The sequence below is a fragment of the Schistocerca americana genome, chromosome 11 (genome assembly GCF_021461395.2).
Source record: "Schistocerca americana isolate TAMUIC-IGC-003095 chromosome 11, iqSchAmer2.1, whole genome shotgun sequence".
NCBI lineage: Eukaryota > Metazoa > Arthropoda > Insecta > Orthoptera > Acrididae > Schistocerca > Schistocerca americana.
The window spans coordinates 51,621,081-51,909,438 of record NC_060129.1 but is presented as its reverse complement, the minus strand read 5'-3'; the positions used below and the strand labels follow the sequence as shown (position 1 = coordinate 51,909,438).

Genomic DNA, 288,358 nt, shown 5'->3' with positions numbered 1-288,358 from the left:
CCCTTCTCTATGGATCAATTGGAACAAAAAATACATCTAATCTAATAAGGATAGAGCCGCAGTTGCAAAACGTAAGTCACAACAATGGATGTATTTTGTTTTTGTAGGAGCAGTGTTACTGATTTCCAGACAAATGTTCTGATGATTTATCAGTTGACTCATGAATAGCGAATAACGGTAAAGTTCCAATGACAGAAACCAACCTCGAATGTACTTTGAAACAAGATAAATAAACAAACTTCATACAGTACTTCTTTCAATAAAATAATTGAAACTGTTCTATAAAGATATATTTTGAAGCCAAAATGCTTTGTCATCCACCTACTGTGGATTGGCGGTGTTTAAGACATAAGGACATCGTGAGCCACTCTCTGGTAGAGCTTCGTCCACTGTTACTTAAATGTTTGGAAAAGCATTGTGTTTGGACCAGAAGTTTTATTATGAGTCAAATAAAATTAACTCATAATGTGACAGTAGCAATGTAGGTACAGCTCATCATAAATAAGTATTATTTTAGAGTACATAGGCAGGATTTATTTGACCTGTTTCTGAAATGTTATGGTAATACCCCACTTCTCCATTGTACAGTACATGTACATGTACATGGATGCTCTGCAAATCGCACTTAAATGTCTGGCAGAGCATCCATCGAAACTTATTTACTACACTCTCAAACAGCGTTCTGGAAAAACGAACACTTCTATATCTTTAAATGCAAGCTCCGATTTCCCTTATTTTATTATGATGATCGATTCTCCCTATGTAGATCGGTGTTAAGAAAATACTTTCACATTCAGAGTAAAAATTTGGTGATTGAAATTTTACCAGAAGATCCTGCTGGAACGAGAAACACCTTTGTTTGAATGATGTTCACCCCAAATCGTGTATCGTCCAAGATACTCTCTCCCCCATTTCTCGGTAGTATAAAATGTGCTGTCCTTCTTTGAACTTCCTCAATGTTTTCAAATGGTTCAAATTATGCGACTTAACATCTGAGGTCACCAGTCCCCTAGACTTAGAAACTACTTAAACCTAACTAAACTGAGGACACCACACACATCCATGCCCGAGGCACGATTCTAACCTGCGACTGTAGCAGCAGCGTGGTTCCGGACTGAAGCGCCTAGAACCGCTTGGCCACAGCGGCCGGCCCTCAATGTATTCCATTAATCCTGTCTGGTAAGAATCCCCACCACACAGCGGTATTCCTAAAGGAGACAGACAAGCCTGTATAAGCAGTCTCTTTGGTAAATCTCTTGGATATCTGAGTGTTCTGCAAATAAAGCGCAGACTTTGCTTCGCCTTCCCAAAACATTTTGTATGTGTTCTTTCCAATTTAAATTGTTCATAATTGTAATTTCTAAGCATTTAGTTGAATTTATGGCCTTCATATTTGAATGATTTGTCATGTAACCTTTTTAGCACTCATGTGGATGACCTCACACTTTTCATTATTTAGGCCCAAGTAATCAGCTATGGCTCACTTTTCTCTCGAAGATATTGAGATTTTAGGACTCCAAGTTGTTGCTGCATGCCTTGAATCTTCACTCTCTCAACGTTCTCAGCGCCAATGAGTGCTGGAAGCTGCTGTCCATCTCAGTGTAATGGCAATTCTTGGAAATCAATGTTTCTGGTTTCTCTAAATCATTTGCAAGTCTTTGAAAAGTAGTATGATTTATTACCATATTTTCGGTACCATACTCAAAAGGTAGTGCAGTATCCACTATACAGAGTGAGTGAGGAGGAAAGGTATGTACTTTGAGGGCTGGGTGTGCTGGTGGTTTGAACAAAAAACTTCTAATTAACATATGACATTTTCTTAACCATATCTGGCATACACCTCTATGATTCAATATGTAAACATTTAAGAAATGTAAAAGTGATTGACATTCATGACATTTTGGTCTATAGGCACATAACTATTGTGCCCTTCAGTAAATCTCGTCATTGTAACAGAGCTTTCAATGAAAGGCATGATCAGCACTTAAATAACTTAGGAGAACCACTTTTAAGCAAAAAAATACATGTGGCTGTAAAAAGACAGATGAGGCTGTGCAAATAAAACAATACATAAAAATACATAGGCTAAAGTTTAAAGAGTCACTACAGGTAAACTCCCAGCAGTGACCAAGTCTGACACATATTGGATTTTGTTACAACAGTTTGCAGTGAGAAGCAAAGAAAATGTGGTAGAGGCAGCAATAAGTATTTCCCACAGTACCAAAAACGATTTAATGTTTTTAGATGTTAATGTACAGTCTACAAGTAGTAAGCGTAATGAATTACAGTCTACAAGTAGTAAGCGTAATTAATTACAGTAGTGGTCAGACAAAATGAAGTGCAGAATGCTGTGTATTAATGGGCACTCGATGCAAAATTCAGACATATACTTATGTGTACCATATTTTACATATTAGCCACAAATTATTGTAGTACTAATATTGCACATGCTGAACTGGCAGTTTACATAAAAGGAACTCAGAATTTGCAGCATTCAGTAACAGACCTAAGCAAGTACTGCATTGAAGGTGCATTTGAAGCAGCAGCTGTAATACTGCACACACAAAAAATTATCACTGCTTTTGTATAATGTATGCCAGCTTCTAATGAGGAAGTTCTTATAGATAAACTAAATGAATTAATCAAACTACTCACTAAGCGCAAAAATTACAAAGTTTTTCTTGCAGGAGACTTTAACATAGACATAAGAAAAAGTAGAAAAAGTGTAGACAACTTGATTGATTGTTTAAAAGGACTAACCTGCTATTGTATGAATGTAAAACCTACCAGATTAGATGCATGTGTTGACAATATAGGTAGTAATATAAATGTAGATCGACTAGAGAATGATGTGACTGAGTTGGATTTATCTGAATATGACGGGATGTGGGTCAGAACAGGCAGTATGAAACTTGAGAGTACATAGGTCAGAACAGGCAGTATGAGGTAGTAGATTGACAGTATAAACTGCATAATATACAAAATTTTTTTGAATGCTTCGCTTTATTTTATCTATAATTAAAAATGCAATAGAGAGGCATCACCCACTTACCACAAAAATATGTGCCCCTAGCAACAGGCACAAACCTCTGTACACTAAAAGGTTGTACACTCTAAAGCTCAAGAAAATAAGGATACTACTCCTTGTGCACAAAAATAAGAGTAGAGAAAGTGGGGAAGCCAGGTAACACTATATGACCCTTAAGAAGTTCCACAAATATGAAATAAAAGCAGTTAAATGTAAAGTAAATGGTGAATATATAACAGATTCAAAAACAGTTGTCAAGCAGCTTGGAACATCATAAAAGTGAGATCAGTATGGGTGAAGATCGCAATACTCTTAATGAACACCTTGTAAACTGTATCAGCTCCCATTTTTCATGCACTACAAATAATTCTAATAATGGTTCAGCTGCTGTGTCTCTCCTTAAGCAACAAAACAAGCAACCTGAAAATTCCCGTGATCAAAATCATGTCAGGTACCATCGCCAAATCTATCAATAAACTTAAAAACTAAAAAACAGAGGATTTCTGTGGGTTTAGTAACAACATTATTACAGACTTAACATTTGTAATGATGAATCCACCAACTTATTTGCTGAATTGTATTCTCGATAAAGGTGTGTTTCTTGAATTTCTTAAAATGTTGGTTAGACTACCAATCTGTATTGTGAGTTCAGCTTTTGATCTCAGCCATCAACAACAAAAGTAGTGGAATATCGAGCAAAAAGAAAAAAATAACTTGTGCAACATGGTTAGATTTAAGCAAAGCCTTTGACTCTATCAAACATGTGGTAACATAAAAAACCGAAATTATTATAGTGATGTAGACAAGCCATTAAAGCCATTACAGCTATTTCAATAATCATATTTCAGCAACAAGCTACAGTTAGTAAGGACAGACCGCCACATGTCAACACCCATGGAAAGAAAAGAGAGGAACCTCACAAGGATCTGTGCTTGGGCCTTTCCTGTTCGTAATGTGTATCAATGACCTCCCAAATTACATGCCAGGTCACAGCATACTGTATGCTGATGACATGACACTGATTACAGAGAGAAAAATCTGCAAGACGTCTTAAAATACAATCTTATACAGTGGAACCTCGATTAACGAGCGACTCCAGTCACGCGCAATTTGCATAACGAGCAAACCAAAATTATAAAAAAATAAGTCGGTTAACGAGCGATGTTTTGCTTGACGAGTGACGAAAATTTAGTGTAACGTCACCAGCCATTCGCAAGTGGCAGGGGAAACATTCAACAATATGGACACCTTTCATTGTCGGCAGCAGCATATGAACAATGTCTTTAGCATGTGTTGCAGTTTCGGTTTAGCGCTCTTTCTGCTACCATCTTAGTGCAGCTTGTGATGACACACACAGTGGTTTTTTTATGTGCAGATTTTAATAACCTTCGTAGAAATGTGCCCAAAGATAAAGCCGCAAGAAGACGACCATAAGAGAAAGAAAATGACCTTAGAAATGAAATGTAAAAGCACTGAAAAAAGTTAACGTAGTGCGAGCGTTGCTGATTTAACACTCACATACAATCCGTCTGCATAAACTATTTGCTCTATCCTCAAGAACAAGGGCAACATTAAGGAGATAGATACTTCAAAGGGAGCGACAAGAGTATCTAAGCAACGATTTCGTATTCTGGATGATGTCGAAAGGTTAGTCCTTGTATGGATAAATTAAAAGCAATTGCTAGGCGACGCTATCATCGAGAATATCATTTGAGAGAAGCTCAACATCCGCAGCATTGTGAGACATGGCGAAGCAGCCAGCTCTGGCACTAAGATAGCAGAGACCTTCATCAACATCTTCAAGATACTCATAGATTCTGAGGGTTATCAGTCACAACAGAGTTTTAATTGTGACGAAACGGGTCTATTCTGGAAAGAGTTGTCGAATTGTACCTTCATAACAGCAGGGGAGAATGCATTTCCCCGTCAAAAGCCAATGAAAGACCATCCCACACTGCTCTTCTGTGCCAATGCAAGCGGCGATTTGAAAATTAAGCTGTTTGTTTACCATTCAGAAACTCCATGTCTTGCTTGTTAAGGGAAACGCTTCCACCCATTCTCCAAGACTGCAAGACCACCACCTTGAAGAACTGCAGTTCATCAAGATCCAATTTCTGCCTCCAAACACCACTCCATAACACCATCCTACGGACCAGGAGATTATTTATAACTTTATAAAGCTGTTCACTGAAACACTTTGCTCTGAGTTGACTGAAGCTACCAATCTAACTCTTAGAGAGTTTTGGAAATAACAATTCAACATCGTTGCCTGCGTTAAGGTGATCAAAAGGCGTGGAGGGCGTAACCAAGAGAACTGTCACGAATGCTTGAAAGAAGCTTTGGCCAGAGTGCATTGTCAAAGGTGGCTCTGAGCATTTGAGTCAGTACCTGTGAAGCCTGTAGTCAATGAGATTGTGCCTTTGTCCAAGAGCATGAGGCTAGAAGTGGATAATAATGATATCAATGAGTTTGTGGATGATCACAGCCAAAAAATGAGCACCAAAGAGCTTATGGAGTTGCAGTGGAGTTCATAGCAGGAATTTGTGGGCAGGGGTTCTTCAGAGGAGGAGGAGGAGGTGGTGGTGGATGAGGAGGAGGCGTTAACAACGAAGCATCAATCTTCTGACACAATAAGAGAACTGCAGAAAGCATGGGAATCGTTTGCTTTATACTTTGAAAATCATCACCCCAATAAAGCAGTGGCTACACGCACTACAGATTTATTTGACGAAAATTCTGTGTCGCATTTTCACCACGTGTTGAAGCGCTGGCAGAAACTAATGACTATACATAGCTTCCTAGTAAAATATAACTACTTATGTACTGTGAACAATAAAGTATAATTCTGTATGTATAATTTTCTTTGAATAAATGGCATGAATAAAATAAAACTTTAGTCCCTTTTCTGTGTTGAATGCATTATCGTATTTAACATTAATTTATATGGGATAAATTGTTTTGCTTAATGAGTGTTTCACTCTACAAGTAAGATTCTGGAACGATTCATCATGTAGCTTGAATAAGTTATCAACATCATAGTCAATTTTTTTTAGTAGGAACTTGTGCATTTTTACCAAAAATGATAATTTTCTGAATGACTAACGCTGTATTTTCCTTTATTGTGCACTTAATGACGCTTACATTGTAGAGGACGAAGTTTAAAACTTGCTGGTTTGGTGGTAATTTGGTTGCAGTGAACTTATTGGATTTGTTCTGTGATACAGAGACAGCTGTGTAGTGAACTGCCACAGGTAAACGCTATTTTATAGGCCTAGGATGTTATAAAGTCCTGTTATCAAATACTAATAATTATAGTATAAGTAACAAGAAGAGTCTTGGTATATATGTAATAACATTTATAAAAATTGCATAACATAAACTTCATGGATAATGTGAAACATTTTTTACTTTTAAATGTAGCAATAGCAAATCACAAGCTACTGGAGATGACTTGTTAATTAAGTAAATGAGCACTCAAGTCAGTTTCCACTACTGGCGTGTACTGCTGACTGGAAATTAAATAACTAAGGTATAATCTGAAAAAGTTTCTGGTTCAATGTTTGAGAATTCCATGGACGTTGGGGGTCACCTTGCAGTTATTTCATAAAGCTACATTTACACAGACCTTCTTTGTTGACTGGAACAAGACCTGGAATGGGAACTGAACTTTAGGAAAAATAAAAATAAGGCAACCTCAATACACTTACGCTGAAAAGGCAAAACATTACTGATTACTATTGTGTTGCTCCACTTTTGGGATATGATACTGCAGCGATTCTCTATGGCATGTATTCCAGATGTCCTCGGTCGGTTTCTGGAGATGTGTGGCACCATATGTCTGTGCCGGAAGTCACAGCATAAATTACGGACTGTTAGGTCTCAATCATGGAGCTGGTGCCCAAGAGTGTTCTAGATATGTTTCACTCGGTTCAGATTAGTTGGTTACCAAACGTCAAACTGTCATGCTCCTCAAAACATTGTAGCACGGTTCTGACCTTGTAACATGGACAGCTACCCCACTGATAGACGCTGTCGCCATTGGCGAGAACATCAGTCATGAAGGGGTGCCAGTGGGCTGTATGTTCTTGTCGTCTAAAGCTGTCATGTTGCCTTCTTTTACTACTAAAGGTCCCATGGAAGCCCAGGTGAATGACCCAGTAGCATAATATGGACCCCATCGGCCTGCATCCATTGCGCTGTGCATTCATCGAGCAGCGATTCACCTGGATGGTGGTGCACCTGGTTTAAGAAGACACATGATTCATCTGAACAGGAGACACGTTTCCGTAAATCCATGGTTCAGCGTCGATTCTGGAACTATGGAAATCGTAATTGTCTATAACGTTTGGTCAGCATGTGTACACATAGAGGTCGTCTACTGCTGAGTCTCATTTTCGGCAACGTGCGTTGTATGGAGTAGTCCAAAAACTTGTGACTGCATCGACATTGTACTCTGTAATGAGACCTGTTGAAATGGTACAGTAGTTCCCGCTCCATAAGCTGCAGGTTTCACTGCTCGCTAGCACTGGGAAATTCAAATGGAGGCGACTCCACCATCAATTTATTGCACGACGCGGTCGGCCTCCGTTGCAACGGAACCCCATGTGGAAGGATGTGTTAGGCTTCATTATACATATTTATATATGTCGTGTATCATGTTTCTCTTATACTTGAATGTGAATCTGCACCTGAACATTCCTAATCCTCCTCCCACCTATCCATAAAGCGTGGCCAAACACTAGTTGGGAAACAGCAGAAGTAGTTCTGTAGTATAGTAGTGCCAACCTTACTCCTGGGTAGGGGATCAGAGATACAGCACAGGCAGGTCAAAGTCAAAGACGTTCCGGTATCATAAGATTTGGGGTGAAGAGGTTGGTCATGGCAAAGTGGTTTGGCCATCCCCTCCACTGGGACCCAGGAAGACCTCTGGGTGCCTGCCATATTCTAGGAGTACTACAGAAGACGGGCCATCAGTGTGTCTGTCTCGGTATTCACAGGAGGAAAGGTATTTGAATATTTGAACTAATTCTTTTTATTTCCAGCTTCAGATTATATAAGGAAATGAATGTACCTAATGGTTATTTTCTCGTTTATCTCGAAAATTTTGTGTAGAAACAGGGTAGGCCTCATCCTTTGTACAAAGCCATGTCGTGTCATAAGTCTCATCAATAGTTCCAATATATAAATTCTATTGCGCAAATGTAGTGCAAAGAAGTAAATTCAAACGTGAGTGACTTACTTTGGTCTGAAAATTGAACTGTAAAAACGTTTCTTTGTGTGATGTGGATCTTAGAAGATGTGGTATGCCCCATGCTAGTAATAGTGAACATGGTTGATCATTGGGAAGACAAATAAGTTAAAAGAATCCATTTAAAATGAAAGATATAGAACGCAGAGACCCACACATCAGCGTGTGAGTCCTCCAGCACCTTGCTTAGTAACATGGAAAAATAGGACACGCTCTATTCTCTAGGTAGCGCTCTCAAGATCCCATCCCCCAGTTACCAGTTGCGTCATTTCCATTCAATGTTGCAATGTTGCAATGACCTCTTCTTTTATTAATGCCGATGTCAGGTGTCGGTTTCCTCCTGGTTGTGGACCAGTATAGAAACAAAAAATCCACAAATATCACAAGGGCTACGTAAAGCAGAAATACGAGTGTTGCCAGAGGTTTTTAAGCAAGTAAACGCAAACGTATTGTTTCTTACTGTAACATCGTGCTACCAATCGTGCTTCACAGAACCACCTTGTCTCCAAACTCTACATTTTGTGATGAGGCGTTGACTTCCACCACTTTGTCTCCTACTTGTGGTATCACTGTCCTTAAAAGGTTTTCCATGTATGCTCAAAGCAAGTGTAGACTAGCAGCTGACCAGATTCTCCATATCCAAGATGCTCATCCCCAGGCAACGAGCTGTAACAATCTGTCAGTAAATTTCTGTATTTTTGGCTCTTATCATTGGTATAACGGTTTCCCATCTATCTCCGCTCTGCTTATATACTTTCTTTACTATGTCATGCAACTGCACTGCAGACAGACAGCAATGACACTGCAATTGACACCGGTTATAATATTTGGCTTATCAGTTTACATGCCTCTGTTACAGTTCAGTGTCATCATAACTTTATATATTTGAACCTGAGTTTAGAAGAACATTGTGATGGAACAAAAAATTCAACTGCTACCTATGATTCATAAATTTGAAATGAATTGCAACTGGATGTCCAAGATGCTTTAACTTTTTCAAGATCCTTCTCATAACTCCTTATAATATTGTTTATTGTGGTATTTTAAGTCTGTAAGCTGCCAGTTGGTTCGATTTTCCAGTTTTTGCACGATTTTTGAATATGCAACTTGTGTAATCTTGCGAACATCATAAACCTTATCATTAACTTGCATCAGGTACTGTGGACTTTGATGGGTTTCAGTAAACTTATTGACCCATTTATTGAACAGATTATTGCATAGGCCTACACGTGTTTGGTGTACAAGCTATATTTTCACTGGTATATAAAAATGACTTCCAGTTTTTGCTACAATTGAGTGTGCATTTTCATCATCTACACATACTGATTTGAATGCCTGGGCACATATGCATGGACACACATGTAAGGTTAATGTGAACAGGTGTAGTATTCGTAATAATATTACTTTGTTGTTTTCACGAAAGTGCATATATGGTCTTCGTTCACTTTAATTTTATTTTTGTGTCTCCAAACAACGCAGCTCCATTACATTGTTCAGTTTTTGTAAAATTTGTTGTTTCTTCTGTTGCATTTTCTTTGCTATAACTCTAATTATGTATAACCCATCTACGAATACACAGAAGTTTGGAATACAATAACAGATTATCACATAAATCCAAAATAATTAGTGTTGTGAATTTTAGGTCTAATATCAGTTCCTAATTTGATAGGACTGCTGTAAAATGGTTTAAAGTAGCTGTCACAATTACTCAAAATATAAAACTGTCTCAACTTCACTAACATTATTATATTCTGAAAGTCATAGCGCTTTTTAAAAGTACTTTGTCACTAGCAATGTCGTGGCTGAATCTGGAAAGTCTTGTCTTCACATACAAGTAGTGTAATATTTTGAAATTTGGTCATATAAAGTAACTGATGACATGTGTCCTAAGAGATTCTGCTACTGTATAACATTTTGCAACTGAGTCACACATGGTAACTAGATTCAATAACATAAGGATCATCTTCAGATCTGATTAACCATGATTACTTTGTGCTCCTTTGTGAATCTGCTATGATGACATTACATGTAATATAGAAATATTTCTATGAATTTATGATGTGTAAATCTCGAGACGAAGTTATTTCATATATCATGCTTGGAATTACAGAAGAATGTATACTGATTTGCAGATTGACAGTTGTATACAGAATCATTTCCACAGTGATTTTTAGCTCTTGCACAGTCATGTTCGTTTAGCTATGGCTCACAGAATTCTCCTATACTATACAATAATTAAGTTGGTATGTAGTGAACAAGTTTTACTATAAATACAGCAGTTTGCCAGTTGACATGACTTGGGAAAGACGTTCTGGCGCTCCTAGTAATGGATGGATTTTAATCTGAATGGTACTCTTTTGAGATATTACACTGACGCACCAAAGAAACTAGTATAGACATACATACACGAATACAGAGATATGTAAATAGGCAGAAGACAGCGCTGCAGTCAGCAATTCCTGTATAAGTCAACAAGTTTCTGGCAGAGTTGTAGATCAGTTACTGCTGCTCCAATGGCAGGTTATCAAGATCTGAGTGAGTTTGAACGTGGTGTTACGAGGTGTGGCTAGAAAAAAACCGGACTAGTACTGGTGAAACAATAAAACGAATGCAATAAGGCTGAAAGTCGCGTGGCCTGTCACGTGACTCTCGCTCCGCCTACTGCTCGAGTTTCATCTGCCTCCTGCACTCAGTCTGCCCGTGGCGTCTGTTTTAAGTAGTTGACGTTTTGTCTGTGCGTCGGAAAATGTTGAGTGTACAGAATGAACAGCGTGTTAACATCAAATTTTGTTTCAAACTAGGAAAATCTGCAAGTGAAACGTTTGTAATGTTACAACAAGTGTACGGCGATGATTATTTATCGCGAACACAAGTGTTTGAGTGGTTTAAACGATTTAAAGATGGCCGCGAAGACACCAGTGATGACACTCGCACTGGCAGACCATTGTCAGCAATAACTGATGCAAACATTGAAAAAATCGGTAAACTTGTTCGACAAGATCGCCGTTTAACAATCAGAGCAGTATTTGAATTAACAAGAGTTGACAAGGAAAGTGTTAGGCAGATTCTTCATGAAAGTTTCAACATGAACAAAGTGTGTTCAAAAATGGTTCCAAAGTGTCTCACAATTGAACAGAAGGAACGCCGAAGAATGATTTGTTCTGACATACTGGAAAACATGGAAAGTGATCCCACCTTCTTACAAAATCGATGCATTGGAAAACTCCTGGTTCTCCACGACAAAAGAAGGCACGAATGTCAAAATCGAAATTCAAGGCAATGATGATTGGTTTTTTTTTTTTTTTACATCAAAGGGATTGTGCACATTGATTGGGTACCAGAGGGACAAACAGTGAATCAGCATTACTACGTTAGCATCCTGGCTACCCTACGTGTGCGAGTACGGAGAAAACGGAACGATTTGTGGAGAAAAAAGTCATGGATCCTTCACCAAGACAATGCCCCAGCTCACAGTGCGTTGTCAGTGAAGACGTTTTTGGCAAAACACAACATTCCCATCTTAGATCATCCACCCTACTCACCTGATTTGGCCCCCTGTGACTTTTTTCTTTTCCCTAAAGTCAAGTCAGCTTTGAAAGGAACTAGATTTGAGACTGTTGAAGCAGTAAAAGAAAAAGCGACGGAAGTAATGTATGGACTTACCGAAAATGATCTGCAGCATTGCTATGAACAGTGGAAAATTCGTATGGAGCGGTGTAGAGACCGAGGAGGAGAGTACATTGAAGGAGATAACATGAAATTGTAAATAATTGTGAATAAATGTTTTTTTCCAGCATCAGTCCGGTTTTTTTCTAGCCGCACCTCGTATAGTTGGCACAGCCAGCAGGAGTCGCCGAGTGGTTCTAGGCACTACAGTCTGGAACCGCGTGACCGCTACGGTCACAGGTTCGAATCCTTCCTCAAGCATGAATGTGTGCGGTGTCCTTAGGTTAGTTAGGTTTAAGTAGTTCTAAGTTCTAGAGGACTGATGACCTCAGAAGTTAAGTCCCATAGTGCTCAGAGCCGTAGTCGGCGCATGTGTGATTGGACACAGCATCTCCAAGGTAGTGATGATGTGGGGATTTTCCCATATGATCATTTCACAAATGTACCATGAATATCATGGATCCAGTAAAACATTAAATCTCCCACATCACTGTGGCTGGAAACAGACCCAGAAAATATGGGACATACGACTGCTGAAGAGAATAATTCGACGTGAGAGAAGTGTAACCCTTCCGCAGATTATTGCCAACTTCAGTGATGGGCCATCAACAAGTGTCAGCTTGCAAACCATTCAACAAAACATAATCGATATGGGCTTTTGGAGCTGAAGGCCCAATTGTGTACCCTTGATGGCTGCATGACACAAAGCTTTACACCTTGCCTGGGCCCATCAACATCAACTGTTGATGACTGGAACCATGCTGCCTGATTGGACGAGTCTCGTTTCAAATTGTATCGTGCGGATGGATGTGTACAAGTCTGGAGACAACATCATGATTCCATGAACCCTGCATGTCCGCAGGGAACTGTTTAAGCTGGGAGAGGCTCTGTAATGATGTGGGGCATGTGCAGCTGGGGTGATATGGGAACCCTGATATGTGTAGATACGACACTGACAAGTGACACGCAAGGATCCTGTTTGATCATCTGCATTCATTCATGTGCATTGTGCATTCCAATGGAGTTGGGAAATTCCATCAGGACAATGCGACACCTCAAACGTCCCGCTACACATCCCGCTACAGAGTGGCTCCAGGAACACTCTTATGCGTGCGTGGGGAACATTGCGTGCTCTGAAAAATTTCTGTTGCGCGTTTACTTTCAGTTCCAAATGTGCTTTATAGTTCTTAGCGCAACCGAGGTCCGGTGCAAAAATGTCTGTAAATTCTTCACATAGACGAGAAACACTGTCTGAAGGCACAGTCTGGTTCACTGATAGGACCCGATGTACTATAGACAAGTTAAACAACTGAAATGAATTGAAACCAAACAAGTTCACTGCAGAAGAAGAACGAAGGATGTAAAATGACACAAGTTTTGTTTGTCCTTTATATGTTGCAAGAAGGCTGCACTGTCCTAACACAGGGATCCCTTGACCTGAATAGCTAGTTAACTTAACATTTGCGGCACGCAACGGAGGTGTGCCCAGCAGTTTATAAGTGTCTTGATTGATCAGAGAAATTGCAGCTCCGGTATCGAGCTGGAATGTTATCACTTTGCCGTTAATGTCCAAGTCTACAAAAAGTTTATTGTCCTACTGACGACAAGAGCGACTGTCGCATGCAATGTGAACTGACACTGAAACAAAATCACTTGCGACTTGATGGGAGTTCCGGCGATGTCGAAGTACACTATTTGTGGGACGAACACAGTCACTGTTAGAGAGAGTGGCACTGGGCAGAGTGTAATGAACGACATGAATTTCCATGGGCAAAGTTTCGCGAGCCTGAGTATCCTTGGTTCGATTCCGGCGCAAAGCAAAGGTCCTGGAATGGTTTTGAGTTTCCAATCTGAGCTTTTTCTGGCAAACACTCCGAACATGTCCTTTTTTATTACAGTAAAAGCAAATAGCTTGGCGTGACGGGCAATTCTCATGCGAATGTTTAGTAGCGCACTGCGGACATGATTTGAGCACTGCATTTGCTTGCCGGCGCGGCACATGTGGCTGAGAGCCTGGGGGCAGCGGCGTGGCCGGGCGTGAGGGCTGTTTACTGTTCTGTACAACTCGCCCGGCGGGTCACTTAACCTGACACACGGCTGGCGAAGTTTCAAATGATTCCTGAACAAGTGTGTCCTGCCGATCCAATATGTCCATCACTTGTTGAAGGGAGGGATTGACTAGTTTCAAAATCTGTTCCCTTATACGAACCTCAGAAACGTTCTGTGCAATTGCATCACATACCATAGTATCTGAATAGGGAGTCCACATTGACACTCAAAAGCACAATCCCTAGTAAAGCCTTGCAAGGTTGCAACCCACCCCCGATTAGTCTGAGCTGCCATACGTTTTGTACGAAAAAAGGTACACCGTTTCGCAACTACTTTGACTGATTGTTTGAAATATACATCTAATGCAGACAAAATTTCTTCGTAGGACAGAGTTGCTACGTCGCGTCAGGGAAATAATTTGACTATCACACGGTAGGTTTGCACACCAGCGGATGACGAAAGAAAAGGCTGCTACTCGTTACCTTGAATTCTGTAGGCGGCGAGATGGAATCCAAATTGGAGTGACCACTCCGTCCAGCTTTCCAGTGCTGCATCAAAAGGTCTGAAGGTCGGTGCACCTGCGTGTTGTGGATTCGCTAGCGGTGGAGCGGCGGCTGCCGCATCGGTTTGCATTGCACGTTGACCCTGGACGAGCTGTCCAAGGGCATCCAGTAATGCCTGCGTCTGCTGATTCTGTAAGCGATAAAATTCGGACAGTACATCTGGAGGTTGTGGCGAAGCCATTACACAATGAAATCAGGGCAGTCTCAACGACGTGTGTCAGTATAGTTAAGAACACCGTTTTTACTCATCATCGCCAGTTTTGTGTTAGCAGAAGAACCAACACCGTGTTACGAGTGGAGGCGGAATGCACGCGTTTTAGCTCACGCAGGCTGGCGTGAGGAGGGAAGAACCATACTGACGTGAGGTCTGGAACATGGCAAGGAATGAGAATTCAAAAAGTGGACGTAATTAGTTTGATACTTAACTTTAATCCATTAATGATGAACATTGCTCTTGATGGTACATGATTCACAATATTATCTGTTCAGAATACATTCTTGAAGATAGTAATTATAGTAACTGAATATGGCGCCTTGCTAGGTCGTAGCAAATGACGTAGCTGAAGGCTATGCTAAACTCTCGTCTCGGCAAATGAGAGCGTATGTAGACAGTGAACCATCGCTAGCAAAGTCGGCTGTACAACTGGGCGAGTGCTAGGGAGTCTCTCTAGACTAGACCAGCCGTGTGGCGACACTCGGTCTGCAATCATTGATAGTGGCTACACGCGGGTCTGACGTATACTGTTAGCGCACTGGACTCGCATTCGGGAGGACGGCGGTTCAATCCCGCGTCCAGCCATCCTGATTTAGTTTTCCCGTGATTTCCCTAAATCGCTCCAGGCAAATGCTGGGATGGTTCCTTTGAAAGGGCACGGGCGACTTCCTTCCCCGTCCTTCCATAATCCGATGAGACTGATGACCTCACTGTTTGGTCTCTTCCCCCAAACAACCCAACCCAACCCGATGTATACTAACGGACCACGGCTGATTTAAAGACTTTTTCCTAAAATGGTACCAATAAACCAAAGTCGACCATGTGGCTTCCCTACCACAGTTTACACATGCTCGTTCCACCCTATATTGCTCTACAATGTCACACCGAGATATTTAAACTACTTGACTGTGTCAAGCAGGATACTAGTAATACTGTATCTGAATATTACAGGTTTGTTCTTCCTACTCATCTGCAGTAACTTACATTTTTCCACATTTAGTGCTACCTGTCGTGTATGACAGCAACTGAAAATTCTGTCCAGTCGTCTTGGATCTTCCTACAGTCTCTCAACTTCGACACCTGACACCACAACATTATCAGCGAACCACCGCAGACTGTTTCCCACCCTGGCTGCCAAATCCTACCACACTTCCCTTGCGCACTCCTGACGATATACTTCTCTCTGATGATCATTCGCCCTCATGGGCAAGCTATTGGGTTTTGTTATTTAAGAAGCCTGTGTGCCACTCACATATCTGTGAACTATTTCCATACACTGAAACTTTCATGAACAGCCTGCAATGGGGCACTGTGTCAAATGCTTTCCGGAAATCTATAAATATGGCATCCCTCAGTACATCATGTGAGAAGAGGAAAAACTCAGTTTTGCATGAGCGATGCTTTCTAAAACTATGCTGATTAGTGGACATACGCTTCCTAGTCTCAGTGAAGTTTATTATATGATATGCCAAAGAAAGGCAACAAGTAAAGTAGCGGATTACCACTGATATAAAACGGAAGAGACGTGAAACACAACATGAGCCTAAAGTTCACTGACTATGTTAAATCGTATAGAAACTGCTTACAAAGATTGTAAAAGCAGCAAAGCAAATAATGAACACTAAATTCATTATAATGGACAGAAATAAATCCAAGGCAGTATTGACAGCTGTCAATTCTTAACTTGGAATCAAACCCAAAACCAGAAAATTTGTAAAATACAGATTCAAGTCACAGTAATAGTAAAGCCTGTTTCAAAATCAGAATATTTTAATAAAGTCTTCGTACCAGTAGCAACTCTGATGATGTTGAAGACTCCTGTACTGATAATGTACTTTTTTGGGTCAAGTCAGAGCAAGAATGCGAGTCAAATTATATTTAATATAGTAACAGTAACAGATGTAGAAAACAGTATATTAAATCTAAGAAATAAGCATTCTGTGGAATGGAGTGAAAACCTGCCAGTTATTAAAGCAGTTTCTGTTAGAACAGCACACCCATGTTCCAAAATAATTAACCAACCACATGAAGAAGATTACTTTCCGGACTTTCTGAAATATGCAGAAGTGAAACCAATATGTGAAAAAGGCTCTAAAGAAGATATGAGGACTCACCATTCAACTCCTCTCTCTCCTCTGTTTCATGAAATTTTTCAAATGAATGTTGGCAGTTCAAAAGTATAATTTATGCAATCAAGGAATTCGCCAATAAGTTAGTTCCAATTTTGACTACTCACAAAAAGCTGCAGGAATCATCTGAGAGTTATCATTACATAAAACGAGAAAAATATAGAGCAATGGGTAGTCATTAGAAAATAGTTTCACATCGACATTGGCTGTTTGTGAAACATGAAAATTTGTATGGGACTGAATCAAACCTGGATTTCCAGTCCATCATGAACAGTCACCATAACCTATCTGACTATCCGAGCATGCCTACAAGACCAATCCAAACTTGCATATGTCACAGTCACGATCTTTATGCTCAGACTATTCATGATTCCTGTAGAAGGGGGTTAATATAATGTTGTCCTTGTAGCCTGTTGACACATGGACATTGTAACCAATGATGATTATGGGTTGTGCCTTACAGTGGTCTGTCATATCTGACAGGAAGCAACAGGTTGTCATAACATCAAGTAAAGGAAAGTGTTTCTCGGAGTGAAGTACCACATGGTTCAATTCTAGGTCCAATCCTTTTTCATTTCTACATGAATGACTTACTTATAAATATAATCATCATTCAGCTTTATTTGCTGATGATACATCAGGCACTACTAGAATATAAAATGCAGAGGATATTCGTGAAACTATTATAAAATTTCTAGAAAACATAGATGTTTGGGTCCACTTCAATAGCCTAAAACCAAACATTTCAAAACCAAAGGTGATGCAATTTCAAACAACACAATATAAAATAAATGATGTTCACATTTTGCACAGAAGTCAGGAACTAAATGAAGCACAACATGTTCAATTCTTAGGACTACAATTACACAAAACTTTCACATGGTACTCACATACACTTTTTAAAATATAAACTAAACAGCCTGGCGCTTGCTAAGTCTATCTCAGCCAATATCAAGGTAATAAACGTGGAAAGAGAATGTACTATATTTACATTGAGGAAATAGTGAGATAGGACAATGTCTTCTGGGGAAATGGTAGCAACATGACAACAATATTAACTTCACACTGTGCATATCTCTAGTAATTTTTTTCTGCAAAGCCGTTATTGAGACACCTACATAAACTAAGTGCTCCCTCACTGCGTTTATATGAAGTAATTGTATTCAAAAATAATAATCCAGAACTATTTGTACCAAATAACTTCTGTCACAGGTATGAAATTTGGAGAAAATGAAATTTAATGTTTCCTAAACACTGAATCAATCTTTTTGTGAAGGCTCAACATTCTATGAAACTGAGAGTATGTAACAAACTAAAATGCAGAAATTTTCAAACTGTTGAAACTGAGTTTGTAAAAGGAACTTTATATATATCTTACTGTAGAGCAGAAATGCTGTTACACAGTAAATGAATGTTTTAATAATCCTGTGAGCATTTGAGCATTTGGGCCAAACACACACACACACGCACAGAAGCAGACTTAAAAGCTTGCAGGGGTGCAGAGTAGGTAGTGAGGAAAACTAATTGTTAGGATTGAGCCGTGGCGCGACTGGCGCCAGTGTTCTCGCACTCAGAATGGCATCGCTGCCATCGATTATAGGATCACCATATTTTCCTTCCGCGATTCAGGCCGATGGTCAGGTGGTTAATGGAGAGCGAAAAGAGACAGAGGAGTGGATATTCGCAGGGTAGGAGACGGCTTCTTGACGTTTACCGTGAGGCCTGTGGTACGATGCCTGTACGCAACGACAGGGTCAGAGAGAGATCCCAGCAGTGACTTGATAGGACCTCGGGTTTGGTATCGCGGTGGTGCACTGTTGTGTTTTGGGACTTTTCTGCTGTGAGGGCATGTATAGTTTCTTGCTACTGGCCATTGAAATTGAGATGTGTCTATGGCGTGATGGAGGAAATGTGTGATGCTCGCCACTGTTGCATGTGAAAACGCTTCGTCTGCCTTGTGTCTGTGCAGGAAATTATGTGAAGTAAATAGCTGATACCACGGCGACGTCTTGCTCTCACGCGTAATTGAATATATTTCGGAATTACTGAATGGTGAAGATATCCCACGTAAAAGCAAATGAAGCCATTTGCGCCATACTAAGGTGCGGTTATATGTGCATTTGTATGCCCTTCTTTAGTTACTGAAGTTATAGAAGTGTGTAAACAGAGAGCTATGTGGAAAGGGATGTGAATACAATCGAAATTTGTATTATTAAAATTGCCTTTCGATAACAGCACCTACCTAGGGTAATAAGTGTTATTCAGAGGTTGTCATGGTTCTGTAACAAATTATTATACACAAAATTGTTTATTTTGATTATACTAAGCTGGAGATGTAAGATCGATCGTGTGCCGCTGTAAATTACTATTGTCTCCTCTGTGTAGCAGCCTAGCATTGTCAGTGGCTTCAGTCATTATTCCTGTCATATTTCGAGTTTTGTATTCACAGGTTTGCTTAAGCTGACACTGTTGCGTTGTAAGACCTATAAACAGGAAGTCAAACTCAGTATTCTATGAGCTCAAGACGATATTCTATTACATGGTACCTTAGTTTGTTATAGGTTAGAAGTATTTTACGTGTTATTAATATTCTGCTGTTTGCTTTGTCTAAAGAGGAGCTAGTCCTGTGAAGTAATCGTTTATATTTTATTAGTGTGTTACGCATTGTGCCTTTTCGTGTTAATTGTTTTTTAAGAACCTACAAATGACTCTGTGTATGTTGTAGATTGCTGAAACTGACGTGTTCACGGGGGTCGCGTCCTGATGGGGTTGATAGGGGCCCTTTTTACTATGGCACATCTGGCTATTCTCCTTCAGTACATTTGTCTCGCTTATATCGTTGCTACGTTTGTCGAGTGGAACTAGGGCTTACTGTAACCACCTTATATGTTGAAGTTAAGTATCTCCCTTGCCAGGGCGCGAACCTCCGTGGTTATAGTCGTATTCTCATCTGTAAAGATTGGTGGTGTTATTCATTTGTTCTCGTCACATGTATGATTATTTATCTCGTCATATTTAATGTCAGTAAAATGTAAGTGTTAACGAGGCCCGAATTGGGACGTTGTATTCTCCTCTTGTGGAAACATATTTAAGTGATTTTATTCCTTTTTTAAGCAGCGTACATTTTGCCTATATGTTTGGTGTTTTTATGGCTTCCACGTTAATTAAAATCACAATATAGGTAAATTTGGCAACGGAGGGTTTCATGTATTTATTAGTTGCGAAGTGGATCCTAAGTTAAGTGCAGGAACCCTACCAAGGATAAATTTCGATCTGTTGCAGAGTTTTAGTTAATCAGCATTGAACTTAGCCGAACAGGCCATTGCATATGAAAATTCAAGCAGTCCGCCAGAGATGGTGCCACCAAAAGTGTTCTTTATTTAGTTTCCCAAAATTGTGTGAGAGGAAACATACGAAAATTGGACATGATATGGTAATAAGAATCAGACTTGAGCAGAAGACAGAGCAATCTCGTGTGCCATTATCTATTGTATGAAAACAACTTACACTGTGTCTGGCAGCCCACTTCAGTCTGCATGCAAAATGGCTTGGTTAGCTAACTTCAATGCTAACTAACTAGGAAATTGCACAACTTATTGTATCTGACTTCTTGAACACTGAGGTGGCTGATAATAATACAGTTAATTAGAACACACTGATTAAGTAACACTTTATTAATCACAACAAAACGTATTTTTACTTGTCAGACTTGGTTGTAGCTATGACACTGTATATGTGGGCTGGTGGTTGAGAACACACTAAATGAGCCACAATTACTGAATGGCAAATTGATACAACTTTCAGAATAACAATATTGTGGTTTCACTACAGTCACTAGAAAACACAAGTTTGTACACACTTGTTCACACAGTTCTGGTACCACTGACACATAGACAGTTCACAGGAGGTGGAAGTCTCTTCACTCCTCGATGGTTGACACAGATGGTGTCACAGCAAGTAGGCAGCACAACGATGTTATTCTGAGAGAAACTTATTGAAAATGGCCAGGACCTGACCCTGAACTCAACTGCCCTCTTGGCCTCTGGTGATGCTATTTCAGAGCAGAGGTGAGCTGGTGGCACATCGTAACTTTCAGAGGTACAGCTTCTTCCTAGTATCTCATTGGCACCATATGAACTGCTTTACTGTGCAGTATCTTTGCAGCCATCAATACTTCTTGCACTGCTTTTGATACTCAGTGACATTGCATTCCTCCTCCCCCCAAAAACATCCACCCTAGTGTCAGGATGATGAAGGCACACCTAAAACTAAGGTCAGTCCGAGAGCCATCAGCGTACACAGTGGTACCATCACAAAATTCCATGCAAAGATCGTCAAACTGAAGGCGATAGAGTGAGGCTGGAGTAATGTCCTTAGGAAGCAAATGAAGACCAAGATGTACACGGACTGCCTCATGAAGCGAAGGTGGTGAAGGGTTCACACCCACTAGGAAAGTTATAGGTGGCATGAAGTTAAGCTGCCGGAGCAGTAGACGAAAGTGAACCCCAGGAGGTATCAGAAAAGAGGGACTCAAGCCACCATACCAGCCTGACATTAATCATATATTCCATCACCTCGCAAGTACAGCTGGTGGGAGAGATGAGGTACTAGCTTGCCCACAAGAGAAAGGTGCTGCAACATTTGACTGTGGATGGCGTCTGGCCCTGGGGCGGAGGATCAGGATGAAGTGAGAGCATGAGCTACCTCCCTCATGGTAAAGGAGGCATTGTAGCACTCACGATTCAAAGAGAAGGGTGTCACCCAAGAGCCACCTCCACTTGTTTCCAATGGAGGAAGGCAAGGTGATAGTGTGAGAAGTTCAAAATCTCCACAAAATGGCAACAGGGTCTATGATGACTTCGCCTGCTACTGTCAGGTCAGAAATTTGGGAATGGTCCCAGAGAGCCATCAGAGGTTGCCCCACATGACAGAAGAGGGAGTGGACCTGTTGAAAGAACTAGTGAAAGAAATCCAGCCAGCCTTTTTGCTATCCCGAAGGACACAGCAACACTGTGCACACATATTTTTAATAATGAATGCAGTTTGGCATCATAGGATGATAGTAAAAAATGCGGAGAGCACCTGTACGCAAATTGCTTCGCAGCATGCCTCAGTCCACCAAGGGAGTGGGACACAGCATGGTAAAGAGGAAGTGTGAGGAATCGAACATTCTGCAGCAGTAGGGATAACATTGGGAAGATGTTCCACCTGGTCATCACAACTGGGGAAATCTGGTTCGTTGAAGGTCGCCAGGATAAAGCCTCCATTCAGCCTTAGTAAGCAGTGATTTGGGTATACACATAGGTGGGGTAGGAGTCAGCAAATGGAAAGCACATGGGAAATGGTCAGTTGAGTAAGTGTCAAGGAGAATGGACCACTCGAGACAATGGGCAAGCTGGACAGTGCAGATGGATGGGTCCAAATGGGAATAGGTGAGCGAGGACTTTGAAAGAAGCATGGGTGCTCCTATGTTAAGACAGAAGAGGGTAAGTTGATTAAGAGGATTAACGAAGAGGGCACCTCTTGGACAGGTTCTGGGAGAAGCCCAAAGGGGATGGTATGCATTAAAGTCACCGAGCAGCAGAAAGGGGCGAGGGAGCTGCCCAATAAGTTGTAGGAAGTCTGCCCTGGTGACAGCGAATGATGGAGGGATGTAAAGATACAAAGGGAAAAGTTTGGGTAAGGAAGGAAAAGATGAACACCTTGAAGAAAGGTATTTGATGGAATGGAATGTGGTCCTTGGGGGGATGGTCAAAACAGACCAGGAAGAAATGAAAATCCTCAAAGTGGTGATTTGTTTCCTGAAGGCAGAGAACAAGTGGACACTGTGATTCTAAGAATAACCATAAATCCTCTTTGTTGGCTCGCAGGCTGCAGACGTTCCGTTGGAGGAGAGTCATGACAAGGAAAAATTGAAGGGGAGTCACCTCAGTGGCTGCTGAATGTCAACCTGTGATTACTCGTTGCTAGAGAGAACAGAGGCAGGAGGATCCTGCTCCATGAGGTTCACAGAAACGTCTGCTTCCCTCTTCTGTCAGCCTGTGCAGTCCAGCACAAAAAAGCAGTTGGTGGTGCACACTGGCGACACAGAGACCGGTTGGGAAATGGTATCACATGGCGACACTGTCAAAGAGGATCTTCGAGTTAGCAAGGGAGAAGACCGTTTACCTTTGTTTGACTCCCTTGAGCCTTTCCGGTTAGCAGAGGAAGACTCAGATGTTGGTTGGCTGGAGGGACAAAGGAAGTCTTTGTACAAGTATTCCTTCTTCCCAGCCTGCCTGTTGTGTAGCTCGTCACTTCGCCCTGCGAGGCGAGAGTTTGATGCTTGTTGCACATCTATGCTACCATGACACTGGGCGATTTCACAACCTCAGAGCAGAATTTGAGGTCACATGTTTCTGTGGTCACGTCCTTCGTGGAGCGAGATGTAGCAAGAACAGAGCTGTAAGTGTCAGACTAGTCAATAGCTTGTGAGCGACCAGGTAAGGTACTTTTTCCTTTACCAAGATATCCTGGACAGCTCTCTCATCAAGATACACGAAGAAATCTCGAGATGAAGCGGCACAGTCGCCATTGCAGTTCATACAGCAGGGATAAGGAGGCGGACAATCGTTCTCGGTCACATTCCTACCACAGCTTACACATCTGGTTGTGTGTTGACAAGACATTTGTGTGTCGTTGGAACAATCACTCGGGTAGTAGTGCCTTGGGTTCAGATTATACGGTCAGACCGTGATAACTTCAAAGCCTACTTTGACCTCAGACAGAAGCACCACACTATCAAAGGTGAGAAGAAGGGTTCATATGGGCACTAAGGAGTCACCTACCTTTTTCATCACCCAATGGATGGCAGTGGCATCCTGATGAGAGGGATACATTCCAATTTTGGCTTCGGTCAGACCATCGAGCAACCCAGGGTAAGTAAGACCATGGAAAGAATTTAGAGTTTTATGGGCCTCAACATGAACAGGACAGCTGTGGAGAAGCGAAGTGGAAAGCTGAGATTCAGAAGTAGTCCCCAAAAGCAAAGTTCCATTGCTTAAACGAGAGCAGGATTTCACAGGGCCAGTAATTGCATCAACATCTTTCTGAATTAGAAAAGGATTTACCATTTACAAATGACTGACTGTCTTCAGAATGTGAAACCAAGAGGAACCATGGTGCAGGTGGGAGGGTCTTTGAATCAGGAGCTTCATTCCATTAATGTGTGGCAGACATGGATGGCAACGATGGTGATTAGATGATTGCAAGAAAATCCCCCATCACTGGAAGCACTCTGAAGGAGCGCTCCTTCCAACTGGGGGCCCCTTCAGAAGGGGGCCCACACACCTTAGATGATTCTTCACACCTCCTTAACACCTGACAGAGGGACCAGTCAGCTATTTGGGAAGGTAGTGACTCAGACAATCACCCCTGCCTGGGCCTGGCCCGCACCAGGGGGAATGTGCCAACCGTACCTGTCGACCCCAGGCCGTTTTGCATCAGATGTGTGGGATGGCCTTCAGAAATGCACAGGGAGGAAGAAGAAAAAGATGAGCCTCGAATGCCAAAGTGGAGGAAGGATAGGAGAAGGTGAACAAAGAAAGGGAAGAGGAACAAAGAAAGAAAAGAGTAACGAAGAAAGTAAAGAGGAATAGAGAAAGGAAAGAGGAAGGAAGAAAGGAAAGAAGAAGAAAGAAAGGAAAGAGGAACAAAGAAAGGAAAGATGAACAAGAAAGGAAAGAGGAAAAAGGAATGAAGAAGGGAAAAGGAATGAAGAAGGAAAAAGGAACGAAGAAGGGAAAAGGAATAAAGAAGGAAAAACGAATGAAGAAGGAAAGACGAACAAAGAAGGAAAAACGAGCGAAGAAGGAAAGAGGAATGAAGAAGGAAAGAGCAACAAAGAAGGAAAAAGGAACGGAGAAGGAAAACGGAATGAAGAAGGAAAAAGGAATGAAGAAGGTAAAAGGAACAAAGAAAGGAAAGAAGAGTAAAGAAGCAAAAAGGAACGACGAAGGGAAAAGGGACAAAGAAGGAAAAAGGAATGAAGAAGGAAAAAGGAACAAAGAAAGGAAAGAAGAATGAAGAAAGGAAGAGGAACGAAAAAGGAAAGAGGAGCGAAGAAGGAAAAAGGAATGAAGAAGGAAAAAGGAATGAAGAACGAAAAAGGAATGAAGAAGGAAAAAGGAACAAAGAAGGAAAAAGGAATGGAGGAAAAAGGAATGAAGAAGAAAAAAAGGAACGAAGGAGGAAAGAGGAGGGAATGAAAAACTATAGTGAGACTGTTCTTATGTCAGCTACAGACATCACGGAACATTCCCAAAAACACCCCTGACATGTTCCCAAAAGGGAGGAGAATAAGAATAGCAAGAGGATAAGCATGAAACACAGAAGAGCAAGGATGCTACAAAAGCTGGGATTACGTGGTAGCCAAACACAAATCTGCCAAAGAGAGGCGAACCCCTTGGGACGAACTGCTTGGTGTGGACAGTACCCATGACTTTTACATCGCCAGATTTGCTGTGCATCAGGACACCCATCTGTACAGAGATGGCACGCTGATGAGGAAATTAGTGATGAACCAGTAGCTGGCTTATCTTCTACAGACTCTACAACTACCCACAATGAACACACTCGACCACCATCTGCAATGACGGTTCTGATACCATCTCCTTTGCCACATGGCAGAAGGTGGCCAGAAAATTTTCCAAATGCCCGATTTCTTCTGAATCAATACGATGACAGGAGTCCTCAGAGGAATCAAACGCAGGTTTGGAGCCAACATGGAGCCTCAACAGAAGGTGGGCATTACAGTGTTTGGTAGTGGGCGAATATGCCAAATCATACTGATAACTGGACAAAAGACGGACTCACTATCATAACTTGTGCACTATACGTGCTGGGAGAACCCAAACAGAGCTATCAATTGTCTGCAGTCCATAACCAGAGAAAAGCAGTGGCCATACAGGTATTGATAGAAGTGTGTGACCCTGTAAGTGATAGCCAAAGCTCCCTTTTGAAGTTGGCTGTAGTTGCAATGGGTCTTGGTCAATATCTTTGATGCAAACAGAATTGGTCTGTCACTGGAGCCAACTCAGTATGACAACACTGCACCAATGTTTTAAGATGATGCATCTACAGCAAGAATGATTAGCTTTCTCAGCTCGCAGTGGACCAACCACTAATCTCTTAGCAGCACATCTGTCAGCTGCTGGAAAGCAGTCTGACATTCGGCTGACCATACGAATGGAATGCCCTTGTATGCAACCAATTTAGAAGCGTTGCAGTCAGAATGCCATTTGGGATAAAATGGAGGTAATAGATTAGCTTCCCCATTACAGCTTGCTCTCCTGACACACTGGTTGGCGCAGGCAAGCTGTGAATGGCCATTAAGTGCAGCTGTGACAGATGGATGCCATGTGAATTAGTAACTTGGCCAACATACTCAATTTCAGTGAGAAATAAGGAACACTTAGAACGGTTTGGGCAACACTTGAAACAATGCCTCTATATTTTGTAAGTGTTTTGCTTGTGTACAGTCAATGAAAACTATCTCATCTAAGTAGTTAGAACAAAGAGATACTTTGATCGAGGTACCTTTGGAAAATAGCTGGGAACAGAAGCACTACTGTTTGTTAACTACTGAAAATGGGACAATCCCTTGTGTGTGTTGATCACGAAAACCTTCGTTCATTCTTCATCTAATTTGTCCAGCAAATCCTCAGGGCAAATCATCAGCATGGTTGATTTAGAGTCAACACACAGTATCAAACTGCCAGACCGTTCAGTAAGGACCACCACAGGTGATGTCCATTGGCTGACCAACACTGGTTTGATGACATCACTGGCCTCAAAGCTCTGCAAATCTGCAGCAACTCAGACTAATAATGCGTAACTGACAGGACATGAACGAAAAAAACTTGTGCTGTGCATTGTCTTTCAGTATCATATGCGCCTTGAATCCTTGGGCCTTGATACAGGACCACAGAACAGGGACCTGTACTTGGCACATAATGCGTTAATACTGGCCAGAAACCAAGATGAATTAATTCATAACATCATCTGATGACTTGGCAGTCTTAAAAAGTCATAGTCTTCCATGCCAACTCGTGAGAGCACAACACATGAACTAAAACTGTTTCAGTAGTACCACGGAACATGGCTGGTAAACTGCACACTTGAAACACTGGAAAAGGTTGCCCATTGTATGCTGACAATGAGTTATGTGATTGCTGAAGCTGTGGACTACCTAACCATTCATAAGTGGCGTGGTTGTGCAGCATAACAGTAGCGCCAGTATCTAACTAGAAATTAACACAACTGTTGAAGGCATGCAAGTGATCATCTTATTGGAATGCCAATTAACACGTTCAGAGTTTGTGTCCTGGGAATCTGATGAAACAACAACCGAATGTGTGGATCATTGGACAGCTGACACAACGTACACCTCATTAGAATCACTGTATGACAAGGATACGAAAGCTGCCTAACCCAATCAATACTTAAACATACCGACTGTATGTGGCCTTGTCTGCCACAAGCGAACACTGAGCTTTGTGGGAGGGGCACTGTGCCCTATCATAGGTCTGAAAGCAACGTGGGTAGACTTCCATGATTGTGCAGGCTGAGCTACTGTCTGATGGTGCGACTGATTCGCACATGACCTAGATATCAGGCAAAGTCTGACCTGAGTGGGGGTAGATGAGTGATACATCAGCAATGTCCTGTCCCTCAATAATTGACAATACTGTTCTGATGTCATGGTTTACATGCCTTAGTACGGCAGTATGAATACGAAAATCAGACATGGTCTGAGTAATCGCATTTCTCATCGTAATGTCACGGTAACTTAACCCACATGAACACTGAAAGTGACATTGTTTAGTAAGGTCACGAAGGTCTGTTACCCACTGTTTGTAGGACAGTCCTGGCTCGCATTTTAATATGAAAAACTTCCTTCTTGATAGGGGCCCCATAGAACAACATCCTGTAATGTACAATATTTCATAGATTCTCCCTCCTTTTTCAAACCTCCAACGTAAATAGTTCTCATACTCCTAATTCTCTTCGCTTTCTGGAAAATGCATGCAGCCCAAGCATTTTACAATGTAGTTCCTTGGTTCCTTGTACGTTATTTGACATAGATCATTGCAGCACTGAGCACTTTTAACACCCTTGCCATAAACATATATTTTCTATTTTATACCTCCCTAAAATGGCGCATTAAGTCATCAACGTTGGGCTGATGATACCACAGTTCCACCAACACTGTAACAGCAGCTGCTGCATTCATTTTTTTCCCATAGAACATTAATACAATTTCATCAATTCTCTCGTCCCAATCAGGTATCAGTAATGCCAGCCTCAATCAGAATAATATCTGATAAGGTCTCAGTTTGCATAAAAAAACGTCAATGCAGACATCAGCTGTAATGCAAGAACTTTACACAGAATGTTATTTTTCCCTTCCTCTTACAAAACGTTAGTTGTAGAAAATTTTTATCCATACATGAAAAATATTTCGCCTGTGCTTGAATGTTTTCATCTGCTTTAGGTTCTGACCCACTCATGAATATACCCACATAAAAAGGATTAGTTTGAAATACAATATTCTTAGGTCATGATGTTCTGTTACCCATTGTTTATATCACTGTGCTGGCTCTCATTTTAATCTGAAAAACTTATAATGAACAGCTGCTACATGCGCATAAGAATTAAAATGATCTGACATTTTTTCAGCTAACTCATCATAGGGGACCTCATGAGGCGGCAATCTCGAAACAGTTCTACTACCAACTGGAATACATCTGAGCCTACAGAGGAGAGAAAATGGTAAATACACTGGTTACTTGTTATGCACAGGTATTGAAATGCGCCAACTGCACAGCATAATCAGCCCAGTTTTCGGTTTGCCCCAGGAACTCTCTAAATTTAGGTGCTTGAAGCATCTGTTGAGTTGTTTCCAACTGAACGGGCTGGGGTGGCAGTCATAGTGCTGCCACAGTTTCTTACAGTGCTTATAATGATTTATTTGTCATTTTCTATCTAGAACACTCTGAATAAGTAATATTTTATTAATCACAACAAAGCTTACCTTTGCTCGCCAGGCTTTGAAACTGCACACGTGTGCTTGCAGTTAAGAACACGCTAAATGAGTCACAGTTACTGGGTGGTGAATTGAAAGCAGTTCAGAATGGTGGCACCGTGGCTTCACTACAGTCACTAAAAAACACAAACTTAGAGACTTGATGACACAGTTCTGATAGCACTGGCACGTATGTACAGTTCAAAGGTGGCGGAAATCTCTTCACTCGCAGACAGTTGACACGTTTGTGCCTTGCCGAGTACGCAGCAGAACGATATTTCTGCAACAGGAACTTCCTGGACCTGGACAGGATGCAACGTCTAACAGAACTGCCCTCTGGCAACACTATTTCAGGACAGAGATGCATCAGAGGCACCATGGAACTATGCAGAGCATGGCTTCTTCCTAGCATCACATTTCCGTTCCTCAAGATACCGCTTTGCTGTGCAGTATCTCTGCAGTGGTCAACGTTTCTGGTGCCGCTCTCTATACTGAACGGCATTGCACATATTGAATTTTTTCTTAAGTGACACTTCTCAGCAGAACCTACCCCGCAAGACCCATACACGTTTACTCTCTCTCTCTCTCTCTCTCTCTCTCTCTCTCTCTCTCACGCACGCACACACACGCAAAAGGAAAAATATCACACCACCAATAAATAATGTACAGTAATGAAATTTTGGGAATACATTTGTCTAGGAGGTCTGAACACTTATTTAAGTGATTGACACTGCAAGATCACAGGTTAACAAAAGTGTAAGATAAGAAATTGAAAGTATGAAAGGCTGGTACATTAATAACTACTGCAACTGGCAGAATATTGAATGGAATAATGCAAACTTGTATGCATTGTGTGTACAGGAGTCAGATGTCAGTTCGTGGGATGGAGTTCCATACCTGTTGCACGTGGTCAGTCAATATAAGGGCAGTTAATGCGGTTTATGGAAGATACTGCATTTGCTGTATGATGATATCCCACATGTGTTTGATTGGAGATGGATCTGGTGATTGAGCCAGCCAAGGGAAGACAATATGTTAACCCTCTGTAGAGCATGTTGGGTTATAACAATGGATGTGGGTGAGCACTGTATGGTTAGAAAACGTCCCCCAGAATACTGTTCATGAATGGCAGCACAACAGGTCGAATTACCAGACTAACATACAAATTTTCGGTCAGGATGTGTGGGATCATCATGAGGGCGCTTCTGCTGTCAAATGAAATCGCAGCCCAGACCATACCTTCATGTGTCAGTCCAGTGTGTGTAACATGCATACAGCTTGGTTGCAAGTCCTCAACTGCTCTTCTCCAAACCGACATGCAGCTGTCACTGGCACCAAGACAGAACCAACCTTCAACAGGGAACACAACAGCCTTCTACCCTGCGCTCCAATGAGTTCTCACTTGACACCACTCAAGTTGCAAATGGTGGTGGTTTGGGGTCAGTGAAGTCCACACTACACAGCATCCAGATCAGAGCTGTCCTTGAAGTAACCAATCTGCTACAGTCTGCTGTGTCACTGTGGTGCCGACTGCTGCTCAAAATGCTGCTGGAGACGCTCTACGATGGGCCAGAGCCATATGCTTAACTTGATTGTCTTCCCTCGTTGATGCCATGTGGCTGTCTGAAGCCTGGTCTTCTTGTCTTTGTTCACTCTTATGACTACCATTACCAGCTATCATGTACAGTGGCTACATTTCTGCCTTACCTTTTTGTAATATCACAGAAGGAACATCCTGTTTCTTGTAGTCCTCTTGTAGCCCTCAAACAAAGTCAGTGAGGTGTAGGTAATGGCATCTTTGTTGCTTTAAAGCCATCCTTCATTACCATCACATCGCCATGTCCAATCTAAAAGGTAGTTAACACTCATGACCAATACAGAGTATATTTAAAGTGAACCTAATTTGCAAACTTGTAGAGGTGCCACCTGGGCCACTCTTATGCGACTGGTGTGATATCTGAATAGACATCATCTTTCAGCCACAGAAACACACTTACCAACTTTCGTTTATGTTGCACAACTCCTCCTCAGAGCTGTGATATTTTTTTTCCATCAGTGCATATGGCATCCATAACTGAAGTTCCAATTTCAAAACAAACTTTGAGTAGCATATTATAAATGCAGGGAGACATGTCATGGAACAAAATTTAGCAAAAACTTGTACAATAGATGCCACAGTTGGCGTCACAATATGCATACAACTAGAATCTTGTATCTGAGATATCCAATGTCTGCATGGTTTATATGCTGTTGGTAAAGCTCTTTGCAAGAATGGTGACTGGGTGCCAGTACCCCCGCAGAAGTTCTGAATACTCAAGCATATGAAAAAAGCCATTGGGTCTCAAGAAAATTATAAAAAAATTCAAAAAAGTTACGTTCTTTGAAAGTGGAATGTGGCACAGGAATAAAAGCATTTGATCCGATGTCTGTTGAAAATGTGGCCACAGAATTGCTGGAGGGATCGAGTAGTGGTGTGCCAACATGCAGTGTATGGAGTACCACCCAAACATTGGACATGCCTGTGAGTGCAGTGTGTAAAGTCCTACAAAACATCCTGCATTGCTATTCATACAAAATCACCGATGTTCAGAAGTTGCTTCCTGCTGACATGCCAGAAAGACAAACATTCATTATTTCTTGCGTAAAGGAAAGTTAACAATAAAAGGGCATAGAACATTCTGTGGACAGATGAAGCCCATATCTCTCTCCAAGGACATGTCAACGCACAGGATAGCAGAATATGGGGGAATGGGAAAGCTCCACACATATCAGCTGTTACTATCTCATTCCACAAAGGTGACTGTGAGGTGCAAGCTGATGGCACCGTTTGTCGTAGGGCTGTAGTTTCTCGAGATGAGTCCTGTGGGTGTTGTTACCCATATTGCCACTGGTAAGCGTTCAGTAGTGTGAATGTGTGGACAGTATCATTCTTATACAAGATGGTGCTATTCCAAAACAGCACAGCCAGTAAAGCAGTTGCTTTAGAGGCATTTTGGTGTTAGAATTATCAGGCATAATTTTCCTACAGCCTGGGTCTCCAGATCATCTATCTTGATCTGTGTGACTCCTGGCTGTGTGGTTACCTGGCGGATGACGTGTTCAGTGCTCCAATCATGAATGTAGCTGAACTGAAGGCACACACTGTGCAAGGCATTCTCAATGTGAACCCCAAGACACTCTAATCTTCTGTGGAACATGCTGTTTATCAATTTCAACCTGTAGCAGAAAACCGTAGACAGTACATTGAACACATCTTGCATGAGTCCCACGTTAATTTTGCTTTTTATACAGTTTTTGGCCTCAGGACCGTTAAATACTGACTTTTTCCATACGATGTGGTACAACCTTGTTGTGGTCGATGGGCTTACCTAACAGTGCCACAACTATTGACTGCTCAGTTTGTGCAGTTCTGCTCACTGAACAGTATGGACGGTGTAATGTGCAACTCTCAACACAGCCACCGTATTGCAATTCCTCTGTCATTTGTAGCTGATCACAGTTACGTTAGGACACTTGCAGTACCATCTATTGGTAAAATTTTATCTAATTTTTTGTTCCATGATGTTTCCCCATGTCAATAATACGCTGTTCCAATTTGACATCATTCTGAGAAGTGGTTCTCTTTCTACAGCATTTTGAAACTGGAACTTTAATTATGCACACCTTGTATTGCATTAAAATCTGTATGAAAATGGTTCTACTTAATACCAGTATTTGAAGTTCCATATTCAAAAATGTATGGTAGGATATTTCTGGCACTACAACTCATAAGTTTTCATGAAGTTAAGGTTATTTTAAGTCTGAGAGGCTATCCCTAGAAACTTAATTTTCTGAAGTGCTTTGGAAAAACTAAAGATGTTCCACAGACTGTTTCTGTGTAAAAACATCTGTTGTTAGCTGCCTTAAGAATAGAAAGGATATCAAAAGTAGAGTGGAATCTCTTCAGTCCAACCTTCATGTGACCGAATAAATTTCGGAATTTTCGAGCTCGCACTTCTTTCATTTTCCCAGGGAAGCCTCAGAGAACCACAAGATTCATTTACCTCCTTTTGGGGTTCATAGGGTATCAACAAATTGATTCCCTCTACCATTTTCATTAAAAACTCAAACACATATAAAAAATGTTACCACCTCAATTATTGAATGCTGTCTTAACCAAATAAAACATCATTACCCTTTTGCAAGGGCCAGCATATAAAGAAAAATTGAGGTTTCACATCAAAGCACTCTAATAGCTACTGCTCCTCACCATCAAAGAAGTAGTAGTAGAAGTTTTGTCCCACCTGGGGCCAGCAGTAGTGAGAGTAAAATTCTCAGTCACTGTTACTGAGAGGTACTGACAGGGAGTTTGGAGAAATCGTTGCGGCAATAGTGATTGTATGATTATGACAGGAGGCAACTGTAGCTCGAATATTTCAAGAATTATTATTGTTTCAAAGCATTTATGTTAATTTTTAACACAATAAAACAAACTACAAGTATAAAGCAATTGAAATTAGCAGAAAGTCCCTTCCACAATATCATTTCAGTATAAAATTTCAATACCCAATTTTCTACTGTTGAACTGTTAGTTCCATTCCGAAAGGAGCAGCAAAGTAACTGCATTATGTGTAGTGTCACAATACTTTTTTCATAGAGACATAACACTAACCAAAACAGAGAGTAATGAGATATTGTAACATTACATTAGTATGTCCTGTATGGTCTGCTTTGCGTCTGTGAGTGTAGGGGAGTCGAAATAGTAATGACCCATGACGTCATATCAACTTGAGATTTTTTTATACATGTTATTCATTTCTAAAGTTTATTCATTATTTGAAGAATAAGAATTTAATTATGTACAACATTTAATAGGTACTGAGTTTTGATGAGATAGATATAAATATGTTTTGATGTAGCAAATCATTTTATTGCATAATGAGACATTGTAACATTACATGAGTATGTCCTATATAGTATACTTTGCGTCCGTGAGTGTAGGGGAGTCGAAACCAGTACTAACCCATGACGTCATATCAACTTGAGATTTTTTTTGATACATGTCATTCATTTCTAAAGTTTATTCATTACTTGAAGAGTAAAGAATTTAATTGTGTACAACATTCAATAGGTACTGAGTTTTGGCGAGATATATATAAATATGTTTTGACGTAGCAGATCATTTTGTTGCATTAAGCATGATACGTTTTCTCTTTGTAAGAAAAAAACTTCCGTGTTGCTCGAGTGTGCGATCAAGTAGTCGTCGAGTGCGGATCTGCTGTAACAACTTTCATGAATGGGCATAGAATTGTTAATTTACAACCCGGAGCTGATTTAAAAATTATTCTAGGGAACTACGGCACCACTTGGGTGCAAACAGATCGCCCAAGAACTCTCAATTATTGGCGCGTATTTCAAGATAGCGGCTGGATATCGGGCGTTATCGTCGCCTGTGTGATTCGGTAACGTTAACCGCAATTTACGGACATTAACTTGACAATAACTATCAAAGAGTTATATCAGCGGCAGAATAATCGTCTTGATGCTTAAAGCAAGCGAGAAGCGGTTTGGTTTCGGGATACGACAAATATTAATCATTGCATAGTGAGCTTGTTGATATGTTGCTTAGCAACTCCTAAACGGACAGTGATAGAATTACTGAGCGATCTTTTTAAGTATGAATGCCCACTACAAACACATCAGAAACTAATTACTCTAACTGTGAGGGACTTCTGGAGTGGATGAGTTTTTTTTATTTCGGCTAATTGGTATTAATAAACTTCTTTCGAGGTAGAAACTTCATCAATAGTGTCGCGCTCAATCAATTTAGTAGAACGATAGATAGCACTAGCTACGCTACAATTTATAGTTTTAAAAGAAAAGAGATCACGTACCCGTTTTCCTTTTCATAAATCTTCGTAGTTCTATCGTCAGTCTTCTCAAACCAGTGGCACGATATCGTGAACCACCACACACATGTGACCTCTTCTCACTACATGTCCGCATTGAAAACCTGAGATATAGCCGCGGTGCGGAGAAGGAAGATGATTTATGCCTATCACCAATATTCGTGTATTTCCGTCAACATATCGAGGGTAGATACTATACTATGAGTGGGGTAACTATTTGAAATGACTCTCAAGTTTTCTTTAAACTGTTCAGCAACCATATCATCCGAACCAGAGCATCGGTAAAAGGAACAAATTGTGAATTTATTCCAGTTGTCAAGTATAACCTCCACCTGTACTAACTCACAGTAACTGTTGTTGTTATTGTGGTCTTCAGTCCTGAGACTGGTTTGATGCAGCTCTCCATGCTACTCTACCCTGTGCAAGCTTCTTCATCTCCCAGTACCTACTGCAGCCTACATCCTTCTGAATCTGCTTAGTGTATTCTTCTCTTGGTCTCCCTCTACGACTTTTACCCTCCACGCTGCCCTCCAATACTAAATTGGTGATCCCTCGATGTCTCAGAACATGTCCTACCAACCGAGCCCTTCTTCTAGTCAAGTTGTGCCACAAGTTCCTCTTCTCCCCAATTCTGTTCAATACCTCCTCATTAGTTATGTGGTCTACCCATCTCATCTTCAGCATTCTTTTGTAGCACCACATTTCGAAAGCTTCTATTCTCTTCTTGTCTAAACTATTTATCGTCGACGTTGCACTTCCATACATGGCTACACTCCATACAAACACTTTCAGAAACGACTTCCTGACACAAATCTACATTCGATGTTAACAAATTTTTCTTCTTCAGAAACGCTTTCCTTGCCATTGCCAGTCTACTTTTTATATCCTCTCTACCTCGACCATCATCAGTTATTTTGCTCCCCAAATAGCAAAACTCCTTTACTACTTTGAGTGTCTCATTTCCTAATCTAATTCCCTCAGCATCACACGATTTAATTCGACTACATTCCATTATCTTAGTTTTGCTTTAGTTGACCTTCATCTTATATCCTCCTTTCAAGACACTGTCCATTCCGTTCAACTGCTCTTCCAAGTCCTTTGCTGTCTCTGACAGAATTACAATGTCATCGGCGAACCTCAAAGTTTTTATTTCTTCTCCATGGATTTTAATTCCTACTCCGAACTTTTCTTTTGTTTCCTTTATTGCTTGCTCAATATACAGATTGAATAACACTGGGGATAGGCTACAACCCTGTCTCACTCCCTTCCCAACCACTGCTTCCCTTTCATGTCCCTCGACTCTTATAACTGCCATCTGCTTTCTGTACAAATTGTAAATAGCCTTTCGCTCCCTGTATTTTACCCCTGCCACCAGAATTTGAAAGAGAGTATTCCAATCAATATTGTCAAAAGCCTTCTCTAAGTCTACAAATGCTAGAAACGTAGGTTTGCCTTTCCTCAATCTTTCTTCTAAGATAAGTCGTAGGGTCAGTATTGCCTCACATGTTCCAACATTTCTACGGAATCCAAACTGATCTTCCCTGAGATCGGCTTCTATCAGTTTTTCCATTCGTACACAAAGTGAACTACTCCTAACAGCAATAAACATTGGATTCTTTCCTCTCCTTTGAAGTCATATCTCTGATGGGTGTCATTACCTAAGTTTGCAGCTCCCAATACCACCCTCTGTGAATGCCCACATCATGCAGGCCGAGAGGCTTCCTCTTGAACACGGCAAGCGACTTCATCTGGCTCACGGACTTCGTCAGCCACAGACAGTACCCTTAAACTGTTCATCAGACGAACTAGGGAGGCTCTCTGATCGGCTTCTCGGAACGTCTTTCACTGCTGGCCATGCACTGGAGTGGCTTCCCACTCAACCACTTGTGCGAGGTAACCTCAATTTGGGCAGTACCTGAGGTGGCTACAGTAGTGGACTGATTGAGGGCCAAATGGGTCCTGTAACTGAAGACAACAATGCCAGGAGCTGTGACCAAAGAGTCACTAACTCGGCTCACATCTGAACACAACAGTTACTGTTTCTGTCCACACTAAAGCTGGCATGATAAGTACACAGACACACATGAAATATAGGAGTCGAAGCTAAGGAATTTAAAATAGGGTGTATCAGCTCACTGTACTCTGATAGACTGCTGCTGCTATGAGTGCTACAACTTGACAGTGGGACCTAACTATTACAAGTGGTTCTTGAAACACAAAAGAAAAGGGCGGCGTGATGCAAACAGCAGTTCTATGCACAACACAGTTAGTAAAGAATAGAACTATACCTGATAAATACACAAATGTGCACAATTATTATTATTATTATAACAATATCATGGAGAATACATACAAGCAGGAGGTACAAACAAGGTATCCAATACAGGACGAACCGAAAAACTTCGGAAAGCCTACAAATTTACATGGACGCACTACATTAAAACAAGTACCTTAAGACAGGCGACACTAAGACACTACATCTACATCTATATCCATACTTCGCAAGCCACCTGACGGTGTGTGGCGGAGGGTACCTTGAGTACCTCTATCGGTTCTCCCTTCTATTCCAGTTCGTATTGTTCATGGAAAGGAAGGTTGTCGGTATGCCTCTATATGGGCTCTAATCTCTCTGATTTTATCCTCATGGTCTCTTCGCGAAATATACGTAGGAGGGAGCAGTTTACTGCTTGACTCCTCGGTGAAGGTATGTTCTCCAAACCTCAACAAAAGAACGTACCGAGCTATTGAGCGTCTCTCTTGCACAGTCTTCCACTGGAGTTTATCTGTCATCTCTGTAACGATTTCGCGATTACTAAATGATCCTGTAACGAAGCGCGCTGCTCTCCATTGGATCTTCTCTCTCTCTTCTATCAACCCTATCTGGTACGGAACCCACACCGGTGAGCAGTATTCAAGCAATGGGTGAACAAGTGTACTGTAACCTACTTCCTTTGTTTTCGGACTGTATTTCCTTAGGATTCTTCCAATGAATCTGTCTGGCATCTGCTTTACTGACGATTAGTTTTATGTGGTCATTCCATTTTAAATCACTCCTAATGCCTACTCCCAAATAATTTATGGAACTAACTGTTTCCAGTTGCTGACCAGCTATATTGTAGATAAATGATAAGGGATCTTTCTTTCTGTGTATTCGCAGCACATTACTCTTGTTTACATTGAGATTCAATTGCCATTCCCTGCACCATGCGTCTGTTCGTTGCAGACCCTCGTGCATTTCAGTACAATTTTCCATTGTTACAACCTCTCGATATACTACAGCATCTTCCGCAAAAAGCCTCAGTGAACTTCCGATGTTATCCACAGGGTCATTTATGTATAATGCGAATAGCAACGGTCCTACGACACCCCTCCGCGGCACACCTGAAATCGCTCTTACTTCGGAAGACTTCTCTCCATTGAGAATGACATGCTGCGTTCTGTTATCTAGGAACTCTTCAATCCAATCATACAATTGGTCTGATAATCCATATGCTCTTACTTTGCTCATTAAACGACAGTGGAGAACTGTATCAAACGCCTTGTGGAAGTCAAGAAACACGGCGTCTAACTGGGAACCCGTGTCTATGGCCCTCTGAGTCTCGTGGACGAACAGCGCGAGGTGGATTTCAGACGATCATCTTTTTCGAAACCCATCCTGATTCCTACAGAGTAAATTTCTAGTCTCCAGAAAAGCCATTATACTCGAACATAATTCGTGTTCCAAGATTCTACAACTTATCAACGTTAGAGATATAGGTCTTTAGTTTTGCACATCTGTTCGACGTCCCTTCTTGAAAACGTGGATGACCCGTGCCCTTTTCCAATCTTTTGGAACGCTACGCTCTTCTAGAGACCTACGGTACACCGCTGCAAGAAGGGGGGCCAGTTCCTTCGCGTACTCTGTGTAATATCGAACTAGTATCCCATCAGGTCCAGCGACCTTTCTTCTTTTGAGCGATTGTAATTGTTTCTCTATCCCTCTGTCATCTATTTCGATATCTACCATTGTGTCATCTGTGCGACAATCTAGAGAAGGAACTACAGTGCAGTCTTCCTCTGTGAAACAGCTTTGGAAAAAGACATTTAGTATTTCGGTCTTTAGTCTGTCATCCTCTGTTTTAGTACCATTTTGGTCTCAGAGTGTCCGGACATTTTGTTTTGATCCACCTACCACTTTGACATAAGACCAAAATTTCTTAGGATTTTGTGCCAAGTCAGTACATAGAACTTTACTTTAGAATTCATTGAACGCTTGTCGCATAGCCCTCCTCACACAACATTTCACTTCGTGTAATTTTTGTTTGTCTGCAAGACTTTGGCTATGTTTATGTTTGCTGTGAAGTTCTACTACCAGAAGCCCTCTATGCATCGGAAACGACCACAATCGGGGCATCAGACATCACACAGACAGAAAAGATAGAACGTAAGGTCCTTCGAAAAATTTTTGGAGCAGTGCAAGAGGTCAAACAAAGAACTGTACGAACATACAGACAGACTCACAGACTTAATCAGAAAACGTCGGTTAACATTGTTTGGGCACTTCGCAGAATGAACAACAGACTCACAAAGAGGATTTTTGATGTAGTCAACAGTTCAATCAAAAAGCAAACTGTTTTCATGAAATAGAAGAAGACCAAGAACAAACAGAAGTCAGTAGAGAAATGATAGATGAACGAGATAAATTCAGAAACAAAATTATGAACACGAAATCTGAAGTAAAAGAACGGAAGAGATCGGGCAAAATATGGTCAGAACAAAGGAAATACGATCACAGTCACAGAATGAAGAAGCTTTACGAAGAGAAAAAGAAGGAGAAAACATAAAATGGACGATTTATGGCAGGCTGATCTCGAAGGTACGCAAGACTAATCACAATGAAATAGTGGTCAGATACACATATTCCAAATTCGCATGGATCTTACATGAGAAGGTAAAGACAGGGAAGGAGGCTTCAGAGGTTTCTGAACAATTGTTTCAGACTGGAAAAAACTGATTGCCCAACAATCTTAAAACCGATCACGGAGGAAAGATGGACTGGGTTAATTATCGCAAAACATGGGTGGGAAAGCGAGGCCACTCATACTGTACGCCTCTTATATCACCATCTGCGGACTCACCGGGCAAACTGAGGCTTTTGGAGGCCTAGTACGAGAGGGAGTTTCTTGCACGCTCTATGATCCCTTCCCAGAAGTTTGTTTGCAATATCAGATTTTCCTTTGCCTTTCCTTTTCATGATTTTTATATAAATAACAATATATGCAATATACTGAGCATTCTTCCGGTTTATTTGCAGTGTTAATAACGTAAAAGTTAAAATAAAGAAAGTTTCCGCACAGAGAGTCGACCCTGAAGATGTGGATGTATTGATAATACATATAAACCTGAAACAATTTTGTTTTCCAATTGATAACAACCTAGACATCGAAGGTCATTCCTTAACGGCACACTCTTACACACGGGTCCCCTATCTTATATACTTCACCCACAACCGCCATTCAATTGTTTTATATTCTCTGCATACAGCAACTTCAATTGGCGAAAATGGTGATTATGGGTAAACTATCAAATATAAACAGGCGCTATTGATGTGTTTTATGTACAGTACATATTTATGGGTGCGTGTCATCACAGACAATGCTCTGCTGTAAAATTTCAAAGAGTGAGTTAGATTTGTTTTCACATGTAAATAAAAGTAAAGCAACACATTAATTTTGTGGAAACTTTACTATTTGATTTTTTTAAAAACCTACTAACTAAGCGCGTCCGCACTTTGCTGTTGCTGATACGTAATGGTTGGGAAAGTAGGTAAAAGTGTTCTAGCGAACTTAGATTCACAGAGAAGACCCACCATTCACTTCAGTACCATGACCTGCATTTCTGATATATGGAATGAAAGGAAGATGTTTTCAGAGAAATTCATTTTTATTGTAAAGCTAGTGGACTGAGTACATTTTTTGTTTTTCCGTATTCCGCATAAACATAAAGGTCAGGCGGTGTACGACCTTTTGGAGTATGCGACGCATAGTTGCCGGTGAGGTGAAGCAACAATTTTCTGAATTCAAACCGTGCACTTGCAAAGACTGCCATTGAACTTTATTGGTATTCCTAGAGAACGCAGGCAAGTTGGAAAGTGAAGTCGTTTGAACTCGAACGCCATGTCGGTTGGAATGAGTGGTATTTGTGGAAGCAGTATGTCTTCACCTTTATGAGATCGAATCAGAATTGTAGCTTCAGTTAGACTATTGAACAATTTTTTGACTACTAACCGTGTGCCATTGCATAACTCTGCCCAACTGACGTTTCTTAGTAATATAATTAACACTCCAGTTTATAGCTTCATTAAGTGTGATGGTAATTAGGGAACATCGATAGAATTAAGAAATTCGGTTGTAAAATTCACTGCTTTATCTTGGTTCACCTCAGAGTCAGTGGATTTGTATGTCACCATTTCACCTTCAATTCTGTTTAGAATGATGTTCATGTCATGTACGTCGATATTTCTAGCCTCAAGAATGAACCGAACTCATGCAGTTTTGAAGCTCCTGAGCAGAGTGCATTTCGACTGTACGATCTGCCATTTGAGCAATCTTATCTACTGTTTCGTCAGCTATAACTAAAATACTTCGAGTTATTCTAGGAAGTTTGCCAAGTCTAAGTGTTTTCAAGATCTTGTTGGACAGGTTAGTATTCGCATAGCCCCACATTTTCCTTAAGGGGGGTAGGACGGGAAACGGGCCGATTTGAAGCAGGAGAGGCACCACAGGACATTTTAATTTACACTGTCTATACTTTTACAAACAAATTCATAAAACTTTGTTAGCATAACCAGGAAGGATTCAGCATTCACACTCATAGCACAGGAAGTTCAAAAACATAACAAAATAAATTTTTTTACATGTGAAATTTCATCACTTTTTCACTTGGTATTGGCTGCATTTGTTGCTGTAGGTACACTTTTCTTCACAAGTAAGAGAGATTCTTCGATGAATTTTGCACAGCATACAAGCCATACTTACAGGTGTATGAAACTCTAGAATCTCCCAAATCTCTTAAAAACTGTGGTAAAAATTGAGATAATTAACTATAAAATTCGAGTTCTCTCTAAACAAGAAATTTAAAACGTAACAGCCCATTTATTTTTCCATAGATTAATTAAATTCTAGAGTTTCATACACCTGTAAGTATGGTTTGTAAACTGTGCAAAATTCATCGAAGAATCTCTCTTACTTACGAAGAAAAGTGTACCTATAGCAACAAATGCAGCCAACAGTAAGTGAAAAAAAAATGAAATTTCACATGTAAAAATACTATTTTTTCATGTTTTTGAACTTCCACTGTTATGAGTGTGAATCCTGCATCCTTCCTGGTCATGCTGACAAAGTTTTATGAATTTATTTGTAAAAGTATAGACAGTGCAAATTAAAATGTCCTGTGGTGCCTCTCCTTCTCGAAGTCGGCCCGTTTGACGTCCTGCCCCCCTTAATAGTTGGCTAGGCTTCGTATCACTGAGTTCTAAACCCTCAAGAGTGGGAGTCAGCTCTGGCACTAACAAGGAAGAAGAGGAGCCGCAATGGCCATTGGCAGAAATTCAGAATGATCTGTACATAATACTTTCAAATTAAAAAGATATTTTATTCCTAAAAAGAAAATTAATATAACTTCACTTCTCGTTATGAGTGACTTGATGTGCTTCCTGTGCATCCTGCACACAACTACATTTACTCTCTATTACCACTGCAGAAAAAGGCTATTACTCAGTACCGATGCTATCCAAGTCTGCAACCGAACTGGGCCTGACCAGCAATGGGCACCTCGTTAAGTCTGCATTGACAGGAGGCACTGAACTCAGTCTTGCTGGAGGCATGGCACTGCCCACTCTTTCCACTGGTGTGTATGTCAGCGCCTTCTTGACTCTGTTTCACGGCCATTAGCTGGTCGGTGTGCAGTCGATGCTTTAGAGCTGCACAAGAGCTGTTATTGACATGATACAAATACAAGAACATGTATGAAAAATGCATATCACAATGTATATGTCAATTTACAGTGGCTGTGTCAATAATACATAAGAGAATGTGGTAGGTATCAGAAAGCAAGCATTTAAACAAAGGCAAAAATCAAGGAATATAATATGCATTTTTCAAACAGATGACTACAAATTGAAACTATTATAATCCCATAAATGAAATAACTGTCAGAGGCCAATGGTCTGCCAGTTTGGCTAAGGCGTCACCTTCCATCATGTGTGTGCAGTGGATGTCGGTGTGTTTGGGCAGACAGCCGTGAGAGGGCCAGCAGTGTGTGTCATTGTCTCCAGTGTAGGACACTTTCAAACCAGTCCATCACAAAGGTACCTCAAGTATCCTAACCTGCAAATGTTTATTGACAATAGGTAATCAAAAATTAAAAAAAAATGCTTTTGATTAAATTCACGCTGTGATTTAGTAAGTGTTCAGGAAAGCTCTTTCTTATAACTGTAATTTTGTTTCCCACATAAAAATCAGTCACACCTCCTTTGAACACAATATACAACACATCAACACTATGTCCAATATCCTGCACCATACATCCCCTTTTAGTAATGTGCAGTAGAACTATGGTCGTATGTGTGCACCTTAAAGCGAGTTAATCATTCCAGTTTGTTACTTTAATTGTAACTGTGCATAGTTAACGCCAAATGTCGGTTGCTCTTGCGAGTTTTGATTGACACGGACATTCACATGTATCAGTTTGTATTCCAGCTGTTGTGTACCATTTCCAGTTTCTGTGTTACATTATCTTCCAACAAGATAAAGCAAGACCTCAGAACTTACCAACACCATCCTGCTCCGCTTCAGTACAGATGCTGATCTGATGTTGTGACCAGCATGCTCTCCACACCTCTGACCCACTGAAAGAAGGGGATTAGAAATAGGCATCATAAATACAGCTGCTTGGGCTAGTTACTTTCCTGCTCAGTGATAAACAAAATGAGAAAGGATAGAAATTCTTGGATCTTTAGAAGAACCTACTAATACTATCCAACATGTGGCCAACATACGTTACACAGGTAACATTTCCCAAAAATAGCAATCTACTTCAATCAGATTAAGTACCTTTCTGCACAAGTAGAAAACTAAGACAGAAATTAGTGCACCTCTTAAACAATATAATGGACAGATTCATAGGCTCAGAGATATACAAAATCACATGTAAAACTCTCCAAAGCTTCTGTATCAGGCAGACTGGCAAGAACTTTCACACTAGGTATGCCGAACATCAACTGATGCACACAATACAAGTTCACAAAATCAGAAATAATAGCACACCAAGAAACACTGGACACCCATTCAAAAACATAGAAGACGACGTTAAGAAACTTCATAACTTGCAGAAATCATATATAGGACATTTAATGGAGGAGCTGGATATTTTTGTGCACCCCAAGAGGGAAGGGTGGAAAATTCTTATTGATAAACTAGATAATGAATCAGTTACTTTTCTCACACGTTTCTACCATGAGAACTACTACAGCAAATTCATAAATATGTTCATACATTCTTCAATCATTTTAGTCAGTATTTGCATCAAGGTAATAGAAAGTCGAATATAAACCATTATTGGTATTTTAAAAGTCAGTAAGAGTCACAAATGGTAATACAAAATTTATAAGTGAGAACTTTATGTAAAAAATGTAATCCATAGTAAACCTCTGACTGTTTACCAACACTTTGTGAAACCATACTGCCATAATAGCTTCGCACCACAACCCATTTTCCCAAACAGTGTAAGTGTAGGTGTGTCTAGTATTCTGCACAACAGAGGAGGCAAGGTATCTGTAAACACAAAAAATTTCAAATATCTTAAATGAGCATATACAACACACATCAATATTTATTTTGCCCAATTATCAGAATCTAGTATAAGTTCAAAATGATGACTACAGTGTAGTAGAGACAGAACAGCAGTGGGAACATAAAAATTACTATTTTTGTTTATTTCTGTTAGAAAATATTTGTCATGATGAAGTTGGCACAATAGCATAATTATTATCTGTAATTTAACAAAGAAAAGGAGGTTGTCACCCTTTGACTGTTGTATTAAAGATTCACCATGTATGTGATATGAAAACAAAATGAATGGAAAGATTCAAGTTAAACAAAATACTTAATGAACATAGTATGTAACAAATTGTTGATCCCAACGTGATCGACGAGATGACGACATTTCCAACGTAGTTTGCGGAGAAATTTTTTAAACTTTCATTCGTCACACACTTTGATGAAAAATAAGCGAAATTCCAACAGTAAATAGGCATGAAGGGAGTAATCTTGAATGTAAGCTGGAAATTGATAAGGTAATCGTGAAGCTAACGCTGATTTAGACAGAGAAGTCACACCCATTGATCTGTGGAGCCAAAGCGCAATTAACGATCGATAGTACAGCTATGGAGGCGACTAAATGTAACTATTTGGTCGCTCAGCATGACCACAGAATTGTTGAACGGGTGTGGGATGTAGTTACCAGTGAAGATAACAATAAATATTCTTTTACGAAAGAACGACTTATATTTACATTTTTTAGACTTATATTTACATTTCTTTTCTTTTTAAAAATAAAATGTCCTTTTAATTTGAAACTATTATGTACAGATAATTCTGGATTCCTGCCAACAGCCATCGCAGCTTCTCTTCTTCACTGTTTGTGCCAGTGCTGACTCACACCGTAATAGACGTAACAGTTCTATTTTGTTATTTGAATTGCAACTATGCATGCCTACGTGCCAAATGTCGATCCTTCTGTCAATTTTTGATCGCTGCCACCAATCACAAACAACACTTAATGTTCTGATGGCTTCAAGTGGTGCCAAACCAGCTTGACCAAGGTTTCATACTCTCGTGTTTTACATTTTTAAATTTACAAGTTACATTTGTAATGGGGATGTGTAAACTATGCCTTTGGATCACTTCTTAATAAGCATGATATGTATCCTTATTTTCTGTATTTATTTGTTGTATGATTAAAAATAAGATACATAATACTTTTGTAGACAAATGTGCACAATCTCTGATCTATGAGACTACCTTATCTGATGAGCACTGAATGTGCGTTATGGTTCCCTTGTAGTTGAAAGGCGACATTCAGCAGCAAGATGGTGGATTGACGGTACGGACAGACCACAGCCATAATTTGCAGAACTAGCCCCTCTCGACTTAGGTAGTAGGAGATGGTTGTTCTCTTATGGACAATTCAGAGTCACTTTCTAATTGTGCCAGTTACCCTAACCTCAATGTTGTAATAACGACAACAGAGTCACATGTTGCACACTCCCTGAAGAGGCTGTGGCCTTCGCAACCCGCTGTGTCGACACATGACGACCCAACTGTGCTGAGATCTCTGGCTCCCCAGATGTGTTGGTTCGATTACCTGCATGTGTAGTTATCAAATTGTGTGGTTATCTTCCTGCTGTCCCCTGGATCCTGAATTACACGTCATAATTTCTTCAGATAATTATGCGTGATTTTATCAGACAATTATGCTGCTTCCTAGGTCTTAGTCCCTTGATTCTGAGATGTATGTCAGAGATAATTATAGTGTTAGTGATGTGATATTTTCCGTCAACCGCTATGAAAATGAAATGTATTTCTCATTGTTCTTGGCTACAGGACTAAACAAATCGTCAGGCATAGCTAATTTTGTATCCAGGACCTACTGCTGGAAAAAAGCCTTAAATTACCATTTAGATATGTACCTGTAGCAATATTGCATTCAATGTAAACTGTGTCAGTTGGGAATACATCTACAGGCAGGTCAGATTCGTAAACAATTTCAGCATCCAGTCCTTGATAATGTACTCTCAGAAAGCCTAGAAGTTGTACTACTGAATCTTCTTTTGTAAGTTTAATACCCTCTTCAGTTGTTCACAACACTGCTTTAAGTGTCTTGATATTTTCAGGTGACTTCAATCCTTTTATATGCTGTCTTAAATGTGTGTTTATATCATCGATATTTATTGACACTGTGCCTTACCCACGCTATTAACTGAACGAGTGAGTGTATTTATTATTTGTATGTTTGTGGAATAGTATGAACTGTTTATTGTATCTTAAATATCTTGCGTAATATTTATGTTTCATGCTGCTGCTGGACATATCACAGCTGGAACTGCTTCAATAAAAGACAAGTATATTATATATTTCCAAAAATTGTTTACTAATTTTATTCTACACTGAAAATAAAAATATATATTGTTGGCGTATTTCTTACTATCCATTTTGCCTTACATCCTACAATATTGTTTAAGTTGCTGGTATATAGATGGTATAAATTTTGCTTGCAATGTGTCCAAGCCAATAGGGGCAACAACATATTTCAGTTCTTCGTTTGTAATACCAGGGTCTACAGATTTAATATCTATAGGAGTTAAATAGCAGACTTGAGTACTACATGCACACATTCATTTACACATTGTTCTAAAACATATTGAATACTATATTCACACACATGACTCACAACAGCATTAAATAACGCTTTCGCGTATGGTTGCGATCGACTTTTTCTGCTGCAATCCAAATTGCACAGTGTAACCAACACAAACTCAGAACACGTCAAGGTTTTAAATAAACACACAGTGAAGAGTCCTGCAATGATGATGATAACTTTATTGTAGGAGCTTCACACAAGTCAATGATTGTCGCCATGTTGCTACAGATGTTCATTCGGAGGAAATTGATATTAATTGTAGTCTGTTCTCATCAACTTCTCAGTGGGCTTCATCTGCTTACAATGCACTCCCTACTTCATCTCTGTAAATTGTATTTTGGCATTACAATGAACATTCTCAATTTCTACTGTAACTTCACAGTCACGATCAGATGCTAATCTTACGTTTACACGTTTTGAACCACATGCTATTAACACATATGTGGTGGTAAAGAGTAGCATTCTGATATGAACTGACGATTTGAGCTCATTGCGTGGTTGCTATACATTCCTGTGGTTTAAATGACCTCGACACCTGAAGACTTAATGCAATAACGTGGAATAATTATACAGCACAGCTGTAGGACAATTACACACATTCTGAGCAGAGAAGACATAATGAGATAGTGAAAATGACACTGTACGACGGCTATCATCGGTAAGTACACTTTGAGTTTCCAGGGCCCAGGGCACCTCAGGATCCAGGAACCAAGACCATGGGAAGAGCGTAATTGTTTTACAAAACCATACGCATTTATCTGATGAGATTATGACATAGATTTTAGGATCAAGGGAACAGCAGCAGGATAATTACATTAATTACATAATTTGGTAAATAAACATGAAGATAATGGAACAAACATGTTTGGGGATCCAGAGATCTCAGAATTTAGCTCATCTGAATCATTGTGTGACGTCACAATAGGGGATGGGGGATGCAGCTGCCTCAGGGGGTGTTGCAACATGTGGTCTTGTTGTTATGACTACATTGTTGAGAGGGCAATTGCTGTAGTTAGAAAGTGACACTAAATTGTGTGTAGAAGTAGAATCACCCCCTTCTTTAAAAAACCACATCTGTCTTGTCCAGTGCTTATCCAGCTCACGATAATCCACTGACGTCTATGGTGATCAAATCCTTCTGTCTGCATGAAAGGATTCTTGACTAAATGTTTGTTGACTACTGATGACTGCTCCCACTGTATTTTCCAAGAATGGCTGAACCTGAGAGAAGACATAACAAGGGTTTTTGCACCACGACTTTTTCCTTGATTTCAAGCGTTTGTGTCCTGCCTGTACAATATCATGATGAATGGGTAGCTGAGGATTCTTCTGAATGTCGATCCAGACCAACTGATCTTCTTAAAGCTGTGGGTGGGGTTTTGCGGAGAACAGAAACCCATAGCGTGTTTGTACTCTGAATACATCTCGTAATGCCTGGTTGACCTGCTTGTCTATATTCTTAGTGTGAGCACTATTGATCTAGGTCGTACAGTAGTATTCAGTAACAGAATAACTATGATAGGGCTGAACCTTAGGACCTTAAAGCATGAGCATTAGCTCCTCATGAGGCACCACCAAGTTTCTGACTGCAGATTCTACAACTGGAAGATGCTGCTTGTAAGTTAAGAGTTCTATCTAGCGTTATTCCTCAGTATTTTGGTGTACTGCAGTACAGTAAGTCTTGGCCTCTGAATCTGACTTCTGGTATGTAATCTTACTGTCTTTTGCGTAGGTGAAATGTAGATATAACTGATTTCTGAGGATTTAGATGGAGCCAGCATTTATTGATGTATACATCCAAGACTTTCATGTCAGTGGATAAAGTGGTTTCAGCATCAAAAACATTGGGGCTCTGGGCCACCAAACAAATGTCTTCAGCATAAATGAATTTTCTTGAAGACATTTGTGGTTAACTGTGCTTGCACAGACCGATAAGGAGGGAACGCAGAACAGAGGGTTGAAGTAAAGTATCATTTAGTTTAAATACGTTTCATCTATCACTGTCAGAATATATATGGAAACATTTATTGCTTCAGATGTTATTAAGTAAGTCTTTCATTTATGACATGGAATAACGGTCTTGAATTTCTAAAAAAGTGCGTCTCGTCAAGCAGTCATATAAAATTCTGATTAAAAAAAAAGGCAGTTACACTTATTAATTTCTGCTCATACACATTTTCGATATAGGTAGCGAGAGAAAATGCCTGACTATTAAATTAAATCATAATTTGGAGCTGGGTTAGTGCCTTTATTTTTAGCGAAAGAGCGTGTTCTGTTTGTCCCTATTGCTTCTGAGCTGCACTCTGTATCTTCGTTGGTGTAAACGACAATCTACTGGAAACCTGGCTCATTAGCCAGCATGGTATTGTTGTCTATGTTTGCTTATTAGCTTTGTTTAGCGTTCACATTGATGTGATGGGTATACTCCATTTACTTACATAGTTCAGAGATATGTTGTTAGATGATGGAATTATAGCCTACAGTATACAGAGACACAGAGTATTTACGACGATTGGCAAATTATCACTACTTAACTTTCAAAACTTAGAAATAATGTATCTTGCTGAATATTATTAAATACAATTAAACCTGAGGCAATTTTATGTTTCTTGTTTCTTTTATGGACCTGACGATGGTTGTTTGGCTACTGAAACGTCTAATGACTTGTAAAGCTATGTATTTTTGCCATCAAGAAAACCAAAAGATTTTATACCTTAGTTTCAGAATTCTATAAATACATAAGATCACTCATATTCATCACCTGATATGTCAGGTCTTAATAACATGTGAGTATGGTTAAACAATTACGTCATCTGTTTCAAATTGACCTCGTTAAGGAATGTATGTTTCTGAGCTGCTGATACCAATAACATTCACTGTTTATAGGGGCAAGGTGAAAATGAAAAGCTTTAACTTTAGTACGGGCATCAATGTGCCTTACCCAAAGTGCTATACATTGAGCTGGAAAGCGGTTAATGATGTTGTGATACTGTTTATCTTCAATCTTAGGATCTTATTTGGCTTGGTCATTGGAAGATGTTATTAATCTTATTACATAGTCCTGTCATTCATCTCATGGCTTCCTGTAAAAAAACATAACCTGGGATTGTTCGTCGATCGTCAAGGCATTCTGTGTTCTGTTCACGTGTATTGGTTGTATTTTCGACTAATTCTTGGAAACTAATCTGTAGTACGATATGAAAGGGGTTTATGATGTGATGGTGTAAGTCAGATTTTGACGGAAATGAGTTAAGTGCTATGTTACGCAGTAGAAATTGCAATATTCTGGCTGACATAGTGATATCAGTCTTTATATCCACAATAGAATAACTATATTATATTTATAATTTCTATTGTCGTGACGTCGCATCGTTTTTGTTTATACCTGAAGCAATTGCGTCAGTTACATCTAACTGAAGGCAATACTATACTGGATATAGGTGAAGGTGAGACAGCAGATGTGATACTGCGAGAAGAACGTGACAGATCTCTGAAAGATCTAAGCAGAAACACAGTAGATGATATTCTATCAGAACTACTGACAGTCGCCAGACGTGATAATACTCCTCTATCTGGGGTGAAAGATGTAAGAGAAAGGCGAAAGACCCTCAGACTTCAAGAAGAAAGTAATAATTCGAAAGAAAACAGCTGCTGTCAGGTACGAAAATTACCAAACTATCAGTTTAATAAGTAATGGTTAAGTTTACAGAATAATGTAAAAACAGGTATATGCTGACCTCAGGGTAGATCAGTTTGAATTTCGTAGAAATGTAACAACACGCAAGGCAATATTGCCAATATGACTTATCTGAGAAGATAGGTTAAGGAAAGGCGAGCCTACGTTTACAGCAATTGTAGCGTTACAGACAGCTCTTGAAAATATTGACAGAAATACTGTCACTGAATTTCTGAAGGTAACAACAAGCTAGTTACAACTTGTGCAGAAACCAGACGGCAGTTCTAAGAGTCAAGGAGCTTGAAAGGGAAGTAGTAGTGGTTGAGAAGGGAGTGAGACAGCGTTGTAGACTATTCCCGCTGTCATTCAATCTGTATATTGAACAAGCCGTATGGGAAACCAAAGAAAAATTTGGAGTAGTAATTAAAGTTCATGGAGAAGGAATAAAAATTGTGAGGTTTACCAATGACATTGTAATTCTCTCAGAAACAGAAAAGGACTAGGAAGAGCAGTTGAATGGAATGGACAGTATCTTGAAAGGAGGACGTAAGATGAACAGCAACAAAAGCAAAAGATGAATAATACGAGGGTTGTTTTTTAAGTAAGGGCCGTTTTTATTTTTTAAAAAAAGTTACAAATACTTTCGTAAAAAAGCTTTTATTTTCTGATTCTACACACTTTTATCTATTTTTCTACATAGTTGCCTTGTTTATTTAAGCACTTGTCATACCGTACAACTAAGTTTTTAATTCCCTCTTCAAAGAATTCAGCCGCCTGCTCCGACAGCCAAGAGTTCACAGCTGCTTTCACTTCATCGTCGTCATTGAAGCGCTGCCCGCCAAGATGGTGTTTCAGGTACTGGAAAAGGTGAAAATCGCTAGGAGCAAGGTCGGGGCTGTATGGTGCATGATCCAAAACTTCCCAGCCAAAAGAATCAATCAAATCCCGAATCTTTTGAGAGGTGTGAGGCCTAGCGTTATTGTGCAGGAGCAAAACTCCTTTTGTCAGCATGCCACGCCTTTTGTTTTGAATTGCTCTGCGGAGTTTCTTTAGAGTTGCACAGTAGGCATCTGAGTTGACTGTCGTTCCTCGTGGCATAAAGTCCACTAGCAAAACACCGCGCCGGTCCCAGAACACAGTTGCCATAATCTTGCACTTTGACAGCGTCTGTTTGGCTTTGACCTTGACGGGTGAGGTTGTGTGTCGCCATTCCATCGATTATCGCTTGCTTTCGGGAGTGATATGGGATACCCATGTTTCATCTCCAGTGACAATTTGACTCAACATGTCATCCCCTTCTTCCTCGTAACGAATCAGAAAGTCCAATGAAGTGGCAAATCTCTTCCCTTTGTGGTCCTCTGTGAGGAGTCTGGGTACCCACCGAGAACAGAGTTCCCTAAAGTTTAGGTTTTCAGACACAATTTTGTACAAAACCGATCTTGAACTTGTGGAAATTCCAAACAAAGAGTGGAAATTGTGAATCTTCTGTCCTCACGAATCTTTGTTTCGACTGCAGCCACCAAATCATCATTGATCACAGAGGGCCGGCCTGAACGTTCTTCGTCATGGTCGTTTTGACGGCCATATTTAAACTCTCTAACCCATTGACGCCCTTTACCTTCACTCATTGCAGTCAAGCCATAAACTTCTGTTAACTGACGATGAATTTTTGCATCTGATAGGCTTCTCGCGGTCAAAAAACGTATCACTGACCGTATCTCACACGCGGCGGGCGATTCAATAATCGTAAACATTATACAGTAGCACAGCGATGCGTACACGTCAGCTACAGAGCTGCAACTTGCATCAGTGTGAACGGGAAGGATGCCGGCAAGTGGCGCGGTGGCTTGTTGCGGCCTCCGCGCGAACTACGAGACTATACGCGCGAACAGCCCTTACTTAAAAAACAACCCTCGTAGAACGTAGTCGAATTTAATCATGTGGCGCTAAGGAAATTAGATTAGCAAACGAGGCACTGAAGGTAGTAGATGAGGTTTTGTTATTTGAGCAGTAAACTGACTGATAATGGCAGAGGTAGAGACAATGTAGACTGTCAATGGCAAGAAAAGCGTTTCTGAAGAAGAGAAATTTGTTAACATCGAATATATATTTAGGCGTTAGGTAGTCTTTTCTGAAGGTATTTTAACGGAGTTCGTCATATATGGAAGTGAAACGTGGACGATAAATAGTTTAGTCAGAAATAGAATAGAGGCTTTCGAAATATGGAGCTACAGAAGAATGTTGAAGTTTAGATGGGTGGTTCAAGTAAGTAATGAGGAGGTACTGAATAGAATTGAGCAGACAACAAATTTTCGCACTACTTGACCAAAAGAAGAAATCTGATGATGGGTCATTTCTGAGATATCTAGGTATCACCAATTTAGTATTGGAGTTAAGTGGAGGCCGAACAAGTGATGAATACAGAAAACAGACTCAGAAGGATACAGGTTGCAGTAGGTATTCGGAGATGAAGGGGCTTGCAAAGAATAGAGTAGCTTGGAGAGCTGCAGCAAACCAGTTTTGGACTCAAGGCAACAACAACAACAACATCTGACTGTGCTGTATCATCTCATGTTCCGATTGGTGTAGCTGATTTTTGAAGAACCTCGCTTAGTTCTTCAGTGTTTATAAGTGGCTGGCAGAATATGTCGGATGTAGCTTCGAGGATGACTTGTGGGGAATATAGGGTGCGTCTGAAAAGTTCGATGAATGGTCTCAGAAAATAGAGGAAACAAGAGTTACAAACGAAGCAGCTTCACTGCCCGTCAGAGGGATCAACTTCAGCCACAACATACTTCTGATGTCGGTTGTAAAGCTATTGAAGCTGCCAGTAAACGCGTCTTCTGGAATTGCTCAAAGCACCAAGGTCACGCGTTGTTGGACATCCGCATGATTACATAAAATGAGGCCTGGTGCAACCAGCACGACTCGGAGACAGTCAGTAGCACTGTGCTCACCGTGTCTACTTTGCCTCCAACAAACAGTCATATGAGAAAATCCAAGATTAAGATGACGTTGACCACCTTCAAAAATGGTTCAAATGGCTCTGAGCACTATGGGACTTACCATCTGAGGTCATCAGTCCCCTAGAACTACTCAAACATAACTAACCTAAGGACATCACACACATCCATGCCCTGCGACCGTAGCAGTCGTGCGGCTCCGGACTGTAGCGCCTAGAACCGCTCGGCCACCTCGGCCGGCTGACCACTTTCTCCGACACCCAGGGCTTGATGCGTCATACATTTCTACACGAGGGAAGCAGGGAAGACGATGAACACCACGTGAGTGACTGTCGCTTGATCTTCGGATCGTAGAGGCAGGACCGGGTTTCATTACCTTCAATGATGTGGATATCCAACAACGAGTTACCATGATGCTTCGAGTGATGCAACAAAAAGCGATTGCTGACAGTTTACAACACATTCACAAACGATGTCAGGAGTGTGTTACAGCTAATGGTGATTACTTTGATGGTCAGTAAACGTATTTTGTTTCTAACTCTTTGCACCTTTATTTTCTGAAGCCGTTCATCGAACTTTTCAGACGCACTTTTATATACATATTTGAAGTAGAGGTAATTGGGGGTCACAGGTTGGTGCTGAAGGAGAGATTTCTAGTACCAGTGTATTTTAATCTACTGAGCCTACATCTGGCGCCTTTCCCCATTATTTTCCTTTTACTGAAAGTTTCGTGCAGAGAGACACAAGCAAAGCCGTATGCTAGGTTTTCAGCTATTCGTAGGATGCTCTTGTTGTTAGATATGATCTGTTTAGTGTGACTGCGGGTCATTAGTCATGCCTACACTGCATGTACAAGTATTGGATGAACGAATATTTTATGTGTAAACTATGACATTGACTGATAATTGCGTACTTCACTAGTCGTACTCAGCTGAGTCAATTCTCTGATCTTTTATTTTGTTCTTCTGCCAGTCTAATAGTTCGTCTACGTGAATTCCTAGGTATTTTATGTGTGCTTGTGGGGTGATCTTGCATAGACAGATGAATATTTAGCTTCTTTGGTACATGTTCTTGCAAACTGATAAGATGTCGGTGCCACAACAATATTAACTGAATTACTTTTGAATACATTATGGGAGTGGCAGTGGTCAATGTGTTACAAATATTTACTATTAAAAACAGTCTTGATCACGATTTATATTTATTAAGGTGAGTGATTCTCCAGCTGAAAGAGGTTCCTACTCAATGGTCTGAAGATGACCACAGCAGTGGTCGAAACCGGCCACCTTCATAAATATAAATCGTGATGAAGACTGTTTCTAATAGTAAATATTAACTGACTTTTTTGGGGTTGGGTCTTATCCTCAACTTGCTTAGCCAAAATTCCAGCTTGTTTGTGTAGGTGTTGACCTACTTCTTAATTTTGCCGCATGTTGAGCTGTGGCACTAGTATACAGTACCATCTGTGTATAGAGCTATTCCTTTGTTACACGATCGAGGTTTAGAGGCATCAGATGTGTAGGTCGTGTGTAGCATTGAAGACGTGACTGATGTGCCCTAGCCGGCCGCTGTGACCGAGCGGTTCTAGCCGCTTCAGTCCGGAACAGCGCTGCTGCTGTGGTCGCAGGTTCGAATCCTGCCTCGGGCATGGGTGTGTGTGACGTCCTTAGGTTAGTTAGGTTGAAATAGTTTTAAGTCTAGGGGAGTGATGACCTCAGATGTTAAGTCCCATAGTACTTAGAGCCATTTGAACCATTTGTGGTGCCCCTGCAACTGGCGCTAAGACTTTCGAAAGTTGATCACCGAGTAGGGCAGTTCCCAATACAATTTCCAATTAACCGCACAGTTTCGCTTGGGAATGGCAAACGTAAAATTTCAAGGAACGGTCCAGCATGCCACAACAAATAGAATGCACGTTTGCTGTCCACCAGAAAGAGTGCTGCGGTTGCATCTACCTTGTTGCCTTGGGCCTCTGTAGGTTGGCTGGTCAATCCTAGGATTGTGATAGCTGTGCTGTGGTTGCTGCTGAATCTTGATTGTTCTTGTGGCATTATGCTGCTTTCGTCCTTGAATTTTCGCTATCACTGGGAGAAGGTAATCTACACTCCTGGAAATAGAAAAAAGAACACATTGACACCGGTGTGTCAGACCCACCATACTTGCTCCGGACACTGCGAGAGGGCTGTACAAGCAATGATCACACGCACGGCACAGCGGACACACCAGGAACCGCGGTGTTGGCCGTCGAATGGCGCTAGCTGCGCAGCATTTGTGCACCGCCGCCGTCAGTGTCAGCCAGTTTGCCGTGGCATACGGAGCTCCATCGCAGTCTTTAACACTGGTAGCATGCCGCGACAGCGTGGACGTGAACCGTATGTGCAGTTGACGGACTTTGAGCGAGGGCGTATAGTGGGCATGCGGGAGGCCGGGTGGACGTACTGCCGAATTGCTCAACACGTGGGGCGTGAGGTCTCCACAGTACATCGATGTTGTCGCCAGTGGTCGGCGGAAGGTGCACGTGCCCGTCGACCTGGGACCGGACAGCAGCGACGCACGGATGCACGCCAAGACCGTAGGATCCTACGCAGTGCCGTAGGGGACCGCACCGCCACTTCCCAGCAAATTAGGGACACTGTTGCTCCTGGGGTATCGGCGAGGACCATTCGCAACCGTCTCCATGAAGCTGGGCTACGGTCCCGCACACCGTTAGGCCGTCTTCCGCTCACGCCCCAACATCGTGCAGCCCGCCTCCAGTGGTGTCGCGACAGGCGTGAATGGAGGGACGAATGGAGACGTGTCGTCTTCAGCGATGAGAGTCGCTTCTGCCTTGGTGCCAATGATGGTCGTATGCGTGTTTGGCGCCGTGCAGGTGAGCGCGACAATCAGGACTGCATACGACCGAGGCACACAGGGCCAACACCCGGCATCATGGTGTGGGGAGCGATCTCCTACACTGGCCGTACACCAATGGTGATCGTCGAGGGGACACTGAATAGTGCACGGTACATCCAAACCGTCATCGAACCCATCGTTCTACCATTCCTAGACCGGCAAGGGAACTTGCTGTTCCAACAGGACAATGCACGTCCGCATGTATCCCGTGCCACCCAACGTGCTCTAGAAGGTGTAAGTCAACTACCCTGGCCAGCAAGATCTCCGGATCTGTCCCCCATTGAGCATGTTTGGGACTGGATGAAGCGTCGTCTCACGCGGTCTGCACGTCCAGCACGAACGCTGGTCCAACTGAGGCGCCAGGTGGAGATGGCATGGCAAGCCGTTCCACAGGACTACATCCAGCATCTCTACGATCGTCTCCATGGGAGAATAGCAGCCTGCATTGCTGCGAAAGGTGGATATACACTGTACTAGTGCCGACATTGTGCATGCTCTGTTGCCTGTGTCTATGTGCCTGTGGTTCTGTCAGTGTGATCATGTGATGTATCTGACCCCAAGAATGTGTCAATAAAGTTTCCCCTTCCTGGGACAATGAATTCACGGTGTTCTTATTTCAGTGTATGACTTGGGGTTGTTTGTTTTTGGCCTATCAAGCTTAGAAATAATTTTTATTCTAGCTTGCTTCTCCTGTAGAGGGACTGGTTTCATTTTACTGGCAGGAATGTATAATGTGTTTGAGGTGTCTTGTGGTAGCAGTAATTTAAGTTGTTGCCTTGCAATGCTGCCATTTCCTGGGCTGTGTTCTTTCATTTAGTATACCGGAAGCGATCGCTGATTCCTTAATTTTACGAAGTAGTGGATTTTAAGTGGTTGCAATCGGATTTCGGAGTGCCACTTCTTCGTGACTTTTGACGTATTTTGGATCTTTTTTCTGGCAATTCGCGGAATTTTCTCGAGGTCGTCAGTGACGGCGTTCTCATCTGCTAGTAACGCTGGCTGTTCGTACGTGGTATGCTACGGCTCCTTTGAGATTTTTTCCAAAATACTTTTGAATTTTTTTCCAAAAGCGACTCATATTTAGGGGTCTAGTTTTTGTATTACCTCGTCCATCTGTCAGCTTTCACTTGGCAGGTTTCTCTTCTTATTAGGTCACTGAGTCTCTTCCACGCAGTCTTAGCGCGTCCGTTTGGTTTATGCTTTATTGTCTGTAGAATTTTCTTTTATGTTTAATTTTATTCATTATATATGTCGGGAGTCTTCCTCTATTTTCTTCTTAGGGGCGTTTTTATCTGTAGCAGGGTACGTTGCTTGCACTATTTGTTAGTTATAATACGTTATAATAAGTCGTTTCAATAGCTGATACGTTAGACTTTGTGCTTTAGTGCCTCAATCCGAATTTTTCGAAACCCAGATTCCGTGGGTCTTAATTTTTTTCCAGTCTTTTAGTGGTTCATAGCTGTTGTTCATATAGTAAGCCGCAGGTGCTCACTAGACATGCTGTTGTCAGACTGAGTCTCACTGCGGTGTTTGGGTACCTATGCTGTACAAGCTACCTGATCTGGGATACAAGTTCCATAGTGTTTAATTAATGTCGGCGAATCACTTCTGAGTCTGAATGGGTACAAGAAAACCACCATTCTTGTTGTTTCATTAATCTCCAAATGTTGTGCATCAAGCACCGAGTGTCCGGTGATTGTAGCTGCACCGGTTTCTGCTGATTCTATGGCATGTTATCAAGATTTAAATGAGTTTGAACGTGATGTTATAGTCGGCGCTCGAGCGATACGACACAGAATGTACAGTACTGGCAGCTTTTCAAAGCATTCACACAAGATTGGCGCCTGTGGCGACACCTACAATGTACTCACATGAGGAAAGTTCCCAACCGAAATACGTATCATCACGTTCCCGAATTTGATAAAGGTCGGATTGTAGCCTATCGTGATTGCGGTTTATCGTATCACGACACTGCTGCTCGCGTTGGTCGAGATCCAATGACTGTTAGCAGAATATGGAGTCGGTTGGTTCGGGACGGTAATACGGAACGCCGTGCTGGATCCCAACGGCCTCGTATCGCTAGCAGTCGAGATGACAGGCATCTTATCAGCACGGCTGTAACGGATCGTGCAGCCACGTCTCGATCCCTGAGTCAACAGATGGGGACGTTTGCAAGACAACAACCATCTGCACGAACAGTTCGACGACGTTTGCAGCAGCATGGACTATCAGCTCGGAGACCATGGCTGCGGTTACCCTCGACGCTGAATCACAGACAGGAGCGCCTGCGATTGTGTACTCAACAACGAACATGGGTGTACGAACGGAAAAAAGTCATTTTTCCGGATGAATCCAGGTTCTGTTTACAGCATCATAATGCTCCCATCTGTGCTTGGTGACATCGCGGTGAACGCACATTGGAAGTGTGTATTCGTCATCGCCACACTGGCGTATCACCGTGTGTGATGGTATGGGGTGCCATTAGTTACACGTCTCGGCCACCTCTGGTTCTCATTGACGGCACTTCGAACGGTGGACGTTACATTTCAGATGTGTTACGACCCGTGGCTCTACTCCTCATTCGATCCTTGCGAAACCCTACATTTCAGCAGGTTAATGCACGACCGCATGTTGCAGGTCCTGTACGGGCCTTTATGGATACATAAAATGCTCGACTGCTGCCCTGGCCAGCACATTCTCCAGATCTCTCACCAATTGAAAACGTCTGGTCAATGGCGGCCGAGCAACTGACTCGTCACAATGCGCCAGTCACTACTCTTGATGAACTGTGGTATCGTGTTGAAGCTGATGGGCAGCTGTACTTGTACACGCCATCCAAGCTCTGTTTGACTCAATGCCCAGGCGTATCAAGGCCATTATTACGGCTAGAGGTGGTTGTTCTGGTTACTGATTTCTCAGGATCTATGCACCCAACTTGCGTGAAAATGTAATCACTTGTCAGTTCTAGCATAATATATTTGTCCAATGTATAGCCGTTTATCATCTGCATTTCTTCTTGGTGTAGCAATTTTAATTGTCAGTAGTGTAAGAGGTAGCGATGAAGTGCGGAATTTCCCGTACGACCATTTCACGAGTGTACTGTGAATACCAGAAATCTGGTAAAACAGCAAATCTCTGACATCGTTGCGGCCGGAAAAAGCTCCTACAAAAACGGGACTAACGACGACTGAAGAGAGTGCTTCAACGAGACACAAGTGCAACCCTTCCGTTAATTGATGCAGATTTCAATGGTGGGCCACCAAAAAGTGTGAGCGTGCGAACCATTCAACGAAACATCATCGGTATGGGCTTTCGGAGCCGAAGCCCCACTCGTGTACCCTCGATGACTGCATGACACAAAGGTTAACGCCTCGCCTGGGTCCTCAACACCGACACTGGAGTGTTGATGATTGTAAACATGTTACCTGGTGGGATGAGTCTCGTTTCAAATTGTATCAAGCGGATGGACGTGAACTCATGGGCCCTGCACATCAGCAGGGGACTGTTCAAGTTGGTGGATGCTCTGTAACGGTGTGGGGCGTATGCCAGAGACGTAAGCATCCTGTCTGATTACCTGCATCCATTCATGTCCGTTGTGGGTTCCGAGGGAGTTGGGCATTTCCAGCAGGACAGTGAGACATCCCAGACGATTATAATTGCTATGGAGTAGCTCCAGGAACGCTCTTCTGAGTTTAAACGCCAAACTCCCCAGACAGGAACATTATTGAGCATGTCTTGCAACGTGCTGTTCAGAAGAGATCTCCACCCCCTCGTACTCTTTCGGATTTATGGACAGCCCTGCAGGACTGATGGTGTCAGTTCCCTCCAGCACTACTTCAGACATCAGTGGAGTCCATGCCACGTCGTGTTGCGGCACTTCTGCGTGATGGCGCGGATCCTACACGATATTAGGCAGATGTACGTTTCTTTGGCTCTTCAGTGTATATCGTCGTCTCGCTCACTTTGTACTGCTACCTTTGACACAACTGCGTGGTGGATGTTTACATTTTTCGGCAGAATGAGTCCTGTTACAACTGGGTGTTTTATGTGAGAGATTGCAATGGGTCCATTTCGGCACCTGCCACGGCCTGTTTTAGGTTGGTCAAGTCGATGGCAGATTTAGCTGTGGAGATTGATTTTTCTGCCTTTGTAGCTCGTAACTGTAATGCCTATTACGGTAATGTGTTTCTGTATTGTTATGTCTTCAAGGAATTGCTTCTTCGCACAGGAACCCTTTCTCTTGACAAAAAAAAAAAAAATTGCGGAAAAATCTTGGTCAGGCGCAAACGTGAAGGCTAATTGTCGTTTCCTGGTGACCTCTGTTAGGTTACGTTCAGCTCTCACTATCCGTAAGCTTACCCAGGTAGATGTGAGTGACAGGTATGTTTTCACCATATTTCGATACCGACTAAATTTTCTCCATCAGAATATCTGTAATCACCTAAAAAGATTACGAATAAACATTAACATTCTGAAAAACTAAGGAACGAACTGTTTTCATTTCGAATGGTTCAAATGGTTCTAAGCACTATGGGACTTAACATCTGAGGCCATCAGTCGCCTAGACTTAGAACTACTTAAACCTAACTAACCTAAGGACATCACACACATCCATGCCCGAGGCAGGATTCGAACCTGCGACCGTAGCAGCAGCGCGGTTCCGGACTGAAGCTTTCATTTTGGACCGATTTGTAAGAAGACTGTACTTACATGTTGTCACTGATGAAATAATTTGAGAGCAATAATGCTCTCGTAACATAAAATATTTCATTAAAACATTAAAATGAGGACCACATAGAATTAAAAGACACTGAAACTGACGGAAAGCCACGCCGCTACTGGATGTTGGAGGCGACAGTCGCTGTAGCTTGCACTAGACTTACAGGCTCACATGTCGAAGACGCCACAACGTGGACACTAAAGGGCTCGCGCCATCTAATAACAATCGAAGATACGAGCGGCTTAAGTTACGAAAAATAATTTAAATAGCATATCAGTCCTCATCTCTCAATTCAGTGGCCAGTACTATGCAAAATGGAAAACGTTTTGGCAAAATGCAGTAGCAAATAGTAGGTACATTTTTTATACGAACGGTCAGAATGTAATAAATGAAGGAGGGAGTGTAGAACGATTTCTCTGAGGCTATTCTGAGGAAAAGGAGGGCGAACTTCAAGCAATTCTAAGTAACAGCTTAATATCGCAAAAAATATTACGTAACTGCTACTGTTCATTAAGTACCGACATTAATAAAAGTATTCGATAATTTCTAACGCTTCAACAAACTGAAGCCTTTCATCTTTGTGTGCAGAATATTGATGTCATGAACTTCCTTAGGTTTGTAGCCTGTAGTTAATAAATGATCGGCAAAAGACGAGTTCATTTGCTAAGAGATCTTCTTTGTATTCAACAGAAATTCCTCGTCCTGTTTGTCCGTTATAATGGGCTGGACAAGTGTGAGAGCTACTTTGATACACACCTGAGTTTTGTAAGGGAGAAAGCGCTAGTTCCAGTTATGAATAAGATTATTTTTTAAGTGATTGTTAGCAGAAAATCGGCTTTACAGTCGTATTCGTTTTGAAGGAGACACTGCATCCTGCATGACAAAGCTCCTGAAAATGGTATTGAAAAAAAAAGAAAGAAAAAGTAAAGAGTGGTAATTCTGTTATTGGTTTTATTTTTGAAAATGTTGTCCATTATGGTTGACTCGAATCCATTATTGACGGCAACAGTTTTAATAAAATCAATCTGAGCTTCGAGACTTCCACCCGACAAAAGTGTAGTAATTGTTCTACTTATGGAAAAATGAAAAACGGCTTTGCTGTGATAGTGAGGGCGTGCTGTATAGGACGGTACTGTTTGGTCAGTGCAGGGTTCTCTGCGGAAAAAACAAAACCAAGTATAACGTTAACAAGGGATGTGGTGAAAGTGTATGGAAACTTTCCCGTTCGTTTGGATTGCTGCTGATCTGGGTACCAGGGAATGATACTATCGTGAAAGCATTTAACTTTTCGACTTTTGTCGTCTGACATAGGCCGTTTTGGTGTTTCGTTGTAGTCCGAAAAGTAACAAAATGATCATCATTGTAGTTTCGGCATTCTTGGGTTTCCATTTTTTTCTAGTATATTTTTCAATTAAAAATTTGGGGTGCTCGACTGGATTTTCCACATTTGGGTCCATTTGGGCAGTTTCCCGAAGTATGTTGTTCAACTGTTGCACGTCCTACAAATTCAAATTTATTAGTTGTGAGGCTAAAATTATATACAGGTCTGTCTTGTGAAGCTGGTAGTGTATTTTGAAATGGTGAACGAGTACCTGTTCAATTGTTTGCTTTTGGTCTGAGGTAACAGTACCTTTAATAGATCTACGGATGATTCTCAAATAGGTAAGCAATGCCTCTTCCAAATGGTAACAGTCTGCTTTTGGTTCCTCTTCCATATCTCCATTCGTGATGTGGTGGTCGACGTCGGTTACCGCAGTGCAGAGAGAGTCTGCGTGTGGTTGTGTCCCCTGCCTGCACTTTGCCGGCGCGACTGGATTGCTCTTGTGGTTCCCTCAAGTCGGTAAGTAGTAGCAACCGTGTTCCTGTGATTCGAAGTCTGATTGGTGTGTGCCGACCTCGGCACAGTTCTTTCACAGTTTCAGTTCCACAACTATGAAAATTCCCCTTTGTATGTAAAGAGTGACAGAGTGCTGGAAAAACTTTTAGGTTATTTGATTCTCAAACAGCTGAGCAAAACTGAACGTACTCAGACAGTTCTCTCTTTACTTATTCTGATCATCACTAAACTGACACACAATATTTTTAACGCAACGCAATCTGACTTTCAATAATCCCTACAAAAGAATGGTTCTGATTAACAATAACCTATACCTTTCATGAATCACTTACCTCACAAAAATCTTCATTACTCGAACTACTGAAATACAGCGAGCGCCACTACTGCCAGCTAAATAAAAGATTCAAACTACAGAAGGCGCTAACTACTGATAGGGATAGTTAGCAAATGAATTTAGAAAACTATATTTGTGGCTGCTTTCCGCGTTTTCTTGTTTGTATGCAGTTGACAGTGTGGCCTACACCCTGCGCGGCCTACTCGGCCCTGAGGCTTGCGCCCCAGGCTGCTCTCCACTCGCCATCTGTCCCTCAGTCTGGCTGTCCAGACCACTGACCCTGGATCCGAAGCGCGCTGACATCGCTGCGCGCCACGGTCGCGCCTTTAACGGTAGCGGTGCGTGCCACACACGTGGCGGTTGGCGGCAAGTCTCTGTGCGTAACACATAGACTAAAGAGCCAGTAAGTAAACACATCAAAAGTTCAACTAATTTCTCCTCCAGGAATGCTTCTACAGTGAATTCTTCCACAAAAATGAGAGGACGGTGTTTAATATATACGAGGGTCACTCCAAAAGAAATGTACACTAGTCTTTTTAAAATCCATCTTTTATTCTACATGTTTGAAAGTTTCACAGTGTGTAGATACATCCATTAGGAACAATATTTTCATTTCTCCACATAATTTCCATCTCTCTCGACTGCCTTACGCCATCTTGGAGCCAGCGCCTGTATACCCGCACGGTAAAATTCTGGACCAACCTGTTGGAGCCACTGTTTGGCAGCGTGCACAAGGCAGTCATCATCTCGAAGAGAGTCTTTCAGTTTCACAAAGAGATGACAGTCACATGGAGCCAGGTCAGGACTGTAAGGCGGGTGTTTTAGTGTTGTCCATCCGAGTTTTGTGATCTCTTCCATGGTTTTATGACTGACATGTGGCCGTGCATTGTCATGCAACAGCTTAACATCCTGCTTTTGCCGATGTGGTCGAACACGACTCAGTCGAGCTTGAAGTTTCTTCAGTGTCGTCACATATGCATCAGAATTTATGATGGTTACACTTGGCACGATGTCCACAAGCAAGAGTCCTTCGGAATCGAAAAACACCGTAGCCATAACTTTTAAAGCAGATGGTGTGGTTTTGAATTTTTTTTTGTCTTGGGACAATTTGCATGATGCCACTCTATTGATTGCCTCTTCGTCTCTGGTGAAAAATGATGCAGCCATGTTTCATCACCTGTCACGATTCTTTCTAGAAATTCATCTCCACCGTTCTTGTACTGTTCCGAAAGTCCGCTGCATTTCGGTTTTCTAGTTTCTTTGTGAGCCATTGTCAACATCCTGGGTACCCACCTGGCACAAACCTTTTTTAACGCCAACACTTTCAGCATTCTGCAAACACTTCCTTCCCCTGTCCCAACGTACCGTGACAGTTCGTTCACTGTGATGCGTCTGTCAGCAGTCACCAGTTCGTTAACTCTCTGCACATTGTCTGGAGTGTGTGCAGTACGAGGCCTGCCGCTGCGAGGACAATCCTCAATATTGTCGCCCCCGCTTTCATCATGTAACCTGCTTGCCCACCGACTAACTGTACTGCGATCGACAGCAGCATCTCTATACAACTTTATCAACCTCTTTTGGATGTTTCCCACTGTCTCGTTTTCACAGTACAGGAATGCTATGACAGCACGTGGATTCTGATGAACGTCAAGTCTAGCAGCCATCTTGAAGACATGCTGTGACGGCGCCACTCACGGGAACAGGTTGAACTAAGTTTGAAAACAAGCGGGAAGCATGTATCTACACACAGTAAAACTTTCACAGATGCAGAATGAGAACTGTATTTTTACAAAAATAGTGTGCATTTCTTTTGAAGTGACCCTCGTATATTGGCGCACAGTATTAACGCTTTCTTCCAATGCTTTTTTTTCCTGAAATCTTTTCGACAGGTACTCTCTGTTGTGGTCTACAAAACATCGCCATCTTACAGATTTCAAAAGTTATGTAGACGCCTGCTATAGTTCACAAGGAACTACAGAAAAACGCAGCAGTACTGTTATTAAACTAGTAGGCTGTTATGGAGAGCTTATTTCCTTGTGAAGCATAGCTGGACTCTGCGTAAGTGCCGAAAATTGTAAGACAGCGATGTTTTGTCGACCAGGACTGACGTGAGGGCAGCCCTTAGAATAGGCAGGTCACTGACAGCTCACACTGCCTCTCCTTGCTTTTCGTGTCGGTCGCCGGATGTCTTCCTTTCAGGAACCGTGAATTCATGTAATGCATAAGTGCAAAAGTTCTCAGGGAAGGGCCAACCAACTTTATGAACATAAGCTTTGCCACTGCTATTCACGTGCCACGGTGCTCCTTTTGGAATCAGAATCAAGTTCATTTTTTAGAACCCTCTTTCACATTCATTTTTCTGAGTTACAATGGCACTAATAGTGTTAATACGGGCTACGAGAGACATTGAGCATTTCTTCTCGGCAACATATTCACGGAAACCGCTTAAGATCTGTCTTCCGTGGAGTTGTTAACGTATACACAAGTTTCTTGTAGCTGCTTCTTCACAAGTTACAACAAGATCTTCCGGCCATGTTGTAGTGTGCAAAACTGCGGCCAGTTCCGCTATTTCAGTGTCTCCTGATGTTAAAATGCGCTTCTTCACGCGCCTGCAAGGGCGCTCATAAAACTTGGCAATATCGATATGATTCCCTTTCTTTCTTTTGGCCAGAATCACGCCTTTAAACATTAACATTACTTCCGCTTCCAAGACTTCAGTGTAGTATGAACCATGTTTCGTCTTTCTTTCAGAAAACATCTTAATCTTCTAGCATGTCTTCTTCTTGGACAAACAAAAGGTAATGTCTCGAGCTTCCATGTAAATACGAAGTTCTGCCAACTCCTGAAAAGCATCACACATCAGTACAAGGACTAACATAACATTGACGTCGGTTACGCGTTTAAGTATATACATTACTTGCTCAGTTTTGCTTGTTTAGGGATAATCTTCGGCACTTTCAAAATGTGGCACAAACTTCAAAAATTTCCCACACAGCTGGGACTGCTCTGAACCTAGAAACAATCCATCCTGTACACAGTATCCTTCCAGAGTTTTTCAGTACGATTTTAAGTTTCTCTGCATGAGCTTTCAGTTCCTTGGCATTTTTAGGTGTCTGCTGGTAGACTAAATACAGATTATCAAGGAACGATTTGAAGTGGTTTACATTTGGGGAGGGGGGGGGGGGGGAATCTTTACTCGCAACATCAGGTGCGGAGAGATCTAGCGTGTGACTGACACAGTGCCAGAACAAACCGTTGGGAAACTGTGATTTTATTGAGCTCTAGCGTGTGACTGACACAGTGCCAGAACAAACCGTTGGGAAACTGTGATTTTATTAAAGTAGTTATACCCATATTCTTTGATAGCACTTTCTGCATTGTCATCAGCCAGATTCTGTTTCAGTAACTCTTCACTGAACGCCTGTGCTCCCAAATACAGTGAAGAGCTAAGGAAAATGGTACAGGTGCCTAATGTCATGTAGGGACCCCGCGAACACGCAGGAGTGCCGCAGCACGACGTCGCATGGGCTTGACTAATGTCTGAAGTAGTGCTGGAGGGAACTGACACCATGAATCCTGCAGGGCTGTCCATAAATCGGCAAGACTACGAGGGTGTAGAAATCTCTTCTGAACATCACATTACAATCAAAGGCATCCCAGATATGGTCAATAACGTTCATGTCTTGGGAGTTTGGCGTTTAAACTCAGAAGAGTGTTCCTGGAGCCACTCTATAGCAATTATGGTCGTTTGGGATGTCGCATTGTCATGCTGGAATTGCCCGCCAGAATCCACAATGGACATGAATGGATACAGGTGATCAGACAGGATTATTACATACGTGTCACCTGTCAGAGTCGTATCTTGGCATATCAGGGGTCCCATATCACGCCAACTGCACACGCCCCACATCATTACAGAGCCTGTATCAGCTTTAACAGTCCCCTGCTGACATGCAGGTCCGTGAGTTCACGTTCATCCACTCGATACAATTTGAAACGAGACTCGTCCGACCAGGGAACATGTTTCCAGTCATCAGCAGTCGAATATCAGTGTTGACGGGCCCAGGCGAGGCTTAAAGCTTTGTGTCATGCACTCATCGAGGGTACATGAGTGGACCTTCGGCTCCGAAATCCCATATCGATAATGTCTCGATGAATGGTTCGCATGCTGACATTGAAATCTACAGCAATTTGTGGAACGATCGCACTTTTGTCATTTTGAACGATTCTCTTCAGTTGTCGATGGTCCGTTTCTTGCAGTATCTTTTTCCTGCCGCAGTGAAAAGCCGCCCACATTAACGCCGTTCAACAATTTTAGTTTCGAAATGACGAAACGGTGGTTTTTTATTAACTATTTTCTGTGCTGTTCGAAATACATTGGCCAATATTTTCTTTTCTTTCTCGAGAGCCTTGGTCCAAGCAGTTTCAAAACTATTTTGTGATTTTCAGTGTTTCATGTACAGCTCGTTCAGCTGAAATCTCTTTACGTTTGAACACACTTTTGAGGGTAGAAAGCATTTGCTGATATTTATTTTCAGTTCTTGTTGTGCTTGCAGTTTCGAAGTCACCAATTCCTTCACAAATTTTGCAGCCAGCTCTTCTTTTATTTACCACCAACAGTTCATACTTTCTGCAAAATTTCTGAATTTTCTCCAAATCCTAGTTTTCTGTAATGCCTTCCGTCCGATTGTTAAACGCAGTTGGAAGCTCTATGGTGTGATTTTCTTTTGCATCACCATATGATGTCATCGAGGCAAAGAATATCGCTGGAAAATGCAGCTGAGTGGAGACCTGTGCGCTTTGTACACGAAGTTCCTGTTGAGAGATGAGACAAAGAGGAAGGATGTCGTACTGTGCAATCGGGTATAAACCTTAAACTCGTAATAGTCACGTACAGTTGTTACTGGCGTACTATCACAGAAACTCGCCGTTGCCGAGGTACTTACTTATAGCTCAATCCACGACCGTGACGTCATATCCTCTGAACAATGTCCCGAACGATGGTATAATTATGTCATTATATTCAGCGGCATGTTCGGAAACTTTCTGCGAAATGTGCTACTAACGGAGTTAGTACCAACGAAGTGATAAATTTAAACTTCATGCATGACGTGGCAGTTTTTCACACATCTCATTGTTTATGACGTCATATTTCCTCGACTATGTGTCGTACAACGACGTAATTTTTCAGCTACATTCAGTGGTGTATGTGCATACTATCTGCAACTTGTATCCCGAACACAGTAGTGAAGAAGTAATAAAATATGACGACATTCCTCAAGCAGTACTTTCACTGCATGAATACCGGAAAAGTGGTATGCGATAAACATTTTGCCTTTCATCGTTTTGTAGGGGTTTTCAACGAGAAAAAAATGGTTTGTACAGGTTTGAAATTATGTTTAAAGTTTGTTCAAAGTCGCTAAGTGTTCTCATTGTCAGGTTCTGGATGAATAAAGTCAGGGAATTCACATATCACGAGCTGCGCTTCGTTTTCTTCCCCACCCCTACCCCTTTGAGAGTTCGGTGGTTCCTACCTGCACAGTGACTGTCGCCTGAGGTTAAGATATATGCGCATGAAGTTTGCTTGAAATCGATATATACTACTGGCCATTAAAATTGCTACATCAAGAAGTAATGCAGATGATAAATGGGTATTCATTGGACAAATATATTATACTAGAACTGACATGTGATTAGATTTTCACGCAATTTGGGTGCATAGATCCTGAGAAATCAGTACCCACAGCAACCAGCTCTGGCCCTAATAACGGCCTCGATACGCCTGGGCATTGAGTCAAACAGAGCTTGGATGGCGTGTACAGATACAGCTGCCCATCCAGCTTCAACACGATACCACAGTTCATCAAGAGTAGTGACTGGCGTATTGTGACGAGCCAGTTGCTCGGCCACCATTCACCAGACGTTTTCAGTTGCTGAGAGATCTGGAGAATGTGCTGGCCAGGGCAGCAGTCGAACATTTCTGTATCCAGAAAGGCCCATACAGGACCAGCAACATGCGGTCGTGCATTATCCTGCTGAAATGTAGGGTTTCGCAGGGATCGAATGAGGGTAGAGCCACGGGTCGTAACACATCTGAAATGTAACGTCCACTGTTCAAAGTGCTGTCAATGCGAACAAGAGGTGATCGAGACGTATAACCAATGGCAACCCGTACCATCACGACGGGTGGTACGCAAATATGGTGATGACGAATACACGCTTCCAATGTGAGTTCACCGTGATGTCGCCAAACACGGATGCGACCATCATGATGCTGTAAACAGAACCTGGATTCATCTGAATAAATGGCGTTTTGCCATTCGTGCGCCCAGGTTCGTCGTCGCAGGCGCTCCTGTCTGAGATGCAGCGTCAAGGGTAACTGCAGCCACGGTCTCGGAGCTGATAGTCCGTGCTGCTGCAAGCGTTGTCGAACTGTTCGTGCAGATGGTTGTTGTCTTGCAAACGTCCTCATCTGTTAACTCAGGGATCGAGACGTGGCTGCACGATGCGTTACAGCCATGCGGATAGATGCCTGTCATCTCGACTGCTAGTGAAACGAGGCCGTTGGGATCCTGCACGGCGTTCCGTATTACCCTCCTGAACCCACCGATTCCATATTCTGCTAATAGTCACTGGATCTCGACCAACGCGAGCAGTAATGTCGCGATACGATAAACCGCAATCGCGATAGGCTACAATCCGACCTTTATCAAAGTCGGAAACGTGAGGGTACGAATTCCTCCTCCTTATACGAGGCATCACAATAACGTTTCACCAGGCAACGCCGGTCAATTGTTGTTTGTGTATGAGAAATGGGTTGGAAACTTTCCTCATGTCAGCTCGTTGTAGGTGTCGCCACCGGTGCCAACCTTGTGTGAATGCTCTGAAAAGCTAATCATTTGCATATCACAGCAAAATTTAAATTTCGCGTCTGTAACACGTCGTCTTCATGGTGTAGCAATTTTAATGGCCAGTAGTGTATATATAGAGTCCGCCACAAAAATGTATACACTCTCTGTCAAGCTCTATAGAGTTATGTGTATTGTCGTTCAATTGGAGTTACGACTTATTTAGAGTTACGAGTGTGTAGTAGTGTGCACTTTGGCTCAACAGTAGTACTTTCACCTCTATACTGGGAAAACAACATGGCTGGAGAACGCTTGACAATCGAGCAACGAAAAGGTATTGTGAAGTGGTGTTTCAAGTTTGATAATGCCATTGAAGCGCAACATCAGTGCAAGTGGGAGTGTGAAAGAGAACCGCCAACCCACCTAGCAATTAAACCGATATTGAGAAGTTTGATTTCCATGGAACGATTTGTGATATTGACAAAGGAAGATGAGGCACACATCGTACAGCTACAAGTCCTGCTTCGTCGGATATCGTGTTGGAAATGTTTGTTAATTCTCCACAGAAGTCTGCTACGTCTTGTGCATGTGAAGTGGGGTTTAGCAGTACGAGTGTAGGAAGAATTGTCAAAGCTACAAAGTGGAAAGTTTACATTCCACAATTACTGCACGCGATTAATGATGACGATCCTGATCGCTGCATCCAATTTTGCGAATGGTACCAGCAAATGGTAACTAATGACGAACAATTTGTGACGAAAGTAGCGTGGAGTGACGAGGCACAATTATATCTTAATGTAACCGTGAATCGGTATAGCAGTGTGTACTGGGTACCGGAAAATCCGCATGTTTATGTGGATGAAGCGGTCAATCTACCAGGGGATCATGTGTGGTGTGGACCATCATCTAGGGGCTTAGTAGGACCCTTTTTCTTTGATGCTACTGTCACTGGAGAAATGTACCTAGAAATGTTACGCACATCAATTTCCCAGGCATACGTTCGCTTTATGGAGCTGACGAAGGGTCTTTTACGAACAGGATGGGGTGCCACCACACTGTCACCTAGCCGTACGGGCTTTCGTGGATGACAACTTTCTGGGGCATTGGACTGAACTGAGAGTTCCCTCCACAGTCAGCAGATTTAACACCGATGGATTTTTACATGTGGAGAACTGTGAAAGATAGCATCTAGCGACGTAAGCCACGCACGCTGGAGGAACTTCGCTAAGAGATTACAGCAACATGATCAGTGATCTCCACTGGAACGCTGACTGACGTAGTTGCGGCGACTGCGAGTCGTCCTGTTATCTGTATAGCCACCAACGGTGAACATTTTTAATGTTTAAAGCTCCATAAAGCGAACGTATACCTGGGAAATTGATGTACATAACATTTCTAGGTACATTTCTCCAGTCACACTAGCATCAAAGAAAAAAGGTCCTACTAAGCCCCTAGATGATAGTCCACACCACACATTTATTGTTAATTTGACTGAAAGTCTTTGTAGAAGTGTGTGAACCATTATAATCCCAAACACCCGAAGGAATCTAAATACTTTCCATGGTCGTGGAGAAACAGATACTACATGTTTTAGGCCCCTTTATTTCATTCATCAAAATGTGTTTCAGGCCCTGCCCATCTTCAGGTGACATGGTAAAAATGCAGTAAGAATATTAAGTTGTGTCTTATATAAGAAATTTTTGGGTGACATATACATATTATTTGTAATAAGCGTTAAAAATAACTTTGAGAAGTGCATCAAAAACCGCCAGGAAAACGATGAAGCTAAACAAAATAGCGGCAGTAACTAGATACGACGACCTAACACAGACAAAACTTACAGCGGAATGACAGGAATGGCCTCCTGTGTCTGCAAGATAGCCGGCCGAAGTGGCCGTGCAGTTAAAGGCGCTGCAGTCTGGAACTGCGAGACCGCTACGGTCGCAGGTTCGAATCCTGCCTCGGGCATGGATGTTTGTGATGTCCTTAGGTTAGTTAGGTTTAACTGGTTCTAAGTTCTAGGGGACTAATGACCTCAGCAGTTGAGTCCCATAGTGCTCAGAGCCATTTGAACCATTTTTCTGCAAGATAAACAATCTGTCAACAGGTGGCATGACTACAGCGGAGCTGCTTTTCGGCATTATTTTATCGTTATCATTAGTTACGTATTTGTACATAGCAAAAGTTTGTGTTAAAACTGTTGTATGAAAAAATTTATGCGTTTATAAATTTTTAGAGCTATTCATGCTAACCTATTAGGCATAGCAACTATAACTAAAAGGAAGTTCTACAGTTTAATTTTTTTGTATAAATAAAAACTACACATAATGTGATTAATATAAAATAACAGGGCTAGTATTTCTCTATAACTATACTCTCTTACAATCTTATAAGAAGAAAAGCGAAATACGCAGGTCAAGTAAATAATTTTAGCAGACGAGTATGTACATAGAGATTTCCCTTTTATTCACATGCAGTTCGTCAAATACCCTAACAACCTCTTCTGACTAATAGAGGCTTACTCATGAATTATAAGGATTGGAGCTAGCCGACTGAGGTATTGATTTCAAGCTCCTTTAGAATATATTAAAAATTACCATTTGTTCGAATGTGATACAGATGGGCTCTTTTCAACTGTCGTGAGTTTTTGGTTCCGTTCTTTCAAATGACTATTGTTACTTGCATATCTACGTTCTCTGAATCGTATCTTAAAATATCCCCGAGTTTGCCAAATGCAGAAGTTATCGCAAGATGAACACTTAATTTTGTAGATTCGCATCTGGTGCTGTGGGTCCAGCGCCAAATGTAGGGGTTTGTTATTTGTTCGAAAAGCAACTTGAGTCTAAAATTCCTTAAAGACATCGCTTAGTTTTTCTGAAACAGTAAATTCCTTATTGTGTTTGAAAGCATCTACATTGGTGACCACGACTGCAAGGGACACTGATTTATTCGCGAAATACTGTTTGGCATCCCTTTATTGCGCATGAACAATGGACATGAAATTCACTTCATCCACTGATTCTCGCAGCTCCACTGCTTCGAACCCATCGACAGTGGCTACGGCCCAGTGTTCTCATTGCTTTCGTGGACGATGAGTGTCTAATACGGAACGAAAAGCTTGCACGAACGTCGCCTCACATGACACAGTATGACCGCCATCAGGGCCTTTATCTCTTGAACTTACATGCCAAACCCGCACCGACAAGCTTCGGTTTTCATGCAAACGGATATGGCGCAAACAGAGTCTTCTGCGCGCGCCGAGGTCGCCGACATTCGACGCTGCCACTTAATACCCAGACCTGCTGGACAACACTGGCGCCATGTTCTGAGCTCCACCCACGCCGCAGATGGTGGCTACAGCACCGGCTGTGCCCCGCTATTAGGCTCTGGCGGTGCAACCGTTCTCAGGCTTCACGGCACGATGAAAAGCTACACTACATAAAAAACTCCCACCTTTACTCCTGATCAAGTCACGTTATGTTTCGCCACTGCCCAGTGTGTATTCGTTTAGTTACGCATTTCACACGACAACTCCAAATTTGCAAGACTCTGCCATCTCACAGAATACACGGAAATAGGCAGTGACATTGCATTGTCTTATCCCTGCTGCCACACAATAAGTAGTATGCAGCAAAATCAGCGTCACCACAACTAACTGCTGAGCCGTGCGTGGCTCGCGCTCGTGCCGTCTCTTGATTTACATCCTGGTTTTTTTTCGTGTTGCCACCTCGTTATGTTAGTTTCAATTTCTGTTGTCACTGAGTTGCTGCTTCATCTGCCCGTCAGAGTCAGTTGCAGCGCCTATCGATATAGCCCTCCGGTGTTATCTTTGCTGCACTTCCCAGTTGTTGTCTATCGTGGAGTGAGTTGGAATGTGCCAGGAGGACAGTTCTGACCTGCCAGTTGTGGAGTTGGAAAGCGGCACTAGTTCAGTCGGGTTGGAGCAGCAGTGAGGCCTGGGTGTCCATTGCCGCCATGCATCACTTGAGCCGGGGACGGTCTTCGTGGATCGTAGGTCGGTCGTCCTACTGGACGACGTGGATTGGCTCGCCGATCATTTATGTGTTGGGTGTGTGTGTGTGTGTGTGTGTGTGTGTGTGTGTGTGTCTGTGTGTGTGTGTGTGTGTGTGTATCAGCTCCCGATTTGTATTCGTGATTGGACAGCCACTGCTGAGTGTTGTTCAAGTCCTCGTGCAAGTGTTTTTCAAACTGTGTGTGTAGTTGGTGTCATTTCCACTAACAACTTCTTTTACATGTTGCCGGCATACTGGCAGCCAGCCTTGTGGCCGAGCAGTTCTAGGCGCTTCAGTCTGGAACTGCACGACAGCTACAGTCGCAGGTTCGAATCCTGCCTCGGGCATGCATGTGTGTGATGTCCTTAGGTTAATTAGATTTAAGTAGTTCTAAGTTGTAGGGACCCATGACTTCAGATGTTAAGTCCCACAGTGCTGAGAGCCATTTGCATACTGGCAGTGCGTCGGTCGGTTGGAGCAGATCATCAAGCAAGTCTCTACGCGGCGCAGTCGGCCGGGCCCGCTGGCGGTCTCTATGCAGTATCGGAGCGTGTGGGGGCAGTTCCGAATGCTAAGAGGTTCGTGGCTCACTGACCCAGAACATGAAAGTTGAGTGGTGATTTAATCAAATGGTTCAAATGGCTCTGAACACTATGGGACTTAACATCTATGGTCATCAGTCCCCTAGAACTTAGAACTACTTAAACCTAACTAACCTAAGGACATCACACAACACCCAGTCATCACGAGGCAGAGAAAATCCCTGACCCCGCCGGGAATCGAACCCGGGAACCTGGGCGTGGGAAGCGAGAACGCTACCACACGACCACGAGCTGCGGACGGTGATTTAATCATCGAAGCCATGTCTGTTCACGTTGTCCTCTTGGTTGGTGGTTTACTGTTGGTGGTATTCCCGGGAGCAACAGCAAGTGTTCGAGTTGGTGAAGATTTAGCCACCCTGTGGTGGGATTAACTATATTTGTCCGTTTGAAATGTAAGGGCACCAGCGGAATTTTCTGCCTTCTGGCCGTTAGTGTTCCAGTTACCAGCCCTGGTCACTGACGTAAACGTAGGCAGTGTCCTTTCCTCATCTGTTGTCGCTGTCCAACATGGTGTGTGGTTTTTGACAGCTTAATGTATTTTTGGTAGTGGGTGGTTATGTCTGTAACGTTTTGGCTTTGGAATTCTCGTATACTGGTCGGTGGTTAGCAAGTTGTCTTGTCAGTGGGTCCCTGACCGTCTCTCGGTTGTGTTGCAGGGGGATCGAGTATAGTTGGGCCGACTTCTTGTCTCACCTAAGTGAACGTTAAGATTTCTAGGGCAGGCCGAGCCCCCTGGATATTTCTGAGCGCCGTTGCCTATACTGCCTTTCTTGTTGGCGTTTACTTGTGTATTTTTAATGGCTCATGGCCGATGGTTGGAATTTCTAAGCCTATAATTGTGTTTTTAAAATCAATGGCCTTCAGCCGTTTAAAAGTAAATTTCTTCTGAATTGGGCAAGTCTTGCATTCTCTAAAGATAAAATTCGGGCCTTCTGCCTGTTGACAATTTATTGTATTGTTGGAAAGCATATGCATTCAGCTGCTTAAGTTTTAAGGATCTTACTTATCAAGTATTACCTTTCGAAAGATAAAGCTGTGGGCTTTCTGCCTGTTGAAAATTTAATGTAGTTGTATATATTTTTTAAAGCACTGGGCCCTCAGACGCTTTAAGTTTTAAAGTTCTTACTTATCAAGTATTACATTCTTTCAAGACAAAGCTGTGGGCCTTCTCCCTGTTGAAAATTTGTCATAGTTGTATTGTTCTTAAAATTATGGGCGTTCAGCTGCTTTAAAATTTTGGATTCTTACTTATCAAGTCTTACATCACTTGGGCGTAAATACTATTTAAGGTTAAAGTCTAGAGTCTTCTGTCTCAAAATAAATAAATAAAGAAAGAAAGAAAATGAAATGTTTATAGCAATTGCATTTAATTCATCGGCCTTTAGCTGTTTTAAAGACGTTTGCTGTTGATAGTCAAGCTTAGAAGTTGCGCTGCAATGTTTGGACAACTAAATAAAGTGTTATATTTAGAGTGTAACTGACAGCCGCTCACTCTGGGCCCCTTCCATAATTCCTACTACTTGTCCTGTTCTGCAGGTTTCGCAGGGCGCCTCAACTGCTCACAGCTCAGCAGCAAGTGGGACAGGCGATATACGAGGAGCAGCTCACTGAGGTTTCTCCTTCGCAGTTATAGAGTCCATTATGTTCACTAGTGAACACTACATCCATGCCCGATCTTCTGGACATTGTGGATCATCAGACTCTCATCTCAGCTAGGGCTTGCAATGATTGTGTGCTAGGTAGAAGTATCAGATAAAAACTTGCCCTAGTGGACAGATTGCCTTCGGTGGTACACAAAAGGCAGCATTTCAAACTGGCCATCCCTGGCGCCACTGCCCAGTCGGACAGCATGCAATCTGAACAACGTCGACGCCCCTGACCTCACACAAAGCTGATGTCACAGGTCCCTGTACAAGTGCTGAATAGTGAACTGAACATGGCACCACATTGTGCACAGGTAACTGTACACCACCTTATCTCGACTCACCCAGGTTACAACACAGCTCGTATCACATGCAACACAGAGCAGTTGTGTACCACTGCTCGTAGCTGAACAAATATTGCGGAATGTGGTGGGCGGACCAGCTCGCACCACAACACCAAACCGTCTCTGCTCTGCCACAGTGGCTTCTCATGAAGGGTGTCTATAAATAAATGACCACTACACAGACATGTTTTTTCATATCAACTCTGGGACGAATGTATGCAGAGTGCCTCGTCTAATGTTTTAACTGCATGCTGAAATCCCATGACTTCCACTACTCATGGTTAACAGAGCCAGCGTCCATGTACATGGCACTGTGCAGCTAGCCATACAACTTATGGACGACCTATATTGCATTTGTAGCTTTTACATAGCTGACATTGCTGAACCCATAATAGTGGTCGACATCCTTCACAAGTTCAACCTCTCAGCAGACCTCTACCATGGTGCTTTATTCCACGATGCCACATTAAAATCCGTCCCAGGTCTTTTTGCCCCAACTGCACCTACATCACAGCCTTCGCTGACTGCAGTCTACTTTTACAACAGTGTGTTATAACCATAGAAATCATCAACGCGACACGAGAACTACTCTACCAGACTTGTGTCGATTCACAGCAACTATGCTGTGCCAACGATGACTTGTGTTGGTGAATACATGAGGTGTCCCTCGCAGTGGGACCCAACAGTTTGAGCTTTACTCACATACTATTCTTCTGACCTCAAAATCGAATAACAATGTAAATACGTACATTACTTGTAACAATTATTAAAAAGATATTTACATGAAGTAATTGTATTTTGAATGCTATTAATCGCTTCCTGAAGCAAAATTAAATCAATCCAAGAATAATAATAATTACTTACAGTTGAAACTGCATACAGTTTCTGTTATCCCACTTGCTGTGGCGTCACATTGGTTGCAAGTCACTCCTGCACCCCACAGCAGTTAAATAGGAGCAAATATTAAAGTTAATCTATAACGAATTTGGAATTATGCTTTGAGGCAGGTGCACTTAAAGACACTCTAATACAATTCATTTGCATTGTTAAAAACTACACTTAATCTCTGTCATCTTGTTCATTTCCTATATTAAAGAGTATACTTAATCTGAAGTTATACTGTCACCAGAAACCTCCTTACTTCCTTCCTCAAATCCACTAGGTCAGTGTCTAACGCTTTGTACTCTGGAATGGAAACATAGGGCATCTGTGTACACTCATATTTAAATCGCCATCACCTGGTGGCGAGTGTGCCACAGAGAATTGCACTCTTTATGGAAACAATAAGGTCACTGAACAACAATTAGGATATACATTAAAACAAGAAGTACACTTTCTTGCAAGCATATTTAGATAAGCATTACAATCCAAAACCTTTCATTGTGTGATATTTTTTGAATCTCTTCAGGGTGGTCTGTTTCCACTATCATTTTACTCGAATTGTTCACAGATGAATCACTGTCATTATATAGACTATTGTCATGGAAATCGTTGTTGTTCTAGTTTTCACTTTAAGATTTCTGTAAAAGCTCTACAATCTCTACCTGAGAAAGGAATGTATATGAAGAGCTAGCCATGTCACACCTACTTACTTGAACATGGTAATTACAACTTTTCCCTCAACATTATGGCTATAGTTCGACACTGAGTTGAGACAGACTTCCCTCAATGGGAAGCAATCAGGTTGGAGAATGGCGCATGTAACAGCTATGAAAAGAAATATTTGGACTATCGAGCGCCACTGGCCGTTGGAGGGGGAAGGATTGAGAGCATTGAAGCTGTCAAACCTAAAATCCGAATATACTGCCAGTTCTGTATTTAGTTTCATCATTTGTAGAAATGAGTGCGCTAATGTGCAACTACAAATCACATTCCATTAAATATACAATAATACTTACTTACTCAGACAGAAATCTTAACTGCGCATCATATAATGAAACATCACAAACAGTATAAATTAACAATGACATGCCCACAACTGCAGTGGTCAAACGTTTCATTGCTAGCAACCCCAAATGTAGAAAGTTAATATTATATTGATGTTAAAATACACACCATATAGTCACAGTCAGGGCACATGCTGTTTGGAATAAAAGCACCCATGATGTTGTCAAAGTTACTTGGTACTCACCAATAATGAAATTATGCTCCACATCTCTTTTTCTTTTTTTTGCTTAAGTACGGTAACATTATTATTGTGATCAAATTTTCACTACTATCTCTCTGCATTTGAAAGAATATGTAGGATATTTTTCTAAATGCACATAAAATTAACTAGTACTTTCTTTAAGTAGGCTATAATATAACTTATTTGCAACTATACAGTTGCAACATAATGTTTAGAAATCAGTCTTTATAAGTGCCAGTTGGACTGGCAGACACACCACTTCCTGTGGCTGTAGCACAACAAAAAGTACTAAAACCGACACTTTTTGTAGCGATCTTTGGTATGGTGTAAAACTGAATCTGCATATTATCCTAATACACTGGCATAAATATCAAAGCTACCAATACTGCATAACAGCTTCAGAATCACTGAAACCATAGTGGCAACTGCTCGATTTACTTCTGACACTAATTAGTGTGGGTGAAGGAAAGTAGTGACAAATAGTTAAAATGACTTTGTCTTTTATGACATAGTTAAAAGTGGCTTCACTTAAGTGATGCCACAGTAATTGGGGTGCTACAATTTCTGCATAGTTACACAGTTTTCTGTATAGCATCAGTGACAACTGAAATTATTTAGGCAGGTATTATGTAGTAGTACAGAGTGTGGCATTCGAATCGATTGAGTCAACAATTAATTACACGTGAAAGAATATGCAAAGGATACCAAAACAGATTTCAGACAGGAATCAAATGGAAATTACAAATTCGCCATTAAAAGTATTACCATTCAAACATGAAAAATGTTTTACAAATTATTTCTGAACTACAAAAACAAATTTTGAGTACTTCTTGAATCATGTATCAAGCTCCATTTAAAGATGAGGAACACAAATTTTGGATGCAAACCCAGTTTGCCTGAAACTGCAGGTAATAGATACTGGCATGTCAGCGTTATAGTGCATCTACAGTGTCCTCAAAAATACAGTTTTAGGGTACATATATGAGATGAAGGATGCTGTTTACAGACGTAGCAATCATAATAAAATTTCTATCTGTGAACCAATTTCGAATAACAAGAACAGATGTTCCATAGTTGTAGAGCTGAATATTGGACACTATTTAAAAATCAGATACTCATATTAAAGATGCATTATAAGTTCAAGTGAAACTGCAAATGACACTTTGATATTTCACATGTGGTATTTACCTGTCATCTCCCCAATATTTATATCATGTCCCCAAATACAATTTCTTTAATTCCAGTACATTCTGTTGGATGCTGTTTACTATGACCAGAAGACACATTTGAAAGCTAATATTTTTTCATCCTTGCACCCAATGTCAGTTAAAAATGACAAAACATTACTGTTACTCTATAATAAATTTTGGAGTTATGCTTTGTTTAAGTGCACTATAATATAATGGAACATTGAATATCCATGTTGCTGTATTAAAGGATAGAGTCAAGTTGAAAGTATATTGCCATCAGTAACCTTTGTTACTTCCTTTCTGAATTTCACTGGATAGATGCTCAAATGTATGTCGCCAGTACTATGATCTGAATACATTTTCCAATATTGCATTGATTTTCAACATTTGTAGAATTCAATGAGCTGCAGTAAAACTACAAATCTCCTTCCACTAATTACTCAATTACACATGTTTACACACTATCAGAACCTACCCATGTACCAGAGAGCACGGATATGATGCATTTCCACCGCTTATATTAACCATTTGTGCTCATATCTGCTATCTCAAAAACTTTGACTACGAACAGCTTCGAAAGTAGGAAATTGATATATGCTACTACTGAAATAATTTAACTAAAAACACACATATCATGTTGTAAGAATTGCTGCGTACTCACCTTGTACCCAACCTACAGAATGATACCACTTCATATCTTCTTGTTGTCACACCGGCTAAGTGGAGTAATAACAATATTTCTACCCAACTTTGGCAAATTATCACAACATATTTTAAAGAAAATACAGATTGTTTTTCTAACACAAAGAACAAACAAACACCATCCAAACAGGCCTTGAAGGTTCAATAGTACTGACTTGCCGCCGTGTCATCCTCAATCGTTAGGCATCGTCAGATGCAGAAATGGAGGGGCATGTGGTGAATACATCATTCTCCCAGCCATTGTCAATTTCCGTGAGCAGCTTTTGTAAACAAACATAAAATAAAATAACAGGTTTCTAAAGTATAATTTTTTTCATGTAGTGCCAAACATTTTCGGAAAACAATATTTTTAGGTGCCAGATAAATCTGTACACACGCCACTCTTCTGAGATTTCAACAATTTCTTATGTTCATTGATTTAGACATAGTGATTAATTCTTATTTTAGCTTTTGGCACAACTAAATGACAACTGTAGACAGTTCCTGTGTACCTACATCTACATCTATGCTCTATAAGGCAGCCTGCAGTCAATGGCACAGGGTATGTCCAAATACCTGTTATTAGTGTTTCTTCCCATTTCATTCACATGAATCATGGGAAGCATGACTGTTTGAACGACTCTGCATGTGCTGTAATTATTGTAATCTTGCCCTCAGTATACCTATGTGAGCGATGCATAAGGGGTTGTAATATATTCACAGAGTCATCATTCAAAGTCGGTTCATGACACTTTGTTAGTAGCCTTTCTCAGGATATTTTATGTCTATCTTAAAATTGTGCAGTTCAGCTTCTTCAGTATTTCTGTGAAACTCTCACAAAGATCAAACAAACCTGTGACCATTTGTGCTGCTGTTTTCTGTGTACTTTCAATATCTCCTGTTAGTCCTATCTGGTATGGGCCACACACTTGACCAATATGCTAGAACCAATCACATGACTGATTTGCAAGCAATTTCCTTTGTAGACTGATAGAACTTCCCCAGTATTCTACCAATAAACTGTAGTCTACCCTCTGGTTTCCCAATGATTAAGCCATCTCATATCGCTACAAAGTGTTACACCCAGGTATTTTTATGGTTTGCCTATTCTAACCGTGACTCATTAGTATTATAGTCATAGGATATTACGCTTTTTCATGTTGAAGTGCACAGTTTTATGTTTCTGATCATTTAAAACAAGTCGTCAGTTATTATATGCCTTTGAAATCTTATGACGATCTGACTGAAAATTTACACAGCTTCTTTCAGGCAGTACTTCATTATGGATAACTGCATCATCTGCAAAAAGTCTGAAGTTACAGTTAATATTGTCTGCAAGGTCATTAATATACGCTATGAACAGCAAGATCCTAACGCACTTTCCTGGGGCACATGTGAAGTTATTACCACACGTAACGACGACTCTCCATCCAAATAACATGCTGCACGCTCCCTACCGAAAATTCCTCAATCCAGTTGCTAAATTCAATTAATACCCCATACAAACGTACTTTCGATAACAAGCACAGGTGCAGTACTGAGTCAGATGCTTTTCGAAAATCAATAAATACTGCATCTACCTGACTGCCTTGGTTCAAAGATTTTAGTATGTCATGTGAGAAAAGAATGAGTTGGGTTTCACATGACTGATACTTTTGGAATCGTTGCTGGCTGGCATGGAGGAGGTAATTCTGTTCGAGACACATCATCCTGTTCGAGCTCAAAATATGTTCTAAGATTCTACAACAAATCGATGTCAAGGATACTGGAGACTGTAATTTTGTGGTTCACTTCTACCACCCTCTTATAGATGGGTGTGTCCTGTGCTTTCTTCCAACTATTAAGCACCATGTTTTGTTTGAGGCATCTGCAACAGATTTTAGTTAGAAGTGGGGCTAACTCAGCTGTAAATTCGGTATAGAGTCTGGCAGGGATTCCATTGGGCCCTCGAGCTTTATTCAAATATAACTATTTCAGTTGTTTATCAGCACCACTGACACTAGTACTTATTCCCTCATCTTTCCAGTGCTATGAAGAGTAAATTGTGGCATTTCTCCTTGGTTTTTCATTGCAATGGAAAATCTGAAAACAAAGTTAAGCATTTCAGAATTTGCTTTGCTACTCTCTGTTTCAGTTCCTGTTTCATTCACTAGGGACTGGACACTAACTTTTGTGCCACTAACAGCCTTTACATACCACCAGAATTGCTTTGGGTTTTGTGAAATACTATTTGACAACAATGCCTGGCAATTCCTGCCCATCAGTACGTGAGGTCTTCCTGGTCTGGGTTCAGCTATGTTTATTCCTTCACAGCTCCACTTCAGAGTCACAGCATCGATATTCGACGTGGGCAGCTGACAGAACACTTGACAATGTTCTGCTACGGCAGCCATTGAAAGCCTCACATATTGATCTCTTGACGGACAAATGCGTTTTATTCAGCAATTCTCTAGCTACAGCCCTATGCTTTGTTTTACATCTATTACGCAGTAGTCTCTGTTTGTTTAACAGTTTCTGTATACTGTATACTGTAGAGAGTGCCTCCTATTAAGTACTGTTCTATTGGGTACATATCTATCCAGTGCATGCTCAGCTATTCTTTTAAACTTGGGCCAGCGTTCCTCTACACACACACACACACACACACACACACACACACACACACACACACACACACACACACACATATATATATATATATATATATATATATATATATATATATATATATATATATATATATATATGTGCTTGTTTCAGTTATTCTTTCTACTTTGTTAGTACTCTGTTAAGCTGAATAGTGCATATCACAGAAGGAAACATGATATCCACTATGAACAGCTAAATCTATGTATGGTGAAGAAAGGAGTCCATTTAAGTTGCTGTAAGATTTTTAATGCCCTCCCTTCAAGAATTAAGTGTTTGGTAGATGATGATCTCTTGTTCAAAAAACCTTAAGGCATTTCCCATTGCAAGGATCATTTTATACAATAGAAGAGTCCAGAATGAGATTTTCACTCTGCAGCAGAGTGTGCGCTGATATGAAAGTATCATATCAACGCACACTCCGCTGCAGAGTGAAAATCTCATTCTGGAAACATCCCCCGGGCTGTGGCTAAGCCATGTCTCCGCAATATCCTTTCTTTCAGGAGTGCTAGTTCTGGAAGGTTCGCAGGAGAGCTTCTGTAAAGTTTGGAAGGTAGGAGACGAGGTACTGGCAGAAGTAAAGCTGTGAGTACCGGGCGTGAGTCGTGCTTCGGTAGCTCAGATGGCAGAGCACTTGCCTGCGAAAGGCAAAGGTCCCGAGTTTGAGTCTCAGTTGGGCACACAGTTTTAATCTACCAGGAAGTTTCAATAGGAGAGTCATTGAACTACTATGTTTAACATTTCTTGTGCTGTAAATTGCAAATGTATGCCCAAATTTGTATTTGTAATACCGAATATTTGTATTGGAAATGTATATTTTGTAATATCTATTTCTCTGTAACTCTTATTATTTTGTAATCTTTATCTGTCTCTAAAATGTATTTTTTGTAGTGGGAGTTAAGTTACTGTTTACTGTTTTTATTTTTTAATCTATGTCTATCTCTAAAATGTATTTTTTGTAGTGGGACCTAAGTTACTGTTTACTGTTTTTGTTTTGTTTTGTGTATTACCATAAATTCTGGCCAAAGCTTACAAAATTGACGCATTCCGTGTCGTGTGATAGTGTCACAACATGGATCACTGGAACTCAAAGAGGTCACGTCTGTTTGTTGTTGCCATTAGAAACAATATATTTTCATCATGAGAGAGGTTCCTAACTGTCTGTTCTAGGTAGTTTTCAGAGAAGCCATTTAGTGATGTCTCATAGGGTGTCTTACCACACCCATCACTAACAAAACTGTAATTTTCCCAATTGACTGTTGAATTACTAAAGTTCCCCCAATGAGTACAGTATGGTTTGGAAATTTTCGTTGAAGCAAAACATTCTCACATGCAGCTTCAGTTGCCATCATGGTGGCTTTGAGTTATTTGTCTATTGCAACGAATTTCTCGTTAGCCTATTCTTTCGATATACTCTTAAATTTTCCCCAGAAATCTCACTGCCATTATTTTCAGGCTCAGCCATCTATAATTTAAGCAACCTTTATGTCTAAAGTTCTGTATTTTTTGTGATGGTTCTTGTACTTCCAGAAAAAGAACGTTCCCTACAGCTAAGGATCTGTAATAATGCTGCTAACAACAGGTCCTTAAACGTTTTTGGTACTCCAGAATGCGCATCACACACAAGACAATTTTATGAAAGGGAAACCGTATTACAGCGATGGTGCTTTGAAATTCAGTCAAAAGGACGCAGCCAAATGACGCAATTCACTGGTGGGAATGGTAAGTGAAGTCACTAAGTAGAAAGGAGTTGAACCTTATGTCGCAAGATAAATGTTGCTTAATTTTTGTCATGTAACTGAGAACTGTGTCTTTACTCATTTAACTGTGGTGTCATTCCAATATTCCATCATCTGGGGTGTCATATTAGTTGCACATGTGCACTGGGCTTAAATCATAAACGAAGATTTACTACAAACTATTTCACGTACAGCACTATTAACTTAAGAAAACTCTCAGACATGCACTTTTGTTCATGTTGATATGCTCTGAAGTTAGGGATGAGGGATTCTCTGAATGCTGAAGTTGTATAAAGCATTGCTTTATTTAAATTTGTTTAAAATCTGGTTGATGGTTCCTTAAGACAGTATTAAGCTGACAAATCATACAATCCCCATTACACTTCAATCCATGAGAGTCTCTGTTTTCGTTAGTAGTATTATTTTTAAAATTTAATAAGTACAGCATATATTTTTCGCAATATTGTTTTAGTTGAAGCTTTGTTATATAGCCGATTGGGTGAACAATGTTTTCTTTTTTTAATTTGTGTGACCATAGTATCCATAAATACTGTAGAATTATTTGTAGATTTCGAAACCATACTTGCAACTATGAAAAAATTAATAAAAGCACATAGTTTCCCGTACGACTTTCATGAAACAGCGAGGTGGCGCAGTTATAGCACAATGAACTCGCATTCCGGAGGACCACGGTTCAAACCCGAGTCCAGGCTTCCTGATTGGGTTTTCAGTGACTTCCCTAAATCGCTTCACGCAAATGCCAGGACAGTTCTTTTGAAAAGGCACGGCCGACTTCCTTCAGCAACGGGACCGATGACCTCACTGTTTGGTCCCCTCCCCCAAATTAACCAACAAACGACTTTAATTTTTTTCCTAGCACATATGCAGCTCTGATTCCAAGAATGTTAGAACGACCTCCGTGGTAGGTTCCTTCTTCCGCATTGATTGACTTTGACCACAGCAGCAGATGACTGTAGAGTTTAGTGGTTCGTGTCATGCGTTTGTACGGTATTGTGTTGCGTTTTCTGTGTAATATGTAAGTGATTTGATGGTGGAGACAGGAAATCACGGAAAGACACCTATTGAGTGTGGTATTAAGTCAATACTTAATTTTTATTATCATTACAGCTAACTGCCTCGAATGAAGTAGTTTGCTAATGCCTTGTAATGGTGCTATAGTAACTGTTCGTACAATTATTATATTAGTTTAATCTCATTTATTGGGCACATTTGAACGATAAGTTTGTTCCACATTTAATTCTTGTATCATCCTTGGCGCTTCTGGTTATGATTTGAGATAGCCTTAGAATTTCGTAAGTAATTATTTCAGTTTATGTGTATCAGAACCAAACACTTATTTTCAGTGAGCTTGTGTTTCCGCATTCCGAGCAGGTGGTGACTATGGTTTAGACAAACGTATTAGCGCACATTACGTACCTGTGCTGTTCGGCAATTACGAAGAATACCAGATCGACGCGTGGGTATGTAATGTGCTTGTTGTTTTCGTTCTGTCCGATACAATTGCTAAATGTTTCCCGTGATTTAGCAAAAGAACCGCCAGATATTTTGATGTGTTGTCTGTAATTACCGGAAAAGTGTCTATATGCTGTTCACACACACGCTGCATTCATATTGTTATATTGTGTTGTGCATGCGAAGTTCGGTAACAATATTTGTGAAGGAAGGAATATGGACAGTAAGAGTTCACTGTAATCTAATCTGTAGTTCTCCCGGGTTGTAGCGCAAACAGTTGTACTGCCGATACAGCAGATTCGTTAGCACACGTTAATACAGAGTATCAGGGATTGGTTATGTTGGTATGAAAGAGAATGCTGTAGAGGGAATTCATAGTGTTGCGTTTTCCATGGATTTTCAATGTGCCTATGTGCTCCATAGTTTAGTAAATTGTGTTAACTGCTGTTTGTAGTAATGTGCACGTTTCAATCTATGGAAGGATATGGGAAATGTAATTGACTCTGTAAGGCATAATGGGTTTGTGTAATTGCCATCGACAAAAGCATCCGAAAACCACAGAACATTGTCATGGGTATGCTTATGAGAAAGTAATTTCACTAAGTCTTGTTAGAGGAATTTAATCGGTGTTAAATCTTGACAGTCAAGAATCATTTATTTTTCTATGCAATGTGCAGGCAGCAGTGTGAGTTTTTTAGTGACTGTGTAAAGATTGCAGCATTGCTCTATATTGAGTTGATAACGTTGAATATAGATGACTGTATAAGGAAACAGTTGTTAAAAATACATACTAAACTGACTGAAAAAAAGAAAGTTCTGTCTGTATGGGTCGATTTTCATGTCCTCCTTTTCTGAATAGTATGAGCAAATATGGGTTTATAGATTGATTGAAAATGCAGCCAGTATGATTGAGAAATAATTTTTTTTCTGTTCTTGCATACGTTGCTAAGAACATAATTATAGACCTCTTACATTCCTCTATATATTAAGGAATTTGCAGGATACATTGACAGGCTTCGATATAGCTCGAGACTCATTTTAATCTTTTATTCTTCATGTGTAAAATTGTCTACAGTAAATAGATTTGTCTGGTAAATTCACTTTATCTTAGTTGCTTCACATGACAGTTAGAAATTTATGTGGAAAAAGAAAGATAAGTCAGCTACCATATTCAGAATAAGACTGATTACCACAAGCAAATGCTACTGAGTAACAGCAGTAACTGAAAGTCATTTGTTTCCATTGTGTGGGGGTTTTTGTTTTCTCTCAAATTGAGTTTTGTTTTCCATTACTGACACAGGCTTCAGAGTCCTCATAACCAGCAAGTTGTAAATCAGTTCATTTTGTCAGGTTCTTTGCCCCTCAGCCATTTTTAAATTTTTTATATGCATCGACTCATTTGCTGCAGCCAGTAAATACTGCCTGTGCACTATGTCGAATAACAAAAATGTAAACATATCATTTTGGCTTTCTTGTTTTTCAGTGGCTTAGGAGGGTAATCATGGACTGCAAGGGAACTAGTTGGGTGAAAAAAGAGAAGAATGAAATACATGCTGAACCAGAATCCTTGGTAAATAGTTTCTTGTATTTTTTACAATTGTTTCATTAATTTCTTTGTGCAGTGTGGTGTGTAAACAAACAGATTACATGTCCTGTTTGTCAGATGAAAAATTTGGTATTGGCTGTTGGTTTTGCTTCTTGACCACACGAAGTTGTGACTGTTGGCTGTGCAACATATTTGCAATGGATTGGTGTAGTATATGATGCTGCTCTCTAATATTTAATATGTTTAAAAATTTCTGCAGCTTATTGTTAGTGTGATGTTGGCATCCCAATAGTCCATGGTCACATGTTTGCTGTCTGCTAGGAAATTGTCAAATGTTCTTGAGTTGTGACGTTAGCAATCACTTGTTACCAATTAATTTTCTGCTTTGAGACTTAGTTCGGTGTGTTGTTAATGTCTAGATCTCTTCCTTTTTTAGAAAGAGGCATTATTAATGGATATGATAATGTAATATACGAGTGGACTCCACTTGATAGAGTGCAGATGATTTAGCTACTACTGTAGATCAGTTGTATGGTTTGCTGGACGAATTAATCATATGCTATATTTGTGGTCAATTGTTAAGTTCACCAGATTTGCTTTCTCAGACAAGAGGGATTTATTGCGAAGACAATATTTGGCAGTCTATTCGTCATGGTGCCTGATGGAGAAATCTAAACTCATGACCTACAATATTTCTTTCCTAGTGTATAATTTTTGCTATTGTTCATCTAATTGGTTTTATACCCTCAAAGTTATTGTTAGCAATATTACCGATCTTGATCTGTGTTTGCTTTGTCAGTAGGTATTCAGAATCTATTAAATATAGGGAAATGGTAGGGGACCAAGAGTAGTTGTTGAAATCCTTTGAGGAGCTTAAATACTATTAAATGAAAGAGCAGTTGGTAGTGTAACGTACAACCCTAAAAAGGAAATGGTGGTAATGCTGAAACTAAAAGGAAAAAAGGAGTGTTACAGTTTTAACTACAGAATGTTGGAATGTTTGCAGTACTCTTTAACCAGTAGATCTTCACATTACCACTCTAAATATTTAGTATCAAATAAATTACTTAAATGTTAATATAATTACAGAGTTAAACTGTGTGGGCTCAAGTATGACACGTCTGTAACATACAACATATGCTTACAGGTTTGGTGATCATAAAAGAAGTAATTATAGCAGAATGTCACTGTCAGGTTCAGGCAAATTAAAACATGCTGAAGTTACTGTTAGAGCTCACTCCTTGATTCAGGTTTTCTGAGATTAGCAGGTTTTTCAATTTCCCAGTGCGTGGCCATCAACATTTTATGGAAAATTCACTCATAGAGCTTGTTTTGAAAATATATCCTTCATTTCATTCTTCATCAAAGCGCTGTAATTTGTTTTATGTAGTTAGATCAAAACTCTCCTGTGACACTTTAAAGATGTCATTTGCTCTGAATCGTTCATCTTGAGAGTTTCTCCGGGTCGACAGAAGCGTCCGATCCCATGCGTAGGCTTTGACCCGTGACGGTGCGGAGATTGGTTTGAGTGTGGCTGTCTTCGGTTCTGTTTTATCTTATTTTATTTACTTTTCTGATCTGTTCGTTCTGTCTCGTGTGATTTTTTTTTTTTTTTTTTTTTTTTTTTTAAATTTTAAAAACACTTATTACTTATTTTAATTATCTGTTTCCTCGAATTTCTGTTTTAGTTTATTATATTTATCTTTCTGATCTGTTCGTTCTATCCCGTGAGATTTTTTTTTTAAAGACAAAAAACACTAATCAGCTACTGAAGCATCTTTATCTTCTATGGGTTGCAGGGGTTACGACCCCTGGGGAGGTGGGTGGGTATTCACGCATGGCTGTCTTCACTTACACGTTGTAGCTACGCAAGGCGTCTAAATTTGTTTATATTTAGTTTGCCCCCCACCCAAAACACCCCATTTCCCGCACGTGTCCCGTTAGTGTCATTAGTCTTCTTGTGGAAAGTGTGTGTGTTTGTTTTTGTTTCCGCCATATTTGTGACGTCATGGGTCAAAGCAGACGGGTGGGATCGGACGCTTCCGTATTTCCGTTTCTCCAGAAGCAGTGAAAACACAAATGTACACTCGTGCTAGACAATGTCATGTTATAAAAGTAGCCTTGTCAGGTTTTTGTTAGTGTCAGCTGCCAAAGTCTGCATCAAGTAGGACCTTCCTCCCCCCCCCCCCCCCCCCAAAAGAAGAAAACCTTTGTGCTTAGAATTTCTCACTTACCTGTCTTTCTATGAACTTGGTGTGTGTAGTGTCGTGCTCATATTCAGGTTGTTCATTCTTCTAGTGGTATTGTAGTTCGTGCATTGATATCAAAATGTCAGCAGTTGGTAAAGGCAAGTAGTTGTAGATATAGTACACATGCCTTTGCTGTACCAATCTTATCACTTCTTTTTGGAACAACTACGGAAGTGAGGACTATATTGCACCTTCATATCATGTGTTACATCTGCATTGTAAATGTATCGGTTTTTCCATTAGCTCAAAGCTGTGTAACTGAGCAACTGCTGTTCAGGCTTTTCATGTGAGGTTGTATCTGAACTGGTCCAATGGTGGCAAGCAAAACTCAGTTGCCTCAGTTGTGTTTTCCAAAGAACAGATAAATTAAAATCAAACGTGGGAAATGTCAGGATAGAGTAATGATATACAAAGCATGTGTTCCAAGTCAACACATTGAGGAGACATTAGGTTGCAGGTAGGTAGAATGAATTGACTGCTAAATATTTAAGCTTTTGGACAAAGTAATTCATATGAAATACAGAACAACACTAGGCCATGAACACATCTAATGTGAGTAGAAATCTGTTGTGAGAGGTAAAGAGGTGCTGTGGGGTGGGAAGTGAGGGATAGCAGGGTAGGGGTGGAGGTGATGCTGTGCTGCCTGTGGTATTGGTCAAGGACATGGGGGGACAGAATAGGGCTGCTAGGTGCAGTTTGGGAGGCAATGTGGGGCATGGGGGGGGGGGGGGGTGGAGTTGTGGGATAGGTGTGTGCAGTGGCAGAATGAGAGCAGGGTAGGGAATAGGTGGGGTGGAGCATACAGACTAGTGAACGTTGAGGCTTATGGGGATGACTGATATGTTGTACAAAGAGTTTCCATTTGCACAATTTAGAAATGCTTGTTATGTGTGTGCGTTTTTTTTTTTAATGTGCTCCCAAAGATGGAATCGTTGCTCATCTTCAACCTACCCTGCCACAAAAGACAACAATCATTTCCTGTGTGTGTGTGTGTGTGTGTGTGTGTGTGTGTGTGTGTGTGTGTGTGTTTTCTATTTCAGAAGGGCTTTGTCCAGAATCTCAATTTTTAACACTCTTTCATTGTACATGTCTGTGAGTCAGTATAGAAAGCAAACGTGCCAAATTTCATGTTGTTGGGAAAGTGAACTGGGAAAAACACAACAACCAAATCTGGAAGAAAAGCCCTCAAGATTGTTGTACCTTATGTGTAAACTGAGAATAGTGTTTGGTTGTAACACACTCTGTGTGTCATATTTTGGTTCCTTTGTCAGATACATATTTATTCTGCTGATATCAGTGGCATAAAAAAATCTGTGGAATATGCTAGGCAAAACATATAGTGGTGCCTGTATTTGTTTACAAGGCTTAGAATACTAATAGTTTTTGATATCTCTATGATCTGCTGTTGGCATCAGGAAGAATGGTAAGGAATGTGTTGCCAGGATGCAGTTTACAAACAAGATACTGTAAGTACTGCAAACATCCACATCCCAAGGCATGGGCTAGCAAGAACAGGAAACTCTCACATAGTGAATGACCTCAAAAGTTTTATTTATTATTCCCTCCCTGCTTCATCCACATCATTTTAAAATTTCAAAATAAAACTGTGTGATTGGCTAATAGAAAATCCATGTCACAATTAGTTGTATGGTGTGGGTATTATTGAATTCAATATTATAGATTCTGGTTGTACACACTGATTTCACTGCACTATCGTTTTTTTATATGATGAAGCACATTCCGTATAAAATAGTTACCGCTAAGTAAATAAAGATTATGGGAGTAGGAAATATGATTCAAAGTAGCAGCATAGGAAAATGAAGTGCAAGATGCTAATAAATTTTCAGATTTCTGGTCACTGATCATTTGTATAACTTTTAGATCACTACCATTGAAATGCACCTTACTGTCACTGAGAAGGCCACTCTGAAAAGAATGAGTCATTTATTCTTCAGAAATGTCATAGACTTAAAATATGTGATAATTTTTTGTAATATATCTAAAATTGTCTTCTTAAAAGAACTCCTGGCAGATTTTTTAAATGGATGAGCAAGTGAACCAACAGGTAATTCTAGAATTTGTGTGACTGTATGAAATTAAGCAGTGTTATGTTATGGCTCAATTTTGGTGAATATAATATAGATTGGCTTGATGCACTTGCCCATGCTAGACTACCCTCCACAAACCTCTATCCCTGATGACTGTCAACTCCTACATCCATTTGAACTTGCTTCTTGTCTTCAAGCCATAGGGTCCCTCTACACTTTTTACCCTCACATATCCCTCCATTACCAACTTCACTATCCCTAAAAGCCTCAGAATTTTTGCTATTAACAGATTCCTTGTGGTAGTGAAATTGGTCCCTATGTTACTCCCTCATTTGTTGTTTCGTTTACCCATCAAATCTTCAGCATTCTTCTGTAGCACATTTCAGATGCTTCCATTCTCATCTTGTCTGAATTGCCTATCATTTATGTTTGCCTTCCATACAGGGCTGCACTGCAAATATCTTCAGAAAAGACTTCCTAACACTTAAATTTATATTATATGTGAACAGTCCTCTTTATTAGGCACATGTTCATTGATATTGCTAGTCTTCACTTTATTTCTTTCTTACTTCGGCCATTGTCAGTTACTTTGATGCCCAAATAGCAAAAGTTGTCTACTACTTTTACTGTCTCATTTTCTAGTCGAAACTCAACATTGCCTGATTTATTTCAGCTCGATTCCATTGCTTTTATTGATGTTTGTCACACAATCTCCTTTAGTGATGATATCCAAGTTTACTCTTCAGAGTCTTACCTCCCACACATCCCTTCATTGACAGTTTCAAGATGCCTGTTTTGTTTAATAGAATTACATTGTCATTTGTAAACACACAGTTTGCTTTACTTTCTTCCAGATTTCCTTCGTGTCTTCGTCGTACAGAGTGCATATCAGATGTAGGCTACAAGCCTGTCTCATTTCCTACTCAATGCTTCCCTTTCATGTCTTTAAAGTCTTACAACTGGTGCTTGGTTTCTGTGAAAGTTGCAAACAAATTTTTGCTTCCTGTCTATTTATTCTGCTGCTGCCCAAATTCCAAAGAGTGCAGTCAACTCCACATTCTCAAAAGCATTTCAGTAAATCTGCAAAAGCTGTAAACACAATTTTGTTTCCATTTAACTCATCTTCTAAGGTAAGCCATAGTATCAGTATTGCCTTGTTAAATGTTTCTGGTACCCAAAGTGATCTTATGCAAGGTTAACCCTGTAAAAGCTTTTCCATTCTTGCAAGCATGTCATATTAATATGATTATATTCACACCTGTTAGCATCCGCCTTTCTTCAAATTTGAATTATTACATTCTGGTTGATGTATGACTGTCCGTCAACTATCTCATATCTTGCACAAAAGTGGAATAATTTTGTCATGGATGGCTTTCCCATGTATCCCAATAATTCTGAGGGAATGTCATCAACTGCAATGGCCTTGTTACTACTTCGCTCTTTCAGTGCTGTATCAAACTATGGTCATATTATGATATTTCCAGTCTTGTCTACAACTGCTTTCTTTCCCCTTTGTTGAGCAAGTTTGTTCACCTTTGCCTTACAACCACTCTTGTTTAGCCATATTGCATGTTCTGTCAACATCATTCCAGTAATGTCTGTATTCCCTTTTGTCTGCTTAAATAGCTACATGCTTGTATTTTCTATTCTCATCAATTAAATTCAGTATCTCATGAGTTGTGAAGGTATTCCTACTAGGCCTTACTTTTTACCTATGTTTCCTCCTGCCTTCACTGTTTCATCTCAAAGCTGCCTATTCATCACCCACTGTATACTTACCCTCTATTTATCACTTGTTGCCTAATGCTCATTTTCAAACCATCAATGAGTTTCGGTTCATGCAAGTTTATCCAAATCCCATGTACTTAAATTCTACTTTTACCATTTCTTCAACATTACTCTGCAGTTAATAAAAACAACTCCAGCCAGAGTCCACATCTAGCACTGGAAATGTTTTGTAGTTTACATTCCTGTTTCGAAATCTTTGTTTTTGACATTACATAATCTGAAACCTTTTCATTTCTCCATGTTATTCCACATACACAAGCTTCTTTCACGATACTTGAAAAAAGTGTTTGCAGTGACTAATTCATGCAATGTGCAAAATTCTACCAGGTGGCTTCCCCCTTTCAGTCATTTGTGCCATTGGATGTTCTCTTAACTATTTTACATCCTGCTCCTACTATTGAATTTCATTACCTTCTAGAATTGGCTGTCATCTTCCTTAGCTATTGAATAATTACTCATCAAACTTTTTCCTATTCCATTCTTCTGCTGGTCTGGTTGCCATACATATATCTACCACTGTTGTATTTTCTTCATGCCTATTTCAGCTATGGTAATTCAGTGACATTGCTGTTGACAATAGCTTACTCATGTGCCTATTTTCTTGCTCATTACTAGGGCTCTCCCTGCATGACCCGTATTTGATTTTTTGTTGATAATCCTGTACTGGCCTGACCAGAAGTCCTGTCCTTTCTGCCACTGCACTTCAGTTCGTACTACAACTGAATACAACCTATCCATTTTTCCTATTTAAAGTCTCTAACCTTCCTAGGCTGTTGTTGTTTTCAGTCCAGAGACTGGTTTCGTGCAACTCTCCATACTACCCTATCCTGTGCAAGTTTCTTCATCTCGAAGTATGTACTGCAGTCTACGTCCTTCTGAATCCGCTTTGTGTATTCATCTCTTGGTCTCCCTCTTTGACTTTTACCCTCCACACTGCCCTCCTATACTAAATTGGGGATCCATTGATGCCTCAGAACATGTCCTACCAACCGATCCCTTCTTCTAGTCAAGTTGTGCCAGAAATTCATCATCTCCCCAATTCTATTCAGTACCTCCTCATTAGTTACATGATCTACCCATCTAATCTTCAGCAGCACCACATTTCAAAAGCTTCTATTCTCTTGAGCACGCACACACACACACACACGTGCAGAGATCTGAGACCACACTGCCAAGCTGTGGTCTCAGCTCTATGAGACAGCGATCGTGTGAGTGTGCGAGCGTGCGTGTGAGGGTACACGTGTCTACTGCTGACAAAGGCCTCAATGGCCGAAAGCCTTAATTGTGTGAATCTTTTTATTGTGCCTATCGCGACCCAGCATCTCTGCTGTATGGTGAGTAGCAACTTTCCTTCTCTGGTATTGTTACATTCCATCCTGGATTTTCCATTGTTTGATGTTTGCTTCTATTCTCTTCTTGTTTAAACTGTTTGTCGTCCGTGTCGTCCCATACAAGACTGCACTCCATACAAATACTTTCAGAAAAGACTTCCTGACACTGAAATATATACTCAATGTTAACAAATTTGTCTTCTCAAGAAAAGCATTACTTGCCATTGCCCCCCTACATTTTATATCCTGTCTACTTTGACCATCATCAGTTATTTTGCTCCCCAAATAGGAAAACTCATGTACTACTTTGTGTCTCATTTCCTAATCTTAATCCCTCAGCATCAGTGATTTAATTCGACTACATTCCATTATCCTTATTTTGCTTTTGTTGATGTTCATATTATATTCTCCTTTCAATACACTGTTCCTTCTGTTCAACTGTTCTTCCAGGTACTTCACTGTCTGACAGAATTAAAATGTCATCGGCGAACCTCAAAGTTTTTATTTCTTCTCCATGGATTTCAATTTCTGCTTCAAATTTTTCTTTTGTTTTCTGAACTGCTTGCTCAGTATACAGATTCAATACCATCAGGGATAGGCTACAACCCTGTCTCACACCCTTCCAAACCGCTCTTTACCTTTCATGCCCTTCGACTCTTATAACTGCCATCTGGTTACTGTACAAATTGTAAATAGCCTTTTGTTCCCTGTGTTTGACCTCTGCAACCTTCAGAATTTGATAGAGAGTATTCAAGTCAACATTGTCAAAAGGTTTCTCTAAGTCTACAAATGCTAGAAATATAGGTTTGCCTTTCCTAAATCTGTGTTCTAAGACAGGTTATAGGGTCAGTATTGCCTCATGTTTTCAAACATTTCTATGGAATCCCAATTGATTTTTCCCAGGGTCAGTTTCTACCGGTTTTTCCATTCATGTGTTATGTATTCGTGTTAGTATTTTGCAGCCATGACTTACCAAACAAATTTTCACGTCTGTCAACACCTTCTTTCTTTGGGATTGGAATTATTATATTCTTCTTGAAGTCTGAGGGTATTTCACCTATCTCTTACATCCTACTCACCACATGGTAGAGTTCTGTCAGGTCTGGCTCTTCGAAGGCTATCAGTAGTTCTAATGGAATGTTGTATATTTGCAGGGCCTTGTTTCGACTCGGGTCTTTCATGGCTTTGTCAAACTTGTCACACAGTATCATTTCTCCCATTTCATCTTAATCTTCATCTACATCCTGCTTTATTTCCGTATATTGCCCTCCAGTACATCGCCCTTCTATAGACACACTATATAATCCTTCCACATTTCTGCTTCCACTTCGTTGCTTAGAACTGGTTTTCTGTGTGAGCTCTTGATATTCATCCAAGTGCTTCTCTTTTCTCTAAAGGTCTCTCTAATTCTCCTGTAGGCAGTATCTATCTTAACCCCTAGTGATATATACTTACCCTACTAAGGTATGTAATACTCCACACTAAGACATATAGAGTGCCTGTCCTGCTTTTTCTGATAACATCCTACTTAGTAGCCTCTACCTGTAGATCTGAATGTGGGATTATTGTACCTCCAGAATATTTTGCGTAAGATAATTTTGTACAGTAGAGCTGCATGCTCTTGAGAAGAAAAAAATAAACATAGCTGCAGTTTCCCTTTGCTTTCATCCACTTGCAGTATTGGCACAGGAAGTTGGTTAATGCTACAAGGCCATGTCAGTTGATCATACAGACCATTGCTCCTGCAACTGCTGAAAAGGCTTTTGCCTCTCTTGAGGAACCATGTGTTAGCTTGATTTCTCCTCGGATAATACTTATTCGTGTTTGCACCTAACTGTTTTCAGTATCGTTGACATGCCAGCTACCCTACCTTGGCAGTGTCCATGGTTCATTTGGGGTGGGGGCTGTGCACTATTGTTTGAAGTGCTGTCTTGAAGCAGAAGAAATAGTCTTAGCATATATATTTGTAGAATTACTTTATCTGTATGAACACAAATAACAATTCTGTGGGATTGCTTTGGTACACATACAAACCCACAGATGAAAACTGTTGGTATGTCTCAGATTTGAGGCTGTAACTCCTGGTTTCAGGATCAGTTACTTGAACAATTACCCTAACCAAGCATGCCTCCAGGGCTGCCAAGGGGATGTCACTTGCGTGTCCTCAGAGATTTTCATCTTAGGTTCAGGATTTTAAGGTCAGCGACCAGCCAATAATTTTGTAAAGCAGTATGACACAGTTCTCCATAGAAGTAGAAACAAGAAATGCCTTTGGCAGTTAGGTGATTTGTGAGTGCTGGTAAGTATAAAAAATTTGTTATGTAGTTGTCTGTAGCTGAATGCATAGAATAACAGTATAAAAATCATAAATATGGTGGTTCAGATAACACTAATTGCTACCGGTTCTTTTAGTTTTATTTACATTCCATATGTAAAACGAATGTTAATCTTATATCATATTGACTCATACTTTATTAAAATTATTTTTAAGTGTGTTACATAAAAATGCAAGTATTGTTGAAAAATAACAATTTGGTACAAAAATGGATAGCACCAAATTGAAAATAAAGAAATCTCGCAGAAATGTATCAAAATTTTTGTTTTAATATGTCGAATGTTGAAAAAAATGTAATTTTTACTAAACCATTACAATTCAGTATGTGTTAAATTTGCGAGTTGTTAGTAGACATGGAAGTTTTGAAAAATTAGTAGTTCCGACTAGAAGATTCGAACCAGCAGCTTTTTCATTAAGGCACTTTTGTGCTATAGTCTCAATTACCAACAATTGTGTTAATAATTAGGAAATATTTTTTAGTTGACAGTTCTCAGAAATCTACTGATCATCAAAGTCAAATTTTTGTAGTTCTTTGGTAACTGCATAGTGCTGGTTTAGAAAACTGATGTTCCAGCACTAAACTCCAAATACTCTAAATCTGAAGGAAATTGAAGAGGATGATTTGCAAGATACCATTTTCAGTCAAGTTCTTATTATTGCAGGGATGTGTCCATAATGGTAAAGGTGACAGCCCATAAAATGCAAGAAATCCAGGTTTAACTCATCAGTGCAGCCAAAATAAATTTTTACGTCTGTTGTTTCATAGACAATTCTCTAATATTAGGCAGTCATAGGATCAAATTGTGAATGTTTCTGATCAGCATAATTTATCTGGTATCCAAAATTGTATTGGCTGACTGCATTGCAGCAGAATTGTGAGTGAATAGAGCAAATGATTTTAATTGATCAATGACTGTAGGATCCATTTTTATTCTTGCAGAACTGTTTTCTTTCCAAAATCATATAGGAGAACAAAATTATCTGCTGTTCAGGTCTTTAGCTCCGAACATGTTTCCTGTGCCTCTTCTTACAAACTGAAATGATCTGTGCATTTTTATATTCCCACGAAAAGCCACTGTTCCATAAAGTAACACTTCAATTGCCAGAGGTTGTTCTGCAAGATCCACTTGTTTTATTTAATCTGATGGCTGCCACTTCAGGTCTAGTGGTCTACTGTGTAGAAAAAGTTTAGTTTTTCCTTCTCCCTCCTGTCCCCACCTTAGTCAATTATGTATGTCATTTTAGTATCCATGCTGGAGCCAAAAATGTGAAATGCATTTTTATGTTCTTTAGTGGAGAAACTTTCTAAGGCAAAGCATTGTAATTATGACTTTTCTGGTACTGTCATCCATTTTGCTACCACGTGCATCATTGTCAACTAGCCTTTGTAGAGTTGTCTTTGATCCCTTTTCTAACATTTTTGTTCAGAAGTTGTGGGGTTTTCGTTTTTTGTTTCATGTTTTGCAAGATATGATCTTGCTTGTAAATTAATGGAAGGTTTCTTATATAGGCTGTCTTGGTGGTTCTCATATGTTCAACTTCTGGTTGGCCATGGGGATTCAGGGGATTTAGCTTCATTTGAATTTCCTGTACAGATCTCTGCTGTCATGTAACTATGTAATGTTGTTAACATATGCAGGTCCTCACCGTATTCCACAACATTCCCCATACTGGGTGTATTGGCTGTTGCATCATGTTGGATCACCTTACCAGATTTGTTAGGCAGAAGTATGTTCCTATCTTTCAGAATTTGTTTTTAACAGTAGCAGTCTGTGATGGTTCAGTAGTCCAGTGCTCATGTTCCAATCTCTGTATTTAGAGAATTTATTATTTTGGGCATGTTTATTGCTAACAGAATAAATATTTTTCTGTTGTGTGTGTTTTCTAAACAGTTGCACAGGCTAATGTTTTGGAAAACATGTTTTGTAGATTTTCACAGGAATTTTTGTTCTCACAGCTGTGCTAATGTCACAGGATGTGATTTTGAGATGAATGTGTTCAGATTGTCCTCTGGAAATTTAGATCTATGTTTCCCATGGATTCTCTAAATTTCAAGGAAATGGATGGACAGCTCCTGATAAAATGACATGGCTCATGTTGTCTATATTTGTTCAACCTCGTGTCATGTTGTACTTTGATGTAATTTTTCTCCACATCTTTCTCCCTATCTAAAGGCATGCATCTTCAGTTATGTAGCTGAGAAGTATATATATATATATATATATATATATATATATATATATATATATATGAATATAATAGAGGGAAACATTCCACGTGGGAAAAATATATCTAAAAAGAAAGATGATGAAACTTACCAAACAAAAGCGCTGGCAGGTCGATACACACACAAACAAACACAAACATACACACAAAATTCTAGCTTTCGCAACCAATGGTTGCCTCGTCAGGAAAGAGGGAAGGAGAAGGAAAGACAAAAGGATATGGGTTTTAAGGGAGAGGGTAAGGAGTCATTCCAATCCCGGGAGCGGAAAGACTTACCTTAGGGGGAAAAAAGGACAGGTATACACTCGCACACACACACATATCCATGATATAATGGATATGTGTGTGTGTGCGAGTGTATACCTGTCCTTTTTTCCCCCTAAGGTAAGTCTTTCCGCTCCCGGGATTGGAATGACTCCTTACCCTCTCCCTTAAAACCCATATCCTTTTGTCTTTCCTTCTCCTTCCCTCTTTCCTGACGAGGCAACCATTGGTTGCGAAAGCTAGAATTTTGTGTGTATGTTTGTGTTTGTTTGTGTGTCTATCGACCTGCCAGCGCTTTTGTTTGGTAAGTTTCATCATCTTTCTTTTTATATATATATATATATATATATATATATATATATATATATATATATATATATATATTGTCACTACAGTATGATAGAGAAATTAGATTGTATACAATATTTACCAGACCATATCTTAAGCATTAATCTACTATGATGGATGGGTGTTGGAACTCAAATGTTCTTTTTTTTTCCCACATCACATTTGACACTTTAAAATTATTTTTCCCTCACATTTGATACTTATCTTTATGCAGATTTCAAATTTCAGTAACATGCAATGAGATAAATGCAGATTTATTTCATTTCACAGTACTGGTTTTTCATGATGATAAAGCTATTACTGCCTGCATTCTGTGGTGCATCTTTCTAATGGGTCCTCTGTATGGAATATCAGATTTTGTAGCTAATCATTTCTAGTTTTCCTTCCAGTATAGTGTGTATAATGCCACTGTTAGTTAATGAAACTCTGGATCTTGTCTTGAATGCTTACATACTTTCCTAAGAGTAAGAGGATTGCTTCTTGAATGGGTGTGAGGCTGCAAATTCAAGTGTTTTGGGTTCAGTCCCAAGCATCATCTGTCACTTTTTCTATGTGGAAAATGAGTTTCCATTCCAGTGTGAAGCTCTAGGTCTTTATGTAACTTACTATGTCAGTGAGTTCAGAAGTTGGAGGAAGCCAGTGGCATACCACATCCAGTAAGACAATGCCTAATAGAGCACTAAGATGTTAATAACTACTTCTACATCCATACTCCGCAATCCACCTGATGGTGTGTGGCGGAGGGTACTATGAGTACCACTATCAGTTCTCCCTTCTATTCCAGTCTCGTATTGTTCGTGGAAAGAAAGATTGTCGGTACGCCTCGGTGTGGGCTCTAATCTCTCTAATATTATCCTCATGGTCTCTTCATGAGATATACGTAGGAGGAAGCAACTTACTGTTTGACTCCTCCTGAAGATATGTTCTTGAAACATCAACAAAAGCCCATACCGAGCTACTGAGCATCTCTCTTGCAGAGTCTTCCACTGAAGTTTATCTGTCATCTCTGTAACGCTTGCGCGATTACTAAATGATCCTGTAATGAAGCGTGCTGCTCTCCGTTGGAACTTCTCTATCTCTTCTATCTATCAACCCTATCTGGTACGGATCCCACACTGCTGAGCAGTATTCAAGCAGTGGGCGAACAAGTGTGTTGTAACCTACTTACTTTGTTTTTGGACTGCATTTCCTTAGGATTCTTCCAATGAATCTGTCTGGCATCTGCTTTACCGGCGATCAATTTTATCTGGTCATTCCATTTTAAATCACTCCTAATGCCTACTACCAGATAATTTATGTAATTAACTGCTTCCAGTTGCTGACCTGCTATATTGTAGCTAAATGATAAAGGATCTTCTGTGTATTGGCAGCACATTTCACTTGTCTACATTGAGATTCAGTTGCCATTCCCTGCACCATGCATCAATTCGTTGCAGATCCTCTTGCATTTCAGTACAATTTTCCATTGTTACAACCTCTCGATATACTACAGCATCATCCGCAAAAAGCCTCAGTGATCTTCCCATGTTATCCACAAGGTCATTTATGTATATTGTGAATAGCAACAGTCCTAAAACACTCCCCTGTGGCACACCTGAAATCGCTCTTACTTTGGAAGACTTCTCTCCGTTGAGAATGACGTGATGCGTTCTGCTATCTAGGAACTCTTCAATCCAATCACACAACTACCTCCAAGTTGTTGAAAGCTTCCCTTTTACATTGGGTTTGCATTAGTTTTTGTGAAATTTGAGATGTATTTTCCTGAGTACCAAAATTAAGTGACCCACAATCAGATCAGCATTTACCTGCTTATTGTCTTTAGGGGTGGTTTTATAATCTAAAAAATGTGTTCTGCATATAACCTGCTACTTGTTTAGTTCCTTCTTGACCATAGTGCCCTCATGGGCTTTGCAGAGGTACCCTATCATCTTCCACTGAATAACACAGGTCAGAAAATAGGGAGCTGAGATCATCATAAAATCAAAAAATATTCTTATTGGAGCCTTCACTGTGGCACAGGCAGAGGAGAGAGAGAAGTTCCTACTTAGTGTCAAACCCAAGTGATCATAAATAGTGATTGACACAGGAATATAAACATTGTTCTCAGTAAAGAAAAGAATTACAGCTTGTTAGTGGAGTTCTACAAAGTGGACATGAAATTTTGTGGTGCAACAAAATTGCTTCATAGGTAGGGATGTGGTGATTAGCCAACCTAACTCACAGGAACTTAATTTAGTTGCGGATGATAATCTATCAGTACGTAGAAAAATAGAGTATCATACATAAACTAGAAAAACAGAAAAATTAGGTAATAGTGAAAAGACATAAATTATGAGATCTTGAAACATGTAGCTGAATAAAAGTAGTCACTGATGATGGCAGAAAAATGCTGAATCATTTTTGGGCATTTATAAACAAAAAGTTTCCGTAACAGGTGGATCAGAAATTCCAGTAATTACTCAAACTCACCTTTGGAATACCACATCTCAGATGGAACTTTGGCGAACACAAGATGTTGACATGCGTCTTACTCCCTGTACTTTTATACTAAAAACATTATTTTATTTTTCTAATCTTGTTATATAAATAACTCAAGAGTTGCTAGTATCATTTGTTGGAAAGATGATGTAGGGATATGCATCAACTTCTCCACAGTGGTATGTGTCACCACATTTCTTCATAGTGGTGTGTATCACTACACAAGGCTGCTGTGTGTCTGAGTCTCACTCTTCTGACACTGAATTTCACAGTGGAGAGCAACCCCTTACTGCTTGGTTGGATGCTGCAGTGAGGCATTCTTCAGGCCCAAATAAGCGAGTTGCATTGGTTTGGGTGTCCAATCAACAGTACTCTGCACATCGTGGAGCCAGTACCCTCCCTTTCCTTTTGACTGAAGACAAACCAGCAAAGTCAAGAACACTGGAAAGCTTATGAGCCTGTGGCATCTTGACTGGAACCAGGGGCTTCTGTCATCCCTTAGTCCTTGCCATGGAGACCTGATAAGTGCAGGTACTTTAGATGGACATACGTTACCTCGAAATAGCTTCTATGTGCCCCCATTAATAACATAGTTCCTCAAGTCAACTACTCCTGTGGACAGGTTTATTAGCTAAACTTTACAAACAGTGCTCCACGTACTGCACTAGTTTATGGTAGAAAGTAGATATTTCTATCATGTCTCAGGACCAGTTTGTTGGCAGCCAATGGGAGGATATTACATCATAGACAATGCACAGCTGTTAACCATCTGTCCTGCCATTAACAAACAAACTAATCATTTTGTGGATGGCCTTTACTCCACAGCATGCTTTTGATACATGTTGACAATTCTGTTAATGAAATACAATTATATATGTGTGTATACAGAACACATGTGCAACTTTGATTTTGAAATTTTATTAATTTTGTCTGATATACAATCCTGGTCTTGGTGAGTGGTATTGTCTGCATGGTCGTATCTTCGTGTCCTTCCGCTGCTTACAAGAGGTTCTTGTATTGGGGTGTAGAGCAGTGTTTCACTGCCTCTCTTCAAATACTATTAACAGCTTTCTCTCAGAGATGGATCTATGTTGTGGCAGACGTGATATATAGCCTTCCCTGAGGTTTAGGTTAGCCTCAAAACTGACACTTTCCCCTTATTTCCTGTTTTTGTCCACAGTCCTGCTGGATACAAATCAATATTGGAAAGAAGAGTGCAAAAATAATTCATGAAAACCCAGTTTTACATTAAGTGTTACATGTTTTTTTGTTTGGCCACTGCAAACAGCCTTTTTCCCTGAACATTCACTTTGATCCCACTCTAACATCTAATATGTCAAAGTAGTTGTTAGATTAAACACTGTGTTTGTCTCTCCATTGAAATAAAAATATGTCATTGGCTACATAAATCGGCTTTTCAGCCATCATAACTTCCCATTACAGCCTGCAACAGGTGTTACCAATATACACTTAGGGGTTGGAGAGGGGATGGCCCATGAAAAAGTTGTACCAGCTTAACTTGGGTGGTCATATTTTCCTCCAGGGTTGCAGATGTATAACTTCATTTTCTGTCTGAGGTGTTTTTTAACTTTATAAATAAAAAGAACTTATGTGACTTCCATGTGCAAAATAGTAGTGAGAAGCATTTTAACTAGCTTGCTTCATCAGTGTTTCCACATTTACACTGGGCAAAACCAAAGTACCTTCTTCAAACTTGTTGCTGTCAAGACATGTACTTGATGCAGTCATCTACATGGTGCCATGACTCACCCCACACTACTGTCAACAGTAGTTTCCTTATTGTGGTGGCTTGTGACATTATTCCATGGTGTCAAAAGACCCCTATGTCATAATTATAATGTCATATGAACCAAATTACGTTTCATGTAATTGAAAGTTCTGCTGTCAGCCGATTGTAATGGATACATTCAAATGCCCAAATGATATTTGGAGTTTCTCATAAATGGCCAGTTCTATTTTCTTGCAGATTCTATTTATAATATATTGATTGAAATAACTTAAATTCCAAAATAAAAATCAAGAAATGCTATTGTGATGTGTAAAGTGATTCAATGTGAATTCCATTTGAACAAGTCATAGTTCTGACTTCCAATAAATATTAGTAATATCAGGTCCAATATCTAAAAAGGAAACAAAAAGTGAATATTTGCATTACACAGTAAAAATAAGTTAAATAGCAGGGTAGATGAATGGAATTTAAAGCTAATCAAATACCTATAACAGAAAGCTTAGGTTACATAAAACTAACTTTTGTAAAATTGTATGTTTTACTTTATAAAGGAGTTAGCATCTGAACCAGTATTTTACATGTAATAAGAGAGCTTGCAGTTGAACTTGGACGTAGGAAAAGAGTGGAGAGCTCAATAGAATTGTATTACAAGCTTGAAGCCATTGACCACATCACACTTCACCAAGCATTTTGCAGGCAATTGACCGGTTTTTCCTACTCGTGCACACTTCAAGCGCAAAAGGTTCTCTATTTGGCTTCATTCATACAGCACACAGTTCAGTTTAGTAATGTTACTGGAGTTTCTCAGTCATGCAACTGCAAATATCGTAATAGTAATTCATGTTGGCACCTACATAAACACTGTGAGTAATCAACAGCTTCCATTCATTAGCAAATACAGTGCATTTCTGTGCAGATAAATTTATTCAGTTCCTCACAATAATGAATAAATGTTGCAGTAAAACAGTAGAAATTCTAAGATTTGTCACATAGTATGATTTGCTTAATGATACCCAGAAATGACTGCCTGCTTACGCAAATCCTGACATGCTCAGTGCCTTGCGTCAATGCTGGTGACTGGGACCATCCCTGGCAGAGTTGCCTCAAATCAAATTACAATGGTGGCACACTATTTAAATGTTTAAATAATGAACGAAATGGGATGACAGTGGTACTGGCGTGTGTAATTTTTTCCATGGAATGAAATGGTATTGCATTTGTGCAATTTTCTTTGGGCCAACTACCCACAATAACATGTCAACATGTCTCCCTTGCAAAATGAGCAAAATTTTAGTTGAGAAAAATAATATTGTGTGTGTGTGTGTGTGTGTGTGTGTGTGTGTGTGTGTGTGTGTGTGTGTGTGTGTGTGTGTGTGTAATAGGAGTAGCTACTTGGCAAGGATGAAATAATTTGTCTCCAAATTAAACAGAGTCTTGATTTCAAGTGTATGGATCAATTGGAATGAAAGTAAATCTAATTTAACATGACACAGTTTCTTGTTACCTATTGCCAGTAAGTGAATATATGTGACCAATAGGTTTTTAGCCCCACATGATGTGTGACCACCAATCAAGTGCAAGGGACAGAAGCTTTGAATATGCCATTCTTTCTTTTTTCAGTTTCTTGAAGGTACGCTAAAGATTGGAATGCCAAGTCTCCATATAAAGCAAGACTTAGAACTGAAACAGGAGGATGGCATTGAGCGTGATGTAAGTTTTCACATCAGTGATGTATTGTGCATGAAGTACTGTATGAATATCATGAAATGCATTGGGTGCAGTATATTTCAGTGATCATAAATGAAGAAACCTTAAAACCGATGATATTAGCACTCCTCCAGAATGTTTATAGCATTTCAATTGACTGTAGGTATATTGTTCGGTTGTATGTAATGGTATTTGAATGAAACTTGTAGGAAACATAAGTTTATTAACTGTAACCCACAGTAATTTTATTGTACATGTAAATAATGAATGCCTCAAATTCGTTCTTGGAACAAATGTACCAAAGATGACTTCCTTGCAGCAGCTATCAATTTATTTGTCTGTCAGAGTTCTATAATAGAAAAGATGTAAGATGTAAGAGGTAAAGCAATCAACTGTATGCAGTATGTTATCAGATAAGTATTGTGTTTGTCATACTATTTCTTTTCGCTGAAGTATTTAATGAAAAACAAACTGCATTACTGGAATTGTTTGCTCTGTGTAAAGACAATGGGTTTATCCAGTATGTATGGCGTAAATTTACAGTGTAATGGAACATTGCTTATCCCAAACTGCTTGCAAAGAGAAAACGTGATAGCAAGAATTTTTGTAAACAGCATTAAATTTAGTACATTATGCTGATAGTCTGTGAAATTCCATATTAGTTTGATTAACTATCACCATAGTGTACTAAATTTAATGCTGACGAAGGTTTGTCAGATCTCCAGCCACATGGTAGTATTGATATCATGCGATGTTTCAGGAAGTCATGTTACCCATCTTCTGGCGTAGTGTCGAGATTCGTGGGGAGTGGGCTATTTATATGTGCTAGCAACCCCCTCCACTAGACCTCGGGTGGCTGCAGTGGTTGGGATGGTGGCCACATTCGGTTATCGGTGTAAGCATTATGTCTGTGTCCTCAGCAGAGGGCGTTGACGGTCGTGCTCCCGATGGATTGCCACTATCGCAGGGTTCCATGGTGCGCTGATTTGCTATCTATCATATCTGTTGACCAGATTGTCGTGAATCCTTATTTCTAAGGATTGTTTGATAATGCTTTCCCAGAAGCCAGATGTTCAGCACAGTACTTTCGTGTTTTCGAAGTTAAAGGTGTGTTCTGCTGTGGCTGATTTTTCTGTGTGACCTGGTCGCACACATCTGATATGATCTCCGCAGCATTTAGATATACAGCGCTGTGTTTGCCCATTATATTGTTTTCCGCATTCGCATGGTATGTTATATATACTCCTGGTGTGTTAAGGTTCAGCGGATCTTTAGTAGAACCTAGGAGCTCCCTGGTCTTTGATGGTGGTCAGAGAATGCTTTTGATATTGTATTTGTCCAAATGTCATGCTATTTTGACCAGGAGCGGAACCGTGTACAGAAGGAATGCGAGATGGTCTCCTTCTTCTTCATCATCTTTTTCTGGGGTTCACTGATTCCTTCTTCCTTTGAAGTGCTCTGTTGATCTGTGTTTGACTGTAGCCATTTTGGTGCAAGACTTCCCTCAGGTGTTAATGCTCGGATGGTAGGCTTTCTTTGTCACAGATGGCATGCACCCTATGTACCAGGATGGTCGGTACTGTTTGTCTTTGTACTGGTTGGTGGCAGCTTGTTGCACGAAGGTATAGATAGGTCTGTGTGTCTTCTTCCTATGTACTGCATGGCCTAGTGAACCATCTGCCTTCCTCTTAATTAAAATATCAAGGATGGGGAGTCAGCCATTTTCCTCCATTTCCATTGTAAATTTGGTGTTCGGATGCTAGCACTTGTTTGCCATGTCTGCATATGACAGAAGTGTCATGGACATAGCTGAAGAAGTGCTTTGGTTTCTGTCTCGCAGTTTGAAGGGCCACCACTTCGACATGTTCCATATAGAGGTTGGCAATCACAGGAGCCTGTGGGGAGCCCATGGCCACACCATCGATCTGTTCGAAGAATTCCCCATGGCACTGAAAGCAGGTGGTTGTTAGTGCTTGTTTGAAGAGCCTGACTGTTTGTGGGTCAAAGTGCTGGGCTAAAACTGCCAAGGAGTGTTGAAGGGGCTTTTTTGTGAAAAGCGACGTCACGTTGAAGCTCACGAGTAGGTCCTCAATTTGTAGTCACATGTCCCTGAGTATTTTTACGAATTTGGCTGAGTTTCTCACATTGTGGCTGCAGTCCCCCACAAGGGGTTTGAGCAGTGTTTCTAGGAGTTTAGCAAGTCCGTAACAGTAGAGTTCGAGTCTACAATTGGTCCAGAGGTACCCCTTCCTTATGGGTCTTAGGGAGTCCATAGAGGCTTGGTATTGCTGGTGCTCTGGGGTACAGGTGCTTCTTCATTGGCTCAGGTAAGTAAGATTTCTTAAGCAGAGCTATCGTCTTTCTACTTATCGTCAGGGTTGGATCCGTCTTCAGCCTCTTGTAGGCCTCATCTTGTTGCAGCAGGTTTTCTGCTGGTATTCGGCAGTGCTTAATAGCACTGTAGCATTCCCTTTGTCTGCTGGTAGGATCGTTATTTCACGGTCATCTCTAAGGGACCAAAGAGCTGCTCGTTCTTCCGCAGATATGTTATTTTTAGGCAATTGAAATCTGTCGATTATTCTGGAAGTTTCCCATGTGACTTCCTCTGCTTCCTCCTTGGGAAGCATTTGTACTGCTTCTTCCATGCCACTGATAATGTCTCATTTCCAGATTGTTCTGGGGATGGGGGCAAAATTCAGTCCTTTCTTGAGGACTGCGATCGTGGCAGCAGCCAGTTCTTTTCCAGTCAAATTGACCATGGCTCTGGTGTCATTCATCTCCTTTTTTGTCTAAAACATTGCAAGACATCAATGCTACCACCCGACTGGAGACGCGAGAAACCTTCAACAACAGTTTACGCCGGGAAAGCCTACAGGTAAATTTGATGCTATTTATAAAAATTTGTAATCCTTAGTAGAAATCTGTTTTGTAATGGTATCCAGCTCTGTGGACTAAGATCAGTTGTGGTGAGTATTAGAATTTTTACTGGGTAGACGTGATTGGAAAATGAAAAAGAACAGAAGTCTCACATTTCAGATGTGGGATTAGAGAATGCTGCTGAAAATTAAGTGAACTTAGAGGGAATATGTAGTCCTCAGCAGAACAGTCGATGAAAGAAATGAACGGAAAATGCTGACGAAAAGAAGGGACAGGATGATAGGATAAGTGTTAAGACATAAGGTAGTGAACTAGTCAGATGTTTCCTTCTCACTTGGGGAAAAATGCTACTATTACACATATCATATAGGAACTTTAAATGGAGTGTAGTTAATCTTGTTATGTAGTCAATTGTGGAACCTCATCAAGCACTGGCAACTCTAAACTAGTAGATAAAGAAGTGCTTTTTTGAAGGGTATATCTTGCAAAATAATTGTGCTAACAAAATATGAGGCATTAGAGCTAATATAGATGCTTCTTGGCAATTGTTCTCCCCAAACACCACCTTCAAATGGAATAGGAAATGGTGAAGTAATGTATGTAGTGGTATCAGAAGTACCCTCTGGCATGGACCATTAGGTCACTAGTCTAGTGTAGATGTAGGTGTACAAAGAATCAGATATTAATAGGCAGGGATATGGACTATAATCACACATTTATTGTGAGACACATTTGGGAGAGATTGAGCGAATAAGGAATCCATTTCTTAAAGATCACAGTACTCACAGACAATGATTGCACAGCACTGGGAGTGTGTTGAAAAACATCGTTCTCGTTGTCCAAGTGCATTCAGCATAATACTTGAGAAATAACTGTGATATATTGAATGGGAGAATCTGTGCTTGGCACAGTCACGGCAAATTCCAGAGCTAAGAAGGTTGTCTGTAGCATGTATGAAAGTTAGTCTGTAGGGCATTATCCAAGGAAACAGATGTGGTGGTTCTTACTTTCGGAGTAATGTAGTGTGTGCCACTTCATACTGAATTTCATGTTTGCCACCATTGAGGACTGTTGACACATGGGTACAAGCAACAGCTGAATGTAAAGCACTATAGCATTATTACATCAGTAACTTTAAAATTTTGAAAATGATTGTGTGTAAAATCACAATCTCCAGTAAAATTAAAACTGAGGCATGTGATGTATAATCTCCTCACAATTACTTTGGGATTGACACTAGAGTAGGAACACATGGAGATGCAAAACGAAGTTGCTTCATTCTTCCCTGACTGTTCGCATGATCTGACATTCCATTGAACACACTCAAATTTGCATATTAATCAGTGTACAAAGGTGGAAGTGGGATCAATAGATTCTGGAAGAGTTTCACTACATTCTCATTTGAGATGTGTTTGTGGCAATATATTTTTAATTTTATATGCAGAATATTTTCGAAAAGGCATTGTTCAATGTTCCTGAAAATTTGACTTACAGGGAAACTTTGTTACTAAGTGCAAATGTCCAAATTGTGTTAACAAAATATTTAGAATAAATCTTATTTTCAACAGCTCTAAACTCTGTCAGAGATGTCTAACATAAGATTAATTTAAATTAAACATGATGTGTGATGCTCTGCTCATGTGATAAGGTATCAGTCACCTGTTTTGTTGAAACACAGCACAGCATTTACGGTTAACATGACATTACATTTTCTGATCAAACATTACAAATCTTTGTAGCAAGAAAGGTACCCATTTTGGTAGAGGTATGGAAATTTATGTATGAAAGTAAGAAGAGTAGTGATAACATCATTCACTACATTCCAGTTGCAACTATTATGATGGAAACAATGAAGATTTTGTTAGTGTCATTAGTGCTGAATTCCTGAGGTGCACTTCATTTGATTGTAGTTGCCAATAACAGCTTTCTTAGTAACAATTAAAATTTATGAAAATACAATCTGCTCTGCACGTATATATACCACACATTCCCTGGTAATTTTCCTAACAGCTTCATTACTGAGTTCCCCAACTGTGGACAGTGTAGCTTTTTTACTTGTTTCATCACTGTTTTGCAACATAACTGTCAATTTAGGTCCCTATCAGTTGTGTTGGGTTGAAGTGCCAGTGAGAACTTGTCAGCCTAATTATTTTATGGCTGTGTTTTTGTCAGCCAGTCAGTTTTTGTATGTGGGCAACTGTGGTTTATGGAGAGGTATTGGATTTATATGCTCCATCTTTTTAAATGTTTCACTTACTTCCACTTACAGATGCTGAAGCCAATAATTTCCTCCATTTATTTTAGCATAAGGTTCTCATCAACAACAGAACATTTGGGAGCACTATCAACCACAGATGTTGATGATGTAGTCAGATTATGCACAAACGATTTATCTCAACTGATTTTGGTTTTCTATAGCAATGTCTTGAACAAGAGTGATATCGATATATCCACTGAATAACTTTTGCTGAAGTTGCTTTTAACATTCTTAAGCACTGCACACTCCAGAACTGATAACAGTAATGACAGGTAAAATTTCAATCCTATAAGTGTACAAAATGAACACAAACAGAAACTCATAGTGCAGTGAGCGATTCCATAAGACTGCAAGCTGCCTAAAACTGAACTGTACTACAGCTGCATAGTATATTGGGAGTGTGGTGAAGGTGTATCCCTTGGGATAGAGTGAATGTATGATCTGCAGTCTTTGAATGTGTCCACACTATTTCATATCTAGCTGCCAGTCCTAAAGTAATTCTGTATAGAGTTAAATTAAATTACCCCGTTGCTTTCTAGAACCAGGTCCTTGATTGTGACACAGGCAGACAATGCAAAACAAATTTTGCAGGCTGAAAATCTTGGACATTATCTTGGGTCCAGTGCAAGACACTACTGAGGATTGGAGAGGAGGAGAAGTCAAAAGAATACATTGTCCAGTAATGGGTGTCAAATGCCTGAACTCATTTGAGCTAAAGCTGTGAGTGTGAGAACAAGATAAGTGGATAAATGCGGGCAACAATAGGCAGGTGAAGGCTGAAGACAAGTGATAAATGGTGTGTGGATGGGAGAAGCACAACATCGCAACTCGAGGCAAATTTCTAGGTTGCCAGATGATGGTCAGGGTCAGTAAGTGCTGTGCTGTGAAGTATACAGTGTAGGAGAGAGCTGCCAGTGTCTCTGCAAAGAGCACAGTGAAATGTACCACAAGGTGGAATCATGGGAATGTGAGTTAGAAAAGCTGATCAGCAAATTGTCTTTGTATGGACAGATTTGCACAAGCTGTATTAATTCGAATATTCTTTGTTATTTTCTTGAAGGTCTGTTGGGAGTATTTCCCCACAGAGATTGTATCAGTGAGGATCCCAGACTAAGTTTGGGGTGGGATGATCTGGATAACATTTCCAGCATTCACATCACTGATATTACATGTAGAATGAGAAAAGTCACTGGCTAATGGAAATAATCATAGATCGTGAATTTCCTAGAGATCAGCAGTATATTAGTAACCAGCTGAGTTCGTGGTATTGCCAGGGTAAGTATATATTCCAATCTGTTAGTCCATCTTCTCCTACCACATTCATTCCATCTCCTCCTTTTTCACTCTTCTGTCTCCTCCTCACCCACCATTTTCCCATCTTCTCACCCACTCTCTTTGCCTGTCTCGTCCTTGCCCTTTGTCTCTGCCCCTCAACTTCTTCTCAAGCTGTGCAGTCCTTGCAGGCAGAATGACATACCTGTCTACTTACAGTGTCATGTAGCCATAGTACTTCAACTACCACCTTCAAAAATAATGTATTAGTCAGCAGTGTGAAACACATACCAAGCAGCAGTAGGAATCAACTATTTCTTATGACTAGACATAGCCATGTTCCAGTTAAAGTTGTGCTCAATGCTATGGGCTGGTGGAAACTTGTTAACAAAATTAAATTTTTTTGTTGATGAGAAAGCAATGACGTTGCCGAGGCAAAGGATGAAAGAATACACAAAACAAATATAAAATGTCCAATTTTCTGTTTGCAAGTTGCGGCAAGAAGTATGTAATACTGAGATGAGTAGAAATGGAATATCTATGCCAGTGGAAAAGCAGCAACATGTACAGTATAAATGCCTGGGAAATGTGATAAATGTGTTGTATGGCAGAAATTCTGTGAGCTTATGAACAATGCAAAAAAGTACCAACTTTGCTAGAGGTTAACAGCTTATGTTGAAGAGAAATGGACTGCTAGCTAGCAGACAGTCCGACAAGGGGATAGGAAAACAGATTGAGGCTGCTGTTATTTAAAATGCTGGGTATCCCACCCAAAAACCATTTGTCATGGTGGCATTTGTTACACATATATCGACAAATTTAAATCTCTCTAAAAGATCACACCTCGTTTAGTAGAGCAGATGAGGTTTGTGGTTTAGATCCTATTACACAATGAATTTTCCTTCTCTTTTCCTCTACACTTCATGTACTGTCACACTGGATGACAGCTTCAGTGCGTGTCGTGATAGGAAAATCAGTAAGATACTTTTGTTGCACCATGAACGTTGTATGTACAGCTTGCCACTGGTGTATTTAATTTGCAATAAATTTGAGAAACAACTTACTAGGGACATTATTCATCATTTGTTTTTTATATTAATTTTACAGCCATTAACCAGTATAAGATTTAGATTCAGCTTTCGTAACCCTTTATTTCACTCATATGCCAACACATGCTGTCACCAACAAATATCCCCCTGCGGGTCTGCGGTAAGAACAGGCCCAAGGTATTCCTGCCTGTCATAAGAGGCGACTAAAAGGAGTTTCAACCGTTTTGGCCTTCAATGTAATGGTCCCCATTGGGGTTTGACCTCCATTTTTAAAATTCTACACAAGTACTAGCCTTTTTGGGAAGGACACCTTACGTGGTGTATCACCGGTCCACAGTGCACTAAGACCTTGACACTCATCATTGTAACGGCGTCGTAACTGCACCCACTGTTCATCAATTTGGGCCTAAACACCTAATGACTTGCATGGGTTACGCCCGTAGTGCATCCTCATCTGCACCTTCGATCATGATGGACTTCCCATGGCACCCGAAATCCAGCACGGTAGCCAGCCCCTTGTGGTGGGGTAGTCAGATGTACCCTCTAGGTTGTAGCCCCCTGACAACACAGGGATCGTACTGCCAAGGAGTAGATGCCCGTCTACCTGGGGCATCAGGACTTCCAGCAATGGTGACCCTGCCAGGTGGCCCTTGCTGAGGCTGAGTGGCCACTTGGTCAGAGTGGGTGGTATTGGTGCGGACGTTTTGCAGATGAAGCGTCAATATGCATCAGGTCGCTCTGCGGCCGCGTCTTCTAAGAAGAAAGGTTCTGTCTCTGTTTCTGGTCCTTCTGCCTTTCCTCCTTGGCCACTCCCTGCGAGGAAGGACAGGACCGCTGGCTTGGGACGAAATACTTCCCCCACCATTTAGTCTGTTCTCGGACCAATGGGGGACATTCGCCACCTCCAAGCCCATGTTCTTTGTACAGCATATCGAGGATATCTTCGGAGAAATCGAGGCTCTTAATAAAATGCGTTCGAAGTCCGTTCTCATAACGACCACCTCTGCTACACAGTTGATGGCGCTCCAGGCATGCAACCAACCAAGGGATATCCCAGTGTCCATTGTCCCACATCTGGCGCTCAATAGGACGCAGGGGATTATTTTACATCGGGACCTCCTGCGGCAATCTGATGAGCTCAGGGCCAACCTGGTGAGCCATGGCGTGCATTTCGTCCGGCGAGTCCAGTGCGGCCCCAAAGATCACAGTGTCGACACTGGGGCCTTTATCCTCGCATTCGAGGGCGACGATCTCCCAGAGAAGGTAAAGGTGATGTGCTACCAGTGCGTCGTGCAACTTTACATCCCACCTCCTATGCGATGCTTTCGATGTTTGCACTTCGGGCATATGTCATCAAGGTGCGAAGCTGAACCCCTTTGTGGCGATTGTGGACGCCCTCTTTGTGAGGGACATACATGCACCCCATCACCTCGGTGCGTCAATTGTCCTGGCCTCCACTCGCCTAGATCTTTCGACTGCCCTGTCTATCTGAAGGAGAAGAAGATACAAGAATTGAAAACCTTGGACTGTCTGTCTTATTCTGAGGAAAGGAAGAAATATGACCGCCTCCATCCCATGATGTTGGCAACGTCATTTGCTTTGCAGCCTTCTTTCTCTCCAGGGCTTCATTTCCTTCCCCTTCCCCTCCTTACTCCTTTCCCCTCGCCCTCCTCTCCCTCTCTTGGTGTCCTTGCTTATGTTGGCCTCCGCTATCCTCCTGGTTTTATTGGTTTTACAATTCGGCTTTGTTGCGTAATCATCTCCTCCTTTTGGCATTCCCTGGTCCCCCTCTGGGGTTTGACCTCCATTACAAAATTTCTCCTCCATAGTGTGTGCCATTTGGGGAAGAGCACCTTACCTAGTGTCTCTGACGTGCGCCCTCCTAGTAAATTCCACCTTTTCTTTCACGTCCTTGTCTGATGCTAGGGTGCATAGCCAGCACGGTAGCCAGCCCGCTACGTACCATTTTGGTTGAGCCCCCTGAAAACACAGGGATCACACTTCTGATACCTGAGCTGTGGCCTCCTCATGCATGCCTTGGAGTGGTTGCTCGTCATCCTGGAGCATCGGAACTCCCGGAAATGGCCGCCATGCGAGACGGCCCTTGCTGCGGCTGGGTGGTGCGCGTGAGGAGAGCCCCTGATTGGAGTTGGTGGTATCAGGGCGGACGCTATGCAAATGAAATGCATATGGGTCCAGAACTCTGGCCGTTCTTCTGCGGCTGTCTCTCTGCATGGAACTGATTCAAGTGCTGCTTCTCTTGCCCCTTCGGCCTTCCCTCCCATGGCTACCCCCTGGGAAGAGGGTCAGGCCCGTCGGCTAGGGACGAAACCTTTCCACCGTTATCTAGTTTGCACCAGGACTGATGGAGATACTTTCACCAATACCAAACCTTTATTCTTTGTGGAACACATTGAAGACAAGTTTGGTAAAGTGGACTCCCTGAGCAAGATGCGGGTGGGTTCGTTGCTGATCAAAACTGCTTCAGCTGCCCAATCTGTGGCCCTTCGTGCCTGTACCAATCTTTGCACAATTCCTGTGTCCATTACCCCCACCAGTCTCTAAATATGGTTCAAGGTGTGATTTTTCACAGGGACCTCATCCTTGAAACTGATGAGGAACTTTGGGACAGTCTCAGATGGCGGGGTGTTCACTTTGTTTGGCATGTTCAGAAGGGTCCTAAAGACAATTGCATTGATACTGGTGCCTTTATCCTGGCCTTTGAAGGGGGATACCCTCCCTGAGAAAGTTAAGATTATGGTTTATCGATGTGATGTGAAGCCGTACATCCCACCTCCTATGAGGTGTTTTAAGTGCTTGCGTTTTGGACACGTCTTACCGCTGTTCACAGGCCCCTCTCTGTGGTGACTGTGGACGTCCACTCCATGAGGGGAGTCCCTGTGTTCCCCCTCCTGTGTGTGTAAATTGTCATGGTAGTTATTCTCCACGTTCACCAGATTGCCCAGTATATAAGAAGGAAAGGAAGATACAGGAATATAAGTCCCTCGATCATTTAACCTACACAGAGGCCCGTAAGAAGTATACACATCTTCACCCTGTGTCCATGACATCTAGTTACGCTTTGGTTACATCTTCACCCCTTCCTCCCCCCCTGCGGGTCCGGGGTAAGAATAGGCCCAAGGTATTGCTGCCTGTCGTAAGAGGCGACTAAAAGGAGTTTCAACCGTTTTCGCCTTCCATGTGATGGTCCCCCTTGAGGTTTGACCTCCATTTTTCAAAATTCTACAGAAGTATGAGCCTTTTGGGGAAGGACGCCTTACCTGGTGTAGCACTGGTCCTCAGTGCACTAAGACCTTGGCACTCAGAATTGTAACGGCGTTGTAACCATACCCACTATTCCTCAAATTGGGCCTAAACGCCTGATGGGTTGTACAAGTTACGCCCATAGTGCGTCCCCATCTGCACCTACGATCATGATGGACTTTCCATGGCACCCGAAATCTAGCACGATTGCCAGCCTGTTGTGGTGGGGTCGTCATGTACCCTCTAGGTTGTAGCCCCCTGACAACACAGGGATCGTACTGCCGATACCTGAGCTGCACCCTCCCCACGTAGGCCAAGGAGTAGATGCCCATCTCCTTGGGGCATCAGGACTCCCGGCAACGGTCATCCTGCCAGTTGGCACTTGTTGAGGCTGGGTGGTGCCTGTGGGGAGAGCCCCTGGTTGGAGTGGGTGGTATTGGGGCGGACGTTTCGCAGATGAAACGTCAACATGTATCAGGTCGCTCTGCGGCCGAGTCTTTTAAAAAGAAAGGTACTGTCTCTGGTTCTGGTTCTCCTGCCCTTTCGCCCGTGGCCACTCCCTGGGAGGAAGGACAGGCCTGCTGGCTTGGGGCGAAGTACTTCCCCCGCTATTTGGTCTGTTCTCGAACTGATGGGGGGACGTTCGCCACCTCCAAGCCCATGTTCTTTTTTCAGCACATCAAGGACATCTTCGGGGAAATCGAGGCTCTCAGTAAAATGCGTTCGGGGTCCGTTCTTCTCAAGACCACCTCCGCCACACAGTCGGCGGCGCTCCAGGCGTGCGACCGACTAGGGGACATCCCAGTGTCCATTGTCCCGCATCTAGCACTGAATAGGACGCAGGGGGTTATTTTTCATCGGGACCTCCTGCTGCAATCTGATGAGGAGCTCAGGGCCAACCTGGAGCGCCGAGGCGTGCATTTCGTCCGGCGAGTCCAGTGCGGCCCCAAAGACTGTCACATCAACACCGGGGCATTTATCCTCGCCTTGGAGGGGGACGTTCTCCCGGAGAAGGTAAAGGTGATGTGCTACCGGTGCGGCGTGCGACCATACTCCTATGCGCTGTTTTCGGTGTTTGCTCTTTGGGCACCTGTCGTCACGGTGTGAGGCTGAGCCCCTTTGTGGCGATTGTGGACGTCCTCTTCGTGAGGAACATACATGCACCCCACCACCTCGGTGCGTTAATTGTCCTGGCATCCACTCGCCTAAATCCTTAGACTGCCCTGCGTATCAGAAGGAGAAGAAGATTCAAGAACTCAAAACTTTGGATCGCCTCTCTCTTATTCTGAGGCCAGGAAGAAGTATGACCGCCTCCATCCCGTGATGTTATCCACTCCCACCACAGTATCCTCACCCCTATCCTGTCCCCCCTCCACCTCCTCCCCCCATCCAGGGTCTATGCCTCCGCCTCCTAAATCCCTCCCTTCCAAATGCTCCTCCCCCGCGGCCCCCACCCGCTCTGCCCCAGGGGCCACCCTTCCTCCTCCTCTTCTCAGGCGTCCATCGGGGAAATGTTCCGGACCCCAGCTTCCAAGGTCCGGCGTTCCAAAATGGACCCCGCGGGTGAGGACCTTCTTCGGGTCCAGCCCACCATCCCTGTGCCTCCTCGGACTTCCAAGAAGGCCTCCAAGAAGGCCTCCAAGAAGGAGTCTCTATTCCCTCTCCACCCTGGCGCGTTTCGTCTGACGCTTCGTCCGTGAGTCGCTGCTCCCGGCCGTCCTCAGTTTCGCCGGGACGCTCTGCTGCCAGGCGCTCAGCTGGCCTCTCATCGGCAAATGATGCTGCCCCTCCTACACAACCCGGGACAGTGGCCGCAGCTGGCGACGACTCGATGGAACAGGATCCACCTCCCGCCGGTTGTAGCGTTGTTCCCTCGAAACCTGGCCTTCCGCGGCCGTCGAGGTGACCAGCTCTTCCCCCGTCTCGTTCCCCTCTTTTTTAACTAGCGATGGCCTTGTTACATTGGAACATAAGAGGTATTCGATCTAATCGGGAGGAATTACAACTGCTCCTCCGCCTGCACTGTCCGCACGTCCTTGGTCTCCAGGAAACCAAGCTGCGCCCGACTGACCGTATTGCCTTCACCCACCATACCTTGGAGCGGTATGACCTCACCCATGTGGACGGTATTCCAGCTCATGGTAGGGCAATGTTGCTCGTTCGGGACAATGTCTATTACCATCCCATCCCATTGACCACCCCACTAGAAGCAATAGTAATACTCTTTCTGCCTTTACTTTTTCTGTTTGTACTGTCTACACTCCATCGTACTCTGCAGTTAGTCAGGCTGACATGATGCACCTGTTTGCTCAGCTTCCTCCGTTTTTTACTGTTTGGCGACTTCAATGCCCATCATCCCCTTTGGGGTTCTCCTGCATCCTGTCAGAGAGGCTACCTCTTGGTGGATGTTTTCAACCATCTCAATGTTGTCTCCCTCAATACTGGCGCCCCGACTTTCCTCTCGGACTCCACTCATACCTACTCCCACTTGGACCTCTCGATCTGTTCTAACACTCCTGCCCGTCGGTTCGAGTGGTATGTCCTTTCTGACACCTATTAGAGCGACCACTTCCCCTGTGTCGTTCGTCTCCTGCACCACACCCCATCCCCACGTCCTTCGAGCTGGAACATACCGAAAGCTGACTGGAGACTTTACTCCTCCCCGGCGACCTTTCCGGACCACGATTTTCTCAGTTGTTGCAGTCAGGTCGAATACCTCACGGCTGTTATCATCAATGCTGCCAGACGTTCCATTCCTCGTACTACCTCTTCTTCACGTCGCGTTTCCGTCCCCTGGTGGAACGAGGCTTGTAGGGACGCTATCCGTGCTCGACGACGTGCTTTACGCACCTTTCGCCGCCATCCTACGTTGACGAATTGTATTGGATACAAAAGACTCCGAACGCAATGCCGTAGAGTCATCAAAGACAGCAAAAGAGCTTGTTGGGCCTCTTTCACCAGCTCCTTTAACAGTATTACTCCCTCTTATGTCGTATGGGGTGGCCTGCGCCGGCTGTCGGGCATTAAGGCCCACTCCTCGGTACCTGGCCTGACCTCAGGTAATGCGGTCCTCGTTGATCCTGTGGCTGTCTCCAATACCTTCGGCCGGTTTTTCGCGGAGGTTTCAAGCTCCGCCCATTACCACCCTGCCTTCCTTCCCAGGAAAGAGGCGGAATAGGCTCGGCGACCTTCCTTCCACTCGCTGAATCTGGAAACTTATAATGCCCCCTTTACTATGCGGGAACTCGAACGTGCGCTTGCACTGTCCCGGTCCTCTGCTCCGGGGCCAGATGCCATTCACGTTCAGATGCTGGCACACCTTTCTCTGGTGGGCAAAAGCTTCCTTCTTTGTACCTACAATTGTGTCTGGACCGAAGGTCAGGTCCCCATGCGTTGGCGTGACGCCGTCGTTGTTCCTATAACCAAACCCGGGAAGGAAAAACACCTTCCTTCTAGTTACTGCCCCATTTCTCTTACAAGCTGTGTGTGTAAGGTGATGGAGCACATGGTTATTGCTCGGTTAGTCTGGATTCTTGAATCTCGACGGCTACTTACCAATGTCCAATGCGGCTTTCGTCGCCTCTGCTCCGCTGTTGACCACTTTGTGACCTTGTCGACTTTCATCATGAACAACTTTTTGCGAAGGCGCCAAATGGTAGCCGTGTTCTTCGATTTGGAGAAGGCTTACGATACCTGTTGGAGAGGAGGTATCCTCCGCACTATGCACAGGTGGGGCCTACGCGGTTGCCTGCCCCTTTTTATTGATTCCTTTTTAACGGATCGAAAGTTTAGGGTACGTGTGGGTTCCATATTGTCAGACGTCTTCCTCCAGGAGAATGGAGTGCCTCAGGGCTCCGTCTTAAGCGTAGCCCTTTTTGCCATTACTTTGACAGACTTATCCAAAGACATCTAAGTCTTTTAATTATCTTATCTGCGTCTTTGCAAGAACTTTCTTGTGTCTCCCCCCTTGAGTTTTACCAGATTATATGTGCACCTAAATTTGTGACTGGGCGCTAATGACAGTAGTTCAGCGCCCTAAAACCCCACCAAAAAAAACCAACAGATATATAAAAGTAAGTATGAAAGTAGCATCACACCTATGAGCTGTGGAGCCCCATTGTGACTCTACAGCACTCTTACCAATGTTAATGCATTTACTGTTCTAATAGGTGGTAGGTAATTTCATCTCATGTAGTTACCATGCATGAAGTTGCTGTACAACAGCTCAACAGTGTGAACAGCTTTACTGTAAGATAGTTGGCAGCTTAAGATATGTTACCACTATTCTTCAGCCCCAATATGATGTTCATCCTCCACTTCTGAGGAAATTTGTTCACGGAATGAAATTTGTTTTTACACTACACCTGTGTGAACAAATTATCGTGCATGAACAAGGCAACATAATTTCCAAACAGACATATCAAACAGATTTTTATGAAAATGAGGCATATTACTGAAGTGGCAAGTGGCTTATTTTGACAAAGCATGGATTCATGTATATTGTCCTATGATTAAGTACTGCCAGAACAATCTTGTCTAAAGAACATTGCCACAGTGCCTGTCTACATTTTTTTTACAGTGATTGACATGCAGATGTCTAGGGTGTTGGATGCTTTGCTTTTTACAGATACCACAGTTTTCACCGTTACGTCCACACAATTCAGTTTCTGAAGCATAAATGTGGCAGTACTGTGGAATAGTCCATGTCAGAACTAGATCTCTCCTTTTCTCAAGGTAAAAGTGCTGTAGGCAGAGTACCTGAGCAGTTGGTTGCATACAAATGAGTGCAGAGTATGGCACCATGTTTCCAGGCGACTGACATTGAATTGAGGATGGCAGTATTTCCAAAATGCATTGCAACTGTGGCTTTGATCTGCAGTGTGCTGCAGACAAATAAGAATTGAATATGACAGTACACCGTAAGTGGACCAAACATTGAATGTAAGATTACAGTTATTGGTAGACGTGTCATCTGTTGGAGATTAAACAAGATTTTGGGTTTTTGACATGAACCGCACTTACGGCAGAAACACATTACCACAAAGAGTATGCTTCCACAGGCAGAAATCACTGTAAAGGTGACCTCAAATGTTCGATAAACTGGGACCTAGAAACGAGCTATGTGGCGTGATCAGCAGACAAATAAGAATTGAATATGACAGTACACCGTAAGTGGACCAAACATTGAATGTAAGATTACAGTTATTGGTAGACGTGTCATCTGTTGGAGATTAAACAAGATTTTGGGTTTTTGACATGAACCGCACTTACGGCAGAAACACATTACCACAAAGAGTATGCTTCCACAGGCAGAAATCACTGTAAAGGTGACCTCAAATGTTCGATAAACTGGGACCTAGAAACGAGCTATGTGGCGTGATCAACATACTACTGAGTCAGATGATCAACACTTTGAATTTGAAGGCAGCAGGGCCTATTGCTATGAGAACTGTATGGAGACAATTGCAATGCATAAGACTTGGCACCTAACTACATCCAATGCCTACCCATGACTCCTAGGCTACTCAACATATATGAAGATTCCCCTTTTGTAAAATTTGTAACAAAGTTCTTGTTAGTGTTCAGTGTGAAATAGCCGCAACACAAACAATATTGGAAAGGCAGTTATCTGGTGCATGTACATACCCATGATTAATCTTCGTTCTGTTTATACATCTGTATCTGTACTCTGCTACATATGAGTGGCAGTCTTTAAAGAAGTTGGTTCAATAATTATTTTTTGCTTTGTTTGCCGGTACATGTCTGCCTTGCTGGTACCCTTTTTATTTTCCAAATCACAGTAGGCTGTTAATGACGAAAAACGAAAAATTATGGGAAACCTTTAGTGTAGAGTGATTCATTTCGGGCAGCAGCGGGAACGGTTGAGCTGTGTCCAGCTTATCTAGATGACTGACTTAGCTGTGTGGATTGGCTTCCATAGTGAGGAGCCACTCCTCCCCCCCCCCCTCCCCACACCCCTTGGTTCTCGCCACTCTGGTAGGTTTGTGCTTCACTATGATAGGGCCCAAGACTTTGCAGCATCTTTTCCCTTTGGTACTGCCTGTCTGTCCTCTTGGTATTCTTTTTCCTCTCCCTTGGGGAACACGTTTGGGGTGTTTCCGCACTGTCCGTAGCTGACATACTAAAAATCTCACACTGTTTTTCATTCCCTTTTCCTTTCTTCATTCACCTTCTCCTATCCTTCCTCCACTTTGGCGTTTGAGGCTCCTATTCTTCTTCCCAGTGTGCTCCTGATGGCCGGCCCATCTGTGTGACATGTAACAGGTGACTGGGTAATGCATAATTCCTAGCCCTGGTTCAACAGATAGGGTTCAGAGATACAAGCAAGACCCATGGATGGGAGATTGCCTGAGCTGCTACCTTTCTGAATTGCTAGTTGGTATCCCTATCAGGTGTTTGGGAGGTGTGACCTGAGGTGTAAACAATCACCTAAGGCCAGAATGAGATTTTCACTCTGCAGCGAAGTGTGCACTGATATGAAACTTCCTGGCAGATTAAAACTGTGTGCCGGACCAAGACTCGAAATCGGGACCTTTCCCTTTCGCGGGCAAGTGCTCTACCAACAATCTTGGGTAGCTTAGTTGATAGAGCACTTGCCCGCGAAAGGCAAAGGTCCCGAGTTCGAGTCTCAGTCCGGCACACAGTTTTAATCTGCCTGGAAGTTTCAATCACCTAAGGCGATTGTGCCCACTCTTGTGACCTCCAGTTGAAAGGATCATGCCATTGGAGACACTTGCTGTCATTGGCAGAGGAGGGGGGTGGGGAATTTCCTCACAGTGAGCCAATCATCTTCACAATTAATGTCTGTTGTTTTGGTCGTCAGTCCAGAGACTGGTTTCGTGCAGCTCTCTATGCTACTCTATCCGGTGCAAGTTTTTTCATCTCCCAGTACCTACTGCAACCTACATCCTATTCACCTCTTGGTCTCCCTCTATGAATTTTACCCACCACGCTACCCTCAAATACTAAGTTGGTGATCCCTTGATGCGTCAGAATATGTCCTACTCACTGATCTCTTCTTCTACTCAAGTTGTGCCACAGATTTCTCTTCTCCCCATTTCTATTCAGTACCTCCTCATTAGCTATGTATCTACCCATCTAACATTCACCATTCTTCTGTAGTACCACATTTCAGAAGTTTGTGTTCTCTTCTTGTCTATATTGTTTGTCGATGTTTCACTTCCATACATGGCTACATTCCATACAAATTCATCAGAAAGGACTTCCTGACACTTAAATCTATACTTGATGTTAGCAAATTTCTCTTCTCCAGAAATGCTTTCCTTGCCACTCCGACCCTACATCTTATATTCTCCCTGCTTCGACCATCATAAGTTATTTTCCTCCCCAAATAGCATAACTCACCTACTACTTTCAGTGTCTCATTTACTTACCTAATTCCTTCAGCATCACCTGATTTAATTCGACTACATTCCATTATCTTCTTTTTGCTTTTGTTGGTGTTCATCTTATCTCCTCCTTTCAAGACACTGTCCATTCCGTTCAGTTGCTCTTCCACTTCCTTTTCTGTCTCTGACAGAATTACGGTGTCATCGGCAAACATCAAAGTTTTCGTTTCTTCTCCATGGATTTTAATTCCTACTCCAAATTTTTTTGTTTCCTTTCCTGCTTGCTTAATATGCAGATTGAATAACGTCAGGGATAGGTTGCAACCCTGTCTGTCTCCCTTCCCAACCACTGCTTCCCTTTCATGCCACTCAACTCTTATAACTGCCATCCTGTTTCTGTACAAATTGTAAATAGCTTTATTCCCTGTATTTTACCCCTGCCACCTTCAAAATTTGAAAGCCAGTATTAGTCAACATTGTCAAATTTTGTCTCTAAGTGTACAAACGCTACAAATGTATGTTCACCTTTCATAAGTCTATCTTCTAAGTTCAGTGAACCCTCCGCCAGGTACTTAAAAGTGATTTGCGGAGTATCCATGTATGTGCAGGTGATGCAGATAAGTCGTAGGGTCAGTATTGCCTCACGTGTTCCAACATTTCTACGAAATCCAAACTGATCTTCCCCGAGGTCAGCTTCTGCCAGTTTTTCCATTCATCTGTGAAGATTTCATGTTAGTATTTTGCAGCTGTGACTTATTAAACTGACAGCTTGGTAATTTTCACATCTGTCAACAACTGCTTTCTTTGGGATTGGAATTATTGTATTTTTCTTGAAGTCTGAGGGTATTTCGCCTGTCTGCCATGCTATCAGTAGTTCTAATGAAATGTTGTCTACTCTTTGTGGTTTCACTTACTGAAGATGATCAGTCCTTCACAGCAGTAAATTTGTTTCTAATTCAGAAGGGTGTTGATGCAATTGCCAGCCCTGTGACATCCTGCTCTCATTTACAGAATGGCACTTTGCTTTTGGAGATTGCTTCTGATTCTCAAGCATGACGGCTTGCTGCTTTGCTTCTCGATGACACCCTATTTGTGTTGAGGCCCATAGAACTCTACTCTTCCTGTGGTGGTGTTTACAGTAGGCTGCTGGATGGTTTGACCGAGGTCGAAATCCAGACATACTGCTCTGACCAGGATGCCATTGCTGTCCATCGGGTGATGAAAAAGGTAGATGCATCTATAGTGTGCGAGCTCTCTCTCTCTCTCTCTCTCTCTCTCTCTCTCTCTCTCTCTCTCACACCTTTGATAGAGTGGTGCTTCTGTCAAAGATCAAAGCAGGCTGTGAAGTTACGAAAGTCCAACCATGTATTCTAAATGTGATTTTCTGCTACCAGTGTCATCGTTTCAATCAGACTAGAATGTCTTTTTGACCCCCGGCCAAATGTGTAACCTGTAGTGGGGATGCACACAAGGGCAATTGTTCGCTTCCTCCCCAGTGTATCAACAGCAATGGCCGCCATGCTGCTCCTCTTGGGATAGTCCCATGCATCTCGATGAGTGGGGTGTCCAGGAAATGCAGGTAATGAAAAAGTTCCTCACCTGGTTGCTCGAAAGTTACTGGCTAGTCGCAAAACCTGCCTTCTACTGTCTGGTACGTAGAGTACCGTTCTTGCTAAATCTCGCTCCATGCAGACATGAGACCTTAAATTCAACTCTGAGGTTGTGAAATTGCGCAGTGCCATGGTAGCATGGCTATTCCCTCTTGGAGCTGTGCAACAAGCTATCAAACTCTGGCCATATGTGGTGAAGTCACTAGTTATACAGGGTGTCTGAAAAGTCTTTCCCTGATGACATAAATTGATAACTCAGGCTAGAAGTAAGATACAAATATGAAACTGGTGTCTAATTGTTTACAAACTATCAGTTTTTTCACAAATCAGTAAACTTCCACATGAGCACCCTTGGTAGCATGTAGCACATCTAGGCGATATTCGATTTCCGCCCACATCACTGGAGGGATCGATTCAATGACTGTGGTTGTCCGTTGCCACAGGGTTTCAAGATCTGGTACACGTGTTCAATAGACATCGGGGTGATACTGAAGCAGCTGAGGAACAGCATACAGTTGCAACATGTCCAGATACAATGCAGATGTGATGGTAGCCTTAGCGAAGAAGATTGGCCTGATAATTCGATCGTGCAATAGCACGCACCAAACATTCACCTTTCCATTGCCTCTGGTGCACTCCAAGACCTCGTCAGGGGATTGTGAACCCCTAATGCGCACATTATGGCGATTCACTACTCCACTGACAAGAAAGGTCGCTTTGTCAGAAAAGGCAATAGGTCTGAGATAACCATCATCATCCTCAATACGTGATAGCATTTAGACTGCAAAGTCATATCGATGTGTACTGTCATTGGGCAGCAAGGCATGAACGATTCTCACTTAGTATGCACGAAACAATAAATGTTTGTGTAAAATGTCATGGAGAGCTTTTTGGCATCTGTAATTCACGTTAGTCCCTGCGCACCGATTTCTTCAGACTTCACAGAATAGACCTCATTACAGCTTCCACCCTGTCTGCTGAGGTTCTTGGTCGACCAGACCTCGAAAGGTCAGCAACCGATCCTGTGTTCTTGAAGTTATCATACTTCTCATACCAGGCTTTAATCCTCTTGACATCAGGTGGATTCCTTCCAAATGTTGCCTGGAAGTGTTTCTGCACTGCGGTTGTTGATCGTGTCTCATGGTACCACTGGACACACTGTGCCTTCTCCTGATTGGTTAACATGGCTTCTTGGGCACTGCACCTCATCCACTACTTTCGTACTGCGAACCTAAAACAGGAAAAAACTTTGACAGTTGTAAACAATTCGACACAAGTTTTGTATTTGTATTCTACTTGTAGCCTCAGTTATCAATTTATGTAATCAGGGAAAGACTTTTCGGACACCCTGTACATCTGGCAGGCCAGAAAGGAATACTCCCATGAAGAATTCGTATTTGTCTCCTGCCAACCGCCACCTGAGACTTCATCTGCTAGCCGGAAAGGTCTGAAGAAGTCTAAGAAAGGCAAATGGTCTTCTCTTTTGCCAATTCAAAGATCCTCTTTGGTGGTGTCACCACGTGATACCTTGGCCTGGCTGACCTTCCTGTGGCTGGTGTGCACCACATATCATTCCTCTGTATTGAACTCTGCAAGCTGGCTGCACAACAAAGACGATTCATCTGTAGACTAAATGGAACAGGATTGTCCTGGCTCTGTGCCCTGTAGCAGTGAGTCTTGACAGGATGGCACTCGGCAGCTTTGGAGGTGACATACATCATTATTTCCTTATCATGACTCCTCAAATGGATGTTAGCGGCCTTCAATCCAACAAAGAAAATTCATGGCTGCTTTTAGAATTGAGGCATCCACTTGCACCCATCCCTCAGGAAACAATTGTGTCCTCATAACTGCATTGATATTTTGCATTTCTTCCTGGTCTGTTTTGACCTTCACCCCCAAGGTTGGCTTTCCATCTATTGGGGGAGTCATTCTGCTCATACTGGATGATGTTCATAGTAAACCCATCTCCCTGACTACCTGTCTTCAAGCTGTTCCAGTTGGCCTTTTCCTTCCTCATTCGACCTCCCTTTGCACCACTTACATCCTTCCATCGCTCACTGTCACCAGAGAGGACTCTCTCAGCTTATTGGGCAACTACCTCACCCATTTCTGCTGCTCAGTGACTAATTGCACACCATCCCTTCTGGACCCTCCCCTCCCCTGGAAGTCCGGTGGCTGGAATAGGCATGAGGTATGCCTGTCTATCATAAGAGGTGTCTAAAAGGAGTCACTCATGTTATGGCCTTTCTGATGGTCCCCTGACTGGTTTGACCATCTTTCTAAATTTTCCCAAAGAGCGAGCCAATTGGGGAAGGGCGCCTTATATGGTGCATCGTGTCCATCGTGCATTGAGATCTTTAGTCCACTTTCTCATCATCGATTGCAGTCCCGCCCATTCACCATATCTAAGGTGAGGACACCTTCCTGGGTGCATTTTCCACCATGCACTGTGCAGCGTCACTTTCTGTGCCGATGATGACCATGGACTTCCCTGCACCTCATATATAGCACGGTATCCAGTCTGTTGTGGTGGGGCTGCGATGTACCCTGTTTGTTGCAGCACCCCCGGACAACACAGGGTTTGCTCTGCTGATGTCTGCGCCATTAAGTAGATGCCATGGAGTAGATGCCCATCTCTCTGGGGCATCGGGACTCCCAGCAATGGCCATCCTGCCTGGTGATCCTTGATAAGGCTGGGTGGAACCTGTGGGGGGGGGGCTCCTGGTCAGAGTGGGTGGCATAAGGGCAGATGACACACGAAGTATAGTATATCATCTCTTGTTGGTGGTCTGCTGCCAGCAGTCTCTAAGTGGGCAAAGTCTAACTTCATTGCTAAGAAATATGAGCCCAAATCGTCCCCCTCCCTGGCCACACCATGGGAGGAATGCCAGGCTAAGGATGGCAGTGAAGCTTTTTTGCCTCAGTACCTCGTGTGTACAAGAGTTCATGGGGAATCTTTGATGTCCATGAAGCCCCAGTTTTTTGTGGATCATTTGGAGGAGAAGTTTGGCAGGGTAGAGGGCTTGTGCAAAATGCGCTCTGGGTCAGTCTCGATAAAATCAGCATCCTCTGCCCAGTCACAGGCATTACTCCCTTGTGACAAGTTGGGGGGATGTTTCTGTTCCCATCAGCCCCCATAAGAACTTAAATCTGTTCCAGGGTATTATATTCCACAGGGACCTAGTTTTGCTCATGCATGCCTTGGAGTGGTTGCTCGTCATCCTGGAGCATCGGAACTCCCGGAAATGGCCGCCATGCGAGACGGCCCTTGCTGCGGCTGGGTGGTGCGCGTGAGGAGAGCCCCTGATTGGAGTTGGTGGTATCAGGGCGGACGCTATGCAAATGAAATGCATATGGGTCCAGAACTCTGGCCGTTCTTCTGCGGCTGTCTCTCTGCATGGAACTGATTCAAGTGCTGCTTCTCTTGCCCCTTCGGCCTTCCCTCCCATGGCTACCCCCTGGGAAGAGGGTCAGGCCCGTCGGCTAGGGACGAAACCTTTCCACCGTTATCTAGTTTGCACCAGGACTGATGGAGATACTTTCACCAATACCAAACCTTTATTCTTTGTGGAACACATTGAAGACAAGTTTGGTAAAGTGGACTCCCTGAGCAAGATGCGGGTGGGTTCGTTGCTGATCAAAACTGCTTCAGCTGCCCAATCTGTGGCCCTTCGTGCCTGTACCAATCTTTGCACAATTCCTGTGTCCATTACCCCCACCAGTCTCTAAATATGGTTCAAGGTGTGATTTTTCACAGGGACCTCATCCTTGAAACTGATGAGGAACTTTGGGACAGTCTCAGATGGCGGGGTGTTCACTTTGTTTGGCATGTTCAGAAGGGTCCTAAAGACAATTGCATTGATACTGGTGCCTTTATCCTGGCCTTTGAAGGGGGATACCCTCCCTGAGAAAGTTAAGATTATGGTTTATCGATGTGATGTGAAGCCGTACATCCCACCTCCTATGAGGTGTTTTAAGTGCTTGCGTTTTGGACACGTCTTACCGCTGTTCACAGGCCCCTCTCTGTGGTGACTGTGGACGTCCACTCCATGAGGGGAGTCCCTGTGTTCCCCCTCCTGTGTGTGTAAATTGTCATGGTAGTTATTCTCCACGTTCACCAGATTGCCCAGTATATAAGAAGGAAAGGAAGATACAGGAATATAAGTCCCTCGATCATTTAACCTACACAGAGGCCCGTAAGAAGTATACACATCTTCACCCTGTGTCCATGACATCTAGTTACGCTTTGGTTACATCTTCACCCCTTCCTCCCCCCCTGCGGGTCCGGGGTAAGAATAGGCCCAAGGTATTGCTGCCTGTCGTAAGAGGCGACTAAAAGGAGTTTCAACCGTTTTCGCCTTCCATGTGATGGTCCCCCTTGAGGTTTGACCTCCATTTTTCAAAATTCTACAGAAGTATGAGCCTTTTGGGGAAGGACGCCTTACCTGGTGTAGCACTGGTCCTCAGTGCACTAAGACCTTGGCACTCAGAATTGTAACGGCGTTGTAACCATACCCACTATTCCTCAAATTGGGCCTAAACGCCTGATGGGTTGTACAAGTTACGCCCATAGTGCGTCCCCATCTGCACCTACGATCATGATGGACTTTCCATGGCACCCGAAATCTAGCACGATTGCCAGCCTGTTGTGGTGGGGTCGTCATGTACCCTCTAGGTTGTAGCCCCCTGACAACACAGGGATCGTACTGCCGATACCTGAGCTGCACCCTCCCCACGTAGGCCAAGGAGTAGATGCCCATCTCCTTGGGGCATCAGGACTCCCGGCAACGGTCATCCTGCCAGTTGGCACTTGTTGAGGCTGGGTGGTGCCTGTGGGGAGAGCCCCTGGTTGGAGTGGGTGGTATTGGGGCGGACGTTTCGCAGATGAAACGTCAACATGTATCAGGTCGCTCTGCGGCCGAGTCTTTTAAAAAGAAAGGTACTGTCTCTGGTTCTGGTTCTCCTGCCCTTTCGCCCGTGGCCACTCCCTGGGAGGAAGGACAGGCCTGCTGGCTTGGGGCGAAGTACTTCCCCCGCTATTTGGTCTGTTCTCGAACTGATGGGGGGACGTTCGCCACCTCCAAGCCCATGTTCTTTTTTCAGCACATCAAGGACATCTTCGGGGAAATCGAGGCTCTCAGTAAAATGCGTTCGGGGTCCGTTCTTCTCAAGACCACCTCCGCCACACAGTCGGCGGCGCTCCAGGCGTGCGACCGACTAGGGGACATCCCAGTGTCCATTGTCCCGCATCTAGCACTGAATAAGACGCAGGGGGTTATTTTTCATCGGGACCTCCTGCTGCAATCTGATGAGGAGCTCAGGGCCAACCTGGAGCGCCGAGGCGTGCATTTCGTCCGGCGAGTCCAGTGCGGCCCCAAAGACTGTCACATCAACACCGGGGCATTTATCCTCGCCTTGGAGGGGGACGTTCTCCCGGAGAAGGTAAAGGTGATGTGCTACCGGTGCGGCGTGCGACCATACTCCTATGCGCTGTTTTCGGTGTTTGCTCTTTGGGCACCTGTCGTCACGGTGTGAGGCTGAGCCCCTTTGTGGCGATTGTGGACGTCCTCTTCGTGAGGAACATACATGCACCCCACCACCTCGGTGCGTTAATTGTCCTGGCATCCACTCGCCTAAATCCTTAGACTGCCCTGCGTATCAGAAGGAGAAGAAGATTCAAGAACTCAAAACTTTGGATCGCCTCTCTCTTATTCTGAGGCCAGGAAGAAGTATGACCGCCTCCATCCCGTGATGTTATCCACTCCCACCACAGTATCCTCACCCCTATCCTGTCCCCCCTCCACCTCCTCCCCCCATCCAGGGTCTATGCCTCCGCCTCCTAAATCCCTCCCTTCCAAATGCTCCTCCCCCGCGGCCCCCACCCGCTCTGCCCCAGGGGCCACCCTTCCTCCTCCTCTTCTCAGGCGTCCATCGGGGAAATGTTCCGGACCCCAGCTTCCAAGGTCCGGCGTTCCAAAATGGACCCCGCGGGTGAGGACCTTCTTCGGGTCCAGCCCACCATCCCTGTGCCTCCTCGGACTTCCAAGAAGGCCTCCAAGAAGGCCTCCAAGAAGGAGTCTCTATTCCCTCTCCACCCTGGCGCGTTTCGTCTGACGCTTCGTCCGTGAGTCGCTGCTCCCGGCCGTCCTCAGTTTCGCCGGGACGCTCTGCTGCCAGGCGCTCAGCTGGCCTCTCATCGGCAAATGATGCTGCCCCTCCTACACAACCCGGGACAGTGGCCGCAGCTGGCGACGACTCGATGGAACAGGATCCACCTCCCGCCGGTTGTAGCGTTGTTCCCTCGAAACCTGGCCTTCCGCGGCCGTCGAGGTGACCAGCTCTTCCCCCGTCTCGTTCCCCTCTTTTTTAACTAGCGATGGCCTTGTTACATTGGAACATAAGAGGTATTCGATCTAATCGGGAGGAATTACAACTGCTCCTCCGCCTGCACTGTCCGCACGTCCTTGGTCTCCAGGAAACCAAGCTGCGCCCGACTGACCGTATTGCCTTCACCCACCATACCTTGGAGCGGTATGACCTCACCCATGTGGACGGTATTCCAGCTCATGGTAGGGCAATGTTGCTCGTTCGGGACAATGTCTATTACCATCCCATCCCATTGACCACCCCACTAGAAGCAATAGTAATACTCTTTCTGCCTTTACTTTTTCTGTTTGTACTGTCTACACTCCATCGTACTCTGCAGTTAGTCAGGCTGACATGATGCACCTGTTTGCTCAGCTTCCTCCGTTTTTTACTGTTTGGCGACTTCAATGCCCATCATCCCCTTTGGGGTTCTCCTGCATCCTGTCAGAGAGGCTACCTCTTGGTGGATGTTTTCAACCATCTCAATGTTGTCTCCCTCAATACTGGCGCCCCGACTTTCCTCTCGGACTCCACTCATACCTACTCCCACTTGGACCTCTCGATCTGTTCTAACACTCCTGCCCGTCGGTTCGAGTGGTATGTCCTTTCTGACACCTATTAGAGCGACCACTTCCCCTGTGTCGTTCGTCTCCTGCACCACACCCCATCCCCACGTCCTTCGAGCTGGAACATACCGAAAGCTGACTGGAGACTTTACTCCTCCCCGGCGACCTTTCCGGACCACGATTTTCTCAGTTGTTGCAGTCAGGTCGAATACCTCACGGCTGTTATCATCAATGCTGCCAGACGTTCCATTCCTCGTACTACCTCTTCTTCACGTCGCGTTTCCGTCCCCTGGTGGAACGAGGCTTGTAGGGACGTTATCCGTGCTCGACGACGTGCTTTACGCACCTTTCGCCGCCATCCTACGTTGACGAATTGTATTGGATACAAAAGACTCCGAACGCAATGCCGTAGAGTCATCAAAGACAGCAAAAGAGCTTGTTGGGCCTCTTTCACCAGCTCCTTTAACAGTATTACTCCCTCTTATGTCGTATGGGGTGGCCTGCGCCGGCTGTCGGGCATTAAGGCCCACTCCTCGGTACCTGGCCTGACCTCAGGTAATGCGGTCCTCGTTGATCCTGTGGCTGTCTCCAATACCTTCGGCCGGTTTTTCGCGGAGGTTTCAAGCTCCGCCCATTACCACCCTGCCTTCCTTCCCAGGAAAGAGGCGGAATAGGCTCGGCGACCTTCCTTCCACTCGCTGAATCTGGAAACTTATAATGCCCCCTTTACTATGCGGGAACTCGAACGTGCGCTTGCACTGTCCCGGTCCTCTGCTCCGGGGCCAGATGCCATTCACGTTCAGATGCTGGCACACCTTTCTCTGGTGGGCAAAAGCTTCCTTCTTTGTACCTACAATTGTGTCTGGACCGAAGGTCAGGTCCCCATGCGTTGGCGTGACGCCGTCGTTGTTCCTATAACCAAACCCGGGAAGGAAAAACACCTTCCTTCTAGTTACTGCCCCATTTCTCTTACAAGCTGTGTGTGTAAGGTGATGGAGCACATGGTTATTGCTCGGTTAGTCTGGATTCTTGAATCTCGACGGCTACTTACCAATGTCCAATGCGGCTTTCGTCGCCTCTGCTCCGCTGTTGACCACTTTGTGACCTTGTCGACTTTCATCATGAACAACTTTTTGCGAAGGCGCCAAATGGTAGCCGTGTTCTTCGATTTGGAGAAGGCTTACGATACCTGTTGGAGAGGAGGTATCCTCCGCACTATGCACAGGTGGGGCCTACGCGGTTGCCTGCCCCTTTTTATTGATTCCTTTTTAACGGATCGAAAGTTTAGGGTACGTGTGGGTTCCATATTGTCAGACGTCTTCCTCCAGGAGAATGGAGTGCCTCAGGGCTCCGTCTTAAGCGTAGCCCTTTTTGCCATTACTTTGACAGACTTATCCAAAGACATCTAAGTCTTTTAATTATCTTATCTGCGTCTTTGCAAGAACTTTCTTGTGTCTCCCCCCTTGAGTTTTACCAGATTATATGTGCACCTAAATTTGTGACTGGGCGCTAATGACAGTAGTTCAGCGCCCTAAAACCCCACCAAAAAAAACCAACAGATATATAAAAGTAAGTATGAAAGTAGCATCACACCTATGAGCTGTGGAGCCCCATTGTGACTCTACAGCACTCTTACCAATGTTAATGCATTTACTGTTCTAATAGGTGGTAGGTAATTTCATCTCATGTAGTTACCATGCATGAAGTTGCTGTACAACAGCTCAACAGTGTGAACAGCTTTACTGTAAGATAGTTGGCAGCTTAAGATATGTTACCACTATTCTTCAGCCCCAATATGATGTTCATCCTCCACTTCTGAGGAAATTTGTTCACGGAATGAAATTTGTTTTTACACTACACCTGTGTGAACAAATTATCGTGCATGAACAAGGCAACACAATTTCCAAACAGACATATCAAACAGATTTTTATGAAAATGAGGCATATTACTGAAGTGGCAAGTGGCTTATTTTGACAAAGCATGGATTCATGTATATTGTCCTATGATTAAGTACTGCCAGAACAATCTTGTCTAAAGAACATTGCCACAGTGCCTGTCTACATTTTTTTTACAGTGATTCACATGCAGATGTCTAGGGTGTTGGATGCTTTGCTTTTTACAGATACCACAGTTTTCACCGTTACGTCCACACAATTCAGTTTCTGAAGCATAAATGTGGCAGTACTGTGGAATAGTCCATGTCAGAACTAGATCTCTCCTTTTCTCAAGGTAAAAGTGCTGTAGGCAGAGTACCTGAGCAGTTGGTTGCATACAAATGAGTGCAGAGTATGGCACCATGTTTCCAGGCGACTGACATTGAATTGAGGATGGCAGTATTTCCAAAATGCATTGCAACTGTGGCTTTGATCTGCAGTGTGCTGCAGACAAATAAGAATTGAATATGACAGTACACCGTAAGTGGACCAAACATTGAATGTAAGATTACAGTTATTGGTAGACGTGTCATCTGTTGGAGATTAAACAAGATTTTGGGTTTTTGACATGAACCGCACTTACGGCAGAAACACATTACCACAAAGAGTATGCTTCCACAGGCAGAAATCACTGTAAAGGTGACCTCAAATGTTCGATAAACTGGGACCTAGAAACGAGCTATGTGGCGTGATCAACATACTACTGAGTCAGATGATCAACACTTTGAATTTGAAGGCAGCAGGGCCTATTGCTATGAGAACTGTATGGAGACAATTGCAATGCATAAGACTTGGCACCTAACTACATCCAATGCCTACCCATGACTCCTAGGCTACTCAACATATATGAAGATTCCCCTTTTGTAAAATTTGTAACAAAGTTCTTGTTAGTGTTCAGTGTGAAATAGCCGCAACACAAACAATATTGGAAAGGCAGTTATCTGGTGCATGTACATACCCATGATTAATCTTCGTTCTGTTTATACATCTGTATCTGTACTCTGCTACATATGAGTGGCAGTCTTTAAAGAAGTTGGTTCAATAATTATTTTTTGCTTTGTTTGCCGGTACATGTCTGCCTTGCTGGTACCCTTTTTATTTTCCAAATCAAAGTAGGCTGTTAATGACGAAAAACGAAAAATTATGGGAAACCTTTAGTGTAGAGTGATTCATTTCGGGCAGCAGCGGGAACGGTTGAGCTGTGTCCAGCTTATCTAGATGACTGACTTAGCTGTGTGGATTGGCTTCCATAGTGAGGAGCCACTCCTCCCCCCCCCCTCCCCACACCCCTTGGTTCTCGCCACTCTGGTAGGTTTGTGCTTCACTATGATAGGGCCCCAGACTTTGCAGCATCTTTTCCCTTTGGTACTGCCTGTCTGTCCTCTTGGTATTCTTTTTCCTCTCCCTTGGGGAACACGTTTGGGGTGTTCCCGCACTGTCCGTAGCTGACATACTAAAAATCTCACACTGTTTTTCATTCCCTTTTCCTTTCTTCATTCACCTTCTCCTATCCTTCCTCCACTTTGGCGTTTGAGGCTCCTATTCTTCTTCCCAGTGTGCTCCTGATGGCCGGCCCATCTGTGTGACATGTAACAGGTGACTGGGTAATGCATAATTCCTAGCCCTGGTTCAACAGATAGGGTTCAGAGATACAAGCAAGACCCATGGATGGGAGATTGCCTGAGCTGCTATCTTTCTGAATTGCTAGTTGGTATCCCTATCAGGTGTTTGGGAGGTGTGACCTGAGGTGTAAACAATCACCTAAGGCCAGAATGAGATTTTCACTCTGCAGCGAAGTGTGCACTGATATGAAACTTCCTGGCAGATTAAAACTGTGTGCCGGACCGAGACTCGAAATCGGGACCTTTCCCTTTCGCGGGCAAGTGCTCTACCAACAATCTTGGGTAGCTTAGTTGATAGAGCACTTGCCCGTGAAAGGCAAAGGTCCCGAGTTCGAGTCTCAGTCCGGCACACAGTTTTAATCTGCCTGGAAGTTTCAATCACCTAAGGCGATTGTGCCCACCCTTGTGACCTCCAGTTGAAAGGATCATGCCATTGGAGACACTTGCTGTCATTGGCAGAGGAGGGGGGTGGGGAATTTCCTCACAGTGAGCCAATCATCTTCACAATTAATGTCTGTTGTTTTGGTCGTCAGTCCAGAGACTGGTTTCGTGCAGCTCTCTATGCTACTCTATCCGGTGCAAGTTTTTTCATCTCCCAGTACCTACTGCAACCTACATCCTATTCACATCTTGGTCTCCCTCTATGATTTTTACCCACCACGCTACCCTCAAATACTAAGTTGGTGATCCCTTGATGCGTCAGAACATGTCCTACTCACTGATCTCTTCTTCTACTCAAGTTGTTCCACAGATTTCTCTTCTCCCCATTTCTATTCAGTACCTCCTCATTAGCTATGTATCTACCCATCTAACATTCACCATTCTTCTGTAGTACCACATTTCAGAAGTTTGTGTTCTCTTCTTGTCTATATTGTTTGTCGATGTTTCACTTCCATACATGGCTACATTCCATACAAATTCATCAGAAAGGACTTCCTGACACTTAAATCTATACTTGATGTTAGCAAATTTCTCTTCTCCAGAAATGCTTTCCTTGCCACTCCGACCCTACATCTTATAGTCTCCCTGCTTCGACCATCATAAGTTATTTTCCTCCCCAAATAGCATAACTCACCTACTACTTTGAGTGTCTCATTTACTTACCTAATTCCTTCAGCATCACCTGATTTAATTCGACTACATTCCATTATCTTCTTTTTGCTTTTGTTGGTGTTCATCTTATCTCCTCCTTTCAAGACACTGTCCATTCCGTTCAGTTGCTCTTCCACTTCCTTTTCTGTCTCTGACAGAATTATGGTGTCATCGGCAAACATCAAAGTTTTCGTTTCTTCTCCATGGATTTTAATTCCTACTCCAAATTTTTTTGTTTCCTTTCCTGCTTGCTTAATATGCAGATTGAATAACGTCAGGGATAGGTTGCAACCCTGTCTGTCTCCCTTCCCAACCACTGCTTCCCTTTCATGCCACTCAACTCTTATAACTGCCATCCTGTTTCTGTACAAATTGTAAATAGCTTTATTCCCTGTATTTTACCCCTGCCACCTTCAAAATTTGAAAGCCAGTATTAGTCAACATTGTCAAATGTTGTCTCTAAGTGTACAAACGCTACAAATGTATGTTCACCTTTCATAAGTCTATCTTCTAAGTTCAGTGAACCCTCCGCCAGGTACTTAAAAGTGATTTGCGGAGTATCCATGTATGTGCAGGTGATGCAGATAAGTCGTAGGGTCAGTATTGCCTCATGTGTTCCAACATTTCTACGAAATCCAAACTGATCTTCCCCGAGGTCAGCTTCTGCCAGTTTTTCCATTCATCTGTGAAGATTTCATGTTAGTATTTTGCAGCTGTGACTTATTAAACTGACAGCTTGGTAATTTTCACATCTGTCAACAACTGCTTTCTTTGGGATTGGAATTATTGTATTTTTCTTGAAGTCTGAGGGTATTTCGCCTGTCTGCCATGCTATCAGTAGTTCTAATGAAATGTTGTCTACTCTTTGTGGTTTCACTTACTGAAGATGATCAGTCCTTCACAGCAGTAAATTTGTTTCTAATTCAGAAGGGTGTTGATGCAATTGCCAGCCCTGTGACATCCTGCTCTCATTTACAGAATGGCACTTTGCTTTTGGAGATTGCTTCTGATTCTCAAGCATGACGGCTTGCTGCTTTGCTTCTCGATGACACCCTATTTGTGTTGAGGCCCATAGAACTCTACTCTTCCTGTGGTGGTGTTTACAGTAGGCTGCTGGATGGTCTGACCGAGGTCGAAATCCAGACATACCGCTCTGACCAGGATGCCATTGCTGTCCATCGGGTGATGAAAAAGGTAGATGCATCTATAGTGTGCGAGCTCTCTCTCTCTCTCTCTCTCTCTCTCTCTCTCTCTCTCTCTCTCTCTCTCTCTCACACACCTTTGATAGAGTGGTGCTTCTGTCAAAGATCAAAGCAGGCTGTGAAGTTACGAAAGTCCAACCATGTATTCTAAATGTGATTTTCTGCTACCAGTGTCATCGTTTCAATCAGACTAGAATGTCTTTTTGACCCCCGGCCAAATGTGTAACCTGTAGTGGGGATGCACACAAGGGCAATTGTTCGCTTCCTCCCCAGTGTATCAACAGCAATGGCCGCCATGCTGCTCCTCTTGGGATAGTCCCATGCATCTCGATGAGTGGGGTGTCCAGGAAATGCAGGTAATGAAAAAGTTCCTCACCTGGTTGCTCGAAAGTTACTGGCTAGTCGCAAAACCTGCCTTCTACTGTCTGGTACGTAGAGTACCGTTCTTGCTAAATCTCGCTCCATGCAGACATGAGACCTTAAATTCAACTCTGAGGTTGTGAAATTGCGCAGTGCCATAGTAGCATGGCTATTCCCTCTTGGAGCTGTGCAACAAGCTATCAAACTCTGGCCATATGTGGTGAAGTCACTAGTTATACAGGGTGTCTGAAAAGTCTTTCCCTGATGACATAAATTGATAACTCAGGCTAGAAGTAAGATACAAATATGAAACTGGTGTCTAATTGTTTACAAACTATCAGTTTTTTCACAAATCAGTAAACTTCCACATGAGCACCCTTGGTAGCATGTAGCACATCTAGGCGATATTCAATTTCCGCCCACATCACTGGAGGGATCGATTCAATGACTGTGGTTGTCCGTTGCCACAGGGTTTCAAGATCTGGTACACGTGTTCAATAGACATCGGGGTGATACTGAAGCAGCTGAGGAACAGCATACAGTTGCAACATGTCCAGATACAATGCAGATGTGATGGTAGCCTTAGCGAAGAAGATTGGCCTGATAATTCGATCGTGCAATAGCACGCACCAAACATTCACCTTTCCATTGCCTCTGGTGCACTCCAAGACCTCGTCAGGGGATTGTGAACCCCTAATGCGCACATTATGGCGATTCACTACTCCACTGACAAGAAAGGTCGCTTTGTCAGAAAAGGCAATAGGTCTGAGATAACCATCATCATCCTCAATACGTGATAGCATTTAGACTGCAAAGTCATATCGATGTGTACTGTCATTGGGCAGCAAGGCATGAACGATTCTCACTTAGTATGCACGAAACAATAAATGTTTGTGTAAAATGTCATGGAGAGCTTTTTGGCATCTGTAATTCACGTTAGTCCCTGCGCACCGATTTCTTCAGACTTCACAGAATAGACCTCATTACAGCTTCCACCCTGTCTGCTGAGGTTCTTGGTCGACCAGACCTCGAAAGGTCAGCAACCGATCCTGTGTTCTTGAAGTTATCATACTTCTCATACCAGGCTTTAATCCTCTTGACATCAGGTGGATTCCTTCCAAATGTTGCCTGGATGTGTTGCTGCACTGCGGTTGTTGATCGTGTCTCATGGTACCACTGGACACACTGTGCCTTCTCCTGATTGGTTAACATGGCTTCTTGGGCACTGCACCTCATCCACTACTTTCGTACTGCGAACCTAAAACAGGAAAAAACTTTGACAGTTGTAAACAATTCGACACAAGTTTTGTATTTGTATTCTACTTGTAGCCTCAGTTATCAATTTATGTAATCAGGGAAAGACTTTTCGGACACCCTGTACATCTGGCAGGCCAGAAAGGAATACTCCCATGAAGAATTCGTATTTGTCTCCTGCCAACCGCCACCTGAGACTTCATCTGCTAGCCGGAAAGGTCTGAAGAAGTCTAAGAAAGGCAAATGGTCTTCTCTTTTGCCAATTCAAAGATCCTCTTTGGTGGTGTCACCACGTGATACCTTGGCCTGGCTGACCTTCCTGTGGCTGGTGTGCACCACATATCATTCCTCTGTATTGAACTCTGCAAGCTGGCTGCACAACAAAGACGATTCATCTGTAGACTAAATGGAACAGGATTGTCCTGGCTCTGTGCCCTGTAGCAGTGAGTCTTGACAGGATGGCACTCGGCAGCCTTGGAGGTGACATACATCATTATTTCCTTATCATGACTCCTCAAATGGATGTTAGCGGCCTTCAATCCAACAAAGAAAATTCATGGCTGCTTTTAGAATTGAGGCATCCACTTGCACCCATCCCTCAGGAAACAATTGTGTCCTCATAACTGCATTGATATTTTGCATTTCTTCCTGGTCTGTTTTGACCTTCACCCCCAAGGTTGGCTTTCCATCTATTGGGGGAGTCATTCTGCTCATACTGGATGATGTTCATAGTAAACCCATCTCCCTGACTACCTGTCTTCAAGCTGTTCCAGTTGGCCTTTTCCTTCCTCATTCGACCTCCCTTTGCACCACTTACATCCTTCCATCGCTCACTGTCACCAGAGAGGACTCTCTCAGCTTATTGGGCAACTACCTCACCCATTTCTGCTGCTCAGTGACTAATTGCACACCATCCCTTCTGGACCCTCCCCTCCCCTGGAAGTCCGGTGGCTAGAATAGGCATGAGGTATGCCTGTCTATCATAAGAGGTGTCTAAAAGGAGTCACTCATGTTATGGCCTTTCTGATGGTTCCCTGACTGGTTTGACCATCTTTCTAAATTTTCCCAAAGAGCGAGCCAATTGGGGAAGGGCGCCTTATATGGTGCATCGTGTCCATCGTGCATTGAGATCTTTAGTCCACTTTCTCATCATCGATTGCAGTCCCGCCCATTCACCATATCTAAGGTGAGGACACCTTCCTGGGTGCATTTTCCACCATGCACTGTGCAGCGTCACTTTCTGTGCCGATGATGACCATGGACTTCCCTGCACCTCATATATAGCACGGTATCCAGTCTGTTGTGGTGGGGCTGCGATGTACCCTGTTTGTTGCAGCACCCCCGGACAACACAGGGTTTGCTCTGCTGATGTCTGCGCCATTAAGTAGATGCCATGGAGTAGATGCCCATCTCTCTGGGGCATCGGGACTCCCAGCAATGGCCATCCTGCCTGGTGATCCTTGATAAGGCTGGGTGGAACCTGTGGGGAGGGCTCCTGGTCAGAGTGGGTGGCATAAGGGCAGATGACACACGAAGTATAGTATATCATCTCTTGTTGGTGGTCTGCTGCCAGCAGTCTCTAAGTGGGCGAAGTCTAACTTCATTGCTAAGAAATATGAGCCCAAATCGTCCCCCTCCCTGGCCACACCATGGGAGGAATGCCAGGCTAAGGATGGCAGTGAAGCTTTTTTGCCTCAGTACCTCGTGTGTACAAGAGTTCATGGGGAATCTTTGATGTCCATGAAGCCCCAGTTTTTTGTGGAGCATTTGGAGGAGAAGTTTGGCAGGGTGGAGGGCTTGTGCAAAATGCGCTCTGGGTCAGTCTCGATAAAATCAGCACCCTCTGCCCAGTCACAGGCATTACTCCCTTGTGACAAGTTGGGGGGATGTTTCTGTTCCCATCAGCCCCCATAAGAACTTAAATCTGTTCCAGGGTATTATATTCCACAGGGACCTAGTTTTGCTGTCTGACGACGAGCTGCATGCCAGTGTAGAATGGTGAGGTGTTCATTTCATCTGCCACGTTTATTGGGGTCTGAGGAATAATCAGGTTGCCACCAGTGCCTTCATCTTGGCCTTTGAGGGTGACACATTGCCCGAGAAGGTGAAGGTGATGGTCTACCGCGGTGACGTCAAGCCATATATCCCTCCCCCAATGAGGTGCTTTAAGTGCTTGAAGTGGCCACATGTCTGCCTGCTGTACTTCCAGCGTCAAATGTCAAGATTGTGGATGTCCATCACCTAGCAATAATTGATGTGCCCTGCCTCCCATGTGTATCAACTCTGGAGACTATCATTCACCTTGATCGCCAGACTGCAGGACCTTAAAGAAAGAGAGGAAATTCGTGGAAAATAAGACCCTGGACCAACTGACCTAAACTGAAGCTAAGAGGAAATTTGATCACCTGCATCCTTTGGCTATGACATCTTGCACAGCCACTATGAGAACGGTTGTCACCTCTTGGAACCAGAAGACTTCACATGCCCCCTTGATGGTGCGGGGTGCTTCCTGCCCTGTTGCTCCCGCACGACCTACTATGGGAGCGACACTCTCCCTCTCAACAATTGGGGATATCGATACCCACTTCTGAGCTGGATAAGTGTAAGTGTTCTTTGGCTCCTCTTGCTAGGAAGGGGTCCATTGGGTCACTGCCTTCTCAGGTTTCTGCTAGTGGGAAAAATGGCACCCACCAGTGGCTGAAGAGCTCAAAAGCATTTGGTCATAGTGCTTCACGCTCATCGTCAGTCCCAGAGACTGTATCAGTGAAGCTCTCCCAGTCAGGGAACCCAGTGAGAGAAATAAAAAATACTAGGACCACCACACATTTCAATGTGGCTCATGGCAGTTACTCGGCGATTGATTTATCAATTGGCAGCCCAGGACTTCTCCTATCTATCAACTGGAGAGCACATGACGACCGGTTCAGTAGTGACCAGTTCCCTATCTTCCTGTCACTGCTCCGGTGTCAGGCCCATGGACGCCTGCCCAGATGGGCTTTAAACAAGGTGGACTGGGAAACTTTCGCCTCTGCTGTCACCATCGAATTTTCCCCACACGGCAACATCGATGTGATGGTTGAGCAGGTGACTACACCAATCGTTTCTGTGGCAGAAAACATGATCCCTCGCTCTTCAGGGTGCCCCAGCGAAAGGCTGTCCCTTGGTGGTCGCCAGAAGTCACCGAAGCAATGGAGAAGTGTTGGCTAGCTCTTCAGCGGCGTAAGTGGCACCCTTCCCTGGAGCACCTCATACCCTTTAAATGGCTTCTTGGCAACGTTAACCAACTTAACAAACGACAGAAGCAGGAATGTTTGGTGAGATATGTCTTGACCATTGGGTGCGATACGCCACTTTCCTAAGTCTGGGTAAAGATGAAATGTGTCTCGCGAGTACCGGACTCCAACAAGTATTCCCGTTGTTAACATAAATTGTGTGTTATCTACCAACACAAAAGTGATTGCCACACGCTTTGCTGAGCACTATGCTTGGGCCTCTGCATCAGAGAACTACCTAACAGGCTTTTGCACTCTCAAATGGCTGCTGGAAGGACAAGTCCTCTCGTTCACTACACTCCAAAGTGAATTCTATAACGCACCATTTACAGAGTGCGAGATCCTCAGTGCCTTGCACATCACCCTGACAAAGCTACTGGACCAGATCAGATTCACAGTCAGATGATTAAACATCTCTCATCTGACTACAAGCGTCGTCTCCTTGTCTTCAACAGAATCTGGTGTGATGGCATCTTTATATTGCAATGGCGGGAGAGCACCATCATTCCAGTGCTCAAACCCAGTAAAAACCCACTTGATGTGGATAGCTGTCGCCCCATCAGCCTCACCAACGTTATTTGTATGCTGCTGGAATGTATGGTGTGTCGGCAGTTGGGTTGGGTCCTGGAGTAAAGTGGCCTACTGGCTTCATGTCAGGGCAGCTTCCACTAGGGTCGCTCTACCACTGATAATCTTGTCCCTCGAGTCTACCATCCAGACAGACTCGTCCAGCTGCCAGTACCTAGTTGCCAACTTTTTTGATATGCGAAAAGCATATGACACAACCTGGCGACATCATATCCTTGCCACATTATACGAGTGGGGTTTCCAAGGCATGCTCTCGATTTTGATCCAGAATTTCCTGTCACTCCGCACTTTCTGTGTCAAAGTTGGTGCCTGCCATAGTTTGCTCCATATCCAGGAGAATGGGGTCCCACAGGGCTCTGTATTGAGTCTCTTTGTTTTTAGTGGGTATTAATGGTCTAGCAGCAGCTGTAGGGTAGTCTGTCTCACCTTCTCTGTATTCGGACGACTTCTGCATTTCGTACTGCTCCACCAGTACTGGTGTTGCTGAACAGCACCTACAGGGAGCCATTCACAAGGTGCAGTCATGGGCTCTAGCCCACAGTTTCCAGTTTATGGTCGCTAAGGCATGTGTCATGCACTTCTGTCGGCGTCGTACCCTTCATCCGGAACCAGAACTTTACCTCCATGACGATCCAATAGCTGTAGCGGAGACAAATCGATTCTTAGTACTGGTTTTCAACACCTGAGTGACTTGGAATCATCAACTTTGTCAGCTTAAGGGGAAGTGCTGGCAACACTCCAGTGCTGTTCGCTGCCTGATCAACACCAACTGGGGTGCTCATCGCTCTATGCTGCTGCTGCTCTACAGAGCCCTCTTCCAATCCCACCCTAACTGTTTTGTTTATGGTTCGGCGGCGTGTGCAGTGTTGCGTTTACTTGACCCGGTGCTCCACTGTGGCCTACGCATAGCGACAAGAGCTTTTATAGGACGAGTCCAGTGACCAATGCCCTTGCGGAGGTCAGAGTACCTCCATTGCAGATTAAGCATGCACAGCTGCTGGCCAGTTACATTGTGCACATTAGTAGTTCTGTGCATCTGAATCAGTGTCTCCTTTTCCCACCTATGGCAGTTCATCTCCCACATCGGTGGCCCAGGTCAGGACTATTGACTGCGGTTTGTGTGCGGTCCATTCTCCATGAACTGGAATCCTTCCCTTTACCACCTCTACTTATGGTCTGTTCATGTACACCTCCATGGTATACACCTCAGCCGCAGCTTTGGCTGGACCTTTCACATGGCCCTCTGTTAACCCTGAAGCTTTATGCTGTCACTACTTCTCAATTATTGACATGTTCCAGGGCTCTGAAGTGGTTTACACCAATGGCTTGATGGCTGATGGTCGTGTTGGCTTTGTCTACATTCATGGCGGCCATATTGTGAACAGCATTCTTTACCCAATGGCTGCAGTTTATTCTCTGCAGAGCTGGTGGCCATTTCTCATGCACTTCAGTATCTCTGTTCATGCCCTGAAGAGTCATTTCTTTTATGTACTGACTCCTTGAGCACTCTGAAAACTATCTACCAGTGCTACCCTCGTTATCCATTGGTAGCATCCATCCAGGATTCCATCTATGCCCAGGAATGGTCCATTCGTTCAGTGGTCTTTGTCTGGACCCCTGGTCATGTCAGAATCCCAGGAAATGAACTTAGTGACAGGCTGGCCATACAGGCTACACGGAAACCACTTCTGTAGATCGGCAACCCTGCAACTGACCTGCGTTCTTTATTATGTCGTGAGGTTTTCCAGCTTTGGGAGACGGAATGGCAAAATCTCAGTACGCACAACAAACTGCGAGCCATTAAGGGGACCATGAATGTGTGGAAGTCCTCGATGAGGGCCCCTCGCAGGGACTCGGTGGTTCTCTGCCGGCTCCACATTGGCCATGCCTGGGTGGCTCACCACTACACCATGCGCTGTGAAGACCCACCTCAGTGTCGGTGTGGCGCCCGGTTGACAGTGGCCCATATTCTTCTGTTTTGTCCTCCTTTGGCTGCCCTGTGTCTTCATCTTGTTGCCAGACTTATCATTGATTTTAGCAGATGATGCCTCATCAGCAGATTTGGTTTTACATTTCATCCATGAGGGTGGGTTTTATCATTCGATCTGAGTTTTAGCGCATGTCCTTTGTCTGTCCTCCACCATAGTGCTTTTTAGGGTGGAGGTTTCAATGTGTTGCAGAGTGGCTGGCTTTTTCTTTTTATTTTCGTGGTCGGCCAGCCACTGTAATCTGCTTCCATGCTTCTGTTTCTTGCATCTGTTTTCTTGTCCTCTTTTGTTACTTTGTGTTCATTGTGTTTCCTTCATTCTTGTGGTCTTTCCTTTCTTTCTGTTTTGTTTTACGTCTTGACTGTTTTATCTTCACACATGTGGCATTGTCTTATTACAAACAAGGGACTGATGACCTCGTAGTTTTGTTACTTTCCCCATCTTCTAAACCAGCCAGTCTTGAGCACATCTGTTCATGCCCTGGGAGTCGTTTCTTCTGTGTACTGACTCCTTGAGCAGCCTACAAGCTGTTGACAAGTGCTACCCTCACCATCCTTTGGTAGCGACCGTCCAGGAGTCCATCTATGCCCTGGAATGGTCCAGTCATTCAGTGGTGTTTGTCTGGACCCCAGGTCATGTCATAATCCCTGGCAACGAACTTGCAGACAGGCTGGCCGAACAGGGTGGCCGAACAGGCTACATGTAACCTTTTATGGAGATGGGCTTCTCTGCAACTGAACTGCATTCAATACTATGCCGCAAGGTTTTACAGCTTTGGGAGATGAAATGCCATAACATCAGCATGCACAACAAACTGCGTGCCATTAAGGAGAATTCGAATGTGTGGTAGTCCTCCATGCAGGCCTCTCACAGGGACTCTGTAGTTTTTTCAGCTCTACATAGGCCACACTTGAGTGATACATGCCTACATCTTGTGCCGTGATGACCCACCTCAGTGTCAGTGCAGCCTCCAGCTGGCAGTGGCCCATATCTTGGTGAGCTGTTATCCTTTGGGTGCCCTGTGACCTGACTATTCAGTTAAGACTCATTGCCATTAATTATAGCTGACACCTCATTGACCAATTTAGTTGTACATTTTATACATGACTGTGGGTTTTATCATTCTATATAAGTATTAGTGCACGTCCTTTGTCCATTTGTCTTCTCCACTGTAATGCTTTTACAGTGGATGTTTTAATGTGTCACAGAATGGCTGCCTTTTCCTTTTTACTATCGTGGTCTGGCAGCCAGTCACAGTCATTTACTCTCTTGTTTCTACCTGTTCCACCTGTTTCTTGCTTCTCTCTGTGGTTTTCTTTTCCTGCTTCGTCCATAGTAGTGTTGGTTGTCCTACTGTAGTTATTTTGGTTCTTCCTTTCTCCTGCCATTGTGCTATATGCCTCCTTTGTTTCCTTCTTTCCATTGTGTAATTATTTTACCAATGACCTCGCAGTTTGGTCCCTTCCCCCTCCCCCTCTTTTATACCAACAAACCATCCCTTTTGGGGTTCTCCCACAAACTGTCAGACAGGTGTCCACTTAGCTGACCTTGACCAACTTAACCACTTCTAACTACAGGAGCACCCACATTCCTTTCCCACTCCTTACATACCTAGTTCTATTTGGACATATACTTCTGCATCACCCAGGTTGCCCATGGTCTCTAGCGGTCCATTCCTTCTGACACCTACTTGAGCGACCATTTCCTGTGTGCTACCCATATGCTGACTCCTACCCCACCTGCATTCTCACCCAAATGACAGCTTACTAAGGCTGACTGGGGGCTTTACCTCTCCCTGGTGGCCTTCGACGAACAAGATTCCCCAGTTCTGATGACCAGGTGGAATATCTCACAAACGTTATCTTACTCCTGCAGAATGTTCCATTCCTCACGCTTTTCCTTCACCATGCCATGTCCCAGTCTCTTGATGGACAGAGGCATGTCACAATGCAATTAGCATGTAGAGATGTACTCCACACGTTTTCAACCACCATCCTATGAAGGCATCCTACAGCGATGCATGTCCCCCCTGCGGGTCCGGGGGTTAGAATAGGCCCGAGGTATTCCTGCCTGTCGTAAGAGGCGACTAAAAGGAGTCCATCCCCCTCAAGGGGGTAGTTAGCGCCTGCGTCCGGAGACGGACGGTTCCACGACCTATATTTGTGGTCTTTTTGGTTTTTCACTTCTCGTTTCTTCCTTCCTTTGGTTGATTCCTTTCTTTGTTCTTCTCCATCTCACTGTCTTCGTTACTCTTCTCCTTGCCTCCTTCTCCTTGCCTCCTTCTCCTTGCCTCCTTCTCCTTGCCTCCTTCTCCTTGCCTCCTTCTCCTTGCCTCCTTCTCCTTGCCTCCTTCTCCTTGCCTCCTTCTCCTTGCCTCCTTCTCCTTGCCTCCTTCTCCTTGCCTTATCTGGTCTCTGCCTCGGCGTTTGAGACAGTCTGTCCTCTCTCTTCTTTTTTCTCTTCTTCCTTCTTCCCTGTGCGCGCCTGAAGGCCGACCCACGCGTTCGCACGCGTAGCCCTCCGTCTGTTTCTCGGGAGGTGTGACCTGAGGTGTAAACATTCATCTAAGGCGAGAGTGCCCTCAGAGAGGGTCCCCATAAGGAACGACCGCGCCATCGGAGACGCTGGCAATCATGGGGGATTCCTCTGCAATGGATTTTTCTTCTTCTTCTCTCTCGACTTCTGCCCACAAACGGAAACTTGACCAGCCACCAGTGACAAAAGTACTACCACCTGCCCCACAGTTCCTCGTCGTTTCTCGATCTGAGGACGGAAAGGATTTTTCCTCTGTCAACCCTTTCGTTATCCAGAAGGGCGTAGATGCCATAGCCGGATCTGTCAAGTCTTGTACCAGGTTGCGTAATGGTACCTTGTTACAAGAAACTGAGAGCACCTTTCAGGCACAGAAACTGCTTCGAGCCACACTCCTGTACACGTTCCCTGTCCGGGTGGAGGCTCACCGAACTTTGAATTTGTCTCGTGGTGTGGTCTATACTAGATCTCCCGATGGTTTGACTGACGAGGAGATTGTCTTTCCTCGCTGAGCAGGGCATGACGGCTGTCCATAGGGTCTTGAAAAAGGTCAACAATGACCTTGTACCGACCCAGACACTTTTCTTGACCTTTGATAGTGTTCAGCTGCCATCGCGCATCAAAGCGGGCTACAAGATTATTTCTGTTCGCCCCTATGTTCCGACACCTACGCGCTGCTACCAGTGTCAGCGTTTTAATCACACTCGCCAGTCTTGTTCCAATGCGGCTAAATGCGTCACTTGTGGCAGGGATGCCCATGAGGGTGACTGTCCACCACCGTCTCCTCATTGTGTGAACTGTCAGGGTGACCATGCAGCATCCTCCCGCGACTGTCCCATCTATAAGGAAGAATGCTGTATCCAAGAAATTCGGGTCAAAGAGAATGTGTCCACCTCGGCTGCTCGCAAGCTATTTGCTAGTAGGAAGCCTACGCTGCTCCCAGGGGGAAATACTGTACTGTCCTTGCCTCTCCTCAGACTACCAGGGAGGTGGCAACCCAGACATGCGATCTGACCTTCAGCACCATGGTCATCCGTTCGGCCAGTGCTAAGATCGCGCGGTCGACGTCTCCTCTTCCTCCCATCACCCCACAGACACAAGCCCCTTCATCAGCTTCTGCTGAGACGAAGACCCAGAAGTCAGATGCACGGGCCTTCAAGAAGGAACCGTCCCGTGCAGACTTCCTACGTACCTCAACCTCTCAGCCATTGACCAGTACTTCCCCCAAACGACCTTCCAAGAAGGCTCATAGGAAGCACAGTTCTCCTTCTCCACCACGGCGCATGTCTTCTCCTGCGCCACCCAGCGGTTGCCGCCCCAGGCCGTCATCCGTTTCGCCTGGCCGCACCACTGGTAGCCGAACATCTGGCCGTTCACCGGCGGAGGAAGCTCCCTCTCCCGGCCATTTTACCAAGATGGCTGATGAACCTATAGAACCAATGGACGATGGCTGTCCGCCTACTGATAGCGGCGGCAGTGCTCGCTCGAAGCCAGGCCCTCAGCGGCCTTCGAGGTGACCCCTTCTTTCATCTTCCTTTTCTTCTTACGATGGCACTTATTCGCTGGAATGTTCGCAGCATTCGCTTGAAGTTGCTGCTCCACTTGCACCATATGCTCGTCGTAGCCCACCAGGAAACGAAGCTACGCCCATGCGATCAAATTGCCTTGGCACACTACACCTCTGTGCGTTTTGACCTACCCCCTGTGGTAGGTATTCCGGCTCATGGAGGGGTTATGTTGCTGGTCCGGGATGATATTTACTACAATCCCATCACATTGCTCACCGGCCTGCAGGCAGTTGCCATCCGAATTACTCTCCCCACTTTTACATTTTCCATTTGTACCGTTTACACTCCATCGTCGTCTGCCGTTACCAGGGCAGACATGATGCAAATTATTGCTCAGCTACCTGCACCGTTTTTGTTAACTGGAGACTTCAATGCCCACCATCCCCTTTGGGGCTCTCCAGCATCCTGCCCGAGGGGCTCCCTGTTAGCAGACCTTTTCAACCAGCTCAATCTTGCCTGCCTCAATACTGGCGCCCCTACTTATCTTTCGGACACATCTCACACCTATTCCCATTTAGACCTCTCTATATGTACTACCCAACTTGCACGCCGGTTTGAGTGGTATGCACTTTCTGATACATATTCGAGCGACCGCTTCCCATGTGTTATCCATCTCCTGCAGCATACCCCCTCTCCGTGCTCATCTAGTTGGAACATCTCCAAAGCAGACTGGGGGCTCTTCTCTTCCAGGGCGACCCTTCAGGATCAAACCTTCACAAGCTGCGATCGTCAGGTCGCACACCTCACGGAAGTCATTCTCACTGCTTCTGAATATTCCATCCCTCACCCTACTTCTTCTCCACGTCACGTGCCGATCCCCTGGTGGACCGCAGCATGTAGAGACGCTTTACGTGCTCGTCGACGTGCTTTACACACCTTTAAACGCCACCCTACAGTGGCGAATTGTATCAGTTATAAACGATTACGTGCACAGTGTCGTCGTGTTATTAAAGAAAGCAAGAAAACCAGCTGGGCTGCTTTCACAAGCACCTTCAACAGTTTTACTCCTTCTGTTGTCTGGGGTAGTCTGCGCCGGCTATCTGGCACTAAGGTCCACTCACCAGTTTCTGGCTTGACGGTCGCGAATGACGTCCTTGTAGCCCCTGAGGATGTCTCCAATGCCTTCGGCCGCTTTTTCGCCGAGGTTTCGAGCTCCGCTCATTACCACCCTGCCTGCCTCCCCCAAAAACAGGCAGAGGAGGCTAGGCCACCTAACTTCCGCTCCTCGAATCGTGAAAGTTATAATGCCCCATTCACCATGCAGGAACTCGAAAACGCACTAGCCCGGTCACGGTCCTCCGCTCCAGGGCCTGATTCTATTCATATTCAGATGCTGAAGAACCTTTCTCCTGCGGGTAAAGGTTTCCTTCTTCGTACTTACAATTGCATGTGGATTGAGGGACATGTTCCCGAATGCTGGCGCGAGGCTATTGTTGTCCCGATTCCTAAGCCGGGGAAGGACAAGCATTTGCCTTCCAGTTATCGACCCATCTCACTTACCAGCTGTGTCTGTAAGGTGATGGAGCGAATGGTTAACTCTCGTTTGGTTTGGCTGCTCGAGTCTCGACGCCTACTTACCAATGTACAATGTGGGTTTCGTAGGCGCCGCTCTGCTGTTGACCATCTGGTTACCTTGTCGACCTTCATTATGAATAACTTCTTGCGGAAGCGCCCGACCGCAGCTGTGTTCTTTGATTTGGAGAAGGCTTACGACACCTGTTGGAGGGCGGGCATTCTCCGCACCATGCATACATGGGGCCTTCGCGTTCGCCTCCCTCTTTTTATTCGTTCCTTTTTAATGGATCGACAGTTCAGGGTACGTGTGGGTTCTGTCCTGTCAGACACCTTTCGCCAGGAGAATGGGGTGCCACAGGGCTCAGTTTTGAGCGTCGCTCTCCTCGCCATAGCGATCAATCCAATAATGGATTGCCTCCCAGCGGATGTATCAGGCTCCCTTTTCGTGGACGATTTTACCATCTATTGCAGCGCGCAGCGTACATGTTTCCTGGAGCACTGTCTTCAGCGTTCTCTTGACCGTCTTTATTCCTGGAGTGTCGCCAATGGCTTCCGCTTTTCTGCCGAGAAGACGGTCTGTATTAACTTCTGGCGGTACAAAGAGTTTCTCCCACCGTCCTTACGACTCGGTCCCGTTGCTCTCCCATTCGTGGAGACAACAAAATTTTTAGGTCTTACATTTGACAGGAAACTTAGCTGGTCTCCACATGTGTCATATTTGGCTGCCCATTGTACCCGTTCTCTAAATATCCTCCGTGTTCTCAGTGGTATGTCGTGGGGAGCGGATCGAACCGTCCTACTTCGCCGATATCGGTCGATCGTCCGCTCCAAGCTTCGTATACTCCTCTGCACGGCCGTCCATCTTACGCCGCCTCAACTCCATACAACATCGGGACTTACGTCTTGCGATCGGAGCGTTTTATACTAGTCCCGTCGAGAGTCTTCATACTGAAGCTGGTGAATTGCCACTCATCTACCGGCGCGATATATTGCTTTGTCGGTATGCCTGTCGGCTACTGTCAATGCCCGACCACCCGTCTTATCGTTTCTTTTTTGACGACTCTCTCGGCCGTCAATACGGGTTGTATGTCTCTGCCCTGCTACCCCCTGGAGTTCGCTTTCGTCGCCTCCTTCAACACCTTAATTTTTCACTCCCTGCAACCTTTCGAGTGGGCGAGAGCCACACGCCGCCTTGGCTCCAGGCTCAGGTTCGCGTTCACCTTGACCTCAGCTCGCTCCCAAAGGAGGTTACCCCCGGTTCGGTCTGCCACTCCCGTTTTGTCGAACTTCGTTCGAAGTTCATTAATATGACCTTCATTTATACAGATCGCTCTAAGACCAATGACGGGGTCGGGTGTTCTTTTATTGTCGGGGCACAAAGTTTCAAATACCGGCTCCATGGCCATTGTTCGGTCTTCACAGCTGAGCTCTTTGCCCTCTACCAGGCTGTTCTTTACATCTGCCGCCACCGACATTCTGCTTATGTCATCTGCTCCGATTCCCTGAGCGCCATCCAGAGCCTCAGTGATCTGTATCCGGTTCACCCTTTCGTGCACCGTATCCAACGCTGTCTTCAGCAGCTGGTGGACGACGGTTCTCCGGTTAGCTTTATGTGGGTTCCTGGCCATGTCGGTATCCCTGGGAACGAAGCTGCAGATGCCGCGGCCAAGGCTGCGGTCCTCCAGCCTCGGACAGCTTCTTGTTGTGTCCCTTCGTCAGATTGTAGCAGGGTCATTTGTCGGCGCATTTTATCGCTGTGGCATGCCGATTGGGCTGCACTTATGGACAACAAGCTTCGGGCCTTGGAACCTCTTCCCGCGGATTGGACGTCCTCCTCCCGCCCTTCTCGGCGGGAGGAGGTCGTTTTAGTCCGGTTACGAATTGGACACTGCTGGTTCAGCCATCGCCATCTGCTGACGGCTGCGCCTGCTGACGGCTGCGCCGGCGCCGTTCTGCCCATGTGGGCAATTGCTGACGGTCCGCCACATTTTGACGTCCTGTCTGGATTTTAACACACTGCGTCTTGATCGTGGCCTGCCATGTACTCTAGATGCCATTTTAGCGGATGACCCACGAGCAGCTGCTCGCGTTCTTCGTTTTATCAACTTGACAACCCTCTCTAAGGACATTTGATTATGCTGTTTTTTTTATCCTCTGCCTGTCAGTCTGTCTTTTATCCTGTTTTTCCTTTTAGTTGCTGTTTTAACCTTGTGCCTTGCGGTGCATTACTAACGTAGTCTGGGCGCTAATGACCATTGAAGTTGTGCGCCTTAAAACCACAAAAAAAAGCGATGCATGTACAGTGTCGTCGTGTTTTTAGGAATAGCAAAAAAGCTTGTTGGATTTCATTTAAAAGTTCTTTTAACAGTTCCACTCCCACTGTCATGTGGACCAACCTCTGATGGCTCTCTGCAGCCAAGATCCATTCTCCAGTTTCTGGTCTGACGGTAGCAAATGAGGCTGCTGTGGACTCTACTGTGGTCTCGTAACACCTTGGGCCGTCATTTTGCGGAAATTTCGAACTTTTCTCACTGTCGCTCTCCTTTCCTCCATCGGAAACGAGCAGAGGCAGCTCGGGCAATATCCTATTCTTCTGAAAATCGAGTGTGCTACAATGCCGCCTGTACTATGAAGGAGCGAGTTCATGCTCTCACTTCATCCCGATCCTCCACCTCAGGGTCAGATCTGTTCACATTCAGATGTTGTAGCATCTTGTCTTGCAAGCAAACACTTTCTGCTTAATATGTACAACCGCATCTGGGCAGAGGACACGTTTCCCAGGCAGTGATGTGAAGCCAGTCATACCCATTCCTAAGCCTGGTAAGGACAATCATCTTCCTTCTAGCTACCACCTCATCTTTCTCACCAGCTGTGTTTGCTAGGTGATGTAACATATGATTCATGGCTGGCTACTATGGTGGCTAGTCTCCTGCAGTTTGCTTATGACTGCACAGTATGGATTTCGAGTGTGCCATTCTGCAGTTAACCATCTCGTCATATTGCCCACCAATGTCACGAATGGTTTTCTGCAGAAATCCCAGGCTGTGGCTGTCTTTCTCAATTTGGTGAAAGCCTACGTCGCATCCTGGAGGACTGTTATCATCTGCATTCTCTACATGTGGGGCTTCTGCGGCCACCTGCACGATTTCCGTGAGGGATTTTTAAAAGACAGAGTTTTCAAGGTATGTGTGGGTTCTGCCTTGTGGGACACCTTTATGCAGGAAAATGGTGTGCCTCAGGGTTCCGTCCTGAGCATCGCCCTCCTTGCTATTGCCATTAACCCTATAATGGCCTGTCTCCCTCCAGGCACCTCCAGCTCTCTTTTTGTTTACTTTTCCATCCATTGCATTTATCATGGGCCTGTTTCATTGAGTAGCATATTTAGCAATGTCTCGATTGTCTTTTCCCATGGGGCTTCGACAGTGGCTTTCGCTTTTCTGCTCACAGAACAGTTGGTTTGAATTTCTGGCATGCAGTTGATTCCTTCCACTGTCTTTACATCTTAGCCTTGTTGCTCATCTGTTCATTAAAACGGTGAAATACCTGGGTCTCTTGCTCGGTAGGAAAGTTTCTTGGTCCTCCCATGTCTCACCTGCAGCCCACTGTATGCGATCCCTCTGTTCCGACGTCCTCAATGGTACGCCACCATCCTCGGGTTGTACTGATCCCTTGTATGTTCGAAATTAGACTACCGGTGCTTTGTTCATGCATCTACACTTACAGCTCTTGCTCCAGCTGCTTAACTTCCCACTACCTGCAACTTTCCTGGTGGGTGTGAACCCTTGACAATCTTGAATTCGTGTGGCGGCCCACGTTCACCTTGGCCTTCATTTGCTTCCTAGGGACACTACTCCAGCCTTGCTCTATTTCATTCAGTTTCATGACATTCATATGGAACGTCATGATGGTACCTTTGTGTACACTGACGTTTCTCAGACTGACCATAGAGTCGGTATGACTTCATCATTGGCGATGTTTTTCAGAATCGGCTTCCAGCACAGCTACAGCAGAGCTCCGTGCCCTGTATCAACGCTGGAGTACACCTTGTGACACAGCCTTTACAATTATCATCTGCTCACTCTGTCAGTGCCCTTCAAAGCCTCTGTGCACCGTACACCGCCCATCCCATCATGCAATGGGTCCAGGAAACTGTCCCTTTCACACTCTTAATGGAGCCACTGTGACGTTTATGTGGGTTCCTGGTCATGTCGGCATGACAGGAAACATGTCTGCTGATGCTGCTGCCAAGGCTGCATTCCTCATACCTCAGCCCACTAGTTCTTACATTCTCTCTGATGATCTGCGTGTTGCTGTCTGGCAGGAGGTGGTGTCACTTCAGCATTGTCACACGTCCTCCTTTCATGGGACTAAGCTCCAGGTTTTTAAGCATCGCGTTGGACAACCTCCTCTCAACCCTCCCGCCGCAAAGAGGTCATTTTAACTATGTTGTGTATTGGGCGCTGCCTTTTTAGCCATCAGCATTTGATAAGTGGCGCTCCCCCACCACTTTGTGCACATTCCGCCCAACTTGTAGTTGTCTGCCATTTCCTGAGAGAATGCCCTTTTTATGTACCTGCTTGGATTTGCTGTCAGAGTTATTGGCCATTTTTTCCTTAGTGAATGACGTGCTGGCTGTCGACTGCATTATACTTTTTATTCATCATAGCAATATGGCAAAGGCCAATTAATTTTTAGTTATGTGACTGGGTGTTGTGTGCTGTCCTTAGGTTAGTTAGGTTTAAGTAGTTCTAAGTTCTAGGGGACTGATGACCGTCGATGTTAAGTCCCATAGTGCTCAGAGCCATTTGAACCATTTTTTTTTAGTAATGGACCTCTGTTTCTCTATATTGTATTTTGTAGACATTTCTCTAGGTATCCGTTTTTAGTTGTCTTCAGTCGATTGGGATTGATATGTGGTAATTTTTATCTCCTCTTTTTCTCCATGTTTCACAGTTTTCACATGGGTGCGTATGAACCTTGTTGTTTTTGCGCCCTGAAACGAAATACTAGCAAATGTGCTTGAGAACAACAAAAATTTTATTTCACAACTTTGTTTTTGGCTACTGATTAAATATTGGACTACCCCACATGTACATTATGTGATCAAAAATATCCTGAGACCCCCAAAACATACATTTCTCATTAGGTGCATTGTACTCAATAACAGTGACCTCAGTAGTCATTAGACATCGTGAGAGAGCAGGATGGGGTGCTCAGCGGAACTCGTGGACTTCGAACTTCGTCAGTTGATAGTGTCACTTGTGTCATACATCTTTACATGAGATTTCGACACACAGCTTGAGGCTGCTGCCAAGGGGTGTCACTGTGGGGGATCGAACGTGGGGTTGCAAGGGATGTTGAGCACGTCCCACATGCCCTCTGATTGGTCCACTGCTGTGCCCGCCCCAAGTACTATGAGGTTGACCCCTCACCTGTAGTCGAGTAGGAGATAATTCCAAAGTCTGGCAGGCAGCAAAAAACTTTCCGAGGAGCCGATTGTAGCGCCTCCCTGGTTCGTTTCACAAACAGGTTTTGGGCGTTATCTGTGGCTGATGATGTCTCTGAGCCGGACACTGTTGTCCATCCTGTTCCAGAGGAAGCTTCTCAGTCTGCAAGGTCTGGACATTCACAGAGGGCGGCTTTGCTGGTAGTTGGGAGCTCCAACGTTAGGCGCGTAATGGGGCACCTTACGAACATGGCTGCCAAGGAGGGGAAGGCAGCCAGTGTGCATTCCAGTGGGAGTCATTCCGGATGTGGGAAGGGTGCTTCTGGATGCCATGAAGAGTACAGGGTGCAGCCAACTGCTCATGTTGGTACCAATGACATTTGTCTCTTTGGATCGGAGGAGATTGTCTGGTTTCAGGCGGCTAGCGGAAATAGTGAAGACTGTGAGTCTTGCTTTCGATATTAAGGCGGAGCTCACCATCCACATCGTTGTCGACGGAACCGACTGTGGTCCTTTGGTGCAGAGCCGAGTGGAGGGTCTGAAACAGAGGCTCAGGCGGTTCTGTGACTGTACGCTGCAGATTCCTTGACTTGCACCATCGGGTGGTGGGTTTCCGGGTTCTGCTTAATAGGTCAGAAGTCCAGTACACACAGGAAGGGGCTACACGGATATTGGTGGCTATGTGGAAAGGACTGGGCGGTTCTTTAGGTTTGAGGGTATCAGGGAACCATAGAAGGGACGTCGATCTAAAAGTGGGCAGGTAAAACAAAGTGAGGTAGTTGTAGAAACGATTGGTATTGTAGTTGTAAATTGTCGTAGCTGTGTTGGGAAGGAACCAGAGCTCCAAGCCCTAATAGAAAGCATAGTTGTAGGTACAGAGAGCTGGCTAAAGCCGGGAAATAAGTTCAGCCGAAATTTTTTCAAATGATGCAACAGTGTTGAAGAAGGATAGATTAAATACAGTTGGTGGTGGAGTAGTTATTGCTGTCAGAGGCAGTTTACCTTGTAGCGAAATTGAAGTAGATAGTTCGTGTGAAATAGTATGGGCAGAGGTTATACCTGACAGTCGGGCTAAAATATCAATTAGATTGTTTTACTGACCCTCGACTCAGAAGATATAGGTATTGAGTAGTTCAAAGAAAAATTGAGTCTCATTTCAAATAAGTACCCCGTTCATAAAATTATAGTCGGTGGTGACTTTAATCTACCTTGAATATGCTGGAAAAATCATATGTTTAAAGCCATTGGCAGGCATCAAACTTCATCTGAAATTGTACTGAATACATTCTCAGAAAATTATTTTGAACAATTCATCAGCCCACTCGAAGCGTAAATGGTTGCGAAAGCATACTTGACCTTTAGCAACAAATAATCGTCGACAAATAGTGAGTATTGTGTCGAATACAGGAATTAGCGACCACAAGGCAGTTGCTGCTAGGCTGAATACCATAACACAACCATCAAAAAGAAACGCAAAGTATATCTATTTAAAAAAGCTGATAAAAATACTCTTAACACCTTTATAATAGACAGTTCACTCCTTTCGATCTGATCATGTAAGTGTAGAAAAGTTGTGAAATGTTTTCAAAGAGATAGTATCGACAGCAATTGAGAGATATATACAACATAAATTAATAAGTGATGGTACTGATCCCCCATGGTACACAAAACAGGTCAGATAGTTGTTGCAGAGGCAGTGAATAAAGCATGCCAAATTAAAAAGAACGCAAAATCCCTAAGATTGGCAGAGTTCTACAAAAGTTCGATATATGGCGCATACTTCAATGTGAGATGCTTTTAATAATTTCCGCAACTAAATTGTCTCGAAATCTGGCAGAGAACCCAAAGAGATTCTGGTCATACATAAAGCACACTAGTGGCAAGACGCAATCAATACCTTCATTGCGCGATAACAACGGTGAAGTCACTGATGACAGTGCCTCTAAAGCACACTTACTAAACACGGTTTTCCGAAACTCCTTCACCAAAGAAGACGAAGTAAATATTCCTGAATTCCAATCAAGAACAACCGCCCAGATGAGAAACATAGTAGATATCCTCGGTGTAGCAAAACAGCTTAAATCACTTAATAAAGGCAAGGCCTCTGGTCCTGATTGCATACCAGTCGGGTTCCTCCCAGAGTATGCTGATAAAATAGCTCCATATTTAGCAACTATATACAACCGCTTGCTCACAGAAATCTGTACCTAAAGACTGGAAAATTGCTAAAGTCACACCAATACCCAAAAAGGGAAGTAGGAGTAATCCGTTGTATTACAGTCCTATATCACTAATATTGATTTGCAGTAGGGTTTTGGAACATATACTGTATTCAGACACTATGAAGTACCTCGAAGAAAACGATTTGTTGACACACAGCACGGTTTCAGAAAATATCGTTCTTGTGAAACACAGCTAGCTCTTTATACTCATGAAGTAATAAGTGCTATCGACAGGGGATGTCAAATTGATTCCATATTTTCAGATTTCTATAAGGCTTTCGACACCGTTCCTCACAAGCGTCTCCTAACCAAACCGCATACCTACGGAGTATAGCCTCAGTTGTGCGACTGGATTCGTGATATCCTGTCAGAAAAGTCACAGTTCGTAGTAATAGATGGAAAGTCATTGGCGTTCCCCAAGGAAGCTACAGCCCTCTATTGTTCCTGATCTATATTAATGACATAGGAGGCAATCTGGGTAGCCGTCTTAGATTGTCTGCAGATAATGCTGTCATTTACCGTCTTGTTAAGTCATCAGATGATCAAAACAACTTGGTGAATGATGTAGGTAAGATATCTGTATGGTGCGAAAAGTCGCAATTGACCCTGAAGAACGAAAAGTGTGAATTTATTCACAGAAATAAGCTAAATTTCGATTATGCGGCAACACACACAAATCTGAAGGCTGTAAATTCAACTAAATACTTAAGGATTACAATTACCACTAACTTACATTGGAACGAACACACAGATAATATTGTGGGTAGAGCAAACCAGAGACTGTGATTCATTGGCGGAACACTTAGAAGGTACACCAGGTCTACTAAAGAGACTGGTAACACCACGCTTGTCCACCCTTTTCTGGAGTATTGCTGTGCGGTATGGGATCTGCATCAGGTGGGACTGGCGGATGACATCGAAAAAGTACAAAGAAGGGCAGCTCGTTCTGTATTATCGCAAAATAGGAGAGATAGTGCCACAGACATGATATGCGAATTGGAGTGGCAGTCATTAAAACAAAGGCGTTTTTCTTTGCGACCGGATATTCTCATGAAATTTGAATAACCAGTTTTCTTCTCCAATTTCGAAATTCTGTTGGCACCCACCTACATAGGGAGAAATGATCATGACGATATAATAAGAGAAATGAGGGCTCGCACAGAAAAATTTAAGTGCTCGTTTTTTCCGCGTGCCATTCGAGAGTGGAACGGTATAGAGACAGCTTAAAGGTGGTTCATTGGACCCTCTGCCAGGCGCTTCATTTTGAATAGCGGAGTAATCACGTAGATGTAGATAAGCCACGTATCATCCCAGTGAATGCCAAACGCCGCCTCGCATGGTGTAAGGAGCGTAAACATCGGACGATTGAGCAGTGGAAAAACGTTGTGTGGAGTGAGGACTCTCGGTACGGCGATCCGATGGGGGTGTGTGGGTACAACGAATGCCCAGCGAATGTCATCTGCCAGAGTGTGTAGTGCCAACAGTAACATTCGGAGGTGGTAGTGTTGTGGTCGTGTTTTTCATGGAGGGGGCTTGCACCACTTGTTTTGCGTGGCACTATCACAGCACAGACCTACATTGATGATTTAAGCACCTTCTTGCTTCCCACTGTTGAAGAGCAATTCGGGAATGACGATTTCATCTTTCGACACGCTCGAGCACCTGTTCATAATGGACGGCCTGTGGCGGAGTGGTTAAACAACAACATCCCTGTAATGGACTGGCCTGCGCAGAGTCATGACCAGAATCCGGGTTGTTTTCGAACACAGACTATGAGCCAGACATCACTAATCGACATTGATACCTCTCCTCAGTGCAGCCTACGAGAGTGGAAGGTGTTATCATGGCTAAGGGTAAGTGTTTTGATGCCATGCAGCTGGAGTCTCTGTAAAAGGCTTCGCCTCTTGGTAGTTCCTCACAAGCATGAAGTCATGTTCATATCACAGCCCACATTTTGTCACTATATGCGAAATGTGGGACCCAACTACTGGAGCAAATAGTGAGTCCCTACATTATGAAATACTTTAAAGAAACTGATCTATTGACACATAATCAGCGGAGATTCTGAATGTCTTTGTGAAACATGACTGGTTTCATATTCACATGTAGTGATGAATGCTAGTGATAGCGTATCTCAAGTTGATAACATAATTTTAGATTTTTAGAAGGCTGTTAACATCATTTGTCATAAGTAGGTTCCAGTCAAATTATGTGCCTTCATTGTTGTCACAGTCATGGCACTAGATTCCAGATTTTCTGTCAGTAAGGTCACAATTCATAGGAACTGATAGAAGTCTTGTACTGGGACTGAAGTAATTAGTTGGTTCCCCAAGGAAGTGTTATAGGGCAATTTTCGTTCCTAATTTACATAAATGATACAGGAGACAATCTAAGTAGCTGTCTTTGTTTACAGATGTTTTTCTAGTAAACTCTTCAGATGAAGACAAATTCAAAATGATTTAGACAAGATATATATATATGGTATGCTCCCTGCCGCCGTTGGATAATCAGCTGTAGCAGTAACTCGTATACCCCTAGCTTACATATTTGTTACATAGTTTAATTCTTAATTTCTTTGCGTGTTTTTGGGTAATTGCATTGTTTAATTTATAAATTTCGGGCGTATTGCAGTATTTGAGAGTTGTGCCATCGCGCTTTAGTGTTTACTTCGTAAATTCTAACTTAAATTGCGTGTGAGTTACGTATAGGAGGTGTAATTTCGAGTTTTAGTTACTGTATTCGTAAATTCAGGCAGATTGTAGCGCAGTCGTTAGGCATTTGTACAGTTTAGTTAATACATTCTTTGCGTGTTTCCCTTGCGTTATCTAGGCTCGGACTCGTGTTTCAGTAACTGTTGTTCGACATCGATTAGAATGGACAGAGACTGTGATTCCTGTGTTCGGATGAGGGCTGAGTTGGCAACCCTTCGCTCACAGCTGCAAGCGGCGCTGACTTCGGTCACGCAGCTTGAGGCTGTTGCCAATGGGCACCACTGTGGGGAGTCGGACTTGGGTATCACGCGGATGTCAACCTCGTCCCGTCTGTCCCCAGATCGGTTTGCCGCTGTGGTTGCCCCGGTTGCTACCCGCAGTGGGGCTGAGCCCTGGCCTGTGGTTGATTGGGAGGTCTTTCCAAGGCGTGGCAGGCAGCGAAAGACGTCCTCGGAGGCTGATCAGAAAGCCTCCCCAGTGCGTCTGACAAACAGGTTTCAGGCACTATCTCTGGCTGAGCCAGATGCAGCTGCCTGCCCTGTTTCAGAGGATGATTCTCAGCCTTCAAGGTCCGGGAAATCACAGAGGGTGGGCTTATTGGTAGTTTGGAGCTCCAATGTTTGGCGCAAATGGGGCCCCTTAGGGATGTGGCGGCTAAGGAGGGGAAGAAATCCAGTGTTCACTCCGTGTGCATTCTGGGTGGACTCATTCCTGATGTGGAAAGGGTCATTCCTGATGCCATGAAGAGCACAGGGTGCAGCCAGCTGCAGGTGGTGGCACATGTCGGCCCTAATGACGTGTGTCGCTTTGGATCTGCGAAAATTCTCTCTGGATTCCAGCGGCTATCTGGTTTGGTGAAGGCTGCCGGTCTTGCTTACAAGATGAAGGCAGAGCTCACGATCTGCTGTATCATTGACAGAACCGACTGTGGACCTTTGGTGCAGAGCTGGGTGGAGGGTCTGAATCAGAGGCTCAGACGGTTTTGCGACTGTGTTGGCTGCAGATTCCTTGACTTGCGGCGTTGGGTGGTGGGGTTTCGGGTTCCACTGAATAGGTCAGGAGTTCACTACACTCAGCTGGCGGCTACACAGTTAGGAGAGGCCGTATGGCGTGGACTGGGCGGTTTATTAGGTTAGAAGGCCTCAGGAAAGTACGGGGTGGGCTGCAATCTCAATGGGTGCATGGCAAATACAGGACGTGTTTGGATCAAGGAACAATCGGAATTGTAGTTGTACATTGTTGTAGTTGTGCTGGGAAAGACCCTGAGCTTCAAGCGCTAATAGAAAGCACAGAAGCTGAAATCGTTATAGGTACAGAAAGCTGGCTAAAGCCTGAAATAAATTCTGCATAAATTTTTACGAAGTCTCAGACGGTGTTCAGGAAAGATAGATTAGCCAGAACTGGTGGTGGAGTGTTTGTGTCTATCAGTAGTGGTTTATCTTGTAGTGAAGTCCAAGTAGATACTCCGTGGGAATTGGTATGGGTGGAGGTTATACTTAACAGCCGAACTAAGTTAATAATTGGGTCCTTCTACCGACCCCCAGACTCCGATAATATAGTTGCTGAACAGTTCAGAGAGAATTTGAGTCTCGTAACAAATAAATACCCCACTCATACGGATATAGTTGGTGGGGACTTCAACCTTCCCTCGATATGTTGGCAAATATACTTGTTCAAAACCGGTGGTAGGCAGAAAACATCTTCCGAGATTGTCCTAAATGCTTTCTCCGAAAATTATTTCGAGCAGTTAGTCCACGAACCCACACGAATTTTAAATGGTTGCGGAAACACACTTGACCTCTTAGCCACAAACAATCCAGAGCTGATAGAGAGCATCATGACTGATACAGAGATTAGTGATCACAAGGTCGTTGTAGCTAGGCTCAATACCGTTTCTTCCAAATCCACCAGAAACAAACGCAAAATAATTTTATTTAAAAAAGCGGATAAAGTGTCACTAGAAGCCTTCCTAAGAGGCAATCTCCATTCCTTCCGATCTGACTATGCAAATGTAGACGAGATGTGGCTCATATTCAAAGATATAGTAGCAACAGCAATTGAGAGATTCATAACTCATAAATTGGTAAGAGATGGAACTGATCCCCCATGGTACACAAAACAGGTCCGAATGCTGTTGCAGAGGCAACGGAAAAGGCGTGCGAAGTTCAGAAGAACGCGAAATCCCGAAGATTGGCTAAAATTTACAGACGCGCTAAATTTGGCACGGACTTCAATGCGAAATGCCTTTAATAGGTTCCACAACGAAACATTGTCTCGAAATTTGGTAGAAAATCCGAAGAAATTGTGGTCGTATGTAAAGTACACAAGCGGCAAGACGCAGTCAATACCTTCGCTGTGCAGTGCCGATGGTACTGCTACAGACGACTGCGCCGCTAAAGCGGAGTTATTGAACGCAGTTTTCCGAAATTCCTTCACCAGGGAAGACGAATGGAATATTCCAGAATTTGAAACACGAACAGCTGCTAGCATGAGTTTCTTAGAAGTACATACCTTAGGGGTTGCGAAAAAACTCAAATCGCTTGATACAGGCATGTCTTCAGGTCCAGATTGTATACCGGTTAGGCTCCTTTCAGATTACGGTGATACAATAGCTCCCTACTTAGCAATCATATACAACCGCTCGCTCACCGATAGATCTGTACCTACAGATTGGAAAATTGCGCAGGTCGCACCAGTGTTTAAGAAGGGTAGTAGGAATTATCCATCGAACTACAGACCTATTTCATTGACGTCGGTTTGCAGTAAGGTTTTGGAGCATATACTGTATTCAGACATCATGAATCACCTCGAAGGGAACGATCTATTGATACGTAATCAGCATGGTTTCAGAAAACATCGTTCTTGCGCAACGCAGCTAGCTCTTTATTCGCACGAAGTAATGGCCGCTATCGACAGTGGATCTCAAGTTGATTCCGTTTTTCTAGATTTCCGGAAAGCTATTGACACCGTTACTCACAAGCGACTTTTAATCAAGCTGCGGGCGTATGGGGTATCGTCTCAGTTGTGCGACTGGATTCGTGATTTCCTGTCAGGCAGGTCGCAGTTCGTAGTAATAGACGGCAAATCATCGAGTGAAACTGAAGTTCTCCAGGGAAGCATCCTGGGACCTCTGCTGTTCCTGACCTATATAAATGACCTGGGTGACAATCTGAGCAGTTCTCTTAGGTTGTTCGCAGACGATGCTGTAATTTACCGTCTAGTAAGGTTATCCAAAGACCAGTAACAGTTGCAAAGCGATTTAGAAAAGATTGCTGTATGGTGTGGCAGGTGGCAGTTGACGCTAAATAACGAAAAGTGTGGGGTGATCCACATGAGTTCCCAAAGAAATCCGTTAGAATTCGATTGCTCGATAAATAGTAAAATTCTCAAGGCTGTCAATTCAACTACGTACCTGGGTGTTAAAATTACGAACAACTTCAGTTGGAAAGAGCACTAGATAATATTGTGGGGAAGGCGAGCCAAAGGTTGTGTTTCATTGGCGGGACACTTAGAAGATGCAACAGGTCCACTAAAGAGACAGCTTACACCACACTCGTTCGTCCTCTTTTAGAATATTGCTGCGCGGTGTGGGATCCTTACCGGGTGGGATTGACGGAGGACATCGAAAGGGTGCAAAAAATGGCAGTTCGTTTTGTATTATCACGTAATTGGGGAGAGAGTGTGGCAGATATGATACGCGAGTTGGGATGGAAGTCATTAAAGCAAAGACGTTTTTCATCACGGCGAGATCTATTTACGAAATTTCAGTCGCCAACATTCTCTTCCGAATGCGAAAATATTTTGTTGAGCCCAACCTACATAGGTAGGAATGATCATCAAAATAAAAGAAGAGAAATCAGAGCTCGAACATAAAGGTTTAGGTGTTCGTTTTTCCCGCGCGCTGTTCGGGAGTGGAATGGTAGAGAGATAGTAAAATTGTGGTTCGATGACCCCTCTGCCTAGCACTTAAATGTGAATTGCAGAGTAGTCATGTAGATGTAGATGGTGGAAAAATAGAAAATTACCTAAACAATAAAAAAGTGTGGTCCCCTACATGAGTAGTAAAAAAACTCAAATTATGACTCCACGAAATTCGCCCAAATTTAAAGACTTACAGCTTGACAAAATATGTGTGCACTATATGCATTATAACCATAATATTGGCAGAGATTTAGGAGGAGCAACATTTGTGGAGGACTACTTACACTGTCCTCATTATGGGAACGCTCAACGAATGGGAGCTGGAAATTTTATGTTTGCTGAGGTGGCAATCAAAACAAAACAGTTTTTAATTGTAGCATGATCTCTTCCTATTATTTCAATCACCAACTTCCTCTTCCAAATTCCAAAGTATGATAAGAGAATAAAGAACTTGCACAGAAAGATAGTGTTCGTATTTCCCCCACATCGTTGTTGAGAGTAGAAGAGTAGAGAAATATTCTGGAAGTGGTTCTATGAACTTTTGTCAAACACTTCCGTGAATTGCAGACGTATCATGTAGTTGCAGATTTAGATGTAGAAGCACTTAAGCTACTTGCTTGCTGCACCATTGGTCAAGGACTAGTTGTTAGCATGTCCATAATGCTGTCGCATGGCTCAAATTAACCAGTGTCCAATTGAGCTTCTCTTCATAGTGTATGTCAGTCCTGTTTCATACAAGTGCTGTATGCTTCAGATTTGTATTAGGATGGGTTGTAAGAGTTAGTAAGCAATTTCCTTTGAGGCTCAGTGTTTTTCCTGTAGTCCGCCACTGAACTGATGTCTGCCATTGGATTTACCTATAGCTAATCCTGTGTTATTGTTGAATTTCAAATTCCTAAAAGTTGCTACATCCACATAATTGTTTGAGTGGACCATTTCCAGCTGTGACTCATTGATACTGTAGTAGTGGGATCCTACATTTTTTGTGAAGTGTAAAATGTTATATTCTGAACATTTACTGCGAGTTGCCGATCTTAGCACTACGAAATCTGATGAAGATGTGACTACTTGCACAGCACTTTTCTTGTATAGATTGACAAAATCTAAACTATGTTGTATTTGTAGTAGATAAGAACCCCAAGCAACAAAGAAATTAGAACTTCCTGCACTCGTGTTTTATTCAGTGGACGCTGCATTTCGGATCCTATGGTCCTTCTTCAGGTGTAATTGGTTTTAATACATGCTTTATTTGTTCTATTGAATGAGGGGAAATGCATAATCCCGTCACAAAAAGGTTTGATGTTAGGTTACAATTTCGTAAGTCAGATGTGGAAAATATGTGCGAAATAGTGGTAAAGATGAGCAGTGTACACTTATCAAATAATCCAAGAAATGCATTTTTAACGTTTTAGTAACGGCATAAGTTGTTTCCTCCATTGTTTTCAAGCAAATTATTTCGTTCAAGAGAAACCTTGACAAACACATGTTTGTTAACACTTCACAGACGTTTTTGTACATGGTTTGGTTAAAGACACATTTTTCATAGTGCTAAAGATTTAAGTATTAAACCATTGACACACATAGGAAATAACTTCAGAAAAGATATTTAAAAGTATAGAAATAGCTGTGGCCTGCGAAACCTTTTCATTGAATACTGATTCTGGTTTTTTTTCGATTTTGTGAAGCTGTATCTCCAGTTCGGGCAGATATAGGGTCTTACTATTGGTTTCATTATGTAATACTATCAAATTGTTTTCTACATTGTTGATGACATGGTTCGTTTCCAACATATTTGTGCAATGACTGATTCTTCCAACTGGTTAAGCCTGAAAGCATGTACATGTTCTTGAAAACAGGTTTTGAAGTTTGTGCTCGTTTTCCGCACATAGTTGGCAGGACAACTAGGGCATGATACTTCATGCACTCTACTGTTGTTGTATGTTTGTATATTTGAATTTATGTTACGGATGTGTAAGTTAAATAATTTATTATTAGTTGAGAATGAAACTTACATTTGTTTTTTTTTTAAGGTTAGCTGTTATTTGAAAGATTGGGCCCAGGTATGGAATACTGGTGAATATTTTCTCTTCTTTCGTAGTGTTGACATTCATTGTCTTGCTTTTGTATGTTTGTCTGTCTGAATTGTTAATTGTTTTGCCTGTGTAGTCATTGCTTATGGCAATGCTCTTTATTGTAACTATCTCATTCTTGAGAATGTTCCCTTTTAGATCAAGAGAGTGTACTCAGTGTAGCATAGATCTAAATGCAGCATGTTTGTGTGTGGTGGGATGACATGATGAGTGGTGTAGTGTTACATCTGTGTGTGTGTCTTCTGTGTATGCTGAACTTGCGTTTTTGTTTATGGTTGGTGATTTTAAGAACCAGGAAATTTATGCATTTGTTGTCCTCATGTTCTATTGTGAATTTCATGTTTATGTGGGAAGAATTGAATACTGCTAGTAGTTCCTCAACCTCATTTTTTGTTCCATGAAATAGAAGCAAGGTATGATCAACCTATCTCCAGTAATGTCTTATTTTACTTTTGAATCTATTGTTTCCATTAAAGAACTTACTTTCCAGATGATTGAGAATTATGTCTGCAAGAGCACTTGATAGACTACTGCCCATGGCAAGGCCCTAATTCTGTTGGTGAACTTTCCCACTGAACGTTCAGTAATTGTAAGACAATATTAATTGCAATGTGTCCTTGACTTCTGATATTTCTACAATTGACAATTTTTTGTGTGTTGTTAAGTTTTCAAAAATTGTCTATTGTTTCTTCAGTTGGTACTTTTGTAAATAGGGTAGTTACATCAAAATAGGCAAAATTTTAGTTGCTAATCCCTTTGTGTTCTTAAATGACTATGTTTTATCAAAGGTATAATACTGCTTCAGAATTTTGTTCAGTAATTGGGAGACTCTTAAGCAGGTGTGTTCCCAAAATTAACAATAGGCCTCAATGAAACTTAGCGGTTATGGGTATTACATTGAGCTATCAGTCTTCGAGCCGTGAGATTCATTAAAAGGCATGTTTTTGATTATTTTTCTGTGAAGAAGAAATTGCATTTATCAATCACTTTTCTGGTTTTGTTTTGGAATTTTGGAGTCAGATCTTGCTTGAGCTCTGTTATGTTTTTTTCGAAAATGAAACTTAGTATTTTAGTGAGTTATTCATCTTTGTTCGTTGTTACTACAGAATTGCTTTTGTCAGCTTTCAGAAACGTGGCATTGGTGTTATTGAGTTTCATGTTTATGCTGTTTAATAACTATCTCTCCTGATAAACTGTTTTGGGGATATTATTGTGGTTAGTTATGCTTTCCTAAATAACTTTATGTTGTGTGCTAGGACAGTCTGTTCAGTGTTATTAAGATCAGCTAAATCTGTTGGTTTTTTAGTGTGTACAATGAGATGTTTTAGGTTATTAGTACTTAATCAGGGTTCTACGTTGTGCTTTAGCCCTTCCTTAAGTAGACGTTGTTCTTTTTCATGAAGGTGATACCAGTTTGGTTAACGACTCTTTATGAAACTGTTTTGTTGGATGGTTGGGTGTCCTGCTGCTGATTTAGTTTTAGCTACATGGCTTCTAATTTCTTTTGGTGCCTGTGTGTGATTTCAGTTCACATTTTATTTAGTTCTTTCTACATACTCCTCAGCAGCTCTTAGTTCTAATGGTGTAGTGTATTAGCTAATTGTAAATACATGTTATACCAGCACTCAACAATACCTTCTTTCTTCATATACTGAGATTGTACTGGTGACTTCATCCACATTATCTCACATTTCTCTCTGGCAATAGGCTGCATCAGGCTTGTTTTTGGTCTTCAGTTTGACATAATTGACACGAAAATCACACGGTAGACATTCGTTGGTGAACTTAACCCTAGCACTGGTTTGTGATTCCTGTATGAGTATACTGCTATTAGTGCCTGGCTGGGCAAATTCAATTCAATTTAATTTTATCCATCTTCAGCAGCTTCAAACGTGACTGTATTCAACACTCTCGAGATATGAATTGCAAAACGCCTTCAGTCACAATTTGTCATGTTTTATACAGTACATTATGCATATCAACCCTGTGGGTCAATCTTCTGGTGTAATTCGTCTTAATACGTGATTTACTTGTTCTCTTGAATGAGATGAAATGCATATTCCTGTCACAAAAAGGTTTGATGTTAGGATACGAATTTTGTAAGCCAGACACGGAAAATATGTGCGAAATAGTGGAAAAGACAAATGTAACAGTTTCATTCTTAACTATTATTAAATTAGGAAACTTACTCATCCACAACATAAAATTAAATACGCAAACATACAGAAACAGTTGAGTGTACAAAGTATCATGACCCAGTTGTCCTGCCTACTATGTAAGGAAAACAAACAGAAACCTCAAAACCCATTTTCAAGAAGATGTAAATTCTTTCAGGCTCAGCCACTTTGAAAAATCATTGCACAACACATGTTGGAGATACACCTCCACAAAATCAAGAAACAAGAGTTGATGTTAAATGAACAAAAAGATTTTGCAAGCCACAGATACTTTTGTAATTTTGAAGATCTATTCTAAAGTTATCTCCTGCACATGTCAATTGTTTAGTAATTACATCTTTAGCACTATGAAAATGCACCTTTGATCTCACCATGTACAAAACATCTGTGAAGTGTTCACAAACATGTGTTTGTGGTGGTGCCTCTTCAATGAAATGGTATGCTTGAAAACGATAGAGCAGAAAACAAATGCTGTTACCAAAGGGTTAAAAACTTTTTCTTGGATTAATTGATTAACTCTACACTATTCATCTTTTCCAATATTTCACACATTTTTTCCACGTGTGGCTTATGAAATTCGGAACCTAACATCAAACCTTTTCATTACAGGAATATGCAGTTAATCTCATTCAAGAGGACAAATAAACAATAAACAGGCACCAAAAGAAATTAGAAGCCATGTAGCTAAAACTAAATCAGCAGCAGGACAACCAACCATCCAACAAAACAGTTTCATAAAGAGTCATTAACCGAACTGGTATCACCTTCATGAAAAAGAACAACGTCTACTTAAGGAAGGGCTAAAGCACAACGTAGAACCCTGATTAAGTACTAATAACCTAAAACATCTCATTGTACACACTAAAAAACCAACAGATTTAGCTGATCTTAATAACACTGAACAGACTGTCCTAGCACACAACATAAAGTTATTCAGGAAAGCATAACTAACCACAATGATATCCCCAAAACAGTCTATCAGGAGAGATAGTTATTAAACAGCATAAACATGAAACTCAATAACACCAATGCCACGTTTCTGAAAGCTGACAAAAGCAATTCTGTAGTAACAATGAACAAAGATGAATAACTCACTAAAACACTAAGTTTCATTTTTGAAAATAACATAACAGAGCTCAAGCAAGACCTGACTCTAAAATCCAAAACAAAATCAGAAAAGTGATTGTGCAATTTTCTCTTCACAGAAAAAGAATCAAAAACATGCCTTTTAATGAATCTCACAGCTCCAAGACTGATAGCTCAACCTAATACCCATAACCCCTAAGTTCCATTGAGGCCTATTGTTAATTCTGGGAACACACCTGCTTAAGAGTCTCCCAATTACTGAACAAAATTCTGAAGCAGTATAATACCTTTGATAAAACATAGTCATTTAAGAACACAAAGGGATTAGCAACTAAAATTTTGCCTCTTTTGCTGTAACTAACCTATTTACAAAAGTACCAACTGAAGAAACAATAGACAATTTTTGAAAACTTAACAACACATAAAAAATTGTCAATTGTAGAAATATCAGAAGTCAAGGACACATTGCAGTTAATATTGTCTTAAAATTACTGAACGTTCAATGGGAAAGTTCACCAACAGAATTAGGGTATTGCCATGGGCAGTAGCCTATCAAGTGCTCTTGCAGACAATTCTCAATCATCTGGAAAGAAAGTTCTTTAATGGAAACTATATATTCAAAAGTACAATAAGATATTACTGGAGAAAAGTTGATAACAACTTGCTTCTATTTCATGGAACAAAAAATGAGGTTGAGGAACTACTAGCAGTATTCAAATCTTTCCACATAAACGTGAAATACACAATAGAACATGAGGACAACAAATGCATAAATTTCCTGTATCTTAAAATCACCAACCTTCAACAAAAACATAAGTTTAGCGCACACACACACACACACACACACACACACACACACACACACACACACACAGATCTAAGACTGGACAACTCATCATTTCATCCCACCACACAGAGACACACCACATTTACATCTATGCTGTACAGAGTACACTACCTTTCCCTAGATGGAAACACCATTAACAATGAGATAGTTACAATTAAGAGCATTGCCATCAGCAATGGCTATACTACCAAAACCATCGAACAATTTAGACAGAGAAATACACAAAACCAAGACAATGAATGTCAACACTATGAAAGATAAAATATTCGCTGGTATCCCATACCTGTTTTCCATCTCACAAAAAATAGCTAACATTTTCAAAGGAACAAATGTAAGTTTCATTTTCAACTGATAATAAATTAGGAAACTTACTCATTCATAACATAAAATGAAATATGCAAACAAACAACACTAGAGTGTACAAGGTATCACGCCCCAGTTGTTCTGCCTACTATGTAAGGAAAACAAGCAGGAACTTTAAAACCCGATTTCAAGATGATCTAAACGCTTTCAGGCTCAACCAATTTGAAGATCAGTCATTGCACAAATATGTTGGAAACGAACCATGTCATCAACGATCTAGAAAACAATTTGGTAGTATTACATAATAAAGCCAATAGTAAGACCCTAGATCTGTCAGAACAACTGGATATACACCTCCACGAAATCAAAAAACCAGATTTGGTGTTAAATGAACAACCAGATATCGCAAGCAACAGTTTCTTTTTTAATTTTAAATATGTGTTCTAAAGTTACTTCCTGCGTATGTCAATTTTTTCCTGCATATGTCAATTGTTCAATAATTATATTTATAGCACTATGATAAATGCATCTTGGTCCACACCATGTAAAAAAACATCTACGAAGTGTTAACAAACATTGTTTGCGGATCTGCCTCTTGAATGAAATGATATTCTTGAAAACGATGGAGAAGAAAACTTATGCGTTAAAAACGCTTTTCGTGGATTATTTGGTAAGTTTGCACTATTCATCTTTTCCACTATTTTGCAAATTTTTCCGTACGTGGCCTACAAAATTTGGAACGTAGCATCAAAACTTTTCATGACAGGAATATGCATTCAATCTCTTTCAAGAGGACAAATAAACCATGGATTAAGACGATATACACCTGAAAATAGACCCACAGGGTCCGAAATGCATCGTGTATTGAATAAAAGGCGATAAATTGAGACTAAATGCGTATTAGATACATACCTCGAGTGTATTGAGTAGTCACGTTTGAAGCTGCAAAAATCGATAAAATTAAAAAGAAATTCCTAGCTTTATGATTTAATGATCAAACTGTGCCACACTGATTTTTCTCTGGTGGTGGTTTTTTTCTGCCTTAACACAGCGTAATATAAACACGAGAACTAAATGGGAACAGTCGTGTTGCTGTGGGATAAGAAAATGTTTTATCCTACAACAAGTGCAGATTTAATGTTCTGAACAAAATGAGTTTGTAAGTACTACCATTTTTACTTGCATGTGTGCTAAATTATGTGCTTACTCCTAGAGTGGCAGACAGAAAAAATGAGTGAATTACATCTTAAACAGTTTGTAGGCTTACGTTTGTTTCGAGATTTAAACCAGTCAACCACACCATAATGAATGCACAGTATTCTGGATCAATAATTAGAGGTAAATTTCATATTGAGCAGCTGAGCACCGGATGAAAACGTCATGTCCCATCAAGATTAATGTAAAATATTTGTTACTTCGTAACAAATGGAACCTTTAATATGCTTATAAATTAGACCATTCATAAAGAATATAGGCAAAAATCTATGCAAAAAGAATTTTTATCCACATGTTAAGCACAGGAAAAACAGTAAATGGATGTGCATTTAAAATGTAATCATAAATGTTCAGCATTGAAAATTTTTTAGTTTGTCGTTACAAAAACCCACATGATCTCCTGGAAGTCAGGAACTGCAGTCACTGGCAACTGGCATGGCAAGTCATGCGGAAATGCCTGTACGTGGACTGGTTACTTTGTAATTGCCACCATGTGTCAGGAAAGAATTACCTCCATTGGTATAATGAATGGGAAACACCACCTGGATCACCATTTTCAAAATTATTGTGATGTTTTGATCTAACCAGCAGATCATTTTCAGATCTAACTTAGGAACAGGAAAAATGAGGCCTAACAACACAAGTTAAGAGTGTGTCACTACAAATAATATAAACAGCAGTACTGCAAATTTCGTAAATATTTCATATACTCGTTCATGTTCTCTGGTGTAGTTTGTTAGTAGTGACAAGAATGAACATAAAACTATGAAAACAGTACAGAGGATGGATGGGGAAAAGTTATTAATCATGTGATGTATATACACGTCAGAGCCCAGAACATTAATAGTGTCAAGAAGATTTTTATAAAGAGACAGTATGTTGATTGTGTACAACGGATTATGTGATTCTTCCTTTCGTTCCTCTCCCATCGTGTGTTAGGTGATTTCACCTCTGCTGGTCAACATGTTCTATTAGTCCCTTCTGTCGTCTTTACCTCTTTCTTGTCCCTTGTGGTTCGTAAAGAAGTATTGGTTTTGGAAGTTGTTTTCAGGCATTCTATCTACATGTTCCCACAATCTGTTTCTATTTCTTGTGCATTGAATCAACTAGCAATTCATTCATAATGTCTTCATTTCTGGACATATGTTCCCTGCTTATATCCATATGGTTCAATAATAATTCAAGAAAATGAAGAGAATCTTCAGAAAGATGTCTATCATCTTGAGTTGTTGGCTTCTGAATGTCACATGAAAATCTCCATTAATAAATTAAGTGTTAAGGTAGTCAAGGGAAAATGATCTATCAGATCAGAAATTGTTATAAATAATGTAATACTGGAGCAGGTAATTCACTTTCAATGTCATGGTTGTGGAATAAGATGAGATTTTTGCAGTGATACTGATAACAAGATTATGAAATTTGAAACAATGTGTCTCTCATGATAAAGATTAAACCACACATGTGAGAAACACACTTCCTGTAAATGGTATGTTTTTGTGTATGTTTATATATTTAGTGAGATAGATATTGTACTGTTCACATGCATATCAGATTAATGTTGTTCGGATGCTTCATTTCTTAAAACACAACTGGAAGAACTTACAATGTGCAGAATAAAGGAGTCTTACGTGAAAATCTGATTTAAGTAGGAAACAGAATCTGGTTATAAAAACAGCCATGTTTTAGAAAATTATTATACTATGTATTCATATAGTTGAAAGATAATAGTGAGGGGAAACAGAATGGCCACAGAGGTGTACCACATGCCACAGCAGGTTGTGTGCCAAGTGATACATCTGTGTGTTTACGCAGGCCAGTCTGCACCGACCACCATCTTTCCATGGCTGGCAGACATGAAAAAACATTCACATTAATCGGAGTAGTGAGCCACTGGAGATAGTATGTTTACTGGGGAACATTGTCATAAACATAAACTGTAATAGTTCTGACACTAAATGTAACTGGGTTTTCTCTTTTGATGCTAGTCAATTGTTAGGATTAGCATTACTGCAAAGAGTCTTTGATTCCAAAGCATTATGTCAGGGTGAAAATACGAAATAAATTAATTTTTCTCTCTTAACAACATGTGGGCAGGGTGGGTTCTTCCTTGTCTCAGGTATGTTGTAGAATGAAACAGCATTTTTACATAAGATAACTTTTATTGAAAGTTTTGTACAACTGTTTGCTTACTGGATGTTCTGGCTCGGAGAGCGGCAGCTGTGTCGTTTGTGAAGCCTTCTGCTGCGGCAGTGGCGTCTGAATACACATGGTGGTGTGTATCTCGTGTCGCCGTCTCGCCCAGTTGACTGGAGACGCGCAGCGCGAGGTGGCCCGTTTAATTATTGAGAGCGAAGTTGTGCATCAGACGGTGATACCTTGGATGTGGCGTCCCAGTGTTTCTCTTCTCTAAGCGGCCGCGTATGTTATGCGTCGGCCAGCGGAGCGGCGCGGCGGGAGAAGGCCAGTGTCCCAGACTCGAAAAACGGACTCTCGCATGCCAGTCTTTGGCTGTCAGATCTGCATCCCAGCTCACAGGTGACCGCTGATGTGAGGCCGTCTCCTTCCCGTCCTCACGAGTCACCCGGGTACGTAAAAATCAGATTCAAATACCTTTTAACCCCTGTCTTCTGGCGCCGAGGCTGCTGCTTGCTATTCTATTGCAGCGGCGGACTTGGTGCGTCTGTGTACAATGTAGTCTCTTCTTGCATGACGGTCTTAAGCACCGAAACGGACTAGAAACTACTGCTACTCTCTTTGTCAGGCCCATTGCGTCTCACGTATTTGTTCACTTCACTTCACTTCACTTCACTTCATTTCACTGGAGGTGAACGACTTCACGGTCATTGTCTCTTCTGATCTGCCCGCTGTTTGCCAGTATGTAACTCTCTAAACTAAACCAAGTTTTTCATTTATTTTCTAATTTCTCCTTCACTTTGATTTCACTAATTTATTTACTTATCTTAAGTACCACTCAACAAATTGTGTTGTAGGAAAATTAATTTTGTTCATTAATATTCTTTTCTTTTGGAAATATAAAGTTGCTGCTCTTCAAGCAATGAAGATATCCCCTCTTGCCAACTACGTAAAATCATCTTGTTACGCAAGTTATTAACAGAAACCTAACTGGTTGCGCCATGTGTGGTGACTTCTGAGCAAGTCAATGCCAACTCATGTCAAAAGTGATTTCCTTTTGAGTAATTCCAGGAGCAGACCCCCCTCGAGTTAGTTTTTAGAGGGTTACAAGCCAACCTAGCTTCAATCCTGCTAGCCAATATATGATGCTTTTAGTCACTATTTGTTACAGCCCCCAAGTCTTCACATTTATCTACAACTAGATATATATTTCTTCAGCCAACATATAGTGCATGATGGAGGATACCTTATGCCACCAATGATCATTGTGTCCCAGTTGCAACTGGAATGATGAAGAATTGATTGGCTATATGGCTCCATATAAACCTTCTGAGATATATGTTGGTGGCAATATATCGTTCTACAGTCGGTTCCATATGCTGGTTATCTGAACTTCCTCACTAGCAGTTTGCAAGAACATGTTCCTTCCACAGGAACCTAAAAATACTGCCCAGTTCCCTTCACACAGGTCCCACTACCTGTGTAGCCGCTTCCTGTGTATAGTGGACCTCTGACCTATTAAGCAGAACCCAGAAACCCACCACCCTATGGTGCAAGTCAGGGAATCTTCAGCCTACATGGATGCTGAACCATCTGGACCCTTGATTCACGCCATCCACTGGTCTCTGTATCCAAGGACCACAGTCAGTTATGTATACGATGCTACAGATGGCGATCTCTGCCTTCATCTTGCAACCGAGACTTGGTCTTTACTACTTAAGCTAGCCACTCAAAACCATAGAGAATCTCTTCCAATCCAACGCAACACATCTTTTTAGTTCCAACATGAGCCACTACCTGCACTTGGCAGCACCCTTTCTTCTTCATGGTATCTGGATGCACCCATTCCCCATCTAGGATAATGCCTTCCAAAATTCCTCCTTATATGTGCACAGTGCACAATGGGTTCCTTCCCATCCTCAGCAGCCATATCCCCTAGTGTTGGAACTCCCAACTACCGGTAAACCCACTCTCTGTGAATGCCCAGACCTTGTGGGCTGAGTGGCTTGCTCTGGAAAAGTGCCTTCATCAGGCTCAGGGATTTTGACAGCCACAAACAGCACCCAGAACTTGTTTGTCGTGCTATAGGGGTGGAACTCTGATCAGCCGCTCAGAAATTCTTTTGCTGGAGCTACCTACCACTTGACTGTAGGTGATGGGTCACCTCCAGTGCAGGCAGTTCAGAGGAGGGCCACCATAGTGGACCAATTGGGTGGATGTGTGGGACATACTAGACGTCTAGTCTTCCATAGTGATGCCCATTGGCAACAGCCTCAAGCTGTTTGACCAAAGCCAACACCACATGGAGCTGTTTGCTAGGAGTCACCAACTAGGCTCAAATCTGGACAGAGCAGTCATTCATACCAAAGATGGAAAAACTGTACACTACCCAGTTATTAGGATACTAGACTATGCCTGGTAAGTATTCAGGCATGCAATAAATTAGGAAGTAAACTGCATCCACGCAGATAACTGAAAATAAGTCGCTCATGTTTGAGGCTTGTAAATATAATTTGCAAACAAATGATGTACTCACCTTATCTGCAGCAGCACATCAAATTAGAGCTCTGGTGGTCCAGCCAAACTGGCCCAAGCAAAGCAAAAACAAAATAAATGCCTGTATGATACAGGGATCAAGAAAAGTGTCAGTGCAGGTACTTCACACGACACTGTGGAATGAACAGTTCTCATGACATGTTCCCTGATCGGGACATGTGCCACATGGTCAATTATAACAATCAACTACTCCATCCAGATAGGATGCCTCCCTCTTCCAGATGCTGCACCAAGCTCACTTACGTTTTATAATTTCATTATCATATCCTTTAAACCATTTAATGACATTGGTCCTCTCCTCAGTCCTCACTGTGTCAGTGCGGCACTGTAAATCCTGATCTTAACAGAAAACTGTTTCATTAACAGCCCACAGTCTCACTTGATAGCCACACTGTTCACTCATATTGTGGATTGTCAAATGACAGCATGTATGCCATAGTGTCAGACAAACAGTGTACAGTGTCAAATTTTGCACTGGGGTGTCCAAAGTTGGAACAGATTTTTTCCAGTGTAAACCAATTCCCCATTAATGCAGCGACCAAGTTTTGCTTTGATATGATGATCAAATTCCACATTGAACGTGTGTGAGTAGCTGCTCATTAATTACAACCACTTGGTGCTGAAATCCCATATGTATAGCTGCCATGTGTGTCTTGTCAAAATTAGATTTATTACAGCTTTCATGAACACATTTAAACAGTCGTTCTTTCTGCACTCTATATGTGAATAGAATGGGGAAAAGCCAGTGGGACATTACCTCTGTCATGCACATCAGTGGTTTGCAGAATTAAGATGTTAATGTAGACAGACCTGTCTGATTTATATAATACTGTAAGTACCAGTTCATGGTAAAAATAATGAAGTGCCCACCGATACCTGTTGTTACAAATGTACATAATATACATGCTTCTTACTTAGTATTAAATGCCATCATAGATTTCTCTAACAATCCTTGTGGATCACAAAATGATTTGTTTATATCTTGTGTTATTTCCTCACTGCTTAAACTAACATTATTGATTGGCATTATCACTAATTACATTACATTGCTACATTTTTTCCAAAAAATATGCTTAACTTTGATTGGTTTCTGTTCCCCCAGTATGTATGGTTGTATAGCTGTCTTGGCACATTCTTCATTCCCATATCAAAATATTACTTTATTTTCTCCCTTTTATGTACATTGACATTTCCAATCCATTAAAGCTCATATATTGACAAAAGTCTCATTTTTAGGTAATACTGTAAATACACATATATTATTTTTATCATTATATTTCCACTGAAAACCTATTTCTTCCAACCTATGTAATGTCAATTCTTCATACTTGTCAAAAAATAAAATTATTGATTTCTGTATGAATCCTTGATCATAAAATGCTTTGTTTCTATCCTATGTTGTTTCCTCAATATATAAAATAATAGTAGTGATGTACACAATCATATTTTGAATAAAAAAAGACCTGACAAAGAGTCTGTAATCACTTGACTTAAATTCAGTTGTTAGTTAACAGCTCTGTGCCGATTGTTGCCATGAAGTCTGTGGAAAGCGGTAGTTGACACCGAACAATAGAAAGTGAGAGGTCCCCCACACCAGAACTGTAGAATTCCACCAAATTTTGGTTTACATGATAAATCATACAGTTTTAATGATTGTAGATTCAACAAAACACCCAGGGACTAAAATTACAAAAACCCTAACTTCACATAAAAATGTTGTGGGAACTAGAACTGAAGTGTTTTGTTGGCATTCCACTTAGAAGGTGCAACAAATCTAGTAGAGTACCTACACCATGCTTGCCTGCTGTCTCCTGGAGTATTGCTGTACAGTATGGGATCCTTCGTAGATAGGACTATGGAAGGGACTGAGAAAGTTCAAAGGAGGAAAGCGTGTTTTGTATTGCTGCAAAATGGGGGGAAAGTGTAATGTGTACGTTGTAAGATGAAATGGCAAACAGAAGAAAGGCTTTTGTCTTTGTATTGAATTCTTTCCTCAAAATTTCAATCACCAACTTTTTTCCTCTGAATGCCAAAGTATGTTTTGACACCAAACTACATCAGGAGAAATGATAATAAAATAAGAGGAAGCAGGGTATACACAAAGGGAATTGTTAACTGATGTGCCTAGATAATCTCAGCACTGCTAGATTAGTCTCTGGCCATCCATACACACAAAAGTAGTCTCAAGGGGTAGAATTAGACTTTTATCTGTATCTCCTAACTGTTACTGACTACTGGCGAAGCAGTTCTTCACATGCCACTACTCTGAAGGAATGGGAACTGTGTGTGTGTGTGTGTGTGTGTGTGTGTGTGTGTGTGTGTGTGTGTGTGTGTGTTGCTGAAGTGAGAGCAAGGAAGGGGATATGGGTAGAGGACATGGACTAGCATAGGTTGAGTCTAGAGGTGTTGCAGGGGTGGTGGGCGAGCAGTGCAGTCTACTGATTGCAAGCAAAACAAACATCCTTTCAGTATACTCTGTGCAGATTCTAACACAGCTGGTGATGTTGTATTATTATAGTTGATTGGAAGGGAATATGGAAAAAGAGTGAAGGGCATCTACATCCATGTCCTCATAAAAATCCATTCTCCAGAATCTGCTGAGAGTTATATGGCAGACAATACATCCTACTACACCAGTAAGTAGGGCTTCTTCAATTCCATTCACGTATTGAGTGCAGGATAATTGCTGTCAAAATGACTCTGTTCATGCTGTAATTAGTAAAGTCTTGTCCTTACACTCCCTGGAGAAGTGATAGGTAATAGGATGTAGTATATTTCTAGATTCATCTCTTACAGCTGGTTCTCAAATCTCTGTAAATAGGCTTTTATAGGATAGTTTGCATCTATCTTCAAGCATCTGTGTGTCTCATTTCTTAGCAGTTCATGACACTGTCACATGGGTCAAACAAACTTTGTGAACATTGTGCTGCTCATCTTTGTATATGTTGAATATTCTGTGATAATCATATGTGGTGCAGGTGCCACACACCTGAGCAGGCTTGTAGTATGGATTGTATAAATGTTTTATAAGCAGTCTCCTTTGTGTACTGGTTGCATTTACCCAATATTTTACCAGCCAATCAAAGTGTGCTATATAAGTGCAGTTTAAAATTTCTGAACAGACCAATGACCTCAGCAGTTTGGTCACTTACGAATTCACCCCCCCCCCCCACACACACACACACAAACACAAATATTTTTCTGAGCATTTAGAGCAAGTTGATAATTTCTGCACAACTTTGAATTCTTATCCAGATGTGACTGACCATTCATGCAGTTTTTCTGGTATAGGGTGACAAAATATAAACAGCATTACAAGTGACTTGCAAGCAACAAACTCGAATTACTGGCTTTTATACAACAATTAATTAAATCTGTATTTGATACCTTATGAGATAGGAAAATTCCGATTTGTTTTATACGCACAGGAATGTTGTGTGGCTTTCATATTCTGAACAAAATGATTTCTTAATTGATTTAATTTTTCGTTGCATTTGGATGAAAACACCATCAACAAAAGTTATTTTATAACAAATGGGGCATTATTTTTAACACAGTGAGACCTTTAATTAATGTGAGAGAGGGAGAAACACTTGGTTATTTGAAAACAATTTTAACAACACATTAATGAGAGGAAGAACAATGGGATGTGTTAGGAATGTCATAAGACATATTTAATATTGGAATATTTCTTCAGTTCTGACAAAAACCTCAAGTGACCTCATGGAAGTGAGAAACTTCAGTCACTGGGCAGTGGTTGCAGATCAATCAAATACTTTCTTCATAATTGTTTGCACCTCATGAATGCATTATCATCATTGGTATAATGAATGGAAACCACCATCTGCATCACTATTTTCTGTGATAAAGATGGTCAGTTCTCATGGGAAATGCAGATCAGCCCATATAAAAGTTGGAAAAGAAAAAATGAAAGAAGGCAATATAAATATTATGTGAGAGTAACGCTATAAAACTAGTGATAATGTTACAACAAATACCTTCAAATCATGGACTCAATCATATGCAGGGCTGTATGCTTTAGATTTTCAGTAATGACAATATTTTACAGAAAACTCTAAAAAGTATAGAGGATGCAATACATGGACTGAACAGGTGTTTTGACAGAGTGAGAAATTGTGAAAACAGTACGGAATTCTGTAAATTATGGTGATACACTAAGGAATTCTGTGTTCATTTGTCTAATGACTACTGAACTCTCTCTTTTCATAGCCCTGTCTGTGAAGCCCAAAGAAGTTCCATTAGGGGAAAAATCGTGTAGCCACTAAAGTTTGCACAGTGCCAAGATGGAGTGTCCTGATCAATATGCTAAAATTCCTGAGTGATAGGGTGTGTGTCTTGGGATGGGGCAGTGATGTTTAAAGGTCACATTTTACGATTTATTTTGAGTAAGTGAAAAATTGAGTTTCGACCAAAAATGTTTCCCCATACAGAATCAAACTACATGAAATTTGCTAAAAATGTTCTTTTTGCATCTATGACTAATAGCTTCCGCATTTCAGGGAATAGAAAAACAAGATTATTAACAATATTGCTTTAACTATACGAAATTAATTATCTTTAAATGGAAGGTTTAAAAACAAATTTGTGTACCACATGTAAGTGTAGTACAGCCATATTACAGCATAAATCGCGTTCTGGGAGCGCAACAGGATGATGGCAAGATATTGGGAGTAGAAGCAAAGGACAGATAGATAGCCAGATAATGTTGCTGCTCTTCCTTCCTTCACAGGTCTGCAACCTGAAGATAAAGGTGGTGATTCCCCATTCCATCTACCCTGCTACGTCACAAGAAGAACCCAAAGGTTGTCTCAAAATGTTATTACAGCTGTCCACAATGTACCTATGAAGAGTGCAGTACCACAGTCTGCAGACATGCCTGGAGGCCATTTATTTTCCACAGAATGCGGCAAGACTTAATGAAAAGCTGATATCAGTTACTAATGACATTAACACAAGAAACACACACAGACAGAGTCACTGAAAATCTTCCTAGACTGTTCTATGCTGTCAGAGGTGAAATTGATTCTGTCGTGCTGTATGGAAGTTGTAGCCTTCTTGTGGGAAGTGGAAATTCCATCAGCATGAGTGCTGCTTGCATTTCAATTTACACAAACTATACCTCCCCAGCATTTATTGTCTAATTCTATTGTGTGAGTAGACAAAATAACTTCACTGAGCTCATGTTCGTACAGTGGAGTTATTTTCGGTTTATTAAGGAAGTACTTTGTTATAGTTGTTTGTCCATATGTTTGTCCTTATCTCACTTTTATTACCATTATTAATGAAGTGTTAACACGTGGAAAAGAGGTGAAACACTTTCACACTTCCCCTCCCCCTCCATCCCCATTCCTCCCACCCTCTACCACTCCCCCTCCCCATTCACCCTCCCCCTCCAACCCCACTATCCCCACTATCCCCACCCTCTACCACTCCCCCTCCCCCTCCAACCCCTCCCCACACCCACTACCACTCCCCCTCCCCATCCACCCTCCCACACTGCCCTCCCCCTCCACATCCCCTCCCCCTCCACATCCCCTCCCCCTCCACATCCCCTCCCCCTCCACATCCCCTCCCCCTCCCCAACCCCTCCCCCTCCCCTCCGCCCTCCCCCTCCCCTCCGCCCTCCCCCTCCCCTCCGCCCTCCCCCTCCCCTCCGCCCTCCCCCTCCCCTCCGCCCTCCCCCTCCCCTCCGCCCTCCCCCTCCCCTCCGCCCTCCCCCTCCCCTCCGCCCTCCCCCTCCCCTCCGCCCTCCCCCTCCCCTCCGCCCTCCCCCTCCCCCTCCGCCCTCCCCCTCCCCCTCCGCCCTCCCCCTCCCCATCCGCCCTCCCCCTCCCCATCCGCCCTCCCCCTCCCCATCCGCCCTCCCCCTCCCCATCCGCCCTCCCCCTCCCCATCCGCCCTCCCCCTCCCCCTCCCCATCCGCCCTCCCCCTCCCCCTCCCCATCCGCCCTCCCCCTCCCCCTCCCCATCCGCCCTCCCCCTCCCCCTCCCCATCCGCCCTCCCCCTCCCCCTCCCCATCCGCCCTCCCCCTCCCCCTCCCCATCCGCCCTCCCCCTCCCCCTCCCCATCCGCCCTCCCCCTCCCCCTCCCCATCCGCCCTCCCCCTCCCCCTCCCCATCCGCCCTCCCCCTCCCCCTCCCCATCCGCCCTCCCCATCCGCCCTCCCCCTCCCCCTCCCCATCCGCCCTCCCCATCCGCCCTCCCCCTCCCCCTCCCCATCCGCCCTCCCCATCCGCCCTCCCCCTCCGCCCTCCCCATCCGCCCTCCCCATCCGCCCTCCCCATCCGCCCTCCCCATCCGCCCTCCCCATCCGCCCTCCCCATCCGCCCTCCCCATCTGCCCTCCCCATCCGCCCTCCCCCTCCCCATCCGCGCTCCCCCTCCCCCTCCCCATCCGCCCTCCCCCTCCCCCTCCCCATCCGCCCTCCCCCTCCCCCTCCCCATCCGCCCTCCCCCTCCCCCTCCCCATCCGCCCTCCCCCTCCCCATCCGCCCTCCCCCTCCCCCTCCCCATCCGCCCTCCCCCTCCCCCTCCCCATCCGCCCTCCCCCTCCCCATCCGCCCTCCCCATCCGCCCTCCACCTCCCCCTCCCCATCCGCCCTCCCCCTCCCCCGACCTCCCCCTCCCCCTCCCCCGACCTCCCCCTCCCCCTCCGCCGACCTCCCCCTCCCCATCCGCCGACCTCCCCGTCCCCCTCGCCCTCGCCCTCCCCGTCCCCCTCGCCCTCGCCCTCCCCGTCCCCCTCGCCCTCGCCCTCCCCGTCCCCCTCGCCCTCGCCCTCCCCGTCCCCCTCGCCCTCGCCCTCCCCGTCCCCCTCGCCCTCGCCCTCCCCGTCCCCCTCGCCCTCGCCCTCCCCGTCCCCCTCGCCCTCGCCCTCGCCCTCCCCGTCCCCCTCGCCCTCGCCCTCGCCCTCGCCCTCCCCGTCCCCGTCCCCCTCGCCCTCGCCCTCGCCCTCGCCCTCCCCGTCCCCCTCGCCCTCGCCCTCGCCCTCGCCCTCCCCGTCCCCCTCGCCCTCGCCCTCGCCCTCGCCCTCCCCGTCCCCCTCGCCCTCGCCCTCGCCCTCGCCCTCCCCGTCCCCCTCGCCCTCGCCCTCGCCCTCGCCCTCCCCGTCCCCCTCGCCCTCGCCCTCGCCCTCGCCCTCCCCGTCCCCCTCGCCCTCGCCCTCGCCCTCCCCGTCCCCCTCGCCCTCCCCGTCCCCCTCGCCCTCGCCCTCGCCCTCGCCCTCGCCCTCGCCCTCGCCCTCGCCCTCGCCCTCGCCCTCGCCCTCGCCCTCGCCCTCGCCCTCGCCCTCGCCCTCGCCCTCGCCCTCGCCCTCGCCCTCGCCCTCGCCCTCGCCCTCGCCCTCGCCCTCGCCCTCGCCCTCGCCCTCGCCCTCGCCCTCGCCCTCGCCCTCGCCCTCGCCCTCGCCCTCGCCCTCGCCCTCGCCCTCGCCCTCGCCCTCGCCCTCGTCCTCGCCCTCGCCCTCCCCGTCCCCGTCCCCCTCGCCCTCGCCCTCGCCCTCGCCCTCGCCCTCGCCCTCCCCGTCCCCCTCGCCCTCGCCCTCGCCCTCGCCCTCGCCCTCGCCCTCGCCCTCGCCCTCCCCGTCCCCCTCGCCCTCGCCCTCGCCCTCGCCCTCGCCCTCGCCCTCGCCCTCCCCGTCCCCCTCGCCCTCGCCCTCGCCCTCGCCCTCGCCCTCGCCCCCGCCCTCCCCGTCCCCCTCGCCCTCGCCCCCGCCCTCCCCGTCCCCCTCGCCCTCGCCCCCGCCCTCCCCGTCCCCCTCGCCCTCGCCCTCGCCCTCGCCCTCCCCGTCCCCCTCGCCCTCGCCCTCGCCCTCGCCCTCGCCCTCGCCCTCGCCCCGCCCTCGCCCCCCTCGCCCTCGCCCTCGCCCTCGCCCTCGCCCTCGCCCTCGCCCTCGCCCTCCCCGTCCCCCTCGCCCTCGCCCTCGCCCTCGCCCTCGCCCTCGCCCTCGCCCTCGCCCTCGCCCTCGCCCTCGCCCTCGCCCTCGCCCTCGCCCTCGCCCTCGCCCTCGCCCTCGCCGTCCCCCTCGCCCTCGCCCTCGCCGTCCCCCTCGCCCTCGCCCTCGCCCTCGCCCTCGCCCTCGCCCTCGCCCTCGCCGTCCCCCTCGCCCTCGCCCTCGCCGTCCCCCTCGCCCTCGCCCTCGCCCTCGCCCTCGCCCTCGCCCTCGCCCTCGCCCTCGCCCTCGCCCTCGCCCTCGCCCTCGCCCTCGCCCTCGCCCTCGCCCTCGCCCTCGCCCTCGCCCTCGCCCTCGCCCTCGCCCTCGCCCTCGCCCTCGCCCTCGCCCTCGCCCTCGCCCTCGCCCTCGCCCTCCCCGTCCCCCTCGCCCTCGCCCTCGCCCTCCCCGTCCCCCTCGCCCTCGCCCTCGCCCTCGCCCTCGCCCTCGCCCTCGCCCTCGCCCTCGCCCTCGCCCTCGCCCTCGCCCTCGCCCTCGCCCTCGCCCTCGCCCTCGCCCTCGCCCTCGCCCTCGCCCTCGCCCTCGCCCTCGCCCTCGCCCTCGCCCTCGCCCTCGCCCTCGCCCTCGCCCTCGCCCTCGCCCTCGCCCTCGCCCTCGCCCTCGCCCTCGCCCTCGCCCTCGCCCTCGCCCTCGCCCTCGCCCTCGCCCTCGCCCTCGCCCTCGCCCTCCCCGTCCCCCTCGCCCTCGCCCTCGCCCTCCCCGTCCCCCTCGCCCTCGCCCTCGCCCTCGCCCTCGCCCTCGCCCTCCCCGTCCCCCTCGCCCTCGCCCTCGCCCTCGCCCTCGCCCTCGCCCTCCCCGTCCCCCTCGCCCTCGCCCTCCCCGTCCCCCTCGCCCTCGCCCTCGCCCTCCCCGTCCCCCTCGCCCTCGCCCTCGCCCTCCCCGTCCCCCTCGCCCTCGCCCTCGCCCTCCCCGTCCCCCTCGCCCTCGCCCTCGCCCTCGCGGCCCTCGCCCTCGCCCTCGCCCTCGCCCTCGCCCCTCGCTATGTGCCCTCCCACCTCCGCCCTGCTTGTGACCCACAGAAGTATGTGTTACAATGGAAAAATCAGCAGACTGACTTACATTGTGGATCTTAGATACTAAGTGGAATACAGAGGGTTTTTTCACATACGTTTTCTGCTCCAAAACCCTGCATTAGTGCTTTTGTTACAAATATCCAGCTAACATCTGTGTTTGTCTTACGTAAAACATCAACGAAAATTCACATTTATGTTCAGTTTCTGCAAGAGACAATGAAAGTTCTACAGAAATGTACTGCCAAGCAAATTGTAACTTGTCTGAGCAGAAGTAGTTCTACTGATGGGTGACGATTTTCAACTCGGAGACGTAGAGATACCGAAATGATGCTGCTGTTGGGAGAGGAATGCAACCTTTTTTCCATAAGTATTTAGATATTCCGAAGGTACTATTAGTGGTTACTGTTAGCGCCAGTGTGTTCTTTCAGAACAAAAGCTTTTACTGTATTTGCTAGAATGCCTTCCCATTTCATTAACTGTTTGTGAGCCCGAGCGTTTTGTGCAAAGCATCACCAAGAAAATATAAGTGTGTCCACTAAGTTATTTATCTATCTAATGAATGATCCTGTAGATTCTGGAGAACTATCTGGTCGATAATTGTAGTTAACGATGCCATCGTTAAAAAGTACATCACTTTTATCATATCAACCACTTTTTATTCAATTTATGACACGAATAGCGTACGAAAATGCCCATATTCTTCCGGTCTTGTCAACTGCATTTGATGTTGAGCAAGGAACTTCAGTTCTTATGCCAGTAATTCCTAGACACTGCTGGACCTCTTTATTCAGTTGTGTACTGCGCCATAAGAAGTGAATGCAACAAGTGTCATTCTGGCTTGCTCTAGCTGGATAATTACTTGAATCAGTATATGCTAGACATCACTGGGAGTGGCATTGTGACTCGAGTACACTAAAATAGGGTGAATACGATTATGCATCAGAGCAACAGATAGGATCACCATAGCACTGATAGGCAAAGTTATTACTACAATTGTCTGACGTATATACCCATAAATTGACGAAACAAACTTTCAGCAAAGTGTTATTGAAATGTAGCTTTTCTTGTGTTTTACTTCATCAAAAATCAGCATGTTTTTGTTTTCATTTTGTCGCATCCGAAAGTAATTCTTAATTGTTCTACAGCCTCTTGGTTAATTTCACATGAGCATTTGAGTTTATTTACTTTTGGAGATGTTTCAGAAGATTGTTGCAACAATGCATGCCTCAAACCATGTCTATATCCTTTGAGCTTCTAATTTTCAAGGGCATGCTATCCAGAGTAAATTCATTGTCACATCACATAGTGCATTCTCTTGCTGTTTTTAAATTGGCATATCTTTAACATAGTGGCAAATATGGTTTTCTGTTTTTACTGAGTGTACAATGATGTAGTACATTCGACTGAGCCATCTTATGGTTTTCATCTGAGACTTGCTTCTGGAAGAGATTGATTTTGGCATTTGCTGTCCTTAATTTATCACGTAATTTATCACGTAATCGGACAATTTCCAGTTCCTGGCACATCAACATTGTTTTCATGTGATTACTACTCCGTTCAGTACTGATCTGCACCCTACATTTCCTTTAGCAGAGGAAGCACTGGCAGACATTGAAACTGCAGCTTGTTTACTGTCTTCCTTCCACAGCTTCCCTTTAGCGAGTGCGTGACGGACGATTTTCTTTTGTGTAATATTTTCGACAGATATTTCAGTAAACTGGGAAATACACGAGGAACCACTGAGCCGCTCTGGTTTTAAAAGACCGTACTTGCCTTACAATTTCAACTTATTTACTGACGATAAACGTTTGTTGTTCCTCACTGAAATGTGAATCACACACAAAACAACTCGGAGTCAAATTGTCTTTCCAAGGAATTCCTGTCAACCATTTTGAAAATTTTTGGAGAGCTACAAAATATTTACCTTCAGTTTCTCTTCAGCCACATCGGTTCACTGGATCGAAAAGCGTGGACATGTTTTGTTCGTTTTCTTCTATAAATACCAGTAACTATAACTCTCAACACCTCTTTATAATCACAGCCTTCAACTCTTAACCATTCACTCAAAAGTCCGTAAACAAACTCTCAAAATAAGTTGAGGCAGAAGCAACAAATGCCACCCGATTACATGTCAGCTTGAGTCTCAAGTGACAGTGCTACTCGTAGTTCTTGGGTATATGAAGATGGTACCTGTTCTTGCAGACATGTCCGAAAGGGCTAACTAGCTATTCGACCATCTTCTTCTGTGTGGATGCACAAACAGTGCCCGAAGTCTTACAGGAACTGGCAAAAAGCCAAGTAATGAGTATAGTGGGTAGGGGCACTATGAATATAGTGTGGGACAATAGGTTGGGAATGTGGGTCTTGTGGTAGGCATGCCAGAGATAAGTCCCTTCAGTCACACTATCATTTGTGTCCTTGGTGGCACAGATTGGTAGAGCATCTGCCATGTATGCAGGATATCCTAGGTTCAAGTCCTGATCAGGGCACATATTTTCAGCTGTCCCTGTTGACTTATATCAATGCCTGTATGGAGCTAGGGGGTATTCATTTCATTGTAGTTCTCGGGCTCACAGCCTTTCCAATCCTACTATGTTAATGCACAGGGAGTAAGCATACTCTCTTCTTCTTGCTACGGGCAAACTGTCAGGTTACCAAAGGAAGGATAGGGCTCAGTAAGCACCGTGAAGTACGCTATGTAATGACTGATTATGTGTAAAATTAGTGCAGTATGGCACAGTGTGAAATTATGGAGATGCATGTTGGCAGAATAGCTGCTCATTAAAATATATATTTTTTAAATTTTTTGTGTATACATGATACAAATCTCTGAAAACGTGTATCATATTTATAAAAAAAAGTATTGAGAGCCATGTCATAAGTACAGAAGAGTATAAGCATTTTTAACTGAGAGTTTTTTCTTTCTTTCAGTGTCTTGAAGATAACTTGGGAATCTCTCATCCAAATGATTTTATCAAGGAGGATCCTGAACTAAATTTGGAGGTGTGTAAAACTGAGAATGCAGTAAGCATTTGCATCTCTGATTTATTGCATGTAGGGTGGTAAAAATGTATTTGTGTAATTGCTTAATGTAAGGAATGCATTACTGTGAGACAGGCACATGTTATGACTTTTCTTGAGATAAATGCAATTAATAATTTTACACTACTGTTGAACTATTCCACTTGATGTGGATTAGCAACTGTTATTTGATTATTGTTCTGAATAGAAGCTGAACAGAATTTGTAACAATGTTTTTAACCATATTTTCAGTGACCCTTCTGGATGTTAAACATTTTGTGTAAGTTTAAACCACGAGAGTGCAGATCATTTGAAAAATATTCTTCCTTTCAGTAACTTATGATGCATGGATTGCAGAAGAATACATTGTACATGATTGATCTCTTCAGTGAATCATTGATATTTGTCAGTTTGAACCAAAAATTTTCAAAGGTGCCAAAGGTATGAAGTGTGATACTATTTGTATGTGATAGATCACCCTTGCTACATTGATCTTAGAATAGTTACAGTATGGCTACCTCAATCGTAGGTGTTGAATTACTTATAGATTTGTCAGTCACAGAAAAACTCTAGAACCTATGCAGATAAATCCGTGTATTACCTTACCGTAGAAGTCACAGCAGATTCAAATAAATTATCTTCTTGGCGCAACTTACAGCTTTGATAAGGTCTGCTTGTATGAAGCATAAAATTTAATCCAGTAAATAAAATGTTGTGGTATTAATTTTGTCCACCTTGCGTAAGAGAAAGTGGATGGTTAGATTCATAAACGTCTCACAGGAATAAGACATAACTAATATTGGGGAATATAAGGTAGAGTACTGAAAAACCTAAATCCAAAGACTTACTATGCAAGACACTATACAGTGCATGGCGGTGGGTATGTTCCACCACTGTTAGTCATTTCCTTCCCTTTCCTGTTTACAAGCAGAACGAGGAAAAGGCAACTGTCCCGTTGCCTCCATACAAGCCCTAATTTCTCTTGCCTTTGTGGTGTCTGTAAGGGACCCTCAGGCACATTGTCTGGTGATTGTGCAAGCGTACCAGTCAAGGAAAAAAATGATCATACTAGGGACAGTGGATATGGTATATAAAAAAAGAGTGAATCTAGCATAACTGGTTCCTGCATCACATTTTCTCTTCCCAAATTAAGCATTTGTTTGTTAGGCTTCATTCTGTTGTATATGCATGGTGTAATAATAATTTTCTATGGGGCACAGGCATAGTAGTTTTTGCATATGGTATTCACTTTGGAGGATGTGTTCAATATTGAAATCAATTCATTTAGCAAATGTGTTCCTTTACTGTCACTGCTCTGATATTTTCCCACATTACGTCAGTTCACAATAAGAGGTAGATCGACACCTTGGACTGTTAACTCAGTTGTTGGCATTCTGCTTCATAAAATCTTCCATTAGTAAACGTGCCTCTGCATCATTTCGATGTTGCTGCCTTCGTGGTATTGTGGGGAAAATTAATCTGGAATGCATAATTCCATTTTGTCCACTATCTTTACAATCCACAGTGCACCAGGAAAAAGTATTTGTCTATGTTTACAAGTTCACCATCGATGACTGTATACTACCCAACAGCAACCCTACATAATTGATGTCTTCCCATTGTTATGTCAAAACTCACAATTTATTGGTACATATCTAAACTCTGACTTCTAGAATATTACAATCACTAAATCCTATTAGTAGTTTTCTGTTTCAGTATACACAAACAGATGATTTCAGAAGTAACAAAAGATACTAGATGAAAAAACAGTAAACAGAAAAATATAGCTCTGTCTATCTCTGACAGTTACAGAGGATACACAAAGTTTGATGCATTATATTATAGGCAAATATTAGTGTACGAATCAGACACACAAACTTTCATTATGTTTCCTTTACAGTACACACTGATCAACATTTACATCTGCAGTATGCCTCAAATGCCAGTTCCCAAAATTTTCTCAACATTGACTCAAAAAGAATGTCATCTGCCCTCCAAGGATTCCTGTTTGAGTACCTGAACCATATCCATAACATATGTGTGCTATCAAAGCTAATAGTAGCAAATCTAGAAGCATGCCACTGAATTGCTTCAGTGTCTGACTGGTGGGATGTCACATTGTCAAGCATGCGTATGTTCCAACAAAAAAATTTGGGAAAACCGGAGTTCAAAAGAGAATATATGAAAATGGTGAGATAAAGCTGGGAAAATGAGATCAAAATCACTACCACACAATTTAAACCTGCAAGGAAGCTACAAAAATCGAATTTTCTGAACTTCGCTTTACGTGAGTTTCAGATAGACCCTGTTGTTACAACCAGTAAGGATACAAAAATTCTCAGTGTAAGAACAAGAGAGGAATTTTGTAGTCACTTCAGCGTCTCTTGCATACAAACACTATATTTCAACCTGTCAGGAAAGAAACACACATGAATAAATCACTCATCATTAATCCATTTTTCAACAAATTATTCATTCATATACCATGAATTGCAAGAAACTTGCAGACATACTGAAAACCAGATTATGCTAACCACAAAGGAAGAGAGAACACAGGTAGTGGAACATTGCCTATGATCAGGGTCAAGTAGATGCGAGGGAAAAAGCATTGGAAACTTTAAATGGTAACAAACCCCAGAAAATGACAGGAATTCTTGAAATTATACAAACAAATGTTCAAGGCTATAAAAAAGTGTAAACTGGGTCACTTGAAACAAACATAAAAATAACAATTTTTGTCTATTACTTTCGCTCAGTTCTCGACTGTGTGCCTCTGAAAGAACAATGAGTTTTGGAAACAAAACAATTCTGATTAAAAATCATCTGTTGAGGAACTGAAGGAAATCAGTACTTTGCTAAATAACAAGTCATGTGCACAAGACAGAAACTCATAGAAGTAGTATGGAGATACGGATACTGAGCAACAATAATCTCACACAAACAACTGGCGGAATTATGTTAAACATTTGTAAAAGTGAAAAAATTACTGAAGAGTGGAAATGAGCATAAATTGATCCTCTTCATAAAAATGAGATAAAACCAGTCTGAATAATTACAGGGAATTTCACTGCATCCAGTTATGTCTAAAATTCCTTAAAAAGCTCTGTGAAGGCAACTGGATGAACAAGTAGGCCTATTAACAGGAGAGTATAAGGCACGATTTTGCAAACGCAATTGTGTAGAGAACAGATATGGGAACCAAAGTCAATTTTGCAAAGATGACGATGTGTAAATACTGTGGCAACTTATGCCAAGTGTCAGAATGGCTTATGATTTGACAGAAAAAGACTTGATTCAGTATGTCAGAGGAATCCAAAATTGACAGGAAAACAGTGGCATTTATCCAATAGACATAAATGGGTACAACACTAGACATTAAACTGATTGGAGAAATTTCAGAAGTATTTGAAATGCACAACAGTGTGCAGCCAGAGATCCATGATCCACTCCAATTTAAAATAATTCTGAAAAAAGTTATGAAGACATAGGGGAAGGAGATAAGGGAATCCAAATCGAAATTAAAAAAGAGCAGAGAATTAACATGTGTATGGCTTATGTAGACACTGACTATTCTAAGATACTGTATAGAAGCAAAACTTGTCCTGGAGAAGCTTCACAAAATGTCAAAGAAAACTAGTCTACAAATCATCTGTGAGAAAACTCAGTAATGGACAGGAAGCCTACAGATAGTCTCTCCATTATAACTTGGTATGAGGAAGTGTCACAAGATACATTAAATATCCAGGAGAGATCATCCAATCACCAAGACATATTTATTTATTTATCCTATTCTGACAAGGCCCATCAGGTCTCTTTTGCATTGGACCAGGGTTTCCCACATACATCATAGTTACCTAAGAAACAACAATTTTAATATGACAAATAGTATTGAAATGATATGAGTGTCTTAAGTGGCAATGTAAGTAATACTGACTATGATCTAATAAAGTTAATAATGACAGTACTAGTAGGATTACAGCTGTTGCCACTAATTTGGTGGTGGTAACAGTAGTAATGACAACAATAGTAGTGGCAGGTATAAAAATGATTTATAAATGCACAAGATAGCTTTCTGCTATAGTGAGTTCCATGGAAAGGAAATTTAAGAAGCCTTCACCTTGTAAGAATTTTGAGAAAAGAGGAAGATCTGGGTGGAGCATAATTATATGCTCCCATGTCAGTTCAAAGAGCAAGTTAAAGCAGCCAAACCTGGGTACTTCAGGACGTTTGTAGAGGACACACATTGGTGACTTTCTGTTAATGGATGTGATCTCTATGAACATATTCCTCTTGTGTATCTTCATGATTGTTGGATGTGTGTAAGTATATTATATGATAAATCAGAGCATGTGTATGCCCCTACTCCACCCAGTTGTCAGTTACATCTGTTGTGTCTTAAAAAGATGTAGTCTTCCCAATTTACAGAACTTGTGGACATACTTGGTTGGAGCCACATCTCTGACAGAAGTATCAGATGTAGGTCCATTTCTTGAAATATGTGACAGACTTTGTTACGATGAGGTTGCAGAGATCGAACATTTGTGTGTGCAGTATGAAGTTTAGTGCATTTAGCTACAAGGCTCATGAAGATACTAGATAGTAGGACTTTAGGCCAGTGAGGTTATGAGAACAAAGCATACCAGAGTGCATTATGGTAGGGGAGCAAGGTTCCTTGAAGTGAAAGTGAGAGATATCTCCAGGAGGAGGGAGGTTTTGTGGCCAAGGCCACCATGCTTTGCACTGGTCAGTGAATGGTCAACTGAAGACACGAAGAGAAAGTTCCTGAACAGAGCTAGAATAATCTATGCACAACAATACTGAAAGCAAGATAAATGGAATGACAGACTGCTGTCTTATTGTTGGTCCTAATGATGAGTAACCACAGTAATATGACGATAATTTACAGTCTTATTTCTACTTCAATAATTTATCATCTGAATCAGAGCCTTGTGAGCATATTGAAGTAATAGTGAATTAATGAATAGTATTGGTATTGGAGTTACGAGAATTGAGCAGAAAATTAGTACTAAAAATAATCCTAGACAAACAGATAAAAATAAGAGGGAAAACTCTTTCAAATATAATATTAGTAAAACAAATTGTTTCTTTGCAAAATAAAAACCTGAAAGTGAACACACAAAATTTGGGCAAATTTTTTAGCTTCTAAAGTCCAGACACTCCAGTTGATGTGCATTGCAGACTGATCATTCCTATTTTAGTTCTTCACCATTATCCTGCCATCGTTTGTCCACATGTTTTGCAGCTGAAGTCTTGGAATCACACTGCTCAAAATCTTCAGTCTTTCAAAACTGAGATCCTTGCTTATTGTCAAACCTAACTTCAGGAGTTTCTGGCTCAAAAGCTTGTCAGCTGATATGGAGTCATTATAACAAAAAAATCTATTTTGAAACTACTACTGGAATAACTCTTTGCTGCAGAAAGTAATGTGATTCATGGTCAAACAAAAATGACTGATTGAGAAGCAGGAAAGAAAAATTCTCAGGAAAATATTTGGACCAGTTTTCGGTGAACGAATTTGGATATGGAGTCCCTTTAGAGAGATTTATAGACAGACAGAAACAATAAGAGACAGCTTTAGATAAAAAGTGATAAAATTTTGTGGATGCATCACAGGATGACCGTCGACAGGCTCACAAGGCAGAGCTCTGAGGTAGCAAGCACTAGCAAAAGCAATTCAAAATTGGTCATCGGTACAGAAGTAGTTGGACTCTCACAAGATAACATAATAAATCGAAAGAGAGTCAAGACAGACCATGAAACATACTTAAACAGCAACACATGGAAAACAGAAATGGATATAAATATTTGGAAGACCACAAGAGAGACCACAGAGGACATACACTATGTGATCAAAAGTGTCCAGACAGCTGCCTGAAAAATGGCTTAAAAATTCGTGGCGCCCTCCATCAGTAATGCTGGAATTGAATATAGTGTTGGCCCATCCTTACCCATGGTGACAGGTTTCATTCTCGCAAGCATACGTTCAATCAGGTGCTGGAATGTTTCTTGCGGAATGGCAGCCGATTCTTAACAGGTGTTGCACTGAGGAGAGGCATCGATGTCAGTCGGTGATGCCTGGCATGAAGTCAGCTTTCCAAAACATCCCAGAGGTATTCTAAAGGATTCAGGTCAGGTCTCTGTGCAGGCCAGTCCGTTACAGGGATGTTATTGTCGTGTAACCACTCCGCCATTGGCCGTGCATTATGAACAGGTGCTCAATTGTGTTGACAGCTGCAATTGCCATCCCAAAATTGGTCTTCAACAGTGGGAAACAAGAAGGTGCTTAAAACATCAATATAGACCTGTGCTGTGATAGCGCCACACAAAACAACAAGGGGTGAAAACCCCCTCCATGAAAAACATTGACACCATAACACCAGAATCACCTCCGAATTTTATTGTTGGCATTACACACACTGGCAGATGATGTTCACCAGGTATTTGCCGTACCCACATCCTGCCATTAGGTCACCACATCGTGTACTGTGATTCTTCATTCCACAGAACAATTTTCCACTGTTCAATTGTGCAATGGTTTCGCTCCTTACAACAGGCAAGGCATCGTTCGGCATTTACCTGCGTCATGTGTGGCTTATGATCAGGTGCTCGACGGTGAAATATAAGGTTTCTCACTGCCCACCTAACAATCATAATACCTGCAGTGAATAATGACGACGTCTGGAATTCCTGTGTGATGGTCTGTATAAATGTCTGCCGGTTACACATTACGGCCCCCTCCAACTGCCAGCAGTTTCTGTAAGTCAACAAACGAGATCAGCCTGTACTATTGTGTGCTCTATGTGTCCCTCCACGTTTCCACTTCACTATCACGTCGGAAACAGTGGACCTAAGTACGTTTAGGAGTGTGGAAATCTGACATACAGACATATGAAATAAGTGATGCCCAACCACCTGACCAAGTTAGAAGTCTGTGGGTTCTGCAGAGTGCCCCATTCTGCTCTCTCATGATGTCTGATGACTACAGAGTTCACTGATATGGAGTACCTAGCAGTAGGTAACAGCACAATGCACCTCATATGAAAAACCGATGTTTTTGGGGGTATTTGATCAAAAGTATCCACATTGTGTATGTAAAGAAATGGGGAAGGATGTAGGAATAGGAAAAAAAAATTTTAAATTTAGACACATCTCTTAAGAGTTAATGTATGAAATAGTAATGATGATAATAATGTAATCTGGAAACATCTCCCATAATTATCAGTGTGAGGAGATTAGCAATAGTCATAGGTAGCTGATTGTCAGTAGACTTCACAGAAGTAATCTGCAGTAGCAGCTTCTGCTTTTTAATATGCTATGCGTCACATTCTGCAACCCTCTAGACAATATGGTTTGTGGAATAAAATGAGTAGATCCAAGAATGAGTGAATGAATGAATGAATAACTAACCAACCTTCCCACCCTCTCTCTGACCAGGATATAGGCTACAGTATGATTTCACACTGAAAGAGAAATTAAATTTATGAATGAAATAAAAAAAATGAAGAAATAAATTTAGCACAAGAAAACAGAGTAAGATTACCCTATTTTACTGAAAGGGAAGTGATAGCTGTGTAACTAGAACATGTGTAGGTTCCTAAAAGGTTATATCCTGGACACGAATAAAGATACAAATGTAGGATAACTTTATTTTCAGATGTATAGCTATAAAGCTTTTATTTGCAGAAGAACCATTCAATTTATCATGAGTACATCTTCTATATGCATGCATGTGTAATGGGGTACTTTCCACAATTTGGTTTAAGTTCCGTGTTTTCATTCACTTTTGACAAAAGTTCACTATTCCTTCAACTGGACACGCAACAAACATTGAGGCAATAGACTTGTCCCATACTTATTGAAACACATTTGCAGTTCTTGTGCTCAAAGTTATTTTTTTGTATTTAGTGAACCTTAAGTTACTGCATGGCAAGGCAAATAGATGGAGCCTTCCACAAACCCCGACAAAAAAATGACATAATGTGAGATCAAACAAAATTCATGGTCGGCAGGTGAATGAATGTGAGATGTGTATGCCCCTTATGGCTGATACATCAATAAGGCAGCTTATTGTTAAGAAGTGATCTTTCATGCAGGTGCCAGTGTGGTGATGCTCCATCCTGGTGAAAAATGATTTTTTTCTCTGGATAGTTTCCTTTGCATCTATCTCAAAACCTTCTGTTATTTCTATTTATGTCAAAATTTCATGTCTTGTGAAGTTCCTTGCTGTACTGATTATATTCCTCATTAATAACATGAAAGTGTTGCTTCATTAAATTACATAATTTGAATAACAAATCATGACCACCACCAAGAAATGGTTTCTTTTTCCAATTCACAATACATTATCCTAGTCTTTGTTATAACTCATTTTCAATGCAGTTATTTTTTTAAAAATCAATCAATTAATTAATATAGTTACCTTAATTCAACTTACTGTGAGAGATGAGAGATGACTCAGTCTTTCTTGTTATTGTGAAATAGTTTGCTTAATCTGACACAGTTCTCATTAGGTGATCATCTTCGGGTTTGCTGACTGCATTTCAGGATTATCCTTTATGTTAAAGGTTTTCTGCTAGGCTCCAGTAACAAACTTGTTTTAGTGCTATTGTAGCTGTCCACATTCTGATTGCTTCTTCATATTTATTCATTGTATACTGGCTGTTTATAATTGGCCACCTGAATTTATCTGCAGTTGTATTAATCCACCGCCTGCTGTGAAATGTATGAAAGCACATTCTTTCATTTGGAGAGAACACTGTCCTCATTGTGACCATGTTGTTTATTTCCTATTTATGGTACTACACAATTCTTTGTCTTTCATATGCCTATAAAATAACACCACTTCATGTAATAATTCCTATAGCTTTCATCTCGAGCTGTACTCCTGAATTTCCTCTGTGGATGAAACTGATGGGACATTTAATGACTTTGATGTTCCATGCAGTGAGCTATCTCAAGAGAATGGTATAATATTGAATGCTGCAGTTGTGAAAAAAAAATACGTTTAATAGCAGTTCAGATAGATATTTCTTCAGTTCTTTTCTTTGCCAGTTTCATCAATAAAAATCAGACGATTTTTTACATTTTTCTCTGGTACTTTGCCCAACTGTATGTGCCCGAGAGGTGAAAGGTATTTCAGGCATTTAATTTTGAAGTATCAAGTAGGAAATTTGTTTTCAAATAAATCAATGTTTCTATAGTTACTTACACAGCTAAAAAGAAAGTGCTGAAATGAAGTGTTAATTTTTACCTATAATTTTCTTCCATAATTGCTACATTTATGTAGTGTCTCTTTTTGATAATACTACTTCAAAGTATTGTTTGGAACATTCAGATGTTAGTGGGTGTTAATACAATTTTATTTATTTACTGTTTCATCAGTTTTAAATCACCAGTAATTCTTTGTACTATTTCAGGTGGCAGCCTCAATAAGAAAAGCATCTGATAGTTTAAGGTACGTTTGTATTATTCACTGCAGAATTTTTCGAGCAGTATAAATTTTTAGTTACTCCATGTGAAAGGAAAACAAACAATAACCCCTAGGGACCAAAATACCATAAGTTATTTTCAAATAGTTCTGTTTTTGGAGTTCTATTTTTTCTATATATTAACCATTTGCAGTATATACAAACAATGTATACTGACTACAGCAACATTATGCATGTTATCAGAGAAAACACTACTATATGTAGTATTCTGTTATTGCAGAAAATTAAAAAGATGCTTACAGATATTACAAGGTACATCAGTCCCATTTATAACAGTGGTTTGCAATAACTGCACAAACGGAACAAAAAAGCCATTTGTGATTAACTGTCAATCCAAGCTTTCCAATAATGAGAGTAGATGCAAGGTGAAGCATTAATTTTATGTTCTTAAAACATAACAGTTTCTCAGATTTACTGATCACCCAAGAATGTTGTTTACTGCTGGCCCCACGATGCCACATGTCACCTTTTGTTTTGTGGGTTTGACTTGGCAGAAGTTGTAAGTAAATACTAGTTTTGTCCACATTGCTGGCATAAGATACAGGAAACTTTTCTCCCTTGGTCAAATTCATGCAACCAATGTTTGCCCCTTCTTCATCAACTTTATTCATTTCATTTACTATCACTGAGCATGAAATTAGGCTTCTATTTTGGAACTTACACAGCCAACAAACAAAACAATTGAAGTCTGTTTTGAATGTCTAAATTTTCTGCAGTCTAATTTGTTGTTCACTGAATTAGATTTCCACTTACAGGTACATTGCAGGTGCACATGTAGCTGAAGCACTGTAAAAGTAAAAATTCAGCATCTTCATATACAGGGTGTTGCAAAAAGGTATGGCCAAACTTTCATGAAACATTCCTCATACACAAAGTAAGAGAATGTGTTATGTGGACATGTCTGGAAATGCTTACTTTCCATGTTAGTGCTCATTTTATTACTTCTCTTCAAATCACATTAATCATGAAATGGAAACACACAACAACAAAATGTACAAGCGTGACTTCAAACACTTTGTTACAGGAAATGTTCAAAATGTCCTCCGTTAGCAAGGATACACGTATCCACCCTCCGTCGCATGGAATCTCTAATGCGCTGATGCAGCCCTGGAGAATGGCGTATTGTTTCACAGCCGTCCACAATACGAACACGGAGAGTCTCTGCATTTGGTACCGAGGTTGCGTAGACAAGAGCTTTCAAATGCCCCCATAAATGAAAGCCAAGAGGGTTGAGGTCAGGAGAGGGTGGAGGTCATGGAATTGGTCCGCCTCTACCAATCCATCAGTCACCGAATCTGTTGTTGAGAAGCATACAAACACTTCCAATGAAATGTGCAGGAGCTCCATCGTACATGAACCACATGTTTTGTCGTACTTGTAAAGGCACATGTTCTAGCAGCACAGGTAGAGTATCCCATAAGAAATGATGATAACATGCTCCATTGAGCGTAGGTGGACGAAACTAAAATGAGCTCTAACATGGAAATTAAGCGTTTCTGGACACATGTCCACAAAACATCTTTTCTTTATTTGTGTGTGAGGAATGTTCCCTCAAAGTTTGGCTGTACCTTTTTGTAACACCCTGTATAACACTGTGAAGTCACTTCAGGAAGCACCTGGAACACAGAGCAGCAGAATTAAGAACATTTCATTTAAGTAGTGTAGATAATGTAGATTTGCTGAGTCTAAACCTTCTTCCAATTGTGCTGTTTTTCAATACACCATATTCAGCTTCCTGCAGAATTTTTACTTTCACTTGCTTATCTATGCTTGTGCTTCCTACAGCATGACAACCCTTTCACTTCTTGGAACTCAAAGTTACTACTACTGGCTCTATTTAAAGAATATAAAAGCACATCTCACCATGGAATTGCACTGTTGATGGAATCTAGTTTTTCACACTGTTTGTGTCACAATTGTTTTCCTTGTTGATGGTGATTGTTGAGCAATGTTATGCACAAAGGTCAGCTAGAGAAACATTGGGAAAAAAGAAAAACATTGACAATTCAGGTTTAATGAAAAATGTAATGGTGCTACAGACTAAAACACAGTTTGTAATTCATGCTGACGGAAATTTGTTAACCAGTAAAACATTGTACAATATCATGTACATCACTGCCAGTACTGATACTCTGCTGGTGTTAACCAAGGGTCCGCCTTAAGTGAGTTCATGTTAAGCCTGATGTTTGAAATATACATGCTGGTTCATTATTATTGATAAGTATAAATATTACAAAGCAGTTACGTTAGTAACACATTCTATAAAACAGCTGGTTTGTGTGTCTGTTCTTTAATAAAAGAGTGTACTTCTTTTATACAGAAGTGCAGGTGAGGTGTCAGCAGCTGTATAGTGCTAACTATTGTAATTGAAAATGACTTGGAAGTCATACAAATTCAATGTGATGGGTACAGGCTAATGTCCTACCATGTAGAACAAGTAAGAGGAAAGGGTGAGTGGTTATATACCCAAAACCTGGAGTCAAGTTTCAGCCCCTTCAGATTAATGAATGTTGGTGTGAACAACTCTTTGATTACTGTGTCAGCATTGTGGATTGGGAAACAAGCTTGTTGTATTCACAGTTTACAGGCCGCCATCATGTTCTTAAATTTCATAAAGCAGCTGTAGTCAGCTTTAGTAAGGCCATGAAGACTTAACTGGTGAGTCATCTTTTGTGACTTGTGAGAAGGTAACGAAGGACACCTGGAATCCCCTATGTCTGAATATGGGAAATCTAACACAGTACAATTCCCCAAAAGGACTTAGTGCACACATTGAAAATTTGGCTGATTTGGGAGCAAAACTGATAGTGATTTATCTGGCCATGACAGTAAAATGAATATTGATCCGTTGTGCTCAGATCATTGGAGGAAACTATTGTCATCACAGAATTAGAGGGAAATTACAGGACAAATGTTATCAGTAGGTATATAAGGGGCAGAGTTTGGATGGACAGTTAAACTTTGTGTTAATAATTTTCCTAGTATTCTTATTCTGTAAACCACCACAATACTGACTGGAAGTAAGAGCAAGAGATGAATAACTCGTTGGACTTGATTATGTTATGCAAGGTAGAGAGAGCTCTACCTACTTCAGAAGACAACAAACTGTGATAGTGGAATATTCTGCTATACTGTCTGTAGTGCACAATCAGATCTTCCTTTGTGCTCAGTAAAGCTCTTTTTTTCCTGTCACAAGATGTTCTCATCCCAAATTGTAGCTATGCCTTTTTGGTGTTTGAACTGTAGTAGCCACTTGACCTGTTGTGTAGGAAGGCAGGACTGATGAGGTTGCAAAATCATTTTTAGGAAAACATTCAATTCTGCATTTACTGTGTATATCCATGGTAAACATTTACCATTTTTCACCTAGTAAATGCTCACAGATGAGTGTGACTGCTGTGTCTAGATTTAAACCTGTTCCTTGCGAAGCACTGTGAAATAAGAGATTAATATCTCTGATTAGGCCTATATGATAAGCATCACACACCCTTCAGCAATGTTCTGAGGTGAGTCACACAGTTGTTTGGGAAGCATTGGATTTCTGCGGTATCCTAGCAATGGATTCTGTGGTATCATAGCAATGGACCGACTGCTGTACCTACAATTGAACCAATGTGATGATTCCGTTTGGTATCTCCACATATTGCTACACACAAGAACATATGAGAGTAGTGATAGGATACTATGTTTCTCCTTTTTGTGAAATACACTATTTTTAGTCATAATGTTTGAAGCTAGCTGGCAATCCTTGCACTACTTCAAAATTTTATCTAGGTACAAGCTGATACATTCTTTTAAGTTCTTTATAATTGACAGAGCTAGTAATTATATGTGCCTGTACAGTTGTGGATAGTTTTGCCTTTTATCTGTCTTGGCTATGAAACTGAGTCAACAATACTGTTCATTATAGTTTACCTACATTTCTATATTCTTATTTGTAATAACTTCTACTGGTGCATTACCCTTCTTTTCTCTGTATTCACCTGACCAGAAATGTTGTTCTTCCTCCCATGCACCACACTAATTCCCACCAAATCAATCTTCAACTTATCCATTTCTCATTTCATGTTCTCTGACTCACCTAATCAATCAAGGGACTTCATATTCCACACTCTGACTTGTAGCGATATTGTTTCTTTCACCTGATGATGATATCCACGAGCATAGCCCCCTCCCAGAGATCTTATTGGGAGGCTATATTGCTACTGGAATATTTTACCAAGTTGGATGTCATGATCATTAAACTATACAGCAGACCAGCATGTGGTTATAACAGGTGTAGTTCCCCTTGCTTTTAGCTGTTCACAGTACTAACATAGCAAGGCCATGTTGGCTAATGGTACAAGACCAATTGTATAATCATCCAAACCATTCTGCATTTACATCTACATAGATACCCTGCAAGCTAGCATATGGTAGGTATGGTGGTGGCTGGTACCTTTACTGCTAGAAAGACCTGCCATCCATCTTCATTAACCACATGTTAGTGTGTGGACCCTCCCTAGATATCCTTCCATTGCAGTTTTATGTACTTTGTCTATTTTGTTAAGGCATGCATGTCAGTTCACTTTGCCAAGATAAATGTTTCATATGGTAAATGGGTGCCACACAACTGAAACATGTGAAATAATTTAGCTGTTACCAAAAAGTCACAAAATTAGGAAATCATGACATTGTGCCATGGAGATGCTGATAGACTTTTTAATTGTACACTTAATATCATATATTCTCACTACATACTTTAGTAAGTTATTGGTTATCATAAGTTATTGTTTGGAAGCTACACAGGAATTAGGATTGGCTGGTAGAAATGAGGCAACACATACTTGAGGAAAATTATGAATAACTAAAATGGTAAGCTGCAGTTAAAATATATAATATTAAACTCAAGTTAATAAGGGTTAACAGTATGTGTAACTGCTCGTGTAATCAGCTTTGAGATGATGCCATAAGTCCCAAATATCACAAGCTTTGTTGTACTGTGTCATTTAAGGGACAAGAACTCCATGAGAAATACCAGAAAGCTGCATATGAATCAGGAACATAAGTGTCGCAACAGTTGTACCAACTTGAACCATGACTGTCCAGCAATAGACTAGGATACCTGCATGTCACTCACTTTTGTTATGGGAAGGTTGTTCCAATGTGACATCTTGGTATATTCAGTGTTGGAACTTTCACTAGCAAAGTCTTCAAGAACACATTTGATGGGGGTACTTGGGGGGTTGTGGCAGCTGATGGGGGTGTTACTTGATGTTCTACTCTATCCCAACAGAACAAGATAGAAAATATTTGAAACTTAAAGCCACCACCATACTCATTGGAGAAAAAACATAAATGAAATAACAACTGTCAAAATAATCAGACTTGATGCTTCCAGAGCATCAGATACAAATACCCTATCCCATGAATCACAAGTGGACTCAGCCCCTGGATGCAAACATTGATGGTTTTGTGTTGGAACCACCAAGTTCCACAGTGAAAACCCTAAAATTGTCATCTCCCTAATCAATTGTAGTAATGACACAAAAGCTTATCATTGATTTAATTACTCCTATACTGCAATGGAACATTCATAGTTTGATAGCACATGTGTATTAAATGAAACTTTTTATTTGTAGACAGTCACAGTATTTCACGTGAGTCACTCTGTAAATGTTTCGATACTCCCATGCTGTCAGGGCACAGTATCTGACTGGTTGCCACTGTGAGTAAGGATTGCTGAATGGACAACCTTTTTTTTTTTTTTTACTGTGTGTGAGGCATAAGTGAGGCTAAGTGAGGACTGAGATCAGACACTAGCTGTATGAATTCTTAGGGGAGTTACTCAATGATAACAATAGATATTGTTTTGATTTGCTAAGATCCTCTTTGCAAGAAGCATTGCTAATATTGTCCTAAAATTTTGCCAGCCATTTCATTTGTAGGAGATATTAATGTCAGTAATATGCAGGTGTAATGCCAGCATCTACTGGTGGGTTGTGAGATGAACTATGTCTACTAAATACAAGTGCTAAAATTTACTTCAGCACAGTTATTTGTTTGCTCACAACTAGTCTCTAATCCTGCTTAATTATAATTTTATCCTACACATATACTCATGTCAAAAGGTGGTCACTGAGGTGGGTACCACATAGAACAAACACAGGATTGTTTTACCATCTGCTGATATTCAAAATTGCTTACATCTTGCCAGACTATGATTATTGCAAGGTAGATTCACCACACTGCACTTGCCCTGTTGTGGAAGTAAGTGTCAACCCACAGTCTTCACCATCTGCAAAGCTTGGTGATAGTTGCAATGTTGTTTGTCTACAGTGAATATTTAGCACAGAACAGCTGTCTGCATCGTTTCTTTTGTGATCTGGGTCAACAAAAATATGAGTAGCAATGAGGAGGATTTATTATTGTTGTGATAGCCCATAAAACTCCTGTATCAGGCAGGAACAAACCTAAACACCAGAGGGGAGAAAAGGTGGCAACTCAGACAGTGTTGATGTAATGCCACAAGAAACCTAGATATGACTTATTATTTTCAAGTAGTGCCACATAACAGCTGAACTAGTAGTAAAATTTCAGCTTTATGTGGGAAAGCAATCATGCCTCTTCTACTGAACCCAGGGGAAAATGATACATTGCACAATAATTACCGTAAGGTGGCCCTCACCAACAGTAAGCCAAATGACAAGAAAAATTCTATCAGCAAGTGCCATACCTGGTCTGTAGAATCCAAGAAACTGAGCACTCACATCCAGTGTACATTTGAAGGATATTGCTCCATCCTCACAATGTGAATGACTGGAATACACTGCCTTTCCCTAATCAGATAATATGTTGGAACAGTGTGTAATTGTGACTGTGTCCTCCTTGTATATGTGTTGATAGGAGTGTTTGGGCAAAGGCAGTGCCTGCCATCTGTCACCTGTGAGCTTTGATAGTGGGAGGTTTTTCCAGCCACTTTGATAATGGGCATCTACTCTTATAATATGGCCTATGTGGAAGCAACTGTGTAAGTAATATACCTACATAGGGCATACCGAAAAGGTGTTTCTTTTTAAAAAAATTCAGCATACAGTACTGTAGTCAGTGGTATATAATATTCTACATTAGTGTCTGGAGATTTTAGACAGAAGCCCATTTTACTGACAGGTTCTCTTAAAGAAAGTTTTCTGGTGTATGCCATTATTGACACAGTGTATAACTGTTCTATGCAATGTAGTGATTAACTGGAAAGGTTTTTATTAATCACATAGAAAATAACTTTTACTGTAGTCTGATTAAAACTACTTGATAGCTGATGTGTGTCACTTGCCACTGCAATATTGCTAAATCCACTACCAGCTACATTGCTTGGTTATTGTCAACACACAAACACAGCTGATTTTTAGTGACCTATGACTAAAATGTGGCAGATGACAGGTTTTTTAGCATTGAAACAAACTCGTGTCCTAACTTTACCACAACTATGTGATCTGCAGTATATCTGAAAAAACAGCAATCAACAATCTGCAGCACAATTGAGATCATGATCATTTTGTTCAGAGCTTTTAAGGCTAACCTGTATGACCAAACTGAAGACTGAAATATTTCTTAGTATGTTTCTTTGCACAGCCATCTTCTGCTGCAAAGTTTCAGTTTTTGATGAAAGCAAACTGTAATTTCTCACTGTCAATGGTTACTTGAAACCATATATCCATCAAAAAGCAAAACAGTCAAACGCAGCAATCAGGATAGAATAATAGCACAGGAGTATGTGGATGCTCCTACCCACCCATAGCCATATCCACACTTAACTGACCTCATTGGGAAGCTCAAAGATGTCCATTTTCATTGTGATGGAATGGGGTAGCTGCAGGTGGAATGACTGGACTCAGATGTCACATGGAAAGACCATGCACCTACTGCAATTACTTGCTCTCAGAAGACTATGGTAGGATTCACTGTACATGATTCGTGCTGATGTCACCATTGATACCTTTGTTTGATTCACTCAAGGATGTTTTGGAACTCCAGGGGGCCAGATATTGAGTAGTTGTAAAGATAATTTTGAATGGGAGGCTGTAACTTCATTGGCATCCTCCCTGCCAGACAGTATGTCAATTAGAAAGGGCTACACGTAAGCTGTGCTGCTAACAATACATATGTAATGTTGTAATAAGTTGTGTGTGTCATTCACATTTGTTCATCAGTGTGGAAATTTATGTATGTGTTCCTTCATTTATTGACATGACATTACTTCTTATGTATGTACAGGTGTTGTCCACATGGTTGATGGCCATACCACCTAGCCAATAAGAAATGTGATGTTGGTGGTAGTTTGTGATTAATTTGGTGTCAAATAAAATGCCATGCTTTATTGCTTTCAGAAATAAATTGATCATTGGTGGTTTTAAGAATTTCTACCCAAAGCCTAGTGTCCTCCAAAACACAGAAAAATCCAATATGGAGAGAGTGATTGGTTTTTATTTTAAAATCATAGATTACTCTTATTTCTTGTTTCCCTTTTTCTTTTGGTGGATATTTTTATGTCAAAAGCTAGAGGATATTATTTCTAATAAATGTAATAATTTGGTGTAAAAGATTGTAGAACAGTATTTTAAAAACACTGAAGACTTTTAATAATAGAATCTACTAGAGAATAAGGGAACCTAGTCAGCACTGAATGAGACAGGGCGTTATTCAATTTCCTGTGGTCATTTGCTTTATAAAAATGTTTCATATTAGGAAAATTATATCATTCTGGTAGAATCTCATGACAATTTTAAATCACTTACATTTACTGAATAAGTTATCTGTGATGGCCATACATTTTTCTTTTGGTTTATAAGCCCCAATTTTGTGGATGGTGAAATATTATTTTGTATTGTGTAAATCAACATTTCACACGTCTTTCCTCCTTCCTCAGTTTCATTCAAAGTGCTGGTGACAGCTGTGACATTTCATATCAAGAAACGTTACATCAAGGAGTAGTCAATGACAAGCTGGAGATATATGCAGAGAAGTCAACAGATTTCAGTGTGTCTCACAACTATACCAAAATACAGACTTTACAAGAAGATGGCTTATGTGGCACAAGATTAAGTTCTAGCATCAGGGAAAAGGAATTCCATAAGTTTAACTGTAGTTTCTGCCTACAGAGCTTCCCTTCAAAATACAGACTCATAATGCATATTTTCATCCACATTGACGGTGTGCAGGCACCTGCATTTGTGTGTCAGTCATGTGGTGAGGTATTTCCCACTGATGACTGCTTGAAAGAACATTTGAGAATGAGGGAGGGTGACCAAGCATTATCTGCTACCAACAGTGAGAAACTTGAATGCAGTGATCATGAAAACAATATCTCCTTCAAGTGTGTACAAGAAGGGATTGTGGAACAGACCGAGGAGCACCCTTCGTGCAAGGTACCCAGGAAAACTTTTAAAAAATCCCTTAAAGACATAAGTAATACACATACTGTGAAAGAAGCTGAAGAGAAACTCGAAAGATGTAATGACTGTGGAATTTTATGTAAACGTGACCATGTTCATGTCCACACTGTGCAAAGTGCAAAGAGACATCACAAATGTGATGTTTGTGGTAAAATGTTTACTCAGTTATGCAATCTTAAGAAACACAGTTTAATACACACTGGAGAGAGACCGCGCGAATGCGATGTTTGTGGGAAATCATTTACTGAAAGTGGCAATCTCAAGAAACATGAATTAATACACACTGGACAGAGACCACACAAATGCGGTATCTGTGGAAAATCATTTACTCGGTCGGGCCATCTCAAGAACCATGTTTTAATACACACAGGAAAGAGACCACACAAATGCGATGTCTGTGGAAAATCATTTACTCACTCGGGCCATCTCAAGACCCACATTTTAATACACACAGGAGAGAGACCCCACAAATGTGATACTTGTGGTAAACTATTTAATGTATTGAGTAATCTCAAGGCCCACAAGTTAACACACAGTGGAAAGAGACCCTACATATGTAGTATTTGTGGAAAATCTTTTACTCATTGGGGCAGTCACAGGAAGCACAAATTAATACACACTACATAGAGACCACTCAAAGTATTGTTGAGGTCTGTAGACCCACACATGTTCATAGAAGACCACACGTGTTTTATGAAAATTGTTCGCATGTGCTACAGAGAGGTCACAAAAAATATGACAAACCCTTTTCCGCAGCTTCACAGTCAAAGAAGTTACATACAAAATACAACATATGAAGCACACAATTGTGATTTTTTGTTGGAAATGCTCCATGCTTTAATGATCAGGCTACCTGAAATTTGTACATTGAGATATATGTTTTTCTCGTTTGAGAAGAAGTTCTGTGCAGTTATCAGGACCCCATATTCTTCAGGAGAATGTGCCAGCATACTGCTGATTATTTGAAAGAAACTGCCATTTCAATCTTCATGAAGCTGTATCCACTACCCAGGCGACAGCAGAAATATGTTTATTACACATTCATAATGTACGATATTTATCTCAAGAATGGACAAAGATACAAAAATCTCTTGATTATGCAAACATATTATTGAGGTATGCCTCCTTAATAGTAATGCTATTTGTGTGATCAATAATCTGCATCCATTAGGAAATAACTGATGGTGGCAAGTATGCAGAGATAAGGGAAAAATTACAATCATCTACGTAGTAGCGTTTTGATTCACCTACAGACCGCAATACAACAGTGCATCTCTATGGTATGGACTCATTAGTTCTTCATTAGTTTTTCAGTTGTAAATTGGACTATAAGTCTACACACACCTCACACCTTTCCCATTAATTGTAGGCTATTGGTTTGTTGCTGTCTAGTTGGTGTGCAATAGCATCCCAGATTCATTTCATCATGATCTATTGAGGTGAGCTGGGTGGGAAGGACAACAGTGTGAACCATCATGCTGCTCGAACCATTGCAGTGTGATTCTCACCTTGTAATTTGGACAGTTATCCTGCTGTAAGAGGTTTTCACTCTCTGTAAATACATCAAGCATTAAGTGATAAGGTTGCAATAATGTTCATGTTCTCCACATCTGTCATGGTGCTTTCAGTTATCACCAGCTGTTTTCTTGCCATCTCATATGAATGTCCCCCATAGCATGACACTGCCTTCATCTTCCTGCACCTGTTGTGTGGTGCATGTATGAAACAACTATTCATCTGGATAATGACATATCTGAGCACAACCATTGACCTGGTCTGAAAGAAATGTCATTTATCCCAACATGTGACACTTTCTTATAGGTATGCAGTCCAATCTCGATTATCCTATTTGTATTGCTATTGTAACTGACAACATTGTTAGATCAACATGGGAATACAAAGCTGTTATATAACTTGGGGCCTCATGTTAACAGTGTCTGCTTAATAGCTTGAAACTCTTGAGCTTGCTCAAGCATTTTCTCCTGTCTCCATAGATTGCCATCTATCCCACTTTACAGAGCAGCTAGGTTCTGATCTGCTCGTTCTAGATAATGCATGGGCATCCTACAACCTTTGTCAACTTGTGGTTTCACCATCTTTCAACAATGTTCCATAGAGGCTCACGATAGAGGCATGTCCACAGCCAACCACATTCGCTGCTTCTGAGACGCACTTGCCCAGGCACCAGGCAAAACCATCTGCTCTTCGGCAAAGTTATTTACGCCATTTTTTCACATACTGTCACTAGAATGATAACCACAAATTTCTGGTTGTATAGTTTCATTACTACGTGACATACCCACAATGCCACTGGGTAGCAAACACTCCTCTTCCGGAAGTTGGTATAATGATTTGGATCAACAGTGTATCTTCACAGAAAAGGGTCTTTTGGTAAATTGTGTAGTAATTCAATTTTTCTGCTTTGTTAAATTTTACGTCAATACACTATTGCCAGTTCAAGTGCCGTATTTCTTGTGAAAATTTTTTTGTATTACTAAGCTCTGTACATAATTCTGAGTTAATTAGGATTAATTTTATGCATCAAATCTTTTAATTATTTGTCTGTTTTTAAATATCATGTAACTACTCGACAAACATCAGATTGTAATTCCAATTGTTTGTAGAAACACAAGGACAGTTGAAAGAGCTCAGTGTGATTCCTAGGTTATGAATTTAATCCAAATGCATAATTTTTATTGTAATAAGTTAATTTATCAAATGTACTTTCTTTCTTATTGCTTTGTTTTAATTTGATTTTTTAGTTGTCTTTTATCTCCTTTAAACATGATTTCATAGTGTGTATTTTCCTTAATTTCACTGAGTAAATGTGAGGTTTTCAGAAATCTTTGATAATGCTTTGCTTTATACTTAATAATGTTTGTTTTTGGTCAGTTTTTTTCTATTTGCTACCAATTTCTTATTGGTGTAAGGTAGTTTGCTTATCAAGTTTTTTCATACTTTTAATACCTTGAGACAGTTGTTTTTAAGTGATAGGCCTTTTTGAGTTTTGCAACACTTTAAGCTGTATGGCTTTTTACCGAAATGAGAATGTATCTGTCATTATGGTTCTTGCAACATAATAGTGTGCTGCTATCTGGGCTATAATACTACTGTGGCTTTTAAATATTTAGGGAATGCTGATCTAGTTGCAGTTTGTGGGCTCCCATTCTTCACACACTTGATGAGATATATTGGCTGTGGCATGGAATGAAATTGCATGGATTTTAAATTGTGTCATTCTCCTTATAGTAATGTTGTTACACTGTTCTGTCTAGCTACTTAGTTACATATTTCTACTACAGTTCCTGTTGGTACTGCGCTCTTTGTGGATGGTCTACTATAATCATAACAGAAAATATTTTGTTCTCTCAGTAACGCTTGCTGGGATAAAAATCATTACTATTATTATTCAAGTAAGAACAGAGCTCTGAATTCACAAACTTACAATACTGCTACCCTCATGAAGCTTAAATCCCGACTCGAAACTGTCCTATTTTAATAGTCTCATCACTGAAAATAAGCTTGTGTTGATTCTGAAGATTCTGTACAGAAATTAAGTAAAGTAACCCACAATGATATGTTAAAATCGGATTTCAAGTGACAAAGGGAGTGAGAGATATTGACAATAGTACTTTATTTTGACAAAGTGCCATTAATTGTTATAATGTGGTATTTATATGATAACACCAAAACATATGTCATTATTAGTAACTGGTTATTACTGCCATCATCATATGATGATGTTCCTGACCACTTTTAGACGTTGTGTACTGAAATGTATCTGGTAAATGCCATAAAGGCTGCAAGGACTATCTTCACATTATCACCATTGCTCTGCCCCCAGTAGCTGAGTGGTCAGCGCAACAGACTGTCAATCCTAAGGGCCCGAGTTCGCTTCCCGGCTGGGTCAGAGATTTTCCCCCCTCAGGTGTTAGGTGTTGCGTTGTCCTAATCATCATCATTTCATCCCCATCGACACGCAAGTCGCTGAAGTGACGTCAAATCGAAAGACTTGCACCAGGTGAGCAGTCTACCTGACAGGAGGCCCTTGTCACACCCCATTATATTACCATTCACTTCAGGCTAATATGGGTGGCATTGGCCATCAAAAAGTTCTAAGGAAAATCAGTTGATACGATAATTGTTACCTTCCACTCCTGTCCAAAATGGTTCTTTTCAAAACCTATACCGTTGGACATCTGTCAAAAGACTAACATTAGTGTTCACTTGAGGCCAAAGTGAATCATAAATAAAGAATGTATGATCCTAAATATTGTTATAAGAAGAATTAGAGTACTTTTTGTTTGAAATTACTTGAGTGAATGGAGGTTGTTGGAAGACAATACAGCTCTCATATAACGCTAAAAAAAGCAACTTTTCACTAAAACATAAAATTGTGGAAATAGTTTGCAGGTTGATGCTACTTATTTGGGTTTGTGTGTGTAAGTATTTGTGCTATTAAAATTTTTTATTGTTTAAGTTTAATGTGGCTACGTTTACTAAGGGGAAGTTAACTAGTGTGCCACATGTGACTGCAGGTGTAACTCTCTTACATTTATACCCATAAATTTGTACAAGTTGTAGGTATGCAGTTGCACATCGACATAGTTTCATATCTTAGTTTACAGTGCATGGCACATGAGATAGATGTATGTAATTGATACATTGTCTCATAAAGAATAGATTGAGACACACCAGTATCCCCCCTGTGGTGGTTGCATTAGTTAACTTTATTCAGTTATACTCAGGTTAGTTGATTTTCAACAAATATTGCCATAAAGCATGTTATGGGACATTTCGTAAGTATTTGCATTACTACGAATAATTATGAGTAGACTGATCCTTTCACATCAGAAGTATTAGAGACATTAAGTCAGTGGTCGTTTTTGGGCCAGTGTTGACTATAATATCCATGAATATTGATGGAATACCTCCCTGCAAGCAACAACTCTTGCAAGATGTGCCACACTAAGCACTGTGTTGTTTTGTGTGTTCAAGAAATACACACAAACAACCAGCAGAGACGTCCTTCAGTCCCTGGAATAAAACTGGTTGCTGAAACACAACATGCACAGTATAGAAGCGCCATCCTTATAAGACCTGACCTTTAAGTCTGTAGTGTTAGTCAGTCAGAGGATAACAATATTGAAATTGTTATTGTTAAGTAACAGTAGAGTCATATCAGCATATAATCCTCCAGCAACAGATTTTTTCTTCGCCCCTACTGAACATTTTATTACAGGGAAAGCTTCTACTGTGGTATGTGATTTGAACATTCACAGCCATGTTTGGGGGGTACACTCAAGAGGACCAAAATGGTGAGGCTGTCTTCCTGTGGGCTGAAACTTTCCATCTCTCACAACTTCACGACAGCAAACTACCTCATTCTTTCTTCAGTGGACGCTGGCTATAATCCATATCTGCTTTTTGTTAGTGAAAGTACAGGGTGATTCAAAAAGAATGCCACAACTTTAAAAATGTGTGTTTAATGAAAGAAACATAATATAACCTTCTGTTATACATCATTACAAAGAGTATTTAAAAAGGTTTTTTTCACTCAAAAACAAGTTCAGAGATGTTCAATATGGCCCCCTCCAGACACACGAGCAATATCAACCCGATACTCCAACTCGTTCCACACTCTCTGTAGCATATCAGGCGTAACAGTTTGGATGGCTGCTGTTATTTCTCGTTTCAAATCATCAATGGTGGCTGGGAGAGGTGGCTGAAACACCATATCCTTAACATACCACCATAAGAAAAAATCGCAGGGGGTAAGATCAGGGCTTCTTGGAGGCCAGTGATGAAGTGCTCTGTCACGGGCTGCCTGGTGGCCGATCCATCGCCTCGGGTAGGTGACTTTCAGGTAGTTACGGACAGATAAGTGCCAATGTGGTGGCGCTGCATCCTGCTGAAATATGAATTGTTGTGCTTCTTGTTCGAGCCGAGGGAACAGCCAATTCTCTAACATCTCCGGATACTGTAGTCCAGTTACAGTAGCACCTTCGAAGAAAAAGGGGCCAAAAACTTTATTGGCTGAAATGCCACAGAAAACGTTCACCTTAGGTGAGTCACGTTCATACTGAGTTGTTTCCCGCGGATTCTCAGTGCCCCATATACAGACATTGTGACGGTTGACTTTCCCGTTAGTGTGGAAAGTTGCTTCAGCACTAAACACAATCTTTGAAACGAAAGATTCACCTGTTTCCATTTGAGCAAGGATAAAATCACAGAAATCGATTCTTTTAATCTTATCAGCTGCAGACAGTGCTTGAACCAATTTCAGACGATAAGGTTTCATAACTAACCTTTTTCGTAGGACTCTCCATACAGTTGATTGTGGAATTTGCAGCTCTCTGCTAGCTCTGCGAGTTGATTTCCTGGGCTGCGAACAAATGCTTGCTGGATGCGTGCTACATCTTCATCACTCATTCTCGGCCGTCCAGAACTTTTCCCTTTGCACAAACACCCATTCTCTGTAAACTGTTTATACCACCTATCAGGAGGTTTAACACCATACTTCGTTCGAAATGCACGCTGAACAACTGTCGTCGATTCACTTCTGCCATACTCAATAACACAAAAAGCTTACTGTTGAGCGGTCGCCATCTTAGCATCAACTGACGCCGACGCCTAGTCAACAGCGTCTCAAGCGAACAAATGTACAACTAAATGAAACTTTATAGCTCCCTTAATTCGCCGACAGATAGTGCTTAGCTCTGCCTTTTGTCGTTGCAGAGTTTTAAATTCCTAAAGTTGTGGTATTCTTTTTGAATCACCCTGTATTTTTCGTACCTGCACTAAATCCGTCTGTAAGCCCATACCGAATACACATCGACGTATTGTGTGTCAAGTTCTCCCACAAGTAAGCCCTCAAGAAATCACTTTCAGATGAAGGTACAACTTCAAAACGGCTGATTGGCAGAAATTATCAAAGTTATTAAATGAGAAAATGGTAACTATAGCTCCTGTGATGGATCAATATAAAAATTTTGTTAACGTCGTTAATGCCTCCTCCTGAGCATCAATTCTAAGGTGATGCAGAATGAATTATATCAAGGGTATAACACCTGAAACGACCACTCTTGTTTAAGAGTACTACAGAAAGTTTGAAGAAGATCCTTTTAGTGCAGCCACATCAATTCATGCACAGAATGCTCTCTCTTCAATATCTGAGGCAAACAGAGAAGAATGGATACAATTAATGGCAGACTGTGACATGAGTAAAAGTAGTCAAAAGGCCTGAAGGCTATTACATCGCCTGAGTAATGATAACACTCAGGTCAACACATATTTTAATATTAAACCAGACCAAATTGCTCAACAACTCCCTATTAATGGCAGATCAACTAAATCCAGAAATATAGAGAGGAAACAATTATTCAGGCAAACAGACCAAGAGAATAGTATCGTATTCCTTATTTATCTGTTGAAGAATTGAATTCAGCCCTGAATAAATGTAAATAGGGAAAAGCAGCAGGAGTGGATGACATTAGAGCTGAACAAATCAAGAACTTTGGTTCCGCTAAAATGCTTTGGTTACTGCAATTTATGGGCAACTGTATTCGAGAGTGCAAGATCGCTAAAGTATGGCGAAAAATCAAGAGTAATTGCCATACCGAAACATGGCAAGGATAGGAAAGATCCAAAAAATTATAGACCAGTCTCATTACTCTGTCACCTCCACAAAATACTGAAGAGGCTCATTCTTCAGAGAATGATTAAAAAGGCGGAGCCTCTTCTAATACCATAGCAAACAGCTTTCAGAGAAGGGAAGAGCTGCACATCTCAGATATTAAACTTAACACAACATATCGAAGATGAATATGAGAAATGACACATTACAGGTGCTGTATTTATCTGTCTATCCACAGCTTGTGATGCGATCATCCATTGGCTCCTTCTGAATAAAGTTTATGACATAACTAAAGACTTCACATGCATGTGCAATATTAGAAACCTTCCCCAGAATTCCAGGTTTTACTGTGGAATTTTAGGGTAAGAAAAGTAGGTGGAGAACTCAGAAAAATGGGCTGCCACAAGGCAATGTGCTTGCACTGCTATTATTCAACATCTATACCAACGATCAACCTATCCCTGAAGGAGCTCGAAGCTTTATTTATGCTGATGACTGCACTATCACTACTCAGGCTGACTGTTTTGAGACTGTAGAAGATGCGCCATCAAAATCTTTGGGGAGGAATTCGCTGTTTGCTATTATGGGAATTACTTGATACCTAATCCTGCCAAGACTCATATCTGCGCTTTCCACCTCAAGAATAAACAGGCAATAGATCCTTAAAAATATCCTGTGGAGGTATCGTACTCGAACATAATCCTACTCCCAAATATCTTGTAGTAACACTGGATCGCGCGTTAACATATAAAAAGCATTGCCTAAACACCAAACAGAAAGTGGCAGCTAGAAATAAAACAGTGCGACAATTGACACATACGTCATGTGTGCTAATCCATGCACTGTGAGCTCAAGTGCGCCTGCTCTATGTTGTTCCACAGCTGAATATGGATGTTCAGTATGGTACAAGTCCAGTCATGCCAGGAACGCAGATGAGGCTCTAAATGAGTCTTGCCAGATTATCATGGGTTGTTTAAGACCTATTCTTGCGGACAAACTCCATTGGCTCGCTGGTAAAGATCCTCCTGAAATGAGATGTCAGGTAGCTGCGAGATATGAGAAAAGTAAGGCCACAACGAAGAACACCCATCCACTATATGAGGCAGAAATCAAGAGCGAGCTTCTTGACAACTACTGAGGCTCTCATCGAGAATCCATATGTGGCAAGGATCTCGCGATGGCGGGAGAAATGTCGGTATTTGGGAGAATGGATCGCTCCAAAGGAAGAACTTCCTCCTGGATATTCGGAGAAGTGGTCAATATGGAGGTCTCTCAATAGATTACGGTCAAACACAACGGGATGCAAGACCAATCTGCTGTGTTGCTCATCACCAACCACCTGCACCATGCAAGACCTTATGAGAGATACACCAAATGCACTTGAAGTGTCCAATTTTTGTCCTCTTTTGTGTAAAATTATGTCAACACTTATATATATTTTTGACATTTCGGTACTTTTGAAATGACAAATAAATAAATAAGTAATGTAATAAAAGTAACAGTAAGAAAAAACTGTATCATTTGTTTTTAATGTCTAGAGAAAAGAAGATTATTCATATGTTAGTGGAGGAAACATGACAAGACAGCTTTTGGTACAGTGATATTAGCAACGAAATAAACCCAGCACTGCATCCTTTTTATGGTTAGCTAGATGGAATGCCACAATCACAGCATTAACTCTCATCATTTTGCAGGTACAAAGATGCACAACCTACTTAATAGAAACGCAGTTTGATATTCCTTCTGACAAGAACAGGGAAAGTAAGGATATGGTGGAAAATATTAGTACTCAGTGTATGAAAATTTAGCTAACACTAAAAGGATGATTGCAAGTAGCAACTTAGAGTTGTGCTTAAAAAAAAGAGAAACGAATGAAATCCTAGCATGAAACTGCATCAGCATCATTTTTGGGAATATAGGAGCTGCTGCAGTGCAGAACACCAGGTGGATTGTGGGCAAGATAGAGCTTATGGTTGCGTGATTGTTTGAGGGCCAATTAAGAGTCATGAATATAGTCAGAGAAGTCAGCAGTTATTGCAGTGCTAGTTTATATTGGGCCCTCCAGGAAAGATGAAGTTGCCAGTCTCGATAGCAACAGGGATGGTTTGCCTGCTCTGTGACAGAGATAAAACACAAGTGAGGCTGTTGTAGATGGCACAAACCATGTCTGCTTTAGCACAAGTAAATAAAAAAAACTCACAAGCACATCGGACTAAATCAACTCCACTGTACTAGCATATGCACCGAGCTATGATTGAGCACAGAAGGTAGAAGTGTAACGAAAATAGAAAAGACAAAAATTATTAATATCTAGGGATCCTTGTTTGGACTAGCACATCAAGTTTTACGTTCTTAACCTTTCACCCTTTTGAATATGCCAGGGTGTAGGTGAAGGGATATTGTTAGGGACATAAAATTACAGGGCAGCAGAATTTGTTCAGATCTGAGGTTGGTTTATATTCCAGTAACGGAATAAAAAAAAAAAAACTCTATCCATAAGAAAAGGTTTGCTGGCCATTAGGTGACCCAGGGTAGTTGTTGTCATATTCCATATCTGGCAGAACTGTTGAAGTGACATGCTCAGAAAAAGAAAATATTGGAAACACTTGGACAATCGTAATGGAAGGAGTCTTCAGAAATACTGTAGTAATAATAACACAAAAAGGCTGTGTTGATACTGAGGATAAATGTGGTAAGCAATAATTATTTTAACTGTGTGAATCAAAATTTATTAGAAGTACAAAGTGCCAATACATTTACCATGAGTAGACTGATACTGTGCAAAAATTAGAATATGTTTAAAAATGGTAGTTGTTAGTCCACAAGAGAATGAAATGAAAGAAGAAAATACAGTAAAGGGGACAAATTCAGAAACAAATGTGTACAGTGTTTCAGGAACTAGTATTCCATATTTTCAGAGGCAGTAGTACATATCATAACAAGAAAAACTGGGTAGGAGACATGGGCTCTAAAATACTTACTGTACCTTACGGGGAGCTATAATGGAAAATGTAAACATTTATTTAAAAAATCATTACAGCCATATTTATTAATGTACAAATCTAAAATCTTGCATGTGTAAGAAAAGGAGCTGTGTTTTAACGGAAAAATAATATAAAATATGCAGGAATATTATTTTGCCAGAAATTTGAATGGTTATAATAACGTGAGAAACCTAAAACAGAGAAAATGAGGTTCAAAAATGTTCTGCTCATACTTCTCCATGTAATAAGCTTACCTCAGTTTCAAAATCGTCCATACTCATACATCCTCCAGATTTCTCTTCTCTCTCTACATTTCCCTGGCACATATTTGCAGGTCAGACATTGATCCATTAGCTTTCTTGACCCAGCTCTCGTCGATGGTGTAAAAAGCTTTTGTTTTAAACACATCAGGATCTATACCAGCTGTATTCATCACTTCAGTTCTGCCATTATTTCCGTTGCTGTAACATCAAACTGCATCATAGACACCTACTTTGAGTACTTCAAGTCCACAGAATGTCTCTGAAGTTTCTGGTTACATCAGGAGATGAGTTTGGAAGGCAGTAGAGGATCCAATTACCATTTCATGTCCACCACTGATACAGAGTCTTGCCCAATCAGTCTCTCATCCGGCTTCAGTTTCTATCTCAATGGATATCAGTTTTTGTGTACTGTGACAAATACATTGCTTACATTTCCCATTAGCCTATCCTTTCGATGTACACTTAAATTTCCCCCCAAAACCTCATTGCTATCAATTTCAGGCTTCAAATGGCTTTCAGTATTATGGAGGCTTAATTGCTTTTCACGAGTGCTTTGAATTCTGGCACTTTGTTGCGAATGCTTCAGCAGTTAACCACTAGGATTTTAATGCTCTCACCTGTGGGAGGCATTTGTTTCGATCTTACACTGATACTACTTCTGGATTTACTACAACTCTTGTTCCTAGGATTGCATAGTAGGTCGCCTAGTCTAAAAAAACTTTTGTTTGCTCCCACATACAATCAGTTACCTGGACAGCAGCCTCTGATGTGTAGTGCACACCTGACCCATCAAGAGGCACCCTACAGTTCTCGACAAAATGGCGCAAGTCCAGGAAGTAGCAGTCTAGCTTGTCACAGAACTTTCGAAGTCTCTGGTTCAGTGCTTCCACTCAGTGCAGAACCAATGATCCACAATCAGTTCTGGAGACAATGCTGCAAATTGTGGGCTCTGCTGAAACTGTACACAAGGCTGGTCTTCTCAGCCTTCTCTATCAGTTGCTGGAATGATCCCAGTATGACCTCAGAGCCTAGATAACAGGCTTCATTTATTCCAACATGGTTGCTTGCATTTGCTTGCACCTCATTCCCTCAATGGCTGTTGGAGTAGCCTCTTCAACATGTTGAATGAGGCTCGAGACATACACACAGGGTGCACCTCATGCCCTTTCCTGTCCCTTGCTGCCATTTCCCTAAGGGGAACCATCATTCCCTGTACAATAGAACCGCCAACAGTGAATACACCTCTGCCTTTTTGCGTTTGCCTTCTACTGACACTGGACAAAACAGGTTTCCCAAAAACAGGTGAAGTGAGTCCCACTGGCTTAGTTTCAGTTTCAATTTCAGTGAATGACAGCACCTAGAAATTGATATTTAGGGTATCAGTACAGCACCCTAAGCCTCCATGGTCCCTGTTGACACTGTGGAGAATGCCTGGATCTACCACTGAAACGCCAGTTACAGTCTAGTGCACGAGTAATGAGAGATTCCGTACTCTCTTCAGAGGAGACAGGGTCCACAGGAGAGGACAGTACTTGAGTCACCATTGATACTGGTACCACAGGTACATGACTCTCGGGAACTCTTCACCACACTGATTCACAGCAGCTGACAGTCCTTTGACAGTAGTGAATGCGATTTCCAGCTGCCTACAAAAGTCAACCAGCTCATCCCATTTTTGAGAACTGCATTCACTCCAGGGCTCATTTTGGCTGGCGCAATGTATTGCAGGAAAGTGAACAAATAACTTCAAATTAAGCCTGCTGGTTGTCTTTTATGTCTATTGAGCTGAAAAGCTACGAATTCCCGTAAGAACTGAAGCAAATATAGAATGCGATATTTCTATTAAGACGAGAGTAAACTTTTTAAGGTTAGTTATAGCTACTTGGAAATTTGAAAATGGAGTTAATTTATGAAAAATGTAGGTAATATGTACGTTCTTTAATGGAAAATTATATGTCTGCTACAGTACCTAAATCACAAACTTTGATTTACAAGTTAGATTATTCACAGGACAAGTAGCTTCTGAAAATTCTCAAAAATGCGCATTTGTTTGCGTCGATATACGTTGAAATTTGGGGTGATCTACTCTTTGGCAGTAACTGCGAATAACAAACATTGATTTTCTATGAAATAAGTTATCCAAAAACACTCGCACAGGTAACTTGCGAAAATATAGTTTTATAAGCGACTGAAATTTCTCACAAGTATTTCTCAAGTAATTATACAATGCAATTAGAGAAAGATTGTTTTCAAAAGGATAGGCCTACTCTTCTCAAAATTCTTATAAGAGCAAAATTGAATTTAAGCCTTCCGAATGTTCGAATTTCACAATAGACCAAAATACAAACGGATATTAATACAAGCAATAATAGATTATGCTTAACTGACATGATTAGTAAAATATGTGAATCTAGAATTTCAACTCGGCACTTCAATCTCACACAAAGGAAAATTCGAAGTCTACTTTTACATATAAACAAACATGCCAACTGCACAGGTTTTTAAGTTATCTGTTTCTGTGCCAACTTCTACCCTAGCGTGCTACAGAAGAACACTGCAGCATGTGCTAATCAGTATAAATATAGAAAAATGTGCAGCACCAACAAAACACATCTTCTGCTTCTTCCAGCTAACTAGACATCTGGAAGTGCAATATGAGTCAGGAGTTTCAAGACCAGCACAGAGGAGAAAACCTCTGGTGTGTGTGTGTGTGTGTGTGTGTGTGTGTGTGTGTGTGTGTGTGTGTGTAATAGCACATGAATATGGACAAATATTTATGAAGCAATTTTCATTAATCATTTGAAGTTTGACTTCAATGGTCTGTGTGAGATACCAATGTAAGATATACTTTTATCTTATGATCATAAAATTCATTATACTCATCTTAACATCTGTAACACAATTCGTTAATTTTTTTTACTTTTAAAAACAGTCTTGATCACGATTTATTTATCAAGGAGACCGGTTTCGACCACTACTGTGGTCATCTTCAGACCTACAAGTTGTATACAAAGCTTTAATTAGAAGGCTACATACATTAAAGAAAATACATAAAGTTATAAAGCTATAAAACGATGAATTACCTTGGAGTAGGAACCTCTTTCTGTTGGAGAATGACTACTGGAGAAACCAATGCACGTATTACTATATACAATGGAGGGATCGTTTTATAACTTTACATATTCTCTTTAATGTATGTAGCCGTCTAATTAAAGCTTTGTATACAACTTGTAGGTCTGAAGATGACCACAATAGTGGTCGAAACTGGTCACCTTGATAAATAAATCGTGATCAAAACTGTTTTTAATAGTAAATATTTGTAAGACATTGATCACTGCCTCTCCCATAATGTATTCAAAAGTAATTAATTTATTGCCAAGTCAGCTATTGGGAGATTGCAAGAAGTTTAGAGGGCTATGCACTAAAATTATGATACTTCATTCCAAAATTTCTTTTAACAAACAATTTGTAATGAATCATGTGATTCCTAATTATGTAACAATTAGTTTTAATACCAAATCAAACATCGAAAAATTTTTATGACAGAAGAGTAGCATTTTATGGATTAGATCTGAAATTAAACGTGCATATAAAGAAAAAGATGCATGAAATCTTGAAATGTACAATTTACATTTAAAAATTAGCAGTCAGTTGTCACCATTAATATTTTCACAGTTACTTAACTTTACAGATGACAAAATTAATGGAGTACAAGAAATTATTCTTAATAAGCATAATAAGAAAATTGCAGCCCTTGTTAGTCACCAAAATGTGTGTTCATAAGATGTTTCACCAAATGTACATAACTTTTATCCAAGAGTAAGCAATCTAATCAAAATTACTTTTACTCCTGCAGAGACAACACTTTTAAACAAAGGCCTAAAATATAATTTAGCTCCAGAATTGAGCAACGCAAATATTAAACTTGTGATTGCTGACATAAAGGTTGCTGCAAAACATGCCCAATTTAGTTGGTCTGAAATATGTGACATTGCACATAAAACTAAAAATGTCATTACTAATGAAAAAAATAAAAATAAACATAATAATGAATTAAAATTGGTAAAACAAATCAATCAGAAGTTAATAACTAATAAAGCTATTGCCATCAGGGCAGATAATGGGAATACTCTTGTCATTGTCAGTGAAGATGATTATGTTTTTAAGACTTTACAGTTTTTTGACGCTAATGGAGTAACTGAGGTTAATAAAGACCCGACTTCAAGATTTCAAACAAATATTAAAAAGCTGATTGATGATAGTGACTCTTTACTTTCACCTAAAGATAAAATAACACTTAATGTTATGAACCCCACCTTACCTAAATTGAGATCACAAATCAAATTACACAAACCAAATTTACCAATTCATCCACTTGTTAATAATACCAATAGTCCCTCTTATAACATGAACAAAAAGCTTAATCAAATCTTAAAATTCTTTTATATTTATGAAGAAAATTATAGAAAACAGTTTTGAATTAACAAAATTAATTTATGATGTGGATATTCCAAAAAACGCAAGGTTTGCATCATTGGACATCACAAATTTTTACATGAATATACCCATTCAAGATACTATATTAACGTATCACAAAAACATGAGCCCCAAAGAAATAGTAGAATTCATTGAACTGTTAAGAATTACTCTAGATTTTAATTATTTTTCATATAATAATAAAATATACATACAGGAAGATGGACTTGCAATGGGGAATTCACTGGCTAGCACTATAGCAGATACCTTCCCCAATTATGTTGAAATTAAATTTTTCAAAAATAATCCAGGAATATCAAATAAAATTATATACTACAAAAGATGCGTTGACGATACATTGCTATTAAATAACCGTTCTAAGGAAGAAATTGATGCTTTCGCTAACAACTTAAATACTTTACACTCAAAACTTGTATTTACAGTAGAACACGAAAGTAACAATAGTATTAATTTACAGGACTTCACAATTACAAACAAGAATGGAAAACATAATATTTCTATTTATAGAAAACCCACATCAACTGACATAACAATAAATGCTACATCATGCCATCCATTATGATACAAAATGCCATTTTTTAAAACTATAATACATAGGATACTGAAATTACCTCTTCAACCTGATGCAATCCAGGAGGAAATTGATACATTAAAACAGATAGCAGTTGCTAACAATTATAATTCACATCAGGTTGATCTGTTATATCAAAAATTACAAGAAACAAATGGTGCTGTTATAAATTCCAAGAAGAGATTTACAAAAATGACATACATGGGACCTATTTCAGATAAAATAAATAAATTATTTAAGAACACTAGCGTGACAATAGCATTTAAAACTAATAACTCCCTGCAGATGAAACTGAAACACACAATTGGGGACTCAAATGTATACCAAAAGTCTGGCGTTTACAAGATAATATGTAATGACTGTGAGAAACAGTATATTGGCCAAACTGGCCATAACTTTCTAACACGTTTCAAAGAACATACTACTGGTACTGCACGTACCAAATCAATATTTGGCCAACATCTTGATGGATACAATCATTCTGAGGGTTGCATTTCTAACAATTTGAAAATATTACATACTGTGCCAAAAGGACCACTGCTAAATACTTTAGAAGAAATTGAAATCTTTTCACTTCACCAAAGTAATCCATTATCTGTTTTAAACGAACAACTTCAGTTCAAAGACAAACATATCTTTGAGCTTTTCGATGGTCTGCCTTTAGTCTGTTTACCCTTCTGTCCATCGTTTTTAAAGATTATTATGACTTTTAGGAATTATTTTATCTTTACATTGTAATTTTATTTCACCAAACATTATTTTATGACTGACGATCTGTTTTAGAATTTTTGCTTATATGCTTTTAGACTGTATATTGCTAATTCACATCCTTTTATTTTTGACACTATGGCTCATAATATTATAATTTTAAATTCCTTCCATTTTCATTATTTTTATTTGTTTACAAGACTGGCATATAACTTAAGGAATAGCAATGCCTTTTAAAAATTGTCACATGTAATTTACATACCAATTTCATTGACAATATTTCATATATATGGACAACAACTTCGCATCATATTTGTGCAGCATGTAGTATACATGTCAGCTAAAGATTATTGCAGCCTTCTCATTGAAAATCGTTTCAATAAAGACATGTTGCTGCTCAATAATACATCGTTTGACGTGACAGTCTTCGCCATTCCACTTTCGCAACAACTTCGTTGGAAAGAAGCCTGCTGCCACATCTTTGCACTGACATTTGTCCTCACCATGGCAACCACTAGCTCGCCTATCGCCTTTACAACTTCAGTGGAAAGAAGCCTGCTACCTCGTCTTTGGAACGGCGTCCAACTTCACCATGGCAACCAGTGGTTCCAAATGGTTCACTAACAGGCCTTGAGAGGGCAACCCATGTACTGCCAAACCGAAGTTCATTTTACCTACATGTTTAAATATTTTTAACGCTTCTTAATTGACAATAGCTGTTTAATAAGCTAAGTTTAGTGTGTATTTGTTTTAATGCTTGACAATATTCTTTTCATAAAGAAATTTTAAATTGTATTTCGACTTATAACTCATTGGTTAGTAATGACATCATGCCGTCAGAAGGGGGCGGAGCCTCCATTATATGTAGTAAGACGTGCACTGGTTTCTCCAGTAGTGATTCTCCAACAGAAAGAGTTTCCTTCTCAATGGTAATTCATGGTTTTATAGCTTTATAACGTTATGTATTTTTTTAATGTATGTAGCCCTCTAATTAAAGATTTGTATACAACTTGTAGGTCTGAAGATGACCACAGTAGTGGTCGTAATCGGTCACCTTGATAAATAAATCGTGATCACGACTGTTTTTAACAGTGAATATTTGTATGACATTGATCACTGCCTCTCCCATAATGTATTCAAAAGTAAATAATTCGTTAAGATTTTAAAAACTATCATTATTGTCATCAGTGTCATCATCGTCATAAATCTCTTATGGCAACATAAATTTGTATGAAAGCTTAAAAATATCGTCAAAATATGTATCAACATAAAACTTTCAGTGCACGTCCCATTCCTCCCAATCCACAATACTCACTGTAAGAGTGACAAGAAACAGTGCGTAAATCATATATTTTCAACTCTGTCATGCTGCTGATTATCAGGTGTGCAATACTACTTTAGAATTGGCCCACTTACTGTCAAATGCATTTAGACTCAATGTACACTACTGGCCATTAAAATTTCTGCACCATGAAGATTACGTGCTACAGACGCGAAATTTAACCGACAGGAAGAAGATGCTGTGATATGCAAATGATTAGCTTTTCAGAGCGTTCACACAAGGTTGGAGCTGGTAGCGAAACCTGTAACGTGCTGACATGAGGAAAGTTTCCAACCGATTTCTCATACACAAACAGCAGTTGACCGGCTCTGTCTGCTGAAACGTTGTTGTGATGCCTCGTGTAAGGAGGGGAAATGCGTACCATCACGTCCCCGACTGTGATAAAGGTCGGATTGTAGCCTACCGCGATTGCAGTTTATCATATCGCGACATTGCTGCTCGCGTTGGTTGAGATCCAATGACTGTTAGCAGCATATGGAATCGGTGGGTTCAGGAGGGTAATACCGAACGCCGTGCTGGATCCCAACGGCCTTGTATCAGTAGCAGTCAAGATGACAGGCATCTTATCCACTTGACTGTAACGGATCATGCAGCCACGTCTCGATCCCTGAGTCAACAGATGGGGACGTTTGTAAGACAGAAACCATCTGCACGAACAGTTCGACGACGTTTGCAGCAGCATGGACTATCAGCTCAGAGACCATGGCTGCGGTTGCCCATGACGCTGCATCACAGACAGGAGTGCCTGCGATGGTGTACTCAACGATGAACCTGGGTACACGTTTGGCAAAACGTCAATTTTTCGGATGAATCCAGGTTCTGTTTACAGCATCATGATGGTCGCATCTGTGTTTGGCGACATTGTGATGAACGCACATTGGAAGTGTCTATTCGTCATTGCCATACTCACGTATCACCCAGCGTGATGATATGGGGTGCCATTGGTTACACATCTCGGTCACCTCTTGTTCGCATTGACGGCACTTTGAACAGTGGACGTTACATTTCAGATGTGTTACGACCCGTGGCTCTACACTTCATTCGATCCCTGCGAAACCCTACATTTCAGCAGGATAATACACGACCGAATGTCTTAAGTCCTGTACGGGCCTTTCTGGATACAGAAAATGTTCGACTGCTGCCCCGGCCAGCACATTCTCCAGATCTCTCACCGATTGAAAACGTCTGTTCAATGATGGCCGAGCAGCTGGCTCGTCACAATACGCCAGTCACTACTCTTGATGAACTGTGGTATCGCGTTGAAGCTTAATGGGCAGCCATCCAAGCTCTGTTTGACTCAATGCCCAGGCGTATCAAGGCCGTTATTACGGCCAGAGGTGGTTGTTCTGGCTACTGATTTCTCAGGATCTATGCACCCAAACTGCGTGAAAATGTAATCACATGTCAGTTCTAGTATAATATATTTGTCCAATGAATACCCGTTTATCATTTGCATTTCTTCTTGGTGTAGCAATTTTAATGGCCAGTAGTGTAATTGGGCCGTGGCTGGTTCGTCTTTTGCCTTGCATTAAACCTTGGTTGCTATTCTGTGCTCAGTGTCGTGCAGTTTTCACGGGCATGCTGCTATCCTCTCTCTCTGCAAGTGGCAGCAGCAGCGTGTATCGAAATTTACATCCTTGTAGTATCTTTGGCCTCACGCTTATAGTTCAATGCTGTGCCATGCGGGCCATTGGTTGGTTTGCGTGGAGCAGCAAGGAAGTCTCTGTGGCGCGTGTCTGGCCGGGCCTGCTGGTGCAGTCTATATGCAGTCTGAATGTGATGGGCAGTTTCCATTGATACAGGGTCCGTGGTTCACCGATCCCAGGCACGAAAATTGAGTCTTTACTTAATCTACCAGCCAGCCTCACTTGTTCACATTGTGTCTTTGATGTCGTAGTGGGCTGTTGGGACATTCCCGCAAGCAACAACGTGTGTTTTCAAGTTGGCGAAATTCTAGTCGCCCTCCTGTGTATTTTAACTTAAATCGATTATTTTCGAATTGAAGTGCACCAGCGGAGTCTTCTACCTTGTGGCCGATAACGCCCCTGTTACCTGCCCTGGCTGTTGATGTAAACTCAGGCAGTGTATTTTCCTCGTCGTGTTGTGGCTGTCCAGCATGGCGTGTAGTTTGACAGTTGAAGATGTAATTCGTTGCGGGCGCCGATACCTTCTGCGTGTTCCATTGAACTCCCCATTGTGTGCTGGTCGGGTGGAGCGGAAGTTATCCTTTCGCTTGGTCCATTGACTGCCTGTCTGTTGGGTTGCCGTCGAATTGAGAATTGTTGGGCCGACTGCCTGTCTCACGTAAGTTAGCATTAGTGGTTGAGTTCCAGGCCGACCCCTAGAAACTTCTGAGCGCCGTTTGATGTGCTTTTTTTCATATTTGTCCTTGGTGTTTGTTCTTGTATGGCTTCTAGCCAACTTTAAATTAAAGTTGTTTTGCCCTTAATGCGTGAGATTGTTTGGGTCTTCAACCTAATTTAGAGAAAAGTTTTAAGATAAGGCTGTCTCCCTTTTAAATTCAAATTCCTGTTTTTGAGTCTTAAGTTACTGGCCTTAAGCCGATTTCAAACTAATGTTGTTTTGCCCTTAAGACGTGAGACTGTTTGGGCCCTCAGTCTGATTTAAAGAAATTTTAGGATAAGGCCTTCTGCCTTTTAAAATTCAAATTCTTCTTTTTGAGTATTAAGTGGTTGGCCTTCAGCCAGTTTTAAATTAAAGTTGTTTTTCCCTTGAAGAGTGAAATTGAATGGTGCATTTAGCTGTGAATTAAGTTGTAAAATTAATTTTGGGCTTGCTCTGTTTTTAATGTTTGTAATATTTGTAAAATGAGTTAAGTAGTATGTTCAAGTGCAGCTGACACCCACTTATTTTGGCCGCTTTCCACAAGTTAAACTATCTGTCCTGGCCTACGGGTATAGCAGGGGATCTCAGTAATATCGAATGAGGTTGAAAAACGTAGAATGATAAATTACAAATAATCTGCTGTGATGTGAGGAAGAGTAAAAATTGAAGAAACATCCCACAGAACTCAAATACTACATGGTCATTAGACAGACTGTCATAAAGGTCGACTCACACATGAAAGAATAGAACAACAAAAGCATTTCACAATGCTTTTCAAGATGTATGAATGGCATGGAACACTGCAGCGATGTTAAGGTTTCTTGGGAAGAAAGTATTGACACTGATGCATGGTGGAGGAGGGAGGGGACGACGATGACGGTGAAATTTCTGTCGTCATCTGCTAATACCACAAGTTAATCTACATTCACCATGCTTCACCCATGTTACAGTATCGGATTTCATACATCTGCGTCTTCCTATTCATTATTTTATTATTATACTTTGTTTTCTTGGCACATTGCTAACTTTTTATGCTAAGTTGGTTTTTTTATTGAATGTTCTTCCATAACAAAGGCTAGATATCTGAATGCACAGTACTAGGTAGGTTTTTCAGTAGCAGTACAGATGAAGAAATTCAACACAGTGTGTGTGTGTGTGTGTGTGTGTGTGTGTGTGTATGTGTGTGAGTGTGTGTGTGTGTGTGTGTGTGGTTCTTTAAATAAGAACAAAATTTATGTATCAGTTTCTTAACAGTGAAATAGTCAGCTCTACTGAAGGAAAAAAAAATCAGCTATTCTTACATTTTTTAGTACTTAGAAAGAGAAGAAACAGTGGCTAAGGTGAAAAGACTCTGCATAGTATTCCAGTTATTTCTACATTTATAATTTCTTTAGCAAATGTTAGTGAAGATGTTCAGAAACGTTTAGGCCACACTTTTCCTAGTGATTCAGATCCCAGTAATTTAACGTGCATTCGCTGTAAAGAACATCCTTCATGATTTAGCTTTGGCCATTTATAAGCCTATTTAGGTTCATGGCTCATGTCAGTACCAATGGCGTGTGTCACTTGGAAGCAGAGGAGATTCTCTCTGGTTTCGAGCAGCTAGTGGATATGGCAAAGACTGCCAGTGTTGCTTGCGAGATTAAGGCAGAGCTCACCATTTGCAGAACTGACTGTGGTCCTTTGGTGCAGAACTGAGTGGAGGGCCTGAATCAGAGGCTCAGGTGGTTCTTTGACCGTGTAGGCTGCAGATTCCTTGACTTGCGCCATCGGTTGGTGGGTTTCCAGGTTCCGCTCAATAGGTCAGGAATCCACTACACACAGGAAGCGGCTACACGGGTAGCGAGGACTGTGTGGAAGGGTATGGGGGGCGTTTTAGGTTAGAAGGTCTTAGGGAACCACAGAAATGGCGTCTGTCTAAAAGGGGACAGATAAAACACAGTATGTTAGTTGTAGAAACGATTGGTATTGTAGTTGTAAAAATGGTCATAGCTGTGTTGGAAAAGAACCAGAGCTCCAAATCCTTAATAGAGAGCACTGAAGCTGAAACAGTTATAGGTACAGAAAGCTGGCTAAAGCCAGAAATAAGTTCAGCTCCAAATCCTTAATAGAGAGCACTGAAGCTGAAATAGTTATAGGTACAGAAAGCTGGCTAAAGCCGGAAATAAGTTCAGCCGCTATTTTTCAAACGATCTAACAGGGTTCAGAAAACATAGATTAAATACAGTTGGTGGTGGAGTATTTATTGCTGTCAGAAGTAGTTTGCCTTGTAGTGAAACTGAAGTAGATAGTTCCTGCGAATTTGTATGGCTAAAGGTTATACTTGACAATCGGACTAAACTATTAATGGGATAGTTTTACCGATACGCCAATTCAGAAGATATAGCTGCTGAACAGTTCAAAGAAAACATATCTCATTTCAAATAGGTACTCAACTCATACAGTTATAGTCAGTGTTGACTTCAATCCACCCTCGATATGCTGGAAAAATTATACGTTTAAAGCTGGTGGTAGGCATAAAGCATCATCCGAAATTGTACTGAATGCTTTCTCAGAAAATTATTTTGAACAATTAGTTCATGAGCCTACTCGATGCGTGAATGATTGCAAAAGCATACTTGACCTCTTAGCAACAAATAATCCCGGACAAATAGTGAGTATCGTGATGAATACAGGGATTAGCGACCACAAGACAGTTGCTGCTAGGCTGAATGCCATCAAAAAGACATGCAAAGTAGGAATATATCTATTTAAAAAAGCTGATAAAAATGCTATCATCGCCGTTTTAAGAGACTGTCTTCACGTCTTCCGATCTGATCATGTAAGTGTAGATAAGTTGTGGAATGATTTCAGAGTGATAGTTTCAACAGCAATTGAGAGATAAATACCACATAAATTAATAAGTGATGGTACTGATCCCCCATGGTACACTAAACAGGTCATATCGCTGCTGCCGAAGCAGCGAAAACAACATGCCAAACTTAAAAGAACGCAAAATCCCCAAGACTGGCAAAGTTTTACAGAAGTTCGAAATATAGTGTGTACTTCAATGCGAGATGCTTTTAATAATTTCCACAACTAAATTCTGTCTCGAAATCTGGCAAAAACCCAAAGAGAATCTGATCATACATAAAGCACACAAGTGGCAAGACGCAATCAATACCTTCACTACGCAATAACAACGGTGAAGTCACGATGGCAGTGCCAGTAAAGCAGAGTTACTAAACACGGTTTCTGAAACTCCTTCACCAAAGAAGACAAAGTAAATATTCCAGAATTCCAAACAAAGAACAACTGCCAAGATGAGAAACAGAGATGCAGATATCATCAGTGTCGCAAAGCAGCTTAAATCACTTAATAAAGACAAGGGTCCAGACTGTATACCAGTCAGGTTCCTCTCAGAGTATGCTTGTGGTTTCAATAGCTCCATATTTAGCTATTATATACAACCACTCAATCACAGAAAGATCTGTACCTAATGACTGGAAAATTCCTCAAGTCATACCAATACCCAAAAAGGGAAGAACATCTACATCTACATCTACATGACTACTCTGCAATTCACATTTAAGTGCTTGGCAGAGGGTTCATCGAACCACAATCATACTATCTCTCTACCATTCCACTCCCGAACAGCGCGCGGGAAAAACGAACACCTAAACCTTTCTGTTCGAGCTCTGATTTCTCTTATTTTATTTTGATGATCATTCCTACCTATGTAGGTTGGGCTCAACAAAATATTTTCGCATTCGGAAGAGAAAGTTGGTGACTGAAATTTCGTAAATACATCTCACCGCGACGAAAAACGTCTTTGCTTTAATGATTTCCATCCCAATTCGTGTATCATATCTGCCACACTCTCTCCCCTATTACGTGATAATACAAAACGAACTGCCCTTTTTTACACGATGTCCTCTGTCAATCCTACCTGGTAAGGATCCCACACCGCGCAGCAATATTCTAACAGAGGACGAACGAGTGTAGTGTAAGCTGTCTCTTTAGTGGACTTGTTGCATCTTCTAAGTGTCCTGCCAATGAAACGCAACCTTTGGCTCGCCTTCCCCACAATATTATCTATGTTCTCTTTCCAACTGAAGTTGTTCGTAATTTTATCACCTGGGTACTTACTTGAATTGACAGCCTTGAGAATTGTATTATTTATCGAGTAATCGAATTCCAACGGATTTCTTTTGGAACTCATGTGGATCACCTCACACTTTTCGTTATTTAGCGCCAACTGCCACCTGCCACACCATACAGCAATCTTTTCTAAATCGCTTTGCAACTGATACTGGTCTTCGGATGACCTTACTAGACGGTAAATTACAGCGTCATCTGCGAACAACCTAAGAGAACTGCTCAGATTGTCACCCAGGTCATTTATATAGACCAGGAACAGCAGAGGTTCCAGGACGCTTCCATGGGGAACACCTGATATCACTTCAGTTTTACTCGATGATTTGCCGTCTATTACTACGAACTGCGACCTTCCTGACAGGAAATCACGAATCCAGTCGCACAACTGAGACGATACCCCATAGGCGTGCAACTCGATTAGGAGTCGCTTGTGAGGAACGATGTCAAAAGCTTTCCAGAAATCTAGAAATACGGAACCAACTTGAGATCCCCTGTCGATAGCGGCCATTACTTCGTGCGAATAAAGAGCTAGCTGCGTTGCACAAGAACGGTGTTTTCTGAAACCATGCTGATTACGTATCAATAGATCGTTCCGTTCGAGGTGATTCATAATGTTTGAATACAATATGTGCTCCAAAACTCTACTGCAAACCGACGTCAATGATATAGGTCTGTAGTTCGATGGATTACTCCTACTACCCTTCTTAAACACTGGTGCGACCTGCGCAATTTTCCAATCTGTAGGTACAGATCTATCGGTGAGTGAGCGGTTGGATATGATTGCTAAGTAGGGAGCTATTATATCAGCGTAATCTGAAAGGAACCTAATCGGTATACTATCTGGACCTGAAGACTTGCCCGTATCAACCGATTTGAGTTGCTTCGCAACCCCTAAGGTATCTACGTCTAAGAAACTCATGCTAGCAGCTGTTCGTGTTTCAGATTCCATTCGATTTCCCTGGTGAAGGAATTTCGGAAAACTGCGTTCAATAACTCCGCTTTAGCGGCACAGTCGTCAGTAACAGTACCATCGGCACTGCGCAGCGAAGGTATTGACTGCGCCTTGCCGCTTTTGTACTTTACATACGACCAGAATTTCTTCGGATTTTCTACCAAATTTCGAGACATTGTTTCGTTGTGGAACCTATTAAAGGCATCTCGCATTGAAGTCCGTGCCAAATTTCGCGCGCCTGTAAATTTTAGCCAATCTTCTGGATTTCGCGTTCTTCTGAACTTCGCATGCTTTTTCCGTTGCCTCTGCAACAGCGTTCGGACCTGTTTTGTGTACCATGGGGGATCAGTTCCATCTCTTACCAATTCATGAGGTATGAATCTCTCAATTGCTGTTGCTACTATATCTTTGAATTTGAGCCAAATCTCGTCTACATTTGCACAGTCAGATCGGAAGGAATGGAGATTGTCTCTTAGGAAGGCTTCTAGTGACACTTTATCCGCTTTTTTAAATAAAATTATTTTGCGTTTGTTTCTGGTGGATTTGGAAGAAACGGTATTGAGCCTAGCTACATCGACCTTGTGATCACTAATCCCTGTATCAGTCATGATGCTCTATATCAGCTCTGGATTGTTTGTGGCTAAGAGGTCAAGTGTGTTTCCACAACCATTTACAATTCGCGTGGGTTCGTGGACTAACTGCTCGAAATAATTTTCGGAGAAAGCATTTAGGACAATCTCGGAAGATGTTTTCTGCCTACCACCGGTTTTGAACAAGTATTTTTGCCAACATATCGAGGGAAGTTTGAAGTCCCCACCAACTATAACCGTATGAGTGGGGTATATGTTTGTTACGAGACTCAAATTTTCTCTGAACTGTTCAGCAACTATATCATCGGAGTCTGGGGGTCGGTAGAAGGAGCCAATTATTAACTTAGTTCGGCTGTTAAGTATAACCTCCACCCTTACCAATTCGCACGGAGTATCTACTTCGACCTCACTACAAGATAAACCACTACAGACAGACACAAACACTCCACCACCAATTCTGGCTAATCTATCTTTCCTGAACACCGTCTGAGACTTCGTAAATATTCCAGCAGAAATTATTTCAGGCTTTAGCCAGCTTCCTGTACCTATAACGATTTCAGTTTCCGTGCTTTCTATTAGCGCTTGAAGCTCAGGGACTTTCCCAGCACAACTGCAACAATGTACAACTACAATTCCGATTGTTCCTTGATCCAAACACGTCCTGTATTTGCCACGCACCCATTGAGATTGCAGCCCACCCCGTACTCTCCCGAGGCTTTCTAACCTAAAAAACCGTCCAGTCCACGTCACACAGCCACCGCTACCCGTGTAGCCGCCAGTTGAATGTAGTGAACTCTAGACCTATTCAGCGGAACCCGAAACCCCACCACCCTGTGGCGCAAGTCAAGGAATCTGCAGCCAACACAGTCGCAAAACCGTCTGAGCCTCTGATTCAGACCCTCCACCTGGCTCTGCACCAAAGGTCCGCAGTCGGTTCTGTCAACGATGCTGCAGACGGTGAGCTCTGCCTTCATCTCGTAAGTAAGACCGGCAGCCTTCACCAAATCAGATAGCCGCTGGAATGCAGAGAGAATTTCCTCAGATCCAAAGCGACACACGTCATTAGTGCCGACATGTGCCACCACCTGCAGCTGGCTGCACCCTGTGCTCTTCATGGCATCTGGAAGAACCCTTTCCACATCAGGAATGACTCCACCCAGAATGCACATGGAGTGCACACTGGATTTCTTCCCCTCCTTAGCCGCCATATCCCTAAGGGGCCCCATTACATGCCTACCATTGCAGCTCCCAACTACCAATAAGCCCACCCTCTGTGATTGCCCGGACCTTGAAGGCTGACAATCATCCTCTGAAACAGGGCAGGCAGCTGCATCTGGCTCAGCCAGAGACAGTGCCTGAAACCTGTTTGTCAGATGCACATGGGAGGCTTTCTGATCAGCCTCCGAGGACGTCTTTCGCTGCCTGCCACGCCTTGGAACGACCTCCCAATCAACCACAGGCCAGGTCTCAGCCCCACTGCGGGCAGCAACCGGGGCAACCACAGCTGCAGACCGATCTGGGGACATACGGGACGAAGTTGACATCCCCGTTATACCCAAGTCCGGCTCCCCACAGTGGTGCCCATTGGCAACAGCTTCAAGCTGTGCGACCGAAGTCAGCGCCGCATGCAGCTTTGAGCGAAGGGATGCCAACTCAGCCCTCATCCAAACACAGGAATCACAGTCTCTGTCCATTCTAATCGATGTTGAACAACAGTTACTGAAACGCGAGTCCGTGCCTAGATAACGCAAGGGAAACACACGAAGAATGTATTAATTAACCTGTATAAATGCCTAACGACTGCGCGACAATCTGCCTGAATTTACGATTACAGTAACTAAATCTCGAAATTACACATCCTATACGAAACTCACAAGCAATTTAAGTAAGAATCTACGAAATAAACACTAAAGCGCGATGCTACAACTCTCAAATACTATAATACGCACGAAATTTATGAATTAAACAATGCAAGTACCCAAAAACACACAAAGAAATTAAGAATTAAACTATGTAACAAATAAGTAAGTTAGGGGTATACGACTTGCTGCTGCAGCTGTTTATCCAATGGCGGCAGGGAGAACACTGGCTGTGACCAACCGACACTGGCCGTTCAAAACAGAAACAGAAGACAGACGACTACGCGAATTTACACTATTCAGGTACTAAAGCGCGATGCTACAACTCTCAAATACTATAATACGCCCTAAATGTATGAATTAAACAATGCAAGTACCCAAAAACACGCAAAGAAATTAAGAATTAAACTATGTAACAAATAAGTAAGCTAGAGGTATACGATTTGCTGCTGCAGCTGCTTATCCAACGGCGGCAGGGAGTAATCCGTTGAATTACAGGCTCATACCACTAACGTCGATTTGCAGTAGGGTTTTGGAACATATACTGTATCCAAACATTATGAAGTACCTCGAAGAAAACGATTTCTTGACACATATCATTCTTGCAAAACACAAATACCTCTTTATACTCATGAAGTAATGAGTACTATCGACAGGAGATGTCAGATTTATTCCATATTTTTAGATTTCCAGAAGGCTTTCGACACCGCCCCTCACAAGCGTCTTCTAACCAAACTGCGTGCCTATGGAATATCGCCTCATTTGTGCTACTGGATTCGTGATTTCCTGTCAGAAAGGTCACAGTTCATAGTAACAGGTGGAAAGTCATCGAGTAAAACAGAAGTAATATCCGGCATTCCCGAAGGGAGCGTTGCAGGCCATCTATTGTTCCTGATCTATATTAATAAAATAGGAGCAACTCTCTGAATTTATAGAGAATTTCAATAGTGCTTACGAACTAGTAGAACCAAGGTCTAAAAGATTGTTTCTTAAATATATTATAGGTCAAAGAATGGATTCTGCCTACAGTAAACTTATCATTAGAGATCACACTGAAACATGGTCAGAAGTGAGGGAGATTCTCATGGAGAATTATGCAAACTTTAGGAATCAGATTTCTATGCGTGCAAAATTTTTAAGAGCCAGCAAACAAGGGATGAAAGTGTGGTGCAATGCGGAGCCCGAGTACATTCTATGCAGTTTCATTTCAGAGAAGCCATGAGGAGGGTAATGACGGCAGACATAATTCCAGGCAGTTGCGCATTGATAGGAGAATTAGGGAGAGCTGTTTTTATACAGACACGATTAGCGAAAGAATAAAGACAGTAGTGCGGGCACAGGGAGAGAGAATCACTTTGTCAGAATTAATTGATTTAGCATCGACAGAAGAGAATACAATCCACTCTGAAAAAGAAAAAAATCGGCAGGTAGGATATCCAAAGCAAATTAATAAGAAGGGGTGCTATAACTGCGGGAAGGTAGGGCATTTAGCGAGAGAATACAAAAGCAGAGTACAAATACGTAAGTTCAGCCAGAACAAGTGGGCTCAATTCAAACCCATGAGAACTAAGCCAACCTTAAAGGAAATAGATGTTGACCAACTGCGAGGAAATGGTCCTTTCAGAGAATTTCCTCCACCAATAAGGTGTATAAAGTGTAACATAGTAGGACATTCCCCCCCTTGTAATAGAGCCAAACCTGTTATGTCTTTCATATGCCACCACACCGGACACTATGCTAGTGAATGTAGTTGTAGTGAGAGCCGTTGGACCAACATACGTCAACTAGAGAAGCCAGGAAATGGACCACGAATCTGATGCAGCAATGCCATTATGTTGTGATAGGAATAGTACGTACAGCAGACTGCATTAATAAAAATGATCACTTACGATAGAGAGCAAGATAGGGCTGTTAGTGGACAGCGGAGCGCACGTAAGTGTAATTAAAGCTGAGGTGTTAAAGTAGAAAATAGTAGACACCTGACGATAAGGAGTATCACAAAAGAGGAAATTAGAACCGAAGGACATGTTAGAATAAACCTGTGGACGAAAAGTGGAAAAGGATATTACCATGAATTCCAAGTTGTAAGGACACAAATGTATTTGCCATTCGAAGGGGTACTATGAAGGGATTTCCTAGAAAAGCAGGGTAGCGTTAGATTATGCACGTAAAAGCTTTAAGTTACGAGATGAACGGTTAGAGTTAAAGGAAGCCACAGAGTACGCACTGTTATTGAAGCCAGCTCGACTAGTAAACATGAAACGCCCCTTATTACTGTGCTGATAAACCTCTTACATTATTTGATTTTCAAACAGCTGAGCAGAACTGAACGGACTCAGACATTTCGCTCTTTACCTATTCTGATCAAAACTAAACTGACACACAATATGTTTTAGCGCAACGCAGTCTGACTTTCAATAATCCCTACAAGAGAATGGCCCTGACTAAATTAACCTATTCATTTCACAAATCACTTACCTCACAAAAATCTTTGTTACTCAAACTACTGCAATACAGCGAGTGCCAATACTGCTAGCTAAATAAAAGATTCAAACTACTGAAGGCACTAACTACTGATAGGCATAGTTAACAAATGAAAGATTTTGAGAGAGAACAAACAATGCATTTACCTTAAAAGTGCTCAAAAGTCATAATATATATAGCAGTTCATGACATCCATTCTTACAAATGTACTGGTTCTGATAGACACACGTCCAGATCATTCGCTCTCAAAATTCCACCATTTCTCTCCCCACATCCACCACTGCTGGCGGCTCACTTTCAACTGCGCAACGCTACATGCAGTTAACAGCCAACTACCCAACACTACAATAGCAAATTACAGCAATGCTAACCTGCCACAGACCGCACACATCACAGTCAGTGATTTTCATATAGAGCACTACATGGCGTTACCAACATAAAAACCTAAATAGCCTACTTACATAGCCCCCATGCTCTCCACAAAAAAATTTACTAATTGTTTTAGGCAGTGGCCAATACAGATTTGAAAACAAATGTCACAAATACAATAACAAAGAAAGCAAATGCACACACTTATTGATACAATGATGGTCAAAAGCTGAAATTTTCTCACACTCCATAAAGACAGTCCTGATCATTCGTCATAGTATTAATTACAATTTTATGCACAAAGTCTGAGCAGTAAAAGAAAATGCACACAGAAGTAGTGGATATCCATGCAGTCTTGAAGAAGTAGTGTTGTCCATCCAACAGAGAGACAATGCTGACTCTTGACATGCAGACAGGTAATGTGCCACAACAGATCAAACCCACAGCAGAGTCACTCGAAGTTTTAAAGAATATTGGTAGGTAGGTCATCACAGAGCAGACCACTGTAGTCCTGTTAGAGATTACAGTATTGGTGGGCAGACCCACTGCAGTCCTTGTAAATATAATGGTATTCGAGGACCATCAAAGATGCAGACCCACTGTAGCCCTTGTAGAGACCGCCAGCAGCCATCTGTTGCGACTGTGCAGGTGCACAATCACCACGAAGAGTCTTGCGGACAATATAGCAAGTCCATAAACCTCCACTTGTGCACTCACAAAGTTTTAGGAATTGTCCTTAGAAACCAGCAATGCTGTTAACCAGTCCCTTGGTGAATTGTTAACACATGTGCAAACACTAACAGTTCCAACTTCTCACATATTGTGCATATGCAATGACAGAAACGTGTGCAGTGAAATGTAACTTAATTAGAAGAACTGGTTTATATTCAATTATAAATTCACAACATAAGAATACAATTACAAAGGTACAGAAAACATCATTAAAAAACATAATAATAGAGATAACATTTATAGTTATACAGGCTTTACAAAAGAATAGAAATAAACATGTACATCAGTGTTACAGGAATTATGACATACATAAATAAAAAATGAGAATAGTTTTAGAAACATTAATTTCACACGTGATCATTGAAACAGAACAGAATAAATTATGTCTAATCATCTTTACAAAGAAAATAACACATTATTAGAAAAATTCTACAACATAACTCTTATCAGATAAACACATAAAGACAGGAAAAACACAAATACACAAGGTACACAAAAACATAAGGGAATAACACAAAAGGAAAGGACAGGATCTGTTTTCAGTGTAACATTTGGTACTGCAGTCCAACCCAAAACTTCATTCCATAGATTTTTCCTCTTATTTCAACATTTGTTTCCACCAAAAAAATCCTGTCCAAGCATGCTTTCTGTATTCTGTTCAAATCCTCTGTCAAAATAATTATTCTCCTCTGTACACAACTTTTTTTGGCCAAACCATTTTCTTATAGCTTCTCAATGCATTTCTTCCAATTCATCACAGTTAGTTTCTTATATAGTCTACCCACTCTTAAGCTACTTAAATCTACTGAGCTCAGATATATATACTAAGGAACGAGGCAATGCAGCAGCACAAAATAATTAAGACAAACAGCAATGACAAAAAAATGGAAACTGGCAAAGCAAGCAGCAGTATATCTAAATTAGCAAAGCAAATGCAACATTACAATTAATATGAGCCAATCTGCAGCAACAAGAAAAATAAATCAGTAGTAAAACTGGCTTAACAGAGTCATAAAAAGTGATATTCAGTATCACTATGCCTGGCAAACAGCAACAGCAAATGCAATAACTTATACCTAAATATGACATAGCTCAAGCAGAAAAAATAGTACACCAAAGACAACAGACAACAATGCAGATAAGGGAAATGCCTATTCACATCTTAGTGTCTATGTCATTAAAGTGGTGCACCACAACAAGTTATTCTACCAAAAAATTACCAAATAGCTGAAAAGAAAATTACGTATGCAGTTACTGTTATTAATCCCTTCTTATTGTTCTTTCCTTTCCCAGTGCCCTTTTTTCGAAGAATGTGGATCATAAACCTATTATTTAATACATCTGTTGACAAAAGTGTTCACATTATCAAATGAATTTAATTTTATTTTATAAAACCAATGCTGCAACACAGCTGGAAAACAGATATCAAATGAAATAAGCAACTATGTAAAGCAAACCATAAAAACATCATTCAATAGCCATTTGGCATTACATAAATCAGTAGAAATAATCTCAACTCTTGTAGAAAGGCACTTGTCATAATCAGGTGTGCAGATGTAAGAATATTTCCCATCAATTCATAAGAATTTCAGTAAGTAGCACAAAGTACAATATGTTTCCAAGTAATGAGCTTGTCGTATTTGTGATGCTTTCTACAAAGAATGTCAGTAGCAAGGTTAATGGCCTCTTTTTTTCTCCACCTAATGGCTTTTTCTCGAGGCAGGTGGTACAGCTGGGCGCCCACGACTCATTACATGAAGGTCCCTTAACTTTCTTACAGAAATATTTAAGACTGCAGTGACAGTTTCATATACAAAAATTTCACAGGTTGAGAATTTGCATTACACGTGTGTAGAAACAAAATCCTATCAATATAACAGTGTCCAAAAAATTTCGCCGGCATTATAATACATTCACACATATACACACATTTCATAACTCTTAAAGTATGATTCTTGGTTTCCAACATCTTTTTTCACAAACCAGAGTGCCTAACCACTACTCATTATTCCTGACTTTATTACACACATACGTATTGGTCGACACTTCTTCATTATTTCATTATAATAAATACATATCATACTCAAATTTCTCATATAGAATCAGCTTATTGATCATAAACATACCTCAACAGCATAATACACATTGTCATCGTAATAATATCATCATTACACCTCAGTCAAATCTCAAAATCGTTGTAGCTTCCTCCAATAATTTCAAAACCTGAAAAAAAATCTCTACCACTTCAATAGTGTCATCTACCTCAAAGGTACTTTAAAAATCATGATCCCATACCAAATGCATCATTCAAAGCTCTCATAGTATCGCAATGCTTCCGAAAAAATATGAACAGGTCACAAAGTACAGACAAAATACAATTTCATAAGTGTGAAATTATCCAACTGTGTATTTGCGTAAACATGTGTCACTGACATAATAATAAAATTTTTGTTTCTGTGTTAAATAATCAGATAGCTGTGTAATTCTGTGTTAGAGAAATATGGTACCGATGTGTAATGTTGTATAAGCAAATACCATATTAGCTAGAGCTCCTTGTGCTTCCCAAACACATGGTACACAAAGTAAGCGCGTAACCCCCTGAGGATTAATGCAATTATACCCTCAGGTGTTACAGACTACAGCAATGGAATGAAATGTATCACAGAAAACTTTCTTCGTAATTCAAAAATCTTGAAAAATAAATGGTTAAAGTACAAAATTAATCACTCAAATGCGTGTCCTGCAGCGCTAAATGTGCGTCTTGCTGTAAGATAATTCTGTGGAAGTGTCGTAGTTATCGTCCTCTGTAAGCAAAGTTCTGCTGAAGTCAATGTACTTACCTCATCATAAACGAAAGTGAAATGCTTTGCGTATAGATATCGTAGTTATTACATACCTTACCATGATCAAGAAAGTACTATAATGTAACGTATTGTTGTGATACGGAAAAGGCTGTCTCATTGTAGCTATACCACAAAAGTTACTATTAAAACATGTTTTACTTTCCAGAAGAATTCAGAAAAACTGTGCAGGTATAAAACAGATACACCGCAAAAGCAACAATGTAAATTGTGTCACACATTAGTAGCGTCGTGACATAATCATGTAGCTGTCAAAGAAACCAAATACTAAGTCATCTTTAATCTCACAGAAAGTACTTTAAATCCAGAATGTATTTTCAAGTAAACCAAAATGTTGCATAAAAATCTCGTTAGCAGTACTGGTATATATTCTAAGTATGTGAGCCTTAAAGTCGTTACGTAATCGTATAACTAACAAGCAAGAATGTACACACACAATAACACTGTGTTGTCTGTTCACTATAACAATTCATTCGTAATTACTATATAAATAAGTTCTCTTGGTTCTTGACTGGATAGTTAATTTCAAAACATTGTTGCATGTTAACAGTTTCTCAGTGTGACAAATTGTACTAGTAGCGTGAAGTAAAAATTCTATGGCAAAGACTAAGTTAAAAAGCAGATTATCTTTCAATAAACGGTTTTACATGTGAAGTGTGGTGTAAACCTTCACTCTTCCTAGTACGCAGAGTTTCAATTTGAAAGTAATTATCATGTTGTATGCATCGGTAAGGAGTGCTAAAATTTTTCTCGAGGTTAGCGTCTGTTATTTTCCTCTGAGCCAGCCGGCGCACGTGGCTGCCTGCGGTGTGAGTCATTGTCTGTCTCTTTGATGGTGCGCGCCGTTATTAGGATTAGGAGACCTAACTACAAATTCACCTTGTCGAGAGGGCCCTGCCCTGTTTGAATCCCGCCAGTTCTGATGCAATTCTGGTCTGTTGTTACGATCATATCGTCTGTCGTCATGTCGGTAGATTCCATAGTTTCTTTCTTGTCGGTCACATGGTGGAGAATTTCTCCCTGAATCGTAACTGCGCGCTGGACCGTTGCGTATAAAGTTATTCTGTCTCTCTTGATAATAATTATTTTGGTTCCCATATTGTCTGTTTCTCTGATTGTCTCTGTGATAGTCACTACCGCGGAGTGGTGATCTTTCCCTGTAATTATTACTACTCTGCCAATGGTTGTCATACGGGTGGTGTGTGTTTTGGTCACGATTTATGTTGTGAGAATAGCCTTGTCGTGTCAAGTTATTATGTCTTTCATCGCGGAATTGCGACGGATGTGACGTGTAATTGTTGTGTTTCTGTTTTCGCGTTCGGCGATTGTCAGTGTCAATTTCTAATTCTTGTAAGAGTCCCTGAAAAGCTTCAATGTTGTCTTTACAAAGCTCTAAGGTTCGCAGGAGAGCTTCTGTAAAGTTTGGAAGGTAGGAGACGAGATACTGGCAGAAGTAAAGCTGTGAGTACCGAGCGTGAGTCGTGCTTCGGTAGCTCAGATGGTAGAGCACTTGCCCGCGAAAGGCAAAGGTCCCGAGTTCCAGTCTCGGTCGGGCACACAGTTTTAAACTTCCAGGAAGTTTCATTTCGCTCGTTACTTATTCTGATCAACACTAAACTGACACACAATATTTTATAGCGCAACGCAATCTGACTTTCAATAATCCCTACAAGAGAATGGCCCTGACTAAATTAACCTATGCATTTCACAAATCACTTACCTCACAAAAATCTTCGTTACTCAAACTACTGCAATACAGCGAGTGCCAATACTGCTAGCTAAATAAAAGATTCAAACTACTGACGGCACTAACTACTGATAGGCATAGTTAGCAAATGAAAGATTTTGATAGAGAACAAACAATGTATTTACCTTAAAAGTGTTCAAAAGTCATAATATATATAGCAGTTCATGACATCCATTCTTACAAATGTACTGGTTCTGATAGACACACTTCCAGATCATCCGCTCTCAAAATTCCGCCATTTCTTTCCCCGCATCCACCACTGCTGGCGGCTCACCTCCAACTGCGCAACACTACGCACTGTTAACAGCCAACTGCCCAACACTACAACAGGAAATTCGAACAATGCAAACCAGCCACAGACTGCACACATCACAGGTAGTGATTTTCATATAGAGCAATACATGGTGTTACCAACATAACAACCTAAACAGCCTACTTACAAACAGAGAAAGGGACAGTTGCGCGGCAGTTACTAAACACGGACGTTGGGAGCGTCACCGTTAGCAGATAAGCAAGGTATGCAAGGCGAAGGCCATGAGGACCAAATAAACATGGCAATATCGAGAGACATGGAGGGAATCTCACAGATAAAGAGAGAGTGCCATGTGTTGAAAGCGAATCTAAATACGGAAAGTAAGAAGTATGAAGAGGAGAGAAGAGAAAACGATAAAATAAGGAAGGAAACCAGTTATTCAAAAGGTAAAGTCTATTTCGTGGAAAGTGAATTAGAAGCTGCCAAAAAGCAGATAGAAAAACAGAGAAGGGAAATAGCTCATCCCAGGAAATCAGTTGAAGGTCAGGTAATTAAAATGAAGAATAGCACCGAGAAGCCGGAAGAACATAGGTTCACAAGAGGCGATCAGTGAAATGTAGCCAGCATTGACAACCAGTAAAAGATTTAAAGTATGATAAACGTAGCCAGCAGGGGCTACCATTGCGAAAACTTACGATCGGTTCCAGGGAGGAAAGATTTGTATGAGTAAGGGTATCGAAAGTGAACAGTACAGAAGTGATAATTCCGAAACAGGGGCGTGCCTATTCCTGAGGCAATAGTAACAATGCAAGCAGGGACTGGAATTACTAGTATATTAAATAATCGCAAAGAAAAGGTACAATTTAGACACGCCAGAGGGGTTAGCACAAGAATTTCCACCACCAAGTAGTTATAAAATTAGACAAGTGTCCACCAGACTGAAGACTGTAAATACGTCAAGGCTCAGCATGTAAAGAGAAAACATGCGAACAAAACATTTAAATACCGAGGAAGTAGAGGCTCTTGAGAGGATATGCGCCACATATAATGCTGTATTTCATTTACTTGGGAACATATTGACTCATACTACAGTAGTTAAACATAGTATACCATTGATACCAGAAGCAAAAGGAATGATAATAAATCAAAGGCCGTATAGAATACCCCAGGTGCAGCAAGAATCGCTACAAAAGGAAGTAGAAGGGATGTTAGCTGATGGGATAATATCTCATAGTACTAGCCAATGGAATTTCCCCATACTGGTATTGCCAAACAAACTAGATGCCAGTGGTCGGCAGAAATGGCGAATAGTAGGACGTTAAACGACATTTCATTAAATATGGTTTATCCCCTTCCCAGGATAGATGAGATATTAGACACCTTGAGAAAAGTGAAGTATTTTTCCATGAAGAATTTAGCGAAAGGGTATTATCAAGTGTTGATAGACGAAAAGGGCCGAGAGAAAACAGTTTTTAGCACTCCCACAGGACATTATTAGTACAACAAAAATGGCCATGGGACTAAAAACCGCGCCGTCGACGTTCCAGAGGCTAATAAATAAGGTACTCAGTGGAGTACAGGGCAACAGGGTTTTTATTTACCTCTATGATATTGTGGTAGTGGGTGCAACGTTAGCGGAACATAATGTACACCTGGAAGAAGTATTCGAACATCTAAGACAAGGAAACTTGAAATTACAAGTAGTTAAATGTGAGTTTCTAAGAAAAGAGGTAACTCTTCTGGGCCACGTCCTAACTGCGTCAGGGCTACAGCCAGATCCCGCAAAGATAGAAGCCATCAAAAAGTACCTGCCGCCCAAGACAACAAAGCAATTGAAATCATATCTGGGGCTCATTGGATAATACAGGTGCTTTATAAGGAATTTTAGCAAAATGGCCAAACCGCTACATGATTTATTGAAGAAGTGAATTCCGTATGAGTGGGGATCGAGCCAAGAAGAGGCATTCCAGCAGTTGAAGGAAAAACTGATTAGTCCACCGATATTGGAATATCCGGATTTTGAAAAAGAATTTATAGTAACCAAGGATATCAGCAATCATGTGGTCAGAGCTTATCTAAACCAGGGACAAATGGGACAGAATTTACCTAAAGCATTCATATCACGAACATTAAATAACGTGGAACAGAATTATAGTACAGTGGAACGAGAATTGTATGGGCTGTGAAATATTGTAGGCCATAGTCGGAAGTTTAAAATCGTGACCGACCACAAGACACTTGTGTGGTTAAGGAGTATATCAGATCCATGATCGAGAAATAATGAAGTTCCGGTTGAAGCTAGAAGAATACGATTACCCAGTACTGTACAAAGGGAGCAAACGAAATAAAGTAGTAGACACATTATCATGGATTAGGAGTATGCGAGAAGGAAAAACAGAGGCAGTGCCGAAGACGAAAGACGAAGCACCGGAAGAAACAGAAATTGCGACCAGGGAGGTGCAAGAGGAACAAAAAGGCATAGAAGAAGCAGATCAAGAAGCGGCGCCACCGATGGACTCAGAGATTGCATTGAGCCAAGAAGAGAAAATGCATATTTTGAAGCAGATGCACGATTCACCGATAGGAGGATATAAAGAAATGGGGAGGACATATGATCCAGTAAAACAGTACTGCAGTTGGCCTGGAATGAAGGCAGACATCGAAAAATGTATACGTTCTTGCGAGAGTTGCCAGAAGAATAAGATCACAGACGAAAACAAAACAGGCGTTGGAGATAACGCCAACGCCAGAGTTTATTTTAACGCCAACGCCAGAGTTTATTTTTGAGAATTGTGCCGTTGACATAGTAGGTCCTATGACGCTATCGAATGTAGGAAACAGATCCATCCTGACGTTCCAAGATTCTCTGACTAACTTTGTTATAGCAGAACCAATACAACGGCAAGATGCGGATACAGTTGCAAGAAAACTAGTAGAAAGTGTAATCTTGAAATTCGGAATACAAACATCACTGCTAAGCGGTATGGGAAGTAACTTTTTAAGAGAGACTATGAAGCGGGCGTACAAATTATTAAAGATTGAGAAAATACAGACAACCAGCTTCCATCCACAAATGAATGGGCCTCTGGAGCGCACGCATCGTACTCTAACGGAAATGTTAAGAAATTTCATAGCAAAGGATCAGAGAGATTGGTATAGTTAGATACCGTTTGCAACTTTCGTATTCAGCACAACGTCGCACAGTACAACGGCTTATATGCCTTTTGAATTATGTTAATGCGTCAGGATTGGCCAGGAGGGGAAAGCGGTAGCCACCCGTTGAGGTGAATAATAAAACATAGTTTATCCTGTGTGAAGTTTTGATGCCGCAAAGAAAGGCAGGCCTGGAGGAGCCGCCGAGACTGAATGGGCAACCGCCCAAGAGAGCAGGTGAGGAGGGCGTCTGATCGGTTTGGAAGCTGCCAGCAGAAGAGGGCGAACGGTGTGTCCGCTCCCGACAGCTGGCCGCGATTCCACCCCCACTTGACCACCTCCAAGCACCCCTATTGCTCGGTCACATCATAAGACACGTAGTTTGGTAGCGTTACCTCGTCAGCAACATGTGAGTTTAGCTGCTGATGGTTCAACATGTGAGTTTCAGGGTGGTTCTATCTGGTTCTGGGAAACATGACTGATACGCTGCAGCTTACCGCCAGGCAGAAGGCACTGACGAACATAAAGTGAAGAAATAAAAATCTAACTTTATAGTAATTAATCCACTCAATATTGGCCCTCACTATACAATTATTTTTTGCAAGAAAGTGCAATATTCTGAGAATATTACAGAAGAAGCCAGAGAACGTAATATATAATTACAATGATTATGTGACAGAAAGAAGGCAAAAGATGCAGATATTACATCAGAAGGCCAGGGCTAACACGTAGAAACGCAAAGAAGAAAGTAAAGAACAATATGATAAGACACAGGATCCGAAAGTGTTTAGAAGACATGATAGAGTACTTTTATTTGACAAAAGTGTAAGAAGAGGGCTTTCGAGAAAACTAGATAGTCAATGGAGACGATCATTCACTGTTGTAGATGTAAAGAGGCCAAATGTAATAACAAGTATAAAAGGACATAAGTGCGTAAAGGTGCATGCAAACAGACTAAAAGAGTTCTTTTAACTACAGATGATGGCAGCAAAGATTGGAGAGTAATAATAATCGGAAGCTTTGCAGTGGCCAGTGTAACAGAAAACAAGATACTTCCACAGGAGGTGCAGGACAGAGATTCCAGTCAGCACCTGGTAAATATAACGATAATCAAGGAACTGTACACCTATACAGCACAATGTGGCGAATAGTAAGTTATTTTAATTTGCAGGCATGGCACGATAAGTTTGAAAGCACAGATCAGGCATCCACAAGAGCAATGGCAAGTGGGGTTCAATCAGACAAAAAATGCGGTAACTAAAAATGAGGAAATTATAGAAAATGGAATACATAAGTTTAGGAAACATATAGAGGAGTTCGAAAATAGTACGGATAAGAAAAGAACACTAACATTGATATTAGTGGCAATCACGAAACAGTTAGTTCAGCTAACGCTGATGTTTAATGGGTTAGAAAGAGAATATTATCTGTTCATATCGGCAGTTGAAAACGCAAGGAAAAAATTAATAGAGCTGCACTTAATAAATCCTATTCAAGTGGTTAAATATTTCGGACTAGTTAAGAATGAATTGAGAGATAAAAAGTTTCCGATCGAACTCACTGAAGACCATGGGTATCAACTATTACTTGTAATAGACTTAGATATATTTTTAGGCGGCAATACAGTAAGTAATGTATTAAATGTACCATTACTGGATAGCAACGAGTACTCTTTATATAAAATATGGTCTTTGCCTGCAGACTATGGTAGTAATAAGAGGTTATTTACATATATCACCCCAGAGAAAGAGTTTCTCATAATTGATGATGGAAAGAGGCAATACGCACAAATGGCAGGAGACCATCTTGTTGTGTGAAACGATAACCATGAAGCACCAAAAATGTAAACAGAATCTGGTATTAATTTCGACATATGACCATGAGAGGTATGAAACCAGAATGCTTCAATAAGTTAGGACAATACCGAAAGATTGCAAACTGAAATATATTATATTGAACTAAAGTATCTGACACAGATATCGAGAAACGAACGGTTATTCGTAGTCCCAAAAGAGGAAGGGTTGACTGTACTATGTAATGACTTGCCACCCTCCGATCTCATTATAAGAGGAAAAGGAAAATTAAGTTTTAAGAGTGAATGCAAAAGATATGGCGCTCCAATTACGTTACAATCAGAGAGGATAACTCTTACCAATAATAATGTAAAAGATATAGTCCCACCCTTAAATACAGATATTGATTGTTGTACACTGGAAGATGACAAGCAGAAGGTGTCAGAAATACCAGTGATGTTACCACTGGAGCATATAGTACGTCATTTAGACGAATTAAAAGCAACAGGACATAAGATATACAATCTGTAAAACAAAATATAATATCAACAGCGGACCACCTTCCGAGGATGGTCAATGAGTACATATTCCATGTAGGGATACATGTGGTCTGAAACAATAGTTTTAATTATTTCTACCTGTTGTTTATGTAAATATTGCAAATGTTGTCGAAAATGTGGACAAACATGTGTGAAATAAGTAAAAGATGCTGTGCGAAAATTTGAGCAACAAACAATGTTATAAGCAGGATCCAAAAAGGGAAATAGTAAGGTATAAGCACACACAGGCCTCCGAACCTATGAAGCAGAAGACGAACTAAACACTATAAGTTTCTCAGCCACTCGAGTTAACAGAGCAATCAATCACCAAACATGTCCATGGCATCAAGAGCAACAACCCCCATGGTGGAATCGCCAAGAATATGCACAAATAAAAGATGGAAAAACTTGTAAATTGTAGCAATTGAAGGTATTTTGTAAGGAAGTGTCCACTGAAAGAGTATTAAGGAAAATGTGTAAAAAGAAAACTTAATTTGATATATATTAAAAAACAAATGGTAATTGCTGTATTATGTATAAAGGACAGTGATGAATGCAAAAGAGAATTCAATTTTAAACGTTGTTCAAATTGTGTGTGGGTGAATTTTCATTTGTCCAATCAATGTTAATGGACGCCACATATTTTGATGGATAGATATAGTAAGAATGTATAAAGCTAATAATCAAAAGAGAATTGTTCCACTGGCAGTGAAACAGAGGTCTCAGAAATTTAATAACCTCTTAGGACAGAGCTCATAAAATTTCCGCTGGGGGAGGGAGGTGTTGCGAATCTGAATCAACAGCGATTATAAATTAAATGTATTATGACTTATTCAGCTGGAAAAGCAGCTAGGCTCACGCTCCAGGAAGCATTGCAACAGTATTTGTAGATGGTACTGACCAGCGGCGATGAAGTGGCGCCAGGAGAACAATAACGTTACGTGGCTAAATGACTGCTGTGGTCAGACTCAAAACAGGGATCCAAGCAGCTTTCACACATCACATGATGATGGAAATGCCTCTCGATAGTAGATATAATATGTTCTAGAAGCTTCCTGTGACGCACGAAAGCTGTATAAATAGGGGGTCAGGAGGACCCTGTAGTCAGTCGAGATCTGCTGAGTAGAGTAACGCAAGCTCAGTGTCGTTCTACAGCAGACGTGGGAACTTAGTACGATTCGCAAGCCTCAGCTTCATAGCATTCAAGGAGATATATTCCAGATAAAGGGGTTCAACTGATAAAATTATTGCAAGGCATTGCCAGTAGGGCTTTTCAGTTGTGAAGCTATAGGAATTTTATGAATTCTGCCCTGAATAAGTAACCACTTCTCACCGAGTTACGTATCCTTCTCTTTAGCAATAGCTTACTCCTTCTAGAGGTCGGAGTTGCTGAAACTGCCTGCACCTCCTATCACTCTTCGAGAAGATCGAACGAGGTAACACCCCTGAGTATAACACGTGTCGATCTAACTCCTTCTCAGGACACGACAAATCTTAGTAGCTGTCTTAGATTGTTTGCAGATGATGCTGTCGTTTTCCAGCTTGTAAACTCATCAGATGACCGAAAAGAATTGCAAAATGCTTTAGATAAGATATCTGTGTGGTGAGAAAAGTGGCAATTGACCCTGAATAAAGAAAAGTGTGAAGTTATTCACATGAGTACTAAAAGAAATCCGCTAAATTTAGGTTAAGCTATAAGTCGCACAAATCTGAGGGCTGTCATTTCAACCAAATACTCAGGGATTACAATTATAAATAACCTAAATTGGAACGAACACATAGATAATATTGTGGGTAGAGCAAACCAAAGACTGCTATTCATTGGCAAAACAGAAGATGCTACAGGTCTACCAAAGAGACTGCTTACACCACGCTTGTCCGCCCTATTCTGGAATATTGATGTGTGGTGTGTGACTGGTGCATGACATAAAAAAGTAGAAAGAAGGGCGGCTCGTTTTGTGTTATCGCGAAATAGGGGAGAAAGTGCCAAAGACGTGATACGTGAATTGGAGTGGTAATCATTAAAACAAAGGCGTTTTTCGTAGTGACGGGATCTTCTCATGAAATTTCAATAAGCAGTTTTCTCCTTCGATTCCGGAAACATTATTTTGGCACCCACCTACACAGGGAGAAATAATCATCAAAATAAAATAAGAGAAATCAGGACTCGCACAGAAAAATTTAAGTGCTCGCTGTTCCCATGAGCCGTTCGAGAGTGGAATGGTAAAGAGACAACTTGCAGGTGATTCATTGAACCCTCTGCCAGGCACTTTATTGTGACTAGCAATCGCGTAGATGTAGATGTAGAGATAATTGCTAGTTTCTTTATTCTGACACTGTATTCAGATTTTTTGAATTATGGGGAACGTAACTTCACTTTTGCCATTCAGCACTGTGACAAGCAAAGTGGTATCATATTGATCATACAATGTAAGCTTTCACGGCCGGTATTATCTTCACTTAAAACTTCCGGGCTGATAGGCCGTGGTCAAAGTATAAAACTCTCTCCTGACGTTTCGTCTCCGACTGCGGGAGACATCCTCGGAGATAAAGCGGCGAACTGCGAAGAGAACTCGAGGAAGCGCTGATTATATAGGCAGTACACAGGGCGCCACTGTCGATCACGTGGCGTCGGCTATGAGATTGTCTCTGGTAATGCCAACATTCTCGATTGAAGATAATCGATCGTCACGCTTCCGGTGCAACGCTGATATCTAAATTTTATCCAGTTTAACACCTTCGTCTTTCCTGTTAAAATTATTACGATGTTTATCAATCTCGATAGCCTCTCTATACAAGCGTGCAAAATAATACGAGGTTTTTGATATGACGCTCGTCTCGCTGAATTTTATTTCATGATCACCTTCCTGGTAAACATGTTCCACTACGGCCGATCCGTGTGACCCAGGCGGAAGTTCCTCTAATGTTCAACAAGACGGGTGTTCACACTTCTCTTTGTGGTACCGATGTAAACCTGTCCACAACTACAAGGAATTTTATATACCCCTGGTGTAGCCAAAGGGTGTCGTGTATCTTTTGCCGACCATAAAAATTCTTTTATTTTCCTGGTGGGTCTGAAAATAGATTCCACCCCATACTTGCCTAAAATTTTCCCAATGCGATCTGTGACACTACTAATGAACGGAAGAAAAACTTTGCCCTTGGGCGACTGTTGTTCGTCGTTACACCTGATTCTCTGCCTAGAGCGAAGTGCTCGATCTATATCCTTGCTAGAATAGCCATTCTTCACTAAAGTTGACCGTAGTTGTTCAATCTCATCTTTTAAATAAACAGGTTCGCGAAGTGTGTACGCCCTGTCTACAAAAGTTTTAATTACATCTCTTTTCTGTCTAGGGTGGTGGTCTGAATCATTGTGTAGATAACGATCAGTATGTGTAGGCTTTCTATACACATTATGGCCGAACGTTCCGCCCCGTCGTTTAATCACAGACACATCCAGGAAATTCAATTGCCCATTCCTTTCCGTCTCCATAGTGAATTGGATTTTCGGATTAATACTGCGTAAATGTGTCAGGAAGGCATCCAACTCCTCTGCTCCGTGTGTCCATACTACGAACGTGTCATCGACATAGCGATACTATCTGGCTGGTCTCTTACTGGCAGTTGCAGACTGAACGCCCGTTGTTCAAAAGTCTCCATGAATAAGTTAGCCACAGCAGGACTGAGAAGACTGCCCATAGCCACCCTGTTAATCTGTTCATCAAAGTTATTATTTTATTGAAAATAGGTTGTGCTGAGGCAGTGTTGGAATAATGCCATTGCTAACTTTGAGTGTAGTGTGGAAGTTTGGTGATTGCAAAGTTTCTGATTCAAATGTCGATAGCAGCAACACTTTCTTTCTTATTTATTTAAATTCTGTGTTTATCTAGAAACAGAAATGTTAAGTAAGGAATATTGACTTACGATTTCCTTAAAAATAACATATTTTTCATTTTTGCTACTAAATATATGAAAATGTCAACATTCAGAATCAGTAAGAATCGGGTGTAAAAATGAAAAATGTCAAATAGGAAATAAAACAGTTCCATGAATCTAGAAATTGAGTAGTATTGTTGCTATATATATAATATTTTCAACAATAAGGAATTTTGCATGTCTCTCAGCTTCTAATTTACTTGATATGTTACATGTTCTAACAAGCTACTTTACAATTACCAGACATTTACACTTTGCATCCAATTACCACTTATTTTTTAATTTACAACAAATATTATACTTTACTGCTCTTGGAAATCTTCTACTCTTCAAAAGCGGTTATTTCGAGTTTTTTTTTAGAATTGTGTTATTCTCCTTTTAGAAACTGTTGTCCAATCTTACAAGTATAGAGGAAATCGTAGAGGGCAGAGAAGTCTGTAAGGCCCCCTTGTTAGCTAAATAGCAGCAGCTTCACATACCATAGTAAACACCCATTATAAATTATTAATCTGACGAATAGTGCACCGAGTGAGGTGGATCAGTTGTTAGCACACTGGACTCAGATCTGGGAGGAGAACAGTTAAAACTGGCCTCTGACCATCCTGATTTAAGTTTCCATGATATCCCTAAGTGCCAGGATGGATACTGTGAAAGAGCACAGCAGACTTTCTTCCCCATCATTTCCTAATCACAAGGGACCGAGAACTTCACTGTTTGGTCAAGTCTCCTAAATCAATCAACCAACCATCTAGTAATGCAGCCCTCTAGCAATGTTTTTGAATCCACAGGAGACAGCACTTGAAAGTAAGTACAAGTGAGACATACAATAAAACAATATTTCCTTGCAAATCTGCTCTTCACCATCACCTGCAACAAATAATGGAATCTACTATATGGGGATCTCTCCTGCATGCTCACTTCCCAACAGGCTAAACACAAGCAGAATAACATTTATTGTTTTTGGCTTCCAGTGCCCATAGATACAAACAGCTATGACACAGGCAGCAGTCTCTGATACAAGACTTTTGGTGATGGCGAAAGCACACGGAAAACAATGTGGCAATTGTTAGGTGTGCCACTTACATCACAGTGGCATCAGAAAGCAATGTGGAGCTGGCTGCAGTGCCATGATGTCTAGTGGCAACTGACCATTAACAAACTCTTAACCTGAAGTCTTACAGTGCCGCAAATGCGAGCAGAACAAGTGAACAAACATTTGCAGACAATTAAACAGGTTTACTACCATTTGTTTATGCATGTTCCAACCACTGTCTATTACATTGATAATAGTGAACTCAAGAAAAAACACCTTTATTTAGCAATCGAAATGTAAACACGGTTAGTTTTCCAAAAATTAAGGTAATTTTATAGGAGTGATGACAGAAAGTAAAACAGTATTACTACCATATTCTTGGCAATAATGTCCAGGTGTTCAAATGTTTGATATCATTTTTCATTAATCAGATCCATATCAAGACTGAAACACCATTTATATGTTGCACTTGTGAATTTATAACAATTTTTTTCTTTCATGACATTGATGGATAAGTTTTTAGGGTCACAGATAAAATTTTGCTTATCTCGTAATTCAGTAGTAGAACAATTACACATGACTGACTCATTCCAGATAACTGACCGATTACCAGCATGCAGTAATGTCACAATTGCATCCCTAAAGATACTGCTATGCATAGATATACATTTACGTATTTACAATAACATAAATGATTACTGTATTTTTAATATTGTCAATACAAATAGTACTCATCTATTAATTCTTCTCTTTTAAATTATTTCTGCATCACAAAATATATGATTCTATTTATTTTTATGTCTACTGGATGTAAAAAGTATCAGTATGATTAAATATCTGGTGTATACGTAGTCAGTTATTTATATTATATTTATAGAGGATAAAGAAACCAAAAACTGCACAAATATGACCACAAGTTGTACCATATGTATGTATACAGAAACTGCCATTGGTAGATTCAGTTTTGATCAGAGGCTATCAACCATATCACCCTCACAGAATGTCATACATGGCTCATATATGACATTTTGTGCCCTATAGAGACATAAATTGCACAGGAACAGTCATCCAGTGCAATTATGAAAGCAAAGTTTTCAAATAGTCGAACTGTCTTTATAATATGAGAAATTTTGAGGGAAGTAGCTATTGTTAGTGAGAAGTGTGACAAAACAGCAATTAATCATGCATCGTATTACAAACTGAACAATACTGTTCTTCACAAAACAAAATTTCTGGATTTTATCAATGTGTTGTAAATAAAGATGCAACTGGTTAATTAGGCCATAAAAACAAAAACAAAATATAGGAGTTTCAAATCTGATAGCACAAAGATGTAAAGTGTGTAAAGAATGACTACATTGTTTTTGAAATTAATGCTAGATGTGCAAAAGATGTAGCTTGTGTGAGTGTGTGTGTATTTTATCCATAAGTAACAAGTGTTGATAAGACTTATGAAAGTTTACTTTTAAACAAAGCCAAGATCAATAAATGATTTCAAACCTAATCCAACTTTGGATGAATGAATCATATGGACTGAATTTACAATAAATTTTAAACAAAGTTCATAAAACTATGACAATGAGCAGAATGTGAACTGATATTTCACAACTACAGAATTTTATATTGCCATCCAGAAATCTAATTGATGCAAATGACTAAATATGTATTGTGGTGTTAGATTTAAAATGAAATGTGCAATTACAAATTCATTGCAAAGAATAATTATTGCTCTTCTTTGACAAAGGTAGGGTTTAAACCCATTTGCACACTTCTATTATTTGGAAATAAAATCCCAGAATAATGAAGTTACAGAAATATTTTCACAAAACTCATTAAATTGCAATGAATACCACTAGAGTGACATGACAAGAAAGGAAAGATATTACAAAATAAGAAGCGTATCTTTGTGCTTTTGGTTGAATGCCGTAAGTCAAGGACAGGGTACCAATAATCAAGTCCTAATATACATTAGCAAAATGCTACAAGAACCATTCACTGGAAAATTTTAAAAGAAGAAAATATTCTTCTTTGGTACATTGATTAATTTGTGACATCAAAGACATATTAGTACAAATGATATAAAGTCTACTAAGTAATTTTATAAGGAATGAGTGACATTAAATTCTCCATTCATCATAATTAGCAAAAATGATGAACTTGATCAATAGTCAGACACATTCTGTGTGATAAGTAAAAAAGAGCTAAATTAACTACTAGTCACACACATTTGAAAACACTTGAATAATGCACCAATTATATAACAAGGTATATTTCTGAACATAGTTGTAAACTGAAAACTTGGGAATTATTGTCAATGCTCTGCCTTATCTGATGTAACTACTCCACTTATTCAGACAAAAGTAACGAAAACATTATCCCTTGAAAATCACTACTGAGAACAACTTTACCAAATGACATGACAATACTGTTCAAAGTACTTTTTTTCGTAGAATATTGCCAAAATCTTTGTCATAGAGTTTGAACCTCCACAACCATAAATTATTATTACTTTTTAAACAGCTCTTTCAGACTCAGACTTCACAGGTAAATTCATATACCGATTATTCAAAATAGCTGTATCTGAATTTATAGTAGGGGAGACCAGTGACAAAAATAACAGGGAATGAAAGTAACATTTCCATTTCAACTTTGCATGTAGCTCCGAAAATCACATGATTCGAACAATGCATATCCTTGAAGATTCTGCACTGCCTGTCAGTTCAAATGGTTCAAATGGCTCTGAGCACTATGGGACTCAACTTCTGAGGTCATTAGTCCCCTAGAACTTAGAACTAGTTAAACCTAACCAACCTAAGGACATCACAAACATCCATGCCCGAGGCAGGATTCGAACCTGCGACCGTAGCGGACTTGCGGTTCCAGACTGCAGCGCCTTTAACCGCACGGCCACTTCGGCCGGCTGCCTATCAGTCGCTGGCTGTTATTGTAAAGGAACTGTTTAGTGTGACGCAATAAAACGTGTTTTCAGTACTTTCTCACAAGTTTTCTCAAACCTCTTAGTTTTGTGATAAGGGCAACGGAACACTGTAAGCGTAAGTCTACTATAATAATTTAACTATGTTATGCTCATTTTTATGCAACAGTTACTATCAATGTTTTTATTATTGGTATACGTCCTGCCAAAAATACGAATTTAACATAAAAGTGTGGCTGGGAACGAAAGTAACGTCGCTGCTGGGGAAAAAAGTAACACTGTTACTTTCATCCCTGTCACTGAGAAAACAGTATTAGAGACTCAGATCCCCTGTTTTTTCTCATTAGTGTCAGTAAATTAGGCATAATACTGTTAGGAGACATTGCTGCAATGTTTTACTCAACAAATCCATTATTTACTTAGTTATTTCATTACAGTAAATAACACTAGGTAGGACAACTACAAGAGCACTAACTGCTACACCTGTGTATCAAATTTCGCCAGATGATGTTAAAAATTATAGCATAAGTGTTACAGCAGCAGCAAAATACAATATGTGCCATGCGACTTTGTATCGTTACATTAAAAGGAAAGAGAAGTGTGTGAGTGATGGCAGCACACTGATACCTCACGTCAGATACAGAAACGTAAAAAAAGTGTTCTCTGACGAAGAAGAAAAAATAATAGCTGAATATGTGATTATTGCACCGGCGATATTTTGTATACTTTGTCATAAGGATATCCATAAATTAGCTTACGAATTGGCAACAAGAATAACATACAAATTCCATCGACTTGGGTAGATTACCAAACTGCAGTTCCTGACTGGTTTTCAGCATTTATGAAGACGAATCGACAGTTGTCTCATCCGTCGCCTCAAGTGACTAGTCTTGCTTGAGCTACGAGTTTTAATCGAACAACTTGGCTAATGTGATGGAGAGATACGAGTTCGAGCCCATGGACATCTGGAATATGGACGAGACAGGTATCACAACTGCCCAGAAGCCAAACAGGAGTGTCGCTAAATGTGGAATAAAGCAGATAGGAGCCATCACTTTGGCTGAAAGGGGCACCCTTGTCACAGTTGCTATTGCTATCACTGCTCAGCGAGGCAGAGCTACCCCTCTTTTTGTACTCCCTCGCTTAAGGTATCATGACCATTTGGTTTAAGATGGTCCTATTGGTTGCACTGGAGCAGGAAATGCAAGTGGTTGGATGCACAATGAAGAATTCTTGCTGTTCCTGCACCACTTTGCAAAATTTGCTAAACCAGCTCCTGAGCTCAAATGTTTGCTGTTTCTTGACAATTACGAATCTCATGTATCCAAAGAAGCCTAAAATTTTGCTAAAGCAAAGGGATAGTTATGTTGTTATCTCCACCACACTATACGCTCAGGATGCAGCCTCTAGACCGTTCAGTTTATGATCAATTAAAAAGATGGTAAATGCTTTTGCCGAGAGCTGGATCAAAAATCATCCAGGAAAGACCATGTCAATTTTCTACACCCCTTCAATTGTAAGGGAAGCGCGTCCACTTGCTGTAACTGGCAAAAACATTGCAGCAGGCTTTCATTGCACAGGCATAGTACCATTGAATCAGTGTGCTCAGTGAAACCGATTTTGCACCGCCTGTTGTCGCCGATCGCCCAGCGCCACACGCTTCTGATCATGAACAGCAAACGATGTCCTTGGCAGGGCCATTAGCGATTTTCAGCAGACCATCTGAAGTTGTGAGCGTATCTAATACTGATCCAGCATGAAGACTCGAGGAAACACTTCCAGGTGTCACAGCCTGTGACGTGGAGCCTGGTGGTATACAGTTATCTCCTTCAGTTCTCCTAACCTTTTCACCTGATGCTATTCTTCAGTTCCAAAAGCAGGTCTGAGCCAAACACAAGAAAAGGAAGTACAGGAGAAAGTCTACAATTTTGATCGATACTCCAGAGAAATTGGTTTTGCAAGAAGAACTAAGAGCCCATTCACAGACGAAGAAAGCGAAGAAGCTAAATTTAAAAAGCAGCAGGCCAAGATCGTGACAGCAGAATAAACCTAAGGAAACATCATCGGAAGATGAAGATAGCTACTGCCGTGTTTGTCGCGAATCTTACTGCCACAGTCGTCCAAAGAGAAGAGGATTCGGTGTTGGGTATGTAAGGGTTGGTTTCATGTTGCTTGTACCAAAGCAGAGGATATGTATGTGTATCAGAACTGCGAATCTGAACAGAACTTAAGATATGCATTCATCTTCTATTTAACTGACTCATGAACATTTAATCATAATGCCTGGATTTATTCAGTATTATTAATGCTTACTTTAGTTAAATTGTAAGTTGCAAATATAACTGAAGTTTTATATTTTTCCGTCATTTATTGGTGTTTTTTTGATGTTTTGTAATGGCAATTTACTTTAAGCTACTCTATAAATCATTTATTTGACAAAATAAAGTTTTACATATTATTTTACTTTTATAGCTTACTAGTGTTACTAATGGCCCCAGTGACAGAGACAAAAGTAACACATACATTGACGCTTTAAAATTAATTTCACAAAACAAATTGTACGCCATTTTGGGAAAACTAAATGCAGTCATGTTAGGAAAGCCCTCAGAACATGTACAGTAGCCCATTTTGCTTCATACATTTACAGTGACCGAATAAAAAATGCAATATGCAAAATATAACTTTTGTCCCCTGTCTCCCCTTTACAAATTCTTAAAATTGTGTCACATATGGACAGTTCAGTAAAAGATGTCAGGATGATCATCAACAAAATACTGCAAATAACAACGAACACATTAAATAATTTACTATTATAATTCATTTTAGATTACTACAGATGTGTTAAAAGTGGAAGAGGCAATTCACATTGCTAGAAAGAGAAAAATTTTACAGAAAAGGTAAGCTATATACAGCTGCCTGAGGAGTTGCTCTGTTGTAAGAAAAAAGAGCGGACATTAGAAGGTAATAAACTGTCTCGACTAGAAAATAGGTGAATACTTAAAATTGGTTCCACAGTAGTTTCAGAAGTTTGCTTCTACATTATTTTATCCAACTGCCAAGTTTCACAAAGGTTTTCCTTGTTCATTTAAATTACAACAGTACACATTCCTAATATTATTCCAATTGCAACATCATCCATTTTATTTGATCCATTTTCTAGTTTTGCACCGAATATTACACTGTTTTTATCTCTAATATGACAGGCAGTTTTGGCAAAATCGTAATCAGATGTAAGTAGTCTGCTACAACATTAATTTATTATACACTTCAGGCATATAGCAATCGTAACTTCCTAATCCCATTCACATACCATTATTTCAAATCTTTTAAATGAGGTTCACTTACTGCAACACCACCAGACTCACAAATAACATATTGCCAAATTGTCTTAGCATTGACAGACAAATTATTACAAGTGATAGCACAAAATCATCTTATACTCTGCCGAAAACATACACTGAGTTGACACAATGAACACCACCATCGTCATCATCTCCATCAAAATGACGATTTCAAATCATTACTTCAAATCTCGCCACCATATAAACATATACCACATAATATACCCACATAACTTCACAAAACTCTAAGACCCTTAAGATAATCCCAAAGTTACAAAGTTATTCTGGTCATAGCTTCCATACAACATTTATGACGACATAGCATTTACACCAAACAACCATATCAACTCTTCTTCAAGATTCTCACATAAGCAGCAATATAACATATAATTTTACAATTTTTCTTTGAAGATGTGGTGAAAAGTAAGTACTTTTCACAAATTAACACTTATCTCTAATTGCCAGAGGATAAGAAACAAAGTTAACACAATTTGCAAAACTGTAGCTCAAGGAGATCCATAATGAGGTTTCCTCATTAATCTGTCAGATGTTACTTCAGTATCCAGGTTTATAGCTGACTGCACCCACAATATTATGCTAAGACAGCAATAAGTGTGAAATCCCATCTTTCAGCAAACAGTTCAACAGAAAATCAATTTCAAGACAAATGGACAATAGTTCCCTAACCAAGGTTAACAAGTATACACATTTTCATCTATTGACTCCAACAGTTTCAAAAACATGTATGGTGCTCTCTACCTGCAAGTTATTCACAACATATACAAAATCATTCTGAAAATGCAAAATTTCCCCAAATCCACTTGCACTTCTTTAAAATAGTATGATTCTAATATTTCATTAATCTTTTTTTGAATATGGTAATCATTTTGTCTTATGCATCTGTGACTTCAGTAAAAACCAAAATATAGAGAGACATAAAAATTATTACTTATTACTTTATACAGCAGCATTTTCAGACATATATAATAATAACACTCCTTTTCCAAAAAAATCAGTTTATTTCTCTTTAAGCAAACATGACATGTAAATGATTTTTCCCTGTGCTCTAAGATTACATTATAATTTTAACTATTCTTAATCTCTAGGAAACACGATTCCTAGCTAAGAGAGACTGAAGTAAAAGATTACATTCAAAGCTCAACAGATGGTTAGGAGAAAAGGTGCAGCAGGGAAGGGTGAAAACTTCAGAAGCAATGCTGCTTTGTCTGGGGCCATGCATTTACCACACTGATGTCATGATCACATTTTCATGACTCGGTGGGAACATAATCATTAATATTCACACATAGCATCACTTGCCAGTACAGCTTCTGCTTTATTCTCTGTTAGGACTACAATAGTGAAAGTGAGTTTTAACACTTCCAACTCAAAATCTTTGTAACATATTGCAGAGAAATAAACTTTAACTTTCTTTTGACTCTACCCTTTGTAAACTTGCATGCGAATGTAACACAGTCTCTCATAAATTTCCCTGTGACATAGTTTTCAGCATTTTCAAACTATCATCACAGTAAATACTGTGGAAAGCGCTATAATAAGCCAAAACTACGTTAACATGAGAGTGAGTCAGCACAAAAATATTTTCGTCTTTTTTTCTACAGATATTTTAAAAAAATATAACTCTGTAAGTTCCTAACATTTGTTATGGACAATCTTCTTTGTTAAATTCTGCAAATTCCATGCAATATTTTGCTATTTTCGACAAGAAGTTGAAATTGATGAAACTGTGTTTCAGGCATCATACTACAACTCAAAATTTCGTCTTGTTCTACAGAAGTACTATTGATTACTCCAACTGAATTTTCTCCTCCAAAAGTAAAACAGTCGTCCCTGCCATTGCTATTAGTGTTCCTCTCTTGCATTATTGAATCCGATTTTTGACCCACTCATTCAAATTTAACATTTTCTCACAATAAATTTCAATTTAACTTTCTATTTTTCTGAGTCTTTGATTGATTTCCTTCCTATACGCTAACAATTTATCACTGTTTTCTGCTAACTTCACCTGCAGTTTACCATTGATTTCTAGTAAGCGAAGTGGCGCACCTCTTAGCACACCGGACACATCTTTGGGAGGAAGTCAGTTCGGATCTGCATGGATCCACCAAAATTTAAGTTTTCCTTGATTTCCCTAAATCGCTGCAGGCAGATACTGGGATGGTTTCTTTGAAAGGGCATGGCCAATTTCCCTCCTCATCCTTGAAAAATTTTGAATGTGTGCTATATCACTAACAACCTCCTTCCATCCTTCATTGCTTTCTTTAAGGTTTGCATCTGATTTTTGATCTATTTGAATGTTTTTTTTCTGAAAGTTTTGAATGTAATTGTTCGCCAGCATCGTGCATTAATCATGCTTCCATCTTTTCCAACTGAACTATTAACTATCTCGTTATTTCTTTTAAACCTTGAGTTTTTACCTCGATTTTGCACATCTGTCGCCATCCCACTGTTACTGAGAGTATCTTTCCACCACAGATTTCGTCATTAGCGTTTGATTTTATTTTCCATAGATAAAATAACGACAAATAAAGTATTTGATAACACTGAACTATTTAAGAAATATTTTTAATTGGTAATTCATTTCCTGTCCTAAAGACCTATTCAAAAATATATCACAGTGTACCATTCACTAAAACACAACGTTATTAATTACATAACACAACATTGACTTTGAGTGCAGGATCACAAACCCGCCCACTTGCTAGAGATATCAGAAAACAAATGAAAACAAAGTAAAATCTTAACACAAAATTGTCTTTGACTCTCCTGTACCATTTCCCAGGAGTAGAACATTCAAAGCTGCTCAAAGTGGTGACACTGGAGACCGATACACTGATGCATTCGTTGACTGAAAGAATTACTTAGTGCTCCCAGTGTTGCCTGCTGAAGAGAATTACAAGCTAGCACCATACGTTCCTACATGTCCTCTGGAGTTGTTGGAATATCGCGATAGACAAAGTCTTTATGCATCCTCAAAGTGAAAATTCCAGAGGATATAAATCAGGAGGCCTAACAGGTCAAGTAACTGTTCCTCCTCGACCAACCTATCTGGCAGGTTACCTTCGGTTCAGAGCACAATGTGCATGCAAGACATTATGTGCTGGACCTACATTGTGTTGATACCACATAAGCATTTTGGCTTTGAGCGGCACTTCATCCAGAAGAGGATGAAGAATTCGTCTGAGGAAGTTGGCACACGCTGTGCCATTTAGACTGCCATTGATGAAATAAGGGTCAATAATTATAGTACCAAGCATCCCACACCAGACTTTAGCTCTCCATTGACAATAATGTTCCACCTGTCTAAGCTATCGTGGGTTGTCACTGGACCAATAATGCATGTTCCTCGTATTTACCTATCCTTTGTTTGAGAAGGAACAATCATTGGTAAATAGAACATTGGAGAAGAAGTTCGGGTTGGCGAGGATTTTCTGTTGTGCCCACTGACAGAACTGTACACGATTCTGGAAATATGTATATGGAGATGCATTAAGCATTCACCCATCAGTTGATGTCCAGATGAAATGTCATATAGTCTGACTTTAAAACATATATCGACTGTATTACGTGGGAATTGCTCGCACTGATTGATTTTGGCAATTGGGAGTGGAATACTGTGCTGATTGGTCTTGGAGACTTACAACAACGTTCCGAATATCACGGAGGCTAACAATAAATTTTATCTGGAAATTGTGGAATAGAACCTGGTGCATACGATATTGACGATTGAAACTAAGATTTAAAATAGTCTAGGAAAGGGATTGCGCTACATGTAAATATCAATACACTCAAATCTGAAATAAAGACAATGAGAGTAACGATTCACATTAACCAGAAAGGATCAATAGGATGGAAGCGGGGTTTCACAAAAAAACATGTTTCAAAGAAGGATCCGAATAAGTTCTACAGACCAGACCAGTCGGTCGATATACTATCTATCAGTACAATCCATTTGAGTGTAACACCCCATCAAACCCTTATCCCCATCAGTGGGAACAAAGTATAATGTCGTTGAGACCTCTACCAACGCTATTTACCTACTAGTAACAGTTCAAGCTTTTGACTATCTGGAGCTGAGTATTGTGGACCAGCATAATCGACTTGTCAACTTTCATGCCAATGAAATTATTGTATGGCTGCATTTAAAGCAGAGCTGCAGTGACATTGTAGCTGCAGAGACCCTGAAACGGTGGTGGCCTTCAACAAGCCTGGGCCTATTGACGGCAAAAGCGATGACCTTTAAGTTGCCGGACTGGAAGGTTCAATCAGTCAGAGATCCCAGTATCCCCATATTGACAACAAAGACAGGATGTGCATAAGGTATGAAACCAAAGTGCTCAACGCACACTGTGGCTCTTCACAACAGTACAGCAAGGAGATAATACAAGCAGACTACGAGTTTCTTAAATCGGTGAGTCTGAAGCCATGCAATGACATTGTTCAGTATAACTATCCCGATGGAATATGATGAGTGTATTGTACGCTATGATTAGTTCTTGGAGAAACCTTATGCATCATACACGTTTTAACAAGAGCAATGAAATCAGGACTGTCATCCAACACCAAGACGCTTTAACCCTCACATGCAAGAGTTTCATATATCTTGATGGATCATTACGAAAAGGGATGGTACTGCTACAGTGGCATCGAACCTTATGCATAATGCTTTAGCATTCCTGTTTCCTGAGATACGATATGGACTTTATGGGGTCGAGTTTGATTTTACACGCAATGTAGGTGTAACAACTCTTAAAACGTATGTATCTGCGTCTCCTTCGGATATGAACGATTTAGAAAATGCTGGATGGCTCATTGATGAACCAATGGATAGAACAATGGATGAGTACAAGAGATTTACTGCATGTATACCTTTGAAACTGCTTATGAGATACTTTGAAGACATGTGGTATGGAGTGCAACACATAACAACTCATTCATTCATGGAGATCAAGAGGAGAACGAGATCACTATATGGAAAATGCCACACATCATTGTATCAGATAAGCAGCGTTTGAAGCTTTTACAAGTTCTGAATGGTGGTGTATTTCTACCGTTATCTTTCTGTTCATGGGAGGTTTTGAGTTCGCGATGCTACCGACTGCAAGGTGACATCATGGTCTATTAAAATTTCCGCTCATCTGGAGATGCTCACGTTCATCATACTTGCGTTTCAGACCAATAAAAGAGGAAATATAGCAAATGATTCACCAAATTTGATAACTGCAAGTTAACTAATGCCAGAGACTTCCTGAACTCCAAATTCTACCTGTATGATAATTTACACCTGAAGTGGGATGAAGATGTATACAGTCTAGCGTATGACATGTATGTGAGGTTCTGTGTTTCGTAATATGAAGTGGAAGTATGTCTATTCATTAGTTGTAAATTCAAGGAGCTGGTGCCAATCATTGTAATAGACTGCTCAAAACAGAAAGAGATAAATCAATCTAGATCTCTAGATGTATGACTTGAATTTGAATCTTTGGCAAATTTCCCAGATTACACTGCAGTGTATGCTTTTATTATACAGGACCTTGTGGTCAACTACTGCCCTCTCACCTGCGCTGTGCAACAAGGTGTACAAATGAACATGTGCTGCCCCATACCCAGAGCGTTCCACAATGGTATTTCATCATTGCAGATGCTCAGGGTTTCTATGACAATGAGCATAGACAGTACATATTTATAGATGTTTCATTCATAACATACACAGAAGATCCAGCTACAATAGAGACATTCTCAGCAAACATTGCATCACCAAGATTTTTCCAAGATGTTAAGTGTGCTAAAACACAAAGGAGTGCAAGTGATTAACACATTTCAACTATGGAATTCGCTGGGATGATCCTTGAATACAATATAAAGACATAGTGACGTCGCTCCGATTATTCAACCACACAGATACCATCATCTATGTGAAGAGGAAGGAGAAGATCACATTAATACGTCGAATATTCAAGTTTGCTGCTATTCAAGACCTGGAAGTTTTCGGGTGTCCTGATTTCCATCGACTCAAAACACAGAAGAAAATGTGAAAAATAGTGCTGTGTCTGCTTATGGAAATGTAAAACATCTGTTAAGTTGGGTGAAAAATTTTCATCTCAAAGTCTGCATATGATTTCTCTTCACCCTGTGCCACTTTGATAGTATACAGTTTTACTCAGATACTATGTCTATAATTTTGTTCACGCACAGGAGATATAATTTTAGACATGTTTGCTGTATGTATGTGGAAGCAGGCACAATCATCTGCCACCTGCTCCCATAACCGAATATGTGCAGCACGACAGGCATATCCCATGCAACCATTCTATACATTTTGTTATCTTACATGTTAAACTTCACCTTCATCTTCAGAACTAATACACTACGAAATAGGGGATAGGTTTTTTTGTAAATACCAACGAAGATATACAGTAACGAATTTTTCATTTATTCAGTTCACACACAAACAATTTGAGTTTTGAGAGACAGTTCAGTTATTGAGATACAGTTCAGTTCTTGAGGTATAGGTCATTTCTTGAGGTACAGTTCAGTTCTTGAGACACAATGTGGCTCTGATATTTCAGTGCGGAGATACTTTTAATTTATATGCTAGTACTAATAACTAGGCAAAAATCCCTCCCAGCAGCAACACTGGTTGAGAATATTTCTACAATTTTCCAGTGGCAATGGATGTGAATATTTACAATTTTCCAGATACATAAATCTATCATAAAAACTAACACAGAGGTACTTTTTTACTGCAACTAAATTCCACAGTCCCATAGCAGATATTTTACAATAATTGTGATGGACTGTGAGCTATAATACTTAAAAACTATCCATTCTTGGACAGTTATCAGCAGGTGAAACTTAAAAGCTGTTCTATTTGCGTGACGCACTACACATACAGTGTATATAAATAAATATTTAGGTGGCACCTTCGAATGTGTGATATGCATACATTACTGACTACAGACCTGAGAACTCCACAACTGGCAATACATTCACCTCATCTTTCATAAGGCCAATAATCCCCTTTTTCTGTGGAACAATACCATAAGGATTGTGGGCTGTGTATGAAGATATGCCAAATTCATTACCATGGTACCTCATTACCTCATAAGGATCACAGTTCTTCATTCAGTAGATGAAGCTACCTGTATCCATATAAAGTAACTTTGGATCTGTGAAGTACGTTTTCCCTGACTCATAATGAAAGTGGAATATGAGGAATATAGATAAGTCCAGTATGCACATTTGTTCATAAATAAGCTTCATGAGCTCCACTGCAGTCTTCCCCATCTCCACAGTAAAAAATCTCTCATTGAATATGGCGACCCACTTAAAATTCGGTCCGGCAATGCATTCTCTTATGGCATAACGCCCATCCAATTCAGTTGTAATCAAAATTTCACGACGATCTCTCAAATTTCCATTGTTTTGCCAAAAATTGAATTATTCATTCATTTATAAAAATCCTTCTTAAGGGCACACATCATGGAAGCTCTCTGACTTGCATTCAAATGAATATACTCTTTCAGCCAGGGGGAATGCTTGAAGGAGGCAGCCTGAGTGATTCTAACCAGTTCTAACCCCTACCTTAGATACTGCTAGGATTATAATGGTAAATAATATATTTCTCCTCATTTCCCAATGTTGTCATCAGTTTTGGGGTGGAGCATCCTCGCAGAATTAGCTGCTCCAGACACAGTGGCAAACGAGATTGTGCATCATGCAAACTAATAGGGTATGTGAGTTCTGCCTCCACCCCGTATCCTACATCAGCATCAGCCGCCATACTGCCCTTGAATTTTCCAACTAATCCCATGCATTTGTCTGGGCACCTATCGCAACTCGTCAGTTGGCAGTGATCGCTGCATGGCAGACCCATATAAGTTATTTACATTCAAGTACATGATGCAATTCGAATCAAGGGATGCAATGAACCTGTCACCCATCTGTGAGGTATTTGCCTTGGCGTGCGTATGGACACATTAGCAAACTCCCCCATGAATCTCTCACTCCAAGAAAAGAAGCATGTTGGAATCAGTCAATAATTTGATGCTGCACTTCCTTTTTTGAAGCATTGTGTCCCAATACAACCCAGGTGCCACGTAATAAAGGGTGGGATACAGAGAATATATGGTCATCTGTAGACTCTTGAATTTCTCGAAAACATCCGCAAGCAAGCTGACGTCTGTGTCCAGGTAAATCTGTGTATACTGTCCTAAGGTGGAGTTGCTGAATTCAAATCAGACATTCATGGTATGCTCATAATCTGCATCCATTATGGCACCGCCGTTTACGTTGCTGGAAATTGCAGTTACGTCATGTAGCCTGGTTTCGTTGTGTTTTGCCATGATGTCCAGATACTTGTGTGCGAAAACCCCCTTCCTAGCCACTTCTCCTCATAGGGAAAAGCAGCTCGAGTGATGTGCAGTTTTAACGAGTTTCTGGAGTGGTCCCTGCATAAAACGAAGCGAGTCAAGGAAGCAGAGTGTGAGTCTTGGCATCATTCGTTTGGAGAATTAAATATATTTCTCGACACTCGCAGGCAGGACACCGAACTGATTTTTCTCCCAGCCAAAATCAGCCAAGTACTCAACAAGAAAGTGAGTGCATACCCACTTAAATTATGGTATCTGCCTTGGTCACTAGTACTTCAAATTTCACGTCTTGTGAGCTCCTCCAGGGAACTTCCCTGTAAGATGACAGTGGTCCCTGTGAGGAGTCTCTTGTTTTTCTACCTAATGGCAGCCCAGAAACGTGACAGTCAACCATGTTATTGTACAAATCTTTATTCTCCTGAGTTCTGGTCATGGGAACATTGTCACGGTAAAGCTTATCAAAGCTCTATGAAAGTTTTTCAAGCTCAGTGAGAAGCCAACTGCAGGATCGTCCGTGACATAAGATTTCTAGTGGTTTAGACTTGAAACATAGGACGATACCATTTGGAACACAGTACATATGAGATACGTTTTTCTGAAAAGGCAGTATTTGAGGCTGGAGGGTCACTTGCACAGCGTGTCACAGGAGCAAGGAGGCATTCAAAGTTGGCATATATCAGAAACAGACATCACTCCTGATGGTGGGCATTCCGAAACTTTATGAAACTGTTTTCCTCAGTAAGCACAATAACGCCTAAAGGGTCCTTGGAGGGACAATCTACTAGATACTTGCTAAATACTCGCTTCTCGAAAAGGCATTGAAGCACCTTATGCAATATGTTCTGTACCCTTATTTTCTTTACCCTTATTTTTACTCATACAGAGACTAGAAAATGGGACATGTCTTGGATCCAAACATAATGATAATTCCCTTTCTCCTTATTTTTCTCATCATAGAATAAGACCATGTTTACATGCATCCTAAAAATGGTTCAAATGGCGCTAAGCACTATGAGACTTAATATCTGAGGTCATCAGTCTGCTAGACTACTTAAACCTAACTAACCTAAGGACATAACACACATCCATGCCTGAGGCAGGATTGGGACCTGTGACCATAGCAGCAGTGCGGTTCCGGACTGTAGGGCCCAGGACCGCTCGGCCACAGCGGTCGGCTCATGCATCCTAGAATCAGTGGCAAATTGTGATAAATGGCTGATGACTATACGCTTGTTCTGCTCATCTGACTTGCATTACTCCAAGCCATAAACATGAAGCGATTGTCCAGTATTATGAGCCTCAAATTTAGGTATGTTCTGGATCTTCATTTGGAACTCGGTAGCATCAAAGTTATGCCCTCTAGGGATAGTATTTTTACGCAAATGGTATCTACCAGTACACTGCAGACCTTTTGTATAATTTCTTTTGCAAGCCAGGACTGACCATGCAAAACAAGGCTTTTTCATTTTTGACATTAATGCATGCCTTCTTATTCGCTATATCTTTAGGTAAGTCGGTATAGCTAGACTCTCCATTTACTCGATCACAGACATGTATATGGAAGTCCTGTGGCTGAGTGTTTAAGCTGACCCCATAACTTCCATCCAGAAAATCTGGGCCATTATAGCTCACAACGTGGTCTCACAAAACCACTCAGTGATTGATATGCTCGGCGTTATCACGGCATTATCCTCCCAAAGATAATGAAGACTTGTGCCTTTATCTCCAGAGGCAACATTGGGTGGGTGGTGGAATGTGACAGTTAGTTCCATTTAATGGCAGGATACTGCAGATCATTAACACCTTTAAGGAACTCCGTTTCCACGACGGGAAGGATCGCTCTGGCACAAGTTTTGACTCTTCGCCACTCATTCTGTATGAAGTCCAGATGCAGCTGATGGTATTAGTTTCTTTCCCTTCCTTTCCTTTCTCCCACTTCTACCTTCAATTTACGTAACATTACCACTGTAACACAAGCCCAGACAGGATGGACAACATGAGGCCTTGAATTATTTGGTTGAAAGATAATGTCAACAAGGTCTTAAAAACAGTGGACAGCCACCGACCTTGACAAATCGGAAATATGGGAGGCTGCTGTCCAACTTACCGACTATGGGCTGTGTACAAAATAGCACCCCATACAATGCTGCCAGCTGCTGCCCATGCGTGGGAACGACAAATGCAGCATGGCCGCCTATGCTCTCCTTGGAGCCTCAACACATGGACACATCTATCGTGATGCTGCAATGAGAATGGCGAATATGCTGAATAGACGACAGTGTGAGATGCCCTGTTTTCGGGTAGGTAAGAAAATCTAAGGATATGGTTGATTAAGAATCAGCTGAAAGTTTCCAAGAATTACAGATTTATGTACGACATAACATATTTTGGTTATATACATCCGTTTATAGCAAAGCTCAGCAGATTAAGTTTTTAATTTGGGAGTGTGTACTAAAAGGATGAGCAATTTCAAATTCTCTGTCTCTTAATTTCATAAGGATAATTCTAAATTCCATACCTATAGAAATATTGTTTTATTACAAAAAGTAATATTGAGATATTCCAGTTCAATTACAATAATGATACACGTATAACTACATTTGTAGTTTTCACATTTGTACACCTTCCATCCAGGTTTCTCAGTCCCAGTACACAGCTTATGTACCCAATGGAAACATTCTAAACACCTTACCCAATCTTCCTCAGATTTATCTTTATGGTATGAGACAGAATAATAGAGGCAGTCCTCATGTGCGCTGTCTTTGTCGTCTGTCAAGAGGAGGGAAACAGACTCCTTAGCAAATGATAACTCATATGTCCATTTTCATTCTTCCCCCCCCCCCTCCCCAACTCATTGTAGGCGGCTTTTTTTAGTTCTGGCTGATCTTTTGGGTGATTTAGTGTTTTCACTTTTTGAAAATTATCCTACTTCTAAAATTGCTGTCTAGCATTTTTGCTTGTCTTGAGCTGACGACTCTTCCTAAAGCACATTTTCTGCCTACCCTAGAGCCCAGTTTCTCTTCCGAGTTTCCTGACATTACGTTATCTAAAAGTGTAGATCTTGCCACCCGAAACACTTTGGACGTTTTTAAGAAACTCAATTAATTGCCTTCCTCCTACCTACATCTGTCCAGCCATCTCCTGAAAAGAAATAAAAAGCGAAATCTAGAAAGAGGCACATTTGTCAGATGGTCTAAAAGGGCACCCTAACAGTATTCGAAATTAGGCACCTTTACCTCTTGACAAACATGGTTGAATTACCGAAACATGTAATGAATTACTGCATTCGAACGCCACTCACAGGTTTCAATAATACATAACCAACAAATAAGACTAAAAAATCGAAGTTGTTACCGTGTGATTGAGTTGCTTAGATTGAAAAACTAAACTAAACTCTACCCGAATACGCCATGAAGGCCCAACGGTACGGACCGGCCGCCTTGTCATCCTGAGCCCACAGGCGTCACTGGATCCGGATATGGAGGGGCATGTGGTCAGCACACCGCTATCCTGGCCGTATGTCAGTTTACAAGACCGGAGCCGCTACTTCTCAATCAAGTAGCTCCTTTAGTTTGCCTCACCAGGGCTGAGTCTGCCCCGCTTGCCAACAGCACTTGGCAGATCGGATGGTCACCCATTCAAGTGCCAGCCCAACCTGACAGCACTTAACTTCGATGATCTGATGGGAACTGGTGTCACCACTGCGGCAAAGCCATTGGCTGTTGCTTACACTGTGTCTACAAAATATTGCGTTCAAATGTAAAATATTAAGAAAAAATCAGCTACACAGAACGTGGCTGATATGTTTGGCAGTTAGCAGGATAGTAAAATGGTGGCAGTGCATGGATTTCATCTAGTTTCCGCTTTGAGAGCACTGTCCAAAGAGAAAATAGCCACCCACCTGCTATTGGGCCACCATCAGAAAACAGGGCACCCTACCCTATGGTGTCAACCCAGTGTACAGCTTCGTCGTTGGACGCACCAGCGTCATCGCACCTGTCATTGCGTCCATGTCTAGGTGAGTCGCCACCGTGGTCACACTGGTGATAGCCAGCTGAAGTGCTGATCTACTGCTTGTGGAAGCATGGAGTGCAATTCATGCCATGTTGATGTTTGTCCATTGCCCTTCTCGTGTTGTTGCAGTTTCAATGGATGGTGTTGTTGATGTAGAGGCAGGTAATTAAAGCCCTTGGAAGGAGAGACAGCATTGGTCGTATATTTTTGTTTATTATCGCAAAATCGATTTTCGGTTACTTAGTGACCATCTTCAGTGCTGTAATATATAACTTAAATTAGTAAGCACTGGTGTCAATAAGCTTATGGCGATCACATAGACTATGTGATCGCCGTAAGCTTATTGACATCAGTGCTTACTAATTTAAGTTATATATTACAGCACTGAAGATGGTCACTAAGTGACCGAAAATCGATTTTGCGATAATAAACAAAAATATACGACCAATGCTGTCTCTCCTTCCAAGTATACCCATTATCTGGTCGTAGTGCATAGGACACTATGGAGTCGCCAATCAATTAAAGCCCTGTCTGAGCAGAGTGCAACCCTCAAGATGACCAGAAAACGCTTTACAGGAAGTCACTGGATGTTGCAACCGTGCAGGACCTCGAGACGCATTGCATCGCAGTGCCGGTTGTGGCGCGCCTGGCACAGAGCAGCTGGAGTCACGGACCGCCGCCGCCTGCAGAGGGAGACCAGCAGCCCACAGACGAGGAGAGTCGCGGCGGCGCCCTGGCGGTGGTTCGCAGCATCACCTGGACCTCTGGCAGGGGACTCTGCGGTGGTCTCGCGTGCCTCGTCGCTGCCGACTGCACCAACCCCTGCCCCGTGCATGGTACATACACAACTGAAGGCTGCAACCACTATGCACCTGATCCTCCTCTCCACTTGTTACATTCGTTCTGTCTGCTGCCACTTGTCCTGTTTTCTTAGACTAATGTCCCTCACTAAGCATATGTGACAACACATCGGCCAGCCACTGGGCGACAGCAGGCTATGACGGCGTAAACACCGCATCTAGCTTCGTAAATGTCCTCTATTAACCAGGAAGAGAGTAAGATTGTTCAGGTATAACACAGCTGAAGCCACACACTAGTGATCAGATCCTGCAGGGCCACCAGGCTTCGGAGATGTTGATTGCTATGTTTCATCTGCTGTTCCAAATACACAACTTGGGGAAAAAGTACACCATTGTCAAGGACTGTGTAAGAGTGTTCCAGGAGCCACTCTGCGGAAATTGCAGAAGTGTAGGGTGTTGCATTGTCCTGCTGGAATTGCCGAAATCCATCGGAATGCACAATGGACATGAATGGATGCACGTGATCATACAGGACGCTTACGTACGTTTCACCTGTGAGAGGCTTATCTAGACGTATCAGTAGTCCCATATCACTCCAACTGCACACGCCCTACACCATTACAGAGCCTCCACCAGCTTGAACAGTCCCCTTTTGACATGCAGGGTCCATGCATTCATTAGGTTGCCTCCACGCCCATACCCATTGAAAGGCGGCTACACTGAGTCACAGCGCCAGAGATTGCGCCGAAGAGTATTATTCCACCGCCTCCACTGGCAGTAGTTGTTCAGAGAATGTCGAGAGCAGTTGTAGTTCAGAGGTTGCCGTGGGCAGTGCTCGTTGAGAGGATGTCGAGAGCAGTACTAGTTCAGAGGATGTCGTGTGCAGTTATTGTTCTGTTGGGCGAGAGAGTAGAGGCTGTTCAGTTGGTGTAATCTATACATGGAAGATGTTGCAATGACCACAGTGTATTTTTCGTCAATATACAGGGTGTCCCAACTATCTTGTCCACCCAAAATATCTCTGGAACAATAACAGCTATTGGAAAAGGACTTTCACCGGTATCAATGTAGGGCTGGGGCCCATGAATGTACATACTTGGAAACATTCTAAAACGAAGGCGTATGTGTTTTTTAACAAACACTTGTATTTTTTTAAATGGACCTTCTATATTTTTTCTGCAGCAATCCATAGCATGAAAGAGCACATACACAATGGCGTTGATTGCATCACAATATTCCCATCACAACCCGAGATATTGAGACGCGAAGTTGACGCTTGAAACACCCGACATGCGCTGCTAGCGCACGTCCTGAGGCTCAGGCGTGAACCCCATGCTGCCCGTAATCGCGAGGTGATTGACATGTGTAATCACACTTCCATACTTATCAAGAGGTCCGAAACGAATACTACGGTCTGCTGCCATCAACTCTCATAAGCACATAATGGTTTCCGTCTTGCACGTTTTACGTATCTACGTAAATATGAACCAGTACCGATCGGTGTACACCCATCAGGTTGTCATATTTATCCTGCACACCCAAAATAAGGTTTATCTAATGCGTTATATGACCCATTGTGCCTGTCGCGCAAGGCCTGGCTCTACCTAGTCAAGTGTCCAACGTAGTTCCCACTACTGCCACAGTTTATGCCTCGTTTATGATTTGCGAGACATGCAAACTCCTGTACTCCACCACCCTCCGAGCATCCCATTTGTTGTTGCTTTGGCGTGCAGTACACCGCTTGCCAGTGTAGTCGTGCATCAGAGTAATCTAGTGACGGCACGGAGGTAGTAAACATTGTGAATAAACCTTGTGTTGTGAAACTTATGTTGTACAGTATAATGTACACACATGAAGATATGGTAGAAATGCTGCTGATCTATGGAGAATGTACGTTGACGGGAAATACGTTATGAGATTGCTTGTTTGTTGATAGTACTGTTAGCGAACATTATGATTATTAAGTTAATATGTCTGTTTTCTACCCTACTCTACATACCTGTGCTGTACCCTGTCGTAGGTGGACGAAATGCTGTTCAGGCAGAACGACTGTACAGAAGACGATTCCCTGACAAGCCATCGCCTTCGCGCTGGATGTTTGGTCGTCTCACATCTCGTCTACGTGAAACGGGAAGCTTAAATCCAAGACCTCGACATCGTCCTAGAACACGCACAGATGAACGAGCTGAAGTTGCTGTGCTCGCTACCATAGCTGTGAATCCTCAAATCAGCACACATCAAACTGAATGTGAAGTTGATGTGTCGAAATCAAGTGTACAGCATATTCTTAAACGTCATAAATTTCATCCTTACCATGTTCATTTACTCCAGGATCTTCATGGAAATGACTTCCGCAATAGGGTAACATTTTGTCGGTGGGCTCAGCAGAAACTTCTGACTAATCCAATTTTTTTTGCAAATGTTCTCTTTACCGACGAGGCATCATTCTCCAACAAAGGAATTGTCAATATGAGGAATATGCATTATTGGTCCGCAGACAATCCAAAATGGCTCCATCAGGTAGAGCATCAACATCCGTGGAAAGTTAATGTTTGGTGTGTCATTATTGGAGATACCATTATCGGACCTTTCTTTATGAATGGCATCCAAAATGCAGATAATGCTCCAGATTTATACGACACAATCTTCCTGTTCTCTTGGACACCGTACCTCTGAACCGGAGAATGGTCATGTGGTATCAGCATGACGGATGCCCTGCACATAACGCCTTACGAGTACGACGACTTCTGAACCGTAAGTTCCTTGGTAGTTGGATTGGACGAGGTGGCCCAGTTAGGTGGCCTGCCCAATATCCGGACCTTACATCGCTGGATTATTTTCTTTGTGGAGCAGTGAAGGATGCTGTTTACCAACATGAACCAACAACACTAGAGGACATGAAGCAGCGCATTATTGATGCTTGTACAGCCATCAAAGAGGAAACAGTAGCACGAAGTAGGGCATCCTTCATCCGCAGAGGGACCCTATGTATGCAAGCCAATGGGCATCAATTTGAGCATGAGATGTGAACGCTAGGTTTAGTATGTAGTGCTGGTATCACAGTGGAAGTTTCTACAAAGGGCCATTTTACCCAGTGATATTAAGAAACATTTGTTTACAACAATTTGTCATTTAATGCATTAGATAAACATAACATTAATAATTATGTGATAATAAAACTAATTGGTTAAACATGTTTACATTCATCTTCTATGTCCTATCTGAACTTCCCAAATCAAAACATTTTTACCTAAACAACGGTAAAACATTTAGTCCATTTGCTCGTTTCACTAAAACCATCAACATGAATTTTACTATTACTAGTGAATGATTAACTGTCACTTGCGCTTGATCTACAGTAAAGTAAAGTTTTAACGTTGAACGGCATTACCTTTTTAGTAACGGATTAACGATAAGCGAAGTTAACTTTGTTACAGAACAGCATCACCCCTAGCCTATGGGATAAATACCTGCTGGAATGTACGACGTTAATGCAGGATAGCAGCAGACTGTATTATTCGTTTCGGACCTCTTGATAAGTATGGAAGTGTGATTACGCATGTCAATCACATCGCACTTAGGGGCAGCATGGAGTTCACGCCTGAGCCTCAGGACGTGCGCTAGCAGCGCATGTCGGGTGTTTCAAGCGTCAACTTCGCGTCTCAATATCTCGGGATGTAATACGAATATTGCGATGCAATCAACGCCATTGTGTATGTGCTTTGTCATGCTATGGATTGCTGAAGAAAAAATATAGGAGGTCCATTTAAAAAAAACATAAGTGTGTGTTAAAAGACACATATGCTTTCGTTTTAGAATGTTTCCAAATATGAACATTCATGGGCCCCAGCCCTACATTGATACCGGTGAAAGTCATTTTCCAATAGCTGTTATTGTTCCAGAGATATTTTGGGTGGACAAGATAGCTTTTATATTCCTTTATTGAGTTTCGATTCTCCCTAAAGAGGGCGGGCTGGCAGGGGCTTATTACGCCACTCTTCAGCCTACAGAATTTGTTTTAAAAAGATGAAGATAATAAAAAATATAATAACAGTTGGCGATAAAATAGGTGACTTAAAGGTAAAATGGCAGAAAATTCTGGAGCTTAAAACATAAAACACAGGGTGGATGATGCTAATAAAATACACAGGAAGCAGAAAAATAATAGACAGGCAATTAAAAAACACAGCGACGGTCTGGGTTCTGTTCGCAAGACATATAAAAAGCACACCCAGCGACAGCACGATTTCTGTTCGCAACACTGTGGAAAGACGCACAACACTGAACACTCACTTAAACACTGGACTAAAAAGGTGGCACATATACCACACCCGAAAGCAGGTGGGGCGAAACTGGTCAGATGACGGGAAAAAAGGGGGGAAGGAGAAGAAAAGTGAAGGGGGAGGGAGGAAAGGAGCCAATGGAAGATGAGGATCCATAAGAGGGGTTGGGGGTGCTGAGCAGACATGCCAGGGAGTGGGGAAGGCAGAGAAGGGGAGTACAAAAGGACTCGGGGGGGGGGGGGAGAAAGGAGATAGAGAGAGGATAGGTGGGGAGAAAACACAGGATGGAAGGGGGGAGGAGGAGGGAGCCCAGGGAAAGGATGGAGGAAAGGAGGGGGGTGAGGATCAGAGTTGATACGAAGGATAAATGGAGGGAGAGAGGGCATCATCCGGGAGGAGGAGTTGAGGGAAGCCACCTTGGGAAAGGAGATGTAGGGTGTAGAGGTGTAGGGTAGGGGGGACACAACGGTGAAGATGTGGCAGGGGGCGGGGATGGGAGAGGAGAGGAGCAACCAGGGGGTGAGGGTGTTCAAGACGGCGGGAGGTGTAGAGGATGCGGATATGTTCGAGGAATAGGAGCAGATGGGGGAAAGGAATGAGATCATAGAGGATCTGCATTGATGACGGGGGGCGTATACGGAAGGCGAGGCGGAGTGCATGACGCTCAAGGATCTGGAGGGACTTATAGAATTTGGGGGGGGGGCAGATATCCAGGCAGGACTGGCATAACAGAGGATGGGACGGATTAAGGATTTGTAGGTGTGGAGGATGGTAGAGGGGTGAAACCCCCATGTCCAGCCAGAGAGGAGTCGGTGGCGGTTGTGGGCTTTGGATTTGATGAAGCGGAGATGAGGGATCCAGGTGAGGTGACGGTCAATGATGAGGCCAAGGTAGGTGAGGGTGGGGGTGAGGCAGACAGGACGGGCGCAGACAGTAAGGGAGAAATCCAGGAGCCGGAAGGAGCGAGTGGTACGACCTACGATGATGGCCTGGGTCTTGGAAGAGTTGAGTTTCAGGAGCCACTGGTTACACCATGCATCACAAAGGTCAAGGTGATGCTAGAGAAGGCGTTGGGACTGGTGGAGGGTAGGAGCGAGGGCGAGGAATGCGGTGTCATCAGCATATTGCAAGAGGTGCACTGGAGGGGGGGGGGGGTTGGGGCATATCTGCCGTGTACAGGAGGTAGAGGAGAGAGGAGACGACAGAGCCCTGGGGTACACCTGCAGAGGGGTAGAAGGTGTGGGAATTGGCATTATGGATGGTAACATAGGAGGGGCGGTGGGAGAGGAAGGAGGCCACCAGATGGATGTAGCTGATAGGAAGGGCGTAGGTTTGGAGTTTAAACAGGAGACCGGGATGCCAGACACAGTTGTAGGCCTTTTCGAGGTCAAGGGAGACAAAAATGGCGGAGCGACGGGAGTTAAGCTGGAGGGAAATGAGATGAGTGAGGCGGAGGAGTTGGTCATCAGCAGAGAAGGAAGGTCGAAAGCCACATTGGGTGTTTGGGAGGAGGTGGTTTTGGTGGAGGTGGTGATGGATGCGCCGGGAAAGGATGGATTCCAAGAGCTTGCTGAACACTGATGTGAGACAGATAGGACGATAGGAAGAGGCATCAGATGGAGGCTTGTTGGGTTTGGAGAACATCAGGATATGGGAGGTTTTCTACAGGTCGGGATAGAAGCCAGTGACAAGGATGACATTGTAGAGGGTGGCAAGGATTGAAAGGAAGGAGGGAGGGCAGTGTTTGAGGTGGCGGTAGGTAACGCACTCGTGGCCGGGAGCAGTGTTGCGTTTAGTGCAGAGTGTGAGGCTGATGTCCTGTGTAGTGATGGGAGTGTTACGTTCAGATGGTGGGGTGTGGCTGAAGTACTGGAAGCTAGGAGCAAGGGGAGGAACAGAGGTATTCGTATGGTCCATGACATCAGGGAAGAGGGAATAATCAAAGTGGGGATCATCTGGGATGGAAAAAACATCAGAGAGGTGGGAGGCAAAGTGGTTGGCCTTACTGAGGTTTTCAGGAAAGGGAAGGTCATTAAGGAGGAGAGGGTACTGGGGATGGGGCGGATCCCAGTAAGGCAGTGGAAAGCAGACCAATACTTGGAAGAGTTTATGGGGAGCGTGGAGTTGTGTATATGTCTGGCGCCAGGCACGGTGTTTCTTCACAGTAAGCAGGTTGCGGATGTGTCGTTGTAATTGCCTGTGGCGGGTAAGTGTATCCCGGTCATGAGTGCGGAGAAAAGAGCGGTAGAGGCATAGGGACTCTCGAAGAAGAAGGATGGCCTGTGGAGGTAGGGCGGGGCGGTGAGGGTGGATGGCTTTGGTGGGAATATGGGTGGCGACAGTGTCAGACAAGGTCTGGTGCAGGAAGGCAGCAGTGCAAGAGATGTCATCAGGAGATTGGAGGGTAAGGTCGTGGCCATCAACCTGGGTGTGAATGGAGTCCCAGTAGGCATCCCAGTTGGCATGGGAGTAATCATGGACAAGTATAGGAGGGACGTCAGGGTGAGGAGCATTGCAGGGATGGCGACCATTAGAGATAGTGAGGAGAACAGGAGCATGGTCACTGCCAATGAGGTCAAGGACATCTGCGGTGATGCGCCCAAGGTGGTTGGGAGAGGCAAGGACCACATCAGGAGTGGTGTTGGATTTGGGTCGGGTGTGCTGAGGCAGGGGAACCAGGTCTCCCTGGAGAGTGGTGAGAAACTGATGCCACCGCTGGAGGTCGGCAGGATCACGGCTGTGGATATTGAGGTCAGCGGCAATCACGTAGGTGGAGAAGGTGCGGTCAATGTGGGCCAGGAAATCGTACGGGATGGGGTGCGAGGGCGGACATAAATGGTGGCACAGGTGATGGTAAGGGTGGGGAAGAAGAGGCTGAGGGTGAGATGCTCGGCAGGATTGTTAAGGAGAGGTTGGGGCTGGACAGGGATGTGCTTGAGGTGGCCTATAGCAACTCCGCCATGTGCCAGAGGGTACGGGTTATCGTTGCGGTGTAAGGTGTAAGGAGCCGTGGAGACAGAGATATGGGGTTGAAGGAAGGTTTCATTTAGGACGAAGGCATCCATGCGGTGCTGATGGAGGGTGTGGAGGAAGAGGAGTTAGTGGGTGGGCAGGGAGCGAATGTTGTGGTACAGGATACAGTAGGGTTGTTGTACCATGGGAGGGGAGAGTTAGACGAGGGTGGTGAGGGGGGTGAAGGTGAAGTGGGCCTGGTTGTGGGAGTATGTGGCATAGGTGGTAAGATGGAAGATGGAACGGGCAGCGAGGGCGATTTGGGAAAGAGTGTGTGAGTGCTGGAAGGGGTGCATGTTTTGGAGCACAATGGTGGTGAAACAGATGATGTCCTCGGCAGTAGGGGGAGGGCAGACCGAGTTGTTGGGGTGGATGGAGTGATCAACAGGATGGACAGGGACGGTGAGCTCAGGGGTGACTGGTGGAGATTTCGATTTACACTTCGAGGAGTAGGTAGGATGTGGTTTGTTGCAAGTGTTGCAGGAGGGAGGAGAGATGAGGATGGGGCAATTCTTGAGTAAGTGTGAAGCTTTGCAGTGTAGACAAGTAGGGGGGTTCTTGCAGGCAGAGGTAGCGTGGTCGTTGTAGGTGAGACAGCGTTGGCAGCGGTAGGATTGGACTGGGGAACGGGAGGGGTCCACCTTATGGCGCCGATTGTAGACGAGGCCTCCCTCGGTGAGGAGGCAGTCAATGGCGGAGGAGGATTCAGTGAATATCTGCATGAGAAATGTCGGCCCGGCATCATTGAAGATGCAACGGGCCGAGCAGATTTCAATGTGAGGCCGGGAGTTGAGTTCCACCAACACCTCAGCCTCCGTGATCACGGGGCTAAGCTTCGTGATCACAGCGGTGAAGGTTGGCGGACGTCGGGGAGGTTGAGGCTGATGGGGAGAGGACAGGGTGTGGTAGGGGCTGAGGGTTGCACGTTGGGCAAATTGGATACAGGGAATGCGGGAGAGGAGATCGGTGTGGAAGGAAGCATTGGGGGATTTAATGATGACCGAGTCCTTGCGAGGAATCAGAAGGAAGATTGGGGCATTGGGGTAGTATTTCCGGATGGCGAGGGTGAGGGAGCAGGCATCAACGAATTGAGGGTCAGGATTGGAGAGGACAAAGGTGTGGGTGGCAGGCGTGGTGGGGGCGGGGGTTGGGGCCGCGTCCATGGGGGTGGGTGGGTCACAGGGTTTGGGGGTTTTTTTGGAGGAGACTTCGGAGGAAGGGTCAACATTCGGGCGCTTGAAGGTTTTGTGGTCACGACCGGGTGGATAGGGGTCTGGGGGACGGGTTGCAGGGGGAGATGGCGGGGGCGAGGACCACCCTGAGCAGCGGAAGACGCAGACGGAGGGGGCGTGGGTGTCACAGAGACTGTGGAACATCGAGCCGAGATCCGTGCTGGCTTGGAGCCCATCGGAGGTGGTGCAGGGAGCGGCAGAAAGTCAGTAGCTGTCGATGGGGCGACAGTGATAGGGGAGGAGGAGTTGGGGGTGGTTGCAGCCGAAAGTGGCGCAGGGGTGGGGTGGACAGGGAGAGAAGGAAGGACGGAAATTGGGTGGAGGATGAGCTCCGTGTGATGGTGGTTGGAGCAGTGGAGCGAGAGGTGAAAATGATAGTGTTGGTGGGTTGGGACATGGTGGCGGCGCGCGAGATGGGCGGTGGCGGCGACCAGATGGCGGCGGAGGGGGCACCAGCAGGCGGCGGAGGCGGCGGCGGCGGCGGCGGCGGCGGTGAGGACCGGCAGGCGGCGGCGAGCACCGGCAGGTGGCGGTGGCGGCGAGCACTGGCAGGTGGCGACCTGGTGGTGGCGGCGGCGACCAGGCGGCGGCGGCGGCGAAGGCAGGCAGCGACCAAACGGCGGCGGTGGCCAGCACCCACAGGTGGCGACCAGGCGGCGGCGGCGGCGCCGGCGGCGGTGAGGAGGACCGGACGGCGACCAGTAGTGACGGCGAGCAGACGACACTGCAAGGAAATGGTGGGGATCTTCCACGTCGAAGATGAACCCTGAGAGTAGCCCAGGCAGTGAAAGTCTTCGATGAAGAAGTGAGGGAATCCAACCCTCGAATGATGGATAAGATAGTTGGGACACCCTATATATATATATATATATATATATATATATATATATATATATATATATATACAGGGTGAGTCACCTAACTTTACTGCTGGATATGTTTCGTAAACCACATCAAATACTGACGAACCGATTCCACAGACTGAACGTGAGGAGAGGGGCTAGTGTAATTGTTTGATACAAACCATACAAAAATGCACGGAAGTATGTTTTTAACACAAACCTACGTTTTTTTAAATGGAACCACGTTAGTTTTGTTAGCACATCTGAACATATAAACAAATACGTAATCAGGACATGTTTACGATGACGACCGTGTTTACCAGTGTGGCTGTAGTGCACTGTTGTGGTTTGGTCTAGCTGTCGCAGTGTCCGCATGTAGCGCTTGCTGCTATTGTTAATCTGCATTCGTCTCCGCTCGCAGACCAACTGTAGTACACCGTGTTACCAGACATCTGTGATAGCGTAGTGTTGTAAGAACTGTGACCATGGTGTATTCGAACTCTGAAAAGGCGGAGATGATACTCATCTATGGCGAGTGTCGACGAAATGCAGCTGAAGCCTGCAGGGTGTATGCAGAACGGTACCCGGACAGAGAGTATCCAACGTGCCGCACATTGCAAAACATCTACCGCCAACTGTATGCAACTGGTATGGTTGTGGCATGCAAACGGGTCCGTAACAGGCCCGTCACAGGAGAAGCGGGTGCAGTTGGTGTGTTAGCTGCTGTTGCCATGAACCCACACATGAGTACACAGGACATTGCGAGAGCCGGTGGACTGAGTCAAAGTAGTGTCATGCGCATACTGCATCGTCACCGCTTTCACCTATTTCATGTGTTGCTACATCAGCAATTACATGGTGATGACTTTAATCATCGAGTGCAATTCTGTCAATGGGCATTAACAGAGAATGTGTTGCAGTTCCACCTGTTTACCGATGAAGCGGGTTTCACAAACCACAGGGCAGTGAATCTACGGAACATGCATTACTGGTCCGTGGACAATCCTCGCTAGCTCAGACAGGTGGAGCGACAGTGACCGTGGACTGTAAATGTATGGTCCTCACTTCATTGCAGGGGCCCAAACAGCTGCAACATACATCGCGTTTCTACAGAATGATCTGCCAACGTTGCTCAAAAATGTCCCACTGGAAACGCGTCGACGTATGTGGTATCAGCATGATGGTGCACCTGCACATTCCGCAATTAACACTAGGCTGACCCTTGACAGGATGTTCGACAGGCGTTTCATAGGACGTGGACGACGTATAAATTGGCCAGCCCATTCTCCTGATCTTACACCCCTGGACTTCTCTCTGTGGAGTACGTTAAAGGAGAATGTGTACCGTGATGTGTCTACAACCCCAGAGGATAGGAAACAACGTATTGTGGCAGCCTGTGGCGACATTACACCAGATGTACTGCGGCGTGTACGACATTCATTACGCCAGAGATTGCAATTGTGTGCAGCAAATGATGGCCACCACATTGAACATCTATTGGCCTGACATGCCGGGACACACTCTATTCCACTCCGTAGTTGAAAACGGAAACTACATGTGTACGTGTACCTCACCATTCATGGTAATGTACATGTGCATCAGTGAAAAAGACCAATAAAAAGGTGTTAGCATGTGGACGTAATGTGCTGTTCCAGTCTCTTCTGTACCTAAGGTCCATCACCGTTCTCTTTGGATCCCTACGTAATTCGGTGCTCTCCAATACACACGATCGAACAGCGGAGGTGTGGCACTCAAGCGTCAACTTTAGGTTACAATATCTCCGGATGTAATTAACATTTTACAATGCAACAAACGGCACTGATTACGTATTTGTTTATATGTTCAGATGTGCTAACAAAAATAACGTGGTTCCATTAAAAAAACGTAGGTTTGTGTCAAAAAACATACTTCCGCACATTTTTTTATGGTTTATATTAACCAATTACATTAGCCGCTCTCCTCACGTTCGGTCTGTGGAATCGATTCGTCAGTATTTGATGTGGTTTACGAAATATATCCAGCGGTAATGTTAGGTGACTCACCCAGTATATATATATATATATATATATATATATATATATATATATATATATATATATATAAACGGTATAAGGCGCCAAAATTATACAGATGGTACATCTCGGTGTGCTTGACAAAAAAGTCTAATGACATTTTCTTGTATCATGTACTTTATTTTTGAATTATTAAAACCTAATGTTCATAGGATAGATAGTATACACAACCATCAGTACACGGCGTGCCGAGCTTATTGCCTACAGCAGGGCTGGCTAGAAATTCTGCACGCGTATGGTGCTCCTGCACGTGTACAACTTCCGGGTCACAGTGTTCACGCCGCAGCTGTCAGCGTTCATGTGGTGCATGTTTCTACGCACCGATGT

At 42.0% G+C, this 288,358-nt stretch overlaps 1 protein-coding gene across 1 annotated transcript; it reads left to right on the top strand.

The window, feature by feature from the left end:
- Positions 1-86,533: 86,533 nt before the first annotated feature.
- LOC124553228 (zinc finger protein 3 homolog) lies at positions 86,534-285,328 on the top strand. Its single transcript, XM_047127118.1, has 9 exons — positions 86,534-86,600; positions 88,521-88,607; positions 107,021-107,110; positions 191,293-191,364; positions 200,820-200,857; positions 209,797-210,470; positions 275,920-275,952; positions 276,330-276,626; positions 285,177-285,328. The coding sequence occupies exons 2-9, from the start codon at positions 88,539-88,541 to the stop codon at positions 285,326-285,328; spliced, it is 1,425 nt and encodes a 474-aa protein (XP_046983074.1). The 5' UTR covers positions 86,534-86,600; positions 88,521-88,538.
- The last annotated feature ends 3,030 nt before the right edge of the window (positions 285,329-288,358 follow it).

What these genes read in the sequence shown, in the direction of transcription:
- LOC124553228 (XM_047127118.1), top strand. Translation starts at nt 88,539, where the DNA reads ATGGACTGCAAGGGAACTAGTTGGGTGAAAAAAGAGAAGAATGAAATA. An exon ending in AAAGCATCTGATAGTTTAAG is followed by an intron (nt 200,858 to 209,796) that starts GTACGTTTGTAT and finishes CTCCTTCCTCAG; the next exon opens with TTTCATTCAAAGTGCTGGTG. An exon ending in TGTTGTTGATGTAGAGGCAG is followed by an intron (nt 275,953 to 276,329) that starts GTAATTAAAGCC and finishes CTGTCTGAGCAG; the next exon opens with AGTGCAACCCTCAAGATGAC.